A 259,387-nucleotide genomic window follows, 5' to 3' on the forward strand; every position below is an offset into this window, starting at 1 on the left:
AAGTAAGCTCAGCAGCACACGTTGTACTGTTCAGTTCACTTTTTTTACACACATGGCATGCATGTGGTATTTCCTTCCTTCAGTGCTCTGCATGATTTCTTTCCCCCACTACATGCGTGTTTTCGCTGATTCCACTGTTTTCATTCTGTATCTCCTGGTTTCCTCTTTCTTGCAGTTTCCCCGATGTGATGATGCCAGCGTACTCCAAGAACCGCTGGTCCTGTGTCTTCTTCATCGTTTACCTTTCCATAGAGCTCTACTTCGTCATGAACCTGGTACAAATTGCCTCATGTTTTTGTCCAATAGCGGTGAATGTATGAGAATCTTGTAGCTGTTTCCTGTTAAGATTAGACATGGCTTCCAATTCATTCTTTCACATGACCATGTTCTCCCTCTGCAGCTCCTGGCTGTCGTGTTTGATACATTTAATGATGTAGAGAAGATGAAGTTTAAGTCCCTTTTACTTCACAAACGCTCTGCTATTGACCACGCCTTTCAGCTGCTAGTTAGCCGGCAGGTATGACACCTCACTCTCTCACATTTTATTTGGTCGAATTATTTCATCGCTCACGGACACTGCGTTTCATGTCACCGCCCTTTTCTCTCCAGAGGCCGATGGGCGTGTCGCTGAAACAGTTTGACGGCCTGATGCGGTTTTACAGACCCCGGATGTCTGCAAGGGACCGCTTCCTCACGTACAAAGCTCTGAACACCTCCGGGGCTCCGATGCTCAGGTGACTTCCTGACACACTTTTTGCAATTTACTCAAAACCGTTCTGCATTTAATCGCAATGCAATATTTTCATGTCTGCTCTGCCACAGTCTACAGGACTTTTACAAGTTCTATGAGGTCACTGGCCTTAAATGGAAGGTAAGAAAACATACTTTGTACTGTGTGGTTATATTTTTTTTACTTCTTTGCTGTCTTTTTAAAAAAAAATATATACATGTACTGTTTATTTGTTATTTAGGCACGACGAAGTGGAGAGCATTGGTTTGATGACCTTCCTCATACAACCTTCCTCATTTTTAAAGGTAAGTTCTCTGTTCCTCTTCTTTTGTATATGAAACAAAACAAATCCGTCACCCAATTCCTTATTTTCAGTACTTCTCTTCTTCAATAGGGATCAATCTGCTGGTGAAGTCTAAGGCTTTCCAGTATACCATGTGTAAGTCTTATCATTTACATCCCCCCGCTGCTGTCTTCAGAGACACAGAGGTCATGTGGTAAACCTTTAAACATTCCTTGTGACTGCAGATGTGGTGGTGGCTGTTAACGGTGTGTGGATCCTTGTGGAGACGTACACGCTGAATAGTAAGTACCTCTGTTGATCACATGAGCACACGCGAGGGAAAGTGTTGCAGTGCAGATACAGATGTCTCTCCTCTCTTTCCTCCTGCAGGTGGATTTTCCTGGTCCAGAATTGTTCCCTGGAGTTATATTGTTTTTCTGACCAGTGAGTCGACTGTATTCTCCCACTTATCACTCGTATAACCGTATTCACCTACTGTATAACTGGTCACAGGTTGTTCACGTGCACATTTACTGATATTCCCTCTGTCCTTCCTCCTTTAGTTTATGGCGTAGAGGTGTTATTGAAAATAACAGGTTTGGGGCCAATGGCTTATATCACCAATGGGTGGAATCTGTGAGTAATAACAGGTTTTTTTCATTAATACATAAATGAATCTATGCTGTGGCTGAAACTTATTCTTCCTCAGCACTTTTCACTTTTTCATTTCACTGCTGACGTTTATGTGTATTTTGACTAAAAGTGATTTGAAATTGTATCAAACTCTGTTTTTGTACTTTTATTGATAATCTTTACTTTGGTGGTGTTTCCAGGTTTGACTTCTCTGTGACGGTCTTTGCCTTCCTGGGCCTGATTGCTCTTGCATTCGATATGGAGCCATTTTACTTTATTGTGGTGCTCAGACCATTTCAGCTGCTACGGTGTGCTTTCATTTCTACTCCTAAGATTAGAGAGGACAATTTAATGAGACACTATTGTTTTGCTTTCATTTCCGTTCAAACTTTTTTTTCTCTGTCGTCTCTCTCAGGTTGTTTAAGATAAAGCAGCGGTATCGTAATGTGTTAGACACCATGTTCGAGCTCTTCCCAAGAATGGCCAGTCTGGGGTTGACCCTAATCATCTTCTACTACTCCTTTGCAATTGTGGGAATGGAGTTTTTTGCAGATGTTGTCTACCCCAACTGCTGCAAGTGAGTCATGCTGTATTCTCAGTATTAGGATGTATTATCATTAACTCTGGTCCTCTGTATTCTCCTTTACCTTGTTACACAAGAGGATAAAGGATGTTCACTTTCACTAACCACTTGTCTTTCTATCTTTGCTTTTTTCTCAGCACCAGCACCGTGGCAGACTCCTACAGACAGATCAACGTCACATATGGGAACAAAACAGTGTTGGAAGAGGGCTACTATTATCTCAATAACTTCAACAATATTCTCAGCAGCTTTGGTAAATCAGCTCATTTAGGACATTGTAGTTTTTAGAAAACATAATTTAAAACGGGAGAAAATAGTTCTTTCGTTTGGTGACTGAGTCGTGAGTGTTTATGGCAGCAGGACGACTTACGGGGGAAAAACATTTGCTATGTTTATGGCAATGAAAGAAAATATCCCCTAATGCAACAGTGCGGCTCACTTATAGATAATCATGGAGGTTTACTATTTGGCACAGAGGAATAAAATAAATCACGCTTTAACTACACAAATATAACTTGTAAATGTGTTTTTGCTTTAGGTCATGGGATTTAAAGATTAGATACTGGTGCTTATGAGACTTTTCTCACCAGTTGTGTAAGTTTCACAGTTTTTTTTATGTGTTTTCTTTCTCCAGTGACTCTATTTGAACTGACTGTGGTCAATAACTGGTACATCACCATGGTGAGTCTTTCATTCATCAGTCCTCACTCTGCAGTCTTGTCATTGACCAACAGGTGTCACTGTTTGACTGCTGCTGTGTTCACTCTCCCACAGGAAGGAGTAACCTCTATGACGAGCCACTGGAGCCGTCTGTACTTCATGACCTTTTACATAGTTACCATGGTGAGGAAGACTGTTTGGTAACATCAGTGTCTGTTGTGTGTCTGTTAAAGTACACACTGAATTTTTGTCTCCCTATGTGCATGTGACTGCATCTGTGCACGAGTGTGATACTTTGTACCTTGTTCAGGTGGTGATGACCATCATTGTGGCTTTCATTCTGGATGCGTTTGTGTTCCGAATGAACTACAGCCGCAAGAACCGGGAACCAGTGGAGAACCCAGAGGGTGGGACTGTGTGTCTGTCTCTGTGTGTGTGTGTGTGTGTGTGTGTGTGTGTATAGATCATGTTTATACATTTACAGAATCTGAAGCACTTTAGAGCAAAAGCATTAATTTATCATTTTGGATATTTGCACTATTTCTTGCACAGATAATATGTACCTGACAGTCCTGTGTGCAAGAGTAATGTTTTGCATGGATGAGATATCTGTAATTATGTTCATTTTCTGTGTGTGTAGATGAGAACAGGATCGTGTTTGAAGTAGAGGTGAGTCGAGATGAAGCTCTGGCCACACTAGAGCTGTACAAACAGACATGTCCAGGACAGTCGTCCCTCAGCTCTCTACAGGGAGTCCTGCAAACTATGGACAGGAGCGGCGTAAGCGCGCACACACACACACACACACACACACACACACACACACACACACACACACACACACACACACACACACAGAGTTCTCTACATCAAATCCAACTAACCAGCTTTCCTTCTGGCTTTTGATGTGCATAGCACTCCTCTCTAGTGTACCTAGGCCGCAGGTCGAGGACGAAGAGTGACCTCAGCATGAAAATGTATGAGGAAGAGATGCAGGTAAGAAAATGAAGAGGTAACCCTGGACACCATGACAGTAGTAAGTTTGTATTTCTTAACCCCCTGACCCTTTGTACTGCTTGTTTCTGCAGGAGTGGTTTGCAGAGTATTCAAGGGAAAGCCTGCCTCAGCTAGACCAAAGCCCAGAGCGGGATCTGGACATTCCCGACTCTAACCCGTCACCCTTCCCAGAGCCTCAGCTCAACTCACAGACTGGACCTCACAGCATCAACTAACGCACAGTTTCTTAGCAGTACACTCACACCTCCATCTCAGCATTTTTTTAATGCTAAGAAACCCCATCACTCCTGGTCTTCTCCTGGTCGCCCCACATTCACTGTTTGCCACAGTGGGAAACTTGTTCTGGGCCTTTGGGACTGAACTGAGATGAGTCAATGGCGGCTCCTCCCTGGGGCCATCACTTCATATAGAGAGACAGCAGTGTGTTGTTCTGTTGATCTGTTGTCTGTTGCTCGGACGGGAGCGTTGAGCGTTGCCCTTTTTTCGGCCCTTTCAAAGACTGAAGCAAATGTAATGAGGGAGTCTCGTCTACTACAGTATGTTGTGTTCATGTACTGCTGTAGGCCTTTTGTAACCTCTCGTGTTTCATGTAGATCTTAAACCTGATGCCTTAGTTTAATGGCTCCTCTGAACAGTATTGACACAGACACTACTACGTTGTCTAAAGACCAAAAGTATAAAGACTCACACTCCTTTTAGCTCGAAACAGTTAAGGTGTATCTCCGAACTACGTGTACTCACAACTCAAGGTGTTTTATATAACTTCCTATTCTGTAATGTATTTCAGTTAGTTAATAAGGGATTTTAATAAACTGCTCAAATTGTCAATAGCATTGATGTATTTTTGCTGTACTAGTATACAGCTGGCAACTGCTTATTTAAACACAGAAACCATATTTATTACAACTTGTAAATACCAAACCAAAATGATTTATTTCAACATTTTGAATTTAGTACATTTAGTCAATTCACAAACAGATTTCTACAATCTCTGTTTCCCGCTGGACTCGAAGTACCATCTCAGCTCCGATCAGACAAACAAGAAGCTGAATAAAGGCACAGTGTGATTAGTTTCAGCTCCTCACTGAGCAGAAAACTTGGTTTGTCATTAATTTGCTGCTTGGTTCCACAAACCAACCACAGCATAGCTCTGCGTACAAGGCAAGTGCACTGTTGATTCTTTTATAAATAGTGCATCAGGTTCATGTGCAGAAGAAGTCATCAGTCCTTCTGCACTCAGTGCAGTCCCTGCTCCAGTGTGTGTCATCTTGCATTACAGGATGCTCCTCATTAAAACCTGGCCCCGGGGTCTGGTCTATATGACGCGAAACTCTGTGAGCAGTGCAATAAGGAGGAAGATGAAATAGAAGACGAGGAGGAAGATCCCATAGGTCCGACCCAAGTGGAACCGGCTCAATGGAACAATGACGAAGGACAGGACCAGAGACAAACCCAGAGATCCTGCGAGAATCCACGTCAGCAAACCCTCTGATTCAAACTGCGGAGGAGAAAGAGCATCGTGTTCGAGTCTCATGTGACTGATTTTAAACTCTGTACTTGTTTTCTTGTGTTTGAGGAGTAATATATAGGAGGAGTATATTACAGGACCCCATCGAAAGCAACATGGTACATCCTAATAAAGAATTTGAATTTCAATATTACCTGCACGTCAGAGTGCGTTTTAACCATCTGCAACAGACATCCCAAACCCACTCCAAACAGCATGTCTGAAGGAAATACAGTTAAGGACGGACACAGTAATCAACAGCTGCTATTATATGTACACGCTCTATGAAAGTGAGGATACTGAAAATGATGCCTCCAAAGCAGGCAGATATGGCCATCCGTGGGTAACCCTGCCGGGCAATGGTGATGTCGGCGAAACAGTCTGCAACAGAGAGAGATGCATACAGATCATATGGTAATAAATTGTAGGTGCAAGCATATCTTTTTGGATTCACAAATATTACCTCCTATGCTGTTGCCCCAGGCCAACAGAGTCAGGCCCAGGACAGTGTTGCTGAGACTTAGCACCACACCGAGCATGTGCAGAAGACTGACCACTTCCGACGCCGCTGCACTGATCAACACTGCACTCACCAGGAAGCCCAGAAGAGCAAAGAGCTGAGAGAGACGAGACACAAATCAGACTCACTGCAAACAAACATCCCCATCAGCATGAAGAAAACACAACGTGACTGCAACCTGGTTTCACAAATGATTTAAGGCCAGTTAACACAAAGTAATGGCTGAGTTATCATGTATATACAGTAGGCGATATGTAGGGGATGAGGATGATTAAAACCAAAATGACCAAAACAACCCCTTAAACAATGTCAATCTTTGCATCCTCTATAAGAGAAAAAACACTGTGTGCAGGTGAGCTTCCTTAATGCTGCTAATTAAATCACAGGATCTGCAGTTTATTTTTAAAGTTAAAAAAAATCTAGGAGGACAGTGCTCTTTTCCTCACTCTCCCCCACACAAATACACAGAGCACAGACAGACCGACCATCAGCAGCATCTGGACCGTCTCCCCTGGTAAGAATTAACAAATCGCCTGTTTATATACTGTATGTTTTTGGCCATGCTAGTGGAGTATCTCTAGGGATGACAGTTTCATTCCCACCTAAATGTATGAATAACTATTAAAGGGATTATACTGTGATATTTTGTACATTCGTAGTCCCCAGAGGATGACTCCTACTGACTTTGGTGATCCTTCCTTTCGCCTCATGTTGCACCACTATCGTGTCAAATTGTTTAAATGCCCCATGGTTTGTGATTAAAACACCTGAAAACTAATAGCATTCCCGTCATGCTAACACGCTAAACACTGATGCATCTCAGTTGAGCCTCAAAGAGCTGCCTGCATGGCCGTAGACTCAACTGTGTTAAATTCAAACTTAATTTAATCATTTCATTGTCTAAGATGTTGATTAATGCGAGATGAGACCTGGGGGTGGCACAGACTCCACAGCCCAAAAGGTCCTAAGTATATCTGTTCCTTTTTCATCTCCACACGTACTTACTGGATGATATTTGGGGGGGTGGTCATTGGTGGTGGTGCAGAAGACAATTGCAGACAGAAAAAATCCCAGCAGAAGCGTCAGCAGCCAGACGGGAAACTGCCCTTCGATCAATATGAGTCCATCTAGAAAACAAAAAGTTTAACAACACATTTCCTCCAGGTATGGCTGCTAAAGTTTGTCAAGTCGCCTTCACTTACATTGTCCCGACTGGAAGGTGAGCACACACACCAGTGGGCCAGTGATCAGGTGGAGGCAGTTCAGTGGACGTCTCCAGTTCTTGTCTTCTTTATCAGGGTCGACTACGGGGATGCAGAGCAGCAGCACGAACTCTAGAGGTGTCTGATGAGTGCAGGACACACGTGAAAGATGGTTTACATGACAGACACAGTTATTAAATAGCTGTGACTTCAGCCAGATTCACCCAGATACTGAGCTCTTCTCTCACACTCACACACACACACACACACACACACACACACACACACACACACACACACACACACACACACACACACACACACACACACACACACACACACACACCTTCAGAGCTTTGAGCACTCTCCAGCCCCACGGCTTCCTCCTCCACTTCCTGTTGTCCACTGGGTTCAGGGAACTCAGCAGGATCTGACTTGTGGACTCAGAGTACGGCAGAAGTGGCCTGTACTCTGACTCTGGAACACACATAAAACACACGTGCATGTTAGGGTCCTGATCATACAGAACAATCCTGGTATACATGAACTTTTATTGTGGTTTACAGAAAACCGCTGCTTTCGTACCGTACTCCTGGTTGTTCCCACCAATCAGGCAGGGTACGTCATCGTCAGACGAGTCGGACGAGTGAAAGTCTGTTGCAGAGAAAAAAAGTTACAAAACATAACAACCAACTGTGGGAACTAAGTTTTTGCCGTTTATTCTGTGTGTGTGTGTGTGTGTGTGTGTGTATATGAGTCTCTCACCTGGAATTTGTGGATCAGTCTGGACACTTGTGTTCATTGAATGTTTTTGCCGGCTGTAGATGTAAGCACTGATAATAACAGTCAATACATACACCACGTAGAGGCCCAAGTACCCTAGAAAAGGGAAATGAAGAAAGTCAAGTTCAAAATGTCACAGCATGTGAAAAACGACAGCACAGTATTGTAAATGCAAAGGCTAAAACCGTTTTTAACCCTTGTTATTGTTACAGATTTTCTATGCTTTTATTTTCGTTTTTTAACCGGAGTACAGTTTTCTTTTTTAGCACAAGCATGAGTCTAACTTCTGTTTTGTCTATTTTAACATTTAAGTGGTTAATTTGTTCTGACTGAATGAAGAGAAGTGAAACATCCGGTCTCAGTCAAGTCAAATGAGTGTGAGCATTTGGTATTGTGAATTTTTAAAAGACTAATTTTAGTTTTGGAAATCAACCAATAAGACAAATGTCAATCTGAATAAGAGGATGAAAAATACACCTAAACTAGTGCACAGTCTGTTTGTGTGTGTGTGTGTGTGTGTGTGTGTGTGTGTGTGTGTGTGTGTGTGTGAGAGAAACCAGTGTGTACCCAGAGTTTCTGCCATTGCCGTGGTTCCTCTGTACAGCATGAGGAAAGTCCAGAACACTGCAACCATGTAGAAGATGACATCACGTAGAAAGGGACGGGAGGCCACGGCAAAAGGCTTGACCAGCGCCACGCTGCCGGCAACTACTGTGGTGACAAATATACCAGCTCCTGTGGACGGAGACCGAGAGAGATCAGAGGAAGTCCCACTAGACTTTCATATGTAAAAGATGGATTATTTATACTGGTGCGTGTGTGTGTGTGTGTGTGTGCCCACCAAATAAGGCTCCAACAGCGAGCCCAGCGGTGTGTGGGTGAGAGAAAGCTGCCATGGCACTGAAGATGTCAGGAGCTCCGTTACCAAGAGCCAGAAAAGTCACACCCTCAGCACAAGTCAAAGAAAATCACTCACAGAAGAGACATTGCAAGAAAATTGTAGAGATCTTCCAATACCAGTATTGGAAACCTCTGATACTGCTGAGAATGCGGGGTCAGGCATCTGTAAGTATCATTTAAATTATGTTGTTAGTTCCACCCTGGTAAAATTGCAAGAAATCACTTCTTATTCTTCGCTGCTCCCGCCACTGACAAGTTATGTTTTTAGAGCAGCAAAGAAGAAGTGATTTCTGGTTGTGTAGCGTTGGACAAAGTTTGCTAAAATGTCAGCAATTTTGTAATATTTCACACTGGAAAGTCCCACAACTATAACAGCAACATGTAACATAATGCAAGACTTCAGTTTCGAGGAGTGTACAGCATATTGTACAACACTAGCAGCAGCACTAGCATTGAAAGAATGATCACGCAAATTGTTGTGTATTCCTAGATTTATTTATTTTTCATTTATGAATTTAAAAACTATGTAAAGTTCTATGATGTTCATTCTCTGTTTGTATTTGTTTTTCAAAGGGTTGAACCTGAGTCAGGTCATACAACAATGACAGCAACGACATCACTTTCATACAGGGGGAGTAGCATAGAGCTGTTAAAATACATTATATATGTTAAATGCATCAGACGGAATTGTGAGGGGGAAAACGTCATCGGAACATCTCAAACAAATGCAGATAAAGGATACGGCCACGTTGTGAGTGAGGTGCAGACTGGTGGAGATGGCCGACAGGTTGGGGCAGAAACTGAGGAGAGACAGTGAAAAACACAATAAGTGAGTGTGTCCTGGAGAAGTGCGAAGGCTGACGGAGAACATCTGAGAATGTTTCATAATAGATCCGGACACTTCTCATCAGACATAGAACTTCACCATGTTCAGTCCCTGAAAGTCGAGCAGCAGAAATGCAGAACAAACTGTGCTTACTTTGAGGAAATCTCTCAATCTTACAACTTAAGTGAAACAATGATATAAAAAAAATCCTCCGTACAGTCATGTGACTCTTTCTTCATGTGACTATTGAGCTGGCTGCTTGAATGAGTGTGTGTCTAAATGGGTGCGTGTGAAGCGTTTCTCCTGCTGGAGCTGGCACTAATCAGGGTACACTGCTGATCTATACAGACTGATAGGGATTGTCCTGACCTATTCAAAAGGGAACGTTTCCGGACAAATAACGACACATGACAGACACTTACAACTTAGAGGCTGTGAGTCCGAGAACGACGAAGAGGAAGAGCAGCCATACAATCTGTGGGGAAGCAGAACAACGGGAGGTAGATAAGATAAACATGCATGCATGTCATACGAAGCCAAATGTTCCAGCAACAAACATTAGGTGGAATAAGTTGAGTCTGATAAACATGGCCTAGTTTTAGGAGAACATAACCACAGTGATGCTATTGTTCCTACTCTCGAATGCAGATAATTCAGTTACACAACAAGAGCACGTTTAATGAGGAATTCAAGAAGTTCATACATCCTCAAGAAAATACATTATTTAGCAAAGAGTGAAATGACTGTGGCTGATGAGTCAGATGTCTCATCCTCCCTGGTTCTCCCCAAGCCACTTCCTCAAAAGACACGCACACACACACACACACACATGTACGCACACACACTGGGGTCTTACACAGAGAGTGATGGTGAGAGGCGTGAGGTTGGGCGGCAGCAGACAAAAGGCCACATGGAGGTAGTTGATGAATCCATCTTCCATGATACAGTCTGGTGTGTTCTTCACAAATGCACAGCGGTCCATGGTACTGATGTTCATCACATGGTCACACTGCACGCGCACACACACACAAAACATTTTTAGGAACAAAATTTTATCATCTCTTTTCATCATCATGGTAATTTAAGGTTGAAAAACAAATATTCACGTGTTAAAGCTTCATTAATTCAAACTATTGTGAAAAACACCATTAAGCAGCATCAGAATAGCTGATCAGTGGGTCTCTGTTGACCCCCTGATCTCACTCTGTGTGTACAATGCAATGCACACTACAGACAGCATGTGGCAGCTTTGGCTGTTTTATTAATCATAAAGGACATGCAGCATACAGACATACAGCAAATATTATATAGTCAACTTTCTGAAAAATCACCTGAAAAGCTCTTAATGGATGTTTACATTGTTGCAAAAATATCAGATCGGGCTGCTTATTGGTTCTCACAGTGTATACACTTTGTTTGGGTACATATATATTATTTAATGTCATCAAATACAGCAACTCCGCATTAATTTCTACCTGTACAAAGATAATAATGCTCAGTCAGAGCTACATTAGTTTCTAATGATTGGCTCACTCTCCTCATCACTAACACACCGAGGGTCTATTATTAGAGTCACATTTCACTATAATGAAGTCCAGTACAACACAAACTCTACGACCTCAGTAAAAAACATACAGCTCAATTAACATCTGAAGTTCTAACAGAAACTGTCCATTATAAACTTAAAAAGTAGAATATGTGGCAGAGCTGATGAAATAAATCTATGACATTAAGTTGTATGTGAGTGTAAGTGTACATAATAAGTGCACATAACAGTGTAACCAGGGTGTTTACACAGTTGCTCCTGCCGTATATCAACTGAAATAATAAAGTTTTGATTTTAAAATTGGACACATGGGCCCGCTATGAGAAAGGGCCGGTTCCACAACAGGAAAAGTTCTGATCCCGACTTTACCATTTCAGTTTCTGTTCAACTTCCGTTCTACATGTTCACAAACAAATTAGCATTAAATCAAATGACAACAAACTAACTGCTGTGAAGCTGGAGCCTTTTGGAGTCACCACTGTCTGGTGCACAAGGCTAATGGTGGCTTGATGAGGTTTGATAAACTGTGACGGAGAATGTTTTTTTGAATGAATACTGGTAGTGGCAGATCTAGGATTTTTCTTAATCAGGGGCCATAAAGTACACAGAGGGGACAATTATATGTCCAACATCCAGGCACACTTCCTGATTCAGTAAGGTGCACATGTAGGTCATTGTTTACCTCTCAGCTCTATAGCTTTGAGCTAAGCCACACATCATTGAACAGATTTTGAAAGTTATTCCTTATTCAAACACACTGTGTACTTCAAAGAAGCTTAGAACATAAAACAATAAACAAATGGTCTTTTGTATTTTTAGTATTGTTAGTTGGTGACACGTTTTTGTTTTTAGGACTACTGCAGGGGCCAATCAGATTCACCCGGGCTCCTCACCTGGATCCGCCCACCATCCATATCATGTTTTTGTTTTTTTTATAAATCTTATTAATGAGTTTAAAGTATCTGATCGTGCTGTGAATCTCTCATCTCTCCCCCTGTAGCTGGAGGGGGTTGACATGTGACAGACGTGGAAGTCAAACCTCAGGTTCCACAGATCGGTCTCGTGCCCTGTGGGTCTGTCGCTGATCACGTGACAGACCCAATACACCGCACGTGAACCTGACAAGCGAGTCTCGAGCCCGCTGACAGTTGCCGTGGTGACTTATTTATCTGATCGAACCCCACCGACCTGGTCTTCGTCGTTCTGAAACATCCCGGTCAGTGTGTAGTTCGCGGTCTGTCCGGACAGTCCAGCGCCGGGCAGGTTCCGGAGCAGTGAGCCGCAGCTGGCCCGCAGCTGGCCCGACGACAGCAGCAGCGCCAGGGGCAGGAGAACGCCACAAGACATGGTTCAGTCATAAGGTTCAATTCATCCCGGAGCCGCGTCCATGGTGCTGCTGCGGTGTTCACGTGCCGCGGTCCGACATTCAACCCGAAAAACAAGTGACGTCAAAATCAAAGTCTGGAAATAGACGCCGTCGCTGCGCGTTGAGTTAAAGAGAAGTTGTTGTGTGGTGCGTTCACGTTCCTGGACATCTTGTTCACCTTCTGCTGAAACCACGCCCACTGTTTACCAACCAGAACCCGCCACGCGTTCAAGGACTCCTCGTTAACTCGGCTACTGATGCGGGTATTAATGTTTTTAGTATATATCGTTCGGCTGCTTTGTTAGCGATTTTTTCTTATTTAATTTACTTTGATTCCACAATATAACACCATCAATAAAAATACGAGAGAATCCATCCCCTTACAACTTAAAAAATTAGGTGGTATGTTAATATAGTTATTGTTCATGATCAGTTTGGAGATTGAACATGTGACCTTTCCAACAGTACACGAAGGCACCATTTAACCAAACAGGTCTCCTATTGCCTCTCACCTAGTTGCTGATCTTTGCTTTCTCTCGTCTTTAAAGTCAATCACTGTGGGACTGAGTTTAATTGATGTGAATGTGAAAAGCCTGAGTTTACAAAGTGCTTTTACGGACACAGGATAACTCAATTGCAAAATATAATTAACTCTAATAAAAACAATGAAGAAATAAAACCAATAAGAACCCAGCATCATGTAGAAACAGTTGATTCAAATTTAAAGAAAAGCAACAATAAAAAGAAAAATATGATATTACATGAAAGCAAATAAAATTACACAAGACGTTTTTAATAGTGCACAACAATCGGTAGTTACAAAGGTCAAGCTGATTTATGAAGCAAATTTAAAACAGTTAACGGAAGTACTTATCAATAAAAACACAAAGAGAAGCACGAGAATAAAACCAACATAAAATAGAAATAAAAGGCTATGAAGTGAATAAAAACAACTTTAAGAGACTCAAAAGCCTGAGAAGTCTTCAGTTTACCCTAAAGGAAGAACACTTAGATCTGACAGATCTAGGAGTGGACTCAGAGATGAGAAGAAGAGATCAGGGGCTTTTAAAAGGTTCTTTTATTAGGTTTTTTTTGTGAGATGCTGTGTCTATTCCTTTTACCAGATCAGTCTAGTAACAACATTCTGCACTAGTTGCAAACAGGACAGGCACGACTGGTTGAAGCAGTTGATTAATGCAGTAACTCAGGCATGAGGAAGGCGAGAGTTTCATATCTTTCACAACTGTGTTATTATGTTTCACTGCTGGATCAAACATTAACATTTTCAGCCTGGGGATAGATGTGAGGCGCCAGGGCCCAAAATGATTCTCTATACACTTGATGGAGGAAGATGGCCCAAAATGTGTTGTACCACAAATACCACAAATCACCTTTTCTGATTTTCTTTTTCATGTCTCAGTCAACTACAAGAAAATTGTATACAGTGATTAATTCTGCTACGGAATTAAATTAAGGGACAAATGAAGTGACAGATTTATCTGTTTTCACTGAACGTTCGGCTTTGAGTGGGCCGGTCATACACCAGTGCAGCGTCGAGTGGTGGAGTGCTGGGTTCATAGCAGCCTCTCGCCTGTTTGGTCGCCACGGGACACAAATCCTGTTCACACCATCTGATAAAGGAAAATAAAACGTACGATGAATGAATGCAAAGTTTGTATTTTTTGGGGAATAAGTGAACTTGTTTTTAACCTGAGAGCAGCATAGGTGTCAGATGGAGAGGCTCCTGACCAACTGGCATGGTCGATGAGAAGAGCACCTGTTGACATACAGACGCAGACACACACAAACACTTACTTTGGCATTTTTGCCAAATGGACATAACTGATTGACTAACTGTTGCATGTTTGATATTATGTGTGTTTCTCTGGTACCTACCAGTGTAGATGCGAGCCAGGCTGTATGCCAGGTCTCTAGCTGCCAGTTCCAGATAGCCGGGTTCTCTCTTAGCTGCTACTTGAACAAACGTCTGCAGCTCAGAGAGCGCGCTGTCTACTGCTTTCACTGCCGGGCCCAAGGAGGAAACGCTCGATGCACCTGATAGCAGGGACTACAAGAGGAGGAAAACAAGTGCACTTCTCATTCCTGTTCAGCTCTATCGCAGACCAGTCACTAGAGTGGATCAGTCCATGACCTCGTACCTTAGCATGAGTGAAGTAAGCGTGAAGAACCATTCCTGAGCTGCGAGCCACACAGCGCAGCACGTCCAGAGACAGAACATTTGTTGTACCTTCCCAAATACTCAAAACCTGAGAGAGAAAGATGTGTGTGCTTGAAAATTACAAAAAGTTCAGATTGAATACGATTGATTGTTTGGTGCTGACCTCTCACCTGTGCATCACGAAGAAGTCCAGGCAACCCAGTGTCCTCAATGTAGCCCTGTCCGCCGAAGCTTTCCAACCCCTCAGACACCACAGACACCGCCTGAGGGAAAAACACGGACTGTGAGGGTTTAAGGAATATCAACAGTTTAGTATCACAAACTGAACTTGTACAAGATGTGCACCTGCTTCCCAGTGTACAGTTTGACCACAGGAGTGAGCAGACGCAGGAGGTACGAATCAAGCTGGGTCGCCGTGCCGCTTTCCTCTCGGCCCAACAGACGACACGTGTCCATCACCAGAAGGAACGCCCCGCGAGTCTCCACCTGTCGGTGTCAGAAGCAAGCATGGGTGAGGCATGCTGGGAAACACTGTACAGGGTTTGCGTATGACTCCCTGCCAGCTTACCTCCATCCTAGCGAGAGTCTGCATGTGCAGTGGGTGGTCTTTAAGAAGCTTTCCGAAGGCAGAGCGGCGAGCGGCATAGTCACGAGCTAACTGCACCACCCTGTGACCACATGTGATTATTAATCAGCTCATGTATAGTGTTTTTAGAACTTAGCACAGGATGCAGTGCAGTAGAATGATTAGTGTCCTGCCTTCTCATTGCAGCTGCTGCAGAGATGCTGTTGTGGATCCTGGTTATCGTCAGCATGTTGGCGATGGAGGCCACACCTCTCCCTTCATCTGACAGCTGTAAATAAGATAAGATACACCAGGGAAATTCCGTTGTTACAGCAGCAGACAGGTCAGAATGAGGTAGACGAAAGAATACAAATATAAAATAGGTCAACAGAATGATAATAATTAAAACAAAAACAGAATATGTTCATAATATACAACCTTCACTACAGAACAAATATTGTTTGCACAGAAAAAAAAATGTGCAGTGGTACAGGATGATTGCACAAGAATGTAAAAGCATAAGGTAGAGAAGAAATTAGGATGTCAAGGATTTTGACATTTGATCTGAACAAGTCAGCTGCCTGCTGTTTCAACAGAACAGTTGAATCACAAGGAAAATAAGGGAAAGTATGTTTATATTAGTATATTTTTTGTATACTACCTGCTAACACAGTATATATGCTATGATAAGTATGTAACATACATATTTATAATATAATATAATGCATAGAATTAACACTAGAAATGTCATTGTCAAGAGATACAATTTTAAACAAATTCAAACATGGTTTTTACATAAAAATACATAAGAAGGAAAATCTCAAATTTTGTGGAATTAACTCTTCAACCTCTATTGACCAAATTCTTTGAGTAATCAATGACAAGTGCAACACAATGCATCTCTCAACCCTTGTCCCCTCCCTGTTTTGATTTCCTGTTCTGTTTAGCAGAATAACAGGTTATGGTTTTCTCACTGCACACAGTTTTAGTTTAAACAAAGTGAGCTGTACAGGACCCTGTGTAGTTTCACTGTAACATGAATTAGATTTAGAATTTTGACGTGTAACTGACCCTGTGTGCCGGCAGACCATCCAGCAGTAGCTCAGCAGTCGGCATCTGTCGTGTGCCCAGCTTGTCCTTCAGTCTCTGAACCTCTATACCCCTCAGCCGGCCGGCCTGGTCTCGACTCACCTCTGCGTAGAACAGAGACAAACCCCTGCTGCCCTGTGGAACACAGACACATACAGTGCAATGGAATCCCTCTGTAAGTGGTTTAACGGCCAACTGATAATGAAGGAGTGCAGGTGTAAGAAGTGAGTTGTACTGGTGTGGTGGCTCCCGTTCTGTCCTGCACTCTGGCCAGTGTGAGAGTCATGTCAGCGTCTGTGGCGGAGGTGAACCACTTGAAACCGTGAAGTTTGTATGAACCATCTGATTGGGGAACGGCCACCGTCTCGGTGCCGCTGGCTGAGGACATACAAGGCGAGATGAGTTATTCTTTTTCTGCACAACAAAACCCAAACCAAAAATCCTCCACAGATAACTCATTGAATCAACTGACTCAGTATGAATGAGTACGTACTTCCAATTAGGCTGAGGACGTCAGTTGAGGGGGGGTCGTACACACAGCTAAAAGAATGTGGCCATATGTGTATGTAGTGACCAGATTTCAATGTGTCTGTGGTGCGTTCACACCTGTACTTAGAACTGTCCACTTGTGATCAGATCAGCTAAGAACAGTGTCCTGTAGTTTCACCACTGACCTACATCCGATCCTCCCTGTCTCTCTGTCATCCACTGTCCAGACGTCCAGAAGCGTTCAGGCAGACGAGTGGTCAAACGACTGTAGGCTTCATCTACAGGACACGAAGCACCTATGGACTTCACAGGCACACACCAATCGATCAATACGTGAGGAATCAGGTCAAACGAAAACTTGTTTACAAGCATTGAAATAAGAATAATTTCGGCTTATTGGTCTAATTTTGGTTTGAATTATGGATGCAGCTACGATGAATGCCAGAGACTGCTGTGTAAACACTCAAAGTTTGATTTGCTGTAAAATATTATGATGGCACTTGTTTTAGACTGTGTGTTTATCAGATGTTGGATTTTCTGACATACCTGGATGACTTTAGCAGCTCCGTCAGTCATGGCCAAAGGACAGGTGTAAAGACCAGAGGAGGGGGAGTAGATGTACAGCTTGCTCATCTGGTAAACACGACTGGAACACAAACACACCTCCTCTCAGTTTCTCATTCCGAACCACTTCAAACTGAAAAAAAGGAAGTGCAGACCTCCACTCCCCACACGGCCTCTCATAGCCGATGGCAACCAGTCCTTCCTGTGCCGACAGGTCTTTCATGCGTTTCCATGCGGAGGAGGTCACAATGTGGTCCACTCTGTTACCCCAGGGATCAAAGTGTTTCAACTGTGGTGGGGTGAGCTCACACTCTCTGCCCCACGTGTCCACCTCATTGGCCACGCGCTCTCCAAATGCACACAAGTCTGAGAAAGCTGCCTGTGACGTAGACACATATACATTTACATTGGTTATTTGCAACACAAGATAGATCCTGTCCGGCAGTTGTCACAAATTGAAGTTCTGGCTGTGCTCACCTCTTGGGGCAGGTGTCTCCTCAGGTATCCCCTGAGCAAGGCATCCTCTAGAAACGGGTTCCTCAGAACAGGCCTTTCCTGAAAGAAGGATCCTATCCTGGCTCTGGAAAAGGTAGGCAGGTAGTTTGCTTCCTCCCAGACGTGTTCTTCATCAGATCTCCTTGTGCCTGCCTCCGTTTCACTTGCTGATCTGATGTGAACGAGCAGCCGAGGAACACCACACAACAACCTGTGGCAGCCTCCAGCTACATGGCGGTTCAGGAGAGCTGCACGCACCGACATGGCTCAGACCTGCAGGCTGAGGTCATAAAATCAGCACGAAGTCAGAGGAAAGCAGCGGGGAAAAGGATTGACTTCATTCATTCAGTCTGTCCAGGTTTATTAGGAATTCAAAATATAGAACTGTGAAACATGTTTACATTAACATTTAATTTTGATGAGGATCTGGAGCAAGGGGTGGATCCAGAATTTTTTGTACAGAGAGGGGCTTTTCAACACTTGTATTCATCTCTCAGAGAATAACTCATGGATCTTGATGGACGTGTTTAGAGGACTGATATTTAGGAGTGTGTAATTTGGTGTAGACCCAAATAAAATCAGGATCTATTTAATTTAAATGTGGTTATATAAGGAGACTGTTGGACCTCAGGGAAGCTGTGTATTATCTGATTCTAGTAACATTTGTATGGGTAATGATAAGCATCATAGTCCTAGAATTAAGTGAGAATATAAACACTTCATAGAAAGCAACTAATTGACAACAGAGTGGATCTCATGTGATCCATCTTTTGAAATGAACATTTAAAGGGTAAAACCCACTGGTTAGACTAACATCATGGTCTGAGCTACAGCTTTATACTAACTGCTGTTGTTGAACCACCGCTTTCTTTTTAAATACATCTTTAATGATCAAATGTCAGACAACTTGATATAAGAAAAAAATTAAAAACAGAGCAAAATCCAAACGCTGAGCCATACTTTATATATTCTACAGTATATATTATAATCATAATCATGTTATCTATTCTAGACTGTTCATACAAGACGTGCTACTAATAAGATTAGTTATACCTGACTTACACAAAAGACTAGGAAAACAAATAACCCGGTTTAAGTGAGTAAGTCCACTCGTACTAAGTAAAAGCAGGTAGTGTTTAGTTAATGAAGAGTTCCAGACTGACGGTAACTTAACTCACATCCAAACCGTGCGATGATAACAAGTGGGTCAAAGTTCAGTCTGACCAGCTGTCATTTTGTGCAGGTATAAGTTTCCCATTTGACCCATGAATACAATCGTATGTTATTTAACCATAGATAAATGATTAATACATGTCACAAGTTACCATAATAACTGTTAACCTGGCTCTACGTCATCTGAACGGGTCATATCTTTACTCTGCAACAAGCACAACAGCTCACAAGCTAAGAGCTAACTACGAAGCTTTTCTCTGGTTTATTAGAAACGATATTTTCGCAACTTCACAGTTAAATTTGATTGAATAACAATGAATCATCCACATGTAAAACACAAGTAGATGTGTGAAGAAATACAGCCTTACCTCAGCAGTGTTTACAATCACAGCAGAAGACTTCGGCTTTCAAAAATAAAAGCCCTGCTCCCTCCTCCTTGCTTGTGCATAGTTTTCTTTTCTTGAGGAACGTGATTTTTCTTTTTTGCCTAATGTCCAATTCTATTAAGAGGGTTGGAATTGTATCCATGGTGCCCACAGCAATGAAAAATGTAATATTTCATTTAAAGTGCTCTGCTTGTTATAATGAGCCACAGGAAACATGGTGAGGGGTTGTCATGAGACACATCCAGTGTAAAACGATTAATCACTATCGCCCAGTGGCAAAAAGAAAGTTGGGAAATTACTTTTTTATAACACTAATATCTAATATCCTGTTTTCAAAATGTACAGACTATTCAAAATTAAAATTATAATCCCACCAAACCAAACTTATGTTATTTAGTTCAAAATAGCACACATACATGCATAAAAGGTGTTGCTGAACCTGTTTTATTGTTTTAAGTAAAGATTTGTCAAAAATACAGAATTGTTTGTTCCAATCAGAACAAAATGACTGAAAGCATGCACCGTTTAATAAAACATTTCCATGACATGTTAAAAAACTGTTTGAAAGAAAGAACACAGGCACTAATTAATTATGAACACACAACAACTTTTGCATGAAACTAAAATGTTTTTTCCCCCTCAAAATAAACACCTTACAGTCATAGCTGAATGCAGGGGGATTTAAGGGAATACTCCTACTGATAAAACCCAGTAAGTAGTTGTTGTTTGTGGGTGTGGTTCGTCACCCAGTCATAAAAGATTTACCTGGATTGCTTGACACACAGACCAGGATGGAGGAAGGTTGATGGGCAACACTGATGTGTTTTTAGTGTACAAAAATAAAGGTTAATGTTTAAGTAATGGTTGTATTGTGGAGCACAACCCATACAAACCCAACTCTTTACTGACCTCCAATTCTCACCTGACAATAGACCAAAATGAGAAACAAATATAGTCTGCAGTTGAACGATGCAGATGACTATATAAATGGAGCATAAATTCTATTTAACCGACACAAATTATTTCAAAGGTCAATCAGGACACGATGGCTTAAACATAGTTTAACATACAGTATATAAGCAAGTATATAAAAAGGACTAAAATGAAAACCACAAGCCAGAGGGCTACCCAACTATGTAGTATCACCAGACCCTGACCGAACTCAATGAGCATGCTGGTGCTGCCTTAACACTGAAACGATCAAAATCAAAAAGGTCAAACTAATGACAGTCTGATTCAATGTGTGGAAGGATCAACAATGAAAATGTCCCTAAATATTCACAACCATTTCTGCACATGAGCACGAGTTCTCCGGGACATGTCACCAAGTAATGGTTGAAGTGAAACTGTTTATGTGCACGTCCTCTTCTCTTCTATTTCTCTTTTGTCTTCTTTAATCACCCTTAGTGAGAAGGTCCTCTATGTACGCATCGAGCTCGTCATCTGTGTTTATGTCGATGTCCTGAAAGTTGGGGGAAGGAAAACAAAAACATTACTTTGCTTTGTATTTAAAACAAACAAATGTTGTTTATTGGGCAATCAATAATGTGCAGTGCAGATTAAGCAGTCAACTATCTTACCTCTTGCACTTTCTGCAGAAGTGCTACAATGTTTGTTCGAAGTTTCTGGAGTTTCTCGTCTGCTTCCTTCAGTTTGATCTCAGCGCTGTTGCTCTTCTCTTCCACAGCTTTGGCCCTGGCATCAGCTCTGCTCTGGTACGAGTTACACAATGACTGGAGACCAGATTCATACTGCTGGAAATATTCTTTCTAAATGCGAGGGGAAAAAAACACCTTAATCACCAGCACCCAATACTCAAAGAAATACAACAGTCAGAATATTACACAATCCATTTCCTGGCCGATAGTTCAGATAGAAAGTTCTCCACGTTCATATGACTATTGGTTTCAATGTAATACTACATTCAGCTTTTAAAGTTATTAAAATGAATAAATCAAATAATCTACTGTCTATCTCACCAAGGAAAAGCCACCAACTCCTCAGCCGTCATGCTGTTGACATCATCCTTGGGAATCCGGAAAGCTGGAGGGAAAAAGTACCGCAGCATTGTCCTGGACACATAAACAGCACAGTGAACACACCACACTGCTGCGATCAGTGCTACTACTACTACTACTACTATAACCAGCTCACCTCAACATGGTGACCAGGCTGTCTGTCACCTCTCGACTGGTTCCTGGCTGTGTTGTGTCTGGCTCCATGGGTGCCGGCCCCCTCTCGGCCTCCTGTTGGGTGTCAGGCGTCTGAGAGTTTGGAGATGGCGGCCTCATCAACCGGACATCATCACTTCCCTTGAACACCCTTTTCAGAACACACACATACTTATAAGATGACAATTATCTGGAGTGTCAGTAAAAACGTGCCCTGAAAGCAAAAACACAGAGAGAATCTCACCATCGGTCTTTTGGGGTCGATCGAGGTACGTAGTCAAACTTTATTTTCCAACGAACACTCTGTTTATTTGTCTCCACAGCGATGACTTTGCCCGTGTACCACTCCTTATTGACACGTACTTCAACCAGGAGACCCTTATCTATAGAAGATATTTACATGAAATAATATAAATTCATCCCATCACATCTTTCCTCTTCCAGTTATCGGTGAGTGACACACATGTCAGGGTAGAGCAGTCCATCATCTCACCTTTCTGAGGATTTTTTATGTCGTTCTCTGGTTCTGGTTGTGGCGTCTTTTCAGATGCCTGCAACAAAGAAGTCATTACCACCACGGCAGCAAAAAACCGTTAACGGAAAAGACAGAATGAGGTTAAAAGAAATGATTGAATGAAGTGAAAGGCCCACAGTGTGAACTCAGGCATTGGTTGAGAGTGGCATGATGTCGTTAGAGAAGAGTTTAAGTGAGAATTGTTAGAAGAGAGAACGATAATCTAGATCAGTCTGAAAGATTATGTGGTCGCGACTGTTAGAAGATGTGAGAGCAGATGCAGCCTCGCTTTATCAGGCTGAAGCAGAGAAGAGGCACAGAGTAAAGCTACCTTGGCTTTAGCACCATGCTGTTGTGTGCTAATGGATTTAGGAGCAGATGTCGGTGTGGTCGGTGTGGTTTGTGTGGTGTGTGTCTGCCGTGTGGGGGTAGACACCCCTTTCTTCTCAGCTTGGGGCTGTATTTTAACCTGCAAAGTCAACAGCAGATGTGCTCTGACCGGAGATTCAGACTTAGAGACCAAAGAATAACCTTACTTTTGACATCTTAACCTCACTAAAGGACCCTGAAATTTATTTCAGCATCTCCATACTGCCTGCCATTCACATAAGCTGCTGTCAGACATGCACTGAACTCTGCAGTTCCTCCATATTTTAATGCTGTGCAGTTTCGGCAGACTTTCTCTGCCTGGCCTCATATATGTCTGTAGAAATCCAGGAGAATCCGATGTGTCATCAACGTGGGGAGGATGGTGATGCAAACATGCGACAGACGCAAAAATGAAGAAAACTAAAAGAGGTGAAACATACATAGACGACACTAACGGATGTGTCAAGAGTTTGTGGTGATAAGATCTGTGTCGGTGTGTTGTCAAGAAAATCATGTGATCTCCACAGTGGAGTTAATACGTCAGTTCCTGTCTCTGCCTTCTACACCCGGCTGCTCCATCTTTTGCCTGAATAATGCGCAGGGTCTGCGTCTGTGCAGAGAACCTCCCGCTGTGTTGTGCATGTGTGACAGGCACCACTGGACCCAATACTCCGGATTTTACCCGCAGGTCATGTAGGAAAATGGCTATACTGATTGAAGCTTTAGTTTAGCTTAAAGCCTGCTGCCAATATTTGCCAATAGAAACACGTGAGTGTCCAATTAGAAGACATCTTATAATGCCCAGATGATGAGATGCTTTGCCACAGTAATAATGTTCTGTGAAGACGAATATAACCAAATCTCTGCTCTGACAAGCAACATGGCAGATAAATAATTATAAGCAAGTAATATTGTGTGTTTGTGTATGTGTTTTCCAGATATAGAGAAACAAAGACTTGATATAAAACATTTTAAAAGGCAAAGAGTAGTTATGCGTATTCGTGCACATGTGGAGAGGCTTGTTTTAATTTGATTTAATTGTTTTAGTTGATGTCCTAACATGTTCAGATACTGATTTGAAAAAAAGGTCTGCAGCAAAGACCTTCACAGCACATTACCCAATGCATCACACCCACATTGACACATACATCCTGACTCACAATAGTGAATGGTTTATGCAGAGTTTCTACTATTTCATACAGTTTGTCGTCCTCTGTTGAGTGAAATCGTTGAATTTTCTGCTGATGCAGATGCTGATGATGTAAGATAAAAAATTTGAACCAGTATTTCTGACCTGATGTCTTAAAATGTCTACTCTCAAATGGGAACTATTGTTTGTTTACCTCGTCCACTTTGCCACGTTTGGGAAGTGGGGCCTTCTCGACAACTTTCCCGTAGTTATTAGCTGCTGCCGCCATCTTGGATTTCTTTGTCTGTGGTTCTTCCTCCTCACTGCCCTCCTCTTCCTCCTCTTCCTCTTCCTCCTCCTCCTCCTCCTCCTCCTCTTCCTCCTCCTCACTGTCCTCCTGCTCTATAATTCTCTTGCGTTGTCCAGCAGGTGGTGCTTTGGCAGAGGATGCTTTGGCAGATGTCTGTGTGTGGAGACAGATATCATGTCTTCAAACTTCTTTTTTGGATTTAACTGGACATGAATGCAAAGTTAATAACTTTCTCCTATAAAACCTGCTATTAGTACTTTGGTATAGGTGAAATGCTTTATATAACCTGTAACTTACCCTTGAGCTGCGGCTTGGTGGAGGTGTTTTGGCAGTAGCTTTGGGTGCAGGCTTTGCTGCAGCTTTTGCTGCAGGCTTTGCAGCAGTTGGCGGAGACTTTGCTGCAGCTCTGGACCTTGGTGACTCAACTTTCGGTGGCGCTGGAGGAGCGGCAGCAGTCCGGGTGGGGCGCTGAGAAGAAGCACGAGCTAGAGGGGTACTTGAGGCATTTTTGAGGTGAGCCGGGAGTGGTGGAGAGCGGGGCCGTGTTGTGGATCTCTCAGAAGATCTAGTTGCCTGCACCAACAACACAGAAAATGGGGACAGCGGGTTCTAGTGAGCTACTTTATGTAAGACGTGGACATGAAATCAGTGTTTCAAAAGAAGTTGACAGGAGTATTAAAACAATTGACTTGTACCTGAGAGGAGCCCTCTGTTGGTTTCATGCTGACCTCCATCGGTAGCTTTTTTACATCCACTGCAGATTTGATGGTGCTCGTTTTCTGAGAGGGAAAGAATAACATTTACGAACTTATGTACTCAAAACATAGCAAGGAAGAGAGAGAAGGATAAGCAGGTACCTGCAAGGCTTCGAGTTTATCCTGCTGCTGTTTAATTTTCCCTGCCAGCTCTTTTTGTTTGTTTTCAACTGTCAGCTTTTCTTTTTTCAGAATACCACATGGCAAATTCTGTTTCTGTTCGGGAGCATCACACCTGAAAACGTAAAATACACCAACTATATTTAACATGTACTCCACATTGTACACAAACAATGATGTAGTGACTCAAATCGTGCTATAAATTCATCCCATGAATATTAAAAAACTAATAACATAGCATGAATTTCAAAATTTAAGACCTATGTGTACCTGTCCTGAGCGCCGTCAGGGTTCATGAGACACAACCAACTGTCTGGGTACCGTTTGTCCACAGCGTTCATCTGGAATGGCAGCGTTCTCCACTTTAAACATTTATCTGAAAACAGAAACCAGCACCAGAGAGTTTGTAGCTGTAAGCTAGTTTGGTGAGATACAGTACGACTATGTGTATTGATTTTGAACTAACCACACTGAATAGTTAGTGGTATCTCCATGGCCCGACGTCTCTTGTATCTTTGCTCTGACGACGGCGGTGCAGACCAGCTGGCAGACAGATATCCAAACTCATCCCAAAACTTCACTATACCTTTCTGGGCTGAAGAGCACACAGATAGATAATTGTTTAAGTATTAACAAAAATCTTACTTGACTCAAATAAATATTATTCTGAAATCAGTCTTTAGAGTGCCAAGAATTGAGTACAACAAATTTTGAACCATGCAGGTCAGGGTGCTACCAAATGGAAATCAGACAATTCAGCAAAACTCACCAATATTCGAGTCCTTCCAGTACTGAGCTAAATGTTCCCCCATGGATTTCAGTAAATGTCGATATTCCTTAGCATCTGCAAAGTCCTGCTTGTTGTGCGTAGGCTCTAGAACTAAATATGGGACATCCACTACGCCAACGACACCTCCACACGCCCTAAAACACACAAACCATATGGCTGAAAAAACCTTTTTCTACATCATTGAGTTGTAAGGCACTGGTAGGAGAATGTTAAATATTTGAGTGATAGCTAATTATTACAGGGCACCCCTCTAGTATCAGGGACTAATAACATAACTGTAAACACAGTCTCAAATTCGTGGTCATCTATGAGTGACAATATCAGGGAAATGTGCACAAATAAGCACTAACAATAGCTGCTTGAGACTCACATTCCTCCCTCCAGCTGTGGCCCTGTCTTCTCGTACATCTTGATGAGACGAGAGCAGTTGTACACAAACATCCCATCCAGGTCCCTCAGTTCGATGTTTACACCAAATATAAAATTCAACTCCTTGGGCTCCTTTAGTGCTCTGAGGTACAAGAAAGAATATGAGTCTGACAGGATATAGACAAAGCACAGCAAAAAGAAAGTAGTTTGAAGTACAGACTACTGTTGTCTGTATGCAACAGTGGGACATAGAGTTTTGCTTTGTCATATTTGAAAAATGTAAATAAGCAATATACATCCGTGTAGGTCAGTCTGTAAATATTCTAATTGTGATGTTTTTTTAAATTGCAAGCATATGTGAGGAAAAAGATAAGAATGTTTGTAAATCTCTATGTGAGAAAAATAAAGTTAATTTATCTTACTTCTGTTTGGCTTCGAGAATCCTTTTCTTCATGTCAGCATCACGTTGAAGCATCATGGCCGAATCCTGAACCTTTCTCAGAATCGCCTTGAGGAAAAGCAGAATGGGAGGATATCCCAGATTATGCCTTTGCAACACTGAATAAGCAGAAGTGCTTCCACTGCTGACCCCTTCAAATCCCACCTCAGCCTTAACTCCAATTTTAGATTAAGGCAGACGTTTACTATAACAATCAAGGTGTTAAGACAAAACATTTTCCAGTTAAAACCTTGATTACATGGACAAAACCCAAATTTGCACAGGACAAGTCGACCATCATATTTTCTTTGATTTACCCGTGAATCTTTCGACAGGTCCTCTCCTAATCTGGTCTCAAGCGCGATGCGCTTACTCTCCCGCCTCTCTGGCCTTTTCCTCCGCTGAAATACACGACAGAAAAATGTCAAGTCAAATCAGTCAACTAAAACTAACTTAAATAGGATGAATACACCACAGACTCACCAATCTTAGCGAGGTGATCAGCTTTCTTTACTTCTTGCTCAGCACGAGTTTTAAAACGAGTTGATGAGTATTTATAAACCCTGTTGACAAAAAGGAGAGCACCAGTGAAGGTTTAGTCACTGAAATTAAGAAGTTATAGATACAGTATAAGTGTGCTATTATATTACCTTGGTTTATAGAGACAGCAGGACAGTCTTTTAGTCCTGACTTTGTGTCCCTGGATAAAAATCCTCATGCGTGGGTCGATGTACAAAACAGCAGCATAGGCCCTGAAGGACCTCTTCTCCGGCTTCCTGTGAGAGAGGAAGGAGCGCCGTCATTCAAAGAAAATTCCAGCCAGCATTTTCAAAAATAGTCATAAAGTAACTATTTGCACTCACACTCCTTCAACAGGCGTCCCAGCCATCAGTATGTCTTGGTGATCTGTCTCTACATCCAGCTCTGGTTCTCTGTTGTCCATCAGCTTCAGATTATAGATGATCACAAGAGTGCCTTGAAATAAAACACCCAAATGCAACATCTCAATCAATATCAACCACATCATTTCCCATAGCTAAGGTTTATAAAAAGGACATTATTAAAAGTGAAATATATTGACATAACAGAAATAATGTTAATGACAAATGCATTTTAAGCATTGCACTCAGGAGATGCTTTGAGTAATAACTGCTTTACATGAAAGTTAAACTTTTTGGAGTGGGGCCAATTAACTTTTGTCTATCACAAATGTAATCTCTTTACAAGGAGACGCAGATTAACATGCTTACCACTGCTGCTTTCTATTTTGTTGAACTGCTCCATCAGCTGCTGTTCATTTTTAAAAGGAGAGTATTTAAAGATCAGGTCGGTCTCTATGCCGTACTTCTCCGGATCAGAGGTCAGCGGCTGCTTGGTTGTTAGATCCCAGGAAGGGAGGGGCACTATCACCTGAAGAGAGACAATTAAAAGCTGCTAAGTACTAAAATTTGAGATGTTTGAGAAGCTCCCATTTCAACAAAAGACCAATGGGTTTACACAATGGCTTTATTGGGTAACCCTCAAACAAAGAGAGAGTTATACATCACACAAGTAACGAACATTAAAGAAGATCCAAAAAATAAGTAAATGACAAACCCACAAAGTTGACGGTTTTTCCCACAACAAAACTATTCTATCCACATGTTCTGGAGAATATAAAATAATCTATCAAATAGGCAAATGCTCAAATATTAATAAAGTTATCTGTTAATGGCACTCATCCCAAATAAAAGTTACATTTAGGAATCAATAGCCTTAACTGACAGTTGACTCTGACCTCATCCAGTCCCTCTTCTTCATGGAAAGTCCTCGACAGGAAAAGGCAAGTCAGCGTGTTGCCTTTTTTCGTGAACAAAATGAAGTCTTTGCCAATTCGCATAGAGCCACTGTGAAAACAAACATTTTAAAGTGTGAAATTACTCAAAACAGTGGTACCAACTGAACCACTTTATCACACAAGAATTCTGAGAAGGTCTTACGATTTCAGTCCATTTCCATACTGCCCGATCTGAGTGGACACAGGTGACCGTTTGCTTGACTTCCCAAATTGAATCACATGGGTTGCCTCATCTAATAAAATATGAGACACATACATTATACATAAATAATTATAAAAACCTCACAATGAGCCCACACAAAGCTTCTGTACACATCAACTTAAAACTAGCGTCTCTGATAATAAAGTCACACTTACTGGAGTCCATTCCAATACCATCATCCAGAAAACAGAGCAGGTAACCACCCCGCAGCTCTGGCCTTTTTTCTGTCCGAAAAGTGAGATGGTGACAGACAAATATTAGGAGCCATGAATAAGTACGTATGCTTCGGTGTGAGAAACCAGGTGAATATTCTGAGGTGTACCTGTGTAGATGTCTATGCGTGTGGCATCAGCATCTCTGAAAGAAACAAACCAAGTGTGAGACTTTCTATGTACAACAAAGAAGGTATCAAGCTGCATAGTGTTTCAACATTTGCAGGCTCTGTTACAAATCATTATTGGTACCTTGAATTGTCGACAAGCTCCGCCAAGGCTCCAAATAAGAACTCATGGGTTGTCCTGAAACAGACAACAAATGTCAATAACTGCAGGAAATTAATATGTTCACAGACAATTAATATATTGGATTATTAAAAAGGGAGTTAATTTATACACAAGATACTTAACAGGCTCTTGACCCTACATAGATATTTTGAGTGGGTTTATTATTTAATTATACAGCTTACATTTCCTACAGTATATTAAGAGACACATGTCAATGTAAATAGGACAGATGATTAACTGGTTAACTGACTATCTAACATTTACCTTATAAATATGACACTGAAGTGCTCTTCTTTAAAACTAAATACATACACCTTGTTACGACAGAACAAAGAATGACACTGTCTCATTAAAACTGCATTCAGACTTGCACTAAAGTCCAAACAATTTCCAGACATTTTCAGAGAATGCAAATGTCCGAGTCAGTTAATTTGGTATTTGGCAGAACTTGGACAGAGTCCTGAAAATATCCATGTGAGCCTATGTGAGAATACAGCTAAAACATGTCAGGATAATTCACAGTGAGCAAATTAGTGTGTTGAAACTGTTTCTGAATGTGATGACAAGTGCACCACAGCAAGTTCAAGTATAGGCAGGCGGTGCAGTGGGGCTACAGCAAGATAAAGGTTTAGGTTTGTTGTATAGGACATGAGAACAAGACTTGGTTACATCTTTATCTCGGCAGTGTACAGGCATTTCAACTACCATTAAAATCCATACAGATAATAACGTGATCCAAATCACTCTGTTTGTGTTTTTCTCTCCTTCACAGGTTTTCTCTGTTTGTTTATTCAGAACCAGCCAAAACTGCTCCGGTCAAATTCCAAACTGACACTGACAACTACTTACAGGAGTACAAACTTACAAACCAATCGGGTTTGAAAATCCAACTATCAATAATGCATATATATTTGAGAATTGATATCCATAATGAGAAACTAAATGTACTCTGACAAGAACTTACTACATTTCATCATTATATTCTTAATCTAAAAGAGCAGCTGATGTATTATAATGAACATATTTTCCATTCCATGTGTAATTCATACTCACAAAGTTAAATATATCTTAGCAAATATACATTAAGAATATCACATAACATAATGTTAACTTCAGACGATAGAAACTATTTTTCAAACGGAAATCATTACTGTACATTCAAACTGCCGCCAACATTTTGGGCACATTTCTCTCCAAACAGATGTTGGTGTAAGGGATGTTCATTTTATGACATTTGTTTCCTGTGTGTTCAAAACCTTTGTGCTGAGCTGTTTATCAGTTTTAACCTTTGAGCCATTTGAAAAATAGTTACATGAACGAGTGGTCATGCATGCTGTATTAGATTCTTGGTCTCTAAAATTACTAGTGATGACTGTCTGCAAGTATGAACTCCCAGCAAGTCTGTACTCACGAGTTCGTGTGCAGGTACTCGAAGGTGAGTTGCGCTCTGCTCAGGTTGCTGTAGTTGGAGTAGGCCATGGCCACTCACAAAGATTTCCTGCTTCTTTCCTTGACTCCGGTTTGACTTCTCCCTGATGAACCGAGCTCTAGTCAAGAGCTTTCATCCTGTAAATGCAAATACAGTCATGTAAACTACCACAGGCCGTGTAGAGTCACCTACAGTCTCCATTTAACAACACCGCGGACATGATGCGACGCCAGTTGGTCTGGACGTTACAGAAACAGTCAAGGGGGGGGGGGGGGGTTAACAGCAACGACAAGTTAATAAAAGTCCCCACCCCTGACGATTGGTACCACGTGGGAGGCCTGTATGCCAACAACAAATTTGTTTAGCTACGAGCAGAGAACGTCTGTAGGCGCCGTGTTAGCCAAGCAGACATTGGCGCTAATGTAGTTATGCACAGACCAGTCACTGGTCTAAGTTGTGTGTCTGTAAACAAGAGCCGGCCATGTTAGTGAAGAGCACATTGTATAAACGCTTCAGACGTAATGCAGCGACTGTTATTAACACTTAATATTAAGCTAATGTAGCCAACGGACGTTAGCACCATCTACAGAATGTATCTGCGGTAACAGCAGCTAGCTAGCTTCACACAGTGAAAACATGGAGCGGACGTTAGCCGCATCAAATCATTTTCACCAACTTTGCGGACCTTTTCACGAGAAGGCGACTTTGTGGTGGCTCCCCGCCACTGGTGGTCGTAATAACGCGTCCAACGATGAATAAATATCTCGTAACGTTACAGCCCCTTCTCCATGACCAGAAACAGTCCGCCAGGCCGCGAATAATCCTCCTCCTCCCCGTCCTCATACCCCGCCTCTGGGCTCCATCCCTCCGTCAATAGAGAGGCACGGTGCAGGTATTCTCACGCTGATTGGAGGAGGGACTCTGCTACGTAAGCGGATATCGAAGTGGCGCATCATGCGTAGAGTTCACTGTTTATGTTTCATGTTGACTATTTATTATGAACGTGTATTTTCTTCACGGTGTATTTCCTTTGTCGTGATGCTTTAAGTTTGTATTTGTGTTCATGTGTGGAGTTCACTGAGCTGAATCATCACCTATTGACGGTTAAATGACTCACTTTGTATATTCAGATACAGTTTATACCTCACATTGGAGTACAGAGAAGTTTATTTTCATTTTCAACTGAAAACTGACAGAACAGGTCTGTTTTACTATTTATGATCAGCACCATAACCTTTGTTGTTGCTCTATTTTCACTTCCTTTTTGCAATTTTAGTAGTGAGTCGTCCCCTTTTTTTTGTTTCGATACATTAAGCTAACTTTAAAAGGTCTGCAAGTTAATTTCTACTCTGCGTAGAAATGAACATCAAGCGGTGCCTGTCAGGGAAGCAGGGAAAGAACATTCAAATACCTAATTATTCAGTTTTTTGGAAAATTAGAAAAGTTGTGTAAGGTATGATAATTCATTAAAAATAAATTCCCTTCCAGTATAAACTGAGGTAGTCAGTGATGAGAAGTTTACTGTCACTGCGCGTGTGCATCAAGACACATCACACTTCTTCACGTGACCTCAAATTACACCAATGTTACATTACTTGCAAAGACACACTCCAAGGAAAGGCCATTAACTCCAGTCACATTCACAAACTTGGACAGAATCAGTCACTTTGCCCTTTGAGCTGTAAACTCTTTGTTATTTGACAAATATGATATTTCATTGGAATTAAACAGAATACACAGTCATTTAACGTTTTATCCGTTTAACACCATATGTTGAAATTCAGAAAACAAACAAGAGTTAGAAACCCGTCAATGTTTCTTCAATACTCACTTCTTAAAGTTTCCCCTGATATTCAAGTCATAATTCTTTACACTGTCTCTGGGTGAATGCAAAAATACTCACTGTGGATCTGTAGATTTGACTTCTATGATCAATGTCAGACATGTGAATTAAAGTAATAAAACACATCTAGTACAACTGCTGATAGGAACAGGGTATATTATACTATTACTCAACAGTTGTAAAATGATGTTAAATTTAGATTTTTAACTGGAAAAACAATTGGTATATTAAAACCTGACACAGTTGAATGCAATCAGATCATTCTTCACAAGGTACTTAGAATGATTCTGGGAAATAATTGAAATAGAAAGGTTTTGAAAGTAAATAATCCCTGGAATGTACTGTATATAACAAACAGACAGGGGAGTGGTATATGACCACTCACCGATGTAGGCATTATGTGTGGAAAAGTTGTTCCCATTGAACCATGATCCAACTACAAAATAAACACATTCATGAAGTCAGTTTCTTTAAAAGCAGCAACCAGCTGATCTCTACAGGATGCAGAGGGTGAGAAAAGATCAGGAGTCAATCAATGGTTCCTGCAAATAAAGTAAAGAGTAAAGTTAGGTTTAACAGCCTCTGCACATTTCCCAACATGCTACAATGTTTTACACCAAAATACATGTTTAGATTCCAAAGCCAAAGCAGTCAAAACTTTCAGTTTGACAGTAATGTAAGAATTGACCTACACTTTTTAGATCCAGCCCATTCCAGTGGTAGCAGGGTATGAGCGAACGTTTCACACTCGCAGCTAAACAGAGTACCATGCAAACTCCGAGCAGGAAAACACTGACTTCCAACAGGTGACGCACCGCAACAGTCCGCTCCTCCTAAAGAGTCAAAGTAGATTGACAGAATGACAAGAGGGCATCTGTATTATGGCTGAGCATGTTATGTTGTTCATATGTGACAAACTGTACCTGTGTCAACATGACTGTGAGCGTCGGGTCATTCTTGCTGTGTAAACTGTAGCAGGTTTGTGATGCTGCGGGCAGCTGGTTGCTCACTTCCACATGGATGGGTGAAATATTTTTCTTAAATGCAGGACACTTCATAGGATGTCTTCATGAAAGTATCCAGTACGTGCATGTGAACGCACAAAGAAAACAGTCATGAGTTGACGGAGGGACGGACTCAGGCATATAAGTAGTTAAGGGAGCTTGAATGTGAATGAACTTACGGGCTCAGGGGCAGGAGGTGTGATGGGGCACTAATGTTGAGGCAGGTGTGAGTTCTATTTCCCGTCAGAAACTCTAGAGTCATATTGACAATCTCATTGCCTGGGGAGTAAAACAAATGCTTATGGGTGAGATTGTATACTTATATAGACTTAATTCACTTTCACAACAAAGCTAAATTAATACAGACCACCGAGATGTAGTTGACTGGCTCGCAAGGAAGTGTAAAGACCGAAGTGTTTTACAGAGCCACGAGCTGAGCTGGCAGTCAAAGCCACAGGAACCTTGAGATGCAGATGTGTGACTGAAGAAGACGTTTTTGTAGGGTCAACCATTGTCTCTTTATCGTTTTTCTGTTCCACCAGAAGAGAGGGAGCTGGTGAGACAAGTACAGATGAATCTGCACTGGCTTTCGTACACAGCTGGAGCTGTGATAAGGAGGACAGAAGTTTGTTCCAGTCCTAAAAGAGGAATAAAGCACAAGATTTGTTCATCAACATCAGCTCCAGACACAAAAACATATACATACATTCAGTCACAGCCTGTGTAACAATATGCTTCTTTTGCACAACAGTAGTCATCACCTACACATTGCATGGTACAATCTTTAATAAATGTTATTGACATTGTTGCATTTATTTGTGAATTGTCTACTAATGTCTTATGCAGAAGAGTTTAATGTAGACTTGATGCATCAAGGAGACCAGAAGGTGGAGCAATATACCAACGCTAACAGAGTAACATGAGCAATTGGCAGAACGTACATTACGTGTTCTCCATCTTGTCCTATGTTCAAGTGTTTAGTTTAAAAAGGCATAGAGGTATTGATGTTTGATCTACTGAGCGGGCCTTTCATAGTACCGTCATACAAGCCAGTAACCAGTCAGATTTACCCCTAGCCTCAGCGTAACCTGAGGTTCAGCCTGTATCATTTATTACAAGCCCAAAACACTTGATGGTGCTAAGGTGCACAACTGCAGTTATGTCCCTAACATCCACTTTTGGCCACTAACACCTGCTAACGTACAAGGGATATTTAACATCTTGTCCTATATACTCAATGACTGTAGTTCCTGGAAAGATTTTTCCAAATACATCTTAACATAGAAAGTTATTAAAATTACAAATTTCATCAGTATTTCTAACCATACAGTACAATAATAAAAAGAAAATGATATATACGTTAATATATATTCTTATGGATAATGAACGGCTAAATTTCTATGAATTACTCATTTATTGATTACTCTCAGTTACTATCCCACCTTCTGGGTGCGCGTGCAGACGTTTGTGTGTGTGCTTGAGCCAAACATATGTCAATACAACAACACTTAAATATAAACTCAGATTACAGGGTAAACATCAAATAGCTTTGCTGAAACTTTCATAATTTGTGGTTACAATTTGCTCAACACTAGACCAAGTGTGGCTTGAACCAGTCCTCACCTTTGCTGTGTCGGGGTTGGGCAGAGTGTGGGAGTAGCTGTAAGAGCCCAGGCAGACGAAGGAGATGACCAGACTCAACATACACAGAAGAAATGTCACCACTGGGGGATTATGGGATACATAGTCTCTGAGGTTAGTCACTGGATGCCAGGAACCCATCATCAGACTCCACACACAACCTGCACATGCAAGAGTCACTTCATTTAGTAGAGATTTGACAGCTTTTACATCCCACTTCCAGACATTTGATACAGCCAGCGGATTAGTTGTTGGAGCCTGTTATTGTTTTACGAGTTATTATACAGGATCAATAAATCTGTCCAACTCGAGCTGTTCAGGACAACTTCAATAAGACACAGCTTTTTGCTGCTGTGCCGCTTTTACAGAGTAACAACTTTCTAAACAGTGTTTCCAGCTGTGCGGCAGACGACACACGTTGAGTCCAGAGAACAGAAGTAACAGCACTGATACTGTCAGTGTGTGTTGTTAGCTGACGAGCTAAAGCAGAACTTCATACCTTCAGTTTGAGCGAGTCTCCTCCTGTTCACGTCGCTGGCTCTGTTAAAACATTGTGGTCACCGAGTTTACTGACGACACGTTAACTGGAGATCTCCGATAAGACGATAAATACACGCACGTCTCCTTTACAGCCATGGTTTAAAGTTCAGCTCCATCGACACTGCACGACAGCGCTGTCGCTTTACGACAGGGCTGCCATGCCGACGACCGTGACGTAGGAACCGTGTGTGTGACGAGCTGTAGCCCGGATGTAACCCACGTTTGTAAACAGTTTACCTCTTTCCACTTCCTCCTTCCTCCGCTCGTGCTCCGGTCACTTTCTCTCCGCCGCTCTCTCTCTCTCTCTCAAATTCAAATTCAAATTCAAATTCAAAGGAGCTTTATTTGCATGGGAAACAGACGTTTGCATTGACAAAGCAAGTGTAAAAACAACAACAAATGTACATAGAAGAATTCGGACTGTGCTTCTAGAAATATATACATATAAGTTTAAAAACTGAATAACAGGATAAAAACTATTTTCAAATACAGAAATATTAATGATTTTCTGTTGTGTAACTGTTATTAATATTTGATCAGAGCTGATTTGTCTCTGAGTTGAAGTTGTTTCTCACGGTCTGAAGGTTGTAACTGTCGACGTGTTGTTGAAGTTAAAACCCTCGACAGAAACCACACAGCTCAACTGTCGACTGCTGTTTTTAAAACCACGAGAACAGATTGATATCTGCTGCTGAACACACTCCTGACGCCCGCTCAGCAACACACACACACACACAGCGTCACACAAGTCAACAACTTTGTCCTCATGATAATGATAAAATCTGATCAAGGCAGAACCATGATGAATTTCTGTCCCAGTTTCCAGACAAACCTTCATGTGCAGACACCAACGTGGTTTAGTTCAGTAACAGTCACACACATTTTCAAAATGAAAATCTTTGTCCTCAAACATCTGGATATTTCTGCCTGGATCACATCTGGACACGACTCCTGATTTGTTTTTCATCCGTTTAAAGTTTGTGAAGTTCAACTTTAGTTCCTCTGCAGCTGACAAATATCAATGAGAGTAAAATCCGGGTATAGCAGAATAACTACAATAATTAGGCTAAACTGTGAATTTATAACATATTAATGTTCAACTGCAAAGTGTTAACAATTGATCTCCATCGTACTGAAATACAGTAATAAACAATCCGTCTTTTTTTATAAAGAAAAAACATGTTTTTAGTTTAAGATTTTTTTTTTTAACTTTATAACATTATCTGGATTTTACTTTTATCAACTGGAAATCATAGTTTTAACAGAAGAAATTCTTACTTTTGTATAAATTACTAGTAAATAAGTTCATTCAGTTATTAATTTCTGTCCTAGAGGATAAAATACTGTACATGCTTCACTGTTAGTAAATACATGTATGTATAAAACAATATGTATTTATAATTATATTATGGTTGTGTTCTTTTTGTACTTTGTATTTAAACCATTTGTTTTCTTGTGCAGCATAAAACACATTAAAACCTGTTTTTAACATGTTTAAGTAATAATTCATGCAACACAGGGTTAATGTGAAAGAGCGTCAGTGTGAATTATTGTTGATGCACAAAGACGAGGAGTCAGTTCACATCAGATGTAAAGGAGATGAGATGTGTTTTATTTGTATGTTTAATGTCTTCAGCATAAAAAAACCTTTATTTTATACTTTGCAAAGTTACAGTTCAGACAAATGTTTGAAGTCAAAAGAGAAGCACAGTGAACTCAACAGGAGTCAGTGAGAAGTTGAAGCTGCTGGAGGAAACTCCGTTGTCTCGTGTGCAGCGGCTGGACGCTCTCTGTTTCTCAGGATGTTGATCAGAGCGAGTCCACAGCAGTAAACCAGACTCTTCACCATCAGCAGCGTGTAGAGCAGACACAGCAGCTTCACCTGCAGCTGAGACCAGGCCCAGGCTGCTGGAGTCGTCGGTGCTGGAAGTGCACAAACCTCTGAAAGAATTCAGAAGTCGGGCTCAGTCCTCACATGAGTTTTTCAGAGCTTGGTCTTTCAGTTTGAAGGCAGAACTTCTCTCATCTTATCTTTCATGTTCAGATGTTATAATGCTTTCACTCAAAACCCCACATTCACTCTCAGACAGATCCTGCTTGCACTCTGATTTTTTGCTTGCACTCAGATATTTTGTTGTTTGCACTCAGATATTTTGCTGCTTGCACTCAGATATTTTGTGGCTATGACAGCTCCAGCTTCAGCTTCTCCTCGTCTTCACGTTGCTTCTGTGCACATGAAACTTCTGCTCTCAGATTGTTATTTGCAACAAATCTGTCAAAATTTCCCGACCAATAGAATTCCAGGTGTAATATTGACAAATGAAATTGTCCCGTCCTCGTTGTAAGTGCGTTAGTGTCAACATCTGTGAGTATGCCGGACGGGCGGCTAATTTAACCAGGTTCACGTACGCAGGCCCTCCACGTCTCATGATGACACCGGCTTCCTGTCAGAAGTAAAGCTAAAGCTGAGATTCTTGTTTTTGCCCCAGTTTGAGCACAAGCAGAGGCTATTTGAGTGCAAGTGCAGGGTTTTGAACGAAAGCTTTACAAAATGTGAAATCAATAAGTCATGCTCTCAAACTGAAAGTCCATGCTCTGGAATAAAGACACAGACACATGAAGCTCACCACAGTCACCAAACCTCCTTCACCTTGCTCTGCCGGGGCCTTCACTGTGACTTCCTCATGCCTGACGTGGCAGCTGTAGTTGTATGTGTAGGAAGCGTGCCGGTCGACCACCAGGATGGCGGCGGTGCGTCCTGCCTCTCTGAGCTCCAGCTGCTCTCCCTGAGCAGAGGACAGGTTCTCCAGAGGACCACCCTCCCTCTGTCTTGTCCAGGAGAACTGGACCAGAGGAGGAGACATGTTCGAGGCCACACACAGCAGGGAGCTCTTTCCATCCAGGGTGGCTATGGATGCTGCCGGGTACACGCTCACCACGGGCGGCACCACGGGCGTAACTGACGTTTGACAACACACATGCACATGAACAGCAGCTCTGCACTTCACAGTCTGATCCTGGAAACACCTCATCGATACATCACAGATAGATTCAGCTGCTGTGCTGCATGGCATCGTTATACATCACATATATCATCAGAGCGACAGTCACAGCCTTTCAACTTCATTTGATCATAGATTTATATATTTATCACTATTTCTATCATATTGTAAATGTGTGTACATGTTCTATCATTTAAAATACAATGAAAGATATAAATATTACAGGATTTTGTTGCTAGTACACACAAAACATTAATGGTCATATAATTTGTTGTTTATTACAAAGTGTGAAGGTGTAACTATCTTTTATACTGAGACAGATATATACGATTTGTTTATACGTATTCATATATATGTATAAAAATATCTATTTTATGCCGGTTGAGTACTAAATATTTATAATTACATGATGATGTATTTACACTGAAATGTTCCCTCATGACTTTTAACAAATTCTACATCAAACCAAATATAAGTTGTGGTACAAGAAATATTTAAGTCATATTAAGAATATTATCATAAAACAAATATTTGGGATATAATGAAAAAACATTTGTCTATTGACAAACCTGTTTATCTTTAATTTATTCCAAATATATTTCTCATTATTGTTTATACACAAAAATACACATTCACCATTAAAGGGCAATTGCATTCATCGGAACAACATCTTTAACGTTAAATACAAAATGTATTTTCCGTGAGTTAGTAAAATATATAGATTGATATATATCAGCAGGCATTATATTAAAAACCTAAATATCAGTCTGGTATTTTTAAGCAACTTTCATAATTATTTAAGTAGATTTTTTGTTATTGTGAAAATGATGATTTAATTTAAAATATTCATCATGAGACGACAACTTAGTTAATTTATCTTATTTTTTAAACAGAATGTTGAGCAAACATTTCAGGTTTAAGAATGAGATGTAACGAATCCGTCTCAAAGCTTTCGGGGCAGAAGGTTTGACGGACGCTCATGAAGCAGTGAATTTATTTCAGGAGCGAGGAAAGAAAACTCCGATTCCTTCTGCAGCAGCTGATGAGAATCTAGAAAACGTTTTAGACTTTTTAGACTCTGAACAAACCTGAAGCAGAAAAAGAGGATTTTGTCTGATGTGCAGCGACATTTCACTGTCACATGTTTGTTCATTTCAGAAAGTCTGTAAGAGGAAGTTTGTCCTAACGAGGAAAAATCAAACCTGGTTCAAACTCTTTTCATCACATTTTCAACAATGGAACCAGTGAAGGGAAATAAAAGTGTTTCTTACCAGTTACGAACAATTTGGTTCCTGAGCCGAAGATTAACTCCACAGTGAAAGAGACTCAGACAAAAAACGTCTGAGCTCAACGATGTTTCTCTCATGTTCACGCCAACACAACATTCATGTTCCCCTCAGGATGAACCGCACTAACTCTGATGAGCCTCTGACTTTTCATGTAGCGCCACCATCAGGTCAAACTTTTATTTTGTCCAATACTTTCAGAACTCAGCTGGTCTTTGTGTTTAGTGATTATAAGCAAATATTAGCATGTTCGGTTCGGTTTATTGGCGGTAAAGGGTATACAATGTCATGATGATGTCATGATGATGTCATAAAATGACATCATAAAGTGTAGCGACCAACAAGATGACAGACACAGCTTATCAGGATTAACCAATCGTTTATCATCATGTGCTATAACTGACGATGAGTTCATTATGAAACATCATTACTACGATATAAAATGTTAGCGTTGTTGCTCCTGATGATTTTCATGTTTCACACGATTTTATGAATTTAGTTACTTTTCTCTTCTTCTTGTTTCAGATTGTTCGTCCGTCCCAGTCTTGTGAACACGATGTCTCACAAACACCTTGACAGAGTTTCTTCAAATTTGCTACAAACCTTCACTTGGACTCAGGGACGACCTGATTAGAATTTGGTGGTCAAAGGTCAAAGGTCAAGGTCACTGTGGCCTCACAAAACATGTTTTTGTCCTCTTTAACACGTTTCGATCAAGCATGTCTTTAGAGAATTTCTTCATATTTTAACCAGTTATCACTTGGACTCAAAGATTCAATTATTAGACTCCAGAGGTCAAAGGTCACAGTGACCTCATATAATGTGAGTGTCACATGTCACAGCTGGAGGGACTGAAACTGCCCTGGTTGGTGGAGGAATACGACCACAGCTCAGTGATTCTAGTTCTTCTTTGTGCTCTCCTTTTCCACCTGAGCCCCGAACGTTAGCGGTTCTTTCTTCCAGATCAGCAAAGTGTTGGTGTGAGGGTTGAACTGTCAGAGTTCTGTTACAGGTCCGATTGCTCTGGCCGTCCAAACAGAAAGAACCAGTTGGAGATGAGACACTGAGGAGAAGTGGCGCTCTAACGAGGACGAGCTGTGAGATCAGATGGGTCCTCGAACCTCCCATCAGCCCCTGCGGCCCACAGATGAGGCGGAAGCTGGTTTAGCTGAAGCTGTCGTGTGGTTTTCTGATGAGGGGGAGTTTGTAAAGAGGAAACTGGAGTGGAGTTGTTTGTTGATGGCTCAGCATCAAAGGATTCATGGTCCATGTATGTCCGAGGACCATGTATGTCCGAGATACAGAACATCGTGTTTTGATGGCGTGTAATCAAACTTTGACGCCACGGTCACACCGTGTGACGAAAAATCGATCTTTGAGTTAGTTTGTATCTCCATCTTGTTGATATGACACTCATCTCAATTTGAAGTTGATCTGATGAAAGCCCTGGTCCAAGTACCTCAAAGTAAAAATGTGGAATATGGCCAAAATGGCCACTAAATGCAAAATGGCGGGCGTCCTGTTGCGTTTTTCAAATTGCACCTCCAGACTTTTTTGTTTGTCTGGTCATGATACACCTGTGTATCGATTTTTGTGAAGATCGGTCAATGTGAACGCGTTTCGGGGGGCGCTGTTGAGCCATTTTGCCACGCCCATTTAAAATTACTCCAGAATACGTACATTTTCACCACTTTATAATTTTCTGCAAATTTTGGTAAGAATTTGAGCATGTTAAAACCCTCAAAAAGCCAATTCATTTGCCTGAAAAACATGGGAGGGCCTATTGAAATCCTTACAATTTCAATAGGGCCTCACACTGTTCGGTGCTCGGGCCCTAATAAAATAGAAAAATGTGGATTTGCAGTTTAAAATATAAATACAAGTAAGTGAGAGCTATATAAACAGTACAATTTTTTGCACATTGCTGTATTACGCCCAGCAGATATGGAAGTTTTTATTTTTATAGTTATCAGCCATGTTGTCAAAGTCCTTTTGTTAGGCTATATATAATCTGTGGTAATTACACTCCAGCAGTTTTATGCAGTGCCTCTGCCACGCTGTAGATGGCAGCATACACACGCAGATCCGAGCGCTGCACCGCTGCGTCTTCTACCAAACTGATGTTAGCAGGTGATAAGTCCCAACACTCGGGGCTGGGATTGTTGTAAGACGTTGTTGCTGGACGCGACATGTCTGACTTCTCCTTGCTCAGTTTGATGGGGAGCTCCTGTGTGTAGGGAGTGAGCAGATCCAGGGTCTGTGTCATGTCAGTGAAGCCCAGGATTGTTCCCACTCTCTGGATGTTGGGGAGAGAAGTCAGTCTGTTGTGGAGGGACCAGGCTGTGGTGCCAAGCCACACTCCTTTCACATTCCTCCTGATGACCTGGAAGTGATCGGCAAAAATCGTATATATAAAATAATGCTAGTGATGTTTTCACTAATGTGTAATCATCTAAATCTTTACCCTAGAATGGTTCCTTTATATTTACACCGGGAGTGGGTCCTCTCTACGGAGGCCGCCATGTATTTTACAGTAGTCCAAATTAGACTACTAATTGTGTGTGAAGCTGGGTAGGCTGTCAAAATGTTCCTTTTTTTTTTAACCTTATACTGCAATTTGTTACGAGTTAAGAACAAAATTCAAAAATATGATTTACACATTAATCTGATTGGGGAAAAAAAAATCAAATTCAGTTTTCTTTCTCCAAATGTTCAATTATTGTTTCTTTTAATGTGTAAAATCAAACTGACAAGCATTACACAGACCAAGCATGACACAAATGTATATTTAAAAAAAGACAATGATCAGGGCACTGTTTATTTAGAAAATAGTTTTCAAAATAGATCATTAAAACAATGCATCGCAACAGAATTACTCAAAATCATTTAACTTATTTGCTGTTAGTGGGACAGAAAGTCTGCATGTGCATCAATATCAGTACTGCTACTCCAAAGCAAGTTGTGCTTCCACCTATCAAATACATTTCTAAACCATCAGATAGGCAGTTGTTTGCATATTCACACATTTTGCATTAGAAATCAACATTTTAAAAACAAAATATGAAAATCTGATATAACACACCATTTTAGTAAGATTGTGAGAATGATGGTTCTGTTAAGAGTTCAATACTCCAATTAAACAGGACTTGTCCTGTGTTCAGAAAAAAACATGTCATACAACATTTAAGTATCGTTTCCCTTTTTCAAAACTTAAAACAGCACAGCTGACAGTTTTGTTCATGCTACCTGTACACATAGTATAATAACAATTAGGTAGTCCAGCTAACTTGTATAGGCTTGAATGCCCAAGTATCAGGGTGACCCATGTGCATCAAGTCTTTGTAAGGGGAAGTGCTCCACTGGAAGGGTGGCACCTGGTCCCAGGTCGGCCCGCTCACTGCCACCATGCCATAGTCTCGGAACATCTCGTAGGAGGTCATCTGCAGAGGAGCAAACACATGCACGATAAGCGCACGCACAATACAGCTGATTTAGCAAAGAGCTAATTCACACACCAGTCACTTTAATTTAAGCCAAAAATGTACAAAAGATTCAGTACGCATAAAAGTAGAAAGCATAAGATAAAATTAAATAAAAACCTTCATGTCAGTTCCCCCATGTGATCTCTGCCTTAAGGCACCAAAAGGATAGGTTCCATTTGCAGAGTTCAGGTCCGAACGAGCTGAGATCGCATTCTCTCCATTGGCAGGGGGATCACAGCCTTCACACTTAGATAATGGGTCTTCCTTGAAGTTGTTATACCTGGGGAGGGACACAGCATCTCATAAGTAAAATAAAATGTTCCTATGAAAATGTAATCATGTATTGTTAAAGTTTAATCGTATTTTGCAGATCAGTCCAGCAAATGACTGAAATGCTCACCTCAAACCTGTGTAACACAAAGACCTTACCTCATGAGGCGAACCATTGAGTCCACATCTGTAACATCTGTCTGGTTTCTCCTGAATATCTGAGCCCGAGGATTCTGCTCCAGAGAGAACCACGGGCCAAACTGCTCCACAAGCTCATTGCAGCCGCTGGCATTAAATATGCCCGGGTAGTATCTACAAAGAAGGATGAACGAACAAAAGAAAAATTACATTCTGAAAACATGCAACCACATTTACATAAAAAAGTTTTTTAACTGGATACTTACGGTATGTTGTAACTGGCCCAATATCCTTTCTTCATCAATTCCTCAGTTTTGTCAGCGTAAACAACAAGTCCCCTGTAGCATTACAAGAAGAGAAAAGCTTATTCTAAGTGAACGAGTTGTCACAGCGTAACGAGATGTCTGCAGAAATACAGTTGGTTTGATTAAAGGTTGAATGTAAAGACTTACGGAATCTGCTCCAACACAACAAAGAGGTCCTCCTTGATATCAGTCTTCCCCGGAGTAAAGTACTTATAGTCTACAATCATCCACTGATTGTTATACCTAGAAAATAAACAAACAAACACATGGTCCAAACTGATTATCTTTCATTTATTTACTGTAAATGTAACTGAAGTTGAATCAACTGACTCAGCAGATGACATCAAACATAGAGCATGATGACCCCATTATAGACGTATGACACCACTGAACTCCTGATTACAACTGGCCTTCTTCTACTTCCTTTACTCTCATCAACCCACATGTCTGTGCAAGTTTACATAACACTGCATCTAATCTTGTCATCAGTGGGAATTTTGAACACAAGACAAATAACAGAGGAGAGGATCACATCTGAACAAAGTGGTGTTAGTGCTGGTTAAAAAGTAACGCGAGCCGAATTCTTTCTGGTGTGTGAAACTCACGTTCCGCTGTTGTACTTGGTGAATATCTCGGCCCATTCCTTGCCAGTAACAGCCAGTCGATTAGCCACAATGTTCCTCAGCCATTCCATGACGCTTCCTGTGGGCTGCACAAACTTCCACAGAGCAGGGTTGCTGTTGCCGATAGTAGTTTCCAACGTAACCTGCAGACACAAGAACAAGAAAGTCCACCTAATAAAATAACATATTCAAATACTGAAATGTATTATTTTAAATGTATTACATTTGCCAAGCATAAGGAGTTCTCACCAAGCCGCTACTGAGGATATAAAAGTCATCTCCAGAGAAGATCGAACCAGGGTAAGATGAGAATGCCTGAATTCTCCCAAGAATAAAATAATTGTCTGAAATAGAAAACAGAGCACCTTAAACTATATTCCCACATATATAAATAACAACGCTGCCAATATTTTGCTGGTGCTTTCAATGTTAGGAAAAACTGAAAAAAAAGCTGATTAAAGAATAGTTTGACATATTGGGAAAACATGTTTGCTTTTATGCCAAGAGTTATATTGAACTCTGTTGGTTGTTTGTCCAGGACTAACAACCAACATCTCTTAACCTCACTCTATTAACACATATCTTGATTGTTTAATCCTCACAAAAACCAAAGTCTGAAGAGAGAATGTTTCGGTTTTATGTCACAGACTGTTTCTCAGAATCTTGTTGCGAAAACGTTGCCCCGACACCAATTGAGGAAGTCAGTATAGAGCCAAGCTAGAGGTCACCTCCGGTTTTTATGCTGAGCTAAGCTAACCGGCTGTGGCTACATATTTACTGCGCAGTCATGGGAGCGCAATTGATATTCTCCCCTAACACAAGAATGCATATAAGCATTTTGGCCAAAATGTTGAACTATTCCTTTAATATAATAAAAAGAGACTAAAACCAGAGACACAATCAAATCAGTAAAGTACCTAAAGGAGAGACTTTGAAGTCAAACATATATTTCTTCATAATACGGAGCATGGCCTGGTAGGTGTTCCAGGTGTCATGTGACACCAGCAGTTCCTTATTGTTTGGCAACAGCTTAATGAGAGCAGAGCAGGAACCAGATCCAAGAGGTCGCGTTTGGCTTGATTTGTTCAGAGCTGATTCCAAATCCTCAAGATCCCCGCCCAGCTGGAAGAGACTGGTCAGACAGAGAATCAGTGAAAATGTGTGAGACATCAAGAAAAAGAAGTATGATCTCAGAAACAGTGATAAAGCATGTTTGATTAATACAAAGTGGAGATAAGCACTAACAGGAAACCAAATGGATTGAAGGAGAGCGGCCCCATGGGAAGTGACAGCTCGTCGTTGTAGCTATCCTCCAGACCTTTCAGCTGCAGCAGGGCCAGACGCACCTGACAAGAAAAACAAACACACACACTGAAACATATTGTCATGGACCTGTTTTTAGGTGCTTTCTAGCCACTTTTTGACGTTTTTAACCTATTTTGGACGTCATACCAAAGTATGACTTTTTTTCATTTTTATTTCTCATATTTTGGACGAAATACAAAACTGTGTTTTTAGGTGCTTTCTAGGCACTTTTTGACGTTTTTAACCTATTTTGGAGGTCATACCAAAGCATGACTTTTTTTCATTTTTTTTCTCATATTTTGGACGAAATACAAAACTGTGTTTTTAGATGCTTTCTAGGCACTTTTTGACGTTTTTAACCTATTTTGGACGTCATACCAAAATATGACTTTTTTTCATTTTTATTTCTCATATTTTGGACGAAATACAAAACTGTGTTTTTAGGTGCTTTCTAGCCACTTTTTGACGTTTTTAACCTATTTTGGACGTCATATCAAAGTATGACTTTTTTTCATTTTTTTTTCTCATATTTTGGACGAAATACAAAACTGTGTTTTTAGGTGCTTTCTAGGCACTTTTTGACGTTTTTAACCTATTTTGGAGGTCATACCAAAGTATGACTTTTTTTCATTTTTTTTCTCATATTTTGGATGAAATACAAAACTGTGTTTTTAGGTGCTTTCTAGCCACTTTTTGACGTTTTTAACCTATTTTGGAGGTCATACCAAAATATGACTTTTTTTCATTTTTTTTCTCATATTTTGGACGAAATACAAAACTGTGTTTTTAGGTGCTTTCTAGCCACTTTTTGACGTTTTTAACCTATTTTGGAGGTCATACCAAAGCATGACTTTTTTTCATTTTTTTTCTCATATTTTGGACGAAATACAAAACTGTGTTTTTAGGTGCTTTCTAGCCACTTTTTGACGTTTTTAACCTATTTTGGACGTCATATCAAAGTATGACTTTTTTTCATTTTTTTTTCTCATATTTTGGACGAAATACAAAACTGTGTTTTTAGGTGCTTTCTAGCCACTTTTTGACGTTTTTAACCTATTTTGGAGGTCATACCAAAGCATGACTTTTTTTCATTTTTTTTCTCATATTTTGGACGAAATACAAAACTGTGTTTTTAGGTGCTTTCTAGGCACTTTTTGACGTTTTTAACCTATTTTGGAGGTCATACCAAAGCATGACTTTTTTTCATTTTTTTTCTCATATTTTGGACGAAATACAAAACTGTGTTTTTAGGTGCTTTCTAGCCACTTTTTGACGTTTTTAACCTATTTTGGAGGTCATACCAAAATATGACTTTTTTTCATTTTTATTTCTCATATTTTGGACGAAATACAAAACTGTGTTTTTAGGTGCTTTCTAGGCACTTTTTGATGTTTTTAACCTATTTTGGACGTCATACCAAAGTATGACTTTTTTTCATTTTTATTTCTCATATTTTGGACGAAATACAAAACTGTGTTTTTAGGTGCTTTCTAGCCACTTTTTGACGTTTTTAACCTATTTTGGAGGTCATACCAAAGCATGACTTTTTTTCATTTTTTTTCTCATATTTTGGACGAAATACAAAACTGTGTTTTTAGGTGCTTTCTAGCCACTTTTTGACGTTTTTAACCTATTTTGGAGGTCATACCACAGTATGACTTTTTTTCATTTTTTTTTCTCATATTTTGGACGAAATACAAAACTGTGTTTTTAGGTGCTTTCTAGCCACTTTTTGACGTGTTTAACCTATTTTGGACGTCATATCAAAGTATGACTTTTTTTCATTTTTTTTCTCTCATATTTTGGACGAAATACAAAACTGTGTTTTTAGGTGCTTTCTAGCCACGTTTTGACGTTTTTAACCTATTTTGGAGGTCATACCAAAGCATGACTTTTTTTCATTTTTTTTCTCATATTTTTGACGAAATACAAAACTGTGTTTTTAGGTGCTTTCTAGGCACTTTTTGACGTTTTTAACCTATTTTGGAGGTCATACCAAAATATGACTTTTTTTCATTTTTATTTCTCATATTTTGGACGAAATACAAAACTGTGTTTTTAGGTGCTTTCTAGGCACTTTTTGACGTTTTTAACCTATTTTGGACGTCATACCAAAGTATGACTTTTTTTCATTTTTATTTCTCATATTTTGGACGAAATACAAAACTGTGTTTTTAGGTGCTTTCTAGCCACTTTTTGACGTTTTTAACCTATTTTGGAGGTCATACCAAAGCATGACTTTTTTTCATTTTTTTTCTCATATTTTGGACGAAATACAAAACTGTGTTTTTAGGTGCTTTCTAGCCACTTTTTGACGTTTTTAACCTATTTTGGAGGTCATACCACAGTATGACTTTTTTTCATTTTTTTTTCTCATATTTTGGACGAAATACAAAACTGTGTTTTTAGGTGCTTTCTAGCCACTTTTTGACGTTTTTAACCTATTTTGGACGTCATACCAAAGTATGACTTTTTTTCATTTTTTTTCTCATATTTTGGACGAAATACAAAACTGTGTTTTTAGGTGCTTTCTAGCCACTTTTTGACGTTTTTAACCTATTTTGGACGTCATACCAAAATATGACTTTTTTTCATTTTTTTTCCTCATATTTTGGACGAAATACAAAACTGTGTTTTTAGGTGCTTTCTAGACACTTTTTGACGTTTTTAACCTATTTTGGAGGTCATACCAAAGTATGACTTTTTTTCATTTTTTTTCTCATATTTTGGACGAAATACAAAACTGTGTTTTTAGGTGCTTTCTGGAGATTTTATCCATCCTACAAATGCTCAGTACCTGGTACCAGTACGGTGAGTTTGGATTTTTCTCTATTTGGTCTTGAATCCACTGCAGATTGGTTGTGATGAAAGCCTTAAGGCGCTCACAGTAACCGGCCTGAGTCTTAAAGGGCCCACAGTAGCCCATCAGCGTGTTCATCCAGTGCTTGTAGATGAGCTACAGAAACATGGATAGCAATGCAGAACGAAGTGAGTAAACAGAACCTTTGGACTACATCTAAATCAAAGCACAATGACAGCAGGAGAGTGAGGGTGGATACCAACCTGAGATGTGACGGCAGCCTCCACTGCTCCAGCAGCATAAGCCTGGATACTGTCATTGTACTTACTACTGGTAGTGACCTCCAAGAAAGACCAGCTGAAGAGAGCACATTGGAATCATGAAAAAAGACAAAATATATATGATCTTTGTGAAGGTTTCAAATTTAATTTAAAAATAAAAAACCAAAAAAAAGAAACTGCTGATGAGACATCTGTATCGTTGTGTATGTTTGAGGGTATGGAAACAACATATTTTAAAGAAAAAACACACATATTGGTTGTATTTAACCTGTCCCTCTCCACACACACACACACACCCACACACAGTAAAGTATTTATATATAAATTGTAAAATATGAAGCCTTAATAATTTTGTATTGGTGACTTTCACATAAATATGGGTTTGGGGTTTTTTGTTTGACTGCATCAAAACTTTTATTTTACAGAATTAACAATGGAGAAAAAAATTAAATTAATTTAAATTCTATATATTTGGTGGCATTTGTGTTGTATTGGTCATAAATTTGATTATAAACATTGCCTTTTTTTTTACAATGTATATTTATCAGCCAATATTTCTGTATCACACTTTTTTGTTTCTTCCCAATATCGGTATAGGGCGTAAAAAACACATATCGGTCGTGGCCTAGTGAGAAATGTGTGTCGGACATTTTCCTTTGTTATTGTGAACTATAGACAAAACAAATAAAGTAAAAATAATTGATATGATAACTCATCATAAAAATTCTCGTTAGTTGCAGCCAAAGCTTTACCCAACTCAGATAAGTTAGACAATAGGTTTGTGATGTCAGCTGATATCTTGACCCAGCAGCACAGAGAAGGACGGAGGAGAAAGGTTATAAATGTTAAAGGTATAACTAAGAAAACACGTCTGCATACACAGACACATTCTCCTCACCCTGATGTTTGGATGTCATCAGTGAAGTTGGCCCAGGCTACAAAGTCCTTCTGAAACCCGTCCACCACAGACAGCTCCCCGCTCTGCCCGTCAATCACCGCGGACTTTATCTCGGCTCGGACGCACGTTAAACACAACACGTAGAAAGCTACAGAAGCTGAGCTGAAACTCCCCACAGAAAACATCTTGTTTATCCTGGACGCCATGTTCAAATGAGCCAAGTCACATGATGCTGCGGGGGACTGGTCACCTGACACTACTCAACAACGTACTTTCAAAATAAAAGACTTCTTCCTGTGTTTTTTTTTAAAGTTATTTATGTCAGCCACAACAACACAACATGAGACATAAAGTAACAAACAACTTTTAAATCATGGAATAAAATTTTATATAAAAACTGACATCACTCCGATCATGTTGTTAATTTTATACAAAAACGTGTGTAATTTCAGAAATACAAAGATTTCAAATTTTATCACAAAACTTTGATGAACTGATAAATTTATCACCAGTTCCTTCTGCACATTTCTGTAAGGTCCATATTTCCTTTACAGTCCTATTCACAGAAATACAAAGGAGCACTGGTCAGAATTGTGTCGCAGGTTTCACAGCCACAGAGACGTTCAGGGACCTCAGTTTTCCCCTCCCCCTTCAGTTTCCATTTTTCCCATTGTTTCCTCCAATGCTCCTGCCTTTCGCGGCTTTTTGGAGGCCACTGAAATGAGGAACAAATAAGTTGTATGAAAAAAAAACCGAGTATAGAGCAATTACATCATTTCATGGATAGTATTTGTATGTAGATTTACCATGAAAATGCTCGGCTGTTTTCCGTCTCAGTGTTTCCACAGTTTCCTCAGCATCAGCCCACTCCAGCACGAGGCGCCTCCCGTACAGATGGGTGCTGTGGCAAAGTGCAGCAAATGCTTTCTATGGAGAAAACAGGCACATAGAATTTAAGATCATAGCATAATATTGTACAACTTACTATACTATAGCAATGGAGGGGCTCTGTGTGCCATAAATATGCACCTTTTAGGCTATTACCTTTTAGAACCTAAATCAAAATCACACACAAACCTTTGCATCCTGTTTGGTGAGGAAATCCACAAAGCCAAAGCCTCTATGTTTCCCTGTACCAGCTGCTTTTTTCGGTAGGCGGACCGTCTTCAGCTCTCCGAATGTACTGAGAGAACAGAGGCAAGAAATCAGAGCGTTAATGAATTATCTCCCTCTCAACCTTTCTCTCATCAAAGAAAAAAGCAGTTGTTTGTGTGTGACCCCTACCTGAAGAGTTCTCGAACTTCCCTGACACTGGCCTGGAAGGGGACATTGCGCACAAGGATCTTGGATCCGGTCGGCTTCTTCTCGAGTTGCTTCCTCTTTCTGGACACCTCGGTCATCCTGCACAAGGGGAAAAATATTAAATGGGTAGCGACGACAGGAAAAGTTTACATGACCCACAAACCATCACAATCAACATGTTAAAGTAATGAAAAGCTTTTACTTTTATGCACATTTCAGCCAATACTGATAATTTTAGTGCCCGATTCCACAACAGGAGTTCACATGTCATAATGACCCTGTGAACACCTAAAAACACTAGTTCCCAACAGTCCTGATTTACCACTTTACCTTTTTAATTACATTTTTACTTTCACAGTTTTTTAAAACATATGCAATTGCAGTTTTTATTGAACAATGTTTACTAAATCTTACTTTGTGGCTCTCTCAGAAATCTTCAGCTCTAACTCGTGATCCTCCACAGAACAGTGCTGGAGGGCGGTAGAGAATAAGAGAATGTACATAAAACCAGGTAGTGGACAAAGGTTGACAAGAGTTTTAATGTGGAAATGGAGCTGGTACCTGCAGCTGCCTCAGGGCCTTCTGTGCTCCCTCTGCCGTCTGATACTGGACAAAGCCATAGCCCATGGACAACATCTTTCCTGAGAGTCAGAACAAAAACACAGGGCGGTTAACTCACCAGCTGCTCTCCCTAAGCATGACAACATTCACAGAATCACATAAATTTAGATTAATGATGTGTGATCACTGTGAGTCTGTAATCTTACTTTGGATGATAATGCAGAAAAATATGACAAATGCACTGTTGAGTGTTTTTCTCACAAATGAAACTCCAATAAATCAATATTCATTTTCAGATGAGGGATTCCATTTCTTTTTGATACCTGATTTATCTTTCTTCTTGGAGATGGTGCAGGATGTTACCTTGCCACATTTGGAGAATGTCTACAACAGACAAATAAAAGATATATAGCAGAGTTGTATTTATGAATTACAATATTGCATATGAATGAAATATGACCCACCTCCTGTAGCTTCTCCTCTGTTGTGCTGAAATTAAGATTCTTAATGAAAAGTGTGGAACCAGGAGCAGATTCCTCCTCTTCCTCCTCCTCTTCTTCTTCCTCCTCTTCCGCCTCCTTCTTGTCTTCTTTCACTGCCTCCTCTTTCTCTGGTACTTTGTTAGACAGATACAACACATATTTTAGATATCAATTATATTTTATCTCCTGCATGTTTAAAAAATACAAAATTTGAGAAGAGTGTGAAGTTTATGAGTCTGTGTTGGAGGGATTCTACCTGGTTCTGGTTTAGCTGCCACAAACACGCCGACAGGTGCCCACTCCAAGTACAGCGGGACATGTTGAAACTGCAATAAGAAGGAAATAAAAGTCTTCAGTGTCTCCTCTCAACACACACTGAATGGGCAGCCTATGCAGGTGAAACACACACACACACACACACACACACACACACACACACACACACACACACACACACACACACACACACACACACACACACACACACACACACACACACACACACACACACACACACACACACACACACACACACACACACACACACACCTTGCTGTAGGCCAGCCTTGTAAAGCCTCGTTTTGCTTCAGTCGGCTCCAGGAACTCGATGATGCCGGTGAGGCCTGACGGTGGCAGCAGCACTCGACCCAAAGAGCCGTGAGGAGAGAAGAGTTCCTCCAGCTCTGATACAGAGACTCCAGTTGGAAGGTTTTTCACCAGGATCACAGTTTTACTCCTCTCTGCTGCAGCCTGGACACCAGGGCGGGGGCACAAACACACAACAATATTAACCATAGCTACGAGAGTAAAGGCTCCATAAAGCAGTGAAGTAATGTAAAGTACCTGACTGAAGGAATCCAAACTGACACTGTTGTCGAGTAGGAACTGTCTAGTCTCCTGGACGATTTGTGTTTCTCCCAGAGCCATCCTCACTGCAACACTTCCCTTGGCCTCCTGCAGGGGAGGGCAATAACCAAAGAGGAGGGATGCTTAATGTGTATTCTGCTTTACAATGCACATGCTGTTATAACCATTAATATATAAAAAAAACAAATAGAATGCAGTGTCACACACATGGTCCAGAACTTGGCTTTTTGTGGTGTTGTATTTTTCAGCAATAGCATCTGCCACTGCACTTGTGCCGACGAACAGGGTGTTCCAATTGTGTGAACTGGAAAGAAGCAGAAAGGTCTTGAGTAACTTTAAAGAAAAACCACAAAGAAGCAGAAGAGAAGCAGAGGATTAATGGGACCTGGGACGTTTACCTGGAACTTGAAGCTTTATCCTTAGCATCTTTTTGTCGTTTGTAAGTTGAAGAGCCCGGACCACCAGCATCTGAGGATTCAGCCTTTTCCTTCTTCACAGTGGAGGGAAGCAGGTGAAGCATCCTGCCCTAAAAGCAAGAGAGACAGAACCTTTTAAACCTGTACATCTACTATATCTACAGGTGCACATCTTCTAGGGAAGATATCTAAAAAATCTGTTTGAGATCAAATACCTGAAATATGTGTCCATCCAACTGAACAAGAGCTGTCACTGCATTCTCTGGTATCATGTAGGTGATGAAAGCAAACCCTTTAGGTTTCTTTGTCAGATTGTCGATCGGGAAGAGCACTTCAGATATTGGACCTGTAAAGATGGTAAATTTAGAATAAACTCGGAAAGGAGAGAACCTATTTCTGCAGGGACAGGCTTGTGTGCGTGTTTTTTTTCTCTCTCACCATGTTTAGCAAACAGCTCATTGATCTCTTCCTCTGTGCAGGTGTAAGGCAGGTTTCTGACAAAAAGTCGACCGGACTCTGCAACATCTTCCTCCTCCTCATCCTCCTTGAGCGTCCTGGTGAAGTTTCTGTCAATTTCTTTTTCCTTTCGGTCCCTCTTGCCTTTACCCTGATTACCATCGATGCAGAACACCTCGATGTAACGTCCCCCTGAAACCACAGACACAATGTGTGACATTTTAAGACAAGGCAGATGTAATGCAGACAAAATGTCAACACAACGGTCTCAGACATTTTCTTAATTAACAATATTGTTCTCTTTGTTTGTCAATTAGCAAATCTGGGACAAATGAGTATATTGTTTATACAAAATCTTAACAGCCAGCAGTGGAAGATATTTTGACCACCACCTCCTGTCATATCTCCAATGACATGCAGCGAAACATTATGTACAGTACAGAAATAATTACCTATATAGTCTTTATTCTTCTTCAAGGCCTTTTTCACCTCTTCTTCAGAATGTAAGTCCACGTACACATAACCTGAAACACACACATAAGACATCTGTGTTTTTACATCTGTGTAAAGTCTACATAGACATTTACAGTACTGTCATCATCGTTTTCAGTAACTTACCTGTTCTATTCCCGCTTTCGTTCTTCCCGATCCTGATGGCTGCAGGCTTCAGCGGGGTCATGAACTCTTTAATTTGTTGCTATTCACGTAACACATAAAAATAAATATTTAAGTCTCTGAAATGTACTGAGCGTTTTAAGGCAGAGCATCTTCACTGCACCTCTGAAATCCCAAAACTCGTGTTCAGTCACCTCTTTAACGTTGAAAGGAGCTCCTCTCAACTTCACTGTGAACTCTGTCGTTGGCTCCATCTGTAACAAACAGATGAGTGTGTTAACAAATACAAACTGAAAGCAAACCCCGTGCTGTCCTGAGCTTTAATGTGTAACGATGGATGTTTTTCAGCACTCACCTCCTGTGTGGCAGTTTTCTTGACTTTTTTCTGCTTCTTATCCTCAGAAGAAGCTGAAAGTTTGGTCTTGGAGCTGTTTTCTCTTTCACCACTCTCATAGGCACTGTCTGCAGGCTGCACAGAACCAGGCTCCTCGTCTTCATCATCCCCTCCATCATCATCACCATCCTCCTTCTCCTCCTCATCCTTCTCTACGCTCTCCTCCATGGTGTCGTCTGTCTGTGCCACCTTCGACCGCAGGTAATCCATATCTGACAAACCAGACTTCAATGCTTCTTTAGTGGCACCTGAAAACAAAAACATGCCACTCGTATTTAATCCAGTCAATTATATCTTTGCATTCATACTGTAAAAATGTCTATAACAGCAATATGTAGAATTGTTGCAACCATATTTGTACACTGCAATTGCAAGTGTACAAGTTAAATTGTATTTTATTTGAGTATGTTTGTGTGAATGTTTGCTTTTACTATGTATGTATGTATGGTAGATCATACTATAATATATTATGTAATAATTCATATCCTATATATTCATTCTTACTCCTAGTTTTTCTTTTTTGTCATATCCCATAAATGTTGTTCCAGTTCGAGGGCTACATCCTACAAAGTACATGGTTCAAAAACACTGGCTCTTGAAAAGACCTTGAGGCCAGGTTGAACCAAGTGCTCCTTAAATGAGTCTTTAAAGTCAAATATTTGCAGGTTTACAACTGAGACCTCGTTGATAGTAAATGTACATTAACGGATTTTCCTGAAGTATCTTGTAAATCCAGACTTCAGAGGATCCAGCTGCTTAACTGGGACCAAGCTTTAAGCTGTGTACGAGAGGAAGGGACCCAGTATTACCAACCTTCATTTTCATCATCTTCCTCTTCGTCCTCCTCTTCCTCCTCCTTCTCCTCCTCCTCCTCCTCATCATCCGACTGCTCTGAATCAAAGTTGAGGTAATCATCTGAAGCGACCTTCTTCTTGCCCTGAGTCTTTGTCTGTCCGCTGTCAGGAGGATCAGCTGTTTGCTGCAAAGTGTCGTTCGCCCAGGTCGGTACTTGGCTTCGATTCTGATGAACTGACAGAAACTCCTTGAACACCTGGTCTTCTTCCAGCTGAGACGAGAATTAAATTAAAAAAACAGCATGTGTAAACAAATGATCAAATATCACAGACAGACAGATGTTTATTGGATTTTGCAAGACTAATGCAGTATGAACCTGAGATTTAAATACAAGTAAACTATAATGCTGTAATCCCTCAAAGTAAGACATTCTCACAGGTATATTATAAAGACAGGAACATGGATGTTGTAGATACGTCAATGCTGAAAATGAATTGATGGCTTGATAAATCTGTGAAATGAAATGAATGTATACTCAACTCTAAAGTATGCAAATGTATGCATGGGTGATTAAGAACTGGTTATACTCTGATTATTTATTGTTGTCCATATAATACTAGAGTTTTGCTACTGAAATGAAAGAAATACCATAAACATGTTTTTGTTTACAACACAGTTATAGAAGCAGCTTGATTTCTCACATGTTACATTTTTAAAAACAGACTAAACTCAGTAGGTATTTGATCAAAGAGTGAAATCTTTGAAGTGACACACACTGGTATCTAAACACAATGCTACGTGCACATTTTGGTAGGGACCAAAAAGGATTCACATATCGTCCACATTCAAATTTTATATCACTAACATTAAACTACAAGCAAATCTAGCTGCTGGATTAACTCACAATTCCAAGTGCTGGGTTGACTTCCTTTTTCTGTTCCTTCTTTTTCTGAAGACAGAAGTAATAAAGACAATATTTTTCAGAAGACATGACAGAACATAACATTGTACTCCACCAAGACAAATGAATACACCGTGGCTACAACAGATAATGACATAGAAAGACTTTTTAGTATGATTAAAATGCAGGGTTGATTTTCCTCCTTGTTTCCCTCTGGAGATAATCGCAGAGATCCAGACTTGATGTGATCTCTCTCTAGGTTAGTGTGTGCAGGTACCTTCTTGCTGTCAGCGTCTGCGGTCACGGAGGGTTTGTCCTGGCCTGATCTCTGCGTGTGTTTACTCCACGCTTTTGCCTTAGTGGGGTCTCCAAACGCTTTACACATCTCCACCTGGAACAAACGACAACCACGGGTTCACATGTGGAACAAATGTCATTAACAACCACAACAGGAGGAGGAGGAGATGCGGACGTCTCACCGTGACTCTGGACATGTCCACGAAGCTCCTGTCGAAATGTTTCAGGGCTCCGTTCGCATCCTCTTCGGTTTTGAAGCCCACGAAGCCGAACTTGCGGAACTTTCCGTCCTTGGTGAACTTCAGAGCGCAGTCAGTGACGGTCCCGAAGGCCGCGAACATGGACCTGAACCGCTCCTCCTTCATCTGCACACACAAGCACACAAACACAGAGAGAGACACACAGAGAGAGAGACACACACACACAGAGAGAGACAGAGAGAGAGACACACACAGAGACAGAGAGAGAGAGAGAGAGAGAGAGACACACACACACACACACAGACAGACAGACAGACAGACAGACAGAGAGAGAGAGAGAGAGTTAACACATCTGCAGGTGGACGCCACCAACATGCGGCTTTATGCTGAAAAACAACATAGCGGACAACTCACCCCGTTGGGAAGGTTTTTAACGATGATTCTCGACATGGTTACAACACGTTTTAATCCAACTACAGAAGCAGAAGAGAAGCTTTTGAATAAATGTCAACAGACGAGCGTGGACTTGCTACCAGGCCGCCATGTTGAGAAGGAGGAGCTTCTTCTTCTTCGTGGCGTTACTCTTATTGCGCACTACCGCCACCAACTGGTATGGAATGTGGTCCGGGAAATCTACTCATACACTGTCTAAATGGAAAATAAATAAATATTCTCCGTTAATTTTGTTCTTCTGAGATATTGAAACAAAATAGATAACCTTCTCTCCAACACTTCTTTGTAAAAGATCATGTAAATCTAAATTTAACTATAATACCTTCCCTCGGAATTATGCAGTCTTAAACTGTATTGATATTCCAATCAATACTTAAGAGGTACATTGCCACTGGACAACTCAAATATAAAAAAAAAACTAACTCTATTAACTTTTCTTATGCTTATTTTTAAGTTGTTATGTTGATTACTATATGTTGTCCTCTATCAATATTGAATAAAATGTTCTTACTTGTGTTAGTACTTCTATAATTTAAGTGGTCTACACATTTGAGGTACTTTTACTTGAGTATAAATACTCTGTTATCCTTTCTCTAAACTGCACTTCAATTCATTGGAGAAAATTGCATCACTAAATTATTTAACATTCTTCTTACTTCATAGATTTTACACATTGTTAGCTCGTAATCATGATGCATTGTTTTTGATTACCTTATCCAACAGCACATACAATAGTTAAAGTCGGCTCCACCTCAACCAGCTACGACTGTGAAGTTGTACTCACATATAAAAGCACCCGTCAAAATAATTTAGTTATATTGTTAACAGTCACAGAGGCCAGTTTGTTTTCATGGTAATTGCATTAGACCACTGTTACTTTAGAGTCCGTGAATTAAAGCACTTTGTGTTGCCTTGCTCAAAGGTCCAACGCAAATACCATATAAAAACATTTAGCTAATAATAATTCAGTGACATGCTTAAAGCTTATAGTATTGGCAGTTTCACTAAGAAAGGAATGGACATGATGATTTTGTGTAAAGTTCAAGACCAAAGTAATCCACAACCTTATTCAGTCATTTATAATAACAATAATAGTCAGTATAGCATTATAAACAATGCTCAAAGACACTTAACATAGGATTATAAAAAGAAACAGAGAAAGCAGATAAAAGTGAATAACTATAAAATATACAGTGCAGCCACACATTAAAATATAAGATACATTTCATAATCAAACATTTGAATTCTAAACAAATCTCAGGAGCAACAATCTGCAACAATGTATATGGAATGGATGTTGTGAATGGGTCCCAGAGTGAATTTGTGCCCGGTTTCCCCTCACAGGTTAATCCGGCTATGTAAGTTAAGTGCTCATGACTACTTGTTGCACCTGGCTGTCTACATATTTCCTGCTAAATTAAGCATGGCATTAAAATCAGGAGTTAGGTCTCATTAATGTATGAATGAAGCCCCCGAAGCACATTACTAAGACTACAAGCGCTTACGAGCCAGATCGGAAGTTCGAATCAAATTTTTTGTGAATTGTGCTCATCACACGCCACAGATTTCATTAGATGAAGTTGTGCTGTCAATTGGAAAGGAAAAGAATTCCAATTCAATTTCAAAATCTAATCTGATCTCAATTGGCTACCGTGCTTCATTTTACATATAAGCCTATTATAGGATTTTGGAGGTTGAGCCAAAGTATTCACAACCAGTGCTCTGTAGGATTTGTGAAACAAATCAGCCACCCACCTTTTCTTGCTTCTATTTTTTAGCAAAAGCAATTGGACAACAAAACAATTTATTGGACTGATTTTAAAAAAAATTTTAAGAAACATTGTCATGTTTTTTGTAACTGGTAAAAAAAGACACAGAAGCATAGTTATCCTGTTATGGTACAATCAGGAGGTTATTCCAGTTAAATTTGATTTGAATCCATTTAACCCTGAAAGACAATCTAATTCACATAAAGAAAGATGATTCAAACAGCTCTTTCTGTACTTTTGTTAAGTAGTTTTCCACCTAAATAATGTTTTGTGTATTTGATAATCATATTTAGGTCATCTTACAATAGTTAGACATACAATAAACTCAAATGCTCTTTCCACCCTCTGTAAAACATGACATAATCACAGTTTTTCTTAAGTGGATCTTTATTAGAAAAAAAGCTTTGATTGTTCAACCGCTGAGTCATGGGTTAGGTTTCATATAGAAGTTGATAACAGTGTCGTTCCAGCACCATCAGCTCTGCTGGCCTTTCTGTGGTTGGAGGACTGGAACTCCCTCTGGATCTCAAGGAAGGTTTTGTTCTTGGTTTCAGGGACGACCAGGACAATGTAGATTGCCACCAAGGTGCAGACTACCAAGAACACCAGGAAACAGTACTGCTGCAGCCCGATCTGTGCAAATAAAACAAAAAGTCACTCTACCTCTTGCTTTTTAACTTCCTCCGCCAAGGAAGTTATCTTGTTATGTTTGTTTGTATGTTGTTTTGAAAACTACTGGACAGATTACCATGAAACTCAGTGGAGGGACGCAGTACATGCCAAAGATGAACCTGTTAAATTTGAGTGTGGATCCAAAACAGGGGCGGATCCAGGATTTTGAGGTGTTTTTCAATATTTTAATTTATATCTCAGAGAATGATTCATGGATCTTGATGAAAAGCATTGGTACTGGTATTTTTGAGTGTGTGCAATTTGGTGCAGATCCAAATTAAAACTGTGAGCTACTAATTCTAAGTAGGGAGACTGTTGGGTCTGCACTCCTTTGAGTACCAGTCTGTGCAGGATAAAGAAGATATATTGTCATTCATTTTTGGAAACCTACCACGATAAAAGGAAAGACCATGCCGATGAAGAAGAAGCTGAGCCAGTTCACGGACCCTGCGATCATGTACGCTGCGGGGCGCGAGGTTTGTGTGAATAGTTCAGTGGTCAAGATGTTAGTTACGCCACCTTCACAGAGGAAGAAACAACAAAAGAAAACCACTTATTATCACTTCTTACTTACAACCATTGTGCAGCAGCATGTGTGGAAGAGAAAGGGACGACTTCAGCCACTTACCTGGTCCTAAGCCAAAACTCAGGATGAAAGCAAAAACACACGCCATGCTCAAGTACGGAAAGATTGGGCTGGCATTCTGATAGAAAGGAAATCACACAAATGAATGAATACAAACTATATGGAAATAAATTAAATGTGTGTTTATACCATTTCGGGATAAATCACCTGAAAAGTGAGCGTCAGTGTGAATAAAATGCAGCAGATACTCATCAGTGTGTATCCTCCTGTAATGAGCAATTTCCTTCCCAGGCTTTCAACGAGCAAACCCTGTGAGACACACAGCATGTCACAAGACCGACAACATGCCAACATTTCATTTGAGTTTTCACTCTGACCTTTTCATGGGATGTTCTCAGTTTAGTTCTGTCACATCCTGCTGCCCAGTATTTGAACTCAACGTCTGTTTCAGTGATTTCATTCATACTTTTGAAAACCTCGTAACTGTGTTAGATGTTTTACCAGTTTCCTTTTGCCATAGTCCTTGTGTGATAAGTTCTGGTGCTGTTCTTATTGTTATATACGACAGTTTCCACTTTGGTCAACAATAAAGTTATAATTTATTGAGTTTTAATCTATTTCACTTTCCAATAATTAATCCAACACATGAAGGTTTTATTATATATTGATAGTTTTTTTTCTTCTGATTGTGCCTCTATCCTTATTCATCAGAGTCGTGTGAACATTTCAGCGTAATAATGTCAAACTCATACTTACACAAGTTAAAGCAGTGATGCATTCACAGGCACCAGTACCGACGGTCACATATGGTATCTTATCAGTGGGAATACCAGATTGTTTGAACACGTAGTCTGCGTAGAAGTAAATCTACAGGATACATGCACAACGAAACCGAATTACAAATACAAAACTGAAGTTCAAGTTTTCAAATGAAGGAAATAGCATCAACAGTGTGAAAGACAGCAGGAGACATATCAGCAAGTACATACAGCATTGATGCCGTTCAGCTGTTGCACAGCATTGAGCAGCATGACGGTGAGAAGCTGCCAGCGCACGCTGCGATCGGCAAAGAGCTCCCAGGGCTTCTTGGCCTGTAAACCTGCTAAATTACTCTTCTCCTTCTCGATATCCTCCAGCTCGCCATCACAGCGCGCACCCCCGTGCAGTTGCTTGAGGGCTGCCGAGAGTAAAATAATAATAATAACAACTTTGTTTGTATAGCACTTATCTAAACAAGGTTACACAGGGCTTCACACAAAAAAAAATCCATGGCAAAAGATGAATGAACTAAAATAAAAGGTTTTCAATTCAGTTCAATTTTAAGGGCCAGAGAGAGAGACCAGGAACAGTTGAGCTCTGTGTCATTATAATGAAAATAATAATATTAATCTTCAATTGTGCCTTGGCATCTTCAGGTGTTTCAGCCTTTTAATCGCAATAACGTTGAAAGCTGAACCTGAGGGTAGGCTGAAGCTAAAGGTAAATCTGACTGGCTACTAGCTTGTAGGGCAGTACTATAAAAGCCATGTGGCTCGCTCAGTAGATCAGACATCATTACCTCTATGTCTTTTTTTTTTAAAACAACACATGACACACACTGTGTTGTGATCTCTCACTCTTCTCCTCTGATCAGGCTTTGAGGCAGGTTTTTGAGAGCCACATGAAAAGCTTTTCAGTGTCAAATCTGTTCCTTTTCACATCAACGCAGCATTTAAAGAACGTGATCATATGCCTGCACTCACAGCCATGAAGACGAACGTCTCTGCCTCTGGTAATTCTACACAAAGGGAGTCCTCAGCCTTTTTAACTGCACTGTCACGTGCACTAAATCAATCTTTGCAGGACAAAGATAGAATCACACGAGTTTTGAAATGGGGCAAAACAGTGCAGCAGTCACAGTGCACGTTCACCTTTTTTGCACCCTTCTGTGTCTCCTTTGTCGATGAGCAAGTAGCGTGGGCTCTCTGGGAACCAGGGCAGGATCAGGAGCTGCATGATGGCTGGGATACATGTGGTGCTGAGTAGGATGGGCCAGTACTCCTCTCTGCCCAGGAGCTCTCTGTAAAATCAACCAGAAATATCTGATCAACTCTCTTTTAGATCCAATGTAGACAAATTCTGATGGTTCACGTTAATATTTAATAAACTAGGTCAGGGTGTCCAGGGTCAGGGTTAGGTTTAGGTAGTGTGTCCAGATTTACTTGAGGCCAATGATTTGTCCAGTCAAGATCCCACCAGTGATGAAAATGGAGGTTCCCATTCCCATGGTTCCACGAAATGCAGTTGGAGCAATTTCCCCCAAATATAGAGGTTGAACACAAATGCCGATGCCTGTGAAAATAAACCAAGATTTCATGCAACGCTTTAACTTTAGCTTTCATAAGTGAAGCCTTCACATGTGCTTCTGAATCACTCACCCGCATTTATTCCAGTGAGAAGACGTCCGATTATGAGTAATTCAAATAATCCTGTGAGGTAACTCAGACCCATCAGCAGAGCAGCTGCTAAGGCAAATATGTTATTGACCAACAGTGTCCCTTTCCTGGCAAAACCACACCACAGTCATAAATCTTTAACACAGAAGAATGTAAAACAATATTTTTTTCAGTATATATATATATTTGTTTATCCATACCTCCCCAGCTTCACAGACAGTGTCCCACCAATCGTTGCCCCTAGGAATCCTCCTAACGTGAATATAGACACGATGACGGACCAGAGCAGGGTGAGACCATCGGGTGATATGTCGTCTTGGTAACGCTCCCTCCAGGTTTGGTTGATGAAATTTTGCACATACTGGAGATGAAAGGGGGGAAAAAACAACACAAAGTAGCTGTTCAGCAGGAGAAATCAAAAATAACAAAGATATCTTTGTGCATCAGACACTGCTCCAGTGGAGATGAAGTGTATATTAGTGATGGAAAAATGTGATTTAGTAATAACAGCTGACTGAGATTAGTCGGTTTTGTCACATGAGCACAAAAATGTCCCCACTCGTAATGCTGTGTACTTTCCCACTGTGTTGTGAAGCATCTTCTATCTGCATCTTATTCATAACATCATCATAACTTGTGCTAATTAAAACTTAAATACTATGTCGACAGTAGGATAATTACCACGGTGTTGTGAAGCATCGTTTAGGTTTTGCTGAAGCTGCATCTCATTCAAAACATAATAAAAAGAATAAAAACTACAATATAATGCAGACATAGTAGAGGCAGCGGGGTTCTTACCACTGTGGGTGCATTGATGATGGATATATTATATCCATACTGAAAGGTTCCTCCTATGCAAGCAGCACAGGCAGCCAGCAGCAGGGATTTGTTTGGAAGCTGCAAACAGAAAAATCAAGACAAGAAAATACAACTCGTTTTGAAACCATGGAGAGAAATCAGCATCTCTTCTTTCTCTTTATCTCCACGTACCTTTGGTTGCTTTTTATCTTTGCTTCCTTTAATAAGCAGTGGTTGGTATTCATCCAGATATTCCTTTGGCATTTTGTTATTTTATATTTCTGTCTTTCCTTTTCCCGGATATCCTGCAGCCTACAGCCTGTCCTGTCACCACCGGGGAGGTTCGAAGTGACGGCGGGATGAGTTGGAGCTGCGCATTAGCAGCGCGGATCGCTTGTGATTATGAGGACGCGGGGTGTGGAGAATCGGCTCCGTGAGGCCGCTCCACGTTTCATCGGGATTTCACGGCCGAGCTCAGCTGCGCCACATTCGCAGAACCATTCACAGCATTCTCGAAACACCATTTCAAGAGAAGAAAGGAAAAAAGTTGCCTGCAGCCTGGATGAGAGGATCACAGACAGCTGAGGGAGGAGGAGGAGGAGGAGGAAGAGGAAGCTACAGATTCCTTCATTACATCCTTCACACTGTTTTCACTCTCTCCATAGGCGTCCTCTGTTTGGATATATATATATATATTTGCATATATTCTAAAACATATGTGTGTGTGTGTGTGTGTATATGTGTGTGTGTGTGTGTGAATGAATACATATATGCTGTATGTGCAGTATGTGTGTACTTAATGTATGTAGGTATGTATGTTTGTGTATCTATGTATGTATGTGCTTAATGTATGTATGTCATGTATGTATGTATGTATGTATTTAATGTATGTATGTATGTTTACATCTATATATTTATGAAAATTGGAAAACGAATTGAGAGAGATCTGTATCTGTCATTATTCCGGTCATGCATTAAAAAGTTATTGTTGATATGCAAGAAGGTTTAAGGTTTTAGGTCCTCTGTGTGTGAATCCATCAGCTGATCAACTTGGTATGTGCACACTTGTGTGAGCGAGAGAGAGAGAGCAGATGAGAAGGGTTGAGGTGAGATGGTGTTATGCAGGATAGATGTTATCAGTGGTCACACTGGTGTTGTAAATAACAATTTACATAAGGGTGATTGATAATCATCTGTTGAATTTTGGCCTGTAGCTGCATCCTGCCATGATGCTGTGTTGTGTGACTGTCAGGAGTCACGAGCCCCCGGGACAGAGGAGTTCATTATTGATTTACTTTTGTAGAATCTGATCCTGGTTGGTTTGTTGCATAAGTCTAGGTATAAAATGTATTTATGATCTAATCATCACATCAAAGAATGAAAGATGTAGTTCGATTTTGTCTAGAAATGTTGGTTGCACCCATTTAATATTATAATTTTGATACATCTCTCCATTTATATTGTCTTCATTTATGTTGTAAATATTATAATTTTCTTGATGTACTCTTATACGCAACATATTGTACCTCTGTCCATCCAGGGAGAGAGACACACAGTTGTTACTCTCCCTGAGGTCTCTGTTTCTTTTCCTCAGTTATTCTTCACCCTAGTCAACGGTTAAAGGCAGAGGATATTGCTCCTTGTTGATTTGATTTGATTTGTGGCTAAGACACGAGAGGAGAGAGCGGGGGGGGGGGGGGGGGGTACACACAGTAGGTCACTCAGTTTGTCAGATTGGTCACAGATCACACTCCCAGAATAGAAGCTGAAAATATGAGATCAGGGTTTGTCCATTTTCATAACTAAGCTCCAGAGATCCAGTGTGGAGATGGGGGAAACGTCCACAACCAACCAACACGTTGATTCTAAGAGTCATGTATGGTCCCCTCCTGACATGACTTGTAGAATTGAGGCCAAACTGTTTTTCATCTCCACACCGGAGCTCAGCCACAGTGACCATCAGGTTCTTGGTCAGCTCTGGTTTTTCTCTCATGATCCTCAGTTTGGACGGGTTGTAGCCCGATTGTTCTTTTCCATGTAAGAATTTTGAAGGACACTATTTTCTTACTTTAACGCAACAAAATTTTTATGTAGCTTTCTTTCTTGTAATGCAAATATATAGACATATGACAGAAGATCAATCAATTGAGGCAGACTGTGTAAAATCTTCTCAAAGATGACCAAGAGAAAATATGAGGCGCCCAGTCTAAATTTCAAATGTTATAAAGGATCTGATTAATAATCCCTTTTTGATATAAGTGCAGAACAATTTAAATTTTAGCATAAAGTTGCAACATAAAAAAAGTCTGATTAATTGTCTGAATACAAAGTTCCTGTACCAGACATTAGACCAGACCACTTCAGACAGTTGCTGAATTTGTATTCACCGAGAGACAAACAGTTGAGTCATTTTGGTCATTGATGTTCATAGGTCTTTCTTTCTTTCTGTATTTCTTTTTTCTTTCAAGATTTTAGGCACAGTAATAACTAAGTGCTGTATAACCTCAGGAGCAGTGAACATGTGATGCACTGCCTCCCCCAGAGTATTTAGTGAAAACTGCAGCAGTTACAGCTTCACCATATCAGCACCATTAAAAAGGTAATTGACTGAAATGAGATATGCAAACAGTCAAACTACATGAAATGCTCATTACTCTCAATGCCTTATTATCTATTCAGCAGGATGGAAGTGATTGAGGACATTACAGAGAGAAAACTAAATTAATTCATTGTTTGTCAACATCGAGAACTGAATTACTACCAAAATAGCAAATTAGGAAAAATACAAAGCAAAGAGACTTTTCACAACTCTAGTTCCTTTTAATGACTTCAAAACATAAATAATAGACTATAGTGTCGCATATAATTTAAACTACATATAATTACATTCAATATTTAAATTGTTCTTCTTTACTATGGAGCCTTGTGTGCACAGATTACGATCATTTTATTTAAAATAATCACCACCAATATATAAATAAAAATATCAATATTAAAATAATACCTCATGCAATCAATTTTTGTTGATATTTAGCAGCCACCTGCCTTTACAACAAACTGCTGCACTTACATTTCCTTATCACAGTCTATAAAATGAGGACTTTGGAGATAGAAAAGATATTCACCTCGAATCCCCATGACCACATTTATCTTTGTAAGAAATGCATAACTTCTCCTGCTGCTCTCATTGTATCCAAAAACCTTGATGGTGTTGACCTATTTCTCGATCCCCAATTTTGAACGTACCTCTTTCTTTGGCGCAGTTTCCTCCGTGAAATTCATTTGTGAGGCTGCCGTGAAATGTTGTGTGAATAAACCATCCGAGCCGATTGTGAGGTGCAGCTTATGATTTCAGCTCCAAGGGGGAGACTCATTAACTCCTTAAAGCACATTGCTTGGCCTGAGGTAACGTTATCTGATATCTGAAGGTGAAGAGAGGACACTCAATTGAACTGCTGTACCCTTTATATGCCCACACATGCTTAAAGATTATTATTATTTTAAACATAAATAATTAGTTTACTTCAATTAAGGATTAAGTGGATATAAACTAGTTTTTAATGTGTTTAATTCATGTGCCATCTGCAGATCACTGCAGGCTACTAGAGTATAGCAGAATTTATACAACTGTATAAATGGTATGATCAGTAAGTTAAAATAGTTCTTTAACATATTTTGGCTGCAGGAAAAGAAACTGCTACAACAGGCCATAGCCCATTTTAGAAAGATGTGTTTATTTTCTCATCAGTAAAAAGTGTAAAAAGAAAATCAATCTCTTATTCTTTATAACAGACGTCTGTGACATTATTCAGTTACAAGGGTTGAAAAACTGACATCAGCCCGTAACTACTACAAGGATTTTCATTTTCAGTACATGCGGTTCTGCACACATGACCCAAAGAGTTGCATAGCTTTCTGCAAAAAAAAACCTTTTAATCCCGTAAGAGCCTCTGAGAATTTGTTATTTGGTCTTTTGATCCTTAAAGTGAAAGAAACTTGATATTTGCTCAACAATGAAGAGTTCTGTTTGAGTTTTGGAATTGGATCAGTTGCAACACGGACCCTGAAGCTTCTCCGCTGAAAGCAGACAAAGGAAAAGAAAAGAAAAATAACTTGTGGCAATAGTTCTGGTCACACAGTGTGATTCACAGCAAGCAGCCCTCCATCCAAATAAAACTATTTTGGATGTGATAACAAACAGAAATCACAAAAGTAGGTCTGTAAACTTAGTCAGCAGAGAGGGTGTCTGACGTTATCATCCATTCAGCTGATGATCTCAGGGAAGAGGATAATGATATTAATATATATGTTGTTTATAGTTAGTAGCATTTTGTCTTGTTATACTGGTATTTATAATAGAGAGCATAATAAATGTTTGGACGTTATGTTCACACTAACAAAAGCTGAAAGATATACTTTTAATGGTCTCCCAGAAAAGGATTGCATTGACTTTATAAATGATTTGTGTGAGACTTCAGAAAAAAGTGTTTTGTGTGTTATTGTCCATTGTGTGATCACTCGAAGGCCACTCTTTTTACTAAAATAACCTTAATCTCTGCTTATCTTCATTTTTTAAATAATCTTTAACTTGCAGAGCAGCTTTGTAAATGTGTTTTGAAAGGTGCTACGAGTAAAACGTATTATTATCATCATTTTTGGTGTTCCATGTGAACTGGGCACATTGATATTCATAACACATATAAATATTGTTGGGAGGTTTAACAAAACAATAACAAAATGGCTCTTACAGATGTCATCGGGCAGTTTTCAGGATTCCTGTGTACGACATGGCGATAATTTAACGTTGGAAGTAATTAAATACATTCACCCAAGAATACTTCACTTTGGTATTTCAATGTCTCTACCTTATACATTTACTTCTACTTCAGCACAGTCAAAAACATAATTATACCTAAAACAGTGACTTTATGTATTTCAATTACATGTACATATATATTTTGTGTTGCTGAAACCGAAGCAAGCATGTGTTGTGGATCCAACTGGCAGGTCTATCTTAAAAATCAGACAAACACTGTGTTCGTGATTAAAGGTTCAGTGTGTAGAATTTAGTGACATCTGAAGTTGAAGTTGCATGTTGCAGCTAAATACCCCTCACCTCACCCCCCCTTCCAAACATAAAAGTTGTCATATAAACTCAAAAGGTGTTTAGTTTGTCCAATTTGGGCTACTGTAAAAAACATGGCGGCCCCCGTAGAGAGGACCCGCTCCCGAGGTAAATATAAATTATTTGAATATAAAGGGCTGATTGTAGGGTAAAGAAAACAATTTTTTTTACAATTTAGATGAAACACACTAGTGAAAACATCACTAGGATTATTTTATATTCAATATCTTCCAATAGATCCCCTTCACCTAAATCGTACACACTGAAAAACCACTGCTGATGATCCTGGTCAGTCTGACAGTTGGTGTCCTGGCAGATGGTGACCGCACGGGGGCGCTTCATCCGCACGGTGGAGCCTTTGTGCAGCAGTGAAACTCTTCCCCTGGTGTGAGAGGGAACAGCTGAGGTGGTGTGTGGTGGCACGGTGGATCATGTCGTCCAGAAGGAACCGGTGCGTGGCCAACCCGCTGGAGTCCGCGATCACCACACCCAGTGAGAGGATCCTGAAGGAATGCCACAGTCTGTATGTGGACAGCGACCACGGTAAATAACACAACCCGGGTTTAACCCGAGTCAACGCCCGAGTTAGTCCGAGTCAGGACCGTGAAGCAGAAACACACCTGGTTGTGCTGTTATATAACTTTAGAGACTGGAGGGGCTCAGGCTGAAGTTTGTGCCGCAGGAGAGAAGCTGCTCGTATAGTGTGTGTGTGTGTGTGTGTGTGTGTGTGTGTGTGTGTGTGTGTGTGTGTGTGTGTGTGTGTGTGTGTGTGTGTGTGTGTGAGTGAGAGAGAACAGCAGCTGCCTGTCAGTGTCACTCACATGACATTGAAACACGGTGGTGGTGTGGCTGCTCTCTCTCCCCTTTATGTATCAATGCTTTACTTTCAAACACGACACAAATATAACGCTATTATTATTATCATTGTTATTATTATTATTATTGGTATTATTATTATTATTATTATTATTATTATTATTATTATTATTGGTATTATTATTATTGTTATTATAAACCATTCAGTGTCTGGACCAGACGAATGATTGATGTTAGGTCCTGTTTTTACAGGTATTACTAAATAATAACCACAGTGTATGGTCCATGGAGGGATAATAAGACGGAAAGCCCCTGTCTGATCTCAAACAACTATATCACTCAGGACCCAACATTTATATACAACATATAACGTATACCCTTATGAAACTACACTTAAATTCCCTAGATACAGATTTTTATTTTGATCTTCACCGAAGTTCACACACTCATAAATATTGGTCATGCCTGTCTTTGTTTTTCATCAAGATCCATGAAGTATTCTCTGAGTAATCAATAAAAATGTTGAAAAACATCCTATCTCACACCGCTAGAAAAAGAAAGTATATAAAATGTCCTGGATCCTCCCCCTGATTCTTGTCTGCATCCAAATCGAATGGGTTCTTCTCTGGGTCAGGCCCGCCCCTCTACTAAATTTCGTGGAAATTGGTTGAGTAACAGATGAAAACATAACCTCTTTCATGAAGGTACTAAAAGGCCTATTACTGGGTGACAAAACAATAACAATAATTATTGCAATATATTTTTCATCAATAGCAATATAACAAAAGTAAAATACCAATGTATTGCTTATGCATATTCTACTTCAGATCAGTAAAGTGTTCGCACAACCTTAAAAATTATAGAGAAACACTTCCCACAATGAGCAGCACTTTGGCGACTGTGAAGATCAAAACTCTCTCATTAACTGGAAGAATCCTCTTACAGAACCAGACTCAGAGTGGGCGGCCATCTGCAATCTCATGCTAAAAATGTATATGAAAGCTTTTATCTTTTGGCAATATTACCCAGCCCCACCCCCGCTCCCCCTCCAACCCAACAGCAAAATCCCTTTGACTGTCGGCTGTTTTCCTTTTCAATCTCTAGTTTTGTTATTTTGAGTCTCTTTTACGCTGTTTTAATTGTGTCTTTGTAGTAATTTAGAGTGTTTGTGTTGTTTTTTTTGCTCATTATGTGCATGTTTGTACTGGTTTGTGTGTGTAGTTGTCATGAGTTTCCGGTGGTCTTTGTGTCTTGTGTGTCTGTTTTGTCATTTTGAGTTTTGAACCTTTCTGTAGAAAAAAACTAAAAGTCAACAGTTAAACAGAGGTTGCAGCAGTTGGACCCCGCCCAAGCCTCGGGCCTCTGGCTCTGTTCCTGAACAGTCGATCCTTGATACTGTGCAGTTCACTGGATCATTCTGTGTGTAGTCACGCGTCCTTTTATAGTTATTACAGTCTAATAGTTATTATATCTCTGCTGTAAAATAAACAGGCATCTCTCATGAGGAGTAGAGCTGCTTCACTTCAGTAACAACAGATTATTATAAGAGATTGTTAAACAGACTAAATAAGAGCAGGAAGTAAATTTGAACTTTCACACCTGAGCTTTACTTCTTCCACCCTTTAACTCTTCATTTTATGGGTTTGTAATTTCTGAATCGTTCCCTTGTAAGTTTCATAGAGCCGAACTAAGTAATTTGGTAATTAACCAAAGATATAAATTAGTTTAAGAGCTGCACCTATCTTTTTTTATTTTTATTATCGATTAATCTGCAGAATATTTTTTGATTAATCAACTGATTGTTATAGTACAAAATTAAAAAAAAGTAAAAAGTACAAAATTAAAAAATACTCAGTTTACAATCATGCTTGATAATGAAAAAAATCAAATATTTAGCTGACGCTTTTATCCAAAGCGACTTACAATAAGTGCACAATTTTCTTCAAGAATTTATTTCATTATAATAACAATATATATGCAAAACTTTTAACAATTATTTCCCAACTTTGTTTCTTTGAAAGAATAATTCTTGATTTTTATCCCACGTAAATACTTCTATTAGAGACTTTGTTCCCCATGCACTGTATTGAATATTAAATTCTTGGCTTGCTTGTAGACAAATTCTGAAAAGCAACTGTAATACATTACAAGTAATCAAAACTACAAGTAATTTATTGGAAATATATTGTTGAACGATTTCTTGAATTGTCATGTATATTTCACCAAATTACTGAGTTTCTCCTGAAATAATCTTAAATGATTAAAGTGTTACAGTTATTGCAATATGCCTTGTTATATGTGTGTGTGTGTGTGTGTGTGTGTGTGTGTGTGTGTGTGTGTGTGTGTGTGTGTGTGTGTGTGTGTGTGTGTGTGTGTGTGTGTGTGTGTGTGTGTGTGTGTGTGTGTGTGTGTGTGTGTGTTTTCAGGCCTGGTGAAGATAGCCAGCAGCCTCGGAGTGCGCCTCCTGCCTCCCAGAAAGAAGATCATTGTGATGATAATGGGAAACCACTCTGCAGGGAAGAGCTCCTTCATTAATTGGTAATACATCCTATTTTTAATGGGCTCGGCACCATCACACTATGACCTATGCTTGATTGAGATTTCTTGGTCTGTGGGTGTTTTTGGCATGAAGTTGTGCAGGTTGTGTTTTAGTGTTTACACAGGCACCAGCCTAGTTTATTGGAATGAGTGCTTTACGTATTAGACAATGGATTAGTTGAGAGACAGAAAATGAATTGAACACAATTGGATTAGCGATGGTCAGTTATCAAGGAAAAACCCAGTATCGTTTGAGCCTCTTAAATGTAAGTTTTTGATGCTTTTTATCATCCTAAACTGCTGACTTATAAACGCAATATTAAAGATGAAGCCTGGTTTGGAATGTTAATCACACCCGACACCTGATTGCTGTCATTTCAGGTATGTTGAAGAGCACATCCAGAAAACAGGCGTTGCCATTGAAACGCAGGGCTTCACCTTCATCACAAGCGGTCGCAAAAGAGAATCGCTGACGGTAAGAATAGCATGAAAACATGTCCAGCACCGTTGCGTAAGGACTTAGTATTCAGTGTGTGTAGGATCTGATAAAAAGCTCTATGAAGCCGTACCAACTAATGCTGGAAAACAGAACCTTGATTTTACCTGGCATGTTCAATTTGATTGCCTGGATATGTGATCAGTGTTTGTAGATTAACAGTAATTCATATTCAGACAGGTTCTGTCAGGTTTGAATGTTTAACTCCAGTAACGGGGACAGAAGCTGCAGTCAGTCATAAAGGTCGATGAAGCGACAGGCCCAGTGTCAGGGTGTAGTGAAGTGAAGGCACTCCCTCAGTCGGTGGTGATTTCTCATTCTGTACGCTGCTCCAGTGAGACGCTTTGTTGTGTACACACACGCACGCACGCCCACACATTCACACACACACCCCCGCTCACACACACCCCCGCACACAGAGGCGTCTTTGGAGCATATAAACAGGCTCGAGAGAAGAGAGTTGTCTCTCTATCCGCTCTCATCCTCTCCCTCCTCTGTCTCTCTGTTCATATCCTGCTGTGGTGAAGGTGATGAAGATGAATAATATATTTGCAGTGCAGGACTGCAGAGTGGAAGGATTATCTTCTATGTACAGGAAGAGCTTATAGCAGGTGTACTGAGCTGCAGAACAAGACCAAGTACTGAAGGAAGGGAGGACTCCGTTTTAGAGGGTTGGGAGCTCAGGAAACAAATCTGCAGAGTAGTATTTGTCTTTCTCACATTGTCTTGTATTCCTCTCTCGCAGGGAAATGCAACGCTACATCTCTACCCGCACTTTCGACCGCTTCTTGAGTTCAAAGGTAAGACTTTCTTCTTCTTTTAGCATCAGCGCACGGCTCACGCTATTCGCAGCGATCGTACTTCACATGCAGTGGGATTGCTGCCAAGAGCAAAGCCAGGCCTAGCTACTGTACTGTAGCTACTTATCCTGTACTCCATATACATATTCCTGTATTGATGCTGTATGAACGCAGATTTCCTAATATGATGCATCACACAACAGAAACATGTCTAAAGATCTCACATAGTACAACAGTTTAGCTTTATTCACTAAATCTAGTGCTACTGTATCTCCCTCCCTATTCAAACCTTTTTTTACAATAATAAAATCAGCCCCACACTGCACGTCACAGTCTCATTATCTTGACTACAACCTCTAATGAATGCAATCACTAAATAAATGCATATGCTTGTGTTTTTTCTATTGATACTTGTCTTCTGTCGGCATCATGATGAAAGAGTTCAGAGGATGAAGAGTGTTCAGATTTGCTCTTACAGCAGGAGATGCTGCAGAAGCACTGGACTAGTGGACAGGAGATGAATGTAATTACGAGCTGCAGACACAGGGTTGTTCCTTTGAGTGCTTTTGCTGAAGCTAACTCAATATAAAATGCTTATTTAATCTATAACATCAGCAGCTATTGTGGCTGTTTAGCGCCGTGTGCTGCTCATGACGTGTTATTTATGGGTTTCATGGTTTTCAGGTCAGGCTTGTCTTTTGTGATTTGAGGTCGTGTTGAGGCGCTTCACCTCGATGACTCAACACTGAGTCACAGTCCTGACGTATGAAGTTTTGGTTTATAAAGCAGGCCCCCTGTTCGCCTCTAATCAGGTTCGTGCCAGTTGCTTCTGAGATCTGTGAGCCCAGATTACTCTCACATAAAAGAGCCGTGTTTAGTGGCATATTGTTTTTTTTAAGAGAATTGCTCTCAGCTCTCCGTGCGTCAGGAGCCTGTGGATGCTGAGGTGGTCGTGCAGAAAGCCTGGGTGTGCCTGCTGAGTGGGAGCATCAGTGTGGGGGGGTGAGGGAGGGGGAGACAGTAATGTATGTGTGTGGCTTGACAGTGAGTGTATAGAGAGAGTGAGGGTTCACTGGGTGCGGACCGGAGCGCTCACGGTATGGCGCGTGAGTCACACGCCCCATCGACGGCAGTGCAGTGGAGTCAGGAGGAGCTTCTGAGAAATGTCACGGCCATTAGAGACGGCACAGCCCAGACTCCAGCAGCCACAGCTCAGCTCTGCAGGCCCGAGCCTCGCAGCACCTTCAATCTGCTGCTGCTGAAACACTGGAGTCCTTTTCTTTCACTCTCATCTCCGCATCTGGAAATATACACCATGACTCGGGCAGTTGTTGAGGTGTCACAGCGGCTGAGGATGACTCATCAGAAAAGCAACATATATCCTTACGTGGGAGCAGCTGCTTGTCACACACTTTGGTCTCACTGGAAATACTTGTTAATGTTGCTTTACCGGATATCTAACTGTGTCTTATTGTTTTTGTATCTTATCCACCTGTCTCTTTTTGCTGTCTTCTGTATCTTTTCTCTCCTGTCTTTCATCTGTTTAATCCGACAAGTTATTTTTAAGTTGTGGTCGACAGAGTGTTATTGCAGCCTTTGCCCTTTTCCTCGTGCACAGGATCTCTTGTGTAGCCTTCTCAGTTACAGTCACTTGGGGAACTTAGCACCCAATGGGCGAGTATCGCTCCCGTTTCCTTTGCAGCTTTCAGGAGACTCTGGGGAATCAGTTCAGTCAAAGTGGATGAATTTGTCCGAGTCAAGGCTGCTTGATGCAGTTATTCTGGAGCAGGATTTCAAAGTTGCTATTTTTTTGTCTTTTTAGCAATGCAAACATGTGCATGTGTATGTTTTGAAGAATCGTGACTAACTGAAGTATAAACCATAGAGCTTCTCCATGAAGTCTGCATAGATATAATGTCTTAAAGGCTTTTAGCCATGTTGCACGTAACAGAGATGTCTCAATATGTTGATAGAGAATGGGATTGCACTTTAAAGAGATGTGATAGCAGGAAGACGCATTGATATCGTGGCCACGCTGGTGTAAGAGAAACACAAGGGAATGCTAATGTGCTCCAGCAGCAGTGGACCCGCTCGCTGCAGCACAAGGATGTGATTTGTGCTGGCTGTTGACACCTGCCTCCTCCTATGAAACAGCTTCAGTGTTATCTCGGGCCTGTGTGTGTGTATGTATGTGTGTGTAGAGGGAGGATGGGACTTATTTATATTAATATTTATTTAGTCAATAATGGTGGTATGTCCATATAGCGATGCTGTCCTGGTGCACGGAGCCTGTGGGGGGTTCGGGCTCACGTGTGATGGAGTGTCATAGCCTCTCAGTGCGTTGCCTCACAGTCGTTCTTCACTGGCTAGCTTTATGTCCCACACCCCACACTAAAGCTGCCAGTTGAAGAGCTGTTGTGTGTAACCATGACAACACATCTCTCCGCATAGGGCACGGTGATAAATCCAAGACGTCTCAAACGTGTTCCTGTGTTAATATTGAAGTTGAAGTTGCGAGGGTGTGGCCGCTGCAGGTGCTTTTCACAAAAACAATTGATTAAGACTCGTGCATGTTCACAGCTCACATGCATTTTGTTGAAGTTTGATTATAAAGGCATAAATCCTTCAAAGCTGAAATCAGAAAAAGTTCTTGATCTTTGATGCCACTGCGTCTCCCTCAGGTCTCCAAGTATTGACTGTACTGCGGCTTCTAGTAGCTCATGATAATAACGTCATTAGAGGTGACACCCTCTCTACAGGGACTCAAGCTTTTCATTTAGCATCTACATTTCTGTGGAAGCGCTCGTGCACACACGGCATCTGTATATTCCAGGTGTCATGGACTACCTGTCGGCTGAGATCTCCACCTCCAAGCAGAAGAAGTTCAGCCTCTTGACGTTTGTGGACACTCCGGGTCTGGTGGATGGAGACATGGTCTACCCTTTCAACGTCAACAACGCCATCACCTGGTTGGGTATGGTTTGACAGTGCCAACGTTTGTCACTCCAGTGCTGAGCTGTCGGGTTTCTCTGGTGACTGACTTGTTTCTTTTCCGTGCAGGAGAACAGGCAGACTTGATATTTGTGTTCTTCGACCCGATGGGCCAGGCGCTGTGCAAGCGCACGCTCAACATCGTGGAGAAGCTAAGTGAGAAATGTGGAGACAAGGTGTTGTTCTACCTGAGTAAGGCAGATGAAGCTGGGAAGGAAACAGATAGACAGGTACGTTCACTCCATTATATGGCATCTTATGATTGATTTGACTCAGTGAAAGGTAAACTTGCAATGTTTTCTTTTCTTCTTTCGGCAGAGGGTGATGATGCAGATTGTCCAGGAGCTGTGTCGCTGTCCAGGTCTCAACAAATGTGGTTTTGATATGCCAACCATTTATATCCCCAACCCACAGAGGGTAAATACACTGTTTTTTATACTAGTTATTTTACAGAAGTAATTCCATTTGGGATCTTCTTGCTTCCTCTAGTTTTACAAACTGATTAACCATCTAATACTGAGATGATTTACATACTGTAGTGTTTTCCCACCTTGGAGCGTCTTTGTCGAGCTGTTTCCTGTCGTATTTAGCAGTGTTTCCCTCAGATCACAGGTCTTGGGTGTGGAATTAAAGCTCTCCTCCATCCTGGGGCTTGAGCAGTCATTGATTATCCTTGAATGTAAATTCTCCACCCCCAGGTTTCCTTGTGGCCCTTGATGGCCAGGAACAGGATGATTAATTTTGCAGAAGGAGGCCTGAGAGTCTTATCCACTCTCAGGGTGAACAGGGGCTGTAAACCATGCCCTCTGATCGGCCACCTTTGACAACAGTAGCCCCGGGCCTGAGTTATTGCTGCACCATTTTGTGATCTACAGCCACAAAGCTCTGCTCCACATGTTAGATTTGTGCATCCCCCCCTGACCTCCAATTTATTTTTGCTGAGCAAGTGTGTCCTCACTTCAGTTTATACTGTATGGCTGTCAGTCACGATCCCCTCAGGATTATTCATGGAAGTTTCCAGGCCTTCGCTCTTTGATATGCACGAGATGTTTTGTGTGTTCACTCTCAAACCGACGCACTTATGAGCCTTGGCGTTGTTTAGCCGAGCAGGTGTGTGAACCAGATCGACGGGGTTTGTCTGACCATCGAGAAAACCATCAACCAGGCCGTTCAGAAGACTCTGGACCAGCTGGAGAAAGACTGTGACCTTATTTGTTCCACCATCAGCAGCAGACTAGCGCAGGACAGGTTTGACATCTTTTGACTTACAGCACGGCATCATACCTGCTAAAGCTAATTTACTCTCATGCAAAATGGGCACATAAACTATATCATGAGTATGGAGGAGATATTATATCATACAGTGCAGTAAACGTGATATTTTAAACCCTGTTTCTCTGTGTGAACGTGCAGGGCTGATGTGACTCACAGCAAACGTGTGCGTCTTCGCTCCTTCCTGTGTGGGGCTCTGGGCGTTTTCCTTCCTTTCCTGTTCATCCTGAGTTTCATTGTGAGCACCTTCTCCACAGAGCAGCTGGGGGAGCTGTTGGGTGAAGGCCCAGCTCGGACCCTCACTGTCTTCACAGTAAGTCCAAGGAACATTTTTGCATTTGAAGAGCGTGACAGCTGATAGATAAACAGATAACATTGCAGCAAAACAATTTTTGTACTCATTACCTGTGATCTTGCATTTTCTGACAGCCTGTTTAACATGTGCCTCACAGGGAGTTGTCATATATTTATGGGACTGGTTACCAGAGGACGGACAAGTCTTGTTTGTCATCATTTTTGGGGCTTTTTGTTACCTCCTGCTTTTCCTAGCAAAGTATTTTGCAGGGTAAGAATGTGATACACACAAACACACATGAAGAGTTGAAACAATTCATCTGTTAATTGTTTACTTGATTTTGTATCATTACTTTGACCCCGTTCAGACCTGGTATCTACACACACACAAACACACACATCTTTAAACTCAGACTGGGTTGAAATAACATCATTTCATCTTCCTGAATACAGCTGACGTACGAGTTTATTTGCATGCAGAGCGGGGAAGTGGGATCCGATCACAACTGGTCACAGGAGACACATTCAGGACGAGTTTTAATGTCAGCTGTGAACAGACAAACTTAAAGCCGACCACTTGTGATCAGATCTCCCAGGATGGATTTTAATGGTGCCACTGCCATTTAAGTTTATTGGATTCAGTCTCTCAAGTGAGATTATTTTCTACCTTTTTATGTATTCATAACAACATATTTAAAGCCAGCATCTTGATGTTTAATGTTGATGTTGAATACACAAACGTAACTTCAACTAAAACCATTAACTTAAATAACCTTGCCCCTCAGAGAAATGTCTAAATGTCAAGAAGGTACACAAATCAAACATACTCACACATTTCTAACCACACACATAGAGGAAGTGACTATTGAAATTGTGATTGAACGTTGTTCTCATGTTCTTCATCCTCAGCCAACGGAATAAGACTCTGACGAAGAAGGAGAAGAGGGTGATGACTGAGTACAACGATTATATCCAGGATATTGTCAAAACCAAGAAGGTTAAGTCCTTATTCGATTTTAATCATGTGGATTATACAAACATTAACACCGGAGTAATAGATATTTTAATATTACTGAATGTAATGCAGAAAGTGTCTTTAGTAGTGACCCTCACTGAGCTCTATTGAGCTTTAAGCATCAGCTCTAAGCTCAGTTTATTAGGGCCCGAGCACCGACGGTGGGAGGCCCTATTGAAATTGTAAGGATTATTATTATTGTTTTATTGTTTTCTGTTAAAGACCCAGAACTAAAATGTAACTGCTTACTATTAACACTTGTATAAACAAATGTCAGAGTTGGTTTACATCAGAATTGTGAATCTCACACAGTTCATTTCGCTCCACAGGGTAAATTGTATGAATGGTACCTCCAGCAGTGTGCAGAAGAATATGACCTCTGACCCCCAGGTAGGCTGAACACACTTGGTACATCGATTTGTTGACATATTTCTACAAGTTTTTTTTGTGGAAAATGACTCATCAAAGTGTAATTTGTTCATTTTTTTCTCTAATGATCAGTATTTTCTGTTTCCTCAGTCGGCCGGTGGAACCTCTGATGCAGACGAGATCATCGCCGTCGTCGTCATCATCTCAAGATCTGATTAAAAATGAAAAAGTGCCTCCGTCATTGAGTTCAAGGGGAAACTGTGATTGTAGTTGTTTAACATAATGTGAATAGATATTTTTTAGAGCATAAATTAAGTTAGAGAGAAGTGGAGTGTTTACAAATGGACTTTTTCTCATTTTCGTTTTTTAATTTCTTCAACTTGCAGGTGCTATTAACAACAATCATCATTGTGTTGTTCTCATCACGGTCCACAAATCTCACTGCACCGTCCTGATGTCTGTCCTGTCGTGTCGTCTGTCAAGATACAAAAATGTGTTTTCATTCTGACTGTTGGCAATAACTGCAATAATTAATGTTGTGATAACACTCAGGCATTATAGTTGGACATTGTTTTACATAATTTTGATGCAGTCAATGAGATTTACAGCTGCAAACTTCCTCCTGCCTCCAAAGAATGTGTTCTACAGTTTTGTTGTGTGATTAGTACAGTAAAACTACAACGTGTAAACAGTTAGTCTCTGCACTGATGTCTGTCTCCTAGTTGTATTAATGAATCCCTCATGTTGTCCAAAAATGTAATGCCTTTACTCCAGTGTTTGTAGAAATATTTATTCACCTCAAGGTGTTTTTAAGGAGCTTTTTTTTTTTTTTTACAAGGGACGCACTGATCCAATATTGCAGATCTTTTCCAAGTCTGACCGATACTTAACTTTTAATGCTGTGACTTATCCAGAGTTTTAACTAGAATAGTTAGTGTTTTAATTACCAGTTACATTCATCCACTGATGTTTGACTGCCAGATTGTAAACTAGGATAAATAAGCCGTATTGGCTGAGACCCTGATTTGAGGTATCAGTAGAGAAAAGGTTGGATCAGTGCCCCCCCACTTTTTACCCCAAAAATGCAGAAACATCTCAACTGGTTGTTTGGAATATTATTGAGAACTCTGTCCGTTTGTATTGTGTGTGTCAGATGCCAGGTGTCCCAGGTGTCCTCCTCTTTTAGGGAATTCATGTTTTATAAGTTTCTAAATTTACAAATTTGTGAAATTTGTGCTTAAATCTATATATTGTGTAATTTTCTAGAAAACATATTTTCATTGTCAGAAACCTGAACTCCTTTGGCTTGTTTAGGAACTTTATTTCATTAACAAGACTCAAATAAAGAAATATGCAAACTCATTGTAACTCCCTTAACAGCGATTAAACATTTTATACTTTTACTCTGGACTCTTCTTTTTTTTGTGGTTAATAAAGTCAAAAACACATAATGATTGTAAAAAGCACTGAATGGTTATTGTTGGAAGACTTTTATTTCAAAGTTTTAGTTATAAAAATGCCATTCCAGGCTCATCTGTAGGAAGAACGATGCTTTTTTTAAATGCAATGTCAGAGCTCAAGTGTTCTGGGATCATCAGCTCACCAGGATGTAATCAAGCATCTGCTTTGAAGCCCCTCTGCACATTATAAGCATTTCTAAATATAAGAAACAGTGAAATTACAATAACTGGGGGAAAAATAGATATTAACGTAACAAATTCATTTCTGCTTGAGAAAGGACCAGTAACCCCAGTACGTCCAGGCCTTGAACCTCAGTGTCCCTGACTTAGTAACAAATAAAGTCCCTGGAGGTGACAGCAATCAAAACTAACCTTTAAATACTAATGGATTGTTTTCTAATGGAGTGATATCTGTTGGAAAATACATGATTCTACTGTGCAAGCACTAGTGTGCAATCAAAGTATGATTAGAATTTCATTTGTGTAATCTATGAGCAAGGCAACCAATAAGAAGAGGTGTGTTGTAAAGCGCAGTGTGTGTGTGTGTGTGTGTGTGTGTGTGTTAGTGAGTTGCTGCAAGCTGCATTCAGGTTTCTGCTGACTTGTTGCAGACATAACCTTGTGTTTGCTGATGCATCGACATTGAAATATCTCTGTTTAAGGGGCCTATTTTCTTTTCCCTATCTCCTGTTATAGTAAGTAAATCCATGCAGATCTAGGGTCTGTATGCGAGCGTATACAACCAAATCTCATATTTAAATCTTAGAAAAATTCAGTTCAAATTGTATGCTCTTATATTTGTTACAGTGCATTCAGGATTATAGCTATATACAATGTTATTTGTACAAAAATGCCAATGCCTGTCCCTGGCGCCTTATAAACAAAGTGTACAGGTAGATACATCTTGCTGCAGCACAGAGGCTGGAAGCAGTATTGCTTTGTTGTGATGCATGACAACATGATCGTATGAAGACCTGCAGACACAGCGTCCGTGTGGGTTCAGATCGTGTACGTCACTTTGAAATGTCTCTCAGGAACAAAAGCAAGTTTCAGTGATGTCCTCAGGGGAGTGTGTCTCACGCCGACATGGTCCTGCACCCTGTGTGTGTGTGTGTGAGAGAGAGAGTGTGTCCAGACTGGGATAGCTGCTCAGTGTCTCAGCACCATAAGTGTCCATATTCAGGTGTCCAGTGGACTTTGGCCGTTCATTGAGAGCCTTTGTCGATCAACCAGGAAATGTCTCCAGTCCTACAAGACAGAAACATCCATGAGACACATCATACACACACGTTCATCAAGTCCCTTAGTGACAGTTTCCTGCATGTGTTCATTATGAGTGAAATGGAAAAGAAGAGAAGCTCATATTTTTTCCGTACTTGCCAAGTCGTGCTAACATCCTTCAATTTTTTTTTGGTTTGCATTATTAGAAATGAAAGACATGAAGAACACTACAGTCAAATTAAACCCTCAACACACACAGAGACAAAACACACAGACATATACAGTAGAGTGGAGTAACAGCAATATAGCAAACCTATAATGTAGTAACTCTTTATTATACAGGTCCAGTAGGTCCATGATAATACCCATGTAATAATATGTTAATGCCCAAAAGGGTTCATTGAATTGGCTGTGTAATTTGGTACTAATAATAGCAGCTACAGCTGCTGTGAAACGGTTATAACTGGTGTATGAATACATACTGAACAACAATATCAATTTAACACTATCATGATAAAATATGTCTTAATATTTTATAACACATTTTTATTTGTGTAGCTCTTTTCAAGACACTTTACATAGAGTATATTTAATATATAACATAATATGTCATTTGATCTATTGTGTTTATGTTTATGTTTAAATTTTATATAATTAATTATGATTACCAATATTGTATTGTTATTGTTGGTAGATAAAATGTTTATGACCTGATTATAACCTCAACACAAATATGTATACACCATATATTTTTGTATTCTTTGTTAAAAGCAAACAAATTAGAAATATTACCGAACATTACTTAACACATGGTCTCATAACTGTTTGTGTCTATCATTCCTACTTAGTACTAAATTACACAGTTTTTCCAAGAAACCTTTACAGAAATGATCAGGAAGTTATTTAACCCAGAAAACAAAGTGTCACTCGTGCAGAAAACAACTGCTGTTATTGTTTTTCAGGCCTCTGACTCTTTTCAGAGTCAATTCGTTCGGCTTGTATAATACTCGCCGTGTGACCAAAGTCACAAGCTCCTCAGCTCGTTGAGTGACTTTATTTGTTTTCTTCACAGTAAAAACTTGAGAATACCTAAAGAACATAACGGCTATTGTAAGCGTGACCAGATTCTGGGAAGGAGACTTACTCCACATCTCGTTTCTTAATCGTCTTTCCGGACGCTAAGACCTCTGCCACGCGGGACACAATGGGATCATAGTTCATGCTGGCAACAGCCACCACCTCCTCACTCCTATAGCCGGAGCACAGGAGGAGACAAAGAGAAACGATCAATAATCAAAACAAATAAATAAAATGACTTCACAAATACAGTTAGAAACGAACGTTGCTTTATTTGAAATATTCTACAGTAATAGATGAAGTAACAATCAATCGTAAAAAAAAGTTTACCTGGTATAGAAAGCTACAAATCTCAGTTCATCCAGATCTCCTTGAATAATGACATCATCAAATCCTTCTCCATAACCTTCACCAATAGAAAGAAAAACAATCAGTTCAGGGTTCACACTGGATCAGGTCTTTACTTGTGTTTAGTTTTACAGTTTGAAGGCAGCTGCAACTTTCCAACCACTTTCTCTCGCAGCACGTCGGCCTCATAACGCTGATAGACCTACCTGCATAGCGTATGGTCTTCCCAAACATGGCGGACCAGAAGTAAGGCACCGTTTTCATCTCAGCGGCTCGGCCCATCATACAGAGAGCTGCCACTCTTCCTGTCAGTCAGGGTGGAAAGAAAAAAAAGACGTTTTCAATATGATATTGTCTTTGAGCATGTACAGTACACCATCGCCACAATAAATCACCAGAGCTTTAGATCAAGCAGTCACACACTCACCATGTACGTGAGCCATCTGCCAGTGAGGGATGTTCACCTTCTTGTTGTTACGTGGCGGGAAAGGAAACATCACCACATCTCCCCCGGCAAAGACGCCATCAACATTCGTCTGCATCATCTGAGGGGAAAAATAAATAGATAAAAACAAAATGAAATAAAAACACTTTTGATTTGCAGCTTTTGTTGTGCAGAGCAGTTTGCTGTTACTCGCCTTGTTGACAGTGATGAAGCCCTTGGAGTCGACGTGGAGGCCGCTCTGTTTCACGAAGCCCGTTGCAGGAACACTTCCTGCACGAGAGAGGATTCGTTTACATTATGTCAAGTTGAATATACAGCTCGCAACAACCCACATAAACTGTAACTACATGTCACTGCAGAAAGAAGATGGAGTTTAGATTATGTCTGACATCACCTGCTCCAATGACGCACACGTCAGCCCGCAGGACTTTTCCACTGTTCAGCACCACCTCTTTCAGCTGTGAAACATGAAAAACAGAGCCCCGCTTTCAGTTTTCTCCTTTTTGTCCTCACATCATTAAGTGGGAAAACTGTGGTGTCACATAACATGGTGCGATGATTACACTGTTCCAATTTACACCCTGTTTGCCACACAGTGGAATAAACTTAGCCTTCACCATTTTATTCAAGGGTCCAATAAAATAGTGAAGGGACTCTATAGAATAAACTATGAACATATAATATAGGCAGTTCATTTAATGGTCTTGCACCTATTGTTTTATTTATTTATTCATTTATTTCTTGTCTATCTTTGATCCGTGTTATTCCACTCTAATGTATAGAGGATCTGGGACTGTGGGGTTTTGATATGGGAAATTATTATGTGTGATCGTTTGTACACATGCTTAAACTGGAAATTTCAATAAACAGTTTTACAAAAAAAAAAGATGCAGTGAAGAATTATGGCTTAAAAGTAATGTAAGATGTATTAATTGTATTTTGAAAATTTGTCATAAAGGAATATTTAAGTAAAACTGACTTTCTTTGTTAAGCTTTGAACTTAGACTGGAAATTCCTTGCATGTGTTCACATGTTGGACCAATAAACCTGATTCTGGTTGAAATTGTAACCATAACACTTCTAATGTGGATGTTACTGCAAAGAAGCTACAAATCCTACGATGTGGATGCTTCATGCATATTTTCAACCCTGCAGAATAGAAGATCCACACAATCACTGCGATTTAAAGATGAGCAGCCAAGTCTATAGTATAACCAACTCACTATCTGACCAAATCTGAAATATGATCACAATTTGTTCCTGAGTTAGTAAGCCTGTGTTTATGCAGAACATTATGATGTCAAAGTGAAGTTGACCTTTCACCTTTTGTACATAAAATTTAATTTGTGTGAAACGTTGCATTATTAGTGCATGAAGTCTTGAGTTACGGCCCAAAACGTGTCTTTTAAGGTCACAGTGACCTTGAGCTTTGACTTTTAACCAACAAATTCTAATCAGAAATAGTTGGAGATTAAATTTCCAGGGGATTTAAAGTTGGCACACGTCCCCCAATAACTTTCATTTCTTGTGTTTCTAATCAGACTCATCTTCACTGCATATTGAACAGGAGGAGGATTGTGCTTCCGAGAATCATGTCATGCTGTTTCTCTCACTTTCTGAATACCTGTCCATGATGGCCAATCATCTCTGACACCTCGTTCAACATGTAGAACTTCACCCTGTTTGCCTCGAACAGCTGCAGAGACAAAACACGCCACGCACACGTTAACACAAAACAGCGAGAGGGAGAACTCACGGCTGAATTTCCTTATGTCTGCATGATCAATCACTGCTAATGAGGAGATTTACACTCCCCTTTGTGGCTTCTGCGGTATTGACCAGAAAAACATGATTTGCATCTTAACTAGTAGGTTTTCTATCTCTCTCTCAGGGATAGTGCTGATGATAGTACTGCGGGGATGCTTCATGTGCTAAAAAGCTTGATTTCCCAGGAGTGCGTCCCTACCTTCATTATGGCTTTCCCTACTTTCTCCCCGAGAGCTTTTTTAAAGGGGACGGACTCGATCCCTATGACAGAGACGGAGTGGGCCTTGTCAGTTAGAGCTGCAGCCACCTCCATACCTGCCAACACAACAAAAAACAATTAACGCATGTCGTACATGGTGCAAAGTGACACAGAATTAAAGGAAAAACCTGCATAAATGAATGGAGAATAAATACAGATGGACATGGACAACAAAGTCAGGGCTTGCTGACACTTGGATGACACCACAGGAGCAGTGTGGAGGCATGTTGTGTTGTTTCTGTTGTTGTGTTACGTTTGAAGAATCGGTCACCATTTACTTCAATTGTATTGGATTTGGCTGCAACGCTGTTTACTCCTGAAATTAGTGTTTTGTGGACTCAAACACTTCACCCACCCCTCCATCGGCATAGTGGTAATTAGATAATGAGTTAATTTTCATTTTGGGGTGAACTATCCCTTTAATAAGAAAGAAAATTCTTATTCATCTATCAGTTAGAGAGTTGGTGATAAGGCTCCCTTGAGCAAATGAGTGAACCCCAAATTAATACCAGAAATGTGCAAATGTACGTATAGCAAGAGCTCTGTGAATGTGTGTGGATGGGTGATTGTGATCTGTGACGTAGAGCACTACCGTGGCCGTGAAGACTAAATGTAATAAATGTTTGGGTTTAGTAAGATCTAAACCCAGCAGCTGTGAAAGACTTTGGAAAAACTTGTGAGACAGAGTTTTCAAACCCCACATAAATGATGATAAATGATGATAAACTCATGATAATGAGTTACTGCCGAGGCTGAAGCTGTTCTTATATTTTGTGGTGATGAAACACTAAATAAGCAAAACACGTTTAAATGTGTCTCTTTCTCACCGACAAACGACGTTCCAACAATCACGGCATTCTTGTTGTTGGCCAGCTTCGCTATGCTGTTGGCATCGTCAGGCGTCCTGAGGTGAAACACGTTCCTGACGTCTTTGCCTCTGAAGCTCATTGGTATTGGTCTTTCAAGAAGGAAACGGAAGTGTCAGTTTCTATAGTTATAATCTCAGTAAATAAAAAAAAAAATTGTGTTCTTACTTGCTGCCTGTAGCAATAAAGAGTTTCCTGTACTCCATCCTCAGGCCGTCTTCAAATGTCACAGATCGTGTTTTCACGTCTATCGCTACAGCCTGAAATAAGCAGGTTAGTTAGCAGGTTGGATGTTTACTTAAATATCACATTAAAAACTTTAAAAGCTGTGATTAATCTTGATTTAATGAAATTACTTGATAGGCTATAAGGACCATTACCCAGTCATTAACCACAATTAATCAGTGTTTTCCACCTCTCACCTCCTTCTCTGTGAGCAGTTCAATGTCGTGCTCCTGCAGAAAGTCCATGGAGCGCAATCTCAGCTGCTCTGCTGTGCTGTCGAGAGACTGAGGGTTTGCAAGTTAGTGCTGAGAACATCAGTTCAAAATAAAACTCAAATAAATCAATAAAAAAAAGAATCCAGCTTTTCTTTGTTTATTTCCACGGTCAAGCATCAACTTACCCTTTCAATTCATAAAAGACATATATGCTCATATTCAGGTTGATAATTAATATTTAGGTTATTTCTTGAAATAGTTTACATGCTCGCATGTTCAGAAAACACATCACAGTCCTCAAACTGAACATTGCTGCAGCTCCTCTTTTCAGCCTCTGTCTGAAACACCTGGTTTTAGCTCCCGTCTCTTTAAGGGCCCCCTCCTCATAAAGCCCAGTCTGCTCTGATTGGCCAGCTGCCAGCGTGTGGAGGTAAGATCGGTCTCCGCTCTCGCCTACCAGGCTTTGTCAGGGGCCGTGCCAGACTAGCTGCTAGGTCGGTCATGCAAATGTGGGGCATTTTGGTGTAAGATGACATCACAATGATGGGACAGTATCAGGTGGACAACTGGCGAGGCGTTTCAGGAGCTTTGGACTTTGGGCTTTTTAATTTTTGTAGATCCTTGACATACACAAGTTTAAAAGCTCCAGAAAAGACACTGACTGGACCTTGTGGTGCTGTTGTTGTCAGATATTCCCTGTTCAACTTGTGGTCCAACAGAAACATAGTGGAAGTCTTATTTTTATGATTACGGCCTAAAGACCTGAACCGAGTCTAACAACAACCTAAATGATAACTAACTGTGATTACACATTAAGACAACAAAGCAGCCAGTCAATAATAATTTAAAATAATGATGTGAAATAAATGAAAAACAATGTTTATCACGCCATATCCCATAAGTCATTTCTTTTTGAATCACTAATGCCTGTTTACTTCCACAGAAACCACTTTCTTCACAGCTCTGCTGCTGTAAGCCGTTCCCCAAAGAGCTCTGGTTTCAGCACTACTGACCGAAGCAGCTCCTCCGCAGTCTGTTACGTAACTTTGTTGGCAGAGTCACTTCGGTCTCAGCTGGTAAGTGGTCGGGGTCTGTGTACAAACCTTACTCAGTTTAGTCCTGTCATACGGAGGATGTCTGTCCATGGTGCACATGACGATACGATCGGTGAAGCCCTCCTGCCTCAGTGTCTCTGCACACACCAGACCTGCCGGACCTGCAGACAGGGAAAGAGTTATATGAGGCGATCCTGAAGTTAAGGTAGTAAACAAACAGAACTATAAATGAAGAGGGAGAAAAACACCTGAGCCAATGATGAGAACGTGGCTGAAGCCGGTGCTGGAGTTAATGACTGCTGAACATCGAGACATGGGCTTTGACCTCCTCTGTGACTGAAGAGCCTGGAAATGTTTGGAGAAAGATCTCAGGTCAATCAGGTGCTCCGTTTAATTCCCTGCGAAAAAAAATCTCCCCATTCCTCGTCTTGTTACCTGCTTGTTTGCACGAATGATCACCTTGTCCTTTTCAACTCTGACCTGGAGCAAACAACAATGAGCCAGGTGTACACTTTCTTACACGGTGCTTAGGGACATAAAAAGGCGTTACAACACCAGGGGGAAAGGTCACCTGGAAGGTGGGCAGGCTGTCCAGTCCAGGGAAGTCCTCGAGATCCCCTGTTGCAATGTTGAAACACGCACCGTGCCAGGGACAGCGCACGTGTCCTTTCGACAGCACACCTTACAGAACAGGAAATGACAAGTCAATCAAATATATGACAGTATATTAACTATATTACCAATGTCAAAATCAGAAGACATCGCTCACCTTTGACGAGGGGCGCTCCGTAGTGTGGACACTTGTGTCCCATGGCGGAGAACTCCCCATGTTCTTTGATCAACAAAGCTCGGCCACTTCCCAGGTCGACCTCTCGCATCCTGTCAATCACACGAAAACAAAGAGGTGTCTGTGGGTTCAGAGCTGTGATTTGATGAAACCTTCACTGTTAAACTTTGCTGTAACCACAACTTTACAGTTACCAATTAAAGGTAAAGTGCATCTATCTATCTATCTATCTATCTATCTATCTATCTATCTATCTATCTATCTATCTATCTATCTATCTATCTATCTATCTATCTATCTATCTATCTATCTATTAAAACTATCCACTACAAAATCCACTATCCATTACAGGAAGACTTCCTAAGAATTTTCAGAGAAGCAATGACTCAGTCTTCCTCTTTAAAATTAGATGTCCTGAATATTGGGTTATTGCTGCAGCCTCACTTTCATTATTGAGGGACTTCACTGATTCACTGTTAAAGTGTTTATAGTTTTTAGAATTAATTTGAAATTTAAAATGATTATTTAGCAAAAATGCCTTGTTTACTTACTTTCAAGAGGAATTAAGTGAGAATTTGATTAAATTTACAGTTAAATCTGAGCTTCTCAGCGCTCTCTGCTGGACAAACAATGTAATCCTGTCAAAACAAATCTGTGTTCTTATTATTTCTGGGCCGGAAATGTCTTCCTTTATTGTGTTACTGCTCCTGTAAGACATGAGCACATTTCTTATGTTTTGCATGGGAAATATTTAATGTTTGTGTGATTTACATCCAAACTGTGCACATCATTTTATTTACCCCTGCATGCATGTGTGTGTGGGAGTGTGTGCTCTGTGTTGTGGGGGAAAGAAAGAAAGTTCTCATATTCTTACTGTCCATTCTCCAGATCCTTAACGTGACACACTGAGGCCTCCACGTAGTCCCGTGGCTTGTGGTAGGGGGGGAGTGGGGTGGAGTCGTCATCAGAGCCGTGTCCCAGGGCCCCGTTGGGTCTGCAGTCAGCGAAGGGACTCGCTTTCCCGTTGGGGGACAGCCCGTCCACCTCTTTTTCTTTTTCCAGGAGAGAGAGTTCCACTTTAACTTCAACTGCACAACACAGACACATCTCACTTAGAACACATCTGAATACACGCGCCTGTAGCAGCATCTGCTGTAAAAATGAGAATGTAAAGCTCTCAATTTAAAATCTGCTGTAGTCATATTTGCTACCAATCACCAGCAGATCGAGTCTCATTATTCTTGTATATCTGTGATGTTATATTATTACAGTCCTGCTCCAGTGACTGGGAGGAGTAATTCGCCTTTCAGCCGAGAGACGCGTTTACTGCTCAGGGACAAATTGAGTCTGACAACTCCACGACTGAAACAAATGAACGCAGGAAGCAGGTGAAGGGAGAAATGTGTGAGGGAAACATTAGCTTCCTTTTGTCTCCCTGCTTTAGGATTACAGACAGACCATTCCACTGCACTTCAGTATAAATCCACATTTTCTATCACACATTCTTTATATTATATTATATTATCAGCAGCAGATCATTCATATGCAGTGGCAGAAATGATTTAACACTGTTGCTTTTCATATTCACCAGTTTTAAGGTGCTGTAAAAAAGAGTAGGGGTGTGCAGCTACACCAGAGGCTGCAGTTTCAGGACCACATTTCTTAGACCCTATGTTTTTATGACAAATTGATTATTAATTTCCAAGACAAGATCAACAACAATCAGGATGTGAGTATTAAATGTGTATTCAACTTTAATTGTTTGACTATAAAAACACAAAGATGGAGACTGTAACTCATTATTTTGCCACTAAATTTTAAACTAATAAGACATTATTAATTCCCCACACCCTGTCGTTGCTTAAATTCTCGTCTCATGTTAGAGAATATGATTTGGAGTATAATGGTCCCTTTGAATGCAGCTATAATTCCCATGAATAATGAGATTCCCATTAAAGAATGTGACATTAACACAGAACCCATGAGAGTAGCTCTTCAACCCACTGTGTTTTATTTATATTTCCAAAGTCCATCATTTAGGAGACATTCCGTTTTCTTTGATGACATGTGATGTGCTGCTGTTTGGCTTTTATATTTCTGAACATTAAGAATCGGTTGTGTAACTCAGTTTTCACTGCAGCAGGCTTTATCTGTTGGGCTGGAAAAATGTGCTTACACAGTAATCTGGCAGGAATTTTCTCCTGCTGAGCGAGTCTTAATTAAAATCGATGGAAAATCATAGTGGCCGTGCAATTGCAGGAGAAAAGAAAGAGAGAAAGCTTTCCACAGCTGAAGAGAATCACTTGATGCTGCTGCTGAAACATCTGTGGCTAAAATCACTGGGAATAAAAGGGTATCTTGATCAGCACTAAACATTTTCGGTGATGCTTTCACTGTTATAGCGTCAGTGTTCGGACATAAAATTCTTAGATTTTGCTTCATTTTACATGTTTATGCAAATGAAGAGGGTAATGTGCCATGTCTACAATAACTCCCCCGTAGATCCTGTCACATGCTAATTTACTCCCACTTACACTTCAATGTGATCAGTTACTCTCTATGAACTATATATTCATCAGGAGTTAATACTTCACACTTCAGACCGAGCCTTAGATTTGGCCTTAGATATTTTTTACCATATAGAAAGTTTAAATAAATATTATCTTTTTAAATCTAATGCTTCAAGAGTACAATTTGAAACTATAAGTGACGTCTGCCCTGGTCTGGTGATTGAGATGTTACTTCCATGTCCAAGTTACACAACCTGGAAAAATGATAAAATAATGAATTGCGAGAATGAGCTTCCTATCTTAAACTAACCATAGCATATTATCTACAGTAAAGATTCTGATGTGTTTAAATAGAGATATGTATCTGTTGTGTTCTGCTCCTCTTACTCCTTTCTTGAATGAACTTCAATTGAATATTTTTATAAATCCTCTATCCTCATGATGATCATAATGTTCGTTTTTTGTAGAAACAGTTTTCAGAGTAGAGATTGATTAACTTTCTGATCTACTTTGTTCTATTGATCTGCACTGACAGACTTTTCTAATATTTTGTCCATTTAATGACACTGGGCTAAAGAACAGAAACACTGATGATGTCATAATGTCAAACACACAAACCACATCCTCCAAAGTGAATTTACAGTTTTCAACACAAACTGAACATGAAGGGAGGATTTATTTCAGGACTGTTGTATTAGACTGCATTCGTCTTGGCTAGGTGTCCTTAATAAACTACAACAAACAAACTTTTTCTCTCATCAGATATATTTTTTGAACAATTTATGACTATTCACAGTTTCCTTGAGTGAATCAATCAAACATACAGACAATCTGTCGGATCCCTGTGTTTAAGACCATTTGAACTGTTTGATTAGTCACAGACCGTCAGTAGCTGAGCGTCACACTGCTATAAACACAGATACGTCCTGGTAGGCCTGACAGTCAGCAGCCTCTGTTATCTGTACACAGACATCACTTCATCTTTCTCTCTTCACCTCCACGTCACGAACTGAGCAGAGGATTTGATCTCAGATTCGATGAACATGCAGCTCCTCGTGCCCACTATCACCTGCACGACTGCACTGAGGCATCTTAGCTAACTCCCAGTCATGCAAACACTGACATGGATCCACACACAGTGTCGGAGTTTGATATTCATGTCTCAGTTTGTAATGCTCTTGACCAAAGATGATCCAGAGAAGATCCAGAGAGCATAAAGAATCCTCCCACACAAAGTGCTGTGCTGCAAACAGAGGCGGCTGAGAGGACACGTATAACAGGATTTGGAGGCAGCCGGTAGCTTTGAAAAGGAGTCAACTGAACCAACTGTCAAATGTTACCACAAAAACAATATATATATGTAATTTTTCAGTTTTTAGTGACCTAGTTTTTTATAATTTCTAGTTTATTGTTTAGCTTTGCACCATTTAAGGCTTTTCTCTGGACTTGAGCTACTGAGCAGTAGTTGACATGGACTGTCATCGTAGTGGCCGAAACCTTTCTTTAAAATTCAACAACAGCACGTAACATTTGTAACTCAAACCTCAGCAATCTCCATATTAACTTGTACAATTTACCAGACTTCAACTTTCATCCACCAACAGTAGACGTTACTACTGAGGCTCATAGTTTGCAAACTGTCCCCTGATACATTTCAAGCTGTAAATTAGGGTTTGGTGATCTTGACTTTCACAATGTGATGATGGGATGTTGTCATGTTATTGTTCGGGCAAACGTCTGTTGTCCAAATGAATGATTTTGAGCAGTAGGAGAAGTTATGAATATGAAAAGGTGTCATGTAACACACAACAGACGCACACAGTTCACTGACGTAAACATGTCTTACTGATCACAGTATTTTAAGTGGATTTGCAGACATTTTCATATTGCGAAAAATCATTATTATATTGTGATAATTATTTCAACCACATTGCCACAGCCACAGTTCTACACAATCAACAACAACACGTGTCAGCTACTTACCATAGAGGTGTTTGAGCACCTTTTTAACCCCATGCTCACCGTCAGAGTGACAGTATAGTATTAAACAGATATGTGTGAGTATAACGAAATGTCTTGGTTACCTGGTTTGGGTTTGGAGAAGCATCCTCCCATGGTGGGCCCAGGATTGAGGGACACCCAGGGGAGAGGGAGGGAGGGAGGGGGAGAGGGAGGGGAGGCGCGGTCAGATCCCCGGGCTGGGCTGCTCGGTTGGAAGGTAATGATAACACAGAACTGTGTGTATGAGAACCTGCAGGTCCAAACTGGCCATGACACACGTCAGCTCCTCCGTATAATCTGGATGGACAGAGGGAATGACATCGTCAACAACACAAACACACACACACACACACACACACACACACAGAGAGACACACACACACACACACACACACACACACACACACACACACACACACACACACACTCTGCTGAGGAGAGGAAGCAGAATTCAAGCAGTGGAGAGACACTTAAATCATTTGCTGTGTTTCTCAGTAACATGTTAGTGCTTGTAAAAAGGAAGCAGTTGTGTTAATTAGGAACATTTTCACACACATTGTTACCTTTGTTCATGCATATCGCAGTGGGGAAACGTTAAATATTAACCGCATTCTGACACCTATTAACTTCCTCGTCACACAGTGCTTTAAAGGGCAGCAGGGGCCCCTTTGAGTTTCAAAATCTCCCTTGTTTTGTTGCCACGTTGCCCTCACATTTCTGCCAGCTCTGGTATTTCACCCGCTCATACAGTAGCTAGTTACTCGCAGAGCGCTGGCTATGAATCTGAGCGGACGCAGGGTGGCAGGTGTAACACTCACCAAATTATCCTTTTAGAGGTACAGCCCAGAGGACTGCTTGATATTCTGAGCACATCTTAATGTCCTTGGACTTCAGGGGGGGGGGGAAAGTGCAGAGTTGAATAGAACCCTGCTTCGAAAAAAGTTCCTGAAAACAGAGTAGAGACGGAAAGATCTCCCCTGACTGACCAAACCACTGCTGCTGAGATTAAGTGGTTGAATCTAAACTTTGTATTTGTTTCAAGCAGGTGATTGTAACTACGTTCATGTACTGTAAGTAGAATTAAAGTACTTTGGGTGAATATCCTCATTTCATGCCACCTTATACTTCTACTCCACTATATTTCAGAGGTAAAGACAGAACTACTCCACCTGATAATATTAGACAGATAATATTTTATGTTAAAAATGATGATACACGAGTTTACATCGACACTGTCAAAACCTTTTTGGGTCAATGACACATTTCCCCTCTAAACATCTCAACAACAGTTGTGCAAGCTGTTTGTTTGTTTGAGACATGTAACACTGAAACTGACATGAAGTAAAAATAAATTAAAGCTAGCCTTAATTTGGCTGCTCCAGGGGCAGATCCAGGGGCGGGGCCTGGAAAATACCAACAATACTAACAACACGAACACTAAAGATCAGAATTTGTTTGGAATTTTTCTTTTCTAAGCCTTTTTGAAGAACATAATGTGTTTGAACAAGAAAAAATGTCCAAAATACATTTCTGTGGTTTTGCTCAAAGCTATAGAGCCCAACAGTAAACATGAAGTGATATGTGGACCTTACCAAATCAGGAATTGTGGATGTTGAATATGTGACTGGCCCCTTTGTGCAAATTGTGGCCCTATTATCGCCCCTGATTTAGAAAAATCCTACATCCGTCTCTGATCTGCCCTATTTTATAGATAATTCTTTATTGGTCACCATGAAGGAAATTTGAGTGTAAACCAAGTACAGGATAAATACCGGTTAAAGAAAGTAATAAAACTAGAACAGAAACAAAACTGAGCATCATCCTAAAGTGGCAAAATCTCTTTTTGGACTGTTCTTTCAGGTGTTTGTGCAAACACAGCACAGACTGTATGCTGTGTGTTTCACTAAATACAGAAACAAACATATCAGATCATTCTCTGCTCAGAAGCTTTTCACCTCCCTCTCACACCCTTGAATTATTTGTCCGCACTGAAAATTTGATGAATAACAACTTGGATCGCAAAGCGCTGCCATCCTCCATCCTGGAGTTCCAGCAAGTCCAAGATATTTTGTGCAAAACTAAAGTAGGTTAAGCAGATTTGGTCCTCACAACATATGACGCAGATTGCACTCCCTCACTGTCGGGCCTGTCCCCAAGCAGTGCTGATAATCCTGCCTGCAAACAAGCTGTCAGTTTCACTCACGGCCCTTCAAATGTAATACCTGTTACTGGAATGTCCGAGGGGAGAATTAGCAAAGCGCAGCCGCTGGTTGGAGGTGAAGAGGTCGATCTAGAAACAGCAGCAAAGGGACTCTGACGTTCACATCTGTCGCTAAAGCTATTCTGAGTGTGAACAAAGATTGTGTTGCTCAACAAAGATGAGAGTTTACGCACCAAAAAGAGACATAAATCTTTACATTACATTTTCTCCAATGAACCTCTGTTATCGCCACATGCTCTGAAATGCAAATACCTCATATTTCATATTCTTTGCGGCCACAAAACCTCAGCAGCAGAGGAGAAGATACACACATGAACACATGCTGTAAAAAAAAACACACATTTAATCACCTCCTGTTATCTACAGGTCCGCTCTGCCTGGGCCCTGGACACCCTGCAGCACCTGCATTTAAAGAAGAGCCGCTCATTCGCCTCTTTACAATTCAAATAGGCGATCTCTTGTTTCATTCAAACACTTGCTGGGTCAGTATGTTAACCTGTGGTTAACGATTAGGACCCTCTGATCCTCGGCTGATAAAGGACAAGAGCTCACAACTCCTCATGTCTGACCACACCTGTTTCCCTCGCTCACACTTTGCACGTTCTCCTGGTTTGTGAAACACGAGATAAGGCCGTGGAATCGTCCTTGGATTGCGCAAACCAAGTGTTGAGCAAAGGTGACAGACCATTAGTGGTTCATTATGTTGCTTAATGTTTTGCCCGTCAAAGCATTTATATAGTTAACACAAGGGTCTTAATATTGATCTCTCTTATTTTGATGAAGGAGACAGGAGGGTGTCTCCAAGATGAAGTTGGAAGTTGTCCCACTGGTCACCAGTATGTTCCCTAAACTGCCAACAAGCTTTTGACTGACTTCTATTTACTCAGTTGCCTACGTGTGTTGCACTATAAAAAAAGAGGTGGATTACAGCCACAATCCCCATTAAGAAGCTCTAGCGTGCGGGACACAATCATACACTGTGAGCAAGTTCATTCACATCATTCTTCACCAGTGTGAAGTTTTTAAAAATGTGTTTGTTTGTAGCCAACTTCAAAACAGTGACCAAAACTTTACATATTTCAATCATCAAACAATCCTTAAAAAGATGGAATATAATATATCGTAATGTGTTATCAGATTGTTGTTGTGTTTTTAAATGAGTAAAGTGTTCAGAACAATATAAACTGTCGATGCCACGTGGCTGCACAAAGCAAAGATTATACCATCACACAGTTGTTTACCGATTTACACAATGGATCAAGCAGCTTAAACTTAAGTTGCTTTAATACATCAAGTTGACCCAAACTTCTGTAACAATGGCACCATCGACTCGTGTCAGGTCACTGCTGCTTGGAGCGATAACCTCTCCATGATGTCATGGAAAGGTGGAACTGTGATTTACAGAGGGGTGTGCACCCCTACAGAGGAGCTGTGCCTCCGCACAACACTTCTGCTGCCACACACACACACGCACACACACACACACACACACACACACACACACACACACACACACACACACACACACACACACACACACACACACACACACACACACACACACACAGTATTTGTTTTGTATTTTAAAGAGTTACAGATTTACTGTATAACTTGGTCAGCTGTGTCGATCATAGCTGATTGAAACATTACAGACTGTTATGTGTTTTATATTGTGATTTCAGTTCATATACTGCACCACAGTTCATTGCTCTCCAGGTAAAAACGTCCTTTCAAATCCTGTACCAACCACAGTGCACCGGTTGAGACATTTACTGAAGAAATAAGTCAGCATCACATAAACACATCACACTACAAAGTAATGAAACAGAACTACATGTCTCTGACTGTAAAAGGGAATAAATCAGCTTACCAGTTATCAAAGGGGAGATGCACTGAGACCCTGTCAAACTCCAGTGGCATATTAGCACACAAGTCTCCTCACAATCCTGTCCCTCTGCCTCCTGGGACTGGCTCTGTCCACTCTGGAGTATTCCCAGTCTGTGTGTCCCTCTGCACCCTCCTCCGCTCTCCTCTTCCTCCTCCTGATGCAGCACAGGCTCTGGAGTGTGCGTGTGTGTGTGTGTGTGTGTGTGTGTGTGTGTGTGTGTGTGTGTGTGTGTGTGTGTGTGTGTGTGTGTGTGTGTGTGTGTGTGTGTGTGCATGCACTGGCGCTCACAGAGCCCCCCTCCAGCAGCAGACTGAGCAGACCAGTCGTGGGAGTTGCTCTCTTTTCACTGGCCGAGCCTGCAAATGCAGCACGGAGGACCTCTGCCAGTTTCTCAGCTGTATGCAGTATTGATGGAGTTGCTGAGGGGATGCTAACACAGCATGAATACTCACCGTTCCCTGCTCTCGTCCTCCCACCCCTCCCTCCCTCCCTCTCTCTCTCTCTCTCTCTCTCTCTCTCTCTCTCCCTCTCTCTCTCTCTCTCTCTCTCTCTCTCTCTCTGCTCGAGGCTTCTCTTTTCAGCTCCTTTCAGCCTCGCCTTCAAAAAGACCTGACTTGCCAGGCCTGATCACAGCCCCCCCACTGCCCTGGCTGGTTTGACTGCCCACTTATCCCACTACCTGCTTACTGTGCATGCATTGTGCTGCATGCCTGTGCTGCAGCAAGAGTATCAGCCACAGTTAATACTCACCGGTGTGACATTTATTGTGTTTACCCCCTGCAGACATTCGAAGAAAAACAACTCTTACTGCGTATGTGTGTGAGTGTGTGTTTGTGTGTGCGCGTGTGTGTGAGAGTGCACCAGAGGGAGAACAAGTGAAAGTGCAGTTTGTGCAGTAAATCCCACTTTCAGTCAGGGGGTAGGGTGGAGCAGGATTAAAAAGGTATACTGAGTATTATAGAAATGAGCTCCCGAGATATTTCCATTCCTTATGTTCCCACTGTGCGAGCAACTGCTGAGACAAGGTCATTCATCTTATAATCTCAGATTCATTTCTTTTCTCAGACACCACTGAAACAGGTTGATTAGGAAAACCTTCAATGAGTCCAAAGGGAAAAATAAAAGATATTAAAAACAATTAAGATTCATCCAATAAAAGAGGTTTCCACATGGTGCGGTTGTGTTTCCACAGTGTACTGACAGCTGACATGTGCACGTGTGCTCCAGTGTCAGTGTGTTTATGTTGCTCTCTGCATGTGTTCAAGCACAGGGTGGGGGGGGGGGGAGTAAAACTCTCCCAGTGTGCCGAGGGCCGCCTTGCATCACTGACACATCACTCAGTTGGATTCAATTACAGGGGGACTCTCTTGTGCAGGGGCCAGGGAGAGCTACAGCATCCAAAAGCCTTTATCGAAAGAGGCGAGAAAAGTGATATAATCGTTTGAATAGGCTCAAATATAAAATCGTCAGCCTGAAAACTACATTAAAGTCAGCAGTTATTAAAGGAGCCAGTTGAGGAATCGGGCGTCTTAAACATATGTAGATACAGTTTGATATGACACTGACTTATTTCGCTCCACCAAACAGATTGTTGTTTTCATCTGCATTTGTTTGCTAGTTAGCAGGGTGGGGATTGTTTGGAGGGGCGGGGCCAAAGAAGCACCCATGACATTTTGTTGTAGATCCAGAATACATTTTTTCCTACACATTGTTTTTCAACATTTTCATTGATTTAGTGGAAACGAATTCATGGATCTTTTCGGGGGGGAAATAATTGGCATGTTTAGGAGACTGGTTTATGAGTGTGTGCAAATTGGTAAGAATCCAGGTCGAGTTCATTTAAACCCCATGACAAAAATGTTTAAAAACAGATATGACCATCACAGTGAGCAGCAGTGTGCCAAAGACAAACTGTGCATTAAGGACAAAGCTGCTGGTGCCAAGTCCCTCCCTGAAATGAGCACTGGAATGTATCTGCTGTTCATTTGGGTGACGGGTTATTATACCTTCAAAATCAACCTGTGCATCAATGTGAAGCTTTCCATGTCTTAAATTACTTAAATTACTTATATTAAATGTTGATGTTTACATTATTTCCTTCACTAGATGAATAAACAAGTTAATTTAACTCAATATTGTTATGTTTCTATTTCATGATGTTATGGTGCCGCTCTCCTGGTCAACAAAAATCCATCCTATAATTATACACTGTGGACTTAAAGGGAATAAGAACAACTGCAGTTGCTTATTATATCACTTTAATCATTTGTGAAAAATATTTCCATTCCCAGCACATATGCATCACTTTATGAGGACAATCTTTTTCCCTCTCTCTGTTACTTCTGTCAGAAAAGTTTCTGAATAAGTGTCATTATGTTATCGCTCAATTGCACAGACCGACAGGCGTCAGTACCTGCGGCAGATTACACATGTTTTACAACAATAAAACTATAAAACCTCTGTCTTCAGGTAGTGCTGCATCCTGTGCTTCAGCTGGGGGCTGTTGGGGACACTCGGAGGCTGCTGGTCGTAGTCCCCCATGCACACAGCTACAAAGAACAGGGTCCCTCCAATGACCAGAGTCAAACCTCCAAACCATCCAGAGAACATTGCCTCCCCGTACTCCCAGCGTGGCATCACGTCAGGAAAACCCTCGTTCCAGAATTCCACCGTAGTCGTGTAGGCAACAAAAGAGATGGGAGCCAGGGTGGTGAGGCCTGAGACCCAGGACAGCAGCCCGCTGAGGATGAGGAGCCCTCTCTTCCTGCGAGGATGTCCGACACACACCTCGACCCCTTCCAGACCTGGGAAAGCAGCCAGGACAGCCAACCCTCCTGTACCTATGGACACTGACATGAGCACCCTGGAAATCTGAAGGTCCATCGGGAGTCCCAGGACGGACTCGTAGGCCTTGCACTGAATCCCCACCTCCTCCGTGTAGAGGCAGGTGTGCCACAGCCCAGAGAACCAGTTCTCCACCTCGTTCAGGTCAGAGTTCATCGTCTTCCACAGGGGGAGGAAGGTGGTGATCAGAGAAGTAACCAGACCCCCGAACGTCACAAACAGAGCAGTCCTCTGCATTATCTTAGTTGTTAGAAAGACCATCTTCTGCCTCTGCACATACACACGCTGGGCTTCAACTCGGCTCTTCAGGTCTAAGTTACAGGTTGAGAGATGCAGAGTGGCTCAGTGGCTCGTCCCACCTGCTGAGGGAGCAGGACCAACCTGGACTGCCCACTCACTCAGCCTCCTTAATAAAATGCACCAGATAAGTGGGAGATAATCGGACACTGCGGCACGACAAGAGACGCACTGTTTTGTTTCAGTGTTCAATGTCATCAGTGCACAATGAACTCTGTTTTAACATGAAACTGGATATGTTCAACGGGATTCTGGGCCGTGTGCGTGTAGACAAAAGTGGACTCAAATGAATGAAACATGAGTAAGCATGTTGTAATGAAGGGTACAATTAAAACGAAGAATAATAAAATGTTATGTCAGCCATGACTTCAATGTTTCTGTGCGTGACTGTGAAACTCAGTCATCTTTCAAAGTTGCAATTATTTCACATGAACGTCATTGATGAGACAGGAAGTGTTTTTACCTCTATACCCAAAGGCAGAGCTTTAGATTTGCCAAGTGTCTCAGGTATCTGCTCTATGAATGGCACTTTGTGCTCTCTGCGATGTTACTTACTACAGGGTCCAACACTTCATGAATTCCACTGTGGGTCTCTACAGATCCTGAAATGGCAGCTAACAGCAAACCCAATCTAGTGCCTCATCTTTTATCATAATGCTACGGTCCTAATTTTACCATAACTTCAAAATAAAATGATCAAAAAAGCCTAAAAGGTATTTCAAAAAGATGCAATGTAGTTCATAATATAGTCATATTGCTCATATAATACAATAAAGTTGAATTGATCTCACTTGAGTAAAGATACCTAGTGGCTGAAGGAATTCACTGTGTCGTACCATGGAGCATTGTCTGAACTTATCATCCACTGATCTGTGGAAACTGAAACCCTTCAGGGACGTGACTTAAGGTCAAGAAATAACCTTCATCTTTTTCACATGAGTGTACAGGCTACAATGGTTTAGTTGAAGCCAAGGGTCTATATAAGGATCTCAGACTTGTGTTATGTATAAAATATTTGTGAATAGTGTTTAGAACTTTACTATTGTTCACTGATTGTTAATCTGAAGAAACTAATTCTCGATGAGTAGGGCATTGGTGGTATAGAGACTCAGTTTAACACAACTTGTTTTATATGAGAAGATTTATTAAGACCTTAAATACATAAAACTCAAGGGTAAATATGCAACAACAGCATTCTGGTGTCACTTAACACACACTGCTATACTTTATGGATACAGAGAGCTGGTCTGTTAGTAATGAGACGTGATAAGAAGACGTGTGCCAATGACAGGAAGATGAAACAAACAGCTTTATGAGAGACATACATACATTCTAATTACTTTCATATAATGGTCTTGATTCCTTACAACAGGCGTGTGTCAGAGCTGAGAATAATACAAGTGATGAATAGATGTTTAGATAAATAATCCATTGAATGATATACTTTGATTAAGTTGTATTTAGACTGAGTTGGAGCAGATATCCAAACAATCTAATGCAGTAGCAATACTGAGCAGATAAAAAAACAAATTAAAAAGCTTTGTTGCGTGTGAGGAAAATAAATTACAAACTAAAAATAAGGAGGGATTCTTAGATAATTTAACATTTGCAATAGAGCTAGAATGATGCAGATTGATGCTGCGGACATCGACTGTATGAGTTGAGTTGTTTGAGGTCCAACAAAGTACTGTGTGCTGGGGAGGAGCGAGTGACTGGGAGTAGGAGGAGCTTAGTTATATGGCTTCTGTGAGAGGAGCCTCTCAGCTCTCTGCGTCATCCTTAAATGTCGGAGCCCATCTCAGCACACTGTTTGTCTGATATGTGTGTAGCTAGAGACTCAATGATGTCCAACAGCAGCAGCTGGCTGAGAGACCGCAGGTTGGGGAGCTTGGAAACCTTTAGGAGGGGAGAGCAAAGAAAAGATAAATAATGAGCAATAAATTAAGAAAAGACGACAACGACTCAAACAGAGGAAGAAGCAGCACTTGATTGCTCATGTACAAAAGAAAAAGAAAAACATAAAGAAGCTTAAAAGAAACATTAACAGGGATAAATCTACGGTGAAACTGAAGAATTCCGTGCTTTGCCTTTTCTTTGAATAACAAACGGAGTGGTATTATGAGCCTCATCGGTATGTGATGAGGTGCTTGTACAGCCGGCTGGGCTGAGGAGGATCCACTAGGAGGCCAAAAGTGTCGGTCTCCCGCTAAGACGACAGGGCTACAGGGTTAGCTCAGCTGCAGTGAGTGGGCAGCAAACTCCCAGCGCTCCGGATACGAGGCCACCCACCTTGATGAACTGGTGGACGATAATGTGCAGGCAGTGCTTCTTCATGTCCAGAGCCTGGGTCTTATCTGCCGCCTCCAGAATCTGAAAAAAAGGGGGGGAGGGGATATAACGGAAAAGTGAGTGAAGACATTATTCATTCACATTGCATTGAAAATAATTTCACTTAAGAAACATTTGTACCTGCAAGACATTTTCCACAGTGACGTTCATCTCCAGATTCTGCTTGCAGTAAGCCTGTAGCCTGTTATTGGAAAATCCATAGTAATATGGTGCAGCAAACAGGTAGCTGGTTATCACAGGTCAAGGAATAAAACAAATTAATTTCACTTTATGCAACTCTCCAATTAAATACTTGCTTAAAATGTAAGCTTTTGTGAGTTTTGACCACCTGTATGTTTACAGAACTTCTATTTGAATTAAGAGTGTTGCACTTACTTAATAAATGGAACTTTTGCAATTTAATGATAGTGTTAATAATAATAAAATGACTATATATATATATATATATATATATATATATATATATATATATATATATAATTTGTTCCCTGTGTTGTGTTCTGTATGAACAGCAGCCAGTGGCTGAAAGTGACAGTGCCAAAGTGACGCTGCATTTGGCTGCAGTCTAAGAATGGCCACATGATGGTGACTGTTAAAACTTTTAAGAATCAACCTGTGGTGAGCCAAATTTCATATACATATTTGTCTCAAGTTTTATAACCAACTATAATGTGTTTATGATACTATGCCTTTTGATATTTTTAATGAAAATAAAAGGTGTCTGAATTTGAGAAGGATACAGGGAATCCTCTGGAGGCATGTTGACATCGCCATAGTAGATATACCGCAGCATGGACTCAAAGGCCTGCTTACTTGGAACCATCTCACCAATGGAGATATTAACCTGACCGTCCTCTGGCATGAAGGAGCGGAACATCGCCTCAAAGTAACTGAAGAAAGAAAGTGTACAAAAAGTGTCAGAATCATACAATCCACTCTCTGGAGATCTCTGGTCCTCATTCTAGGCCATGTACACATTCGTTTAATTAAACTACCAGAGATAATAGATTTTTATAAACCCTTGGATCACAACACAAAAGTGAATCAAGTTCCAACAACTTTCTACATTTCTGAGAATTGTCATATTAAAACATGAAGATTGAAAATGTGGCCTGTTTTGCCACTAAGAGTCAAATCGTAGGTTTGAGATTACCATCATTACAAATGTTTAAAAAGTCAGGGTCTGATCATTTGCTTTAGCTGCTGCATATGCAAAAAGCAGATCATAAAACCGTTGCTATCACTACCTGGATCTGGCTGCCAGTATGGCTTTATGTGCGGGTCGTGGATGTCCATCTAACAGCAGAATAATGTCACAGAACTCCAGGCCGCCTCCCTCCAGGCAAGCCTTCATGTCCTGTACCAGGGAGGTCCCAATGTCCACCGGCTGGTCCGAGTACAACCGGAGAGGAGGCTGCTGCTTTCTCCGCACTATCTCCACTATCAGTGCAGTGGACAGATGTTCAAACTCCTTGGTCATGATCACCTGGTTGAAGTGCGACTCCTTCACCACAAAATTAAGGCAATGCTCCTGGAGAACAAAATAATCAGTTTGAATTAATAATGAAATGAATGACTACATCTGCAGTATATCGAACCCTGAAGTTCCACCACTAGATGGCAGTGAATGATGACATTTTGGAGCTAGTAGCAGTCCGGTTCCATGGATGTACTTTACCTTGAGCTGGTCCAGTTGCAGCTTGTTGGCATTTTCACAAACACTGAGAACATTCTGCAGGTCGACAGATGCCTCAATGTACTGCACACACAGCTGCTCCAGGCGGGAAAGCTGAAAACTAAGAGCGAGTTTGTAAACATCCATGATGAGAAGCACATCCTGGACGTGACCTATGTAGATGGATGAAAGACAAGAATAAATAATCAATAATGATCTGTATTTCTTAGGTCTATTCAGGATTACTACAGGCGCCATCCGGACATGACAAACAGGAGGAGAGACCAACCTCTGCGTGGATACTGGATCTTGTCTGTGTAGAGGAACTGCATTAAGACTTCAAAAGGCTGGGCCTCCGCCTCCCTGATGGCAACCTCTAGCATCGGCTGTGTGCCTGATGGCCTGTTGCCTGCTGGGATATCCTTCGGACCTCCCCCTGCACCATCATCACTCTCCTCACTGCTTTCCTGTTTAGCCTTCTGCACACAGAGACAGCCAGTTAAGCAAAACTTCCTGATTCAACTCAGCTACATGCTATTGATCTCTTACTGTTACAATTGTTTACATGCAAATGATTATTATTTACAATGCTAAATTCAACACTGTGACATGTTTTGTCCATGTACTTTGTGTGTCAATACAAAGCTTAAACTGAATGTCACAATTTCTGGCATTTTGCAGTAAAGGTTATTGTGCTAAAGTTGTTGGTTAAACCTCACTGGAGAAGAAGCACGACTGCTGTTTGATATTGTGTTTGTGACTTCAACTTGCACTTCATCTCAGTGTTGTGTTGGTTAATTTTCTAGAAGTGTGGTTGTAGAAACTGACACTGAAACAGCAAAAAAATCGATTTTTCTTTATGTGCCCACTCAATTTTGTCTAGTTGGAAAAATTATCAATGTGGTAGTCATATTTTGACATTACCAATTGCTTAGTATTATTTATTATATCATAATATCATATTATAATATTATATCACAATATTGAACCATGTACACACGGTTCAATATTGGGATATGTGTGCTACAGCAGTCTATGCATTTGGACTGAACATCTCTTCTTTCTACCAGTTGTACCTTATGTCAGTTTAAATTTCAATGATGACATAAGATGTGGGAGTTGTATCAGTGCCTTACTGGTGTTGTCATATTGGAGTAGAGATAATCTGGGAATTTGATTCCCAGATTTTCTATCAAATGAGTATGAATATAATCTGCTGATTATCTTCCTTTGTCTCGGGGGAGATGAGGTGTTCTGGCTCTGACCTGTCGCTGCCTATCCCGAGCCTGCAGGATTTTCTTCCGCAACCACTGACATCTCACCGTCACAATGGCAATGTGCCCCAAGACTCTCTCCTCCCTCTGTAAACAAAACAAAAAGGAGGCAGAGTATGTGGATGAAAACAAATGCCCAGGGTTACGTATGTAAAAGTCTTGTTATTTTCCTCCAGCACCAGCTATAAAACCTACCTCTCCCAGAATAAACACCACATCACAGAACTGACGGTTCTCCCACAGTTTGCCATAGTCCTCATGGAGAGTGCACTGAGGATAGCATGAGAACTGCAAGAAGAAGAAAACAATTGCTTTAGGAGGTAATGGAGTCACTATTACATCACAAATGTCATGTAGGCAATATTGTTTTTTAGCAGTAGAGGCCTTTGACAAAAATGCAGTGCAAAAGTTATTAAATTTCAGCAATAAAACCATTTAGACACTAACCTGGAATCTGTACATCTCTCCACTGCGAACATTGTTGTCCACTGTCCCTCCAAAGATGTACATGGCATCTTGAATCACAGCAGCAGCATGAAACAGTCTCCCACTTGGCATCTGAGGTGACATACAGGGGAAATTCAGCCTTTATTAGTAAGTGCAAGGAGAAAAGCATTGCTTCAATATCGAGGATTGTAATTTAGGAACATCCATAATATTGTGATCAGCACTGATTCGGGTACTTTAGTTTAGGCTTTCTAAATATGTTTTAACAATAAAATGTTGAATGAAAAGTAGCTGAGGTCAAAAATGAAAAAGAGAACATTTTATTTACATTTCAAACAGTTTTATACGTAAACCTATGCTTAGTACAGAGTAAACAGCTGCAGTCATCCAAAGGGATAGTACAGCAGGCAGAAAGTACTAATTAAGACTCATTATATAATGACACAGTTCTTGCAACGTGTATAACATGTATTTGTTTCATACCTCACTGTCCATGCTGGCTTGGATGACCTCCCAGGTCTGAGAGTCCACATCATAGCAGTGCAGCTCGTTGGGCAATGTGTTGTCAGCTGCACCACCAAACACATACAGGTGGCGGTCAAAGGCGACCATAGTGTGGCCATAGCGTCTCTGAGGAGGCGGAGGGGAGCCCCGCAGTAAGTGCTCAGTCGGGATACGTGTCCACCTGGGAGGATAGCGTAATGGGAACAATTAGTGCCAAATAACACTGGCTACTACAGGGATGAGAGTCAGAGATGTGTGATGAAAGACTTTGCTCACATGTGGCCCTTGAACTCAAACTGGAAGAGGTTATTAGTGATCTTGGCTCCACTCTGACCAGAAAACACAAACATCTTATCCCTGCATACGGCGACAGGAAAGTTGCAGCAAGACGGAGGAATCTCCCCACTCTGTTCAATCTGATGAACACGAAGGCAGAGACAGAGACATTCAAATAATCGCATAAAGAAATTATGGGCTATTCACTCTGAATGAGCTTCTCATGGACAATGGAAATGAAATATACTAGCCTCTTCCCAACATGCATGTTCTCGATCCTGCAGATTGATGGTCCACATGTCATTCAGCCTGCAAAGGAAGGACAATATATTTTAATACTGTGTTAAAAAACTAAGTGTGGATGGATCAAAAGATAAAAATGATGAAGCTGAATTAAACACACCTGGCATTCCCATCATAGCCAGCAAATATCCACAGTTTATCATTGTAGACTGTGGCTCCATGTGCAGATCTCGCCACTGGCAAACTAATACAGAGGGAGGACGGATAAATATTTTCAAACAACAATGAGGACAAACTTCTTTTTAAAACTTCTGTTTACACTACGAACAACAGAAATCATTTCCCAGTATTTGTTCTTGAATTCTCATATGTTGTTGTTGAAAAAGAAACATTTGAAATAAGCAGCCACACTCTGGGTTTGAAACAACAATTTAAACATTCACATAAAAACACATTACCTCCCCTCCACCTTCCATTCAGTCCACTGCCCTGTGGCGAACTTATACTCAAAGAGGTCATTTTTGTTTTTCAGGTTTGAGTTTGAGTAGATGTCTCCAGTGTAGCCCCCTGAAACACATTGAAGCCCAACGTCACAGCATCACTATCCCATTGAGTCTGAAAATCAGGGAACGAATGACAACGGATTCTTGAAGATGATGATGAGCTTAAAAACTCACCAAAGACAAACATGCTGCTGCCATAGACCACAGCTGAATGATGATATCTCGGAGCAGGTGGAGTTCCAGTGGTGAACGCTCTGTAAAAACACGTCATAAACAGGCATCAGATCATATTCTACAGTGAACGTGTATATTTCTGGTGATTACTGGGGAAAGGGGGGGGTATCTGTACCTGCACCATGAGCAGTCCTTCACATCGAAGCGGAGCAGATCGTTCAGCATGTTCTTCCTGTTGGGTGACACAGGATTATACAGTGTGTGGTGGATACAGAGGAAAAGGCAGATATGCTCGTCACTCTCCAGTGACACTCACCCATTGTCTCCCCCAAACACGTATATGGCATCTCTGTATGCCACCACGGTGTGTTTGCTGCGCCTGTGTAAAAGCACACGAAGTTCAGGATGAGTGTGATGACAGATATAACACGATAATAACGATGAAAGACAGTGAGTGTCCAGGTGGAGGCTTCCTTCACTCATCTGTCAACATGTTACCTTGCACCGACAAACTCATCACACGGAGGGAGTCTCCTCCAGCGATGGACGGTCTCAAAGGGGCCAAAGTTGAGGGTCAAATATTCCACACTGTCGGAGCAACTGTGGTCGAAATCAACACTCGGGGCGACTTTCGTGGATTTGCAGGACATTGTTGCTAACTCATCGGGCTAACTCACTTCTCAGGGCCACTCATCTGCAAGGACGTCCACGGGTGATGCCATCGTCGATGCGGGTCCTCCACAGTGAGAGCTAATGTCTCTGCCACCTCTAGTTACAGTGTTGGGTTTGAGCTGCTGGCTCAGGTGTAACGACGAGCGGTCCCCTTTCACGTCAAACGACTGTGCTACGTGAGCTAACAGTTAGCAACTAGCCATGCTAAAAACTATCATGGCTAGCTCTAGCTAGCTTGAGTTACTGCTAAGCAACAAAACAAGCAGCGACGGCAGCGAATCAAAAGTTACGGCTGCTAGTTTGCGATGAAATTTGAGTTTAACTGGTTTAATGTCCAGTTTGTTTGCGCTATGACGGAACAAGTTCGCAGTGACGTGTTAGCCTAAAAGCTAAAGAAGCAAAACAGACATCAGTGCTAATAGTAAAGAGCTCAGTTGTTCAGCCACGCCCCCGAAACACTGCGGTCATGTGGTCCGTCGATTGTGAAAAACTCGGTCACACCAGCCGATCTTTGAAAAGTGATGCGCGTCTCTTTGTTGTCTTACGGTACAGGTCCAAGTTTAATGACACTTATTATGGAGGATTTATTCACAGATAGTTCACCTCACTTTTGTTCAAGGTGACTCTCACTGTCACTTTGTCAAGTTTCAGAGGATTTTACTGTAGAATCTCTGAGAATATTAAGGCCCCTTTTTTTATTATGGCTCATATTAAATATAATTTGTGTTTAAATCCTTGAGAGGTGACGCAGATATTTCACATCACTCTTGTTCATGGTGACCCTCACGTCTGCATAACAAGTTTCAGAAGATTTTACTGTAGAGTTTCTGAGAAAATTAAAGGCTACTTTTTCATTATGGCATATGGTATATATATATATATATACTATAGTTTACTTACTCATGAAGTACTGGTCGTATATTTTGATCCATAACTCCAATATGAAATGTTGGATAAGATGTTGGGAGTCATTTACATTCATTCACAATAAACCAATAACAACCATGCTAATTGTTATACAAACAGTCAATTTAATAAAGAATTGAATAAACAGTCGGTAAGAGGAAGCTGTCGGTCTTTATGAGTCAGACATTTGAGACATACAGTATTACATGTAGTATTCACTTTATTTTGAGGATACAAAGATTATCATATACTGTATTACCGGTAGCAATGGAGGACAAAATCAGTAAAATACAGATAAATAAATCAACAGTTTAATTCATTAATAAATAAACTGTTTAAACAAAATATTAAATGAAGAAAAACCTATGTAGGTGAGTGGACACAAATCAAGAGATACATGACCAATGCAGCGCTTTATCAGGAAAAATCATCTATTTATATCTCACTTGAATTCCTTTATTTCACAGACACTGATTAGGAGGCTGTGTCAAAACATGTACATGGTGTTTAACACTGTCGTCATCACAGTGGCTTTCTAAATAAGATTTACCTTTCATGGCTTATTATATTATGTAATATTATATTGTATTATATAACATAACATAAAGTTGCACCTCTGATTTCCCTGTTGTTATAACAAGTGACAAGTGCTATTAGAAATGCTTATGTTTGCTCATCTACAATTTAAATGACGGCTGATTTTGTCCTCCATAGGCAGTAAAGTGGGATAGAATACTTACATTCACTATTTTCACATCTGTATTTCAGCCCTTAGTTTTGTCCATGTCTTCAAATAACTTTATAATTAGATGGTAACAATGGGTCTTCATTCCATCAAAATGTCAGAGTCGACACAGCGAACAATACAAGAAACAAACTGGCTCTGTATATATAGATTGTGTGGTCACCAGTATTTTGTTCTCAAGCACCAATCAGATACTATTACAGTGCACAATCGTGTGAAATGCAAATTCATTTACAATGAAGTGAGACAGAGAGCGTAGCAGATCTCTCTTTTTTTTTACTATCCGGTCTGTCAGAGTTCAGTGGGCCCCTCTTGCTCCCGTCCACTCACCAGTTAATGATATCTCGTACATGGCCCCACAGCCTGGTGATCCACAGGTTCACCCCAAGCTCTGTTAAGTATTGAAGCTCTGGCATCAACATCTTACGACAGAGTTTCTGATGAGCCTTATCCACATTCTTCTTCAGGTTATAGCCCATGATCGACTTCTCTCCGATGGGTTGCCAGGGCTGCATGTCTGTCTCCTGGATGCTGCCAGCTTCCACAGCACGGCCCCCCTCAATGCAGATAGATGTCATCTCTGCGTTCCTCCTCCTGAGCTCTGCCACCTCCTCAGCCATCCGCCGCCGTCCATATGCATCTACTTTCTTCCAAAAAGTCAGGTTGAAATGCTGGTACAGCTTCCAGTCAATAGCGTTCCACTCGAGGGCCCTGACCCTCAGCTCAGGGGTAAGTTTCGACACCGTGGATCCCTTGCGGGCGTTGAGCTTGAAGAAGAGCAAATCATCCATCTCCCAGCAGAGGGTTTCCTTGAGGAGGATGAGTGATTCCTCAAAGTGTTCCACCAACATGACCAGCTGAAAACGGTCAGTGATGAATTTGATTCCTTCTTCTACCCGCGGATCATCCGGCTCCAGAGTGTTGTCCTGGCCAAAGTCAAAGAACAGCAGGTTCTTGAGGTAGAAAGAGTTGAAGCCCTCTGGATCAAAGTAGTGGAGCGGGTCACGTAGGAACTCAGTCAGCTTGTCATCACCTGGTATCCTCCAGGTAAAAGGCACCAGCCGGCCAAAGTAGTGGAAGGACGACTCAAACAGCTCTGCAGGGTCTCGCAGGATAGTGATGTACGAAGTGTCCGTGGGCAGCAGCTTGGCCACCTCAGCTGCATTGAAGCGCAAATGATTACAGATAACGTTGAAACACATTCCAGGTCTGTAGTCTTTTACATGGGAGCGCTCGAAGAGAGACGGATAGAAGAAGTCATTCCTGCTGTCAGGGAAGGCAAATTTGAGCCGGTGTTTCTCCCCAAAGCGGAACAGGATGTTGAGGAAGGTGCTGCTGGCTGTTTTGTGGGTCTTCATGAACATGATATCCACTTTAGGAGCGCAGGCCGGGCCATGGACTTGGTGTGAGCTGTTTGTGGTTGCTTTGGTCTGGAGCTGGGACGGACGGTGGGCGCAGGAGTAGGGCACTGGAACCCTACAGAGAGAAAAGAAGAAATGGTACTCAGTAGAGCACATACCTCTGCCCAGGTGCAACAGTCCCCTTATATTCATTAAAACCGCACCAAATAACACAACCCTCATAGATATCACTCATCTATATCAGCCAGATCTTTTTCTGTCTTAGTCCCCAAAAACTGAAAAAATTATGCAAACCAACATATTTGAGAAGCCGTAACCAGAAACATGTTTTTTTTTTAATGACTTAAATGACCTTTAAAATCCAGTTAGTGCTTAAGAAACCTGATATGATGACTTGATTCACGCTGTTTTCTACTGAACAAATGCAAACCAGTGTGATGAGTCTTACTCGGGCAGACTGAAGTGGATCTGTGGAGTGGAGAGGCAGTAGAGCAGGATCATACAGCTGGTCAGCAGGGTGCCCAGCACCAGGCCTTTGCACATGGACCTCCACTGCCTTCCCTGCTTGCCAGTCATGGTCCAGCAGCGTCGAGGATCACCCTAAAAAACACATCGTCCTCCTCGTCGTCATCATCATCATCATCATGTTAAGCATTTTCTACTTCTCTTTTATCATCTACAGAGATAGATAGATAGGGGAAGGTTACTATTTCTCAAATGTTCTCTGCTTCACAGACACAATAACAACACCATGAATCATTTATTTAGATAGTTACTGGGAAATTAAGTGTAAAGTGACTCAGTTTTCTTGATTATTTTCAAAATATCAACATCTATGACAGATTTTTGTACTCAGCTATATTGTATCCCTATATTTGTATATTTCTTTATAATTCTCAAAAGGTAGTATTCAATGCAGAGCTTTGGTATTGGATCGTGTTTTATTTTTAGTATTCATGTAATTGGATCCTGCACCTGTAGCTCTGGTGGCAGAGATGCTCGCTACCAAACACAAACCACATGTTAAAGTCATTTGACATTTCTTTCATGTGAACAGTTATTTTGGTAAAATGAGTTAAAGCTCCAAATACAGTAATGTTTACGTGTACGAGTACAGTGTGGTCATCAGTTGGACCTCAACTTGAGGTGCTCAGGAGCATTTACCCACAGGGACGTGCGTTCTCTGTGTGATGACACGGTGTTAACTTCGTTTCATTTGGCTGCTCACTTCAAAAACATGTTAAACTCAGAGTGTAGTTGAAATTATATGGTGTTCCACAAAATGACATACAGGTACTTGCAACGGGAAATTACCAACCCTGTGTTCCTCTGCAGGCCCATTAAATAAATAATGCATTACTGTGCCAGGTGATATTGCACGCCACCCCCCCCAGCAGACCTCGGTAAGATGAGCCACCTGCTGACTCAGCGATACAAACAACTAGGTAACACTCACCGCCGGGAATTTTTATGATGATGTGACCCCTGATAGTGAGCGGAGGATGAGGCGATATATATACACATATAGTGAACATTAATTTCAGCCTTTTCTCATAGAAAAAAACCTGAATATTTCAAAATGTATTTTAAATCCAACTTCACATAATTTAGCTTTAGCAGTGATTGATCGGCAACATAATCAGCAAATCCACAGAAATTTCTCGTTATGTTATTGATCTATCGATCTACACAATCATATTCTAAGCTTACATCATTATCAGAGGATCCTGGTTACTGTAAACCGTGTGGAATAAAGTGTTTTGCAGCAGGCAAGAAAAATGATGTGTTAAAATCAGTTGATGTTTTCGAAAACAATAGTCTTTGTTACTTTTTGTTTGAGGACTTGTTGTTATCTGGAATGGCCAGAAGTGGAAGAAGTATTTAGAACCTTTACTTAAATAATAACAACCACTGATTTAATCATAAACAATTCACTCTATTGTACAGACTTTTTAAACATACCTTTTGATCAAATGTCAGCGTGCACGTAACAAGCACCTACAACTGTAATGAAGTGCAGAAAAAAAGCATACATATGGCTATGATCTAGTTTGTAAAACTCACCACATGCCAGTTTTTTTAATTATAGTTGCTTTACCTTTTGAAAGACACAGCCTTAATTCCAGCCTGGAGTCACATGTCATTTATTATTCATTTTTGGTGTTAGTGCAGCTTTGGGGTTTTGGCTCGAGGTTGACGACAAGCCCTCGTGCTGGCTGGAGTTCCTACGTGTGCCTTGGTTCCTCTGATCTAGAGTTGCATCTCATGTTCAGTCTTATCAGAGCATTATACAAACATCACTCTTCAAACACAGCTAAAAGGGATATTTCTGCTCTTTGTCTGGACCCTGCGATCAGGCTATTAATAGGGGTTGAGCGGGGCTTCTCTGCCATCAGAAGAAACTCTGAAGGGAGACATTTGTGGACAATGCTAATTTAAGCAGAAATTAAAAGTTATTATATTCCATAAGTAACTTGAAACCTGAGATCCTTTGGGTCAAATAAAAGTCAGTGTTATATTTGAGGCATACTGATATCAGTATTTGCAAAATTCCCCCCCAGAGGTGCCATGTAACCTCCAGGTACTCTATGTCCTTGCAGGATAAACAGTACATTAGTATAATTTGAGCCATTTTCCGGAGCAGCCCTTTCACCTACCTCATGAAATATTACAGCTCACGTTTAGTCAGAACATGTTTACCCTGATCCTTATCTGGCTGCACACCAACCCTAGAGACAGATTAATTTGCTGTTCAGTTAGAACAGGAACAGAGAAATATTGTTTTAAGAGTAAATATTAAGATAAAAGACAACTGGATTTAAGATAATGTATGACTGACTAACTTCTCTGAACTTCGTGTGGCATTGTTAAAGGTCTTGTTTTTAACATAAAATGGTCATATAAATCAACAATATTACAAAGCACAAAATATAAAGAGGAAACTTTCAAAATACAGAATGAGTTCTTACCCTCATACATGAATCCAAAGAAAATCTAATGCGAGCATTTCTTCTCCAGACACATTGTCTACTTTCTTTCCATCCACTTCCAGACACAAGTTGATCTCCCTCCAGTCGTCCTTATGTCTAATCTCAACATACACATGCTGTAATAGAACCAGCACTGTCCTACGCTCCCCTTATCACATGTCCGCTGCTTCGGATCTCATTCATCTGGTTGCTGCTCCTCTTCTCCTCTTTCGCTCTGCCTCTCTGCATGCACACCTGATGCCTCAGGCTTACACCTGGCGCTCATCCACCCCCTCCTCACCACCTCAACTTTCAATTCCAAAACCAATCTTGCTGAATAAAGCACTTCAGGGAGGCTCATCTAGCCAACTGTGACGTCAGGCTCCGTGTCAGGGGATGTTCACTTGCCAGTGATTGCAAAAAAGAAAGAAAGAGGAGGGGAGGATGGGAGAGGTGGGGGGAGTGAAGCTGTATAGTCCCTCTTCTGTGTGGACATACAGAGGGCTATTGAGTGCAGCCACTGAAGTCCGAACTGCAAGCTGATAGGAGGGGTGCAAAACAGCATAAAAAGAACAAATGCAGAAAGCCAAAGCACAAAGGCTCTGATTGTACCACTTGATCAAGACTGTTCTCTGTCTGTATTGTTTGAAAGCCTTATTTAGCAAGCTATGTCTATATGTGCTGAGGACAAAATGTACACAACACAGCCATTACATTTTCCAGCATGGATTTGAACAATCAGAATAACAATGGTATCCCAATTATCTTAACAAACTGAGGGAACTACACAGCGTGCACTGTCATGCAACAGCACACGCTAGAAATAATAATTTTTAGTCATTTAAGTATTATTGGTTGCAGTTTGTGCATCAAAACTGTTTGACCTCAGAAGTGTAAATAATGATCTAGTACTATATAACACAAGTATTTTGTGCTTGTGTAACCACCATTTTCAATAACTTCTCTTGTGCAGCACAGCACAGACTTGAATAGAGAATTAAATGAACATTCAACTACGGGTGATGAGTCTATTTCGCTCTGTGATCCAGGATGTAGCAATATGTGGTCATAAAGCCTCTCCCATTACAGTACCCTGGAACTCGATCGCTACACGTGGCCCCCGGCCCCTGGAGGACACACTAGAGCTGTGCTGCTCATCATCCCACAGTCGTCATGCTCAGGCACGACACTGCTGCCTTTGTTGGGCAGGGTGTGCCAGGCTGAGATCTGGACCGAGCGGGCATGCGTGGAATGCAGATCAGGGTGCGAGGTGGGGGGGGTGCAGAGAGTGTCTCAGTCTGAATGAGGAAGATTGAGAAATGCGCGACATGACTGGCCTGGCCTTCAGCCCACCAAGATCAAAGCAGCATCTCAGGGGGCAGAAGGGCTTACGCTCCTTTGTCACCAACGCCCGCCAATCGTGTGGACCAGTCAAGACGACCCACCAACAGTGCAATGACCTCAGTCTCTGTTCTCTGAGTTAAATGAGTCTTGGGTCTTGGTACATTCCTTGAATCTCATTTGATTTATTAACATCTGTGGGAAGTGACACCATGAGCTGCTCATCTATCACCAACAGTCCGGCTTGAGGAATAAACTATCTTTGAATTGACCATCCAGTGGTTCATTGTGAAGAGAAACAGCAGCTAAACAGTTTTAAAACTTGTATCTTATTGTTGCAAGATCACAGGAGACGGGTTTAATACATGGTGTTTTTACTTTAAAATACAGACTCATTCAAGAACAGATTTTAAAATAAAGTGGAATATCTTGTGTAATGTAGAATAGCAGAACAGAGTTCATACAAACAAAATTAATTCAAACATTTACTTTTACACGACTTATAACACAATTAGAATAAACCATTTCCGGCATTTCAGCTTGAAAGTTATCACACAAACATCATGAGCACTAACTCACTCAGACATGTCGAATGCACTTGCAGGTTTTATGACATGTCAACCTCTAATGCACGCTACCTCATAAACATAAATACATGGTCAGTCTGAAGAGGATGGAGTCAGACGAGTCATTTACGGGTCTTCTTCTTCTTTGCTTTCTCTGAATCATCATGGGCCTTCCTCTTGGCGGCAAGCTTGTTAGCCTGTAGGAAGAGAATGAATGCACACAATGAACAGATGCTTAACACAGGTCACACAAGCCTCAGCGGCCAGTGAACTCAGAAGGTTCATCCCTGGGGTCACATGTTCTCTTCACATCCACACAATACTGTCAAACATTGTCAAACCGAGATAAGTGAAAGATACTGAAAAAAAAGTAATGTAAGAATGTTATCTTTTCACAAAGCTGCACAAACAGTCTTATCTTCATGTGAAACCATAATCAAGAGGAAAAATGAATCGAACCTCTCGGATTTTTCTTTTCTTTCCGAACATGATCTTGTCGTAGAGGTACTTCTCCTTTTTCTTCATCATCATAATGGCAAGTCGCTTGTCCTCTGCTTTCTCCTCCTCCTCCAAACGAACCGGGTTTTCTACCTTCATTTTTCCAGGTGTCACTTTGACTTGCAGAGACTAGAAGGAAGAAGACAAGTCAATAATGGCTGCACACATTTATAAAAAAAATAAAATAAAAAAAAAGTGGCAAGAGATCGGGAATCTTTTACCTTGCCCTGAGATCTTTGTTCTTCCATCTTCTTAAGCTTCTTCTCTTCTGCCTCTAGGTCATCATCTCCATCATCGATGTCACCCTCTTCCTCCTCTTCTTCATCTTCTTCTTCTTCTTCATCATCCTCCTCCTCCTCCTCCTCCTCTTCTTCCTCCTGTTCATGGGCTATGAAGGAAGAAATGTACAGAAAAATCATTCATTAGTATCAAATCTGACTACTAAAACCAATTTAACACAACTCTCATGCATCTTCTCATTCATTACTGCTGCAGTAAATTGCTTTTAGAAGTTGCCTGAACTAAATAGCCATCATCTGTGTATCCATTGGTTTCAGGCTAAGAAAATCTAAATCCTAATTTAAAACACTGATTGAATGCACATGAACAAGTGTTTAAAAAGTTTTTAGGATGAAAGCTGAGATAGCAGAGGAATGTCTCAGGTCATACCAGGTTTTTCTCCACGTTGTAAGGCCATGATCTTCACTTTCTCAGGGGGCACGTAGTCGCCCTCCTTCTCCTCCACAAACGGAGAGAGGTGAGGAGGCAGAGTCACTCCGAGGAAGTAGTCCTCCACAGGCAGGAGGATCTTGGAGTTGATGCAATCATACACCCACTGGGGCTGGATGTAGTACCTGAAACAACAAGGTTATGACATTAGCCTCTTACAAAGCCAATGCGAGTTGGCAAAGAACAAGGACAGGGTCTGCCAAAAACCATGAATGTGTTTGAGGCAAGAGAGCCACTGTGAAAGGAGGCATTGAAAAGGATATGGTAAAGTTGAGAAGAGACAATGACTCAGCACAGTCTGAAATATACTGTAATTCTCATTTGTTTTGTTAAAAGTGACATTCTACATGCCTGAAAAGAAAATGTTAGTTAAAACAACCACAACATTCCTTTACCTGTTGATATATTGTTTGTCGACGTTGGGTCTGTCAACAATTTGATGTGTGATGGTTTCTTCGGACACCTCATATGTGCTTCCAATGCAAACAGACTTGTCCCAGGACACCTCGCCACCAAAACACCTGGAAGCAGCAAACAGATCATTTCAAAATAGGCTTTGCATCAGTTATGAAGTTTATGAGGATCAATTATTTCTGCTTATAAATGTCTTCGCGGCAGCAGATCTCACTCACCTGATGACAAAAGCCAAAGACTCTCTAGGAACTTCTCTGTTGACGAAGAACTTGAGGCCCTCAAAGAGCTTTTTCTGGGCCTCCTGCTGTTTCTGTTCCTTTTCTTTTGCCTCCATATTTTCCAGTTCTTCCTGCAGAACAGAAGAAAGGGAAAGTTAATGATTTTTTGGTCATGGTTTCTTATAATCCCATTGATGCAGTGCCACAAAAAGCCAAGACATTGTACTACTGTTCAATGCAGTATAAATGGATTTCACTTTCCAAACTGTGTTGCATAATTGTGTCAATAAAAGAAATTCCTTTAATAACAATGACCCAAAAATGGTGTGGCCATTAATCCAATCCCGCTAGAAGCTAAAAATCCGGCACTAAAAGTCTGTTCACTGTGTTTCTGGTTCAATCATAAAAATTGAAAATAAGATCACTGAGGGATTTGAAATGTAAATATTTTGTTGGTATAATTGAGTAGTTCTATAAACTCCTTGAAAGACAGTTTTGCAGCAGTCCCCATGCTTGTGTTGGACCCATTAGGGAGGATCAGCACCGACACCCCCAACCCACATTTTTGTGTAAATGCTTAAAAGTGAAGTATGACAATTTTTTTTCCAATCCAAGAACCCAAACTGGAACTAAGCTCATGTTAAGGAGATGCAGGTAATGCAAGTCCCTAAAAGGTTTCTGGTTCCAGAACAGTCCCTGAAGTGGAGCTCAATCCAGTTGAGCAAAACAAGCTCCACAGGTGGTGGATACCTTGTCCTTAACAACCAAACATGAAGCTGTAATCCCAAGACTCACACCTCCAAAGGTTATTACTCCTCTGATAAGATATAACCTCTCACCTCTGCCCCCAGAGACTAATTATTTTAACGTCTGGATAATAAGTTATCAGAGAAAGAAGTTGAGCCAATATTAGCAGCTGCTCGGTTCATCAACCAGCGTTGGAGAATCACTGCGTAACTGATAGAGTTGGACAATCTTCTGGGCTAAATTAACTGATCCATATTTAACTGCAGCTCTGTGCATTTTGGAGTAGAGTCCATCTACTGTATCACTTGCCTTCACCTGGTGGCTAAGCTAACTTTGCATGTACTCCTGTCAACAGCCAAGGTACCACTCTCTAACCTAGGAGAGCCAGGTTGTGCCACCCAGTTCTGCTCCCCTGTCATGTCAGCTTCAGTCCAGGACATCATCCCATGATGGGAGATGAGCCGATCAATCCTTCTGGCTTCTCAGCTCTGGTGGAGGTTTGGTTCAGTCTTGGGGCAAAACTTTAGAACCAAGTTTGCTCTACTACTACTCACTCTATACATGTTACCCTTTTGGGGCCTGTTCAGCATTAGCTCTTGTTTTTCTGCATGTTCCGAGGACACATCGCAGTGTCATAGCTTTGATATCAATGTTTTGTTCTTAGTATATTTAAAAACACATAAAATAAACTGAATCGTATGTTTTGAACTGGTTCTTACCCCATCAACAGGAAACTGGTCGAGTTCAGCCTCTTCCTCCTCTGCAGTAGAAACTACCCGTGCCAGACTGGCGCTCAGAGCTGACAGTTTCTGCTCAGACAAAAACAACAGAATTAGAGCAACAGTACTAAAGGTAATTATTTACATGTGCACTGCATAAATAACTTAGATACTAGTAACTTATAATTATGACCTCAAAATGAAGGAAGTGTGTACCATTGTTCTTAGTTAATGTATTTTTACACTGGTGCTAACAAAATGTGTTTAGAAACCCTGCTTTGCATCAGGTTGGATGAATGTCCTATCTGACAAAAGGAATAGACACAAACTAAATGCATTCAGAAAAAAAGTCCCCATATTCATTGAAGGATTTGTTAAAAATCTGCCTCATTCAAGAGAGATATACAAGATAGATAAAAATATTTAATGGATATTATTTAATAGATATGAAAAAACAGATTAGAGTAATTACTCCTTTAAAACATTGAAGATAAAGAGCCTCACCTCTAAGTAGCATTCTGAATCCATGGCATAGTCCTCCTCATTGTCCTCCTTCAGCTCTGACTCTGCTTTACTGTCCAGCTGCAAAAAGAGGGACGACGTCAACAGAGCACAGATACCAACCAGTCAAGTTGCAGTTTACATTCATGTCCATCCAGACTTATGAAGTAATATATATGGTGGAGACTTTAAAGCAATTGAATAAAAGGGTATTTTGTCATATCATGTCATATTGAGGCCAAAAACAAGTGTGAGATCAGTGACCCTGAACATTTGAGGGAGAGATGAGCACAGGGGAGAAAATCTACAAACTTGTTTTTACTTATGTTGATGTGCTTCTGGAGCCCTAATTTATTTATACAACATGAATGATCAAGTGTATATATATTCCAACTGTGTGACATAACTGGTTTTACTGATTACACCAAACATTTTACAAGGAAAGACGTGTTGGCTTAATATCTGAAGAGCTTTTACTCCCCAAGATCGACATTGTTCCTCGTTCTCAAAATCCAATATACCTTTGGTGGGTAGAGCAGGTTGAGGGAATGGTACAGTCTGAAGTTGATGAATCCCAGGAGAGTGGTGTACAACTCTGTGAATGTTGCCATTACTCTGTAGTCGACATCTGTTGGGTGCTAAAAAGGCAAAAAAATAAAAGTTCAACTAAGTCTCAATAGGTAAAATTACTAAACGAAGCCGACAATGCACAAAAATAATAAGTTATTTGGGTGATTATTAATTGCATAATTACTATGGATTACATTTCATCATTCTGCACTTACATCATGGGAGAACTGGTATGGCACCAGCCACGTAGTGAGCTGTCCCATCACCTCAGCCTGATAATATATTCCCTTGATGGAGATGAAAACCTGTCATGAAGAGGAAAGTGTTAAATGCATTGCCAATCAGAGGTCAATGAACTCAGTTCATATCAATTACCCCCCCCAAAATATTATGCATTAGCACCTTTCTGAGAGCACGAGCTGCAACAACATAGTTCATCCACTCCACAGTGAGGCGTCGACACAGCTGGATTGTCTGCACGTGGCATTTTCCTGTTCGGGCGAAGGTGGAGAAGAGGAAGCACATGCAGAGGGAGTCGTCAATATCACGGAGGGCGTCGATGAAGCTGGGGTACCTGTCAGATAGAGGAGCACATGTGAGGCAATTCAACTTGATAAAGAATTATTTATTTTAATCTCTTTGATTACAAAAGACTACAATTAGCAGTTCTCAAATTTGATTATCCAGAGAAAATCCTATGTGGACTGAGGAGAATAAGACTCACCTTTCTTTGATGATGTGGTCCAGTTTATAGGTGGGCTTGTTCTCCTTCAGTCTCTCAACTGCAGACCACTCTGTTTTTCCATAAGCCCTCTTAAGTTTGCGTACAAACACCTGTTAAGACAAGATATTTTGAAAAAAGGATAAGTGTTCATACTCAATACCGTAATGGAAAAAAGTCCAATCAAGAAACTGCTAGACAGGGGGAAAAAGTACTATCTAGTATGTAAGGGAGGAAGCAATTTAAGTTACGACCTTGTCGCAAATAAGAGAAATCAACTTTTACTTTCAAAACTGTTGCATTGGTGTGGATATTTCACACAAAACCAGTGAAAAATATGTCTGTAATACCTTGTAGTCTCTGAACCTGCCAACGATGGGCTCATGCAGCAGGAAGCGGATGTCTTTGAGCAGGTAGAAGGTCCTGGGGGCAGTGGAGCCCTTGTTCACCTTCTTCTTGTGCTTGGGCTCATGAGGGTAGATTCCTTTGAGGATGCACAGTCGCCTGAAAACAGAAGTCGAGAGTAATTTTTCTATGAGACATGGCTGTTTACTGAGAGCATCTCTCCAGCCAGGCATCCTGAAGCAAATTCTCTAGTGTGTTACTGTTACGATTGAAATATACACAACATCTGCAAGTGTAATGCAACACAATTCATCAGCATCGAACTACAATCCCAAGAATTGTCTCCAAATTTACTCAATAGTTCTCTATATTACATAACATTTTTTGAGGAAGAATTTATTGTAGGGCCATTTTGATCAGACTTCAATAATGTTACGTTTATGTTTCTCATAGATCATCAACTGAGATGACGTCGATTTAAAATTCAGATAAATCACTCTGAGCATTGTGATGTTACCTGAAATCCGGGAGGCTCAGCTGCAACTTCTTGCGTGCCTTGTTTCTGGTGATGTAGTTGGTGACCGATCCCCTCTCATACTGTAACAACAAGAACATGCGCTCACATCAAACTCCCACAAACCATCTTAAATCATTAAATAGTCGAGTTAACAACCAAACATCTACGTCTTCAAACGCTCAACTGCATCCAACACGATTGTAGAAAAACAAACTTCAGCTAGCTCCGTTAGCTAACTGGCTAACCAGGCTGCTATCCTGATATTTGATGTCCCCGCGCCTGACATTAGCCCCAAAGCGACTCTTACCTTTTTCTTCTGAAGACCTCCCATCACTGAACTGTGTCTGAATCTCTACACACGTTCAGAAAAGGCAATTCTTAACGAAACACACAATTCACGTGTGTACACAACGTTAGCAGCAGCCCCACGTAGTCGATGCACGTGTGCGTTGACGTGCAAGCATGAAGCAGGACCCCGAGGTGGTTCCGTTTGTCCGCCTGTTTAAAAAAAGAAATCAAATAAGAGAAAAACATCCCCGTGTGTTTTATTTGTTTATTGTTTTAACATTTGTTATTCATTAAAACACACCCACATCAGTTTATGGGTAATCACACAGGTAAGCAAGGCTAAACAAGGACAAATATTAAGAATAGATGTGTATCTGTTAAAGGGGAACGGTTTTTGGTATTAATATTAGGAGGAAGTAAAAAGCATGTAGTTCACTTTGCGAGTTAAAAATGGTTTAGATATAAAAAATAAAATAATAAACAAATTATTATTAATATTACGTTTGAAAAAAATAATGAAGTCAGGTGCCACATTCATGAGAACAAAATCTATGTTCAAAATGTCACTTAATCCTAAATTCTAAATTCATTCACTGACAAATGAAAAATACATATGTTAACAAGTACCAAGTTGTTATTTATTTTCTTATACCTATTTCTGTGTATCAAATTTATAGTGGAAGTTGAATATGTGGACTGGAATAAGCAGAATGTGTTTGTCATTATATTTCTAACATGGGCTACACTCAGCGCGCTCCTCAGCTGAATGCGCGCTCCCGCCTCAGATGTGCCGCGCGTGCTCCCGTGTCCCTGTGCTCTGCGTGCACCTCCGCGATGCGCTGCGGATAGGCAGCCGTTATACACTGAGGTTCAAATGGTATTGGACTTATATTCAGATTTTAATTTGTAACGAGTAACGAGGTGTCCAATGTCGATGTAACGGAGTAAAAGTATATATTTTTTCTTTCAAATGTAGTGGAGTAAAGGTGGAAGTCCTGAGGAATATAAATACTCAAGGAAAGTATAGATCCTCCCAAAAACTACTTAAGTACTGTAACTGAGTACTTTTACTCCGTTGCTTTACACCTCTGAGCACTATAAGCACGTTATTCAGATTGCATGCCCAGGAACATCAGTGCTGGTATATATAGGAAATAAAATGGATGATTCAACCACAACTGAAACCCCACCCCATTCTCTGCTCCCCCCACCCTCACTGGTACCAGGGATGCTGGAGAGATGCAGACCAGAGCAGAGGGTGACAAAAAGAAACAGTGGGAGAAATAAAAAGCCAGATTCAGACAGAAACATAAAGAAATTAGACCTCAACAACAACTCTGGAGATGGGTGAAGTATTTCATACGTTCATCATGCGACTCCGTGAGTTTATAAAGGACTATTTTATTGGTTTCTTGGACTATGAGACAGAAAAGGTGATGGTGATTAAAAACAGAACTCTTGGAATCATTTACAGGAGCGTTCAGTTTCTCGTGATCACCTATTTTATCTGGTAAGCATCATTTTTGTGTATTTGCATGTTCTCTTTGTGTGATAAAGGGACAATCTATGAAATTCAAAAGCTTTGGTAACTTCAATATGTTGATTTCTCTTCATATTTGGTGATCAGAATTATATATAATATTTGTTTTAATGCATCTTTTAGGAACTGCAGTAAAGTATGAACTCGTATTAGTATAAATACGACAGCAAAATTGCCAGAAATATTCTTTTGTTTGTAAATAGAGCATAGAAGGATACAAAATATGTGACTTTAAATTTTTGAACTCATAAAATGCAGTTTTGTGCAGAGGGAATACTTTCCATTTGCAGTTAACAGGAAACAAATAAACAACAACAGCATCATCTCTTTCCTTTACCAGACATGTTATCTGCTATGAGGAGAGCAGTTTTAATAGATGAAGAGTTTGCGATAATTTAATTACTCATCTTATTGTTTCAGACCTTAAATGATCTCTTAGATGAGATGTCTTCGGTTGTATGGTTGAAGTGCGTCATCTTCCCTTGGTGTCAGTAATGAGGGCTTTAACAGGTCCATGGTAACTCGACACCTCTTGTAAAAATGTATGTACAAGAACAGAAAATGTGATATTGCCTCCGTCTGTTCTATCGCCCTGAAGGTATGTGTTTATAAGTGAGAAAGCGTATCAAGAGAGTGAGACCCGTCCAGAGAGCTCCGTTTACACTGTGATGACAGGCACAGCGGTTCATGGAGATGATGTTCTGGATACTGTGGCGTACGTTCGGCCCTCAGAGGTGAGGCCAGAGTAAATGCTGCAGCACAGTCAAGACACTCCCACCAAATATACTCCACTGGCATAATCACAGTAACGCTTCATGTTAGTGTGAATACCTCTGAGTACTTTTTGCATTTTCTTTGTAGGGAGGTGATGTGATTAGTGCAATATTGAGACGAGAGGTCACATATGATCAGAGGCATGGGACCTGCGCAGAGGTGAGAGGTCAACTGAAGCTAGTATGCAGGAAAAGACAATTTAGTGTATGAGTTTCACAGACATATATTTTATTTATTTTCCTATTTGTCTCATTTCATTTTAGCATTTCAAAGTTCCCAGGGCCAACTGCACAACAAATTCTGACTGTGTCCGAGGGGAGGTTGACTTTAAAGGCCATGGTACTGATTGTATTACTCATTAAATCTTTCCTCGTGTCTTGTTGGTTTGTATTTGCCTCAGTTTTCCGTTGTTTTAAACAATTTCTTACAGGCAGGAGGACGGGCAGATGTGTTCAGTACTATAACCACACTTTCCAAACCTGCGAGGTCGAAACTTGGTGTCCTGTTGAAGGGTACGCTGTAGTACGGTAAGACAGGGGATGCACAATCACCACCAAGTTGATGAGGCAAGTTTAAGTCAGCTTTATTTGGATCATTCAATAATCTAATATAAGGCCTCAGAGGACCTGGAAGACAAAGAAACCAAATATGTTGATGCATAAACAATATAAAAAAAACTAGAGGCAGCTGGCTATATCTTAAAATATAAGATAATTGGGAAAAAAAAGTCACAGTTAGTAAATATGACTTGGTCGAATTAGCTATAGTGTTTCAGCTTTTTATTTTTTTTATCGTAAGCAACATGCACCAACTTCAACAAATCTCCAAAAATATGATACAACATAGACCAGTGAGTTAATTATATTTCTTTTTACAATTTGTTTTCCTAGTCTTTGCTTTGAGAAGGAAAAAATCTCCCCTTGGTTTAACTGTCCACCCAATGGGAGCGGTCACAAGCCGACAGGACGTGGTTTTAAGTGGTTGCAAGAGTTTAGGAGCCACAAACCACAGTGAGACCAGTGATGACTGTGCAAGACCTTAACATCACCACCACCTTCGGTATTCAGGTCATCACACAATTACTTATGTGCCCATTCAGCCCGTGTCATCCATGGACCTAATTTGTTGTAAGAAACAAGGGCATAGTAGCACTAATGAAACATAAAAGTGTGAAGTAGCTTTGAAAATAGCAGCAATGCCCAGTATCAATGATGAAGATCAATATTACATAGACATAGCAACCAATCGTAAACATACACATAGGAGTAAACATAAAGAGTAATGTGGTAAGAGATTATAAGATTGAATTTCATAAGATTAGGATATCATGATTATTTGGTGTCTCTAACAGTGAACAACCATTAGTGGAGGCGATCGACTTCACAGTGCTCATCAGGAACTCCATTCACTTCCCTAAATTTAAAGTATTGAGGTAAAGTACGTCCTCTCACACACACACACACACACACACACACACACACACACACACACACACACACACACACACACACACACACACACACACACACACACATTGGAGAGGAAATTCAGACCTCTTCTTGTCTTTGGCAGGGGAAACCTCAAAGACAGGCGTGACATGAAGAAATACCTCAGTAAGTGTCACTATGATGAGGAGACAGACCCCTACTGTCCAAAATTCCGCCTGGGATACATCGCAAATAAAGCGAGGGAGAATTTCACTGAGCTCTGCAAGACTGTGAGTTTGACATCTGTGTTGTAGATTTCTGATTTTAGGAATATATAAATGGTTGAATCATGTATTTCTAATGGCACACAGATGTGTTAAGAATGAACTGGAGATGGGAAGATGTGAATGGTCACTGCTGTTTTTGCTCAGGGAGGAGTGATAGGGGTTTTCATAAACTGGAAGTGTAACCTGGACCTGGATCCTTCACACTGTAAACCTACGTACTCCTTCCGTCGTCTTGATCTCCGAAAGGATCAGGACAGCAGTGGATACTATTACAGGTGAGCTCCAACCCCAAACACTGACATATTAAACCTATGTAGGCCTTACATATTAAACTGTGGTCTTTACTCCGGCCTGTGTTAAATCTTCCTGTCTTTGTCCTTCGTGCGCATTTGTCCAGATTTGCCAAATATTACAGTGAGAACGGGGTCAACTCTCGGACACTGATCAAGGCCTACGGCATCCGTCTGGACGTCATTGTTCATGGACACGTGAGCGGACACTCCGTCACCTCTGCAGTATATATACTCTATATTCGTATCATTCACAAGTCATTTCTTTGCAGGCTGGTAAATTCAGTCCCCTCCCAACCATCATCAGCACTGTGACTGCCTTGACTTCAGTTGGGATTGTGAGCGATTACTTCTCTTCTTTCTAATCTTCAGATTTCAAAGTGACAGCTTCTGTAATTGCCTTTGCAAACTGTTTTACCTCTTTTTATTTCAACCCTCCAGTGTACCATCATCTGTGACTGGATCATGCTGACGTTTATTGACAAGAACGAAGTCTACAGTGATAGAAAGTTTGATGAAGTGAGCAGCGGCATCAAATATTCATTTATTACTCATCACTGTATAAATCCATTTGTGTTTGTGGCAGTTTACTGATTATTAGTGGGTTTTATATCTCACAAAGAGCTAATAAACATACATTTTCACCAACATGTTTTGAAAAATACATACAGATCTATGTTAGTGTACAGTTTGCTTACAGTAAGGTTCACAAAATGTTTTCGGTTAATGTGGAATGAATAAGGAGCAAATCTAATTATCAAATAGTGATTTATAATATATTGCCTGAATATTGCAATCTATTAACTCTCATTTAAGCTTTTCATACAGTTATCACAGAGTAGTAGAATTCCATCATTTCAGTTTGATTGTCCCATTAATTTTGTATTTATTTGTTATTTAAAAAAGAAAAACATTACTCTTATTTTACAAATTGACAAGTAGCTACTGAGTTTTTAATTCCCTACTTCATTGATAACAATCGATGGAACAATTTCTTTGAAATATACTCAATATGTTGTGTACTATGTTACTTGATTTATTCCTGTGTCTCATCACCATTACCTCTTTACTTGCCCATTTATGAGTGGTGCCTTCAAACCCTCCATAGAAATCAGTTTGTAGTTAGGTGAAACAACCCGAAAGCATTGCTTCTGCAGCATTATATATTTGAATTTTTTTAAATAAGCCATGTTGTAAAAATAAGCCGGGCATAGTGTGAAAGGTATTTACGACTATTTCAATAACACCCTCCTCTCTAATTGTCCCACGCAGGTTATCAATGAGCCCACAGTGCCCATTCCCACAGAGCTCAGCTACATCAACAGTTTTGGCTCCGTCCACTCAGACCTTTCAGACGGTGTACCGCTGTGATGTCATCACAGTTCCCTCAGTCCTCGCCGGGCCACGTGTGGGTACTCTCCTAAAACCACCTGACTGGCAACGACAGAACTTCTGAGTGAGGAGTCTGCGACAGCTCAGTGACGGGCTTCTGTTGGCTGGACAAACTGACAGAGAAAAACATGGACGGAGGAAACCTGCTCAAAGAAAAACAGCCGGTTCTCTCAAAGTCTCTGCCTGTGCAGTGGGTTCATCTATCATCTCAAACCTCGATGCACCGCCACTGTTGGACTGTGTCAATAAACCTGTTTCTTAGACGGCTGTAAAACCACCTGGGGGATGTTTATTTTCTCAAAATATTTCAGAGCAGAAAAATATTTGAGAAACTCAGTCATGAAAAACAGATTCACAAACCATACAAATTGTATGTTCATGTATTTCCGACACTCAATCCAACAATAAAAGTCCTCTGCTAACTTGTTACGGACAATCATCATCATTATGATATCGTCTCATTAAAGAATACACTATAATGTGAAACAGTTATTCATTCCCTTCATCTTCCAACCTGACGCGTTTGGTGTAATGAAAAGATACATGAGGAGGAAATGGCCACGAGACGCACAAGGAGAGCGATGAGCGGTAATCAAATAACAACAGCATTTCCCATAAAAGGGTTTCTTTAACAAGATTCCGGTGAAGTATGAATCCATCTGAACGCCTGAGAGCAAAATGTCAGTGGTGGAAAAAAATACTTATGACTCAAGACTAATGGATCAATATTTACCATGATGGATGGAGGAGCACAGCGTACAGCGACATGTCAGTTAGAAAAACATGCTCGTGACATGTAAAGATCTAAAATATCTGTAAAAAGGTTATAACTTGAAGAGGCTAGTGGTTTGGTTAATTTATTACAATAATAGGCTCAGAAAAGCTTTAGTTTAAAGATGTATTTACAGGGGAAAACTGGAAATGTAAAGAACTCAGTCGCTGTGTCTCCAATATTGTTCTTGGGCCTTCATTTGTAAACCGACCTGCACGGTTTGTGCTTGTGAGAAGCTCCAAAGAGTGAATCTAATTGTGCTTGTGAAATGTGATTACTTGTCTGGGATAAACCCATCTACAGGCAAGTGAGTCAGCTGTGGAGCAATGAGGTTAAAGAGATGGAGGTGCACCAGTAAAGATCATTGTAATCCAGCTTCGCTTGTAGTCGTCTCCAACCACCAAATGTTTTCCCCACATATATATATACATTTTCAAAAGCCAGGAAAACCTTTTCTTTTTAGACAATCACTATGGAGATACACAATCTGCCTGCAAATGCTAACACTGTGCAGATAAAGACTTGAAGACAAAGAAATCCCAAAAAAGGATCTAAATTATTGTCTCACCTGCAACACCACAATAAAACACTTGATAGACACGTCTTATTCATTTCACTGCAAGCCGACAGATCTGATGAGGTGAAAAAGGCAGAGGTGGAGGAATACTCCACTCTATTCACTTACTAAAAGTAATGTTAAATAGAAAAAACGTTGTCATATAAAAGTAAGTACCTTATTAACTTTTCCACTTGAGTTAGAGTAAGTACTTGCTTTTAAACAAACTTAAAGTACTTGCTAAGTTCAGCCTATTCCCTGATGCAAGTCTTTCACATCATTAACTGGGCCTACTCACTGTATAATCTGTTTAACACTAGAATAATAGACTCACATATTAACAAAGAAAGCTGCAGATGATGATACTGAAAACATTTGCATTGTCATATAGATTTATAGTCGAGTGTTTTTCTTCACCAGTGATGCTGCTGCTGCAGGAGGTGGAGTCTAATGTTATCTGCCCTCCTCGGATAGGTTCAATGGAGCAATTCCACTCCAATTAATTGATTATTTAAAAAAACTAAACAAATAAATAAAAATGTGATGCAATGAAATGTAAAAATGTACAGATATTTGCTGATCTGTGGAGTAAAAGTGAAAAGTACCTGAAAATAAATCTACTTCAGTAAATTACAGATACATGAAAAAGGTACCTAAGTACATAAAGTAAATGTACTTTTTTACTTCCCACCACTGAGCGTGGGGGTGACTCAGGCTACTGGCTGTGCAGAAGCCACAGACAGATACAGGATCAGCCTCGTGAGGAGGAAGCTCAGTCAATTAGTGATCGTGCTGATCGATGAAGGTCCCCAGAGAGAAGGGCAATCAGGAGATTTAGGGTTTTTTCCCCATTGTGGCAGAACAGCAGTCGAAGCTACAGCCCTGTCTCAAATTACTGAGCACTAAACACAAACAGATCAAAATACTTGGAAAACATTTATTAACAATCAAAAGCAGAAATCAACACATTTCATTAAATATTCTATGACATAATCAGGAGTTCAAACATATTTACAGTCCATATATTTATCTTCCAACCACCATAATCAAACAGAATTGAAACAGACGTCAAGTTCATCATCAGGCAAAGATTTCGTCTCCGAGTGTTTTCCACACTGAAAAGCTGAGCGAGACGGGGTCCCGTTCAGCGAGAGCTCTGTCGGACCTGTGGATTCATCAGGAGCAGCCAGTCAATGGTCTCCTCCAGGAAGCTCATGTTGTAGTGGGACGCTATGTTCTGAAACACCGTGATCTGCTCGGAGAAGCTCTTTAAAATGGAAGAGAGGAAACAGAAACAGCTGTAAGACGCATGCTTTCATCACTAAAAAGAACGATGTGATGTATGAGGGAGCAGAAACCTTGATTGAGAAAGTGAGGTCAAAGTCTCCGGCACATCTGCAGTAGAGCGGCATGTTTGCGTCCTTCACGCCTTTACATTTGTTACACACCTGAAATCACACAGGAGGTTTTTGGCTTCAGGAGAAAACTGTGTGGACATTGTGAACACACATGTTTGAACAACAGTTTCACACGATGGAAATTCTTCTTCTTCTCGTTTTTTTTGGGGACACTAATGGCCTCACAGAGGAGATATACTGCTATGTTTAAGACTGTTGCTTCTTTAAAGGTAAATTATCTAGACACGGGTAAGGAAACAGGGAGGGAGGGGATATATATGGTTTATGGTACATGCATTAACTATTAGGACGAGATAGTTTCATCGAATGTGTATTAAAATCAGCATTTGTAACTCACCAGGTCCTGCAGGGTGTAGCTCATCAGCTTCTTCTGCAGAGCTTCTACCAGAGCCATCTCTACAGACTCGGTCTCGTACTGGGCCTGGCAGTTGGAGCAGAACCACTGAGGCAAGACAGACCCGTCCTGAGGAGATTTTTACAATTTTAATACAATTTCATGAAGCAAATTCATGAACATTGGTGTTATTATTTTTCTTTTGTCTAAGCTCTCACCTGCGCCACAGATGGGTCCTTGCAGAGGTCGAGGTCACGACAGAAATTGCACTGGTGGCAGATGACCTCTGGTAGGATGTAGGAGTTGCAGGGATCACGGAACTGAGCGTCGTCTGAAAACTCGCCGACGTCCACAAGACGCAGGAGGTCTCTCTTCAGCTTGTTCACCTGGTTCGCTATGTTGGCGTCCAGTGAGAGGACCTGCAGGGAGAAAAGATGTTCCATCAATTACAAATCCACCAACACCGTTCAGTGTTGCAAAGGAAATAATTATGACAACATGAAACATAAGAAAACAGCTTAGCAAGATGTTCTGTTCAGCTTTTGGCATTTACCAAATAAACAAATATCGAGGCGCATACCTGGCAGACATATTTGATGAACTCCAGTGCTGGGTTTTTGAGTGGCAGGTGGGATCCAGGCAGGACAGGGAACAGCTCTGAGGGCTGCGTCACACTCCTGGTGCCCATCACTTTCTTCTGGATCTTTTGAGTGATGGTGAAGAAGTTCTGTGTCAGCTCACTGGACACGTATTCCTGGGAGAAGGAGATCATTCCTGCAGGAGAAAAATCACCACATCGGTGAGGAAATCAGCCTGAACGTGATTGAAAGCTCCCATTAAGGGTTGAAGTGTAACAGAAACTATTCCATGGTAACTAATGAGTGTAATGTGGAGTCCTTTAAAGACAAGCTAAGTGTTTAGTAACCGAAGCAGCTTCTCAAACAGCTTCTTACCAGGAAGAGCACTCAGGTCTCCCACTGCCTGTTGGGAAGCCTGGCTGCCTCCACGTCTCTTAACTGGCGTTGCTCCAGGAGCATTACGTCTCAGCTCCTCTTTCATACTGTGGTACACAGCTGCAATGTAGGCTGGGGTGGAACAGATGTGTGTGTTCGTTAGTAGAGAGAAAAAGCAAAGAACAAATGTCTGTTGTGTGCAGATTTTTTTTTATTTTTTTACCTGAGACGATCATGAGGAAGTATTTCTGACAGGAGGCAGTTTGAGGCAGGTACTGCATGATGTTCCAGTTGCTCTCGATCAGCTCCTCCACCTCATCCGTCTCTTCATCTTCCTCAACTTCTGCTTCCTCCTCATCTTCATCCTCGCTGCCGTCCTCTTCACCCTCCCCTCGTTTATTTTTCTTCTGTTTGGCTCCTTCCTAAAGAACAAACAACGGAGGGGGAAGGACCTCTGTATTCAGCTCAGATAACATTAATTAAATCAAATGAACTGTTCTGGAGACGTTTCAGTTTGACGTACCTCTCCAGGCAAGAGGTTGGAGGGCAGTTTCCCCTTCACGCCGCCATAGTTGGCCGGGTCCATCCACATCAGGAACTCCCAGCAGCGGGAGAAGGACAAGGACAAAGAGTGGAAGATTTCTCTGGAGTGGATGCTGGAAGAGGAGAAGAGGTGAAGTGTCAAACACCCTGATATTAACGATATTTAGGGGAAGAAAGAAAAGAAAATTAAAGAAAATGTTCAGTAAGTAATATTGAGCAACAACCGAACTGTTAAATGTCAATGATACTGCTGTGATGCTGCTTTGAACATCAGGAAAACATTTGGAGGTCGTCCTAGGTCCCAGATTTTTGTCATTTCACATTAAAGTACTTTTTTTTCACTTCCCCATTATGTATTGGTCCCATTAGTATAATGGGCAACTCGCTTTTAAAATCAACTTTATAGTACACTCACCGTGATGGAGACCACAACACCATATGGAGAAAACATTCAGTGGTCTAAATGGTTATTGTGCTTTTTCTGATTAATGTGTTCTGGCTCCAGGCAACTGAATACAAACCCTTTTAATTGGCTCAGTTTCTTACTGAGCAGCCTGTTTAATGTATAGTCTTTTAAACATTGAATGCAGGTATGTATGTATTTAACAACATAGTTCCCTGGTAGTAATGTAGGGGTTGGGGAATGGATATATGCAGAGATTAAGTGATAATATCACTTTACAATGCAAGATGCTGGATTTATAGAGCCGTAACTGCAGAAGAGAAATATCTGACCTGTTAGTGATATACCCCACGTAGCCGATTGCATCATCTGTCCTCCGTTTTTTAGTACACAGGATGATCCTGTTGAAGTTTCCGTACACCACAGTTGAGCCAAGACGTTTAAACTCTGCAACCAACCTGAGAGCAGAACGAGACAATGATTTATGGAAGAACAGGACACTGCAGCATTTAAGAGAAGGTTGGGATTAACAAGAGACGGAAAAAAGACGAGAGCAAACCAGACAGAGCTGACCTGGCAGAGCTGATGTTTTGAGCCATGCAAATCAAAAAACTCAAATAACTCGGCCTCAATTTTTTACCCTCAGAGCCCCAACATACTAATTAAATAATAAATAAAAAAAATTAAATTTCACATCAACAGCTTCCAGATACACTGAGCACAGAAAGATGTATTACTCATATTAAATATTTCACGTATTTCCAACAAACCCGAGCATGTTACTCGTCCAACAAATATCAGCACTGCCTCTAGTGGTGAAAAAAGTCCAATAACCCACAGAAGCCAACTAAACTCCAGTTAGTCTTATAACCAAGTGGGAAACTTAACTATGGTTTTTCAAAAATAAAGATTGACTCAAAGTCAGCTGGTTATATAGATATGTAGAGGAAGATGTGGCGGTGTCACTCACTGTAGAAACACCTTCTTCATCATGTTGTGCAGGGTGCGATGCAGAGCAGGGTCATAGAGCAGAGAACTCGGGGAGTGCAGCCAGCGGTAGAAGTGCATCACCTGGTTGTCGGCGTATACGTTGTGGTACTGAGTGATCTCCCTGACCCATCCCACCACCATGCTCTTCAAGATCCTGCTCATACGACAGAGGAAACAGTGGGATGAGCAAAACACTAAACACGACCTGCTTCCTTTCTCAATGAGGAACAAATCCACATGCAGTGAGACTATGCTGTTTATATGTAGGTTTAAATGGTGATTCACATTGACACACCTGAAGGTGTTGGAGCAGAGAGCAGTCTCATCATAGCTAGCGTGAGCGCTTGCCCCCTGATTTCCTGACATCATGTCCTCCAGCGAGGCCTGCTGGATCACATCGAAACTGACGCCCAGACTGGCTCCACCCTCCATGTCGTTGACATGCTGCGACTGGAGGAGGGTGTTCACTGCCAGGCTCTGCAGGTCCATCTCCACACAAACTAGAAAAAGTAGGATAATACATAAATGCAGGGAAAGGTTTTTGTGTTTTGATTTTCTTTGCTTTATACTTTTTCTTTTTCCTGTGCATGTGCATGCTCCTGGTGTTTATGTACCGGTGGAATAGCATCCTTGAGAGTTGATCTCCACAGAACCTCTGTCGTCGCTTTCCATGACCAGACGGCTGTCATCAGCCTCCTTTCCCCCGAGGTCAGGTCTGGCTGTAGGTGACAGCCACAGCAGGTGGTTGTGTTTCCGAAGATGTCTCGCCAGGAACAAGTCTGAACCGAAGATGGACACATCCTGAGGCAAGTTCCCCACAGGCAAGTGGTAATACCTGAAAGCAAGAGATATTATGTGAGTTTCAAAGAGAGTATTTTAGACAAACCTGTGACAAAAGCTGTTGACTAAAACAACAAATAAAGGGGAGTCACAGAGTCTACAGTGTGCAGTTTGTACCTGGCCATGTCGAAAGCTTGCGACAGGCAGCTGTCCAGGTTGAGGTAGTGACGGATCATGCGCCGGGCACCGTGCCGTTGCCAATCCAGCACGTTATAACTGATCTCGTCGAGCACATGCACTGGAACGACAGGAAACTCCTCAAGCACCGGCATCCCCGCTGACAATCGACGCAGCTCCCAGTTTGACTGCACAGCGATGAGGGTGGGCCCACGACGTTCCTCCTGTAAACAGCGACAGACGAAGCAGGAGATAATCAGTGAAGCCACATGCACATAACTAGTGATATTCATGTATATAAAGTGTGAAACATGAAGAGTGTATTTCACCTTGTAGTTGAGCAGAATGCGCTGCAGTGCGCGGTAAATGGCCTTTGGGTCGCTTTCAGCTCGAACCTCGAAGTTGTGTTTCTCTGGAGGCAGGAGATCCTCTGTCGTCTTCTCCAGGAGGGCGGTGCGTTCTGCAGTGTAAAGGTTATTCAGGTTTGGCATCTGGTTGCTTCGCACCTAAAACGAAAAAAAAAAGAAAATTGATGCAATTGAGTGTAACTCTCTATAGCTAGAGGGAAATGCATCTCCATTACGGAGACAGTAAAGGTTTGTATTATTCTTACTGTGTCCAAGATGAAGATGCTGGCTTTGCGCTGAGAGGGGATGAAAAGTCCAAACAGAGCCTTGTGTCCCTGGCTGTGATGATAGAAGTACATATGGCGAACACTCCCTGAAAAGAAAGAAAACATAACACAGTCATGTAAACTTGTAAAAGCCAGTTTATTGTTAAAATCTACATAATAAACACCTTCAAATCAAAGAAGTTTCGTTTTAATAAGCTCCAAACAAGCTGTGGTATCCCAAGACCACCACCTCAGAAGAATCCCCTGCCCACCATGTGTTTAGCTACAACATAGATAAATAGGTATAAATGTAACCATGACAAGAATTATGTTAGTGAGAAAGAAAAATGGCAACAAAACAATAAACCCTGCAGGATCCATTATGACATCAATTCCAGATGACCAGTGTGTGAGATGGGTCTTACCTGGCTCCAGGTAGCTGAACTGGGCCAGAGACCTCATCTCCAGATGCTCCAGATCAAAAGTGTCCGCCTCCCTGCCGGCCAGATCCCTCACTATGTGTTTATTGACCATACACACACATCCAAGCTGCACCAGAGCCCGAAACAGCAAGGGGACCTGAGAGAGAGAAAAGACGGCGATCACACTGTTTAATCTGTTTATAAAAGACACGTGGAAAAATAGAACCAACTGTAAATCAATGATGTAGAGTCGAATATGTTATTACAGCTTATGAGAAAACTGGAGGTGTATAACTGTGCGTGTTTACCTGTGTCTCGTAGACTCCTTCGATGTCTGGTGCCGACAGGTCTGCGTTGATCTGGTTGATGTGCTCCTGGTACATGTCCTCTGGTACACAGTACTCATAGAGGTAGTACACAATGTTGGAGCGAGGCAGCATGCGGTTCACCTGAAACCACGAGTTCATGTCAGAACTTACACAGCAAAAAGATTCAAACAAACATATTTCACAGCGTCTTTCACTCCACTTGCCTTCTTGTACATGGCTCCCTCCTCTTGTTTGGGGACTTTCTGATTGACGTAGAAGACACGGGGGATGTTGAGCTTCATGCAGTGGAGGTCATTGCCAATCACAGCCCACAACTTGTACAGGCCAGGGTGACTCGTCTCTGCGATCTGTGTGGTAGGTAACAGGATATCATGTTAGACTATAATTCAGTGTTGTATGATTTCAATTAGACAATCTTCTATGGATTGTATTGAAGGTGATGACCTAAGGGTGAATTTACTCCACCTGCACAATCTGCCAGGGCATGTCCAGAATGCTGCGGGCTGTTCTGCGCAGGAAGCTGCCAAGGCCGGTGGTGGGGCCGTCTCTGATCACTCCTCCACCTACAGGCTGAGCTTCACCATCCAGCATCCTCCTCCTCTTCTTTCTCTCCTTCCTCTGCCTCAGCTGCAGCTCCCACTTCTTCTTGTGGTAGCGCAGCCACACCAAAAGCTCCTCCTGTGCACAGGAGCATTCGTTAAAAAAAAAAAGAGCCAAGGTAAATGTGACCTCTTTCAGGGAATGATGGAACAAAGTTGTCTAAAAGTACCTGTAATTTCAAATGAATTCAGAAAGCATTAGAAATGGCCTGAAAGAAGTAGGTATCTGAACACGGACACAAAAGGCAGGACTTAGTGGTTCTTGCTTCCTACCTGTGCCTCTCCCATGGGTGGGGGTGGTCCCAGGATCTCTCGCCAGGACTGGGTGAGCTCCAGGACCTGAGACTCCACCTGGCTTTCCTCTCCCTGGGAAGCTCGCTTCCGCTTGGTGCTGATGAGGATGGCCGGCTGCAGGGGTCTGGCTGGCCGCCCGAAGTCCTCTATGTCCGCAGCTTGGCCTGCTTCAAGAGGCTGGTGGGCCACCTGAGAGAGGGACGAGGAACATTCAGCTAATTATAATCAAATATAAATTAGTGCTTTCAACTCATTGAAGTTTACTTTATTATGACTTTAATTGTCATTCTACATTTGATTTGTACTCTTGGCAATGTTTGACTGTGTGGGAGTTTAATAAGCACGTTCATTAAACTGCCACCAGACTGAGTTATTGCTCTGCATGTAAGAGAATGAAACAACACGAGGGGAATGCCCCCCCCGGACCCCGCTAGCTGGCTGCCTACTTTTTTCCCACTGGCTTGTTACGTCATATCCTTGTGGAAATCCCTGATAATTAAATGAATAATGGCTCATCGGAGTGAGTTAGATCAGCTTAACTCAGACGTAGGTATTTCAAACATTTATCTAAAAAAACAAAGCAGTGAATCCCTAACATTTTGCTGTGAGGTGAACCCACCTGTCTCTTGCCCTCACTGGTGAACAGTTCACTGATTTTCTTTTGCTTGTAAATGTCGTTTTTCTCCAGGAGTTTCTTGTGAAGCCAGTCGGGATGTCTCACTCTGGGCACTGGGTTCTTCACCTGATGATGACATTTAACAAATAAAATCAATCTGCACATCATTTTTGATTTACTCAAATAAATTGAAGGCATGTTTTTTTGTTTTTTTACCTGTTGCAGAGCTGCAGGGATGGTGATGATTTTCTGAATGGCACTACCCAACCTTTCTATGTAATAACTCCAATCCAGGATCTGGGATGGCCCACAAGAGAAATGTTCATGTCAGTGGGAGAACAGAGGAAGATTCAGACAGAGGCTTGTAAAACATGCATTTAAAAAAAAAACTCACAGAGCGGATGTCCAAGTCGTGCAGGCTGGACATCTTCAACCACTTACGGAGGAAATGTTTCTTCACACTGGGCTCTGCCTGGAAGATGGCAAGAGGAATGGCTCTAATGGAGACAAACCCCAATCACACAAATGTGAGACTAAAAGCTTTTACGTCTGCAAAAGTCATAAAGTGCCTGTTCTCCACAAACATTCTCAGACAATGTTATTTAGTGGTGATAACAACAGAAGATGGTTCATGATGGGACAGTTCGACTTACAAAACAAAGTCAGTTTGGGGGCATGTTGTGTATTCATTGGACAACTTGCACTGTCTGTTATGCTTTGTCATTTAATTCAAGATTTTTCAAGATTTTTTTTGCCACCTCCTTGTTCATTACCCCGTGTGCCAGCTTCATTCAAAGCTGGGTACTGTTCTCGCCTGTGTTTGAGTGTGTGCAAATAACAAGGGAATCACTATATGATTAAACTTTGATCGGTTAGACCTCATGATGAAGTCATTATGAAATGGCATTATTACAATATAAAAACATTAGATTGGGGTTTATACGGTGCATGTGCAGGGTCTGTATCACCCCTCTGGTGATTTTTCATTAACTGAACTCTACACTAGTTACTATTATTTTTATATATAGTATTTAATAAATTAATTTTTTTCCATTCTTCGCCTGAATATAGTCGATGTTCATAATGTATATAGTGTTTTTAATTCTCCTGCTGTGACATTGGGATAAATAATATTTAATCTAATCTAATTTATCTAATCTTATCATCCTAATGTAAAGCTTCACTAAAATGTTTAAAGCTGCATCCTCTGCTGAGGAGGTCCTACTTGTTTTCCATAGTTTTCCTGCTCAGGCTGCCATCTTTGATGCAGAAGGATGAACATGTTTGTTTTTATCATAATAATAATAATAATGACTTTGAGTGTGAATGTTTATTATAAGAGCCGTTGGCCCACCTTTCTGTGACAGGTGAACCCTCTGGTTTTCGGGAGATGACGTAGCGACAGCTCAGACCAGCGTCTTTCACCATCTGGTCTCCCAGGAACTCAGCGAGTCTCTTAGCGGTGCTGATCGACGTGGACTTCTGCTCTCCGTAGTCCTCCAGCTTCCTGGACATGGAACGATTCTCGGAAACCAGTTCAAACAGCTCCGCATCTGGCATGTTGGCAGCCTGGAAAACCAGGGAAGTAAAGATTTGTGTGAGGATAATAAGAACTGGACTCAACATTTTGACTGAACTTTCTCAGCAAACAATACTGAATTTTACAAATTAAAAACACGGATAGCTAATCCAAGTTACTCAAAACACAGCTGACAGTATGATGGAAATATCTTTTGATATCACAATGCTATGTTCACCTTGCTGTACAGAACGTCCAGCCAGTAGTCGGCCACTTTGGCCACCGATGCGTAGACCTCCTCCAGAGTGGTACCTTTGAGGAAAGCCTCAAACACTGAGGATTGAAAAATCTTGATGAGCTGGAGCTCTCCTCTTCTCTTCACTTCAAAACCCTTGAGCTCAGCAAGAGAGCCGTCCTCATTAAACACAGCGTACCTTAAACAAGGAGAGAGGCCAGTGATCATCATGGTTGCTCTACAGTCATGGTTGAATGCACTTATTGTAAGTCGCTTTGGATAAAAGCGTCAGCGAAATGAAATGTAATGTAATGTAATACAATCTTAAGCAGACAGCCCATTCCCTTAATGTTTGGTACAAATAATCCATTGACCACACAACTTATATGATATATTCAACAACAAAAATACTAATTAAAAAGAACTCCGCTGCCTCTGACCTCTTCTTCAGCTTCTTTCCTTCCTCTTTTGAGGCGGGCAGGATCATGGCCAGGTACGGCCCGTCCACCTCAAAGAAGATGCTGTTCTCTGCCCGGGTGTTGTAGGTGAGGGACCCGGGGTCGACCAGCTCGTGGTACTGGTCGTTGGTGAATCCCTCCTTCACCATGATGTTCAGCATGGCCCCCGGGTAGGAGATGGTCACCTTGGGCTTCTTCTCATTACTCGTCTTCACGACAAAATTCTCAGGAAAGGTGTTCGGTAGGACACACCAGATACCATCGGTGTCCAACTCGAGTGGTCTCCTGAGACACGGAAGTGGAAGTGAAAAACGTGATGAGTATATTTTGATTTCGCTCGAGAACATGTAAACAAAAATAAAAGTTATGTTTATTTATGTCTGATGAAAACAAAAAACACACAAGAAATAAAAACCACGCCAGGTGCCAGATTCAAACAGACATCAACATGAATCTGCTGATGGGACAAGTCAGTGGATCCCTGCAGCACTCTCCCTGATCAGGAACATCATTCCTGTAAATAACCATCACATCATCAATGTGACACTCACCCTATTTGTTCGATCAGCTCTCGGGCTTGAGTGATGATGTTGGCTCCAGTGAAGCACACGATGCCAGCCATCTCCATGGAATACCAGCGCGCCCTGGTGGCAACACAAGGACAACACTCACAACGTCAGGTCCACAGCAACAACAAGACAACAATGGAATATTACCCAAAAAATATATCTTCTGCTGAACACTGTGCAGTAACTGACTCTCACCCTTTCCTCATGACGTAGCCGTAGAAAGAGTTGAGAATACACTTGTGAGCGAGCTGAAGAGACTCGTACAGGATCTCCATGTTCTTGCAGCGCTTCACCTCGGCAGCGTCTCCACAGTCCTGAGCTGACGACAGTTTCTTCTTCCACACCTTTAACAAAGCAGCATGAAAATAACACAGGTTTGAATGAGCAACACAAGACAATCTTATGTGTCTTTAGAAATGAGTGTGTTTATATATGTTAAACATTCGCCCCTGACCATTTGTTCATTGTTTGGTTTGAAAGCAAGATTACACAATAACAGCTGGGTGGATTAGCACAATACTTGGTAGAAGGATGCAGTTTGGCTCAGGGAAAACCCCACACAATTTGAGTGTGGATCCAGGTTGTTTTTGCTCTTAATCGCTTTCTTTAACATTGCTAAACAACAGGTCTGTTTAGGGAACTAATATGTATGTGTGCGTGAAATCTGGTGCAGCTTGATGGGGACTGTTGGGCCTTGGCAGAGACATGAACTCTGCTGAGAGCTATTCTAGTTTTCATTCATATGGATACCAAAATGTACCTTGTGGAGTCCTTTGAATTCGTAGCGTCGATCTCTGAAAGCTCTCACAGTATCCACATAGAAGGAGTTTTCTCTCTGACAGATGGTGGTGACGCGTTGCTCCAGCCTGGTGACATGTGTCTTCTTATAGGCTCTCTTGCAGTAGTCTGACACAAGGAACATATATGTCATGTTTTGTTTAGCAGTAAATATGAACACTTATTATCAAAATTGAAAACAAAATGAGCCGGACTGGCTTAGTGAAATTACTAAACTAAGACTGTAAAAAAAAACAAAGTACCTGCCAAACGTTTCTTCTCATGCTTGGCTTGCTCCTCTCTGTTGAGATTGTGGAAAGCGCGAGGTGGACCGTTGGGAAACAGCGACGGGAACTTCTCTGACTCCAGTTGCTGCTGGATACGGTGAAACTCACTGCGACTGGCAGGCACTGCAAACAGAGGCAGACGCTCACTTTACTACATGCCATAATGCTTAATAAAGGTTTTGTCGACTATTTCAACAAACAGAACCCACTGATTTCTCCTCTCCACTGCCAGGCCATGCTCCTCTGACAGGTGGCTCCAGGCTTGTTAAAGTCACAGGCAGCACACGTGGCCTCGTCAACCACAGCAGATGGCTGCAAAAGCAAAAAATAAAGAATTGAGTTTCAGGCTTTTCTGTAACTTTGCCCACTTTCACGCATTTCTTTTTTTATTACCTGCAGACGGTTGGTGAGAATGATGTTGGGGTACATCGCCCCAACGTCCAGATGGTAGATGAGGGGGCATTCGATCCTGTTTGGAACCTCCTTCAGTGAAATCAGCTTCTTCTTGATCTCGTCGCAGACCTGGGAAAATATCAGTGACGTTTTAAATCTTCAAGCTGAGAAACCTGACAATAGTCGACTTTTCGAAAGTAAAAAGAGAAATCTGACACGCAACAAAAAAAAAAGGAAAGAAACAATGACAAATCACACCTCATTAAAGTTTGTGATTTGCTCCAGAGGGATTTGCTCCTCTTCCTCCATGGCGTGACGCATCGTTCTCTCGACTCTTTGAAGCAGGAAGTCGAATGCAGCCGGGTTCTGTCAACAAACAAAACCATCACATTAAAAAAAAGGAAAGTAAGGAGTCAGCATCAAGTAGAACTGTGATCAACTGACTGACCATTTTGAAACGGCAGGGGATGTCACTGCGAAACACTCCGGACTCCAGCGCCTCCACGTGGCCGCCCACGTACGTCTCAGAGTCCATAACGTGGCCGTCATCTGTCAGTTTGTTGAAGACCTGCTCCTGCTTGTTGGGGAAGACGATGTTGGCGTGAAAGGCCTGCACCATGAGCAAGGCCTCACACAGAGTCCCAGAACCTTTACGCAGCACCTGGTAACAATGCAAGAAAGGAAATGATTAACTGTCAAAATTTGTGCTATTTCTTGTGTGTGTGGGGGGGGGGGGTTTAATCGTCATTTACATGACACACAAGAGACAAACCTCATCAGGCTCCATGGGGATGATGGTGCACAGAGCGAAGATGAAGGGATGAACATATTTCATGTACAGGTAATACGTGGCCACAGCATCTGACACGGAGTAAGTGGCCAAAGTCTGACAGAAAGAGAGAGAAAACGTCAATGAAAACTCGTTATTTTCTGAGCTGTAAAAACTTAAGTCCATCCGTGTACCTGTGGCTCCTCTGTCGCCATGCGGCACATCTCCTCCGGATCCAGCTCTACCGGGTCGTAGCTCAGTTTGGCCTTCGCTGCTGCCTTCAGATTGTGACTTCCCACTGGAAGGTAGCTGTCTCTTCTTACCCACCTGACGCAGGAGAAACGGGTGGGAGGGATGTTAGAAATGTATTAATCTAGATCCAGCCCTAAACCCTAAGAGTGTGTTTACATTAGAGTACGACCGATACAAAAAAATTAAAAATCTGCTTTAACACTGATATTATCTGCTAACCGATAAACTGGTCATGGTCTAGTTTACATAAACCACAATGTTGTCATGGTGACTGTGTTAGAGGAGTGCAAACCTTAAGCAGTCCATGTGGATGGCCTGACTGGACTTGTACTCCCCCTGATTGTCCTTCTGGAAACCGATCTCCCTGTACATGCTCAGCCCATGGAGGCCGGCCCGAGTCTCAATAAAAGGCCTTAAAGAAGGTAAACAGAGTCAGGGAGGTGGAAGGTAAATATCATAGTAGATGAGTAATACATGTAGACATTCTACAGAAACGACTCAATCCACAGCTCACCAATCGAAGAAGTCTCCGTTGTATGTTACAAAGATGTTTGGCTTCGTTTCTTGAACGTGATCAAACCACCTCTGAATCATAGCCGCCTGCAGCCAAAGTCAATTTACCACATGTTATTTCACGGATGCAAAAACAGTGCAGCACATTTACAAGAATAAACAACCTCTCAAGTGCTTTTACATCTATTTCCACTGTAGAATATTGAGCGTGATGCAGCTACGCACCTCATCATCCTCATTGAAAACTGTGAACGGCCCTTCATACTCAGGTTTGGGAGTGAACTCGAAATCCTCAATGTTCTCAGAGACGATCTCTCTGTTTGTTATTAGAAACCCCTTTAAAAAGAAAGGTGAGAGAACTTAGTCTGACACACACAGGAGAATATTAACAGAAAATGTGTAATATAAAAAGGTGTAATGTAAATAAAACTCACCTGTCCGTCTATCATGTAGGAGATCATCATAATCTGGTCTGACTCAGCATCTGGAAACTTCAGTGGAAGTTTGGTCGTCTCAATGTCGAAAGCCAAAACAACAGGATCCTACAGGAGCAGGAGGCAAAGTTTGAACAAAAACACACTGACATGGACGAAGATTTCAAGATAACTTTGTCCTGAATAACCAATAAATAACTAAATCCTCGTACTGGTCGCTCGACAAGATCGTCTCTCCGTACGATCTCTGGTGGGTAAGCGCTGCCTCTGTATCGCACATTGTACCAGTGAGCCTGAGGAACACAGACAGTGAAGATCAGAACAGCAAACACATGCATCATCGTGTATTGCATGTATATTTCCAGCAGAAATCTGCTTTTACCACGTGGATCTTGAGGTCGATGGACACTCGCACGTGATAGGGAACGTCGTACTCTCTCATGTCCACGATGTTGTCCAACTGGTCGGAGATACTCTTTGACCTCACGTCTTCATCTGTGGAGGTCACATGGCCTCCTGACAAGGCACTGAAAAAAAACACAGGCGTCCACAGATCAGTATGTGAGCGGGAATAAGCGAGCGGAGCTGAAGTGATCTGTGGTTTGGTGGTACCTGGATAACATGGAAGTGTAGGCATCATTGGACTGCTCCCTCTCTCGGTTCTTGCGCACTGCTGGAGAGATCTCCCGCTTCACCTTCATGAGGTCGTCCAGGCTGTTGAACGACAGCTTGATGTAGCTTCTCTTCAGGCCAACTAAATGGTTCGGCTGGGGAGAACAGGACAATACAAAAACAACGCTGAAGGCCGAATGCTTTTAAATTTAGGGCCGCAACTCATAATAATGTTCATAACCTCCCCCAAGGAGGTCCAGTCTTCACCTCTGTCCATTTGTTTGTTTGTCAGCTAGATTTTTCACTATTTCAAATTGAAAAGGCTCTAGTTCATATAATACAACTGTTTTTTTATGTTGGTTTTACGCATATATATATATATATATATATATATATATATATATATGCGTCATCGTGTCTGTATATTCATAAATATTAAATTAAAAACATTGATGGACTTTAATGCCGAAACTCTCACCAGGTCCAGATCCTCCTTCGGGAGAATTTCCAGCTTCGCCACCTTTCCCTGGAACTTCTTCGACACGTATGAGATGACCTCTCTCTCGCAGTTCTGCAGACACAGCCGTCTTTAAGTCAGGAGTTTATTAAACATGTATACCTGACGTGTAAAAACTGACAGATGCTGACTTACCCTTTTTGTGGCTATGTAGAAATATGGCTTGAAGGGTAGAGCCACCTACAGGAAGAGAATCAGGAGCACAAGGGAAAATGCACATTAGTCATGAATATTTTTACATGATAATAACTGGATTTTAAAAAAAATATAAAAGCTGGTGAATCCCATCCCACCTTAAACCTGCTTCCATCCTCCTGAATGAAATAAAAGTCCACAGCACTGATCATCCTCTTGTCTTCATCCAGGATCTCTGCCTGGTAGTACGAGAATAAAAACAGTGTTATGCTCAGTGTCACTTCTTCTCCTGGTGACCTCCAACATGTCAGACACACCGGCGGGGGGAACCTACGGGGTGCATGTTGATCAGCCAGCCGGTTTTCTCCCCCGGCTCCTTCATCCTGTCGAAGTCGAACCGGGCGTCCATCTCGTCGGTGAACTGGCTGCGCTCCAGCCGCTTGAGAGCCGAGGATCCATCGTCCCTGATTCAAACACATGGGGGTTTCTCTCCCGTCAGCCTCTCAGTTAGGGTTATCTACAGTTCACTGCAGGAGGCAGGAGCAATGGCCGAACAAGGGAAATCACTTACTGGTCCTGGTCTCCTCCTCCGCCTTGTCCTCGATCCGCTCTGTATCTCCCACTGTTTTTGAAGAAAACCATCCTCTATCGTGAGTTGACGACGCGCACGCGGTCAGATGATATCCACACGCCCGCTCAGTTGGTCTGAGAAAGGAGCCGCATCAGTAAAACAAGTTAAAGTTGTTTATCTTCCGTCTCTGTCACTGACACTGCTTGTTTTCTTATTTTGGCGCGTTCCTGCAGTTCCCGCGAGCGCAGCGCCGAGAGGAGGAACCACAAAGATCGTTTGATGAACAAGAGACTCACTCCAACTTAAAAATCCTGCAGCGCTCCTGCATTTTTTTATTATCATTTAGACTTCCGTATTATTATTATTATTATTATTATTATTATTATTATTATTATTATTTATCATCCATTAATTATTCACCCATTGTTCAACAATAGGACAACAATAGCTCAAAGCTCACATTGCCTAACAACATACATACTTTATATGTGCATGTTTTTTAAAAATGTTTACTTTATTTTCACCTGTTTGTATGCATATAATTGTCAGATATTAATTTGTATATATATTTATTATTTTCCATGTTCAGCCTTGTTGCCATATCCCTGCTGTGTGTTCTCTGTGGGTTCCGTTTAGCCTTAAAAGTCTAAACAGAGTTCCTGCTTTTATTCTTATCATGTTTTAAACACAAACTGAAACATCCTATTTCCTTCATACACGATCTTTGGCAGGTTTCCTTCTTCCTGGGAGGAGCATGACTCCTGCAGCACATGTTTACATCCACAGAGGAGGAGGAGCAAGAGGAGGAGTGTGTGTGTGTGTGAGTGTGTGAGTGTGTATGTGTGTATGTGTGTGTGTGTGTGTGTGCGCTGCTGCTGCTGGTGGAGGGGCTGACACAGACTGGACTGCTGGTGGTAGGTGTCTCTTTGACATTCACTGTTGTTGACAAGGAAATGACTCATACCGCTGCTGCTAGGACACACTATCAGTTCTCTGTGGAAGTGTTCTTCATTTACAAGAATGCATCTAGATCAGAGTAGAGTAATGGAAAGCCCCTCTGCTTCCAGTTAGCACGTTAGCAGCAGCAGCAGCATCAACAACAACAACACCGACAGATCACTGCTACACAGAAGCTGCATGTTTCTACACGGTAGTGCATCTGCAGGTGTTTCTCACAGATACAGGTGCATCTATTGATCTTAGCTGAGTTTTCCTGCTGAGTGGAAAATGGACTGAACTCAGGTTTGACTTTTTCTTATTCCTCCTGCTTTGCTCCACCTCCTCGAAGTCTCGTCCTCCGTCATGCATGTTGATAACGTGTGTTAGACAAGTACATGGATTGAAGTATTGAGTTCAGTTTGCGTTAAAGTGATATAGCCAGTGGCCATTTCCTGTGCAGCTGACAGCAGCGTAGAGACAAAGTCATCACTCTATAACTTAAATGATCGATTCCATTCATCAGTGCAGTCACTTTTAATTTGATTTTAATGTTTTAATATTTGCAATAGACTGTATTTTATGACATAATAAGTGACCATGTGACACGTAAACACAACATGCTTTCATTTGTAAAGTGATGGTTCAGCCTCTCCTTTGTTTCTGTGCAGCCAAAGAGGCAAAGTGTCTGCAGAGCACAAATCCCTCCTTGTTTGCCTCTTTCACGTGAATCACATTATCTCATCTTTGTCTCCTTTGTGGTAACTTTGAAGCTCTGTTCGCTTCACATGGCTCACACGTCCACACGTCCTATATCCTTTTACGTCGTTGTCTCTTATAGATGCTCATGAATGTGCTGTGCATGTGTGTGGATGTGTTGCCTGCCTTAGCCTCTACTTCCTCACCGTTGACCTTTCCCCCACATGGAGCAGCCACACTTAGCTCTCACGTCAGCTGTTAGAGACCCGAGCAGTTCCAACTGGTCAACAGCTAGTTTATTGATTTGTACGACTCAGAGTCAAGAAGAGTGTGCATATAACTGTGTACATTTTAATAAGTGCTTATAGTATGATTTTAATTGATTTACCGATTTACCTTTAATTGATTTACTCTCTGCATTTAATTTGTGTAGTTGCTGTTTTGTTAGGGTTGGTATGAAGGCTGGTATAAAAGTAGGAATGTCTATCGATTTACTCTGTGTTTCGAAGTTGAACCAAAGCCACAGACCTTATCTCACATTACCCTGGGTGTCCTTGTCCTTGAAGGTCGTCTGACCTCCGGCCACCTCTAAAGACATGTCCGTGCACTAGAATAGTACACGCAGAGCAAAGCTATATAATGTTTTCTCAGTTCACTTGAGAGCCAGTGGCAAGGACGTAGAACAGAAACCCACTGAGCCTCTTGATTACAGTTCCACTGATATCGGCCGGTAACAATAAAAAAACAACTAACTAATCTGACTTAAACACTTGGTTTCTACTTCATTCATGTGTTAATTAATGATGTATTGTAAGGTGTCTAGAAAGGCACCATGGCATTTTTTTATTAAATTGATGACTTAATATTTAGCTGTTTACCTTTGTAGCAGTGTTGGCCTCATTATGGACAATTTACACAAAACAAATCTAAATTGATACAGAAGAACCAAAGATATCTTCTTTTTTTATTTAATATTTTCTTTGTCCTCATCAAAACCTCAAGTGCCTCAACTCTACCGATTTAAGTGTGTTATTTATATTTATTTCTATCATGTAGAGATGAGGAGAAAGCCACAGAGATTCATCTCCTGCTACTTCTTATTTTAAAACTTGTAGTCCCAACCAATTACTTAAGTGACATCACTTGAAGCAATTTATCAGATTTTGCACATTTCGCTCAGTGAGCTTCAAATGTCTTTATTCAACAATTATCACATGTGCAGCAGAATATGTGAACATACAGTGAAATTATTTGAGCTACACCTTTTAAGTTTTCTCACATATTTGTGTTTCAGGTGCAGGAGGATGTCTATCAATGTTCGTGTTAGCCACTTTTGGATTAATCCTATGGATATTGTTGCTACTGTGGAGGATTAATACCAAGACAGTAGCAATGCCCGTGAAAGGAGAGGAATCTCTGTCCGCAGCTGAGGAGGACATGTCCGCTCCTCACACCCCACATCCTGGGGAGCATTCCCTCTCAACAGTTCCCACCACCTCAGCATGCAAAGAGAATAACAGTTCTCCAGCCGACGGAGCCTCCTCAGGCCTTGACGTCAAAACATTGGACAGTGAGCCTCCACAGTCGTCCTCTGAGGTAAATTCAAAGGCGCCATCGTTGCCTCCGACCACTCAGAAACCTCACAAAACCAAAGTGCCAATGCTCAGCTCAGGGCCGGAGGCGAGGGAGCGCCTCAAATTCATTCTCGGAGCATCAGAGGATAACTCCTCAGACGAGGAGCCCCTGGTCACCAAACCTCCGAGTGGTGCAGCTCAGCCTTCGACCTCCACCAGGAAATCGGCCCCTCAGCAGGCATCCTGTGCCCCCACGCAGTCCAGCTACTCAGGCATCAAGTAAGACTTTGTTTTTTTTACAGAAAGTAAAGTGTCAACTGTCCAGGGTCAGGCCTCCATCATGCGACCATACATATGTGAAAGGCTCTGTCTGACATGTTGTTTTAAAGGTTTGACAGAGGATGGATGCCTATTTAAGACTGTGTCGCATTTGTGACGTGCAGCAATGCCTCCACTCGTCCTGTCTCCACAAACTGGGCTTCACCACCTGACTGCATCGAGCCGACCTGTGTTATTGTCGCATGCCAAACACCTCAACTCTATTATTGGAACAAGAGCCTCAGCCAGTGACTTTGAAACCTGTTGTGTTTGCTGTGCTCGAGGTCGCAGCACAGCAAACACAGCAAACACAGCAAACACAGCAAACACAGCAAACACACTTTTGTTAAACAGCAAACAAAAACAACTTTTTTTTATCCTTTACAAATTCTTATATTTTGTTCCTTTTTTATTATCAGTTATTTTTTATGCTCAGTGATACATGATGCAGGGTGAAAGGGGCTGTATTGCACACAGCTATGTGTTGGACTTGACATGCACATTTGGATAGACTCATGCATTAAGTTATGTGTTGAAGTGGGACTTATGGAAATCATCATGAAAGGTAAGAATGTTTCCTGCAGTTTAAAGGAGTGTGGACCTAATCTGTTCAAATCTGTTTGTGTGTGGCTGCGTGGAGGTTTCCGTCTTTTCATGTCCGCAACACTGGCTCCATTATTTTTTGGTCTGGATTCTCATTTATTTATAAGTAGAATCAAACCCTTAGTGTTGTGTTGTTGGCCTCGCCTGTGTTTATGATGATAATGAGCAGCCTGTGATGTGTCTCGGGGGATCTCCAGATATTTTGCTGCCCATGTGGGAGTGGAGAGGGGAGGGAGCACTTGAGAGGAAGTTGTCTCTTTGTTTGGTCACATTTTTAAAATTGATTTCTGCGACTAAGTGAATAACGCTGCGTGATGGAGGGAAACGGCTGTTGGAATCTCAACTTGTTTCCGTATCTCAGAAGCAAAGTACCGTCCAGAGGTTTGAAGCTGTTGTGTAGTAATCTGATACTTAAAGCTGCAGTGTGTGTTTTTTAGACAATTATCACATGGTTTATGTTGGAGCTGCATAAATAATGAAAGACAGAGCAAATAAACTTGTCCTAAAGTTCAGCAAATGGCGCAGCAACTTCTGCAGAAATGTTTTTCTTAACAGGAAGAATCTCTTGCAGCCGTGTAGTTGTTATGTAACCTAAACAGAGCCTGTGTTAGATCCTGTGAGTTTGAGGAAATAATACAAAAAAAAACACTTTAACAATTGGTTCTCTCAAGAGGAGGGAAGTCTGTCATCTTGAAGCAATGCAGTAACACACTGACATGTTTTCATACGAGTCCTGCTTATGAATTGGTGCGTTCTGCAACCCTGTCGTATATCGTGCAACAAGGTCAGAAAGGTGATGAGCAGTGCACAGAGACACAGGAGCTGTAAAAGGTTATCAAAGGCAAGCTCAATAACCAAGTGCAATCAGTATTTTCCCTCGAACGGCACAAAGCTGGAGTTCAGTTTAAAGTTCATACTGTATCAACCCCAGGACGAATTGCACTCCAGCTCCAGGATATAGCTGATGTGACTCAGTTTCTCAGTGACAGACCGAATTTCTGTGGAGTTACGCTTTGCCTTGTGGGAGCAACTGCAGTGAGACTTTGGAATGAGCACGACATGAGCCAACAGATAATCATGGTATGTAAAATGATATAAAGGCGTGATCTCTTTATAAACCTCATGTACATTTGTGCTGTATCTCATTCAGCGTGTTGTTTTACTGGTTATATTAATATCGATTAAGGATTTCAAGAAGGAACCACGTCAGTAAGTTCGGTTTTACTACTTTTGTATTTAACGACATCGCTGCTCTTTTAATCTCACATAGTCAAACATTAAACCAAGTGAGATGATCCGTTTTATAGCATAAAAATTTAGTTTTTGATCCTAAAGCGAAACTTCTGTACTTACCTGAGCAGTATTTTTTATGTGATGAGATGATTACGTTGATTAACTACACTGGCTGCCCATCTGCTACAGAATTCAGGTCAAGATCCTATCGATCGCTTTTCACTACCTAGTCGGGCTCTGCTTTATATTTCCGAGCTTCTAACCTCTGCCTCTGCTCCGAGACCCTGAGATCAGAGAATGAAATGCTGTTAAAAGTCCCACGATCCAGGCTTAAAACAATGGAGGTCATGTTTTTATGATTTTAGCTGCTACACTGTGGATCAAAGTACTCGCCCTCAACATCAGATCAGCAGAATCAATGCATCAGTTTAAAAAACAGTCAAAAACTCACCTGTATAGATTCTTCCAACTGTTTTAATGCTGTTCTTTTATTGTTTCTATTTATTTCTTTGCACTTGTATTTTATTTTGTGAATCACCTTGTAACTCTGGTTTTGAAAGGTGCCGTAGATATTGATATTATTATTATTATTATTATTATTATTATTATTATTATTATTGTTGTTGTTATTGTTGTTATTACTTTTATTTAACACAGAGTATAGCAAGGAGGCCCATTTCATTGTTCATAGGCCCCACATTATTGATTGTTAGAGTACGAATAGGCCTAAATTCTCTAATAAACTCAATAATAATCAATTAATATTATCACTGACTACTATGTAGAAACAACTTAATAGTAATTAAAGGCTGTTGGTCAGTTCCACAAAATCTCATGATTCATTATTCAACCTGATTCAAAATGATCCCAACTTTAAATCTGATGATGGATTAATCAGATATTTAACTTAAGTAATAAAGTGTGAGGATACTAAACTGAAGCTCTGTCAACAAACTCACTTAAATACCCAACTATCACCAGTTGTAGCCTGGCTGGTGCATTCGAAATCTAGCTCTGAATGTATGCTGTAATATATGGTGATGATACATCTACTTTTATTGGCTCTGCTCCGGTGAACAGCTGATTAAAGGGCAAAGCGAGATTGATAGCGCAGGTCGGTTTCCTGAAACGGATTGTTTTTAGAGATTACACGTTTCTGTGGAGAGCAGTGGTTTGTTTGAGACAGGCTGAACTTTGAGTTTTTGGTTTCCAGTGCTGTTGCTGACTTGTTGCTGTCATGTAGTGTGTGAGCAGGTCCTGTTGGTCTTGTCGTTGTTAAGCACTGATCCGTTTTGGATTTTACCTCCTTGGGTCTGACCGCGAACGCTGTGGTTTTCTGGAGTTTTTGAATAAATGTTGTAGCCACTATACAAAACTAAAATACACCCAGGTGACGTTGTTTTGCTGTGTTACTGAGCAGGACAACTAACAATGTGCTTTCCACTCCAGGCCTAGCATGTCCGGTCTTCATCTGGTGAAAAAAGGACGTGAACACAGAAAGATGGATCTACAGAGGGACTTCACTGTGGCCTCTCCGGCCGAGTTTGTCACCCGATTCGGTGGCAACCGTGTCATCGAAAAAGTAAGGACTTGAATGGTACTCGGTGGAACGCATATCTCTGCCAAGGTCCAACAGTTCCCTTATGGAACCACATTTAAATTCACTAGATCCTGATTTCTATTTGGATCTGCACCAAATTCCACATATGCATCAATATCAGTCCACTTAACATGTTTTAGCAGGATCTTTCTTTATAGAGAAAGCAAAACAAAAAATGTTATTAATAAAGCACCAAGGTTACGAGCTGCTGTACAAAACAAGCAGTAAATAACTGGTTTGTGTTTGTGTTGCAGGTGCTGATCGCCAACAATGGCATCGCCGCAGTCAAATGTATGCGTTCTATCCGTCGATGGTCCTACGAAATGTTTCGCAACGAGAGGACCATCCGCTTTGTTGTCATGGTGACCCCAGAAGACTTGAAGGCTAATGCAGGTTATTGTCGAACTTGATACTCGTCATATTTTATGATGCAGCAGATATCACCAGGCGGTTATCTTGCTGAGTATGAGTGGAAACTGTGTCTTAGCTGAGAGTGTTTGTCCAAGCTGCCAAAGCAAATGATTCCCTGTTATTAAATATTCACCGGTATGTGTTGTTCTTTTTCCACCTGTAGAATACATTAAGATGGCAGATCATTATGTGCCTGTACCTGGCGGGCCCAACAATAACAACTATGCCAACGTAGAGCTGATAGTGGACATTGCAAAAAGAATCCCAGTGCAGGTACATTTCAGTGTTTATCTGCACAACTGTGTTCTCTGGCCTCTGAGTTTAAACTTTTCTTCAAAAACAAAATATATAAATGACAATACAATGTGTTTGTGTGTTACTCATCACAGGCTGTGTGGGCCGGCTGGGGACATGCGTCAGAAAATCCCAAACTGCCCGACCTCCTGAACAAAGCAGGGATATCATTTTTAGGTATATATAAATAACTTATATATGAAATAAGTTTGAAAACACAATTTGTTTTTTATGTGGACCTTTGGTATCTCTCACATCTCATTGTTTAATGATGATTTCTGCCAGGGCCGTCCAGTAAGGCCATGTGGGCTCTAGGGGATAAAGTGGCTTCGTCCATTGTGGCCCAGAGTGCTGACATTCCCACACTACCATGGAGCGGATCAGGTGATGCACTACCTCCACACACACTGTCTCAGGTCACATAAAGGGGGGTGCCGGACATGCTGTGTTTTCTTTACAGGGTACAGATGATCTGATGGGTCATACTGTGAGTGCAAAGTGTCTGTATGTTCTCACCTGGTGTGTTGTTGTGCTCCAGGTCTGAGAGTGGAGTGGACAGAGGAGGACCAAGCAGGAGAAAATTTGATCAGTGTTCCTCCAGAGATCTACGCCAAGGGCTGCGTCCTTGATGTAGACGATGGCATGGCAGTAAGCATAATTCATTTTTCGAACAATCCATCAACCCTTCAATCAATCAAACCCTTCAAGGATTTATCTTTTGCTATGCAATTTTTTTTATCTTCTGTTTCTGTGCAGGGAGCTGAGAGGATTGGTTATCCGGTTGTTATCAAGGCCTCTGAGGGTGGAGGTGGAAAGGGAATCCGTAAAGTAGAAAGTTCTGAGGACTTTCCCAGTTCATATAGACAGGTCTGTGTAGATACATTTTACAGCCTAATGCCTGATTTGCACTTTGTCATTTAGTCCAGACTTTATACAAGTAAACTTTTAATTCTCTCTGCTGACATGTTTCAGTTTTTTATTTCAGGTTCAGACAGAGGTACCTGGCTCTCCCATCTTCGTCATGCAGCTGGCTCAGCATGCGAGGCACCTCGAGGTGCAGATACTGGCCGATGAATACGGGAATGCCATCTCTCTGTTTGGACGAGACTGCTCCATCCAGAGGAGGCACCAGAAGATCATAGAGGAGGCTCCTCCCACCATAGCTTCTCCCTCCACGTTCGAGCAAATGGAACAGGTTAGTTTCCGTTTCTGCACGTGTCTATTTTCCAGTTTTAGGTCAATCTTGTTGAGAATATTACAAATTGTCTCCTCTCTCTTTCTGGGCCAGTTTGCTGTGCGACTTGCCAAGATGGTGGGTTATGTGAGTGCAGGTACTGTGGAGTATCTCTTCTCTGAAGATGAAAGTTTCCACTTCCTGGAGCTGAATCCACGTCTGCAGGTTGAACATCCGTGCACAGAGATGATCGGAGATGTAAACCTGCCTGCGGCCCAGCTTCAGGTAAACCTCATTATAACACCTGAACAAAATTATTACTCGTGTAAACATAAGAAGAATATATCTCCAACTGAAATCCTGCCATTGTAACACTGAGTTTCATCTGTGATAGATTGCCATGGGAATCCCCCTTCATAGAATCAAGGACATCCGCTTGCTTTATGGAGAAACTCCGTGGGGCGACACCATCATTAACTTTGAAAATCCAGACTGCATCCCGAGTCCAAGAGGGCACGTCATAGCTGCTCGCATCACCAGCGAGAACCCTGATGAGGTCATTTGATCAATATTCAAAAACGCGGTTAAAATGTTTTGTGTCATGCTTTTAATTTGCATCACTCACATGTTGTCCATGTGCCCTCGCCCACAGGGTTTCAAGCCCAGTTCTGGCACCGTGCAGGAGCTGAACTTCCGCAGCAGTAAAAATGTGTGGGGTTACTTCAGCGTGGGAGCGACCGGCGGCCTGCATGAATTCGCGGACTCGCAGTTCGGACACTGTTTCTCGTGGGGCGAGAACCGAGAAGAAGCCATTTCGTAAGTTGTTTTATTTTTGATGAGGCCACGAGATTAACAATCACAGCTTTACGGTTTTAACTCTGAGGCAACAGTCAGTAATATGATGAAAATGTAATGACCTGCTAATAATCCAATAAAAGATTAGAAGACAATAATGCAATATGCTTTTGCAATTAATGCAATAATCTTATTTGTCAGGATACACTATTATTATTTATAAATCAAGGATAGGAAATGTATCCTTTGCAGGTCACATGAATTTTTATCAAGTGTGATATTTATCATTTTGCTTCAGGAACATGGTGGTGGCGATGAAGGAGCTGTCCATCAGAGGCGACTTCCGGACGACTGTTGAGTACCTCATTAAACTACTGGAGACGGAAAAACTTCAGAACAATGACATCGACACTGGCTGGCTGGATCATCTCATTGCAGAGAAAGTGCAGGTAACAGAGTGACGGCCCGATGCCAGACCTTTGAGTCGTTTCCTTTTGTTGAATCATTCCATCCACGTGTTTCTGTCTGCAGGCAGAGAGACCAGACACCATGCTGGGTGTGGTCTGTGGGGCTTTGCACGTTGCTGATGCGAGCTTCAGAAAGAGCATGTCTGATTACCTACATTCCCTGGAAAGGTCAGTAGACTCAGTCTCTTCATATCAATGTCTCACTATAGTTCCTATGCATATAACTGACTTTTAAAAAACATGATCTGCTGCTTCCTCAGAGGACAGGTGCTGCCTGCAGCCAGTCTCCTCAACTCTGTCAGTGTCGAACTTATATTCGAAGGAGTCAAGTTCTGTCTCAAGGTACTTAACCTGTTTCATTGTCTTTACATGTTCCTTGTTTCACTCAGCCTCTTTCTTATGGCTCTGTGCCAGTGGCCGGAGGCTTGGTGTTTTTGAGTTGTCTGTCCCGTTCTTCTGAACACAATATCTTCAAATTTGATACAAATTTTCATTTGGACTCAAAGACGAACCGATTCGATTTTGGTGTTCGACGGGCAAAGGTCAAAGTCACATGACCTCCTGTTCTTTGGAATATGATATATAAGGAACATCTATCTGATACAAACATTCACTTGGACTCAAGGATTAACTGATTAGAATCTGGAGGTCAGAGGTCAAGGTCACGTGCCTCACAAACATTTTTTTGCCTCGTTAATACATTATCTAAAGAACGCTTTGAGATAATCCTTTTAAATTTAGCACAAATATTCACCTACTCTAATAGATAACCTGATTAGATTTAGGTGGTCGAAGGTCACAGTCATTGTGGACTCACAAAACGTGTTTTTGGGCAGACAGATATCATGTCTGCCCTTAAGGAATTTCTTAAAATTTTGACTAGGTGTCACTAGGACTCCAGAATGAGGTCAATTAAAGGTCATTGTGAAACTGCACTGGTTCCAGGAGGCATACAATAGCAGTTTCCAGTTTAATCAACAAATGATTCTGGTTGACACCTGCAGGTGGCGCGCCAGTCCCCGACAACATACTTCATTGTGATGAACAGCTCCAACATTGAAATAGACGTCCACAGGCTAAGTGATGGAGGCCTCCTGCTGTCCTACGATGGCAGCAGCCACACCACCTACATGAAGGAGGAAGTCGACCGGTAAGACTGTGACTGTTCAATCTGGATCACTCACTGGTGCTTGTTTTCCTACTGGTTTTATCTGTTTACTCATTTCTAATGTTATCATCATTATTTAACCGCACAGTTACCGCATCACTGTTGGCAACAAGACCTGTGTATTTGAGAAGGAGAAGGATCCCACAGTGCTGAGGTCGCCGTCCGCTGGCAAACTGCTGCAGTACATGGTGGAGGATGGAGGACACATTAATGCAGGGGACATCTACGCTGAGATTGAGGTGACAGATTCTGGTGAAATGTTCAATGCCTGTGATTTAATAACGAGGCATATCTTTTTGTATTTTCACTGACTGTGTTTGTGCTGTGGATTCAGGTGATGAAGATGGTGATGACTCTGACTGTGCAGCAGTCTGGTTGTATCCACTTTGTTAAGAGACCTGGAGCGGTGCTGGTGCTTGGCTGTATTGTGGCACATATCGACCTCGACGACCCCAGCAGTATACATCGGGTAGATTATTCCACATAACTGTTTACAGCCCATAATCTGAATCTCTTAATCAAACCTTGTAATTTAAAAATATTATATATAACAATCCTCATTAAAATAGAATAACATAATGTACTTAGATTATACAAAATGTTTACAACAACCCAGAGAAATCCCCAGTTTTTTCAAGGTAGCAGGATGTTTCATTTTGGCTGTTTTTAATTGCGTTATAGTCCGCACCTGTGGCTTTGATCATCTCTGCTGTAACTTCAAAAGCAAATGACATATGTCGAAGGAAAAATACACAGCTAGCCAGTTAGCCAGTCAGCTGTTTTCTCCTTCCACTTTTGTATTGGTCAATCGTAATGGAACACGATTATTCGTTACGGTCCGCTGCATAGCGTGAATACAACTTTAATACATGATATGATTTACAACTGAGTCGCGTCAAGTAGATTTTCATCTGCAATAGTGGTGAAAACAACTCCCCTGATCTCATGCTGCATCAGACTAGGTTTTTTGTTATTGTTTTGATTGAGAGATCCATATTGGGTGAAGTGACATTTTGTAAATTTTAAGCACTTTCTACTAATATTTAGATTTTAAAGATCTTATTCAAATATTATATAATTTAGGTCTTTAAGTTCTCATTTGGACTTTTCTCATTCTGTCCTCTGTCGTAGGTGGAGCTCAACACAGCCATGTTGCCGCCCCAGCAGCCGCTGCCCATGGTCGGGGAAAAGCTTCACCAGGTGTTTCACAGTGTCCTCGAGAACCTGGTTAAGGTCATGGAAGGGTACTGCCTTGAAGAGCCCTACTTCAGCACCAAGGTACACAACAGTCCCTCTGCCATGTCAGAGTCCTGAGTCAGTTTGAATACATTTGAGTGCATGATTTTGTTGCATGTTCATGTCTGCAGCTGAAAAAGTGGGTGGACACCCTGATGAAGAGTCTAAGAGACCCCTCCCTGCCGCTGCTGGAGCTCCAGGAAATCATGACCAGTGTGGCGGGACGTGTTCCACCTGGCGTTGAGAAAAACATCCGGAAGGTCATAGCCCAGTACGCCAGCAACATCACGTCCGTCCTCTGCCAGTTCCCCAGTCAAAGGGTAAAAAAGTGCTGTGAAATTGTGTCAGCGTCACACAGCGAGTTCTTTGAGTACAAGCGACCACACTTGTCAGTATATTATAATGGTATTTCCTTTGAATTATTCCAGATTGCAAATATTCTAGACAGCCATGCAGCGACCATGCAGAGGAAGGCTGACCGAGAGGTTTTCTTCATGAACACCCAGAGTATCGTACAGCTGGTACAAAGGTGGGTTTGTTTCATATTTGTCAAAACGCAGATATGATCAGTCATAACACAGATAAGTGATATTGGTGTTTCACTGTTTGACACATGTTTGATCATGTTCTATTCAGGTACCGCAGTGGAATCCGGGGTTATATGAAGTCTGTGGTTCTAGATCTGCTGAAGCGCTACCTGCAAGTCGAGATGCAGTTTCAGCAAGGTGACAGTATAGTAATATCATAATAACTTTATTTGTATTGTACCTTTCTAAATTTACAAGGTGCTTCATAAAATGTGAGTGCAAAGTTAGCAAATCGTAGAAAAGCCAGATCATACTCAAGGAATGCAATTAAACAAAACAGATAAAAGAACAACAAGAAAACAAGAAAATAATTTAAAACATAAAAAAAAACACGAAAATAAAAAACTGATTAAAATAAATACTCTCTGTTTTAAACAGAACTCTAAATGAGGGATTTTCATTTATTGTATCTGCAGTTCAACTTGAATTTAAACTAGAATTTCACTCAGGAGAGGGGCATCCCTCCACCAAGGCCCCACAGTTCCCTTATATTAAAAGAGCTAGATAAAACTTTCTAGTCCGATTTTGTTACCATAACAGCTTCTGAAAAGCCTACACCCCTGTTTAAGTCCACTAGACCCAGATTTCTATTTAGATCCACACGACAAAGTGGAAATATATTCCTGGATCCGCCCCCTGATCTGGATCCACACCAATTTAAATGGCTTCTTCCTTCCACTTAGTTTCATGTCATTTGTGCAGTAGTTTTTGTATATTTCTTCTGTGTAACAGGCGTCGTCCTTTTCCTCTGAAACAGCTCACTATGACAAGTGTGTCATCAACTTGAGAGAAACAGCACAAACCCGACATGAGTCCGGTGCTGGAGTACATCTTCTCTCATGCTCAGGTCCCCAAGAAGAACATCCTGGTCACATGCTCATCGTAGACTTTCACCCGACGCGTGAATAATTCTTCCTACAAGATATCTGTCTGATGTGACACAATGTGATGTGTCTCCTTGACTTTGTGTAGGACCAACTGTGCGGACGGGATTCCACGCTGGCCGATGAGCTGATGGCGATTCTGAATGAACTCACCACAGCTCAGTAAGACGGAGAACTCACGGGTGGCACTGAGAGCCAGACAGGTCAGACAAACCGGCATCTCACGGACACATGTTGAATATATAGTTCAAAGCACAATGATCTCAGGTTGGATTGAAATGGTGTTTTCAAATCTGATTAAAAAAAATCACCAACACCCCCACGTTGGTCTGGAGGCCGAATCGGAACTATCGAAATGTATAATCTTTTCAGAATTTTGAAAATTTAGCTTTTTTCAGATTACTGACAGATTCTTTGATATCGTATTTGTACAACGTCTCATAGGTCTTGATTGCCTCAAATCTACCATCATATGAGCTGAGACACAACCAGGTGGAGTCCATCTTCCTGTCGGCCATTGACATGTACGGACACCAGTTCTGTCCAGAGAACCTGAAGGTAATCCTCGTGTGGGGACATTTCATTCATTTTCTTTTCTTTTTTTTTAGCATCCTGAAAGTCAAACGATTTATTTTTGTTTTCATTTCTCTCAGAAACTCATCCTCTCTGAAACCTCCATATTTGATGTTTTACCCAATTTCTTCTATCACTCCAATCAAGTGGTGTGCATGGCTGCACTTGAGGTCAGTGGAAACACTCTGAAGGATTTCCGTCTAATGCGTTTTTATTTTTCCTATATCAGTGACAATGACTGAATTGCTTCGTACTTACTGCTGTGCTGACTTGCAGGTGTATGTGCGCAGAGCTTATATCGCCTATGAGCTAAACAGCATCCAGCATCACCAGCTGCAGGACGGAACATGTGCTGTGGACTTCCAGTTCATGTTGCCGTCATCACATCCCAACAGGTAACATATTTACTCACTAGACTTCATCCACAGGCACAGACTTAACATTAGTAAGTGAAGGCATTTTTCGTTTTGGTAAAAAAAAACTCAAACAACAAAAAGATGGTACGGAAACTGCACAACCAAACCTGACATGATGGCTGCTGTCAATGAGACGGCCTCTTCCAAAAATCAATGGGGAAGTAACATTAGGCCTTTCAGCCATTCATTATTATTGCATTTAATGAATTTTCACAGATCTATGATCACAATTTGTTTACACACGCACAAATCTAAATACACATTCACAGATTTATATACAAGTTTACAAAGCTGATTACTCCCACCCATTCTGAATGCGTGTTGGCAGATTCCTGTACGCATTCAGAAACCTAAGCATTGATTTACGCAATTAAAAATCTGATTCCACACACACAAATTTAGATACAGCTACACAACTCTCCACTGACAAACATACACACTGTTATTATGCCACAATACTGGCCCCTGATTGATCACATAGCCACAAACGTGCAGAACAATCGACTATGCCGCCGCTGCCGTGACTGCTTACAGCCGACTCTAATGCAGACAGTGCTCTCCCTCCATGCCTGAATGTGAATCTGCTTTGAATCTAATCATAATGCCTGGAGGTAGTGGTGCAGTCTGACCCTCCACCGCTAATGTGCCCTGTCAATCATCTTATTTCAGAGGGAGCAGCCCTACTATGAACAGGTAGAGTAAAGCTCCTCCCAGCCAGACAAACCTCCTGACGGTGTGTACAGAATGTCTCAGAGCATGCATGCTGGGGTGCACCGTGCTGCTTCTTTCCCCTTTCGTTCTGTGAAAGCAGAAACATCCGCTAAAGGACTCCTCTAACAAGTCCTTCCTAATTGACTGTTGAGCTGAGCTACTCCGTATTTCTGCTGCTTCTTTTGACTCGTAAAACAATACTGTACTTTTTGAGAGGTGCATCCTTTATTTATTTTGTGTCCCTCTTAAAATCTTCAAGCCTGATATTTTATTGATTACTCGGGGAGCCTGCATTCTCCAGCATTTGATTTGATTCTTGATTTGCAACCTCTCAATCAGACATGGTAACAATGATCTATTATAACCACAATTCATAACCCCTGTCCATTTAATTACATGAAATGTACCTGTAGACTGATGTAATTGTTGTATAAATAGACGAGAATATCCACACTTGCTTTAATTGCTCTCAGTATTTGTTCTCTTGGCTGTTCAGTAATACATTTTTTGCAGAAGCGAAGCTGACTGTGATCATTCAGTGGTCCGGTGTTGTTGTCACTGCCTGTCTTTGTGTCTCTTCTTCAGACTTCCTGTGCCGATGCATGGATCAGGACAGTTTAACATCAGGCGTCAGAGCAGTGAGCTCTTCCTGGAGGGAGCCTGGTCTCCACCCTGCCAGCGCATGGGTGCCATGGTGGCGTTCCAGTGTTTCGACGACTTCAGAAGGTCGACTACTTTTTATGCATTAAAGGTTGCGTAAGGTTAAGGTTGCTATGACCTCACCAACACAAATGTTAGACTCACGGATTAACTGATTAGATTTGGGTGGTCAAAGGGCCAAATCACTGTGACCTAACAGAACATGTCTTTGTGCCTTGAACGTGATATTATCTCAAGTCTGCCTTTAGGACATTTCTTCAAATTCTGACCAGCTGTCACGTGGACTGAATGATTCATTATTAGATTTTACATTCTTTTTTCATACAACCACAAGGTGATGATTCTAGTTGCATGTTTTTCTTTGCAGGAATTTCGATGAAGTTCTTTCCAGCTTTGCAGAACCACTCGCGGAGAGTTCTCCGTTCTCGGAGTCCTGCTCCAGTCTTTACGAGGAGGAGAATTTTAAGGTGAGGGCTGTGAAAGGGCTGCTGGTTTTTAATAGACAAACAGCTGTTTTCAGGAAAGCATCTGTTTCTCCTCCACCCTGTACAGAATACGAGGGAGAATCCAATCCACATCATTAATGTGTCCATAAAAACAGCAGATACGGAGGATGACAATGCCTTGGTCACAGCGTTGTCTGCCTTCACCCAGTCAAAGGTCGGTTTCCGAATCTTACTTAACACAGGAGTGATTCATATAAGTGAAGGAATATCATTTTAGTTTTTTAGTTTTATTGTTGAAGTGAAAATGGTGTATTTTCTTTCACAGAGAGCAATCCTCTTCGAGTATGGAATCAGGAGAATCACGTTTTTGATCGCACAGAAGGTAATTCTGCAACAATAATCCCAGACTGTGAAGTATTTTCATTAGACCCACTTTATCATTCATATGTATCTGTGTGTATTATTTTAAATAACTTGATGAAGCCAAAAGCAATAATGGCTCTTTTTTTTAGTGTTTATGTCAAAAGTTCAGCTTGATTATCTTCATATGGAAACACATACAACTTAGTGTGTACTTGTTACTCTGCAGAGTTGTAGAGAATGTGTGATATTACCTTTTCATTTTTCACATATATCTTTACTTCCATTGCATGTATTATGCCTCTCATGTAGATATTCATTTGTTTGCTCTCTGAATATCATTCTTTAAAATTGTCATTCCGACAGAGAGAATTTCCCAAGTTCTTCACGTTCAGAGCTAGAGACGGGTAAGTTTTAAATAACTTGAATATAAAAAACCTGAATTATAATCCACATGCTCCTGTATGATACCCCCCCCCCCCCTCCTCTGCCTGTGCTTCTCCTCAGTTCCAGGAGGATCGTATTTACAGGAATCTGGAGCCAGCGTTAGCGTTTCAGCTGGAGCTCAACCGTATGAGGAACTTTGGCCTGAAAGCTGTTCCCTGTTCCAACCACAAGATGCACCTCTACCTGGGCGCTGCTCGTGTTCAGGAGGGAGCTGAGGTCACAGACTACCGCTACTTCATCCGAGCCATCATCCGCCACTCAGACCTCATTACAAAGGTACAAGGGGAAACTGGATACCGAAAAAAAAAAGGTTATAAGCTTGTTGATTTAACTACTGAGTACTGTTTCTGGCAGTAATTAAATGTTTCTGTACACACAACCAGGAAGCCTCCTTTGAATACCTTCAAAATGAGGGAGAACGTCTTCTCCTGGAGGCCATGGATGAGCTGGAGGTGGCCTTCAGTAACACCAGCGTCCGAACAGACTGCAACCACATCTTCCTCAACTTTGTCCCAACCGTTATCATGGACCCCTCGAAGGTCAGTGTCCAGCACATACAGTAAACACTACCACAGTGGTGTTAGTGTTTGTGTTAATATTGTATTTAAAAAATATATTTTGGAGTCATCAGAATATAGGATAACTTAAGTCCATCTACAAGAATTTTTTTTAAAAAAATGTAACCGTATGAATTTTCTCTTTTTGATCCTGTTTACTGTTGTTAGCAGTAGATATTTAATATTTTTTTATAAACTAAACCTAATTTGAATATATCAGATTACACATTCAGTCTCTTTAACATCTTTGTTCTTTTCTCTTGGACCATCAGATAGAGGAGTCTGTCCGCTCCATGGTGATGCGCTATGGCAGCCGTCTGTGGAAGCTGCGGGTCCTTCAGGCAGAACTGAAGATCAACATCCGCCTGACGCCAACAGGAAATGCTGTTCCTGTCCGTCTGTTTCTCACTAATGAATCTGGCTATTATTTGGACATCAGCCTGTACAAGGAGGTCAATGACCTAAGTTCTGGACAGGTGAGGGCAGTGGACTGAGGTCGCCTCCTTGAAGCTACTTGTGTTATGTTGTGTCTTTGTCTTTTTTTACACAACATAAATGACTTTGCTCAACTCGTCATCTTTGCAGATCATGTTCCAGTCCTATGGAGACAAGCAGGGTCCTCTGCACGGCATGCTGATCAACACTCCTTATGTGACCAAGGATCTGCTGCAGTCCAAACGCTTCCAGGCTCAAACTCTGGGCACCACATACGTCTACGACTTCCCTGAGATGTTCAGACAGGTAACGCTGACTCACTGAATTAGACTCGTTCTCTTTCTCTGATGTTCTCAATGTGTCTGACTCCACTGGAAATCTTCTTGTAGGCTCTGTTTAAGCTCTGGGGTCCAGGGGAAAAGTATCCTAAAGACGTGCTGATTTGCGCTGAGCTGGTTCTGGACCCACAAGGTCGACTGGTGCAGATGAACCGCCTACCTGGTGACAATGATGTAGGAATCCCTTTGAAGACATTTACATGAACTATTACACTTTTCATGTATTCTTTCCCAGTGTGATGATTCTGATCACCACTCTTCACCAGGTGGGGATGGTCGCCTTCAGGATGAAGATGAAGACTCCAGAGTACCCCGAGGGCAGAGACATCATTGTCATCTGCAACGACATCACTTACATGATCGGCTCGTTCGGTCCTCAGGAGGACGAGCTGTTCCTCAGGGCGTCGGAGCTGGCTCGGGCAGAGGGCATCCCCCGCATTTACATCTCGGCCAACAGCGGAGCGCGCATCGGCCTCGCTGAAGAAATCAAACACATGTTCCAGGTGGCATGGATCGACCCTGCTGACCCCTACAAGGTGACCTCTGAGGAAATGAGCACAGGTAATGGCAATATATATGTGTAGTTTTACATGTCTCATTATACGTTATTTCCGTATCTCTCCTCAGGGTTTCAAGTACCTTTACCTGACACCTCAGGACTACACACGTATCAGCTCCACCAATTCTGTTCACTGTCACCACGTAGAGGAAGGAGGAGAGTCCAGGTACAATGAAGTAGACAATGTCTCCTCATGGAAATACATGGCACCCTGAACCTTTCTCTGTGGGATGATAGAGATGTGTTGATTTGTCAGGTACATCATCACGGACATCATCGGGAAGGATGAAGGTCTTGGTGTTGAGAACCTGAGAGGATCTGGCACCATCGCTGGAGAATCTTCTCAGGCCTATGAGGAGATTATTACAATCAGCATGGTGAGAATGTGGATCTGACCTCCCTCAGCAGTCACTCCCTCTGGGGCTTTTATTTTTTTTATTTGAGCTACTTTTTGCTTTTGCAGGTGACGTGTCGTGCTATTGGGATCGGAGCCTATCTGGTCCGTTTGGGACAGCGAGTGATTCAGGTGGAGAACTCTCACATCATCCTGACTGGAGCAAGTGCTCTGAACAAGGTCTGTGGGTCTTCTCTTCTCTTCTCTTATGTTTTGCTGTGCACATCACAGCCTCTGTGTGTGTGTCACCAGTAGAGGGTTGATTTGTAGCAGTTAAATTCAATAGTAAAAACAAACAAATTAGGCAAAAAAATGGAATGGAATTGGAAAAAGAATCGGGCAAAGTACACATCAGACGTTGTTCAATATAAATTAGTGCTTCAGTTGTAATACTCAAGTACCTCAAATAAAAAGTTGGAAGCTTGAATCCCTGCTTGTGTACAGGTTCTGGGCAGAGAGGTCTACACCTCCAACAACCAGCTGGGAGGAATCCAGATCATGCACAACAATGGAGTGACTCACACCACGGTGCCAGATGACTTTGAGGGCGTCTTCACCATCCTGCAGTGGCTCTCCTACATGCCAAAGGTTCGGATGAATGTGTGAAGTGAGACCTACACACAATAACAGAACCAGGTCACTAACTCGAGTTCTTCTCTCCTCACAGAACAAACACTCTCCTGTGCCTATCATAGCAGCTAAAGATCCAGTGGACAGAGAGATAGAGTTCACTCCTACTAAAGCTCTGTATGACCCTCGCTGGATGCTGGCCGGTCGACCTCACCCCAGTGAGTTCATCTAAAAAAATGTCTCTTTCAGTAGTAAAGCAAATAAGTTTCCATGATTTGAACATTCTTCATGGGTGTCATCAGCGGTGAGAGGCGCCTGGCAGAGCGGATTCTTCGACCAAGGCTCTTTCATGGAGATCATGGAGTCCTGGGCTAAGACGGTGGTGGTAGGAAGAGCTCGGTAAATATGTTTGCACTCAAAGTACACACTCGCAGAGTACTTCATATGAATGGTATGTACGGTCATTCAGCCTCACTCTTAAAATTATATTATTAACACTGTTGAACGAATACAGGTTAGGAGGAATACCTCTTGGTGTCATCGCTGTTGAAACACGCACAGTAGAGTTGACCGTCCCAGCCGATCCAGCCAACCTGGACTCAGAATCCAAAGTGAGCCAATCTCTACACACACTGTGTTAATGTCCAACAATAGATGGTGACGATAATAAGAGGAGTATTTCACCTCTGCCCTTGTGTGTTTTTTGTGTTGATGTCAGGTTTTGCAGCAGGCTGGTCAGGTGTGGTTCCCAGACTCAGCCTTTAAAACAGCCCAGGCCATTTGTGACTTCAACCGTGAACGTGTGCCTCTCATGGTGTTCGCCAACTGGAGGGGCTTCTCCGGGGGAATGAAGGGTACACGATAAATAATACAAATCTCTGAATATCATACACTGCTTTGTCGTGACTGTAAAATAACTTCCTCTGTTCTCTCTCAGATATGTATGACCAGGTACTGAAGTTTGGAGCCTACATTGTGGATGCCCTGCATGGTTTCCGTCAGCCGGTGCTGGTGTACATCCCACCACATGCTGAGCTGAGGGGAGGGTCCTGGGTGGTGATTGACCCCACCATCAACCCGCTGTGTATGGAGCTCTATGCTGACAGGGAAAGCAGGTACATAAGTGCAGTGAATTAATTTTTTATTTTCAACTAAAACAACAGATGTGTGTGTGATTACATGTTTTTTTTTGTCTCCCTGTGGTTTTCTCTCTGTGCAGAGGGGGTGTGCTGGAGGCTGAGGGCACAGTGGAGATCAAATTCAGGAAGAAGGACCTGTTGAAGACCATGAAAAGACTAGATTCCGTCTATGCCAGTCTGGTTGAGCAGCTTGGTAAAAAGCTCCTTATCTCAACTCATACAACCACTCGTATTTCCTTATTTTCTCCACAGTATTGCAGATATCTTCGTAACCTTACTGTGATTCAGAAATGTTCTATTTTCACCAGCTTCCCTGGAGCTGTCTGACAAGCAGTGCAGAGAGCTGGAGTCACAGCTCAAAGCCAGAGAAGAATTCCTGTTGCCCATCTACCACCAGGTGGCAGTGCAGTTTGTAGACCTGCACGACACCCCAGGGAGGATGCAGGAGAAGGGTGTCATCACTGTGAGTGAGCGCTTCACAATCACACTGATGTAATGTGTGTAACATTAGGTGCAGGAAATAAAACTGTGCTCAGCGGAGTCGCACGCTGCTGTAACATGTTTTGCAAATCTGTGTTGACAGGATATTCTGGATTGGAAGAACGTGCGGGCGTTCTTTTACTGGCGTCTCCGTCGCCTCTTGTTGGAGCAGGTGGTGAAATGTGAGATTCTGCAGGCCAACAAGGACCTCAGTGACGGACACGTGCAGTCCATGCTGCGACGCTGGTTTGCTGAAACAGAGGGAACCGTCAAGGTATGTGACCACACAAAGGGATTCTCTCTCTGCTGATGCACAGCATGCAAGTTAAACATTTTGAATAAAGGTAGATAAAGCAGTTCAACTCAGGCAGAGCTCATTGATCAAAGTGGGGAGTCTTTTTTAAAGAAAATTATTTAAATCTTTCTGTCTGATACTGTATGTTTATGTACCATGACACTTTTGAAGTCATTCTCATTTTATTTTAACCCCTGAATGTGACTGAGAATATGAGCTGCGATCATGACATCCTGAAAGACTTCAAATCCAATGTCTATTTGTTTCACGTCTTCTCAATACCCAGCCTAAATCTGTCACTGGGACAAATCATGATCCGGCTTGTATTTATGAGCACTTCAGTGTTTATTGGAAATGTAAAGGTGTGTCTGTTTGCGTTGTCAGGCTTACCTCTGGGACAATAACCAAGCTGTAGTTGAGTGGCTTGAGAAGCATTTGTCCATGGAGGACAGCGGCACGCAGTCAGCCATCAGAGAGAACATCAAGTACTTGAAACGAGAAAACACTTTGAAACACATCCGCAGGTATGCAGAGACACACACACACACACACACACACACACACACACACACACACACACACACACACACACACACACACACACACACACACACACACACACACACACACACACACACACACACACACACACACACACACACACCAACCATTAATAACATGATTGATGTGGGGACACATTCCAGTTGGACAGGGATCAGCTGGTCACTGTCGTATGCGTCCATGTGGCACGTAACCTAACCGTTCGGCCAATGGGTCGCTCCCATGTGATCTTCATGCATTTTAGAATCAGTGAAGGAGCTTTATTAGCTTTATTGTTGACTCAGTCAGAGACCATTAATAACTTCACTCATGTTTACCTGAAGTTGCCTGCAGCATTCCCTCTAACCATACATGTTCACACTGAAGCATTTAGGGCAAATAAATAACCAAGGTTTTCGTACATTACTCATTGCAGAGTCTGACTTATAACTGCAACTTCACCTGGTTTTTAAGGTTATTAATATTTGTAGGGATATATTATACAGATATAACATAATATATTCTTTTCTTTTAACCTCAAGCAAAAGCAGAAAAAAAGTGTCTATACATTTTCATTGGGATGTTTGTGATGGGGATCTTCCACCTGTGTTCCAGCCTGGTGCAGGCGAACCCTGATGTGGCCATGGACTGCATCATCCACATGAGCCAGAGCATCACTCCGTCCCAGAGGGCCAAGCTCTTGCATCTGTTCTCAACTATGGACAACACCAGCGCCAGTTAAGCTGAGGGGCTTTACCAGGTTGTGATATTAAAGAGAACGAAGGGTCGGATCCACCTGATTGTGCTGTATAAGTGAAGAGGGGGGGCATTTAAAGATATAAAAGTGATTGTACAGGATTATAGTCGGGGCAATTCTTTGCACTACGCACATGCTGAATGTGACCTACTCCTAAGTTATTACAGAACCACTACAAAGCCTGTCTTTTATAATCTGTTCCAATGATTGTCTTTTACATTTGTCGAGTGTTTGCACCTGATGGTGTATCAGTGTTAAAAATGTATCTCAATAAGCTCTGTGTGGTCTATTGAGGTCAGGGTTATACAATCAAAGAAATAGAAGCCAAAGTCCTGAGGCAGTAAAATAGTGAATTGACGTTTCAGATACATTTTTGTGCAATTATTTTATCAGTATTGTGATGCAAAAATTCAAATTAAGAAGCAGGTAAAATTGTGTACTGCAGTGTCATGAGTTCAGTTGTGTTCGTCATTTCACTGTTGACACTGGAGTCAGTGGTCCATTCTTTTCAATGTTTCTTTCAGTCTCTGATGTTTATGTGCTAAAGACAATGGTATGTATGACAGGAGATGGTGTGACACTGTATTTGATACTTCTGAGCTTCTTTCATTTCTCTCTGTGCATCTCTGAGACACATTTCTTCAGACTCAGGTTTGGTCAAAGATGGACATTAACGACTGAAGTGGTCTCGCCGGCTGATGTCTTGATTTGCCTCGCCTCCGATCAGAAATATCAACCGTGACATTTCCTTTGAATGTACATAAGCTCTTTCCTGTGTCTTGTTTTCCCCCCCAAGGGCTGTTGTTAATAAATATCATTGATATATTTTTGGCAAAAACAAATGTATTTTTATTCACCCATTCGATTTTTATTATGGTCACGTAACTGAACATAATGTACACCTAACTTTCAGACATGTTAATCACAGTGTGTAGAAGAATAACGCGTAACATCTGGATTACTCAAAAAGTGTTGGCACACATTTGCATTTTGGAACTTAAGTGTGTAAATACAGTCAAAAACAAAGCTTTTCTGTGGCAATAGCAATTTTAAAACATTCAAATATATACAGCAAAAGACTGACAGTCATCCCCTTCTCCAGCTGCCTTTTTATAAATATAAATAAAACGTCACAGTAATAATGTCTAGCACAATACAACAGACAAGAGATGGAGAGCTACAGTATGGAAGGACTTTAAAACGCAGAGTGAACAGTAGAAAAACCGGTAGATGCTAACTTACACATACTTCTCCAGGCAGAGTCCTCGTACTCATACAGGCTGGGAGGCTTTGCTTGGCAAAGCTCGATATTTTAAGTCTTACGTACGTCTTTCTTAAAACCTTAATTTATTATTAGTTTCATCTCTTATGAGCAGTTTAATGGTAGACTGTACGGGACATGATTTTCAAACATCCTTTCTCCAGGTAGTTCCTCAGGTGAAGCAGTGTGATTTGTATGTTTAGTAGCACAGAAGAAACCAGAGACTTCTTCAGACCGTGTTCATAGATTTCCACAGATGAGATAAAATCATGTTGACTCTGTTAGCGTTGCTTCAAAGCAGGATGATGGGCTTGCTGTTGGCTGCTGTGCCCATGTACTGGGACGACAGGGGGTCCTGGGTGGTGTAGGTGGTGTAGAGGCCCGTCACCTGCACATCTGACAGCGGCATGTTCACCCCGGTGGAGGACGGAGGGAGGCTGGCTGTTCCCAAGTCACAGTCTGATAGTCGGAGGGGCGAGTTACTGAAGGTGCCCAAAGCATCCAGGTTAAAGCTGTCGTCCTTCATTTCCTCCCACAGGTTACCTGAGCAGGTGAAAGGAGAGGTTAATGTACTGATGCAGCAACACGCCAGTTATCCTGCAAACCTATATAAAAACAGGCCTGACACTTAGAATGTGTATTTACCTTGAAAGGCAAAGTCCATGATGCTGGGGTCTAGTGCGTCCACCTCTGTGTGCGTGTCACCGTGCACGATGTAGAAATCATCAGGGGGCTTGCTGGACTGCTGAGTGAGAGGACTGTGGCAAAGGTCGGGGACAGTGTGGAGGGGAGGTGTCTGGGCCGGGGCGGGGGACATGGGGGCCAGTCGGGCCTGAGCCTGGAGCTGGGCCTGAAACTGGTGGTGCTGGTGCATGGGTAAACACGGGAGGGACAGCGTGACTATAGGCTGAGGCTGCATCTGGGCAGAGACGGGCAGCGGGAGGCCCGTCTGACAGCCGGGCAGCCGGGTCATGCCGGCCTCTAACAACTTGCTGTCTGCAGTTCTCGTGGGCCGGTCTGTGATCAGTTTCTCCAGCTCATCTGCAGGGAACAAAACAGGTTATAAGACTTTGTCGTTCATTGGTGGCTCATGCACACCGGGGGGAGCATTTGACGTTTGAATTTGAAGTAAAGACGTTTCTGACCAGGGTTAGCCATGCTGCGGCGGATGGCCGGCAGGTCCTTGCGTTTCCACTTCTGCATCTCCTCCTCCATCTTGTCAATTTTGGCAGGGTTCAGTGCCCAGAGACAGCCCTTACGAGACGAGCTGCTCGTCTTGTTCTCCACTTTCTCAAAGCATTTGTTTAAGGACAGGTTGTGTCTGACGGAGTTCTTCCATCCATCAGGTGCAGTCTGCAGGGAATGAGGTAGTGTAACATTTGTATTTCTTTCTCATTTACATGAACCTTCACATTTTAGTCCTCCATGCTATATTAACAGGGTTTCATACCTTGAAATAAGGAAAGTGGTCCTTCATAAAGCTATAGATCTCACTGACTGGGAGGCTGCCAGTTTTGCTGTTTTTCAGAGCCATGGCAATCAAACAGCTGAGAGAAAAAACAGGATTAAATCATTATTGGATTTCAGATTAAAGCAGATTAGGGGAAATGCACCAGAAGAAGAATTCAGTCAGAAATCCAAACATCTGTGTACCGACCTGTAGGAGTAGATGGGCTTGGGGAAAGACTTGGGCTGCAGCTCCTGGTCTTGCGGAGCCAGACGAGGTTGCGTGAATAGACTTTGGTCGTTGAAAGAGACATTGCTATAAAGCCCAGTTGTTGAACACTAGAAACAAGAGAGAACGATGAGGACCTTATCTATTACATTTCCTCTGTTGATAAAATCAGACACTCCATTGGCTTGAGGTCGAATTGCGTTACCTGTTGTCCAGTTTGGGTGAGAGAGTACACGTGCTGGGGTGTAGGCTGGTAGACTGAGGTAGGGCACTGGTATCCTGGAGAAGGCATCCCATTCATGGAGAATGGAGACATCTGTGAAACAAATGCAAGGGTGTCATATGTTTTACTGTTTACACCACATACAACATAAACATACTTTTTTTCTAACAGCGCTGCGGACACTCACACTTCCACTGTGGGTGTTGATGATGCTGATTCCCAGAGGGCTGTGCTGCATGTTGCTCTGGAGCTGGAGCATGGAGCCTTGTCCAGCCGTCATCGCCAGGCTGCTCAGCTGAGCTGTGAGCGGACGCAATAATCTTAGTTACATTTAAACAAACCTATATATCTTCAGTAGACTGTGCTCGGTGGTGCTCATAGAAGCAAAAACCTACTTTTAAGAATCTTTGAAACAGAACCTCTCTTCAAAACAGAATGATGTGGCTGCGTATGACATTTATGTACTTAAATGTTTAGTTCCTCTGCACCTTGGTTATGGTTACTTCTGCCAAGGGGGTCATGTTTTTGCTGCTGGATTGTGTAAATTCGACTGAAGTAATTTTATTGAAACTTAATGGTAGGACATATGGACCAAGGAAGAACCCATTTCACCCGTGGATTTGATTTTTTCTGACCCATTTCTCAAGAAATGATGCCGATAACTCTATATAGAGTGCTAATGTCTATTAACAAAATAAATTTGGTGCGTGTCCTGTTAATGATCTGGATTTTGTAATTCAAAAGAAGTATTTTTAGGGGGTTGATCTTTATTCAGTTACTGTACAGTAACACATACTAATTTCAACTATATCAGAGAATTTATATTTTCCAGTGTTTAATGTGAGCAGTTAGTAGAACATGTCTGTATACACATGTAGCTGATCTCAATATATGTATATGCAATATGGTGATATAGTGGCTGAGCAGCCTTGGCAGAAATTATGTGCACTTCAAACTCATGGGATCTCTAGAATTGTCATCTGTTGTTCACAATATTAAGGTGAGCAAAAGCAAAACCAACCACAACCGTCCAAGTTGATTTGTTTCTGAGTTTAACTGTCTCTGTGTTGTTAATGTAAAAACTGTCCTAGTGCCTAGAACATCACATTCACATTTATCTGTCAGGGTATTCTTTCAAACAGTGTTCGTATCTACAACGGCCAGATACCCAGAAGAATCCATCAGTTTATCCAATCAGAGAGATGCTGCGGATTTTGAATGTTGCACTGTCCCCTCCCTGTCCCCTCACCTGTCTGTTGCTCCAGCAGGCTGCCCTGGGAGGGCCCGTTGCTGTGGCCCCGGGTATCAGCCATCTGCTGTAGTCGGGGCACATCCACAGAGGTGAGCCATGACAGAGACTGCAGGTCCCCGGGGAGGTCCTCCTCCCTCAGCTGGGAGGGGTCCGTGGTCAGAAGCCTTGAAGAGAGGAGGGGGAGGGGAGAGGTTGGCGGGTTGGGGGGGTGAGTATAAGTGGAATTTAAATCTAAACACTTGACAGAACATTTTGTCCCGCAAAGTCAAAACCAGTGTACTAAGTGTTAATGTGGGCAAACAGAGATGAAAGCTGCTCCGCGAAGACGTGTGTTAGCTGCTGCATCCAGGATTTAACATAAGAAGATTAACTACAAGTGTTATTTAGCAGTGACAGTTGTAATCAACAATGAGGGGGTTAAACAATCTTTCCATTCAGAGCAAATCATCTGCTGAGATGATTGTTTTTTGTTTTCCAGGAGTGTCACACACTGATCTTTGTTTCTCCCATAGTTTCTTTTTTATTATCTGCCTTTTTTGTAACTTATAAATACAAATTCATGAAAAATAAAATAATTATAATTAACAGCTAGTTAATTTAATACAACAGATTAAATACATTTAAAATACATTTTCATCTACTGACTGGATTTCTGTTTAAAAAGCGCGCTGCCAGTACCAATCAGCTTTCTGTCACTTTACAGGGAGAGCCTCGGCAAAGAGAAAGAAAAGGGAGGACTCCTCTTGAATCCTCTCCAGACTCCTCAGCACACACACACTCACTGGGCAAAGGGTTTAGTAATTGGGGTCGCTATGACAACACATACTATTCAGTTACTTTGTGGGTCTGTGGACAGTGTAGGAGGACATCACCCCCCCCCCCCCCCCCCCCCCCCAATCCCCCTACACACGCACACACACAAAATCTCCTAATAAAAAAATCAACCCTGTGTCAGGTGACCACCGTCTCGCTGTCACCATTGGCTGAATCATAAGTAAACAACGCATGAGATGGTTTGAAACATGGGACGGCAGCACATGTTGCCTGCAACAGTTGGCCTTGCCCATTGAAAAATGATCACCTATTGTGTCCCAAACGACAAATCTGCCCAGTGGCACGTGGCTCTATTGTCTCCCCCCAGACCCTTCCTTGATTGTCTCTGTCGTTTCTTTTCTCCGCCCGGCCCTCGCATTAATCTGTTGGAATGACAGCCCTCACATAAGAGGGACAAATAGGATGCCATCTGCTTCCCTGTCCCTTTCCAGCCTCTATCCCCCCTCCATCAACCCTCTGTAACCCCCCCTCCCCCCCACCAACACCACCAACACCCCCCACCCCAATCTTCCCTCAACGGGGAAATCAGCAGAGCCTCAGGCCAGAGAGGGGTGGGGGGGTGCAAAATGTAGTTCGAGGTCAGGGCTCTCTGTGTGTCTGCTGTCTGAATAAGTGACATGATTGCAGCCAGGAATCAGCAGCACACGTCCTCAAACACCTTGCATGCGGCGGTAAAAGATTTTGAAGGGGTCGTCCGGTTGATGCAGGTGGGGATGTGAACCCAACACCCTGCAAAGTATCACGTTATCACAGCTTGGGCCTTTGTGAGTCTGACGCTCTTTCTTTTTCTCTTTCTGGGTGTTTTCTTTTACTTCTGACAAAAATGAAGAATTGATGTTCAAGCATAGCGAGCACAGAAACTTCAACCGGTGGACTTTTGGATGAAGTATGAGTATAAAAAGTATACAATAAATGCAATAGCTGGTCTTTTACACTTTTGCTGCTCCTCTAATCTATTGATCTACTTGGGATTAAAAGAATAATACATATTGATAGAGCAGTGCAGAATAGACGACACATGGGATTCAACCCCACCTCCCCTCCTCTCTCTCTCCCTTCCTCTACCAGCAGCATGAAAATTGCTCACTGAGGCAGAACATGTTTAGCTGGTGTCTCCATGTATCATCCGAGCCTTCCCAGAGGTTCAACAACACTAAATATTGCACCTCCTCCTCCCTCCCGCCCTCCTTTTCTAATTGGGAGCCACTTGTGCACGGTGGTGACCCAGAGCGCCCCGTCTCCCCCTGAGTCGGCAGGCCAAGAGGCTCAGGCTCTCCGTGTGCCGACAGCGGGAGTGTAAACAGAGCTGATGGTTTCTGACAGATCCATTCAGACCGAAAATTATTTATTCTTCAGGATTTTTTTTCCCTCTCGCCTTTTTCGTGCAACCCCCCCCACCACCACCATGCACAAAAAGAGCTGTCCATCTACCTTGAGATTAAACATAGTAGGGTCAGACAATTTGTTCCATGACTCCTTGCAAAACACCTTGAGGGATATGATTTATATAAATATGGCATTTTTCTATTGAGGCATCTTCGAATTGATCCTGAGTGTTTTTGACAGAATGCAACAAAATGTGTATATGAACTGTTTAGATCTTAAAAGATTCTGTAACAGGTTTCCTGGTGTAAGGGAGCATGTTTTCAGTCAGTAGTCTCTACCTGTAGTCCTGTGGCGATGGATGATGCCCAGAATTCTCAATTATTCCTGACATCATGGATGTAATTCCGCCTTCTATCATTTCCTGGGATATGTGGAGCCTCTGTAAAGTCATAAAAGAAATAACATTATTTATTCCCTGCGTGAGTATTCAAGCTGAAACAAACAAGCTCTGTAGAGGGACGTAGTGCAATACATATATAATATTCAAATAGTGTCTCCTTTTGCAAATTGTGAATCCATAGCAGCAGCAAAGTATAATTCCCTTCTGTCATCACTATGCCTTTGTTGCAGCTGAATCCCATTTCACTACCTTATATTAAATGTGTGCCTCTTATCTCTCTCACTATTTGAGATTTCAATAAATATACACTGAATTGAAACAGTAATATAGCTTGAATTTAATAAGCATTAAGTTCAAATGTTTACACAAGACCTCTGTCACATGAACTCAACCAACACTTGTATGGTTTATCATTCAGCCAGCTTAGAGAGAAATCATGTTTCAAGTCTAAAAATCATTCAAACGTTATAAAGACAACAGTCGGATAAAAGGCTACGACGCAGAAAGAGAGGAATAAAGAGGAGTCACCTGTTTTGGATGATACTGGAGGTGGTGAGAGCCGGTCGCGAGCCCCTGTACTGTATTTTCTCTGTGCTGCACTTGATTCTCCAAAAAACCGTTTTTAAATTTCCCTCTCTGGAGCTGTCCAGCGCTCTGACATGCGCAGTGGAGACCTCAGCACAGCTCCCAGTGGCCCGGGGGGCAGGGGCAGGAGGGTCCCATGAGTTTGACAGCTGCTGTTAACACGGTGGCTCTTAACTCAACAGTCCCGATGACGTCCACACTTCACACAGCAGAGTGCAAGAAGAAGCGAGGACGGTGGTTCTGGTTTCTTCACAGCTTCCACTTGGTGCGCTCCGGCGCAGGCGTCCAAAAGCTGCCAGACAAACTTCAGTCGCATCAAAAGTCAGGTCCTACTCCATCCACACGTTGAAGTCCTCTTATAACAGTCAATGAAGAGGTGAGCTTATGGGGAAATATCGATAGGAAGTTCTGTCCTGCGCGTTTGTTTCCACCAGTGGCACAACAGGTGCGCACAGTGCGTCTTAAACACAGAAAACACGAGCTCAGGCCAAACTTCCTCTTCAAACTTTTAAAACTAATGCGACAAAAATGTTCTGTATTTTTTTTTAAAACAAATGAACCAAACTGTGCTCAATGAAAGCAACAGAAGAAGAAGAAGTCACCCGAATTAAGCAATAAAAAAAGAGGAAGAAATCATTAAATGTCCACCCTCCTGCCAGGTTATTCCCAGTGAGTTCCCTCGGGCAGCTCTAAAACGATGTGAGTCTCTACTTGTGCTGGCATCTGTGTATGTGAGTGTGAACTTTTTTTTTTTTTAGGGAAGTGCTTGTAGGTAATTTGCTTCCCGCCGCTGTGGCCGCGTCCTGCTCCTCTCAGCAGTGGGAAAACGAGCCGGGGAGGCGCGTACAGGGAGGAGGGCAGAGCGCCGGGTGGGCTGCAGCAGGAGGCGGCAAACACACACACACACACGCACACACACACTATGGGCTGGAGGAGAAGAGCCTGACACTTCAGAGGAGGGAGAAAGAAACGTGGCATCCAGTCCCCAAAAAAAATAAAGATAGTCACCATATCCTCAATCAAGCTGAAATATAAAGTCTCCATTCCAACTGGTCATGGCCACAAGGCTGTAAAGCAGGTCTCAGAGTTGTATGCACAATGTTGCAAAAGTTATTTTACGCAAAAAAGGAAATAAATTAGAAGCCTGTCCATTTGCCTGTGTTGAGGAAAATAGGCCCATAGTGACTGTTTGTGAAGTGGAGCTGGTCTTTTCTTTTCTCTGTATAAGAGGAAGCATTCACCCTTGAATTTGAAAAAGCAGCTTTGTTTATTTATTATTCTTTCACAGTTTCTGATTAAAAAAAGAAGAATATGAATGGGTCTAATCTCTGGCATTTAAGTGAGCTCCAGGGGGTCTCCAACAAGGGGAAGTTCCATTACAGCCTTATCTATTCAAAAATGGTTGGTCTTCCACCATATGTCTCACTTTGTACTCTTTTTACTACTTGACAGGGCACTGCGAATGACAATCTGGAGCTGCAGAGGGGATACGAGTGGAAATGCACCAGAAGAAGAGTGGAGCTTGAAGAAGTTAGGTGTGATGGTGTGGGTTTTTTAATCCTGCAGGTTTCGTTGTAGAACCGGTCAGAAATTAAATTTAAACCGGAAATTAAAGAGGAATTCCCCAAAAGTCTGCAGGGAGACTGCAGTGACAGCAGCATCAGGCCCATGGGAGCATACAGATGGTAAATCGGTCTGTCACAATGGGCACAATCAATGATTACATGCATGAACGTAACGGACAAAAACAAGACCATCCTCACTCAGAGAGAACCGGCCTGCAGGTCCTAAAGCCCGCAGGGTTGTGATCTGGAAACAAGGGGGACACTGTGGGGAGGGGGTGTGTTCAAACAAATACTGAAGGTGATGATGATGATGATGATGATGATGATGATGATGATGATGGTGATGATCAGTGACAGCAGGTGGACACCTTACTAGAGCTGAACTGATTAGATTCATCATTTCATTTAAGTTTTTCATTAAATCTGTATATTTTTCTTTTTTTCCCAGCAAACACCCAAATAATTGTTAGTTGCAGCACTTCATCTTATTATAAGTTTAAATGTTGTAGTAAATGAAAAAGCTGTATAAATTCAATAGTCAGCTCAGTTTGCAGTGCTTTAATAAATTGCATCATAATATCCAGTAATCGTTTCAGTAGAAGCAGTTTCATTGGATTAGTCTTGAGCCCACGTCACAATTCTGCAGTGTTTTACACATCATGCACCAGTGACTGACCACTGGCTGTCATGCGCTTGTCATGCTTCTTTCAAAACATATGCTACTGATATAACGCAGCTGTGTAGCTCTCTGTAGTTTTGATTTACAATTTACAGCCTGAATTGTGGCCAGTGTTTTTTAATAATAAAATAATTGTTGTGTAGACACTATAAAATGATGTAATATGAGTTATATTTCATACTTTTGCAGTGTTGAAGTATCATAAAAACACAAGGAAACCAGCAGAGGGGTGGCATAGTGGTTCTTGGTTTGAATCGCGGTTTGGCCGAGGGTTTGCATGTGCTCCTCGTTGCATGATAACATGCAGATTGGGGTTAGGTTAGTTAAAGCATTGGAGAACTCTAAATCTAAATGTTAGACTCTCTAAAATGTATTTTTCTGTATGTCAGCCATGCAAGGAAACATGTCCAGGGTGTACCCCGCCTCTCGTCAGCTGGGATTGGCTCCAACCCATTCCCTGCGGAAACTGGACTAACAAAAGAAAACCATTATAAATAGACATGCAAGATAGTAAACACTGCAGCATCAGAAAGTTGTACAGTGTTTACATCTCAGAAGGTCTCCCCTCCTTTGTCCAGTCATGTGCTGGGTTGTGACAGTTCGCCCTGACACTTCTTGATCATAAATCTTGATAATATCACAGCCATGCATCGTGCTAACATCAGCAACGTTTACTACGGACATGCACAGAGGCTTTGAAATAAATAAAATTATCACCTTAATTTGAATGATTGAGAAAATATTTCCAGAAGTGCTCTAACATTTCAGTGGCTGCAGTTTCGAATGTCAGTGAGTGAATGTTCAGTTATTGGTCTTACTGTTAATGTTAATGAGAATCTAGTTTCTATATGTTAATGCAGTGGAAAAGCTACATCATAAACTTCTGAACCCTTTTGAACTCAGTCCCTCTGTAACATATCTGCAGTGTATGCTCTTATTAGCCCCAAAACTGAATAATGATATCAGTAAAATATTGATAGATTGAGGTAGTGACATGCAGGACTGGGAAGGTAATGGCAATGACCTGTGGGCAGCTCCTCAGCTTGACCTGGCTGTGTGTGACAGGCCCTGATCAGACCTGGTCTTAACATCCGTGATGCATTCAGGAGAGACACGAGGACTCCCTGCGGCTCAGGCTGACTGCTCTCCTCTCTCATGCCTGTTCGGGAGTAATGGGGAAACAATGGGATCACCGCCCGAGGATTGGCCTGTGTTTGTAGCCTGTGTTTTTGTCTTGCACCAAGTGTTTACTCAAAACACACCAGGCCCTCTGAGAACGGGGTCAGCTCACCCCTCTAATCTCCTCCGCAGGCAGAGACACAGTGTCCCCCATGAACAGCATGTCACCCAAAGTGACCCCCTGGCCACACAGAGGAAGCTGCTGTCAGCCATGCTTAGCCCAGGAGCAGCACCAGCACCACTGCCTTGCCAAAAACGATGTTTACTCACTGCAGCTTCAACCTGAAGGGAGCAGAGTGTCCAGACTGTCAGACTTCGGGTTGTCCTGTCAGAGGTCAGACAGCCAGAGACGACTTACGACAGGTTTCAGTGAAGTTCCACCTCCACAGAGTGAATCTTGGCTCACAGCAGACATTTCAGACATTAGCAGAAGTCTGGATTTTCCAAAGGGGGCTGTTAGTGAGAACATAAATGTTTGTTGTGCTGGACATTCTCGGGAAGATTTCCTGCCAGACCCCAAAGTGAAATGTCTGCAGAAGTTCTGAGTTGTGCCCATGTGAGAATACAGCGGGGAAATGCCCGGGAAATTTGCAAGTGCGTGTGATTCATCCCATAGGATTAAAAAGAGGTGCCATACACATAGAGGATGCTGAGGAAGATATCGACTTTGGAAAGAAAACAAGATTCGAGAGCTTTTAGGAGAAAAGGAAGACACCAGTGTTGATGAGCTGTAAACAAAAACACTTAATTCACAATTTATACATTATGTCGTGCCTCCTTCATGCTCTACACTACCCCTCAAATGAATGTTCTGGAAATATATTCATGTTGTTTTGATTGCGTCTGACCCGGAGAATGTCTTTCTGCTCCAGAAATTTGGGTCCGGACATTTTCCTTAGTTCATGTCTGAAAACTGCTTATTATGAAATGACAGCACCATTTACCAGTTGTGTGTATGTTACCATTATGTGGTTTCTTTAAATTGTTCTTGTTTCAGAGGAATTATTATTATTTTTTAACTTGAGACTGAAGATTGAAACCCAAAGTGCAGTTAAACACAGCTTTAGTTCTTATCGAGTAAACTATCTGTGTCTCAAGCAGGGTCAAAGGTCAGTTCAACCAAACCACCAAAAAAAAAGACCACTTAATCCATTGTGGTATTTAACCATGAGTTTTACTTTTATCTGGTGAGATTTTAAAACTGTTGAAATATTTGCCACTAAATGCAAAGAGGATAGAATTCATGTCCCTCCATTGTTACTGCATCTTTATGCAAACAGACATAGGACATACAAAATATACAAAACCACTGACCTCTACTTTGAATATGCTTTCATAATAATGTTTCATATTTGCATTAAAGAAACATTCTCAATGCTCATTTTGACTTGTAATACAGTTTTTAGACAGTGTTTTATTGCTAGTTTTAGTTAAGTTAAGGATCTGAGTACTTTTTCACTATGAGCCTTCTGTTTGTGCTGAAGAAGGGAGAGGTTGAGCTGCGCTGGATTTTTAATGCACTGACAGAGTATTGGTCCGTATTGGTCAATGGTCATTAACAGATGTCACTACAGGTCCCATCACATTGTCTTCCCCTCTGCGTCATGACAGACGACTGTCGGACTCCCCAATCTTATTGTCCCTGAGGATCACAGAGGACCCTGTCTTCGGGGTTTAGAGGGGTCAATGGTACTGACCTCTCAGTGGCCTGTGTCAACACCAAAGCCTCTGGTCTGAGGCAAGGTCAGTCCTTTTTAGTACCCTAAAGGCTAAAGATGGACCAAAAGTCCTTTGCTTTCATCAGAGCCAATTGAGTGTAAAAGAACCTCACTTCCAAAAGAGCTGCTATTTGCTTTTCATGTGGCACAGCAGGCTCATGGGGTCCACTAAGGATGTCACACACCCCGAAGTCAAGTTGTCTAAATACTTTTGCATTTAGTTTTTGCAGTGACCTTATTCAAACTGACAAATATTTGTATTATTGGTGTCAAATCAAGTGTAAACCAATTATATTTAAAGCTACAGTACATAAAAATGGGGCAGAATAAGAAATCCCGGTTAACGATGTTATATTTATGTACATGATTTGTGTTTTTAGGTAAAAATATATTCAATGTGGGGTATGAACTAACCTTACTGACCCAGCATTTTGGGACTGAAATGATGACAGGGCCTGGCCTTCGTTACGCTGCTCTGGAAAATTAGAATAATGGACTATGAAAGAGGGAGAGATCCAAAGAAAGGGACAGGGGGAAGAAAGAGGCTCTTTGGGAAAAGAGGAATTAGATAGGAAGAGGTGCAGAAATAAAAGGAGGGACACAGTGAAATGGAGACAAAATAAGGAGGAGAGAAGAAGGAGGGGTGGGCCAGTGGTGGTGTGATGTGAGTGTTATCATCAGCTCTCATTCTCAGCATGGAATCTATAATGGGAAAATCAACCTCTCTGACTCCTGTGTAATTGGATTTGCCGGGTCTCGTGCTGAATCAGAGCCCAGTGGGTAGCACAAAGCTTGTTAAGATTGGACAAGCATTGCCGGGCCGCTGGGCCGGGGGAGAGGTGGGTCGACAGCAGAGGTAACCTTGACAACTTTTCTGGAGCAGCAAGTGAATAATTCAAATATGTTGAACGCTCAAGTGGTCTCCCACTATGGCCCAATTGACTGAGAGCTTTCCAAATATGAAACAATCCATAAATTGAGTGAAACCTGAGCTTTTCTCACATTTAGGTCACTAGAGCAGAGAAAACAGACACCTGTGTTACCTCGCATTGTGTCTGTGTGTGTGGGTGTGTTTTCTGATGGTGGTTACCAGGTTACACAGGTAAACATAGTATTACTCCCACCCAGGCTCTAACCACAGGGTGTAGCTACTTTACCTAAGGCATTTGCTTTCGTACACAGAAGAAAAGTGACTGTTAATATTCATAAGAAATGAATGTTCCTGTTTCAAATCAACCTCTAATTTATTAGTGATAGATCAATTAATGTTTTCTTGTTGGGAGCCTTAAAACTAAGTGGCTCATTAACTTCAGCAAGTCAGTCAACTGAGTCAGAGACATAAGTCTCTATTTTTATTACAGTCCTTAATATATGTGCTGTAAATAAATCTTTTTTAAAACAAGTTACAAAGTGCTTCCCAAAACAATAAAAACAATTAAATAAAATTGAACATTTTAGTTTTGCTGAATTTAATTATGTATTTTTTGTATGCTACTATAGTGCCAATTTTAGCTAAGCAAGCTTGTGTTTTTATATTTCATATTTATATGTATATACTCCATTATTGCATATTTTTATATTTAAGTCTGTGTGTTCTATATTTCACTCAAGTACATTTCTCAACAAATACAATTTCATCTGTGGTAAAAGATGTATATTATGTACATATCCTCTGTATTTTAATAACATTTTTTCATTTGATTGTAATCCGTATGTTTTATTCTATGTTACACTTTCACGTGTTGTATACTAAATTTTGACTCTGTGCTGCTGTAACAAGTGATTTTCCCTGGCGTGATATCAGTAAAAAAATCTTATCTAACATTATCTTATCTTATAGCTGCGAGACAAATTTGCCAAATTTGCCATGAGCACAGCTAAATTGGAGTTGAAGGCCAGAAGGACTTAATGGGGGGAATCCTACACTGTAAAGAATTGACTGTAGAATTAACAGTAAATACCTGGCAAAAAAGTTGCCAATAAAGTACTGTAAAATTACTGTAAAAAGAATTACAGTATATTACAGTATACGTTTTACAGTTTTTTGTTGTATATAAATTACAGCAATTTCAGTTTTTTTTTTTACAGAAAACCGCAATTACTTGTAATCTAGTTTACAACATTACCTTGTATTCTATTCAGATTACAGAAGTTACCTGGCAACTAAAGTTGCCAATAAATAGCTGTTAATACTTCACAATACAATATGATGTTGTACAATTGTTTTAGTTATTTTTTATTTTTTTACATTAGCAGTTTTGCAAATTATGCATACTGTAAGGTATTTTGAATGAGACCAGGCATAATGTTTATCCAAAATTCATCTACATTGCACTAAAGTCTTTTCACCTGTTAAATAAAAACGGAGCCAGAGCTGCAACAAAATAAAACTTTTATTGACACTCAATACAGTTTCACATCGTTTTAAGAACATGGTGTCCTTTTTTTCAGAAAAGCTCTTAAACGTAAATTATACATCTTTGGACACCGGCCACCCAGTGGAATTCACATTGACCAGAGTTTCAACATAGTCAAACATTATTAAAACTGACAACATACTCGGCTTAAAGGCCCAATCTGAAACCAGGACCTGAGGTAGAAATGTATTAAGAAGAAGGTCACATCATTTTTGGTATAATTTAACTTTTAGCTAACTAGCTAAAAAAGATGACCTTTTTTCAGTGTGTTTGGAAATCTTAATATATCAGCAAAATATGTAAATACTAATAAAATGTTAAGAGAAGAACAATGTCCAGTCACATAGTGAGGAGGAGAACAGTCCTCATTCTTTATGTTTGACTTACACTCAAAACCATTCAAAGTCCATTAATCTCTTGAGGAGAGAAGAGACGTGAGGACTGACAGAGTTGTTCTTGTTTTCATGCACCTTCCCACTTCTTTGGCCGACCAGCTTTGCCGTCTTGGTGCCTTTGGTTGGATTGATTCCAACGAAACATCTGAAATCACACGAAAAGAAACTTCATGAAAAATCTGCGCCGGCAGCTCCTTTAAAAGAGGGAGCCGAATCCATCAGGTTGTTCAAGACAAGATAATCATTTGCCCATTTAATATGAAAAGCAAAACTTCACAAGATTGCATGAGCTGACCAGCAGTGATATAGTTGCATCAACATAACCTCAGGCAGCAGGTCCTCTGGTTGGAGATTTCCTGATTTCCTGAAAAGTTATACCTGCTAAAACAAAACAAAAAAACGGTATTGCAGTGTATCAGCCGATTTGGCTCACAGATGATCAGTGATCTGCGGGAAAAAACAGCAGGTCATCCCTACTACAAAAAATGAAAACCAAAACCTTCAGTAAAATAATTTGTTGTGCATTCATTAGCCTACATAAATTAGCAAATTAACATGCATAGTGGATCACAATATACAGCTTTTAATTTTATGAAATGAGCTTTTCTGTTTTAAGTGCTTTATAAACATTAATCTAAGACATACCTTCGGTTTGCCAAGCGCTGAGAAGCCTCGACACTGGATAGGTGTGATGTTGGCAGGGAGATCCTCCTCTTTGATGAACTGCAGGTCAGATCTGGATGCCACTCCAATGCTTGGGACTGTAGTTTGTCCTCTGGTAGGCTGGGTAATACCACCAACACAGCTTGTCTGATGTCCTCCCCCAGTACTGACATGTCAGTATATATCTGGGAGGGAGTGGTGAAATATAATCACTGATGTGCCATTCAGCTTGTACACCATTAATGGACAATAATCAAGGAGATCTTCTTGCTTAACACACATGTAGTTTGAGCCCTGGACTACCCCTGTTAGACTGTGAATACCCAGATCAGTAGGTTCCACAGCCAACTGCCCCCCCCCCCCCCCAACAATAAAGTAGACAAGATGAATGCCAAATGTCTCTATGTTCAAAACACGATTTAGCTACTATAATGGGAAACTGCAGTCACTGACTGTTCAATTTAGGCCCAATCCCATTTCACCCAGCTAGCGCGCTAGCATGCTAGCTTTAGCGCGCTAGCGTTAGCATGCTAGTTTTAGCGCGATGTTACTGAGCTTAACTGCTCCTCTCATAACAAAGCATCCTGGTAGGGTTGCATACTAGCTTTTCAATTTCAAATGCCATTGATTCACTTTAAGTCATTCACTTTAGTAAGTTGTCACTTTAGTAACTGCAAACAATAGCATTGGTTTAATTAAGATCTCAACAATGTTATTACAATGACATCCCAACAAAGTTGAAGCCCATATTAATTTTGTAGGGAATTAACATTGAACTTACGTATTATGTAGTGGCTGGACACGGCTGTTGCTCCTCTGCTCCCGTGCTCTCATGTCAAGGTCCTCTTTCAAACCGCCTCGTGCAACGCAATCGATATCAACAGTATTTAACTGTAACATGCACCATCTACAGTCAGAATACAACTTGCCTGTAATTTTACAATGTGTTACTGTGGAAAAATGCTGTTAGCTACTGTAATTATATTTGTCCCATGATGCATTGCGATATACAGGTAAACATCGTAAAACGACAGAACAAGAAGTTACTGTAAAATTTTACTGTAGAAACTACAGAAATTTGTTACAGTGTAGTCTCTCAGCTCAAGCTCCACAAATCTACATGTTCCCAGGTCAGATCAGTCCAAGAATCTTTGGCTTCATTCCCAAATTTCCTGCAACGTCACCCTGTAAACTCTCTCATACAATATACATACTTGAAATGCCCCTGAAAACATAAATACTCTGACATTTGAATGCTGTCACTGAAACTTTAATTAGGGGAGCTGTTATCTGCTAATTGCTGTCACCCAAGCAAAAAATGTGGTAATTGCATTTGGGCACCAACCCAGTGCCATTTCACAGAAGCCACATCGCATTGGCAGCTCTAAACAATGTCACTCCCCTGACACGCATTGTTACGCTGAGTAATAAAAGCAGCTGATGATTAGTTGGTAATGTATCCATCCAATCAAAGATCAGTAACCAGACCTAGACTTGGAAAGCACGGAGAAAGAGACTCCGGGCTTTTTTTCTTTCTGTTGGTAGTGATGTGATGGAGCTCAGAGGTAAAGAGAAGGCGAGACAGAGAACCAAGGAGAGAGGGAAAGGGGGATGGTTGGATTGGTGTGGTTTGGATCTTGTTTCTGTATCGTTATGTTACACTCAGTGGAGCAGTAGATACCCAGGTAAGCACTGAATAAGATCTCTGTCTCTCCTCCTCCTACACTATGAATGATTAAGCACCTGGCCCACAGTGGCCTGAGCCTGGGTTAGGATGGTGTGGAGAAGCATATGTGCTCAGAGGCCTCGACGCAACATCCCCATCAATGTACTACTACTACTGCATTCTGGATGAATGAGCCACTAGACAGAACAGAGAGGACAGTGGTTTTTAATTTAATCTGGACGACAGTGAATAATCTAGCGTTTACAGGTTCACTGATTGTCTCCATGCAAAGAGACACATGAGGACACGCTCTTCTTGTCTAACTTCTCTGGTCCAAAGGAGATTTGTTCCGGTGTGGACCCTCACTGAGATTCTGCACCTGGCGGGAGAATAGCTTCAGAGATGCAGGTTTGTGTTTTCTTTTGTCTTATCGTGTGTTGTTTTTACCACCAAACAAATAGCAGCTTTGGTCAGTTCAGACATCAGACTACAGGCTCAGAGTGGATCAAACTGGAAGGCTATGACTCTTGCATCTTCTGGCTGAAACCTTCTCAGTCCCGTTCTACGTCTATTGGCAAATATCGCTAATTGCCATATAGTCTAGAAGTGTTCTCCACCCTGACTCAGGTAGATGAGACGGTGAAAGACACCCTCACATCTGACTGGTCAGTGGAAAGCTACAACCAGCAGCCCGTTTGCTTAGGTCAGAATAAAAGACCAGATACGGGGGGAACAGATAACGGGGCTCTGTCCAAAGGCAACAAAATCCTCTAACAACAAATTTAACTTAATAACAAAAAACTTGTTTGATTTACGATAAAATAAATTGGCACAATGTTAAAGAGGTTTATGTCCTAGACTATTTCCTGGCTGGAAGCAGTGACTTCCAGGAGCCTTGTTCCAGTATCCAAGCTGTTCTCACACTTGCTTGGATACAACTCAAACCATCAGATATTGTTTATACAAGTTTGTTAGTAAACTTCAGAGGTGCTGGTTGGCAGATTTTATTAGGGTTAGGGTTAGGGTTAGGGGGGTTAGGGTTAGGGTTAGGGTTAGGGTGGGGTTAGGGTTAGGGTTAGGGTTAACCCTAACATTTCTGCTTTAAGAGGCGTTTGGTAACAGCCGCCTGATCCATAGAAACTACGCCGAACCAAGAGGTAAGGAAGTAGCTTTTAGTTGTACTGACATATGATGACCTTTAAGCTCAAGTGGAGGTTTCACCTACAAACTAGATAATCGTGCATAATCCTTGTTACGAGGGAGATAAACCTTCCTATTAGTTGGTAAATTGCTGTGTCCTATAGCTCCCCCGCTCCCTCCCTCCTCCCCTCCCCCTGCTCCTTACACAGATGAGGTCACTCTGTCTCAGGCAACACTGACACTCTAGACCAAGTTGAGGGACCATCTCTTAATTAAAATACAATTGGTTGTGCTCTGAGGTAGCGAGGCAATTCACCTGATCTGACAATGGCTCAGTGGATTCATTACATAATCATTCTTTCCGCTGTGCATCATATTGGGCCGTCGAGTGTTAATTGTAACTGGTATTACCATCCAGTCCGCTTGGGTCGTATTCATACAAAGCTTCTAATAACACATGCATGAGGAAAACTTCTTCTATCTGTCCTCTCTGGACAAGAAATCCTGAACGCCCACTCAGTGTTCAGCCTTTCTAGCGCAGTGTCATTGGAAACACTTGTGCGTGCTGCGGACAGATCTGTTTAAAAGAAATACCTGCAGGGCCCCAGAGGAAACCTGAATTGAAACCTTTGGACTTTGTCAGGGTTGCCGAATGAAAACCTAAAAACGTAGGCGTTATTATCACCACTGAATTCATTATTCCTCCTCTTGACAGGGGCTTATCTGTTCATGTTATTACTTGTAATACTGTATGGCAGATCCCTAAGTCACGCTGTCCCAGCATATTGTCTGCCTGTGCTGCCCCGAGAGAAGTTTGTTCCCATGAAGAAAAGGGGGTGTCACGGATAGCCCACACCAGCACCACTACCATTACATCGCCAGATTGATTCTGACGTGCAAAAAAGAGTTCCTTCAATGATATTGTTCACCTGTCTCATTGGCTTAAAGTGGGTGGGTGGTGGGGGGGCGGCTCTGGGAAGGGGGTCGGGTAAGGGTTATTGGTGGGGACACGGGGTGAGGGGTATTGTTGGGTAGAGGGGTGAGCACTGGGGATGTGGGGCTGACAGGTGGAAAAAACTCTCATCTGACTAGCCTCCTCTCTCCTTCCATGGGGCCCCGTGTGAGCAAAGTAATGAAGTCCAAATTACAGCACAGGATTGCTAAGAACAAGCCTCTATTGTTCGCCCCCGGGGCAAACTAAATGAGTGTCACAGCAAGCAGCGGGGCACAGACCGTTACTGCACCATTTAGTCTGCCCCGTTGTCTCAAGATGGCCCCGTTTCAGAGGTTCTCAGATCAGACAAATGCTGCTCCCCTCCGGCCCCCCTCCCTCGCCTTCACCCTTCCTCTGTACAGCCAACCCCTCCCCAACTCCTCACCCCAAAATAGGCCAAATCTCCTCCATTGTGTTTCGACTGCCTAGTGTGAAATTCACTGTGACGTTAAATGTTTTCTAATGAATAATTACTGAATGGATATGCAGGGGGAATATGTGTAATGGATTGTAGACTGCATTTTAAAGACGTCTTTTTTGTCTCTGCTCCGTGGTATTTACAGGACAAAAACACTTGGCCTTTCTCAGAAGAAACGAGGGCCATAGGCGGAGGATAGAAGCAGGGGAGGAGGGGGAACGGAGGGCTTTGTGTCAATTAGATCCAATGGATTATCTTTTTTAATGTTTTTACAGAGAGAGTTGAGAATCAAAGGACTTCTGCTTCCAAAGGAGGGAGAGAGAGAGAGAGAAAAATACAAAACCAACAAAAGCTGTGAAAACCTTTGGTCTAAGTGTTGGTGCTGAGAATGCAAAACAGATTGGTGGAATTTTTCCCACTATGCTTTTTAAATGTGCCGCTGTTTTGGGCTCCCTGAGTCCATTTGCACAGTGTGTTATGTAGGCGTCAGCTCTGGTGAACCGTGGGCTGCCGGCCAAGGTCTCTGTGTGCTGTGTCGTGATCATTAGCTTCTGTCTGTTCGTCTGCACAATCACAGAGCTTTGCTTCAAAGACGCATAGGACCTCTGGACCTCTCGTTTCAATTGAACTAACAGGGACCATGTTTGTGCTTTTTCTGGGGCTTTTTTCCAGTGCGGTCCTCCCCCACAGAGACATGTATTCAAACATTTATTCATCCAGCTGCATTTGCCAAAATACACGTCAAAATTTGGACTTCATTGTTATGCATGCAAACGTGTGTTGCACTTGTTATAGTAACTTTGGCAGAGGTCTGCTTCCTCTTAAATTCTGAATTACTCTCAGTGATAAATACACACAAATATAAAGTTTTTATCTCTCCCTATCTCAAACTTATAACTATGAAGAACTGGATGCATACATGTGTTTTAGAAATATAAAAACCTGCAGATAATGGTGCTAAATACCAGCATTTTAAACTCACTCCTGCTGCACTGAGGCTGTGGATCTAGGTCACTAATGGTTGATACGACCTGTTGCTCAGGGTCAGCTGGACATGGAGGGCGCCCTGACTGCCAGGGACCGGGTGGGAATCCAAGATTTTGTCCTCCTGGATGAAACCACTGAGGAGGCCTTCCTAAGCAACCTGAAGAAACGCTTCAGCAAGGATCTCATATATGTGAGTCTGTAGTAAAACCCTGATGTGCACTTTCACAGTAAATATATATAACTTTTAACTCTTTCTTTTAGACGTACATTGGCACTTTGTTAGTGTCTGTTAATCCTTATAAAGAGCTGGACATGTACAATAGCAAACAGATGGATCTCTACATGGGTGTCAACTTTTTTGAGCTTCCACCACACATGTGAGTATATTATCTATAATGTGAATATGAGGGTGCATGTGCAATGCACCAAGGTTGATATAAGAAATATGATTTGTTTTGCCTCCCTGCAGCTACGCCTTGGCAGACAATGCTTACCACACCATGCTGACAGAGTTCAACAATCACTTCATCCTCATCTCTGGTGAGAGCGGAGCCGGAAAGACTGAGGCCTCCAAGAAGATTCTGCAGTATTACGCCGTCAGCTGCCCGAGCACCGCTCTGCTCAACACAGTACGGGACAAAATGCTCATGTCCAACCCTGTCCTCGAGGTCTGACCACTTCCTGTGACATCATTGTAAAGACAAACCAAAAAGCAGGACATGCTGACATTAATTATTCTGTGTGATATGGTTGTGTTTGTGTGTTTTTCTGCAGGCTTTTGGGAACGCCAAAACACTGAAAAACGACAACTCCAGTCGGTTTGGGAAGTATATGGACATTCAGTTTGACAGTGAGGTAAACGTCAGGTGGCAGATTCACTCAAGTGCCTCCAAGAACAATTTCTGTAAACTATATATACGAAAATTAAGAATGAAGAATGTTATGATAAAGAAATACGATAAAAAATAAGGAGAAATTATACTTTGGGTACTTTTGCGAACTTGTGGATGGTTGAAATGTGCAAAATTAAAATGAGAATCTAAGTTTCTCAAATTTATTTTAGTTTAACTTCAAATTAGAAGCCTAAATTGACTTTAGGGTTAAATTGTAGAAGTCAAAGGATCAATTTGTTAATCCAATAGAATTACATCAAAAAACAATATGAGCAACAACTTTTCTTTCATAGTCCTGGAAAAGTAGTTTTTTTAAAAATCATACTTTATCCTCGAAAACTATTTTCAACCGGGCCACTGTACCATAGGCTGTGTGTTTTTTTGCAAGTTGTAGAGCTGCTGTCTTTAGGATGATGATGCCTCTAGGGGGAAGCAGTCGGAGGCCACATCCTGAACTACCTGTTGGAGAAGTCGAGGGTGGTGCACCAGAATCACGGGGAGAGAAACTTCCACATCTTCTACCAGTTGGTGCAGGGAGGAGAGGACGACCTGCTCCACCAGCTGGGCCTGGAGAGAGACTGCCAGCACTACAAGTATCTTACCCAGGTATTAACATCACCGCGATCGTGGTGTGATGAATTAGCTGAGACACTCGTACACTTTGTCATTATGTTGTTTACTCTCTCTGACAGGGAGAGTGTGCCATTGTGTCCTCCATTAATGACAAGAACGAATGGAAAACGGTCAAAAATGCACTGCAGGTCATCAGCATCGACGAGATCAACACTAATGTGAGTTGGATGCTGTTGCTCACTGGGACCCTGCAGTTTTTGCATCATGTTTGAAATGGTTATTTTGTCTGTGCAGCACTTGTTTGGAATAGTTGCGAGTGTCCTCCATTTGGGGAACATTGAGTTTGACCCTGACAGTAAAGGACGTGCCCTCCTGAACAACAACGCAGCGCTGCGCTGGGTCTCAAATGTAAGAAAATATCACGATGTGTGGCATCGTTACAAAAAGTCAAAGACGAAACTCATTTAATGTCTTTGTTCCTCGCAGCTACTCGGGGTTGATGCTCAGACTCTGCAAGAGGGACTGACATACAGGAAGATCGAGGCCAATACAGATCAGGTGGTCCTTTGGTTTCATTCATCAGAAGACAGTGTTTATATTTAAAATTCTTAAACTTAAAGTTCTATTTAAAACGATTCTGTATCTGTGGAAAGGTCCTCAGCCCGTTCACAATCGATCACGCCATCTACGCCAGAGATGCCCTGGCTAAAGCCATCTACGGACAGACCTTCACCTGGCTGGTCAACAGGATCAACGAGTCCATGGAGAACAAGGTGAGAAGAAGAACAGATGACAAACTGAACCAATGAAGATGACTTTGTATCCTAACTGTTTTTCTGCCAGGACTCTACAAGAAAGACTGTAATAGGGCTTCTGGACATTTATGGCTTTGAGGTGTTCTATGTCAACAGGTATTTCAGCCATTTTCATACATTTTAGCACAATTTAATGTTACGGTTTTAAGAATTATTCAAGAAAAAATGGTTCCACTTCTGGATATTCAAACTGAGACGTTTTTTGTTTCTGCAGTTTTGAGCAGTTCTGTATAAACTACTGCAACGAGAAGCTGCAGCAACTTTTTATCCAGTTGACACTCAAGTCTGAGCAGGAGGAATACGAAGCGGAGGATATCGAGGTAATCCTGACCACCTGGAAAAAGGGGTTTTCACATTCATTTGCATTATATAGATTTTCATTCACTTTCTGTTTTTGGGACCTTTCCCCAGTGGGAGCCCGTACAATTCTTCAACAATAAGATCATCTGTGATCTGGTTGAGGAGAAACACAGAGGAATCATATCCATACTGGTATGTACTCGCTCAAACAGAACTGAAAGCCTCACCAGCCGCTTTTTAAATAAACTGTAACCATAAAATACTGTGAAACTGTGTGAAATAAATCTCCTGCAGGATGAGGAGTGTCTGAGACCAGGAGAAGCCACAGATCTCACCTTCCTCGAAAGACTGGAGGATAAGATGGGAAATCACCCGCACTTTGTCACGTGAGTTGACTTCAATTTGCAAGAGAGTATTGACATTTTCTCTGGATAAACAAATCTTAAACAGAGATTATGAATACCATGTATCACGTCACATTTGATAATGAAGCGGTTGTTTAATTAAATACTTCTAAATGATACTGAGTGAGTATCATGGTCCTGCTCACCGTGTGACTGGTGAGTGAGCCGACAGTGAGCCGATAGAGATGGAGGATTAGGACTCGCCTCTCACTCTTCATCCCTCCGTCTCTCTCCACCTCTTTTCAGGCACAAACTGGCCGACAAAGTGACACGTAAGACTCTGGAGAGGGGAGATTTCCGTCTCCTGCATTATGCCGGGGAGGTCACCTACTGTGTTGTGGGTAAAAAAGGAATCCCAATCTGAGGCCTCAAACGTCTAAATCTTTTTTCAGTTTCAGCTCAGAAACAGTCCATGACTCCTGATGTATTTGTTTTTATTTTTGCTGTGATGTTCTAGGTTTCCTGGACAAAAATAACGACCTGTTATACAGAAACATAAAAGACGTGAGTCAACAGTTTTCTACTTTATAACATGTGAGACAGAACATAAATTGAGATTTAGCTCCTGAAGTGAAAATGAAGCAAAAGGGAAATGGCAAATGAACTTGAAATTAATATGTGTGTATGTGTGTGTGTGTGTGTGTGTGTGTGTGTGTGTGTGTGTGTGTGTGTGTGTGTGTGTGTGTGTGTGTGTGTGTTATACACCTTCTCATAGCTGATGTGTCAGTCCAAAAATGCCATAGTCAGAGAGTGCTTCTCCACCATGGCTCTAGACAGCAGGCGGAGACCAGAAACAGTGAGTGCTAATTAGATTTCTCCCTCCATATCTTCCTATATAATATATTATTAGCAAGACTTTGCTATAGCTCCGATTTATGTGCTATTTAAAAATCTGAAAAATGTGCAAGCTTACAAATGATCTTTGCCTTGAAGAAAGGACTGGAGCCAACACAGCACACATGTGATACACACTGCAATGTATTCAGAGAAAATATGTGTACAATATAAAGTTATACGTTTTACATTTTTTAAATTATGTTTATTTTCTTAATTCAAGTATTCAGATCTTTTTATTTATAGTTAATAAGGATATAGTTTATGTTTAAACTGTAAAATATCAAGCTGCAATTACATTTCTTTTTTTTTAATGAAGGATTGAAAATTACATCCTAGGAATCATTGCCAATTTTGTTTTAATATATCAGCCAATACATCAGTATCAGAAATTTGTACCCACTAATATCGGTTTTGGCATAGGCCCCCAAAATCTATATTGGTCGAGCTCTAGTACACTGTAGAGATTACAAATGAGAAGAAACAAATTAGTAAATGGTCGGGATTATCTGGAGTGACCCCCGAGACAAAGACAAGTCATTCTTTCAGTTTCAAGTCAGTGGCAGAGGGCCTGTGTCATCATTGAGCCATATGGATCTGACAGATGAACTGTTGGGGATTACGTCCCTGGTGTTGTGTCTGTAGGTGGCGACCCAGTTTAAGAGCAGCCTGCTGAAGCTGACAGAGATCCTCATGGCTAAGGAGGCCTGGTACATACGCTGTCTTAAATCCAATGAGTCCAAACAGCCAGGTACTTGAATTGATGGAGAAGCACATTGAGCTGTTTTGTTTACATGAAGGAGTGAATTTGATCCTCGTCTCGCTCACAAACTCACAGGTCAGTTTGACGAAGCACTGATCAGACACCAGGTGAAGTACCTGGGCCTGATGGAGCACCTCAGGGTCAGACGAGCTGGTTTCGCTTACAGACGCAAATATGAGGTGTTCTTAAAGAGGTATGACGGAGCACAGGACTTTGTTTTGTTTTAATTAAAGAACCTGTTGAATTGAGTTCTTCCTTTCTGCTTCATTTAAAACATCCTGTGTGGGCTGTTGCTGTATCTCACAGATACAAACCGCTGTGCCCGGCCACCTGGCCTCACTGGAGAGGAGTGCCCGCTGACGGAGTGGAGGTGCTGATTCAACATCTGGGCTACCTGCCAAATGAATACAAAATGGGGCGGTGAGGACACTTCCTAGTTACAACAGAGCAAATGCACTTTAAACCAGGAGTAACCGAAAGCTTTTTTTTTAACCCTCATTTGTTTTAGAACAAAAATATTCATCCGCCACCCGAGGACACTTTATGCCACAGAGGATGCTTATGAGAGATGTAAACATGAACTAGGTGAGTGCAAATCAGCTCTAAAACGATTTCATCATAGCTCATCACTATACCTGCACAATGATCCAGCTTAATGCTCTGAATCTGCAGCGACAAGACTCCAGGCCAAATACAAAGGGTACAGGGCGAAAGGAGAATTCAGGAAACAAAAAGAAGCTGGTGAGTCTCACAGCACATGATCTCGACGGGGGACGTAGCATTCTGCAATCACACACCCTCTGTTATCTGCTTCACATCCTCAGCCACTAAGATTGAAACTTGTTGGAGAGGAGTGCAGGCTCGGAAGGAGAGAGAGAAGAGAGCCTGGGCTGTGAAAGTCATCAAGAAGTAAGAAAGAAGAGAGATCATCATCACGCAGCTCCCCCCCCTCTGTTATTTGATACTCAATATTTAACAACCTGTTTCAGATTCATTAAAGGCTACATGACCAGAGGAGAGGCTAAGAACACGGATAACTCAGAGTACCTGGTCTTTGTGAGACAGAGTTACTTGAACCGACTCAAAGCCAATCTGCCAAAGACCGTTTTGGATAAAACCTCCTGGTTAACTCCACCAGCTGTGGTCAAAGAGGTGAACTGGTTCATCACTTTCACAGCCAAACAGATACAACACATGCTGACATTTCATTTTGTGCACGTTTCTGTTCTTGCCAGGCATCAGAGACCCTGCGTACGCTTCACTACCGCCTCATGGTGCGGAAGTATGTGAGGGGAATCACACCCCAGAAGAAAGCACAGGTATCTCCCATGTTGAACGTGCTGCATGAAACTGGATCATCACAGGTTCTGTTTCTAGAGAGATTGACTTTCTTTTTCATCCCCTCAGTTTCAACTGAAACTTGTCACCAGCTCCCTGTTCAAGGGGAAAAAGGACAGTTATCCACAGAGTGTTGCTTTACCTTTCTTAGACACCAGAATCAGTAAGTAATCAGATATTCTGTATGCACAATTCCATTTTATTCTATAATAATATTAATATAATGATAACCTTTATTTATACAGCACTTTTCCATAGCACACAGATACAAAGGAAAAATGGAGATTAAAAGAACAGCAATCAAACCAAGGGAAAGATAAACAGTTCGTAAAACAGAGGGGAATAAAATAATAAGTCAAACATTCATAAAAGCTTAAAATGCTTCAAGAGCAGATTTAAAAGACACAAATGATGTTTCCTGTCTGATCTCAATCGGTAAACTGCTGCACAGTTTTGGGGCAAAGCCTGATCACCCTTAGTGATCCGGGAATAACCAACAGATCTATTCATAGATCTAAGTGAACACCCGGCATATAGAGGGTTAATTAGTCCCTGATGCAGTTAGGAGCGAGGCCATTTATTACTTTAAAAGTGATGCGTTTTCAACTACTGTTCTTGCATCATTTAATATCTCCAGGTGAACAAGACATAAACCCGAAGGTCCTGCAGTTGATTCGTAATGAGCGCATCAAGGTAATAAACTGTCATCTTACACCCAGTGAGAAAAACAGCATCACGTCCAACACGCCTCACTGTGTTGTATCCTGTGTTTGTGCAGTACACTGTCCCGGTAGTTAAGTATCACAGGAACGGTTTCAAGCCGAGGCCTCGACAGCTCATCCTCACCCAGACGGCTGCCTACGTGGTGGATGAGGCCAAGATCACTCAGAGAGTCCTCTACACCGTCCTCAAAGGTCACATCAACACGATGGTCCACACTTTACACTTCACCATCAGGGAGGTTTTGAGGTGTGATTAAACATGTTCTTCACTCACTGCAGGTATTTCAGTCAGTAATTTGACTGATGGCACCGTTGTTTTCCACATAACATGTGAGGACCCCAAGCAGAAGGTATGTGTTGTATACAGCAGGTATTCAGGATTTTCAGAAATAATTCTTATTCATAGTAAAAAGTATGTATATTGTAAATCTGAGTGATCTGATCTGTGTGGATCAAATCAAACTTATTAACTAATTAACAGAGAAGAAAGTTCAGATATGTAGAGAAATTTTCCTCACAGATTTTCAGTTTCTTGAAAATGACATTTTCTATTTATTCTTTTATTCTGTGGTGGTTTCAGGGGGACCTGGTGATGCAGTGTGACCACTTGTTTGAGTTTTTGACCAAACTTGGTGCCATTGCTAACAAACAAAACGTGATCAAAGTGGTTCAGGGCAGGTGAGTGTGCATCTAAGTCAGACAGGAATCTCAGTTAAATTAAATTTGATATGTGACTCTTTCCACTTGTTTGCCCTGATTCTTAGTATCAAGATTGAAACCCAGCCAGGGAAAGAGAGTGCTGTGGACTTCAGCACTGGACCGGAGCCCATGGTGTACAAGGCCAAGAACGGACACCTCATGGTGGTGAGTGGAGTCCGGCGATGATGAAGAATTTATGTACTGATGCGCTCTGATCTGAATTGAATCTGCAGATGAGGAGATATCACTTTGAAACAAGCTGTGTTTCTCTGCAGGTTACCACTCGGACTCGGGTACGGTAACGTGTGAGGAGGAGGAGGAGGAGGAGACACACAAGAAGCCTCTGCATATTTCATCAGGAGACCCCTAAAGGGAAGATCAACATGTCTGTACCTGAGCAGAAAGAGCTGCACTTCACAAACCCTGGATAAACTCGTTTGTTGGACAATTACATCTTTGTTTTTCATCCACTCACAGTAGTGAACAACTTAAAGTCATTTTTCACCAAAGAATATTAAATTGCAATGAAAGGTTAGTTTCACCATCATTTTATCTTCGTTGTTTTTTGCACTAAAGTTGAAAACAAGGGTTGACACTGGAGTGTAAATCAACACAATGCAAAACTCTCACAAGACACTCAGCTTCACTCATAAACAGCTTGAAAAGATCGTCTAATTCTGCTGTTGAAACTTTAGCCATGTGTCATAATTTGAGAATTTAAAACAGAATGGTTGTAAAAATTTATTTGTGATAAAGTAGATATAAATATAAAACATACATATATGGTCACTTCTGTGCAACAGAACTACAAGTAGGGTGATTGTTAGACATATTTCAACTTAAACCTATTGTGTGCAAACAGGACATTCTCCGATGAATGCAGCGACGAAGGACAGGTCTAATTTCTCTCCCTGTTAAAAGCTTGTAGACAGGATTCCCTTCCTGCCGGGTAGATCTCTGGTAACAGTCATTCACTTCAACCTCAGCATCCATCATTCAATCAACCCAGTACATTTAACACCTCAGGACACAGCTCAAGTTTCCTCCACTGAGAATAATAATCATTTAGTGAAGGGGAAATGCATATTGTTAAAGTAAATGTGGCAGAAGCACTACAGTAAAATGTTGCATCCACCTGTGATATCTTACATATATCAAAAAAATTATATTTTAAAAAGGTTTAATTGCTAGTATCTGCAGGCTACAAAATAGCCTTGAAAACATCTTCTAAGAGTAAAACAGTGCCACCATGTGGCCTCATTGTGTTCAACATCTTCATCCACTGCTGTTGCAGTGGACCCGTCAGGACCACAAGGAAAGTAAAAATTATATACACTAATTTTTAGCTGCTTACTCAATATAATTATTGTTCTCCTAGATGTAATCTAGTTCACGCCTCAATTAACAAATGTATACTGACAATATATTTTTTGTTTTCATTGCACATGAGCAGAAAACAATGATAGGAGTAATCATAACGATCACAACAGCCTGTCGACCACTCAACAAAGAGGACAAGTGGACACACAAACAAACACAAAATCACTTCACCATTGCACTCTGTTGTATGACTCATCTCATAGTAGTCTCCTAGAGAAAGCTGATAAAATAAGAGTGTGAGAGTGAGCACGAGAGAGAGCGAGAGGCGCTGGGTGTTGTAAGGCACAAGCGTGGTGCAAAGACTGTCCAGGGTCCGAGACACAGGCTGACGGGTCAAAGGAGGCGGGTCACTGGTGGTGGTGTGTGCGGTCATCAGGTCGTTTGACATGAATCCTACGAACTCGTTCAATTCGGTCCCGTTCCTCGTCCTCATCCAGATGATTAGATCGTCCTGCAGCACCTCCTGTGGCCTCCAGCAGGGCATTGTCTGGACCCCTCCCATCGTGGGACTCATACAGAAGGATGTTCAGGGTCTCCTCATAGATGCGCGCCTCAGGGAACTCAACCTAAGAGAGATGGTGTTACATGAGAGGTAAGAGAGAAACAACCTAAAAGAGTGGACATATTAACAAACTGATGGATATACACTCACCTTTGTCTGCTTCTTTTCTGTGGCATAAACAATGGACGTGCAGCAAACTTCAGCAATCTTACGCCCCTGGCCATAAAATGACCAACAACAGATCTCATCTCCAATCACATCTTTGATGAAAAGGACTCGCCCGTTGAAACGTAAGGACAGCTTGTCAAATAGCTCAATATTTTTCAGCATGTTGTCATCGGAATTGCTGGAAGGGGTTTGAGATAGAGGACAGTCATTAACACAACCAGCAGGATTTCACGATGTTCCTTCAGAAATTAGACATATTAGTTCCTGATATCAGTTGAAAAACTCACCTGGTATATGAATATTTGTTGTTGCTTCTGTTATACAGAAGTTTGACAGTAGGCTGTGAAGACAAGGAATTTTGAGTTTTTAAATAGAAATCAAATGAGTCTTTCCATGAAATTGAAACACTAGAAATTAAATACAAAATGTAAAAAAATATATTATACCTTATTTGATGTTGCAATAAGCTTCTGCTCTTCCTTAGATGATGTCATCAGAGGCACTTTACAAAGAGGTTCATAAGTTTCTTTGTTCTGGGGGAACAAAAAAAAAAATCACCATTAAAAAAGTTTCCACCTGCAAAACTGCAGCATACAGGAGGTAATAAGAGAAAGGAAGCCACCTGGTGGCACAAAGTAACATAGGTAATGAAGGATATGCAACTCTCATCATTGTTTAAGTTATCAACTGTCACTACGAAATATGACGTAGACTGTCTTAAAACAATATTTGCACTTATTTTATGCCCATCATAATATGATCTTATTGGTTCATTAAAAATGTTTATATTCAAAATAAAATTCAGTTTTAAAACAATTTATTAAACAATGTATTTATATATTTCTCTGCCTAACTGAGAGCCCTCTGAAGTGTTGATACCTGCAAGGCAGCCGTGCATTCATCAGCTAAGCCCTGGACAAGGTAATACTTGGCCTCAGCGAGCAGTTCCTCAGTTTCCCGCCGGCTGTCTGGGAGCGGCACGGCTCCGTCTCTAAGATAGTTGAGGATCGTTCCAAAATGTTTCCCACAGCGATCAATCAAGATCCAACCTATAAACACAAAACAGTGGAGGATTACTTAGTTATAGATCACAGCGAGAGAACCCTGCTTATGATGATATCATTTTCAGCAACAGCTCACCTTCACTGTCTGTGAGGACCTCCATCCTGCCACTGAACATGGCTTTGAGCATTGTGTCCTGTTTGGTCAGTGTCTGCATTGTAGTGTAGTACAGGGCCCCACCCACATTTAGCTTCACATACTTAGAGCTGGGGCTGGAGCCCTTGAAGGACGTAGTCCGGGTTGTAGCTGCAGGCATTGCCGAGCTCACCACACTCTCTCCTGACATCTCTTCCTGGAACAGAGAATATAAAGAGGATGAGCCGACACCTGGCTCAGGGCGAATATCTCACTGGATTAGCTGGTTACAAAATTCATTTAGATAAGTGTAACTTTTATTTTCAAGTAAATAAAAAAAATTCTGACCCATTGTTGGCTCAGCATTTTGTGGCTTTGCAGAACTGTGTGAAACTCAGCCAAGAACCCATATGTTGTTACTAATCAACTAACTTTTCAAAGTAAGCTAACAAATAAAGTTGTATTTTTATAATGGTGTGTGTCCATGTTCTGATAAAGAAAACATGTTGTCCAGTGTTGCTCAACAGTTACAATAAGTAAGATCAAAGCAAGGTTGTTAAAAAATACAGTAAAAGACAAAATAATGAAAACATGAAGTGACGCGTGCATTTCATTAGCGAGACTTTCCCAACTCTATGACCGACATGGAAGCGGATGCTACTGTTGACACAAATCAACGAGGTTAAAACAGTTGCATGTTCTTTGGGGGATTTGAACTTCACGGCTGTTATGTCTCCTAACGATGTTATTCCGGCTCAGCTTGTCGTGATAAAGCTTTAAAATAAGACCGACTTGGCAGAGAGCATTCAAAAACACCGCTTCACACTTATTATACGGTTGCGTTCGACTTCAAAGCGCCAATAATGAGCGGGACGACACATCTACGACTGTTTACAGCTTTTATTTATCTGTATAAAGTTCACCAGTCTATCTACACCCAGTCAATCATAATTCAATTGTCCCTAGCACGGCTAATTAGCGAGCTAACTAGTTAGCATTGACTAAAGTTAGCTGTATTATTACACATTTGGCAGAAAATACATGTATTGCGTCGCCGGCCGTTACAGTAGCTGTCTGTGTGTGTCGTCGGTGGTGTTTTGTCGCTAGTTGTTTGATAAAAACACAAGTATATTTACCATAGAAGCCGCAGCCGACTTCGTAAATATGTCTCGCTAACGTCAGCCAGCTAACACCCACTTCCTTCCGGTCCGCCGCTGCGCAGTTATGAAAATCACGTCACCTTTCCTGTGCGCCGTTTAAAGGGACATTTCACCAGAATTGTGCTAAAGGTTCCAGAGAGTTTGACAGTGATCAAGACGAGTGAAACGAGACTAAAGTAGCGACGCAGCACTTTACTTCAGTTCACTTTCTGTAATTCGGTTTTTAGTTCACGCGTTTAAACATTAGCTCGAATTATTTTTAGCCTTAGCCTGCACGTTTCCGCTGCCGAAGGAGCAACAGTGAAAACAGTCCCTCTCCGAAAACACCCACATTCTGAGCTTAATACAACATGTAAAATTGACATTTGCTGCAGAGAAGACACAGATAAAGACAGTTTGTTGGTTATTGTAGCGTTTCGAGATTTATATTCTAATTTAGAGGTTAGTACATGAAGGAAAAACACTACCCGGAATCATTTAATGCGACACACGGGATTAATGGCTGCAGTCAATGTACGGATCCCCTCTCATTGTTTACATTTCGAAACGGTGTGTTCCCTCGGTTTTTCAGGCTGTCACCGATACAGGACCGACTCTTACCCCGCGGGGGCGACAAGTGTCATGAAATGAGTTTGTAAAGATTCTCCTGGAGGAAGCACCGAGCCGACCGGTGACGAAGTGGAGCTAGCCCCGTGAGCTAGCTGACCCAGCTCCATCTTTACTACGTCGCTGCTTCCACAGAGATGACAAGTTAGTCTCCAGGATTCAGCCGCTGTCCAAGCAGCTCGGTTCTCAAGGAGAAGCCGATGTATGAGGGGGTATAGCTGCAGGGGAGGCTAAAGGCCGGACAGAGTCTCCACTAGAGGATCATCGAAGGTAATTCACCATAGTGTTCAATCAAAACAGTGAGAGGATGCTGTTTTACCACAGGCTGGAGTATCTGTCCAAAATGTTATCAGTACAAGCAGGTGGATTATGAGTTTATAAGAGGTTTCGGTTCTTATTTTCTAGGGTGCACAATGTTTAGTGTACCTCAAATCTCCAAGTCCGAGTTCCTGGACAAAGCCAGGCAGGCCAGGGAGGAGAGGAGGGGGCAGAAGGACAAGGAGAAGTCGGCCACCAACATCCAGGCTCTGGTCCGGAGGTTTCTCTGTCGCTGCAGACTCCAGAAGCAAATAAGGTAGCGTCTTCTCTGGTTTTATTGCTGATTCCCCAGTCATCTGTGGTCTGAAGAGCTTTGAGTTTGGTATGTTTGTTGAGAACATGTCAGGTGGAACTATTATTATTCTCTGTGCATGATCGTTGGATCTGTGCTCCTGTGACTCCCCAGGAAAGAGGTGGATGACTATTTTCAAGCTTCTGAACCCGGGACGCCGAAACGAAATGCACTTTCAATTTTCAAAATTTCCCGGAAATTACTTTTTGTATATCGCCTGGAGGATAAGATGGTGAGTTACCAGCTGTGCTTAGTAACAAGTTCAAGATAGTCCACATTTATAATAATTTTAATTGCCTGTTAATCCTCATCTAATGTGGGGACAGGCCTGAATTGTTTTCTTTTCCTGTTTGACTTTATTCACTCTATTTTTCTACATCACACAGAGGTTCGAGAAGCTTTGTCGTGCTATTCTGGCCAGCATGGAGGTTGAAAATGATCCTAAAGTGAGTGTGTGCTCTTTCACATTGTAACCCCTCTTGTATGTAATGAGTTTCTCATAGACTGTTTTCACATTTGTCTCTCAGGTCTGGTACGTGTCCTTGGCTCTTTCCAAAGACCTCACCATCCCCTGGATCAAGCAGGTCAAAGATGTGCTGTGGACCTGCTGTCAGCTACTGAAAAACTTAAAGGTCAGTCTTGACTTCAAACTGAAAAAATGTGTTCCTCTACTCATACTGCGGACATGAAATTACTCTTTATTTTCTGATTTGCAGCCTGACATTCTTCAGGACAATAAACTGGTAACGCTGTACCTCACCATGCTGGTGACCTTTACGGACACTTCCACCTGGCGGATAGTCCGAGGAAAGGGTATGTCTCAAGTCAAGATGAGGTTGATGTTCAAAACATATATTTTTTTATTGTCGGACATGGTTTCTGCATTACATAATATTTTCCCTCATTATTTTTAGGAGAAGCTCTCAGACCTGCTTTGATGAGGATCTGTGAAAATATCATGGGGCATCTGAATCAAAAGGGATTTTATTCAATACTTCAGGTAACACAGCTCATAATCAGTTTGAACAAGAAATTCAATGAAGAAATTATTTACCCATTCAGCTGTTATTTTATAATAATACACATTGAATGTCATTTTGACTTTTCATGTTTAGATCTTGCTGACCAATGGCTTAGCTCGTTCTAAACCGTCTCTGTCCAAAGGCACTCTAACAGCTATCTTCACCTTATCATTAAGGTAGGCTGATGATTTCATGGATGTAAATACATTTACAAAAACTGAATATTCCAGGGTTGCATACATTGCAGAAGATATGTAATATCTATTCTATCCATGCTCTCCTTTTAACTACATCTAATACTTTTAGGCCAGTCATTGCGGCTCACTTCTCAGATAACCTGCTGAGATCATTCCTCATCCACATCATGTCAGTTCCAGCTGTCGTGACCCACCTCAACGGGCTCACTCCAGAGGTAAAAGCCTTGTTGTATATATAACATTTATAATAATTTGAACTATGAGAGCGGACGCTTTAAAATCTTCTCTTTTCTGCAGTGCATGGTATCTATCCAGACGCACGGCCTCCTGCGGAAGTTCATCTTGTTTCTCAGCCGAGAAGAGCAGTGTTCAGACATCTGTGTGTGTCTGGAGGGCAGCCACACGCTCTGCTTACTTGGTAAAGTGTTTTGGATAAATATGGACATGCGCTTTCATTGGTCTCATCTCTGGTCTTCTAATTTTACCCTTGTGCTGTATCTGTCTCATGTTTGGTAGGCAACCTAATTCACTTGGGTTTCCTCAATGAGAAAGTCCTTGAAGAGGAGGCCGGTCATTTCGTGAAGGACCTGACTGACATGTTGTCTTACTGCCAGAGATATGTGTCCCAAAAGAAGTCCAACCTCACCCACTGGCACCCCGTCCTGGGCTGGTTCTCACAAACTGTAGATTACGGGTCAGTAAAACTTTATTTATTTGAATATGTTGGACCCCCTTTTAACTTCTCAGATATTGCACAAATATAACACTTCAAGGTGCAGATTATAAAGATGATTTAATAGACTTACTCGAGCTGCCTATTGGTTCCTAAGGAAGAATACTTTTTTTCTTTGTTAAAAGAATAAAGTCAAATATGCCTGATGTTGTCTCCTCTCTACCTCTTCTGTGTTTCGTTCTCCACAGCCTGAACGAGTCAATGCCACTAGTCACTAAACAGCTTCAGTACCTGTGGGGTGTTGCTGTCATTCGAACGCTCTTTAGTGACGTCCTCTCTAAAAAGCTAGAGAGTCAGGAGCCCACCCCCCCGCCTCCGCAGCCGAGCACATCACAAAACAATCTACCAGTTAAAAGTGAGTTATAAACCCAAAGCTATTGTAATATTTGAAAATAAGTACAGTCGTATAAGTTAATTTAAACAAGGTTTAAAGTTTCTTGAAGGTTCTTCATCTCTTGTGCGTTTCCTGTGTTGACAGACCTCTTCAAGCGAGCGTTTCAGAAGTCTGCCTCTGTGAGAAACATCCTTAAACCAGTCGGAGGGAAGCGAGTCGACTCGGCTGAAGTCCAGAAAGTGTGCAGCATCTGTGTGCTCTACCAGACTGCTCTGTCTACACTGACACAAATACGCCTCCAGATACTCACCGGTCAGTATCAGAAGCTTGATTTCTTTTATATATGCAAACACAGTATTTTGAAAGTCCCTGTATTTTGAAAGAGTATTTCATGGCAGATTCTTTCTTCCTGCAGGTCTGACACATCTTGATGACCTTTTGCCCAAACTGTGGGCCTTCATCTGTGAGCTGGGTCCTCAGGGAGGCCTCAAACTCTTCATGGAGTGTCTGAACAATGACACCGAAGAGTCCAAGCAGCTCTTAGCTATGCTCATGCTGTTCTGTGACTGTTCACGGCACCTCATCACGTAATGTCCCTGTTTTTTTACTGTGCATAACATGCCCTGTTATGCTGTGTCATTCTCTGACGTACTGTCAACATGTTACAGAATTCTGGATGACATTGAAGTCTATGAAGAACAAACATCTTTCAAGATCGAGGAACTCATCACGATCTCCTCATTTCTGAACACATTTGTGTTCAAGATGGTGTGGGATGGGATCTTAGGTAAGTGTGTGACCTCACCGAAACTTAAAAGCTACGGGTATTTTTTGTTTTACTGAAAAGCTGTTTTGTTTTCAATAGAAAATGCAAAGGGAGAGAAACTGGAGTTGTTCCACAGTGTTCACGGCTGGCTGATGGTGCTTTACGAACGAGACTGCAGGCGAAAGTTTACCCCCGATGACCACTGGCTACGCAAGTAAATACAAACACTGAACCACTAGTCCGCTGTTGACAGATGTACTGAACACATCAGCCTTCTGTTTCAGGACAGGCTGCTTTGGGATCAATGCTTTGAATCAATGCTACATCTTTTTTGCTGTTGCGTTTAGGGACCTAAAGCCCAGCCTGTTGTTCCAAGAGCTGGAGAAGGGAAAGAAAAGAGCCCAGCTGTTACTGCAGTACATCCCACACGTTGTTCCACATAAAAACGTGAGTAAACAGGATTCTTTGAATTTGAGGTGGTGTCATTTTCAGTTGTGCAAATGCTCTTCCTCTGCATTTTAGAGGGTGCTGCTGTTCAGGAACATCGTAACAAAGGAAAAGGAAAGTTTAGGATTGGTGGAAACAAGCTCCGCTTCTCCACACGTCACCCATATTACCATCCGTCGCTCGCGGATGTTAGAGGTAACAAACAAATTGCAAAATAGATTTTGAGAGCAAACTTTGAAAGAGTATAAATATATCAATCTTACCAAAAACAATGCTTATTTCCTTCTTCTTAGGATGGATATGATCAGCTCCGTCGGCTGCCAGCGAATTCTATAAAAGGCGTCATTCGCGTGAAGTTTGTGAATGACTTGGGAGTCGATGAGGCTGGTATCGACCAGGATGGTGTCTTCAAAGAATTTCTAGAGGAGATCATTAAGAAAGTGTTCAATCCTGCTCTCAACCTGTTCAAGGTAATTCAGTCGGCTGTTTTCAAACCCCCACATATCAGCTGCTGACTCTGATTACACTGTTTCATATGATATGATATTTATTCATCCATAGACCACCAGTGGAAATGAAAGGCTTTATCCTTCGCCCACATCTTACATCCACGAGAACCATTTGCAGCTGTTTGAGTTTGTGGGAAAGATGCTCGGGAAAGCTGTCTACGAGGTACATTGAATCTCTTACGAAATTTCTCTTTTCTTGTTCTCACTCTGAACGTAGTGTTGTAGGTGATTTTTTTAACGATTGTATCTTTATTATCTCTGTGTATTCAGGGCATTGTGGTGGACGTCCCGTTTGCCTCCTTCTTCCTCAGTCAAGTCTTGGGCCACCACCACAGCACTTTCTATAGCTCCATTGATGAGCTTCCTTCTCTGGACTCAGAGTTTTACAAGAACCTCACTTCCATCAAGGTCAGGAGAAAAATTACACTTGAAGTTGCTCGTCTCAACCTCACATCGGCGTATTTTGTTCCCTAATATCAAGTGACAATTTCATATTTGATTTCTCAGCGCTATGATGGAGATGTAGGGGATCTAGGCCTGACGTTATCCTACGATGAGGATGTCATGGGGCAGGTAAAGATGGAAAACATGGAAAATATACTTAAATAAATTAATAAATAAGTTAAAGGGTGGAAAGTTACTTTTCCTGTTCTCTTACAGCTTGTTTGTCATGAGCTGATACCTGGGGGGAAATCCATGATCGTCACCAATGAAAACAAGTATGTACATACGGATTTAATTGAATTGATTAGTTGGACACTGACCCATGTTAAGTTTAAAACGGTGACCTTTTGCTGCCATGTATGAAATCACCATCTACTTCTGCCCTCAACTCAACACCATATCCTGCAGGATCAGCTACATCCACCTCATGGCTCACTTCCGGATGCACACGCAGATTAAAGAGCAAACCGCAGCTTTCATTCGGGGCTTCCGCAGCATCATTAACCCCGAGTGGCTGCACATGTTCTCCACGCCTGAGGTTCAGCGCCTTGTCTCGGGAGACAATGCCGAGATTGATCTAGATGACCTCAAGTATGTAACATTTCGTCATTGTCTTCTTTCATCGTGTCTCCTAACATGGATGATGTCATTTAATGGATTTAGGCCCACACTGTACTGATTCACCACAACAATAGTATTCATTATAATTCAACTTTGACTGATCGATGCACTTCAACTTCAGCAACGTGTCTCTACCAAATCAGTTGTCTCAAAGCAAATAGGGGTATCTGATCATCTCTGCTTTCTGTGTGTAGAAACAGCTGGAAATGCTCATTGTTTTCTTCTCTTTCGCAGGAAACACACAGTGTATTATGGAGGATTTCACAGCAGCCATCGTGTCATCATCTGGCTGTGGGACATCATGTCCAGTGACTTCAACTCTGACGAGAGGGCTATGTTCCTTAAAGTAAGCCGTCCTTTGTCACAGTCAAAAGCATTTTTATTTCTAACACAAGTTGATTCAAGTGTTGTCTCTTATTCTTTGTGTTTTGACAGTTTGTTACCAGCTGTTCAAGGCCTCCTCTTCTCGGTTTTGCCTACCTCAAACCACCTTTCTCCATCCGCTGTGTGGAAGTTTCAGATGATCAGGTGACTCCGCTTGCAAACTGTTTGTGTCCTAGCTGGCTTCAGTGTGCTACGTTTGTACTAACAGAACATCTCCTGTGACTAGGACACTGGAGACACCCTTGGCAGTGTTCTGAGGGGGTTTTTCACTATCCGCAAGAAGGAACCCGGTGGTCGACTTCCCACTTCGTCAACATGCTTCAACCTGCTCAAGCTGCCTAACTACAGCAAGAAGAGCATCCTGCGTGACAAGCTGCGCTATGCTATCAGTATGAATACAGGCTTTGAGCTGTCCTAACTCAGCTGCATCGGGACAATCTGCACAGGAGGCTTGGGTTCAACGGTGTGAACCACGCAAGAGGCTCGGCTTACCTGGACTGGAGCCTGTCACGTCAAAGGGTCATCACCTAAACAAAAAGGGACTCATGAAGGACCCACAAAGTCTCCTTTTGTCTTTTTAAAACTGGACGAGCTCAGCTCTAGTACAGCTCACATCTAAGGGGATGGTGTTTCTGCAGCACAATCCAATTTTGAGCATCTCCCCTGCCACTCCAGAAACTCAATATGTTGTATATTTAACTTGATGAAATTCGGATATATAGTGGCTAGATCTCTGTTTCTCAGGCTTAACAGAATCATTCTCGGAACTAACACTCCCATTTTAAGTGAACTGGAAAGCAATACAGATGCAGTGCAAGCCATTAGACACATGGTCGACTCCCTCGAGTGAAACCAAGCGATGTATTGTTAATATACTTACATGTTTGGACTCCATTATCCAAGCAACTTTAAACTGATGTAGGAAGAGTCTTAAAATGTTTTGCGGAACATAATGCATCTTTTATAAATGGAAGACAAATCAATGTCACGAGTTCAACCTCCAGGAAAGAGGAGGGGCTCACAGCAACCGTGTGTCGATTACATTATGACCCTTTTCCAAGAAAATCCCATCATTCCATTTCGTCCCCCACCAAAAGACGCTGCAGGCACCTGAGAGAACTGTTGACCCGCTGGTTTGTTCGTCCTTCGTACTTTTGAAAACCAAACATCTGCCTCAGTTGTGGTGAAGCAGTAAAAGGATCTCTTGTCACGAAAGAAGAAGATCTGGTCATCTGATGCTTGATTTAGATAAGATCTTCTGGAACTGGAAATATTTTGTCTTTTTGTCTCTGCTCAGTTGAGCAGAACGCAGCCGATAAATGTTTATGTCACTTGTGTTCTTGACCTACGCTCCAAAAATAAGAAGAGTAACGTCAATCGAAGATGCTAGTCTTTGTACGTAATGTAAAGAAGAAGATTTATCACTACACCTTTCAATAATGCTGAGTGCCTCATGTTTTGCCCCCACCCCCCCACCCCCGTCTCTCGCTGTCAATTCTGACTGTATTTCAGCTGTAACCAGTAACCACGTATATTGGAAACAAGCCATAGAATCAGGGGCTATGTACCTGGACTTCTTCTCTGCTCCTACTAACACACGCAGAAACCCAACCACTGTACTACCACTGCAACCACGACAACATCAACCGAGGAGGGTTCAACACAATGCTTTCCTATCTCTGTGGACTTTGTAAGCCATGCTGAAAAGAATTTGAGGTGTAAAAAAAAAACAACCTCTCAACATGATGTCATGGACTGTTCATCAACCAAATGTGACTGCTCGATGTGATGCTCCCTTTAGGTGGGAATCTTGCACACATGTCTGTTATTTGTAGCTTTGAGAAAAAGGGACATGAGGGTGAATGTTACCTAATAAGCCTAAAAATCACTTTACACAGGGTTCAGTTCCAACATAAAGTCAAGGAAGAGACCTTTTGGTCGTTTAACCAGAAAGACAATGGCAACTTAAAAAAATAATTAAGAAAATATCAAAAGTTCTTTATTATGCAAATAACGTTTTCTGTCATTAATGAGCATAAATCATTTTTGTCAATAAGTAACAAGCTATAAAACATACTCTGTCATTGTTGCCATGTTTCTAACAAGTAAGATTAAGGCCACTAACAAAACAATATTATAAAAAAGATAATTACAACCATTTCATATATAAAAACTGGTTCTATTTAAAAGAAAATTCAGTCTACTTATGCGATTAAGCTATTTTTCAATCTGACTGAGTCGGGAGGATCTTACGTCAGCTTTCCTCATTTTAATCTGTTCAAGCAAAAAAAAGTGGAAACACTATGAATGGATTCACAACAACACTGAGTGTGGTGTTTTGTAGAAAAGATGAAAGATACCTCACAAGCTCGTGTGTCTCGTCTGATGAGATCGCTCATCTGTTTTAAATGATGTCAAGAGTAGGCTATGCTTAAATTGTACCAGTGTGGACTGCTGAAGCAGATTTTTGGTCATCCAACATTTTTAGTACAAAAAAAATAAATGATCCTGAAATGTCCACACCCTGCCTGTGAAAGTTATCTCTTTTTCAGTGTCTTTGAATCTGGCTGCACTGTATGGAGTGTGTTGCTGTAAAAGAGATTTCCATGTATTTGTCCATGTGTAAAATACTTTTTTCCCCCTGTAATGTTAAATCATGTACAACAGTATTATATAAATCATTTCTTTAAATCATTTACACATAATTGGTGTTTCTTTCTTTCTCTGAAAATTCCCTTTATTCAACCTAAAAATTGAGTGTGGGAGGGTCAGGGGCGAATCCAGGGGTGGGGACAGGGGGGTACTGGTCCCAGCTGAAATCTGATTGGCCCCTGAAGAGCCCCTGTTCTGTCACTCACCAACAATACTAACAATAAATATGACAATTTGTTGAAAAAACATTTTCTAACCTTTTTGAAGTAGACCATGTGCTCTAACAAGAAATAAATCAAAAAATAAATAACTTGCTTTGGCTTTGTTCAAAGCTATAGAACTGACTTTAGTGTGCACCTTTCCCAATCAGGAATTTTACTCCTGAGTCGTATTCTCCATTGTGCTCGGTCCCTGCACCGTGCGAGAGTCCTCAAGGTGAGCGGCGTCGTGAGGATTTCCACAACAACAGTCTGAGCTGTGTCAACCTGAAGCTGCGGAATAAAGCACCATGAGCAGCCCGCCCAGCCCTTCTCCTGCCAGGTGGTTTAAGGTTCTGCGCAGGTAGGACCAGGGATTTTTTATGGGATCATGTCAATTTAGAAAACAAGCAAGCAAGTTTGTTTGTGTGTGTGTGAATGTGCGTTTTAAACTGAGCTCAATATAAGATAAATATGAGTTTAGACAATATTCTCAAACTTTTTACACTGAGCATCTGCCTCTTTAAAAGATTTAAAGATTTTAAAATTGTCATATATCCGTCTCCCTCCAATAATATGAATCCGTCTCATATAATGAGATTATTGAGGTCGAATTAAGATCCAAAAGAAAACTTGATTGCCGTATACATGAGCCCATACACACAATATATGTCAAAGTCCTAATAATGTCCTCTGCACAATGCATCGTACACAACTCCATTATCCTCTGCAAGAAATCTATGGGGTTGGGCTAAGATCAGACTCCAACTTTCTTGGGTTCATACAAAGTAATGTGCATCAGCTGATTGGCTCAAGTCAGGATTTCCACTATCCCCCCTGCCAGTGGGAGGCTTAAATGCAAAGTAAACACATTCACAAAGACCAGCAGTGGAGAAATATTGACAGGAATAAGCATGAGTGGGAAAGCGAGGGCGTGCAATGCTTGTCAGAGGAATGGACGGTTAACATGCAGAAGGTACTGTGATGACATGGATTATCCAAAGTGTTTAATTGCTCTGTAGTATTAAAACTTATTATTCGGCTGCTGTTCCAGGACCAGGCTCGGGGAGCCGTGTTTAAAGACGTACCCTCTGGAGTGTGTGGCTCTGCTGAGACGCGCCAGAGTCGCTTTTCAAGCCGGACGCAGCCTCAACGAGAGCTTCAGACTGGCCCAGCTGGAGGCTGTGGTGCAGATGCTGGAGGAGCATGAGTGTGACTTTGTGGATGCTCTTGGAAGGGACCTTCATAAGGTGAGAGGAGGAGGAAGCAGTCCCCTGTTAAGTGTCGATATAATGCTCCAAAAAGTAATACATTGGCGTTTTTAACCAGCCACGGTTTGAGACGGTTGTGTCAGAACTGATGCTCGTCAAGAATGAGGCACTTCACGCCATCAACAACCTGAAGAAGTGGATGCAGCCGCAGCACGTGGAGAGAAACCTGGTGAGACTTTTCTGTTTAGTAAAAAACACATTTTCTTTCCAAAACCATTTTCATTATATTATTGGGATTATTCACGGCTTGCACAACCTTTTTTCGAGAGAACATTCCGTCTCCCCTCAACAAAGAACTGTACTGTGCTGAGCTCAACAAAGCAGATTAAAAACTAAGTTGCTTTGACCTTTTTGTAAGAATAAAGTGGGCTGCTGTCTTTTCCTCTCTGTGCATTGGAACTCTGCCAGGTTCTGTTTCCACCTCATGTCGAGTTTGTGTGATTGGTTTAGTTCACCACGCTGGACGAGTGTCTGGTGGTCAGTGAGCCGCTGGGGGTGGTGGTCATCGTTGGGACCTGGTGCAGTCCTGTCCAGATGTGTCTGGTGCCGCTGGTCGGGGCCATCGCAGCAGGTGCAGTTCTTAAAGTCCGTTTTTTTCTTCACACAAGCAGAAGGTCTGACAGCGACTGATCATCTCCATCCATTTGTGCAGGAAACTGTGCAGTCATCAGTCCGTCTGAGTGCACCACTCACACATCAGAGCTCCTCCATCGCCTCTTCCCTTTTTACTTAGACAATGTGAGTAAATTCAATTGAGCTGTGAGGATGGGCAGCTAAAGTTACAGTAAAGTTTTTATATCTCAAAGAATACCGTTTGCGTTTTCTAATCTAATGCTGAGTCTTGAGTCAGTACTTGGTAGATAAAATGATGGATTATGATGTTTTGTATTGTTATCCACCCATTACAGATAATGAGGTCAGATATACCAAGAACTACCAACTTTGGTGGACGCAGTCAGAATAAAACCCTTCTCTCTCACTGTGGCCCACAACAACGTGGCTTACTGACTAATTTTAATATATCTCAAGATTGGACTGTGTGATTTACAAAGGGGGGATTTGTTTACAGATTTTTCTGATGAGATTTATAGAGGTTGGATGTGTAGTTTTTTTTCTATTTGTACACCTATTCATTTATTTATGGGCTCAGTGCTGTTTGATGTATATGCTGTCATGTTCCAAATGTGTGTGTGCTTCAACAGGGGTTTTCAACAAGGTCCGTTATGCTCAAGCTTGACAAGTAATATTTAAATAAAATGTATTTTATCATTATTTATGATTTCCCTCTATCCAAAACTGACTGAACTGCTGACTCACACATTATCATTTAGCAGATGTGCTACAATACTCCAGTTAAAGAGTAATGATCTGATCTAAAATTCTTGTTTCCTCAAGGAATGCTTCCATGTGATTCTTGCAGGCACAAACGACTTGCCTGAAGTTGTGGAACTTAAATTTGATCATGTCTTCTTTACAGGTAAACAGGAAATGACCTACAAATTAAAATTTCATGCACATTTTATGAATTATTCTCAAAGTGTAAATGATGGTTTTTAATCCCTATAGGAAACAAAGAGGAGGGGAGCAGAATAGCTCAGGCTGCAGCTCGCACTCTCACCCCTGTCACCCTGATTTTGGGAGGCAAGAATCCGTGTTATGTGGACCAACACTGTGACATCGCCACCACGGCACAGCGTGTTGCTTGGGCACGTTTTCACAATGCTGGACAGAGCCTTGTGGCTCCGGACTACATCCTGTGCCACGCAGATGTCCAAGCGCGGCTGGTGCAGGCCCTGAAGTGCTGCCTGATGCAATTCTACGGTAGTGATCCCCAAGAGTCCCGCAGCTTTGGCCGCATGGTCAATCTGGAGATCTTTAACCGTACAAGAGACGTGCTGTGGAGGTCGGGCAAGGTGGCTGTGGGTGGGCAGGTGATAGAAGCAGAGAAATATATTGGTAGGAATCCTCTTAAATTTAATTCCTCAAAATAAATACGTGCAATGTATCTGAGCCTGTTGTACAATCGCAATTTCTTTGTTCCGCCTGAAGCCCCGACAATTTTGACAGAGGTGGCGGAATCCGACTCCATCATGCAACAGGATGTTTTTGGTCCAGTTCTCCCTGTTCTGGCTGTAAACGATGTGGATGAGGCAATAACCTTCATTAATAAGCAAGATAAACCCCTCTGTGTGTATGCATATTCCGACAACACTGAGGTACATGGCAACAATTAAAACTAAAGCACTGCATTGAATGGCCAGCATGCATTCTGACCTTGTGCTGACCTTCCTGGCGATGCAGGTTATTTCGAGGCTAATGAGTGAGACTTCCAGTGGAAGCTTTTGCTCCAATGACAGTGTCCTGCAGAGTCTGATGGTGGCTCTGCCTTTTGGTGGAGTAGGTGAGTCTGTTGCATCACATATTGAATTGCTGGATAATGTTGCCCTGCAATCTATCCACTCTAATAAAAAAAAAAAATGTTGACAGGTGCCAGTGGAATGGGATCCTGCCATGGCCGCTACAGCTTTGATACCTTCTCCCACAGGAAATCATGCCTGCTCCGAAGCACCCGGTTTGAGTGTGTCACCTATCTGCGTTATCCACCCTATGAGGACCGCAATCTGTCTCTAATGACATGGGCCAGCACCTTGTCCCAGAAGAGCCAGGGCTGGTGCCAGATCCTGTGACTGTGTGTGGGAGGGCGGTGACACGTAACCATGTTGAAAGACAAGCAAGTGCCCTCTAGGTTACTGTATGAAAAAGAATGAGAAGAATCTGCATTGTAGTTTGATCTCGGTGTGGAATGACAATTGCAACCGACAAGAAAAGGTGTCTAAATTATTTAATTATTCTCTGGAGAACTGCAATAACTGTACATCAACTAAAAGCACATATCTGAGTAAATGTTAACTTTGTGAAATTAAATACCAAGAAAACCGGTAATTTTGTATTGGCTGAATGGTTTAATATTTTCCCACTGTTGAATTTTATTATGACCTAAGTTCTTATGTCCAGTTAAAATAATTTGCATTCAAATAAGACAAACTATTTGATACCTTGAGCATATTTATTAACATATTTACAAAAGTAAATACAAAGTGTCTGCATCAACCATCCAAAAAAAACATCTTTCCCTTCATCCTCATGTGACACTGGTCATTCGGGTCTTTTGTAGATTGTCTCCTCACTGCCTTCTTTCATGGCTGCATATCTGGCCACGGTGAACAGGTAGTCGCTCAATCTGAGAGAAAATGTTGGGACATTTTATTAATTGTGTGGTGGAGGAACCATGTTGTCATATTGATTTTAAAGCACAAGTTGACTGACCTGTTCAAAAACTTGGCTACATCTGGATCTGCCTCGCCTGAGCGCACAATTGGAGAGACGCTACAACAAGAACACAGAGCTGTCAGAGGCAGAAAATTAAAAAAAAGAATAATTCAAGTCATTCAAGATGACATTACACCTGAAACTGACCTTCGCTCTGCTCGCCGACAGACCGTCCGAGCCATGTGCAAAGCTGCGCTGCTCTTGCCTCCAGACTGTGAAATGGAAAGCATGAGTGTTGGCACAACAGGAAAATCTGGATTCAAAATAATTACATGTAAAACAGATGCACAAGTGAGCTTACAGGTAAAATGAAGTTGGTCAGTGGAGGGAGTTCTTTTGTAAAGTCATCAATCCAGGTTTCCAGGTCTGTAATTGGCTGAGCAGTAAATTGTGTTTTCTCTATCGAAAACACAATAGGAAAGAAAAAAATTGCAAATTATGAGGACAGAAGACACAATGAAATTATAGTTTTTCCTGGATTAGATTGGCCCACATGTGCATACTTGTGTGACTTTCTCTTGCAGATGATCGTGGGGTGGCGATATTTGAGCCCACGTCTTGTAAAATGCACTGTATCTGCAATTAGAGGGGAAAACATTCTACTATTATTTCTCAAAATGTAAAATTTCAGCACTGAAGAAATAAAATAAATACAACATGAAAATCAAACCTTGTCCAGTTGATATGTGAACGTGTGGCCTTTGTCAAGGCAAAATTCTCTGGCCAGGCTGTAATGCACAATTCAGTACAGTAAACTCAAGTGATGCAAACAACAGGTTCTAAAATCACATGTGACATTTGAAAAGGTGAAAATTTACCCTATAGCTGATGACAGCTCATCTGTATTTCCTAAGGCTTGAAAAATATCATCTTCCTTTGGCCTCCTCTCTCCAGTAAATGTGCTTGAGAAACCTTTACAGCAAGAAGAGGTCAACTCTTTAAAGAACTATTTACTATAACGGCACAATACTCTGTATTTTATTTTGTCGTAATACATTTGAAAGCAAACCTTTGTCTCCAGTTTTGGTGTATATTTTGGGTATCTTCGTGTCTCCTTCAGTGGAATAACTGTTTGGGAAAAGGCCGGTATGATGATTAAATAGAGGGACAGAGATAAAATAATATTCCACATGTATTTGATGTATATCAAACGATTTAACAGCTGCACAGGATCATGACAGTGTATATATCTATGTTTCATTGGGTCTTCTCACCTCCAGTTACACCCAGTACCCCGGCTCGATATAAAGAATCATGCTCTTTGTGCTAGAATGGTGCAAATCTTAATGATCTACTGTAAACAATCTGTATAATAGTATATACAAACTGTGTAGGTTATATCATCTGCTACAATTATATAGCAGTTGAAAATATACAAATTATAAATTACTGTTTTATTTTTCTTAATGATGACAAGTACATTTAGATAGTGTCCTCAGCCACTGAGACTTCTACACGAGGATCTGATGTTTACATACATGTGTGTCCTTGTGTAGCAGCTAGCCAGCACTTAGCTACATCACAGACAGTTACATCAGAGGCTTCAACACTTCGCACAAGCATTTGGACAAAGAGCCGGGATGTAAAACTACCTCCTGTGTGAACACGGTGTTCTGCTGGTCCGGTGCTCGGCCAGGAGTCTTCCTGTCCGGACAACACAGCGGAGGTGAGCAGGTTTGATGATAAACGAAGCCATAGTTCGAACTAACTGCTAACAGCTAAGGGTGAACGATCATGGGTGATGGCTTTTGTCCCTCCGTGAAGCCCGTAGCTTGTGGGCGTTTCCTTTTCATCGCACGGTTGGTCAACTCACCGGGTGGTGGGAGAGTACTGGACGCTGATTGGCTAGAAGTATATAGGTTTGAGGAGTAGCCGCTGCTGATTGGATGCTACAGACCAAACCTCTGTCTCTTTCCTCTGGTGTGTCAGATGGGTTTTCATCATGGTATTGTCACGTCTCTCCCTCTTCCCTCAGCCTCTCCGTGTTGTCAGATTGTTAAATGCGTCTCTAAACTCTTTACATTCATTGAGGTAAAGCTCGGAGCTGAGGGGCCGAGCTGTCGACTGCCGGTTGCTGCTTCAGAGGATTAGCAGTAGCTAAGGGTGGCTAAGCTAGCTAATAATAACACCACTGCCAGTGACACATTGAGCTCCGGGCACGTTTTGGGATTCCTTGTTTCTCCTTCAGGTTTCTTGCCACAGAGATGCAGGTCAGTGACTGCTTCGTGTCCGCTCCCGGGAAGGCGATCCTGCACGGAGAGCACGCAGTCGTGCACGGGAAGGTAACACGCGAGGATGAGAGTGGCTCTAACTGTGATGGTTGGGAGTTTATGAGTTTATGAGTGATGACTTTAAGTTTGTCAGTCTATATGTCAACAGAAACAATCCCACTTCTCTATTTGTAGAAGTGAGGGCTTGCAGGGCAATGTTCCTGATCACCCCCCAAACTGATGTGCCTTATATTTTGCATATATATTTGTGGGACTGTTTGCAAAACATCATATTGCCCTAACCCCCAAATCCTGCTATACCTTAGAGAAAACAGGTCGATTTTAAAAGAGTGTATTTTTAAGAAGGCCGAACTTTGCACCCCCTGACCTGTGTGCTTTTGCTCCTCCACAGGTGGCTCTCGCTGTTAGTTTGAACCTGAGAACATTTTTGCGGCTGAAGGCCACCGCTTCTGGCAAAGTTTGCATCAATCTCCCAAATATTGACACATTCCTCTGCTGGGACGTCTCTGAGCTGCAGCAGCTTAAACCTTATTCCTGTGGTAAGAAATGATGCTGCACCTACACACTCTGTAATTTGTTATAATCACATTTCCCTTAGTTACATACATGCAGATAAACTTCCATGTTGAGACAGTGCTTCAGTTTTATTTGCTCATCAGATCATTTAACTACAAAACTGTTTTATCACCTTGTTGCTCAGTGCAGTATAAGGAGCTGTGAGAGCGCCCAGGTTGATTTATCAACTATTTATTATCTATCCTCAGCTAATTAAACTAGACTTTCCTAACCTTTACTGCAGACGTGATCACTTGATCATGAATGGACCCAAAGGGTCTCTCTCTCTCTCTCTTCTCTTCCGTCTTGTCCACCCGTCTCTAGACAATAAATTGAGTGTCTTGTGTAATACTTACGACTGATACAGCTTTCACTAACTTTAGAGTAATCGTTTAGTGAGTTAATTGTGTTATAGGGTTAATTGTGAAATTAATAATTGCTTTTTTTAATTAATAGAGTGATCACAACTCAACAGGCTGCACCTGCAACATTAACATGTATTCAATAAATCTACATATCAAAGTGTGTAGTGTTGTGATATTGTACAACTCTGATGTTTGCTGTGTCTTGTCATTAATAACAGCTAAGAGGGAGGAGCTGAAATGTCTGAATCCTGAGCTTGTGAGGCGACTACGGGAATTTGTCGGTGTTACTAATGGAAAACTGGATACTTGCAACATGGCCACCATAGCCTTCCTCTACATCTACCTCTCAGTGTTTGGATCAGGGTGAGACAGTAGTACAGTTCTTCTAAGCATTTGTTTGGTTTAGTTTCTACAGCTTGTTAGTACAATGGCTCCAAAAATCACAATTACACATTACAGACTTTTTGTACAAAAGGAGAACCAGAGACAAAACCCAGCAAATATCTCAATGCAGATGCAGTGTCAGCAGTTTCAAAAGAGCAGATATAGACATATTAATGTTATACACCTACAGGCAATGGAAAGCAATAGCAATGCTTTTTTTAATGGATAATCATAATGTGTGTGTCAGAGAATTTGAGGTGTCAAGTATTACATGTTTGTCACATGGATATGTTTCTTGCTAAATATTGAATATGCACAAAATAATAACTGAAATGTAGAAAAGCTTACATTTGTTGTCACACATGCACAGAAGCTGAATAAAGTTTCTGTTATTAATTCATGCCCTCTGGAGGATAATGTTTTTTATTGATCATTTGTCAAGTGTTTAATTTAAAACGAATCATAAAAATGTAGAAAATACAGCTGTGAAAAAGACCAAAGCTGCAGCTGTACCACTCTGCAGCAGGTTCAAAGCTGTTAAGACTGCAGCAGGTTATTCTTTGTGTAGAGACGGTGCACTGTGAAGTGAACTGCAGTGGATCATAGTGGGTTTTATTACATTTTGTGCTCTGCACTTTAAAGTAAAACAATAATATATCTTCTTGCTTTTGTGTCAACTAAGTGCTGTGAGCAACATTATAAACAATGTAAACAACATTAGCACAACACAACAAAGGTCACATGTCTTTAAGTTTTATTACAGTGCTGTTTCTGCCTCACTGCTCTCATGCACTGTTCCAGTGTAGTTTCCATCTCTTAACTCTTTACATGTCAATTGAAAATGCTGTATCTGCAATAATGTTCTCCTTCTTGGTGAGGACCTATTTAAGAAAGAAGCTGTAAGAAAATCCCTCTACTGTGAAATGAAGTTAGTAAAGAGAGACAGACAGGAAGGCCGGATGTTAGCTCTAGCGGCTGCGGCAGCTGCAAACAAGGAAGATGCTCAGGAACATTAGAGCTGCAGGTTGTTGGGAGGTTTAATCAGAACTGACACGGTGCTGGCGTGTCTGAGAGAGGTGATGGGTTCTGACAGTATGGCCACTAATGAGAGTCTGGCACTGGGCCACACTGCAGCCTTTAACAAGTCTGGATGTGTTTTTCCCTTGAGAGAAGAGCCAGACAATTAGTTTAGAGTATTCTCCTGTCTGCCCAAAAGCAGCTTGCCTGACAGACATCGACAGCAGTCTCAAGCAAGCTTCTCTTGCATATATAGTAGTGTATGGATTGCTGTACTGTACAGTTATGTAAGGGTTGTCTATAGGGTTACTGTAGCACTTAATGTGAATAGTGTCAAGGTGATATAATAAGTTAGTTATTTATTTAACTCAAGATTTTGTTTGGAAAAAGGCACCAGAAGTGATTGTAATTGAGTAATAACTAGTTTAAATTCTTAAGAGAAATTCTCAATTGCGAAATTTTTTTCGAGGGGGGGTTCACAAGTTTCTATGGCCTGTGCAGTAAATGCTTTTATTCTGTCACTGGAAAAATCATCTGTAGTCATATATGCAGTATTTCATAGAAGCTCAATTCTATCATGTTTATCTCTCGCAGCGAGCTGCCCAGCCTGACGGTGTCTGTGTGGTCGGAGCTGCCGACTGGAGCTGGACTGGGGTCGAGTGCTGCCTTCACAGTGTGTTTAGCTGCAGCTCTGCTCTGTGCAAGTGGAGCCATTCCCAGTCCGCTCAAAGAGTGGGATCACACTGCCAGGTAAAAGATAATGCAAAAAACCCCACATCCAGCTTTGAAGCCACGTTTACAGTCAGCAGGGACAGTTGTATGTACACAGAATAATGAGGCCTAATGGACATGCTGTGAAAAACAAGTGAATCAAATCACAGTCGGCACAGAACTTCTTTGGCTTTAAGTTTATCAGGTGTTTAAGACTTTAAATCAGATTATAAATCTCAAGAATACAAATCTATACAGGGTTGTGGGTCAATAAATACTTTGTTGCTTACATTACCTGTCATGTTTTTGATGAATGTGTCAAGTATGATGTATATTTGTTCTTTATCTAACCAGGTTGTTTTTTTGTTTAAAAAAAACAAACATATTTATGTAACAAACCCACACAAAATCTAAAAAGAACGAAGAAAAATGAAGATAAAAAGAAAACCCAGTAAATCAAATATCAGATTTGATACAAAGATTCTTTTATTTTGTGATCTGTACTGTAATTATCTTTTCAAATTAGATTATATATGTTGATGGCATTTGTACCACGCAATTTGTAACATTTCAGATCATTTCTTGTTATCGTTGCCATCTAGGTTTATCTTAGGTCAAATTGCAATTGAATATTTAATGACAAAAACATAATCTTAGTCTTTCTCTTTGAAAATCAAATATACACATTAAGATTCAGATGTATTGCCAGTTGGATATTGTCATGCTGAAAATCCTCTGATCTTGTGTAGAATGAAATTGCTTCATCACAAACATTTGTATAACCATTAACTGAACATTCATCGGTATGTCCTGCCCTTACACCAGTGTCTGGTGTGGAGATAAACTGGTATTAGAGTTTGGGTCAGAGAGTCTGTTGGGCTTTAACGTTCTTCTATTCATTTAAAAACGTTTACAGGTGGCGCCAGGAGGATCTGGAGCTGATCAACAGCTGGGCTTTCCAAGGGGAAACCATCATCCATGGTAATCCTTCAGGAGTGGACAACGCTGTAGGAACATGGGGTGAGGCCTGAAATCTTCTGGCAGTAAATGTGGTGTTCCACCTCCCTATGTCTCCGTGGACACTGGGCTCTCTTTAATGGAATCATCGGAGTATCGTACCTCCACCTTTCATTATCGCCTGATCGTTATCTGTTTAATGATTTTGAGTTCCCTTTTACGTAGGAGGCATGCTGAGATTCTTGGCTGGAAAGATAATGCCGCTGAGCAGGTACTGACATTTATTAACATTACTGAATGAATTAATAAAATTATAATATTTTTTTTCTTCGCTCACAGAAAACAAATATAGTCTTGGTAAAATAAGTGCATGTGCATAATGTGTGAACTCTGTGATCCGTCTGCTTTATTTCCAGGGTGCCGTTATTAAGAATCCTCCTCACTAACACAAAAGTACCACGTAGCACCAAGGTACTTGTTGCCGGGGTGAAGGACAAAATTAACAAGGTACTAAATGGTTTCTCCCTCCCCCGTGTGTTACATGTCGGCGCTGTAATTAATATAATAGGCGGTGCTTTTGCATGGCAGATACTCCAGAGTCTGGTGTTGAGTGCCTTCATAAAATATTGAAATTAAACTCTTAGCCAGCACCCCCGTGTGCTGTTGCCTTGGTGACACCAGCAGGTGTGCAGTTCTCTGCCTCAGTCAGTGAAGGGCCTGGACGGTGTTGTGGCAGTGTTGTGATCAGGCAACAGCGCAACTGAGAATAAAAACTTTTAACAATCTGTGTTTGTACAGAGTGTGTCCATCACAAAGCTGTTCGGATTTTATAAAGGAACATAAAGTTGTTTTGCTTGTGACCTGCAGTAATGGCTTCAAGGAAACCTGCTGTGGTGTTGAAGATGCTGATTTCACCTCTTTTTGTTTCCCTCCTGTAGTTCCCCTCTGTCATGAACCCTGTGCTCGACTCAGTTGATGCCATTTCCTCCACTTGTGAGAAAGTCCTCGCAGACATGACGTCTGAGCCAATCACAGGCGAGCACTACAATATTCTAGAGGTACAAATATTATGTATTCAATACATTATGTAAAGCACATTACATTTGAAATATATGGAGATGGTGAAATGTAATTGTTGTTTATAGAGCGCATATTCATATCTGTACAACAATGTCCTCCTGTGGCCCAACAGTCCCCTTATGAAACAAATATTAAATTCACTTTATCTGGATTTTTAGTTGGATTCAAATAACAGATTAAAGACGTAACAAATTTTGGATCTGCCAAAATTGAATGGTTCCATGTCCCGTTCTTATATCCCAACATAATAATAAGAACTATGCCACTCAGTGGAGCACACACCTCCACCAAGGCCCAACAGTCCCCTTAAATTCAACCAAGCTACACCAAATTTCACACACTCATAGAAATCCGTTCCCTTTATGAGCCTGTTTTTTGTCTTCAAGATCCATAAATTTTTCCCTTGGAAAACAGTGAAAGTGTTGGAAAATGCCCCATCTTGCAATGTTCAAGAAAGTGAAAAAATAAATCCTGGATCCGCCTCATGAACCGAATCCACACCAAAGTTTAATGTGCTCTGCCCTCACCCACACAACATCCTTTCACCAAGTTCGGTGAATATCTGTTCAGTTGTTTTTGTGTGTTCCTGCTGACTCACAAACAGAGGGGGGTGAAAACACAACCTCCTTGGTGGAGATGATTACAAAAGGTAATTTATATCATTTCTAGGACCTAATCGACATCAACCAGCACCATCTGAATGCGATGGGGGTGGGACATCCTGACCTGGACACGCTGTGCCGGGTCACGCTGACCAGAGGGCTCCACAGCAAGTTGACCGGTGCGGGGGGAGGAGGCTGTGGCATCACACTGCTGAGACCAGGTACTGTGGCACAACGGTTGTGCTGTGTGTGTCATGACACGGCATTTTAAAATGTATAAAAATAAAGTCAAGGGTTGGTGTCTGTCTGTTTTCTTCGTCAATTATCAGTTTAAATTATGCACACAATTAAAATCAATCACTTAGTCAAGGCCATGCTACAATTGCATTTTGCCTCAAGTGAATTAAATCTTCTGAGGGAAGTTTGATTCAGATTCCTGTTGGCAACAAATGTTCTGTTTTCATCAAATACTACTTGAGTGGCAGCAAATGATGAGAAGGGGCTTTGGCTGTGTGGGTACTACTGTGCAGTTATGAGGAAACTTTGTATCATTCCCCCCCCCCTTTGACAAAACAAACAAATCAAGAAGTTGCGAGATGAATCTTTGTTTATGCCTGCAGCCTGTAGGAGGCTGAATTTTAACACGTTTGAAATCCTCCAAATAGATTTCCAAAAGCTCTCTATTTGTTTTCTTAGCAGGTGTTTTCCCCTGCATGTGAATTGCTGCTTTTCTCAAATGAGTAATCTCTGTCTTTTGTGATGTTTTTAGTCTCTATAATAAGACTCTTTGAGTTAAAGAAGCAAACACTAAGTTATTTAATTTTATTATTTTGTTAAACTCTGAATCTGAATTTTGAAAATTTCAATTGCATGTGTGGTTATTATGAGTGTTGCTGTGCAGCTGTATCCTCCCTGTTGAGCTGAAGTGCTGCAGAATCCTCATTATTTAACATTAATGGACTTTATGATCAAAGAGATTAGTTTTCATTGATGGAGAGGTTACAGGTTGGCTCCTCACACCCTTGTGCCCTGTCCTTGAAAGCACCTCTGTAACATAATTGATTTCAGTCTTAAACATTCTGCAGCACCTTTCCCTCTGTAATAGATGTTTTGATGTGTAACTGCAGCCCATCTTCCTAATGCCTGTTTATTTTGTAGAGACGGACTCGGCTGTGGTCCAGGGCACAGTGCAGGACTTAAGAGACTGCGGCTTTGACTGCTGGGAAACCAGTATTGGCGGGCCGGGTGTCCAGCAGCACTCTCCTTTGTCCGTTAAGGACGAAGTTCTGGAGGTGTTGAACCAGTACTGACACCCAGCTGGTCGTGGATGAACGGGAGGACACATGTGTGTTTGTTGTCGTTACCTCAGGACCTGGAGCTGAACTAATCATTCGAGAGACATTTCACACTGAGCAGAGCTGGAAAAAGCTGTTAATCATATTTATTAATTACAATATAGATTTTATAATGTTGTCTTAAGTTTACAATCTAACTGCAAATGAACTGTGTGTGTGGTGTTTTTTTCGATGAAGCATCTTTATGGAGCGTTCAATTGTCAACGAGCTCAGGGGTACACGTTTGTGTACTTAGCTCTTTGGCCACTAGATGGCGTTATAGTTGCACAAATGCTTTTTATGAAATGATTCCTGGTAAGAGGCTGTGATGAATTTAATTAATATGTAAGTGAAGCTCTGGCAGGATTAATTTTTATTTTCCTCCAAATGTTAATGCAGCAGGGCCAACTTATTTTAATGGATTAGATGACCGTCAGCCATGAATTACTTCTGACATTATTACACAGTGTTGTTGGGTAACAGCTATAATAAATGAAAGTTCTCATTTATAATTATTTAGGATTTATTTTACAAAAAATAAAACTGGAGAAAAAGTTTGGCAATGTTTTTTTTGGGGGGGGCTCAACAAAAAAACCAGTGACGATTGTTTAGTTCTTAAATCTTCACAGTTCTACAAAGGAAATGGTAAAGCCCCCAATACATTCAGAGTATTATTCATACTGAGGGCGGCATAATACATGTAATGAATTATCATTAATAAGACCCCTTCAAACATGACTTTTACACACTGCTGTATATACATCCATTGCTCTTAATTTATACTCTACATTTAACATAAATGTTGAAATATTAGCCGAAGAAACGTTCCGTGGTTTTATGCGCTGTTCAATTCTACAGTTGAAGAGTAAGTGGCTGTGTTGTGCTAATAGAGGATGAGGAGAGGGGGACAGCAGGAGTGTGTGGCCTCTCTGGGGCCTCTGGATTAGCACCACCATAATGTGAATCAACAACAACCAGCATCCTTCTGTGAGTCACACATTTGTGCTGACACACACACACACAAACCCAAACACCAGCTTTCCTTAATTCTCCTGCACCTAATCACTCATCCTCCTAAGCATTACAAAATATTCTGCAAATGCCGCAGATACAGAAGAAAGATCTGTTTAGAATATCCCTGATTTGGGGAAAAGGTCATCGTGGCATTCAGCCGAGTCTGAATATCCATTTCATTTTATATTTTTTAAATGTCATGAAGATTGAGTAGTACAAATCTGGCAGTGTACGGGAATAAATGACATTCGTCACCCTCCCTCCTTGTCCGCCTGGCGCCCCCTCTGTCCCCTTGAATTGTGTCATCTTTATGTCAGGGCAGCCCCCCGTCAGCGCACCGCACAGTTGCCCCTAACCCCTGCTGGAATTTAATTACCACTACGCTTTTCAATTGAAATGGCATTGACGAGGGGGGACAAGAGGGAGACAACAGAGCCTGTTTTATCTGAAGCCCCTCTCTTTCTCTTCTATCTTATTCTCTCTCACTCCTTTTACCCCTGCAAGGCACAGATGGTATTTTTTTCCCCTTCAGTGTCAGCGCCTGCTTCTTTCTGCTCTGATGAATAGAATCTAAGGAGGCCCTGAGATTATTTCAGATAACAGAGGGAGTGAGGAAAGGGGGTCAAGGATAGAGGGAGAATGTCAGAATTAGAGAGATACAGTGGAAACAGTGCGCCGTCCCGGGAGTCCAGAGGCAGACAAATCCTTTAACATTTAACATTTAGGGAGTTTTGTCCGGATGGATCAATGTGAGAGAATCAGGGATGTATAATTCATTTTATCCAAGCAGGAGGAAGGAAATGTTAAACGTGAATTTGCTGAGTGGTCATGCCCGCTGTGGCACATTCCCTGTGGTCCGTCACTCAACTTTTGAAATGCTTGTCAGGATCCATTAAGTTTGAATACAGAATTAGACCTGACTGACGAGATATCATGTTGCTCATGGCCACTGGTTTTACTTACAGAGGTTCAGTGCACGTACGACTTCCTGCAGCGAGCCTTTTCATTTACATAGATGGGATCTCTGGATCACAGTATGTCGTTGGTCGTTATTATGGAAAATTACCTGTGGGTTGATTGTGTTTTATGTCGTGATATCTGTGTCGGAGGGGGATGTGGAATTGCCCTCAGCGGGGAGGAGCTGTGCGACCGTTCTCTCTCAGCATTCGTATAGACACACTGACAGAGGCAGCATCAACATCATGAGCTCCTCTCTGTCATGATGGGCTGGATGATCCTCCTGGGGGTGTTTGCCCTTTCGATAAGTGGGGCTGGTGTTAGCAGCAGGGGTCCGATTCGTCCGGCCGGGTACAAAGGTGCTGTCAAAGAACTCTGAGGATTTAGTTTTTGGGAGAAATGTCGTATTGTTCTGTTTGCTCCTTTAGCATTTACGAGCATCCTTTAGTTGTGATTTGTGTCCATATGCTTTACAGTAAAAGTTGTCTTGGTATATATACTTAGAATTTCAGCATTTACTGCATTGATTAAATGAGCTAGATCAATAGCTTGTGAATCCTCAAAACAAAACAGGGTCTCGTTAACTGTCAGACTGGTTGCCCACGTCTGACAGTTAAAAATAAATGTATCCTTTTTCTTTGTTTTATTGGAATAATAATTTTTTTGTGAGCTGACAAGATTAAATTATCTAATGGTTAACAAAGAATACTAATGCTGGTGGTTTTGTGAGGCTTTGCTAACACAGAGTTCAGTCAGACATCTCACGTTCAAACATTTATTGCAGCATTACAACAGGTTTTGTGTTTGGCGTCTAGGCTCCAACTTAATCACTCCCCCATATGATTACACAGGAATGATGGGAGTGATGAGCAAATACTTGTAACCCCCCGTTGGAGCCTACAGGTGGATGCTGGGGTGGTGGAGGGGCTGAAGTAACTGGTAGCCATACTGCTGCAGCAGTGTGAGCAAAGGGGATGATGGGAAATTCCTCTCTGGTTAAATAGACCACCTGATAAGGTGGGTGTGTAATATAGATGATTGTGGAGAGTGAGGTCTGTCACATGATGTATGTCACATGATGTATGTCACATGATTGGCGCAGCGCAGCTCGAGTTGCCTGCCAGAACTAGCTCGCCGGCGTCGCCACATAAGTGTTTGGACGACATGCCAGCTCCCCCAAGTTAAAGCGTCTTTACCGCCCCTCGATGGCTGGCTGCAGTATTGATCATTACTCCTTTCTCCTCCATATTAGTGGATGGGACATTGACAAATGTCAAATACATTTTTCAGGTATGGTTTCTGTCGTTTTTTGGGGGGTCTTATCACAATGGTGTTTGTTCAAATGTAATTTTTCCCCGGTAAGTTTTGTTTCAATTTAATGCTAAATAAACAAGGTGAAATGTCATGAGCTGAGACTAACTTGTGGTTGGTTCAGTGCGTGTATGGGCGGGACCTCGCTTCCCCCGCTCCCCCCCGCTCCACCCCATGATCACTTCTGCACATACTCTGGCTACAAATGTGCAAAATGGCAGCATCTGTATCTGGGATATTTTGGCATCATTTCTGGATAGTGGGAGGACGTAGAGATACGTTGTCCATCTTTATATAGGAGTCTATGGTATTATACAACACTAGCTTAGCATCTCACAATGCTAACATATGCTTATTAGCATTAACACAAAGTAAGAATTTAAATATACAAATTGTAAAGGCCACAGTGTTCAGCCTCAGGGAATCATAAATGTCAGTTGAGATATTTCAGTTTGGATCACAGTTTTGGACTGACTGAATCATAGTAGTAGGGGGGGGAGGGGTCTCAAAAATAAAGAATTTTGTGTTGGAGAATTTTGTTTGTTTTTCCTTCTCTGTTGATCATCTTGTGACACCTCAGATTTATTTTACCACCCCTCCTGGGGCTCCCCACATCTTTCTGAGTCCTAGACAAAATATTTCAAATGAGGTTTCCACCTGGAGGAACTGTTTGGTCTAGAACTGGGCCTCTTTCATGTTTATGAAACAGGCCCACAGTGACTAGACCTGCTTGAACTGCGTTACTGTAAACATCTGAAACACGGGCGGCTCCCACCCTCGTCCCATTTCCCACCATGGATTTGTATCATGTCATTGTATTGATCCTGTAATTGATCCTGTGAAGTTGAGGGCACCTGCAACATACTCTGTCATCCCTCAGTGCCAGGAGCGCTCTTATTTAATTGCAGGCTAAGGTGCTGGTTTTTCTTGTTGCCTTTGAAAAGCCTCATTGATTTTTATACCACCCTTCATCCTCGCTGTGCTCCGTTTTAAGAGCGAATCCCTTGCGTCGAAGTTGCCCAGAATGTAAAAGTATGAAATCTGTCAGCTCGTTTCACAGCTTCCAGGTGCAACCCAGACACGTTAACACTGAAGTTTAAAAAGTCAGGCTTCTGTTTTTATTATTCTTGTTAATTTGACTAAAATTTACTCAGAAGAGGAAGAATACGGAACAGGAGAGGCTGTGTTACATTCTGTCTCCCTCTCTGTCACGTGGGACCAGTTTAATGTGAGGTTGTACTGGAAACACCCTGATTAGACTGGTAGGTTTAAAGTTCATCACTTCATCTCTGCTAAAGGAGAAAAACCTTCGATGAAAAAAGGGTACTTCCAATATTTTGGGATAAATCTGAGCGGAATTTGTTTTGAAGAGACACACGACAGTTAGTGATGATGAATTAAATACATTGCATCAAATAATCTGAACCCAATAATCCAAATAGGATCGTTAATTCTTTTCGTCAGGCTTTAAAATGCAGTTTAGAAACTGCGGCACAAAAAAATATTCAGCACATTAGAACAAAAATATCCTAAAAGAAATTTGATTTGCATTAATTTGAAAAGCAGCTTATCTAACATTCATACTTTGAACTTGCTTTGAATTAGAAATAGGTTCTCATCATTTCTCTGGGATTGCAGCCAATTTATTGGATTCTGTCTTTTTTTTTTTTTTGCTCCGAGGCTCGGGGAGGAGGATGATCTCAAAATGTTATCACATGACACTGTGTGATTGATGGACCATTAAAATGTCAGCCAGATGTACTTAAAACCACAGCTTTTAGGTTGATAAATTATGGTACAAATGGATACATAAAGCTGTTAGAAACAAATATTCCCATCTCGACCTATCTGCAGTCAGATAGTAATGGATGTTCTATCTGCTCGTCCGTCTCTCTGTATGTTTATTTCTCCCATTTTCCTCTGCCAGTGTATCTCTGGACCACTGCAGTCATGTAATTACAGTGGGACAGGTAGGAGTGTTCATATTTCATCTACTGAATTCACGATAACATCTAATAATCTGAAAGCATTGCAAAATTGGTATCTCGTCGCTCATGCATTATGAATGAGTCACTGATTGCTTTTTGCATAGATTAGCAATCATTTCGCAGAAATCTTTCATATAAAAATGTGCCAAGAGGCTTCTATCTCTTTTTCTGAAGAGTCGAGGTGACACATCCTGCCGCTTTTTAAGATAAGACAGATCAGGTGATACCACCCCCCCCCCCACCCCCTTTGCTCCTCTGCTTCGTTTCTTACTCTGATTTATTTCTCAACATGTACAGTATATTATCATGGGTGGGGTGGGGGTTTAAATTTCAGCCTGACTTTACTAATGATTGCTCACTTCGCATCTGCAGTGTTATTGTGTTTGGAGCCAAGTGGTTAAATAGCACTGAGTTTCTCTGTTGTCAAAGTAAACATTTGCAGACTCAGAAGTGCAGTGAGAAAAGCAAATCTACAAAGCTCTCAGATTGTGTGCCCTACATTAGGATTTACGTGACCTCTGCTTGTCCTGACTTGCAGCCGCAGACCGGCACAACACGTAAGGGGCTCGTATGGTCTAGTGGTTAGGTAAATAGGCCGGTGGCTGGGTCCCAGTGTGGTTTACATATCACTTTTGTTTCCTGTCAGGCAAATAACCTGTTTCAAATCATTGTCAAGTCACATGCATGTCTCAGAGAGTTCTGTAAACAGTGAGAGCCTATAGACTCAACTTGAGATCACAAACCTAAAGGTTCTCACACATAGAAGATGTTTTTTTAGTTAAAGCTTTTATCTGATGCCCTGATGCGTATGGACTGACTTGAGCTTGGCCTTGTTGCCGATTGAACAACGGAGGAAAAGTATGAGTGTGACTGAGGTGTGTGCATGTGTGGATGCCTGCGCTGTGTCTCCCATCGTAACCCCTGGCCTTTGCCCCCTCCCCCAGATGGACAGACTCTCAGCCAAGGCCCTGTGGAGGTTGGTGCCCTCTGCCTGACAGCCTGTCACTGTACCGTGGTGGAGAATTTTTTTCCACAGGAGATGGTGTCTGATTGGGAGCAGTGTGTGAATAGCCCTGTCACACTCGATAAGCCAGCAAGACGACCTGTGACGAGGACATATGGCATGTTTGACAGGGAGAGAGGGTGCGAATCGCACTGAATGATAAAATGGTGTTTTTCCCCCTTCGGCAATGTCATGCTTTCAGGCAAGCGTGTGGACCATCGCTCACTCAGGCGGCTGACTCCGGCCTCCTTGTGACATCTCCTTCAAGGTCCTGGGTTTCTCTGCCTCGCGCCAGGCCAATTCTGACACTGCGAGCCTGTGCTGCTCACAGCTGCTCCCTTAGCTTGTCGATGTGGGGAACATAATTGGATATCAGTTCAGTTTAGCGATGCAGACTAGGAAATTCATCTTAAGAGCCTGTTCGTCAGAGCGCCTCTTAAAGCTCCCTGGCACCGCAGCCTTCATCCTGTCTCTTCTCAGCCTGTCACACGCCTCACACTGTTGATTAATACACACACAGTCTCATCAGACGACTCTAATTGATGGGTTCAGCCTCCTCAGGACCCTCATTTATTTAAAGGGCCATGGACACCGGAGAGAGGGGAGGAAAGAGAACGGAGACAAACAGGCTCGGATTTAAGTGTGTCAGGGAAATTATTGAGTTGAACTGCACGCCTCTCATCCTTACTGTCAGCCGGGTCTTGACTTGTGGTGTTGCTGCCTCAACTCCTATCCCGTCAAGTGTCACATTGTCTGTGTTTGTGGCCGTGACAGGCAGCCCAGGTGTCACACTCAGGCTTCAGTGCACCATCAGGCACCTCTGCTCTGGTCCCCAGTGGCTCACAGTCAGAGAGACAGCACAGTCCAATAACCCAGCATGTCTCGCTCCCCGGGGGAATCCCCTGTGGAGTTTACTCCCTGTCCATTGGGCCAGAACTTAAGAAACTCTGCCAACGGTCACATGATCCTCCTTTCACTCTGAATGCTAATTAGTGAAGCTACTTCCGCCACTATTATGGCTATTTCTGCTGCTTCTCTCTGAATGAACAAAAGATCGATTCAGTGATTGGTGTTGCTGAGGAGGTCAAAAGATTTTTAGCATAAGAGAGTGATAGTTGATTTCTGTGGTTGAGAATTGAAATGTTGTGTTGTTAAGATCATGATGGGTGAAGGAAGTTAAAGCTGCACTGATCAATATTTTCTAACAACAGTGGATCAAATAACTCAGTGTTTTGGCTTCAGGGTCCCCAGCTCCACAGTTTCTGTTCTCTCTCATCAACCTTAGCACGTTGTTTACCTGCAGCAGCTGACAGACAGTTAGTGGTTAACTAATAAACATGGTTGAATGTTAGCAGACATTTCCTTTATGAGTAAGAGGAGACGAAAAGCAGATCTAAAAGGTGACTGAATGTTAGACTTACTCATGCAAGCTGCTTATAAAACAAATCTGCTATTGCAGGTTTAGTCATCAGCCTGGGAAGTTGATCTAGAAAAACCTAGTGTAAAGACAGGCAACTTTTCTTAATCTTAGATGAGTGAGAAACTTAAGGATCCAAAGCTGAGTGAAAAGTCTCTTCTAACCTTTGCTGACAATGATCTTATTATGTTACTATTCTACACGTGTATTCTGTCCAAATGGTTAACGCAGTAGAAAAAGAAAATAGTAATAATTACATGTCCCACGTACTAAGAGTCCAGTCTCATGCATCACAGTGGTGGAAAGTACATTTACACTGGTACCTTACAACTTTACTTCGATCTCAGCATTTCCTGCTACTTTTACTACATTCAGAAATTAAAATTGTACTTTTCACTTCATTACATTTATTTCCAAACTGTTATAGTTACTAGTTGCTCAGCTAAAGAATTTTTAGCTGAAAAAAAAAATATAAGATTTGATATAAAATAATTGTAATTGATTTATCGTCAATGCTAGTCAAATCTAAATTCTACTTACGATCAGTAATAACTCTCCTCTGATATACTATCATGACTTACGTGTGTGATATTATGTGGTGTTAATACATTTATTTAATGAAAGGATGAGACTTGCTCATAGTAGTGCTTTGATTTTAATCAGTTTAATTATTTTACATGTCTGAAATAGTTACAACCGTATCACTCAGTCCTAATGACATCCATTAGGAAAACAGCCCATTGTTAAAACCGTTAAAACTGAATTTAGGTTGATCATAAGTAATTAGTAGTTTTGTTAATTATGTATTTTTGTTTACTCTTGGACATTTTTTAGAGTCTGTCTCCCTGTTACATATGATCAGAGGAATGATTTATAATTCAGACAGAGTTCGGCCTTCAGGTTTTGCATATCCACAAATTGTGTTGACATTTTCCCATTTCTATGAACTGCTGTGCTTGTGTGAGTACGTTGTGGCAGCGGCTGTTCCACCAGTGGAGACCAGATATAGGCCTTCACTCACTGACCCATTATCCGATTTGTTTTATTCCATCTATGAGACTTGAGTGGCAGGTTAACCTCTCGTACCGCGGCTCTGTCGAACGTTAAAGTGGACTGACCCCAGTGTTGAGATTGTCCTGATGCACTGTCATCAGGAGGTCGAGGAGGGGTCGATCGTCACCCGCACATTTCTGGTTTGCCCTCTCTCTTTGTGACGGTTGTTTGTTATTCAGCTGTTTTCCATTGGTCGTCAAACAAACTTTATTTTCAAGATAATGTGGTGTTATTATGTTTTCTTTCCCTACATTTCATTGAGGATTACAGGGATAGATGGCACTGCAGCAATATTCATAAATATGCATTGGGCTTTGTTAATCACCAGAAACAGAGAAGTGACCATTTTGCATGATTACTTTGACTTACAGGAGGATCATATTGTGGGGGAAGCTGCTTTAGAGCTCTTTGATTAGCAAACAAAATCTGTGACTGTTGTGGAAGAAAGGATTTCTGTTGGACTGTAAACAAACAAGACACGTTTTGATGCAACAAACGTACCAGACTGTAACTGACAGAGGATGTTTATCATCGCCGAGGATAGATATGAAGTTGTGTGTTCAGATTATAGTGTATGGATTATATGCAAATAAATAATGTGATTATAAAATGTTTATCAAATGGTGGCAGTTTTTAATTTTTTCCTGAAAGCAAGAAGCATTTGGATTGTGATGATAATAAATGCCCTGTTAATTATCAATACATTGTAAACATCCAATAATAAACTAAAAGAGCAGAATCAATCTGCACCAAGTGGCACACCTCAAATGTGCCTGATTGCTTTCATCGAGCTCCATGAATTATTCCCTGGCAAATTGGTGAAAATGTCAAAAACAAGATGGACGGATCCATGCCAAAATTGAATGGGTTCCATCTTCACCAATGTCCCATCCTTCCACCAAGTTTTGTGAAAATCTGTCAGATAGTTTTTTTTTTTTTAAATCCTGCTCACAAACAAACCAACATAACCACCTTATTCAATATGTCACCGTTGTATCTTAAAATGTTTGAATGCACCACATTGAAATGTCATATTCTACGTTTCTTTCTCCGTAATGTATTTTGCAGTTAAACATCCATTTTTGAGGAAGTAATAATGAATCCAAAATCCCTTCAAGCTTTCAGGAGATTGTCACTGATTTAACGCCGGCTGAATACATTTTAAAGTAGCGTGTTCTAACCAAGCGTACATTATACATAACAGGCATCCAGTGATTACTTTCCCTGCCTGCTCTGCTTTTCATGTACTTGTGATTTTTTTCCATTAGATGTGAAGTGAGAAGAAGGGGAAGGGAAAAAAAAAAATCACAACCACTGAGGATGAACACTAAACTATTTAGTCCTCATCTGTAGTCATGAGGGCATCAGCGCTGATGAGCGTGGTCAGGGTCACAGCACTTAACTCTCTAAAGGAGGACCAGTGCTTGTAATCACATAATATGTATGATCTCTCATTCAAGTGGAGCTGACATTTGGCAAATGCAAATGGATTTCATGGACTGTGTGAGGGTTTTGCTCTCTGCGTGCTCGATATGATGTACAGTATACAGCCGTTGTGCAGAGCGCGCTAAACTCAGGCCGTAATGCTCAGCTTTGAGGAATGATTGACAAAATGTTTGACTTTTATTGTGAACCCAGCGTGTGGACCGTCATGCTACAGTAGATGTTGAATTTGCCTCTGTTCTGCTGCTCAGAAATTGAACCCGAGGGGGGAGCTGCGGCCCCTCTTTGTGCCGTCCCCCCTTCCGTAATTAAGAACAACATTTTGTGTTAGATTATAGGGAGACCCATTGTGACATTTAACTGGTCTGCCTGATTAATAAAAGGCAGCTAATTTCAGTGGAGGAAGGCAGCGCTCCAAAATGGCTCCTAATTACACATTAGGAGTGTGAAAGGCTCCTGCCGCTCCGGCCTCAATCCTCCACCCCTCCCCAGCCGGGGTGCATGTGCTGGCCCACCAGCACATTAACGCCGCTCCCAGGAGTGGCTAATTCCAGCCTGCCCGTCGGCACAATCAGTGGCAGATGTCAGGAATCGAAGATGATGAATTATGAATATCCCGAAGATGTGGATAGGATACCAGCGTAAGGGGGGAAAGGATTTCAATCTTTTTTTTTCTCTCTCTCTCTCTCTCTCTCTCTCTGTGCCATTTTGTGCAGCCAAATAAGAAGACAGATTCAGGAGGAGTGTGCAGTGGTTGGAGTGATTGATTTCTATTTGTCATTATAAATGGGGTCCGACTGAAATTGGATGTTTTAGTGAAGTCGTCAAGGACCTTGAGTTGGAGGGGCTGTCTGGCAGTGGAGGGACTGCGCCTGTGATAGCAGTAATGACTTCCTCTTCTCCCTCCCCTGGGTGGTCAACTCAAGGGCTCAGGCAGCTGGGAATGATGTCCCGGAGAGAGCAGCGTGAACCTCTCAGTGCACAGCATTTGCATGGCTACATGATTACAGCTGAAATGGAGGAGGTGTGGTGAGGGTCGGGCTGGGGGTGGAAGGTGGTGACAGGAACAGCTGCAGAGAAGGGGACAGGAAATGGAGAGCATTTGTTTGTGTTGCCATCGAGCCACATCCACAGAGGCATGATGGGAATGTTTTGATGAGACAGAGCTGATACCAGTGTGCATGAAATAAAGCTCAGACTGATGTAATTACATTTCCATAACTTGTAACCTCTTTGCTCCTCATTAAGACTCGGTTTTAATAAATATGAAGTCGAACTGAACTTTATTTTAATAGATTGTTATCTGCCATAAAATCCAATGTGTGGGTTTTAGGCTGGAGGCAGGTGCAGGAGCTTTAACTATGTGTGACCTTTAAACATACCCTTTTCATATGGATGGAGGAGAAGCAGTGGACACTATCTCCTGTATCCAGGGACCTTGATACACACTGATGCAATCGGATTCCTTGTCAAAACAGATGTCAAACTGATGCTGTGGTCTATTACTGACCGGCCAGTCGACTGATGAGCTGGCTGCAGATATGTGAACGTACACCTGGACATCTGCGGGAGGCGAGGGGGGGGTTCACGGCCGCGATGGGGCACGAGCCCGGGGCAGGCTGCCAGGCCAGACTTCACCTTGCCACCTCCAATGAGCCCACAGTACATTTCCTCAGCCTTCCTGTCATTCATCACCACACCATGACAGGCAAATTCATCTGCGCAGGAAAGAGGAGCTGATCCTCTGTATGTGAGACAGTGATGGACTCGCTGCTTCACAGGACGGCTGCAGGACCAATGAAATTAGGCTAAAACTGCTGTAGGGGGGGGGTTCACAGGAAATTGGCCTTGCCAATCATACGCAGCAACCCCAGTGTTGTAGCTCAGGCTTTAAATTTAATGTCAATCCAGACCCGCATCTGTTCATTTACTCTGCCTTATTTCCATAATACAAATATATCCATCTCTGGTTTAGATTGCCCTCTCGCTGCTGGGTTGTTGCTCTCCCCAAGTGATGTTGAGACGAATGCAGAAAATGTTTTGAATCCACAATTCGGGGCATCGGAGGTAAACAGCGGCCCTGTGTCCACAGTAGCAGATCAAGTATAAATTATTTTAGATCTCTCCAACGCTCTGTGTGGCTGTATTGATGCAGTTTCAACCCATTTTCCTGATGAGTGCCTCGGTTCTGACGCCCACACAGCTTCTCATAATCACAGCGGTCAGCATATAAGTGGGCTCTCCACCAGCAACTCAGCACTATTGAAAAGTGAAAATCTATTCATCAACATGTTTTTCCGTTAACTACATCTGAATGCAGAGTGGAATCCCCAATTGAGTTGAGTCATTACTTTCAGTAAAATAACTCACATGCAGCCTCTCCTCTTCCCCAAGCCGCCGTCCCTCCTGCTGGCTCCTGCCGCTCTGGGTTCAGAGGCACTAATACTGTCTGCCAGTTCAGTTCTACATAGATTTGTGAGGAGACCATGGGTGATCATTTCTTCCCCCTTTTTTCTCCCCTCAGGTGACACTCTGAAATATATTTTGTCTGCCCTTTCACTTCAGACGAGCTCAGTGTGGAGGAAGCCCAGAGGAGACTAATGAGAGAGCGCAGGGGTATGGCTCCGTCTGCCTCCATGCCTCATTTTTCTTGATTTCAGCCGCTCCAGTGTCGGCATGGGCTCCTGCTGGTCAGGTGATGACGGTGCCAGCTGGTGCATCCAGCTCGGACGGACAGCGATTCATTTCCCCCAGCTGGTGATTTATGGCACGGCAAAGCAGAGAGAAGCTGGTGTGCATGGCACCAGGCCGCCTGAGTTAGTGCACTGTCCGGCCCCGTCATGCTTTACCACACAGCGGGCTGGACTGCCTAATTTACGCTGGCAGACAGTCACATATATCACACCCCCGTCTGGCCAATGAAGATTGGTGGTGTTTGAAAGGCTCTGTATACACAGTCGATTTTATCCACATGTTACTCCCTGCCCAGCATTGCACAGAGGAATATTGTTTTTCTTTTCCTCTCCTTCTTTGTCTATTTGATCTTTCATGCTTCGTTTCTGCACCTCTTTGTGTTCTCTGTCGCTCCCTCTCTCAGTGTGTGGACGTAATGTGAAGTGACTGTGTTTGAGGGAGGTCCTCTCTCACTGGACCGGCTCCTGAGGACTGTGCCCTTCTGTTCAGGGAAACCGGGGGAGGTCACAGTAGGTAGCTCCCTCGAGCCATGGCGTATTAATGCCCGGGCTGACCTCAGTGATAAGAAGGAAGCTTCGGGCGCATGTTTGATTCATGAGTCCATCCTCAGTGGGCCCTGGGGGGCTTTTTCCACTGCTGTCCTTTTGCTGGCAGGGTGGAGGGCTGCTGCAGGGGAGATCAGTCCTGTCTGTCACAGAGAGGTTGGGGTGTGATAAAGGCACAGGGCCGGGAGTGGGCCACCGCGCTCGGATTGGCCCCTGTGTCGGACACAAGCGATGACTTAATGGTGGGTGGTCATGCGACAGCCAAGTGTTACAGGAATATTAGGACAGATAACAGCAATGGGGCCGGACATTAAGAGCAACCCACCTGCCTGGAGGAGGCTTTCTGCAGGGGTGGAAAGAAAGTGAGTTGAAGGGGAGGTGGCGACTCCTCTTCATCCAGATGTTGGTTTTTTTTCACTTGTCCATATTTTACATTTTCTACCATTTCAAAACTATGGGGCTGAGGCCTGGCAAGAAGGAGTGAGATGGCTCAGATGGGGTGGAAGATGGGGTTTGTGGGAGTAAGCCGACACAGCTTCAGTTCTAGCACATATCTCCAAATTACATCCTCTGGAGTTTGGTTAGGGATTACTCCTGTCTAATCCTGACAAATGCTGCAGAGTGAGACACATCTCTGACAACAGAGCAACTACACAGCCTGCGATGACCATGGTGGATCGGTTTAAATACATGCAGGGGACGGGATGTACTCTCGTATATTCGCAACATAGAATTAAATGAGAATGTCCAAATTAATAGAATGAAAATGGCTAAAAACATGATATCTGACTCACTAAACGGTCAGCAAAGCGTTGAGGTTGTACAGTATGTAACTATCCAGGCCACGGTCGCATGGTTTCATGAGAAATGGTTTTCGAAAAGCTCAGATCTGGGTAATTACAGTGCACACAGAGAGGGAGGCACATCCTTGAACAACAGTATCTTGCCAGACACTTCAGAGCTCCTAATGCCAGCTGTTTGAATATGGCTATGTAATACATAATCCTGATTTGTGTTCCTTTCAGTCGCCAAAAGATCTGTACATGCCTCAAAGAAACTTGTCAGGGCTTTTCAGCGCACATTGCCTTCTCACAATCAAGTCGATGCTTGTCAACGCCACCGCTATCAAAATAGTCACAGTGGGGAGGGGCAATCCATTTTTCACATATCCCATTGCTGTCACCTCCTTCTGCCCGTCACTAATCTCTGAAAGCTATTTGCAGTTTTAATATAGATCTCAAATCCCGTTTCTCCTCCTCTCTTCCCCTCGTACACAGACACTCGCTCATTGTTCTTCTTTTGTGGTTTTGCTGGAGAGCTGGGTTTTGGTGTGTATAGAGCGCGCCTTCTCATTCCTCCATGTGTTCCCATGGTCTTTGCTTTTGTTTTAGCTAAGCCGGTGCCCTCGGATTAAAGGGAAAATAATCCTTCTTTCATTGTTTTTTTTTGTTTTTTGTTTTGAAAACCTGCTGAAAAGCGATCTGTTGATTTTTTCTCTCATCTTTAACAGATTAAGTTTAAATTGAACGATGAAAGGAGAATTTGCCGGTAATGCCTGTTTATGTCCGTGCAGACTGAAGCAGAGGTAACGTTGACTTTGTTTTCTTGTTTTTTTCTTTCTCTCTGGTGTTTATGTTTAAACACGGTTGAGTGGAGGCGCTCGACAACCTTTTCCAATTTTACAATGTGTAATGCACATTTGCTGTGAAACGCGCTGTATGTTTAATTCATCCAATCTGTGATCCACTTGAATTATTGTCTGACCCAGCAGCCAAGCTACCCATTTGTGTCAGATGGCAGACTAATGGTGATATTAATGAAGTCATTGCTTTAGTCAGAAAATCAATAGTCACTCGAAACAGTCAATGCAAGCGAGTGGGCTTGAATGGTGACCTAGTTCCCATGTAATGACAGCTCCAAACCCATTCTGCATTGTTTGATGCTCACAGCATCTGCTGCCGTGCAGCCATACAATCATATTTATGCAACAAAACACAGTAGAATACAATGCACAGCAGCGCAGGGTATATGGGGAGGAATTGGGGCAACAGTAATTTCTGTATTTGCGCATTCAATCAACAATCAACACTACCAAATGAAAAAGGAATTTGCTAATGCCTCACACAGCTACTTATCCTAATATTATTCCACGTCATTAACTGTGAAGAACAGCTCCAAGAAACATCAACCCTGGTCTTCTTTAGGCCTCAGAAGGCCGTGGGCCAAAGGGGGCCAGGAGGTTAACCTGGCTTTGGCATTAAACAGCCTGCCTGTTATTGTTGGGCCCTCTGAGTCTGTAAAAGACGCAGAAGCGTGGGGTTCGAGTGGGGCCACGGAGAGGTCAGCGGGCCTCAGTGGTCAACCGAGCGAGGAGGAGAAGGTGAGGGGGCCTGCACGCCAGCTCTGGTTCCTGCTTACAGAAGCAGCCCCGCGCCTCACTGACATCAGTCACAACTCATGACTGTGTTATTACTGTGTTCTGTTGTGCGCTCGGAGATGAATAGGCTCCGCATTCAGTCTAACAAAGAGCCTTGGCATGCATACAGGAGCAGGAAGTGGGAATTCTAATACTGCTTTATCATGGGCAGTAAAAGAAGACAATGCAAGCTGTCCCCTCTGAACTGGCTTATAGTGAACACTCGCATCCCTATCTTCTGTAGAGAGACACTCCCTGTAAGTCATTTCACAGAGACGACACTTTTTTTCTTCTTTCCAAAGTGGTTTTCAATGGCATGAATGCTTAGTGTATGTGTTTCAGCTCTGATAGCTCCAGTGGAAATCAGTCACCATAGTGGAGCAGCGCAATGTTTTGTGTTACCCCGAGACGTGCCATACAACAGTCACACTTTATCAAGATGAAAATGATCTTTCACACTTTTACACAGGTGCCAATTACTCTCTACTAAACATTTTAAATGTCAATTTTCACCTTATTAATCCTTTTATGCAAAATTTCACTTCCAACATTTTGAGGTGTTTCTCATAATATTCCTATGACTCCGTTGGCATGGCAGTGTGATAGTAAGACTGCACAAACAATGCCAGGGCCTTGAATCTGTGGCAGCTAAATGGAATTCAGACATCAGTCATTTTATTTTGTATTATTTACATGTGCTTTTCCAATATGATGACTGAGTGCTAGGAACCAGTTATTGCATCCATGGACACCATTCTTTGAGAAGGATACTATCTCACTCTGAGTTTTCATGAAATCATCCATAGCTCTTCACTTGGGTTGACACCTAACGACTCCACAGGGTGCAGCATAGGATTTTCACAATTGTCGTACTTATAAAACCAGTCGGTGACTCCTCGTGCCCTGTATGGAAACATCTACTTTTGTTATATGTTTTTCATCCCACTTCAACCCATACTGAAAAGTGCACGATGAGATGTGTGCATGGAGCCTCACCCTGCAGAATGGAGCACTTTAACCGAAACGAGAGGCCCTGTGCATGGAGAGCGTGCAGCTACTCAGTGGGGGCGGCTCCAGTTCAGGAGGAAGAGTGGGTTCTCCTCTAATCTCGGGGTTGGTGGTGCCTCGACAGACAACGAGACAAGATCTGAAGCGCATGGTTAGCCTTTTAATAAGATCTCCTGGTATAGAGTTACTAAATGCACAGTTCATAGTTACTGTATTTAGTGCCTTAACGGTCCTACTAGGTTTGAGCATTAACAGCTGAATTTGATGCAAAACTGAAGAGATAATCCGCCTTAAATGTGTCTGAGTTTTTTTTTTTTTGGTATCAAACACTCACCCCCTGCAGGTTTGAAAGGTGGCAGTAATCTTTGAAGGAGCAAACACAATTTTTAGAGCCACCTTTCAAAACCCCGAGGGGGATCAGTGTTTGGACTGAGTAATTTTTTTTAATTCTCAAAGATTCACTTGTGGAGCTTAAGTGCTTGATGATGCGGGACATGTTGATAATTGGCGCTAACGTAACTGTACTATCATACGAACTAATTTACCTGTAAAACTTGGCTGAGCGCTGAGTGAACTGTTTGTCATGCACATTTATAATATCCTGCTACACCAACATTTATTCCTGCACATCCTGCTAAACAAAATCACATCCTAGGTGGCTGCCTCTCTTCTGTGAATTTTAATGTCACAGCACAGCCTGATATTTCCCAATTTTTCTTAACAGTTTATCCATGCGTATGCATACAAATTCTGGTATGTGTTATGTTCGTATTGATTATACTGGGTGAAATACACTATTGATCGAGACGTAACTGAGGTGAAAATGTGAAGAGCCCAAGAGCCTAGAGTGTTGCAAAGGGCCATTATCTGTGTTTGTGTGGCTAACCGAGGAACGGTGACGCAGGTCAGTGGCCCCCTGTGTGTGGCTCCTGAGCAGATGCAACTAGAAACGCTGCTAACAGAGAGAAAGCCTGGTCCTCGGGGCTAAGCTCAAATACCCAAATGCCAAACCCCCCCCACACACACTCTAACCACCCACCCACCCATCCCCTCCCCCTCACCCCTTCAGCAAAACTTCCACATTTTTAATCCAATAGTGTGCACAGAGCTCAGGGAAATGATATTTAGGAGACAATGAGTGCCCTGCAGAGAAAAAAAGAAGGGAGGGGGGGATTAGAGTGTGTCTCTGAAGTGGCTTTGACTCCCCTACTGATGGAGAGTAATTAAAGCAGCCTACTGTGTTGTCGATGCAGCTAAAGGGGGATAATAATGAAACATCAAAACTCACAGAGTCGGGGCCTGCAGCACCTTACATTGGCTTATAGGAGTAGACCCACTATGTAGGTTGTTCCTAGACTCAAATACTTAATACTCAAACACAAACTAATGTGCAACTGCTTTCAGAGGTTTTAATTATGGTTTTGCACTGAATTACTTCTAATCAAAAGTAGATGGAGTGGCTCTTGTTCTGCTATTTATTCTCGTTACATTTACATTTTTGATCAGAAAATGCCTCCGGCTCAGGCTGGCTGGCTCATCCAATTATGTCTAAGCTGAGAGGACATTAGTTGAAATGGAATATCGCAGGAGTCCAAGGTCACGATTTCCTCACCGGCCAGTTACGTACAAATCTGCGTTGAATCTGTGAGTCATCCTCATCTCCTGACTCCTCTCACCTTCTTGTCAGACAATCTGGCAACCCCCAACTTGCCACTGCTTGCATCTTGAAGCAAGCCAGTGGGCAGCGCTCAAAAAAGAGTATCTTGGACACAGAATGGAGTACAATGGGTGGCTGACTTACACATAGTGTCCAGGCTCTGAGTTGTGGTGTCGACCAAAGCTCTGCTCACTTCTGTCTCTGCAGGTTACTGTGGGTCACATAATCTGTGGGTCCTCCTCTGGAAACTTTACCCAAACCCATAGAAACCTTACAGCCACGAGAAATAGGGGTGGGAAGTGCAAGGTAACTCACGATACGATACGCGATACATGGCCCACGATGATAACGATAATATCCCGATACATCAATATGCTGCAAGACAATCATATAACAATACATCACAATATGATGAAGAATACAAAATACCCCTGAAGAGTTAAAGTATAGGATTTATGTATTTACACAAACGGAGATGAAACAATGTACAAAAATATCAACACGTCTTATCTTAGAGTCTCTTTAATCTTTAACAAACACTGTAACTTGTCAATGTTGACATGTGCCTTCATTCCAATGTAAAACAACCATAAACTGGCAAAAGTCCAACCGATATGCCTAAATATCGATATTTGGTGCCAGCATATTAATAATCGTATCTCATGAGTCAGGACAATCAATATTTTGTCCCTCCCCTAACCAGACAACTCAACATGTATTACACCGACAGTAGTATTAAGACCATGTGGGTGTTACCATGTGTTGCAAAGATGATTTTCTTAAAGGCAGACGCAGCCTTTCTCAAAACATCTCACTTTGGTTTCCACGTGCTTAAAGAGTGTAAAAGGGGATGGCAGGTGAGAGGCAGGTTTCTTCGAATATATTTCTTTCGAGATCAACAGTTGCCTGCACCACGAGTGCTTTGGTTTGGAAACAGCTCAGATCATATTAAGGCCAAGCTTGCAGCTACAGCAAGAAGCAGCTGGGCTAAGGTTCACTCTGTCCAGACACATGTGGATAATGGATCATTTTCATTCCAACTCCCATGTGTTTGCACAAGTTAGGGGGTATAGAACAAGGGTGTGGAAGTCAGCAGATGTTAAATTAGGCATGGAGTGAATACATAATGAGCTATTAAGGCAGGAAAACGTGTACTAAATATGGCTGAATTCCTGCACACAACATCCCAAATGGTCACAGGAGTGTATCTGAAAGCCTCACCCCTGCGGTGGTCCTGGCAAGAGAGAGGATATGGGGAGGATGGCTTGTGAGGAGGGCAATTCCGGTCGCTTTTTGAATTTTGGATTTCAGCATTTAGGTCAAACTTTACCATGGGTCTTGCAACCATCTGCTCCTGGGATGCGGGCCAAGGCCACAGGGCAGGGTTCTGGTAGCGTGGAGGAAGCCAGGCAGCACCATCTATAAAGAGGCCTCATGGAAGTCAGCACATCCCTGTGATGTGCCCTCTCCCCACCCTGTGTTTCAGGTGTTTTCCCTTTTTAGCTGCATCCTCCAGGGAGCGAGCTTTAAAATGGATGATTGCCTGCGACCGTCGCATTAAAAGCATTAATCCCGCTCTTATCAAGCAGAGAATGATGAATTAGGAGTGTCAGCTCTGGGCTCACCTTTGTTGTCATTTGAACAGAATCAAAGCTTTAAATCACAGGGCTGCACCTGGTAATAGGAGGGGGGATGGCGTTCTAATACTGTGTGTGACAGAGCCGCACTGCTTCCAGCTGATTTAATAACTCCAGCAGGAGGGGGTGGCGCTGGGCTAAATGAAAATTTGAGCGAGGTTTTTTAGAATATATGATTGCAGAATGAAATAACGGCTGCCCTCATTTCTCTTTGGTTCTGGTGTTCCTGTTCTGTGCTGTGTAATACAAGTCAGCGTAGTCCGAGCTGTCACTCCGTCATTGTCAGGCCAGCTTTGATAAGGTTTGTGACAATGCAGCACTTTCTTTTCTCCCGCCGGGGGCCGATGGGGAATTCAAGTCCTCTTTTAATGACCGCACTGATGTTTCTGACAAGTTTCCACTCGGGAAGGTTTTGTTATAATCAAGGCTGATTTGTTTGGAGGTGGAATATGTGTCTTTCCAGGAGCAGAGAACAAGCTCTGCAGGGCCAGGACATTCACTCCCAGTGGTGCTGAGCTGCTGCAACACTATTTGCAACTCATAACAATGAGCAGGTCACACTGTTCTGACAACAGACAACTGATCCGATACAAAATGTCCATGTGGTGTAAATATTTTCATCTGCGTGCTGAGTTTAATTGAATCATTTGCAGTCTGATATTGAGGGAGGTGCGGTGCAGCAATTAAACACGACAAAACAAGAAATCCAGGCTTTTTATGTACATGTTTGCATATTTTAATGAAGCTGAATTGTTTATGAGCAACATTTAAGCGGCTAACCTCTCTCCTTGCTCGCGGAGCGCTGCCGTGTATTCATGATAAAAACGGGACGGGACGGAATTAAGTGACTGTTTTAATGAGAAAAGACAATGTAACTCTATTATTAAAATTATTGAACCACGTTCATTTCGGTAAATTCCCACATCAAAGCAGCTCATTACATTTTGTTAATTAGACCTAGAATAATTGAATCTTACTTCAAAATGCAGGAATACGAGAGTAGATTTCTGTTGTTCATTGAAATATGGATTAAACTTCAGTAGCCTAGTTTCCCTCAACATCTGAGGCAGCTAAAGGTGATTTTCCACGTTTTAAATTATGTTATCATTCCCCTGTTGCAAACCTCTCTTCCAATTTTCCCTCTTTTCTCCGGCTCTGTCATTTCTTTTCTGAACACCCACAAGGTCTGTAAAGCACTCGGCCAGCTCAATCCATACCCTCCAAGTAGCACGGACACCTCTCTCCTTTTTGAGTCAGTAAACACCGCAAAGGAATATGTGAAAAGACAGATATGTTGCAGTGAATATTAATGGCTCTTTGAGAGCTTGCTCCCTGGTAAACAGAAGGATTGAGTTGACATGTAGCCAAAGACATAATTTAAATCCGGGGAGGTCACAGGAAACATTAGCAAATTATCTACCCGATGCTTCCAAGATCTCTGTGCAGATAATGGAAAAGCCAATCTATTTGGCTGATCGGTATCTTATCGGAATAGGCTGAGAAAAGCTCACAGTAATTTCGCTTGATATGATAGAAGATTTCCCCTCACTTTGAGATTAGGTTTGCCTCATGGGTCTGTGCAGTAATTGTAAACTTCTAACAAGGTGAAACATTAGTGGAATTCACAACTAGGTTTCTACGAAACATGCAAAGAGGGCAGCACTGTACGAGATGTGTGTGTGAGGGTAAACAACACGTTCTATATTAACACCGACACTTAACACCGACGTCTTAGAGGTCTTTTAATGTCACTTTTCATTTTCAACACTGGAGCTCAATTTATTTTGTAAGTATGGAAATGTTCATTTTATTGCTATTACTGCTAAAAGCTATTGTAACAGAATGTTTATGTTCAGAAAGTGTGTCATTTTCTCAGCATATCATAGACATTACAGAAACATATACAAAATACAAGATGTCCCATTGATCAACTGTAAAAGCTGTAAGGTAACATTTGTTAATTAGAACTTAAACAATTACAACTGAGGACATTGGAAATGTCTAAGTATTGCACACATTTTTTAATTGAATGCATGATGGCTTCAGAATAAAAATCTGATAATCACTAAAGTCATCCTCTGGGGAACATGGATATTTGTATCAAGTTTCCAGGCCTTTCATCCAATATTTAATAAGATGATTAACAAAAAGATGAACCTGTCAACCTTTTCATAGCACTAAATAAAAAGTTAACTGTTCCCCCAAATCATTTAGTTTTCATCCTTAAGGGACCATGAATGCTCATATAATATTTGATGGAAATCCTTCTGTAATTGTATAATTAGATATGACATATTTCTGTCTGTGAATTAACCATTGGACCAACCAATAGACAGAGCGTCTATAGGCTCAGTGCTAGCATGGCTAAAGGAGGGTATGGCTGGATGTACAGATGGATGAAGAGAAACAGGAATGGATGGATGAGCGAATCTAACGGATGACAAGGCGTTTTTTAATTTCAAAGTATTTATGTGTTTGTAGTAAAAACACAGAGCTACTGAGAGAATTGTCACAGATATCGAGTGGTGTTTTCAGTAGCTAATAGGGGAGAGCTTAACGTGTACAGTAAAGCTATCACAACAGATGAATTGGACTGTAAAGTTTCACGTGTTCCAGTCAGTAACTGGGAGAATTTATAGTCAGGGGGAGGGAGGAGTGGACGTAAACACCAATGAGTGGAGGATGAGTCGTCAAACAGTTGAAATTGTTTTGCAGGAAAAGAAAAAACAGGGTTTGGATATTTGACATTATTTTTGACCAATATCTAACATATAAAAAAAAAGATAAATGAACAACTAACACAGGGACCTAAATTAAATTTGGCAAATGTGTGTTTATTTGTTTATTTCTTTTTCATTTCGTTGGATCTTTATTATGATCATAATGTTATGCTTGTGCACGGCCAGAAAACCAGACCAGTCGATCTAAATTATGTTTTACTACCATTATGGGATCGTTCATGGTGATAAATGTTTGCACTTGGTGTTGCTAGAGCGGTTGCCCGTGACCTTTAAAGATGTGGAAATGAGCCATAAGTGAACTTGAAGCCATCTGTTGCACATCTGCAGACTGTAGATCCATCCACTTCCAGAGGAGGAGCAGAGCGGAGAGGCTGAGACAGACGGGGGGGGATCTCACCTTAATCTCCTGTCTATCCAGTCAGATTCCATCAGACTGCTTTCTGCCCCAGATTACTCTGCCCTCTAAGGTTTTGTTTTAGTTAAACCCAGCTGAGCTACCTTCAGAAACGGTGGTCCGTCTTGATGGGAATGAGCTCTGACAGCTGTGGCTATAAAGTGGAAACCGATCTGTGGCCCTCTGCGTGGCCTCTGGAATTCCACAGCTCTCTGGGGCCAAATCAGTTGTCCTTTGCACTGATCGATCTGAGTCCATTGATTCCTCCGCCGATTTAATTTTCTTCCCGGTGTCTGATTAGTAATGATTTACAGAGCCCTTTGTTCTGCATGCAAAACCTTAAAACCATAATTTTGATGAAATGTGTGGTTTTTTTTCTCTGTGCGCTTCCACGTATGAACCTCAAAAATACAGAGGTCATGACCCCGCGGGCCAGAGAGGAGCGAGCTCTGCCCTCGGGTGTTTGCTGGGAATTGGAGGAGCTTGTTTTCACCTCACCACAGTAAATTAAGTAGCAGAGGTCACGGAAAGAGGAGCAGACAGGTTTCTACTTTCTCCCTCTAAACTTTTGACTAACTGCACTGGTTACACGTGTTCGAAGAAACAAAGCATTGTCCGTTTTTGTTACTATGAATTATAATATAATAAGACTTAAACCAATTTTGGTAGGTTGCTAAAAATGATGTCTTAATGTTGTTACTGTACAATTATAGCAAAGCAACTACATTGCACTGAAATGAAAGGTGGTGTCAAGCATTCGCCTAAGCTGAATTATAGATGTTTGCAGTATAAAGAGAAAGCAGATGATAGTGGTATCATCTGAATTTCAACTCTTTTAGATTTTTTCATGATGTTAAACAGTTATGCACATTTTAGTCACTAACTCTGAGTTAGTCCTACAAGTCATACTGGAAACTCACCTCCTTTTATCCACATATGTCATCTGATTTATTGCAGTTATGTAGATGTGTAGATAACCACTTCCATACATCACATTGCATTCCATAAAACCATATACAGAAGAAGTTGGATTTGAACTTTCCTAAGTTTCAGAAACATCAGAGGATGATATCAGTGACATTTCTGTAAAATACAGAGTGAATGTACAAAAATAGTCTTCACTAGTTAGAAACCAGCTCCGCATGCCATGCTCTCCATTCGCTGTAACCTCCTCCCACCATGTGGTGCAGAGAGCTCTGAGGTCACAGCTGCAGCGTGCATGCGGGGGATGTCAGGGCAGGGTGGAAACCTGGGCCTGAGAGAAGAGTTTTTGTAGAAGGGAAGATTTAAAGAATCTCTCCTGCTGTCATGGTGGAGGGCAGGAAGTGAAACTTGTACCAAAGCAGAGGCCGTGGCAGAGGCCTGTGGGTAAATTGAGCTTCACAGCTGGAGGACCCCGCCCTCCCCCGCTGTGACCCACTGACTCTTGCTGCAGGTTTCTGTGGTGTTCACAAAGCATGAAAACAACTTGCATGAGCTGCAAATTACTGAGATGAAAACCGATGGATAAGGTTCTGTAAAGAGATACTGTTAGTGTTAGCATAGTGCCTGACAGAGATGGAACATTCGGGATGAATGTTTTTCACCTGGCTTTACAATTCTGAACAATGTGTTTCTGCATCTAGATAGTGAGATGTAAAGATAATCTATATGTAGCATACATGGAGTAATGCATAAATGATGGCCTCTGGTCTTTAGCGTATCTTAGCATCAAGACTGGGAACCAACCAGTACAATGTATCGAAGTTTCTGTTTGTGCACAGATTAAATGAGCACGATGCGGGTTCATTTGAGCTTATCTGTGTTTTGTTTTGGTAACTTTGAAGAGAGCCAGGCTACATTCCCACAGCTTCCCGCCTGTATGGTCAAACAAAGGAGTAGTTTCACATTCTTGGAAAATACAAAAATAATGTGATTCACAAATGAGACGTAGATTAGATGATAAATACCATTGTCTCATCTGCATCTCCTTTTAAAGCGTACCATAAGGGCTGAAAACAGCAAGAAACAGTTAGATAGAAATATAAAATACACCCACCAATTGTTCAACCCTTAGAAAAACCCCAGTGTAAACACAAAGTCACATGCTCAGCCAAATAACCTTATTCTCCATTTAACATTTGATACACAGAATAAAAAAAAAGATGTAACATATTTTTATTAATGAACCTAACTTTAAGAATCAGTTTCCCCCTTATTTGCAGCCTTTATGAAAAGCTCTGCTTATCGCCTGCAGGATGTAGCTTTAGAGTTTAGGCACAAACATGACACTGATATCAAGGTTCACATCTCAGTGAGGGCAAATAAGCATGTTTCACAAAAAGCTCTTTTCTTTAACAAGCCAAACAAGGACTGTGTCGTTTGATGAACAAGCACAATGAAATCCTTAAATAATGATTATTACAACAAAAGAAACAAAGCCCTGTGGTAAACATTAACATCGCTTTAATGTAAATTCATTATCGTCATGTAATATTAAGTTTAATCAAGTGTTGAGAAACTGACTGAGCTGGTTTAATTTAACACTCACAGAATAATAATTTAAAAAATCATATATATGATGATGATGTCATCAATACAGTTTGTAAATCAGAGCCGCAGCACTTTAACTACCAGTGTGAGTCAGATTTCCATATGGAGCGCTGCTGATGTGAAATAAGGAAAGACACGTCACCTCTGGTGTGTAAATGTGAGTGTTTGCCCCGAGTCATTTTCCTGCCTACAGACACGAAGACTCGGGGGAAATGAGGTGTAACACACGGGCCCACACACGCCAGGTTGAGGCAGTTGTTGCTTTGATGATCCTGCGAGCTTATGGGTCTCCAGGTGAAACGCAGCTCCTTGTCCCAGACGTTGACTGTAAATATCCTCGTGTTGTCAACAGCACACAAGTAGGGGTTTGACTTTCTCTTCACGCCCTTCGTGTTTTTTTTTCACCTTATGTGTTATTCGCAGCTTCTCCCTGCAGAACTTTCCTTGTTTTTGCTGCTTTTCAAAGCAACAGCTCAGTAGATTATTATCCTTTGTTTTGTGCACTCTGGACCGTCTCTGTGGAACAGTGGGAGGAGGAGATCGTCCCCGATTATTTTGAGGGCGCTGATAATTGATTACGATATTGGAGCTTCGTCTTCAGCGGCCCAGTAGATTACGAGCTGTGCTGGGCACCCGGCTTCACGATAACCCCACACCTGGCCTGATGGGGAGATAGAAACAAAAGGAGCCTTGATCAGCTCAAGATTCCCCAGCTTAAAATCAACAAGCTTCTTAGAGATGAAAGTGGTCTATCTCTGTGCGTTCCCCCCCAAAAAAATCAAAGACCACCTATGCCTCTCGGTATGTAAGATCATGTGAGGTGACACCGCTAATAAAACCAATTTGTTTTCAATCAGAAAGAACATCTTGTGCCGAGATTCCTGTGTTTTCAGAAACAGGCCTTGATTATTGTTCTGCCCTTGCCTTCAAAGTAAGCTTCAATAACACCGCCTCACTCGCAGGTGTCAAAAGTACAAGGCCTCGGAACACACGGCGCCACATTCCTGCTTTCTGTCAAATTATTCCTCTCTGTCTTTGCACTTTGTTTTCCATCAAAAAAAAAAAGACTAAAACATCAAGCGGCGCCTGTTTGCTGTTTTCAAGCTTTTGTTTGTGTTGGTATATGCGACTGTGTGAGCGTGTGCGTTTCACGTGCACAGTGGGTGTGCACTCAAACACATTGTAAAGCTGATGACGGCTGACGTGACGCCCTGATTGATTTCTGTCTGAAATGCAGAGAGCCAAGGCTGCACAGAGACAGCAGGTGGAGGTTTCTGTTAATGGCAGAGTGGCCCAGCGAGACTCCACACAGACACCTGGAGTGAGTGTAGCACTCCTAAGGTCAGCGAACAAAGTGTGCGCATGTGTGTGTATTTTAAATGTTGAACACACACACACACACACACAACAGTTGCTAGAGCAGCACAGCATGATGTTTGATACAGGATGTGTTTCTTTATTCACATTTGTTGAATAAAATTAAGATGCCTGAGTGTTCTTTAAACACCTTGTACACAGAAGTATAAAGCCTCTTCTACACTGGACAAAAAACATCCAATACCATCTGTTTTTTGTCTCCAATGGGAATGGATACAATCAGCATTCACTCCAAGGTCAAGTTATACGTGTTTTACGCCAAAATTTGCAGGTATACATGGGTAGCGGGTAAACTCAGTAGCCAGTACAGGAGTTGGCCTTTCAGTTTTTTTCCTCTTTGCGTCACGATCGACATCACAAACACGCCCAAAACAGAGGCTCTCTCTCACCTTGCTTTATGCTAAATTACCGCTGATCTGGGCCGGAGCCGATATACACCTGTGTCTACTACAGAGTCATTTGACCCTGCAGTGAATGCCGATTGAATCCATTCCCATTGTAGACAAAAGCCAGATGTTAGCTGGCGTTAGTGGTTTTTTTGAGCAGTGGAAATAGCCTTTAAATCTGCAGTAGACACAAGTTTTTATCCGGCTCTGATTGGCATTGGTGGAAACCCACGTTTCTTTCTTCTTTATTTTGGAAGTCTAGACGCTGATGCTGAACCTTTTCCAAGGCACGCCATTGAACTTGCAGATGTTGCCGCACAAATAACCATGAACGTGTACTTTTTTTCTCGGGAACACCATGCAGCACGTTCATGATGTCAAAAGTGGCTGACTGGCAAAATAAAACCCCAAATAATAGAAAATTCCTCTACTGGCAATGGGAAAAGGAGTCGTTTGACTTTTTTAGTGGGTTTATCCACATACACCTGCTAATTTTGGTGTGAAACTAGTATAAAACAGGCTTTATAAAATCCCTTTGTGTCCTGTCTGCTTCCTGCCTCCACCCACACTTCTCTCCTTTATACCCCTCTTCCTCTCCTCTGCTGTGGCTGCGGTGGCCGGGTGTCCTCTCCCTTCCCCCCAGAGGGCCCTCTCCCCAATTCAGTCCCCCCTTATCAGCCACATCAAAAGATCTCATTACCAGCAGTGACACCAGCCCCACCCTGAGCCAACCTGTTCCTGCCATCACATTTAAATAGCATGACGTTGTGTTCATAATAGGTAATGTCATGCACTGTGCTCTCTGATGTCTTGGATCCCAGATTCCCCGTTTCCATTTCCTCTACATCCATTTCCTCTCCTTTCCTCTCCTTTCCTCTCTTACCTTCCCTTCCCTTCCCTTTCCTCTCCCTTTCTTCTCGTCTCCTCTCCTCCTCCTTTCTACTCCTCTCTCCCTATTTCAACCCCACATGCCCGACAGACGCCCCTCTATAAATTCTCTTTTATTTATAGCTTGTTTGCTTTTTATAAGGCAGCTGTGTAGACCAAAGTCGCTCGTCTTGTTTGATGTGCACATCTCTCATCTGTGATTACGAAGTGAATCTTTAAAAAAAAGCACAGGCTATTAAATGAAACGACTGGAGTGGAGCCTCCTTAGCGAAGATTATTCTGCACACATTTTATTTGCCTTCTCTCCATCAACAGCACATAACTTGAGCCTGAGATCCTTTCCGCACACTCCCTGTACAACAGACACCACCTGGAAGCGTCCCTCTGTAGCTGCTTTCACACACGTACTGAAGTCTGGACATTTTTTTGAAATTTCCTGGAGGGGCTGCGTGTGAGAATTTAAATGTCCGACTCAGTTGCTCTGGATATTTTCTGGACACTTTTCCTGCCGGCCCCTCCTTGTAAAATGTCAGAATCACAGCATGAAAATGTCCGGAAAGTCACAGCGAGTGACTCGGCTTGTTGATGACGTTCTAAACACGTGATGGAACTGGAGGAAAACTAATACTTCAGAAAGAAAAAGAGGTCTCTACATGGAAGACGCTGACAAAGATGTCCACTTGGAAAGACAACGAGATTTGCGGGCTTTTGGGCGTTAGAGGCCGACGCCTGTGTCAATGTGCTGTAAACAAGGCGCTTTGATTTCTGTAGCAGAATTTATTCGTCATGTCCAGGCCTCCTGGTGTTCTACCCAGACGTCATCCCTCACCTGAATGTTCCAAAAATTGTTCCTGTACGTGAGAAAGAACAATCTCCTGCTGCGTTCTTAATACGTAAAAAAGGTACACTCCGGAAATTTTCCAGAGTTGAAAACAGCTTACCCCACCTGTTAGCTCAGGAGTCCTGGCGCTACGGCCAATAGGTCATAATTAAGTGGAGTGGAGTCCTGCTCGTGATGCTCGCTGCTTACTGCCCTCATTTACTCTTTTAATTCATTCACTAAGCAGAGCAGTGTCCCTGGTAACACTCTCCACGCCACAGCGCCACAGTGCTGTTAAAGAACAGAGCTGTGTCGTAAATAATCTCCACGGAAGACTTTCCTGGGCCCACTGAGCACAGCCAGGGATGAATCAGATTGTAATATCGGATGGGGAGCGTCCGTGAGCTGCATTTATCATGACCAACGGGAACACACTACAATCCTGCAGGACAGATGGATCTTTAACTTTGTCTCCTTTTCTTCGTGCTCACTACTTTGACAGATATCACTCATTCCCCACCTACAGACAGCCAATTAAATTGGTGTACAGTCTAACCTAGATGCTCTCACTGGACTGACCCAGCTCGTATGCAGGTGAACGTGTGTGTGTGTGTGCGATGTGTGTGTGTGTGGCGTGTTGGTGGTGGAGAGGGCAGATGCAGAGTTTAGTTGGAGAAAGCACAGCTGCAAGGACGACTTCTCCATCTCTCCCAGACATTTATCTGACACTTGAGAGTAATAGATGAAGGTTGCAGCATTTTTGGAAGGGGATGCTAGAGTTTTATTTCACAGGATGTTTTGTTTTTCCCGTGGAGAATTTATTTTGGCAGGTCTGTTACTCAGAAGTGCTGCTCTTTCCTCCCTCCTCTCTTCCTCTCTATCTATCTCTGTCCTCTCTTCATCTCCATCCTTTATTTCTCTCTGAGGCACTGTCGCTTCCTTACAGCCTCCCCTCCGTTTGATAAACTTTTGAGATTTTGTATAACAAAGCACACAAGAAACAGCAGCCACGAGGAAAAAAAAGGGGCAATCACACTGTCAAGGTGCTTTGAAGAGCAGAGCTCTGCAGCAGCAGATTAATGTCCTCATAAAACGAGGGAGCTGATTTTGATGGAGGACTTTATAGATTTTTTAGGTGGACCACCTCCTTTGGGTGATAATTCTTTTCTCTTTTGTTCTACATACTTGAGGTAAAGGAGGGAAAGGGTGGAGAGATGTAAAGAGTGGGTGCGAGCGCAGGGGCAGACAGTGACAGTGACAATACCCAGATCAGCTCCACGGTCCATGTATATGAAAATACTCTGGCCTGGTGGGAGAACGGCACACAGTTTCAATGATTATTTCCTCTCAGGAACAATACACAGCATGCATCACCTTTAGCCTTGTCCTCCGAACGCACACGCACATACACACACACACATACACAAACCCACACATGCACATACACACAGACAGTTTTCACACAGCTGAACACTGCCACTGATGTTGCACCATTAGGAGGCAATTGTCCAAGAATGATTGGCCCCTTACAAACAATAAATCGGTAGTTACTATGGAAAATGGAGTCAAAAAGAAACAGCAGTGGCTATTGGTGTGGGCAGGTATGAAATGATAATACCTCACAGATGGAACGGTTGTCAAGGAGTCATTTGACCTTGATTCCTTCCTGAGTTCCTTTCTGTTCTCTGCTCATGGTTGATAAGAGCAAACAGAAACATGCAGGATCATAAGATCTGTCAGATCGACGCAGCTCATTACACACATCTGACATGTTACACACGTTTGAAATATTTCAGAATTTTACCAATGCATGAAATCTCTAATGACTAACAAACGTGTGAGTCTGTGTAAAGTCTACAGGATTGATAAATTGGACGGTATTTGCTTTTTTAAAATAAAATCCAAAGCAAACATCAGCCCTTCCTGACCATCGACTGTGTGTGATTGCATATTTGTCTGGAGGACAAATGGAGAGTCTGTGGATAACAAAAGCTGTATGCTATATATCTTCCCTTTTTTGTTGAGACCTTTTGATGAAATTCAATTTGATGGCCCAAACAGCAGTAAAAAAGAGAAGCTTGATGGAGGAGAGTTGAGCCTGAGCCACACAAGCCAGGGTAAGGAGACCTCCCTCTGGGCCTGGCAGCCCAATCCAGTTTATTGATTTTCTGTCCTCTCCTTCAATATCTGGAATGCACCGTACCCAATAGATTATGACAAACGTGCCCGCCAGAGACCACCGATCCTCTAATTGAACTTGATGGAGTACAGCTGAGGTTCAAAGGTTGGGAAATTCGTGGTGACTGAGCAGGATTTCTGATAACCTCCCAAAGACTCTTCCTCAGTCTATAAAACACACCGGCGGCTCCGGGAGGGAAAATAAAAAAGGTGTCTTCCTTTCGTCCCACCATCTCTTCTCTCTTGTCTTCTCCATGGTAGTGGACAGCTAGACTCTCAACGCACTGCTGAGCACAATGGAGTCAGTGCTTTACAATAACAAACTCTGCCCAAAAGCACAAAAAACAAGGCAGGAGAAAGCTCAGTGCTCTATTTGATGAAAGTAACAAGCACAGCTTGTTGTAAATAGGCTCTCTGAAGCCTGAGGCAAGCTTTTCTCCCCAGGGACATGCTTTCTGCATATCTCCCAGGGTTGCTGTCGCCAAAAGGTTCTCTCTGTTAAGGGAAAAGGAGGCACAAACAAGAAGGAGCTTCAGCTCTTCTGGCAAGAAGAAATCAACCGTCGGTAGGGCACACTAGCTGGGATTTACCATCCATTCAGATTAGGAGTAAGATGTTGGGTTACAATGCACGGCTGTGTATGGACCTTTCTGTTAGCTGTGTTGGTAGGATTACCATCCAGGTGCACACGGAGACACATTGTTAGCCGAGTGCGTCGAGGTGTTGAGCGTCTGAGGGAAGAGGTAGCACCCTGTCTGTCTGTGAGCTCTTCCTCCTGATCCCTGATAACTCGGATTGTGTGCTTATTCAAATGAGTTCTGATCCGGGGCACCCTCTTGCAAATCAGGTGCCATCCGCAGTGGCATTGTCACACAAATTAGAAACGGATGTTTTGGGTAGAGCAGAGGTGCAGAGTCTGTGGACATAGTTAGCCCTGGTTTCTTTGACGTATTTGCATCTCTCTCCACAGGAAG

General features: G+C 41.8%; 24 protein-coding genes across 34 annotated transcripts in view; 8 read left to right on the forward strand and 16 right to left on the reverse strand.

Annotated features, from left to right (window-relative positions):
• The window catches only part of tpcn1 (two pore segment channel 1), an 11,701-nt gene extending 6,967 nt beyond the window's left edge, over window positions 1-4,734 (forward strand). The window contains exons 8-26 of one of the 2 annotated variants that reach the window (XM_034594674.1): window positions 1-2; window positions 176-275; window positions 401-517; window positions 610-734; window positions 823-871; window positions 972-1,035; window positions 1,125-1,169; window positions 1,259-1,315; window positions 1,404-1,457; window positions 1,577-1,649; window positions 1,847-1,954; window positions 2,062-2,223; window positions 2,367-2,482; window positions 2,864-2,910; window positions 3,004-3,072; window positions 3,200-3,296; window positions 3,530-3,669; window positions 3,805-3,885; window positions 3,978-4,733. The exon at window positions 1-2 is cut by the window's left edge and continues 57 nt beyond it. In XM_034594674.1, coding sequence (XP_034450565.1) covers window positions 1-2; window positions 176-275; window positions 401-517; window positions 610-734; window positions 823-871; window positions 972-1,035; window positions 1,125-1,169; window positions 1,259-1,315; window positions 1,404-1,457; window positions 1,577-1,649; window positions 1,847-1,954; window positions 2,062-2,223; window positions 2,367-2,482; window positions 2,864-2,910; window positions 3,004-3,072; window positions 3,200-3,296; window positions 3,530-3,669; window positions 3,805-3,885; window positions 3,978-4,121 — 1,650 coding nt within the window. In that variant the 3' untranslated portion in view covers window positions 4,122-4,733. Of the gene's footprint in view, window positions 3-175; window positions 276-400; window positions 518-609; window positions 735-822; window positions 872-971; window positions 1,036-1,124; window positions 1,170-1,258; window positions 1,316-1,403; window positions 1,458-1,576; window positions 1,650-1,846; window positions 1,955-2,061; window positions 2,224-2,366; window positions 2,483-2,863; window positions 2,911-3,003; window positions 3,073-3,199; window positions 3,297-3,529; window positions 3,670-3,804; window positions 3,886-3,977 lie in introns of both variants that reach the window. The other variant, XM_034594673.1, reaches the window with a different exon arrangement.
• Window positions 4,735-4,820: 86 nt separating this feature from the next.
• On the reverse strand, window positions 4,821-12,743 carry slc8b1 (solute carrier family 8 member B1). Its single transcript, XM_034594705.1, has 15 exons — window positions 12,379-12,743; window positions 10,501-10,653; window positions 10,067-10,119; window positions 9,561-9,618; window positions 8,760-8,865; window positions 8,486-8,653; window positions 7,901-8,014; window positions 7,721-7,789; window positions 7,482-7,612; window positions 7,136-7,277; window positions 6,939-7,060; window positions 5,877-6,030; window positions 5,714-5,794; window positions 5,569-5,633; window positions 4,821-5,404 (listed from the first exon to the last, which is right to left on the reverse strand). The coding sequence occupies exons 1-15, from the start codon at window positions 12,535-12,537 to the stop codon at window positions 5,222-5,224; spliced, it is 1,758 nt and encodes a 585-aa protein (XP_034450596.1). The 5' UTR covers window positions 12,538-12,743; the 3' UTR covers window positions 4,821-5,221.
• Window positions 12,744-13,621: 878 nt separating this feature from the next.
• On the reverse strand, window positions 13,622-19,556 carry LOC117767240 (acyl-CoA dehydrogenase family member 11-like). Of its 2 annotated transcripts, none has more exons than XM_034594693.1 (16): window positions 19,479-19,556; window positions 17,920-18,217; window positions 17,598-17,821; window positions 17,425-17,524; window positions 17,064-17,181; window positions 16,625-16,767; window positions 16,372-16,524; window positions 15,495-15,589; window positions 15,304-15,403; window positions 15,081-15,221; window positions 14,906-14,998; window positions 14,716-14,823; window positions 14,453-14,624; window positions 14,267-14,333; window positions 13,958-14,187; window positions 13,622-13,919 (listed from the first exon to the last, which is right to left on the reverse strand). In XM_034594693.1, the coding sequence occupies exons 2-15, from the start codon at window positions 18,199-18,201 to the stop codon at window positions 14,052-14,054; spliced, it is 1,932 nt and encodes a 643-aa protein (XP_034450584.1). In that variant the 5' UTR covers window positions 18,202-18,217; window positions 19,479-19,556; the 3' UTR covers window positions 13,622-13,919; window positions 13,958-14,051. The 2 variants fall into 2 exon arrangements, with proteins under 2 accessions (XP_034450584.1, XP_034450585.1); XM_034594694.1 differs by having other exon boundaries at window positions 13,954-14,187.
• A 363-nt stretch (window positions 19,557-19,919) lies between these two features.
• Window positions 19,920-31,262, reverse strand: morc2 (MORC family CW-type zinc finger 2). Its single transcript, XM_034594758.1, is given in 29 exon segments — window positions 19,920-20,958; window positions 21,077-21,266; window positions 21,476-21,568; window positions 21,651-21,818; window positions 21,912-22,050; window positions 22,161-22,218; window positions 22,513-22,650; window positions 23,894-24,142; window positions 24,287-24,562; window positions 24,685-24,768; window positions 24,847-24,979; window positions 25,135-25,240; window positions 25,331-25,459; window positions 25,634-25,788; window positions 26,025-26,165; window positions 26,446-26,531; window positions 26,780-26,839; window positions 26,841-26,863; window positions 26,946-27,025; window positions 27,113-27,238; window positions 27,326-27,437; window positions 27,713-27,872; window positions 28,240-28,348; window positions 28,442-28,532; window positions 28,657-28,725; window positions 28,824-28,858; window positions 28,966-29,019; window positions 30,416-30,570; window positions 31,119-31,262. Coding segments are annotated over 28 exon segments (3,201 nt in total). The 5' UTR covers window positions 30,484-30,570; window positions 31,119-31,262; the 3' UTR covers window positions 19,920-20,889.
• Window positions 31,263-32,099: 837 nt separating this feature from the next.
• Window positions 32,100-35,620, reverse strand: zgc:158398 (uncharacterized protein LOC568894 homolog). The gene is made up of 7 exons (XM_034594751.1): window positions 35,421-35,620; window positions 34,904-35,082; window positions 33,648-33,918; window positions 33,460-33,559; window positions 33,200-33,341; window positions 32,969-33,109; window positions 32,100-32,818 (listed from the first exon to the last, which is right to left on the reverse strand). The coding sequence occupies exons 2-7, from the start codon at window positions 35,063-35,065 to the stop codon at window positions 32,798-32,800; spliced, it is 837 nt and encodes a 278-aa protein (XP_034450642.1). The 5' UTR covers window positions 35,066-35,082; window positions 35,421-35,620; the 3' UTR covers window positions 32,100-32,797.
• A 6,912-nt stretch (window positions 35,621-42,532) lies between these two features.
• Window positions 42,533-50,103, reverse strand: plbd2 (phospholipase B domain containing 2). The gene is made up of 12 exons (XM_034596143.1): window positions 49,852-50,103; window positions 48,936-49,029; window positions 48,670-48,828; window positions 45,813-45,913; window positions 45,485-45,699; window positions 44,817-44,911; window positions 44,550-44,710; window positions 44,092-44,187; window positions 43,906-43,977; window positions 43,661-43,813; window positions 43,349-43,511; window positions 42,533-43,189 (listed from the first exon to the last, which is right to left on the reverse strand). The coding sequence occupies exons 1-12, from the start codon at window positions 50,055-50,057 to the stop codon at window positions 43,019-43,021; spliced, it is 1,686 nt and encodes a 561-aa protein (XP_034452034.1). The 5' UTR covers window positions 50,058-50,103; the 3' UTR covers window positions 42,533-43,018.
• Window positions 50,104-50,221: 118 nt separating this feature from the next.
• Window positions 50,222-57,708, reverse strand: rbm19 (RNA binding motif protein 19). Of its 2 annotated transcripts, none has more exons than XM_034596142.1 (24): window positions 57,552-57,708; window positions 57,120-57,302; window positions 56,918-57,031; window positions 56,644-56,688; window positions 55,766-56,010; window positions 54,906-55,194; window positions 54,745-54,804; window positions 54,554-54,632; window positions 54,388-54,459; window positions 53,918-54,127; window positions 53,695-53,825; window positions 53,462-53,589; window positions 53,271-53,367; window positions 53,040-53,150; window positions 52,746-52,946; window positions 52,453-52,522; window positions 52,179-52,330; window positions 52,038-52,098; window positions 51,715-51,794; window positions 51,568-51,623; window positions 51,136-51,252; window positions 50,929-51,034; window positions 50,658-50,778; window positions 50,222-50,566 (listed from the first exon to the last, which is right to left on the reverse strand). In XM_034596142.1, exons 1-24 carry the CDS (start codon window positions 57,585-57,587, stop codon window positions 50,484-50,486), a joined length of 2,847 nt encoding a protein of 948 aa, XP_034452033.1. In that variant the 5' UTR covers window positions 57,588-57,708; the 3' UTR covers window positions 50,222-50,483. The 2 variants fall into 2 exon arrangements, with proteins under 2 accessions (XP_034452033.1, XP_034452032.1); XM_034596141.1 differs by having other exon boundaries at window positions 54,906-55,192; window positions 55,758-56,010.
• A 2,017-nt stretch (window positions 57,709-59,725) lies between these two features.
• On the reverse strand, window positions 59,726-67,180 carry slc2a11b (solute carrier family 2 member 11b). Of its 2 annotated transcripts, none has more exons than XM_034595931.1 (12): window positions 67,097-67,180; window positions 63,851-63,949; window positions 63,253-63,413; window positions 63,035-63,159; window positions 62,819-62,948; window positions 62,528-62,676; window positions 61,607-61,794; window positions 61,374-61,484; window positions 60,825-60,926; window positions 60,660-60,735; window positions 60,423-60,550; window positions 59,726-59,992 (listed from the first exon to the last, which is right to left on the reverse strand). In XM_034595931.1, the coding sequence occupies exons 1-12, from the start codon at window positions 67,130-67,132 to the stop codon at window positions 59,798-59,800; spliced, it is 1,500 nt and encodes a 499-aa protein (XP_034451822.1). In that variant the 5' UTR covers window positions 67,133-67,180; the 3' UTR covers window positions 59,726-59,797. The 2 variants fall into 2 exon arrangements, with proteins under 2 accessions (XP_034451822.1, XP_034451821.1); XM_034595930.1 differs by lacking the exon at window positions 67,097-67,180 and adding an exon at window positions 64,043-64,352.
• Window positions 67,181-69,347: 2,167 nt separating this feature from the next.
• Window positions 69,348-80,945, forward strand: si:dkey-98f17.5 (uncharacterized protein LOC569123 homolog). Its single transcript, XM_034595932.1, has 13 exons — window positions 69,348-69,518; window positions 72,218-72,329; window positions 72,711-72,804; window positions 73,571-73,625; window positions 76,459-76,599; window positions 76,686-76,846; window positions 76,935-77,033; window positions 77,719-77,864; window positions 78,030-78,201; window positions 78,341-78,453; window positions 79,092-79,179; window positions 79,527-79,583; window positions 79,714-80,945. Exons 1-12 carry the CDS (start codon window positions 69,407-69,409, stop codon window positions 79,578-79,580), a joined length of 1,347 nt encoding a protein of 448 aa, XP_034451823.1. The 5' UTR covers window positions 69,348-69,406; the 3' UTR covers window positions 79,581-79,583; window positions 79,714-80,945.
• Window positions 80,946-81,040: 95 nt separating this feature from the next.
• Window positions 81,041-98,106, reverse strand: LOC117767961 (apoptosis-inducing factor 3). Of its 3 annotated transcripts, none has more exons than XM_034595929.1 (21): window positions 97,894-98,106; window positions 93,886-94,099; window positions 90,166-90,343; window positions 89,274-89,383; window positions 89,076-89,185; window positions 88,940-88,984; window positions 88,753-88,849; window positions 88,553-88,665; window positions 87,432-87,518; window positions 87,178-87,269; window positions 86,971-87,101; window positions 86,084-86,199; window positions 85,742-85,813; window positions 84,512-84,575; window positions 84,311-84,387; window positions 84,100-84,217; window positions 83,879-83,977; window positions 83,655-83,730; window positions 83,392-83,496; window positions 82,403-82,423; window positions 81,041-82,274 (listed from the first exon to the last, which is right to left on the reverse strand). In XM_034595929.1, exons 2-21 carry the CDS (start codon window positions 93,914-93,916, stop codon window positions 82,232-82,234), a joined length of 1,785 nt encoding a protein of 594 aa, XP_034451820.1. In that variant the 5' UTR covers window positions 93,917-94,099; window positions 97,894-98,106; the 3' UTR covers window positions 81,041-82,231. The 3 variants fall into 3 exon arrangements, with proteins under 3 accessions (XP_034451820.1, XP_034451818.1, XP_034451819.1); XM_034595927.1 differs by having other exon boundaries at window positions 90,166-90,379; XM_034595928.1 differs by lacking the exon at window positions 82,403-82,423 and having other exon boundaries at window positions 90,166-90,379.
• A 2,253-nt stretch (window positions 98,107-100,359) lies between these two features.
• si:dkey-98f17.3 (uncharacterized protein LOC793143 homolog) lies at window positions 100,360-101,031 on the reverse strand. Its single transcript, XM_034596176.1, has one exon. The coding sequence runs from the start codon at window positions 101,014-101,016 to the stop codon at window positions 100,360-100,362; it is 657 nt and encodes a 218-aa protein (XP_034452067.1). The 5' UTR covers window positions 101,017-101,031.
• Window positions 101,032-102,175: 1,144 nt separating this feature from the next.
• On the reverse strand, window positions 102,176-109,666 carry lztr1 (leucine-zipper-like transcription regulator 1). Of its 2 annotated transcripts, none has more exons than XM_034596245.1 (19): window positions 109,175-109,666; window positions 108,814-108,876; window positions 108,673-108,729; window positions 108,498-108,577; window positions 108,279-108,387; window positions 107,981-108,064; window positions 107,829-107,886; window positions 107,578-107,717; window positions 107,281-107,482; window positions 106,798-106,908; window positions 106,546-106,638; window positions 106,342-106,437; window positions 105,366-105,555; window positions 105,080-105,249; window positions 104,649-104,932; window positions 104,142-104,291; window positions 103,522-103,627; window positions 103,342-103,422; window positions 102,176-102,948 (listed from the first exon to the last, which is right to left on the reverse strand). In XM_034596245.1, the coding sequence occupies exons 1-19, from the start codon at window positions 109,189-109,191 to the stop codon at window positions 102,832-102,834; spliced, it is 2,208 nt and encodes a 735-aa protein (XP_034452136.1). In that variant the 5' UTR covers window positions 109,192-109,666; the 3' UTR covers window positions 102,176-102,831. The 2 variants fall into 2 exon arrangements, with proteins under 2 accessions (XP_034452136.1, XP_034452135.1); XM_034596244.1 differs by having other exon boundaries at window positions 108,996-109,661.
• A 1,253-nt stretch (window positions 109,667-110,919) lies between these two features.
• On the reverse strand, window positions 110,920-115,554 carry gal3st1a (galactose-3-O-sulfotransferase 1a). Its single transcript, XM_034596559.1, has 3 exons — window positions 115,151-115,554; window positions 112,630-112,781; window positions 110,920-112,296 (listed from the first exon to the last, which is right to left on the reverse strand). Exons 1-3 carry the CDS (start codon window positions 115,154-115,156, stop codon window positions 111,147-111,149), a joined length of 1,308 nt encoding a protein of 435 aa, XP_034452450.1. The 5' UTR covers window positions 115,157-115,554; the 3' UTR covers window positions 110,920-111,146.
• Window positions 115,555-116,848: 1,294 nt separating this feature from the next.
• pes (pescadillo) lies at window positions 116,849-123,508 on the reverse strand. Its single transcript, XM_034596249.1, has 15 exons — window positions 123,344-123,508; window positions 123,037-123,116; window positions 122,525-122,678; window positions 122,178-122,287; window positions 121,856-122,027; window positions 121,669-121,758; window positions 121,405-121,521; window positions 120,887-120,964; window positions 120,383-120,472; window positions 118,917-119,047; window positions 118,680-118,805; window positions 118,225-118,409; window positions 117,777-117,943; window positions 117,517-117,684; window positions 116,849-117,254 (listed from the first exon to the last, which is right to left on the reverse strand). Exons 1-15 carry the CDS (start codon window positions 123,365-123,367, stop codon window positions 117,180-117,182), a joined length of 1,767 nt encoding a protein of 588 aa, XP_034452140.1. The 5' UTR covers window positions 123,368-123,508; the 3' UTR covers window positions 116,849-117,179.
• Window positions 121,963-129,422, forward strand: p2rx2 (purinergic receptor P2X, ligand-gated ion channel, 2). Of its 2 annotated transcripts, XM_034596250.1 has the most exons (13): window positions 121,963-122,048; window positions 124,551-124,834; window positions 125,463-125,598; window positions 125,726-125,797; window positions 125,902-125,977; window positions 126,069-126,165; window positions 126,990-127,070; window positions 127,211-127,355; window positions 127,497-127,627; window positions 127,750-127,840; window positions 127,915-127,980; window positions 128,084-128,161; window positions 128,915-129,422. In XM_034596250.1, the coding sequence occupies exons 2-13, from the start codon at window positions 124,668-124,670 to the stop codon at window positions 129,011-129,013; spliced, it is 1,239 nt and encodes a 412-aa protein (XP_034452141.1). In that variant the 5' UTR covers window positions 121,963-122,048; window positions 124,551-124,667; the 3' UTR covers window positions 129,014-129,422. The 2 variants fall into 2 exon arrangements, with proteins under 2 accessions (XP_034452141.1, XP_034452142.1); XM_034596251.1 differs by lacking the exons at window positions 121,963-122,048; window positions 124,551-124,834 and adding an exon at window positions 125,264-125,381.
• A 1,863-nt stretch (window positions 129,423-131,285) lies between these two features.
• On the reverse strand, window positions 131,286-147,152 carry pole (polymerase (DNA directed), epsilon). The gene is made up of 49 exons (XM_034596496.1): window positions 146,875-147,152; window positions 146,638-146,767; window positions 146,462-146,542; window positions 146,304-146,348; window positions 146,130-146,222; window positions 145,652-145,806; window positions 145,422-145,566; window positions 145,252-145,332; window positions 145,040-145,147; window positions 144,831-144,941; window positions 144,607-144,692; window positions 144,385-144,504; window positions 144,035-144,167; window positions 143,844-143,957; window positions 143,520-143,732; window positions 143,330-143,437; window positions 143,072-143,200; window positions 142,888-142,990; window positions 142,655-142,801; window positions 142,375-142,520; window positions 141,810-141,958; window positions 141,597-141,689; window positions 141,028-141,330; window positions 140,591-140,786; window positions 140,188-140,402; window positions 139,228-139,330; window positions 139,050-139,130; window positions 138,837-138,959; window positions 138,197-138,406; window positions 137,790-138,002; window positions 137,528-137,671; window positions 137,304-137,444; window positions 136,999-137,152; window positions 136,574-136,680; window positions 136,290-136,466; window positions 135,961-136,184; window positions 135,618-135,838; window positions 135,299-135,503; window positions 134,984-135,157; window positions 134,346-134,471; window positions 133,591-133,723; window positions 133,291-133,489; window positions 133,068-133,199; window positions 132,695-132,888; window positions 132,333-132,533; window positions 132,118-132,243; window positions 131,721-131,810; window positions 131,492-131,629; window positions 131,286-131,453 (listed from the first exon to the last, which is right to left on the reverse strand). Exons 1-48 carry the CDS (start codon window positions 146,943-146,945, stop codon window positions 131,507-131,509), a joined length of 6,876 nt encoding a protein of 2,291 aa, XP_034452387.1. The 5' UTR covers window positions 146,946-147,152; the 3' UTR covers window positions 131,286-131,453; window positions 131,492-131,506.
• A 533-nt stretch (window positions 147,153-147,685) lies between these two features.
• On the forward strand, window positions 147,686-171,353 carry acacb (acetyl-CoA carboxylase beta). Its single transcript, XM_034595458.1, is given in 55 exon segments — window positions 147,686-147,788; window positions 149,804-150,362; window positions 153,687-153,819; window positions 154,092-154,230; window positions 154,412-154,521; window positions 154,638-154,719; window positions 154,828-154,926; window positions 155,081-155,190; window positions 155,299-155,409; window positions 155,528-155,737; window positions 155,831-156,001; window positions 156,111-156,272; window positions 156,369-156,532; window positions 156,810-156,960; window positions 157,043-157,146; window positions 157,239-157,320; window positions 157,983-158,128; window positions 158,235-158,385; window positions 158,481-158,615; window positions 159,278-159,424; window positions 159,514-159,702; window positions 159,811-159,911; window positions 160,019-160,107; window positions 160,727-160,761; window positions 160,763-160,847; window positions 160,937-161,007; window positions 161,009-161,056; window positions 161,298-161,411; window positions 161,507-161,596; window positions 161,703-161,821; window positions 163,139-163,279; window positions 163,581-163,680; window positions 163,766-163,873; window positions 163,985-164,041; window positions 164,386-164,426; window positions 164,526-164,742; window positions 164,850-165,005; window positions 165,296-165,499; window positions 165,609-165,764; window positions 165,848-165,970; window positions 166,063-166,332; window positions 166,424-166,521; window positions 166,612-166,732; window positions 166,819-166,929; window positions 167,194-167,337; window positions 167,417-167,537; window positions 167,622-167,718; window positions 167,834-167,930; window positions 168,038-168,173; window positions 168,257-168,434; window positions 168,539-168,651; window positions 168,767-168,921; window positions 169,042-169,212; window positions 169,618-169,757; window positions 170,389-171,353. Coding segments are annotated over 55 exon segments (7,365 nt in total). The 5' UTR covers window positions 147,686-147,712; the 3' UTR covers window positions 170,516-171,353.
• Window positions 171,354-171,374: 21 nt separating this feature from the next.
• On the reverse strand, window positions 171,375-179,107 carry foxn4 (forkhead box N4). The gene is made up of 10 exons (XM_034595457.1): window positions 178,030-179,107; window positions 177,440-177,540; window positions 174,939-175,105; window positions 173,877-173,989; window positions 173,672-173,782; window positions 173,449-173,576; window positions 173,242-173,338; window positions 172,937-173,144; window positions 172,437-172,832; window positions 171,375-172,334 (listed from the first exon to the last, which is right to left on the reverse strand). Exons 2-10 carry the CDS (start codon window positions 177,517-177,519, stop codon window positions 172,084-172,086), a joined length of 1,551 nt encoding a protein of 516 aa, XP_034451348.1. The 5' UTR covers window positions 177,520-177,540; window positions 178,030-179,107; the 3' UTR covers window positions 171,375-172,083.
• Window positions 179,108-191,531: 12,424 nt separating this feature from the next.
• On the forward strand, window positions 191,532-200,568 carry myo1ha (myosin IHa). The gene is made up of 31 exons (XM_034596252.1): window positions 191,532-192,097; window positions 192,169-192,284; window positions 192,377-192,575; window positions 192,682-192,762; window positions 193,227-193,406; window positions 193,493-193,591; window positions 193,668-193,781; window positions 193,860-193,931; window positions 194,027-194,146; window positions 194,217-194,284; window positions 194,403-194,508; window positions 194,600-194,680; window positions 194,783-194,874; window positions 195,139-195,233; window positions 195,350-195,396; window positions 195,608-195,688; window positions 196,372-196,477; window positions 196,565-196,682; window positions 196,796-196,909; window positions 196,998-197,074; window positions 197,162-197,230; window positions 197,314-197,398; window positions 197,479-197,641; window positions 197,725-197,808; window positions 197,897-197,990; window positions 198,465-198,520; window positions 198,606-198,741; window positions 198,829-198,899; window positions 199,130-199,227; window positions 199,314-199,413; window positions 199,524-200,568. The coding sequence occupies exons 1-31, from the start codon at window positions 191,975-191,977 to the stop codon at window positions 199,548-199,550; spliced, it is 3,072 nt and encodes a 1,023-aa protein (XP_034452143.1). The 5' UTR covers window positions 191,532-191,974; the 3' UTR covers window positions 199,551-200,568.
• kctd10 (potassium channel tetramerization domain containing 10) lies at window positions 199,977-203,704 on the reverse strand. Its single transcript, XM_034596253.1, has 7 exons — window positions 203,572-203,704; window positions 202,439-202,652; window positions 202,178-202,347; window positions 201,745-201,831; window positions 201,586-201,638; window positions 201,281-201,476; window positions 199,977-201,194 (listed from the first exon to the last, which is right to left on the reverse strand). Exons 1-7 carry the CDS (start codon window positions 203,572-203,574, stop codon window positions 200,976-200,978), a joined length of 942 nt encoding a protein of 313 aa, XP_034452144.1. The 5' UTR covers window positions 203,575-203,704; the 3' UTR covers window positions 199,977-200,975.
• Window positions 203,705-204,089: 385 nt separating this feature from the next.
• On the forward strand, window positions 204,090-210,992 carry ube3b (ubiquitin protein ligase E3B). The gene is made up of 27 exons (XM_034596160.1): window positions 204,090-204,471; window positions 204,607-204,775; window positions 204,926-205,043; window positions 205,198-205,257; window positions 205,339-205,443; window positions 205,528-205,624; window positions 205,726-205,811; window positions 205,927-206,009; window positions 206,140-206,245; window positions 206,328-206,448; window positions 206,547-206,724; window positions 206,952-207,118; window positions 207,242-207,409; window positions 207,513-207,684; window positions 207,766-207,884; window positions 207,963-208,077; window positions 208,211-208,310; window positions 208,386-208,505; window positions 208,604-208,780; window positions 208,872-208,982; window positions 209,090-209,227; window positions 209,327-209,392; window positions 209,480-209,538; window positions 209,672-209,854; window positions 210,119-210,230; window positions 210,320-210,412; window positions 210,495-210,992. The coding sequence occupies exons 2-27, from the start codon at window positions 204,615-204,617 to the stop codon at window positions 210,684-210,686; spliced, it is 3,207 nt and encodes a 1,068-aa protein (XP_034452051.1). The 5' UTR covers window positions 204,090-204,471; window positions 204,607-204,614; the 3' UTR covers window positions 210,687-210,992.
• Window positions 210,993-213,380: 2,388 nt separating this feature from the next.
• On the forward strand, window positions 213,381-217,326 carry aldh3b2 (aldehyde dehydrogenase 3 family, member B2). Of its 2 annotated transcripts, none has more exons than XM_034596162.1 (10): window positions 213,381-213,481; window positions 214,172-214,367; window positions 214,447-214,557; window positions 214,839-214,959; window positions 215,041-215,126; window positions 215,784-215,865; window positions 215,955-216,344; window positions 216,438-216,604; window positions 216,690-216,789; window positions 216,876-217,326. In XM_034596162.1, exons 1-10 carry the CDS (start codon window positions 213,429-213,431, stop codon window positions 217,073-217,075), a joined length of 1,506 nt encoding a protein of 501 aa, XP_034452053.1. In that variant the 5' UTR covers window positions 213,381-213,428; the 3' UTR covers window positions 217,076-217,326. The 2 variants fall into 2 exon arrangements, with proteins under 2 accessions (XP_034452053.1, XP_034452052.1); XM_034596161.1 differs by lacking the exon at window positions 213,381-213,481 and adding an exon at window positions 214,032-214,093.
• A 115-nt stretch (window positions 217,327-217,441) lies between these two features.
• mmab (metabolism of cobalamin associated B) lies at window positions 217,442-219,481 on the reverse strand. Of its 2 annotated transcripts, none has more exons than XM_034596163.1 (9): window positions 219,311-219,481; window positions 218,728-218,801; window positions 218,537-218,630; window positions 218,389-218,446; window positions 218,222-218,294; window positions 218,020-218,117; window positions 217,866-217,930; window positions 217,716-217,775; window positions 217,442-217,629 (listed from the first exon to the last, which is right to left on the reverse strand). In XM_034596163.1, the coding sequence occupies exons 1-9, from the start codon at window positions 219,412-219,414 to the stop codon at window positions 217,545-217,547; spliced, it is 711 nt and encodes a 236-aa protein (XP_034452054.1). In that variant the 5' UTR covers window positions 219,415-219,481; the 3' UTR covers window positions 217,442-217,544. The 2 variants fall into 2 exon arrangements, with proteins under 2 accessions (XP_034452054.1, XP_034452055.1); XM_034596164.1 differs by having other exon boundaries at window positions 218,728-218,786; window positions 219,311-219,479.
• Window positions 219,482-219,644: 163 nt separating this feature from the next.
• Window positions 219,645-227,511, forward strand: mvk (mevalonate kinase). Its single transcript, XM_034596702.1, has 10 exons — window positions 219,645-220,000; window positions 220,341-220,488; window positions 221,088-221,232; window positions 222,865-223,020; window positions 223,898-224,001; window positions 224,164-224,209; window positions 224,355-224,445; window positions 224,877-224,996; window positions 225,688-225,841; window positions 226,779-227,511. Exons 1-10 carry the CDS (start codon window positions 219,923-219,925, stop codon window positions 226,928-226,930), a joined length of 1,194 nt encoding a protein of 397 aa, XP_034452593.1. The 5' UTR covers window positions 219,645-219,922; the 3' UTR covers window positions 226,931-227,511.
• The last annotated feature ends 31,876 nt before the right edge of the window (window positions 227,512-259,387 follow it).

Source organism: Hippoglossus hippoglossus, chromosome 9, assembly GCF_009819705.1.
Source record: "Hippoglossus hippoglossus isolate fHipHip1 chromosome 9, fHipHip1.pri, whole genome shotgun sequence".
Classification (NCBI taxonomy): domain Eukaryota; kingdom Metazoa; phylum Chordata; class Actinopteri; order Pleuronectiformes; family Pleuronectidae; genus Hippoglossus; species Hippoglossus hippoglossus.

Coding starts and splice junctions, on each gene's coding strand:
- slc8b1 (XM_034594705.1), bottom strand. CDS start 12,537: ATGTCTTGTGGCGTTCTCCTGCCCCTGGCGCTGCTGCTGTCGTCGGGC. Junction 9,619..10,066: donor GGACTCACAGCCTCTAAGTT/GTAAGTGTCTGT, acceptor GTCTCTCCTCAG/TTTCTGCCCCAACCTGTCGG. Junction 8,866..9,560: donor ACCTCACTCACAACGTGGCC/GTATCCTTTATC, acceptor ACTTGTGCTGAG/GGTGTGACTTTTCTGGCTCT.
- LOC117767240 (XM_034594693.1), bottom strand. CDS start 18,201: ATGTCGGTGCGTGCAGCTCTCCTGAACCGCCATGTAGCTGGAGGCTGC. Junction 17,525..17,597: donor AGGCCGTGTGGGGAGTGGAG/GTCTGCACTTCC, acceptor TTTGTGTTCCAG/TCGTGTTTACCAGATGAGCA. Junction 14,824..14,905: donor GACTTCTTCGTGATGCACAG/GTGAGAGGTCAG, acceptor TTTCTCTCTCAG/GTTTTGAGTATTTGGGAAGG.
- zgc:158398 (XM_034594751.1), bottom strand. CDS start 35,065: ATGATGGGTTCCTGGCATCCAGTGACTAACCTCAGAGACTATGTATCC. Junction 33,919..34,903: donor CCAACCCCGACACAGCAAAG/GTGAGGACTGGT, acceptor TTCCTCTTTTAG/GACTGGAACAAACTTCTGTC. Junction 32,819..32,968: donor ATGGGCTGGATCTAAAAAGT/GTAGGTCAATTC, acceptor CTTTATTTGCAG/GAACCATTGATTGACTCCTG.
- plbd2 (XM_034596143.1), bottom strand. CDS start 50,057: ATGGCGTCCAGGATAAACAAGATGTTTTCTGTGGGGAGTTTCAGCTCA. Junction 48,829..48,935: donor AGGCTGCCGTCACATCTCAG/GTTGGTATCCAC, acceptor ATGTTTCTGTAG/CTCATCTACAAGCACTGGAT. Junction 45,700..45,812: donor TTCAATCCATTTGGTTTCCT/GTTAGTGCTTAT, acceptor CTGTCTGACCAG/TCTCTTCCAGCTGGGCGGGG.
- rbm19 (XM_034596141.1), bottom strand. CDS start 57,587: ATGTCGAGAATCATCGTTAAAAACCTTCCCAACGGG. Junction 57,032..57,119: donor TGGACATGTCCAGAGTCACG/GTGAGACGTCCG, acceptor CGTTTGTTCCAG/GTGGAGATGTGTAAAGCGTT. Junction 50,779..50,928: donor TCACCAAACAGGATGCAAAG/GTTTGTGTGTGA, acceptor TTTTCTCCATAG/AAAGCATTTGCTGCACTTTG.
- slc2a11b (XM_034595930.1), bottom strand. CDS start 64,114: ATGCCAAAGGAATATCTGGATGAATACCAACCACTGCTTATTAAAGGA. Junction 62,949..63,034: donor TCTCACTGGAATAAATGCGG/GTGAGTGATTCA, acceptor TTATTTTCACAG/GCATCGGCATTTGTGTTCAA. Junction 60,736..60,824: donor CACTGACGCTCACTTTTCAG/GTGATTTATCCC, acceptor CCTTTCTATCAG/AATGCCAGCCCAATCTTTCC.
- si:dkey-98f17.5 (XM_034595932.1), top strand. CDS start 69,407: ATGTCGTCCAGAAGGAACCGGTGCGTGGCCAACCCGCTGGAGTCCGCG. Junction 76,600..76,685: donor CAACGCCATCACCTGGTTGG/GTATGGTTTGAC, acceptor TTTTCCGTGCAG/GAGAACAGGCAGACTTGATA. Junction 77,865..78,029: donor AGCAGACTAGCGCAGGACAG/GTTTGACATCTT, acceptor GTGAACGTGCAG/GGCTGATGTGACTCACAGCA.
- LOC117767961 (XM_034595927.1), bottom strand. CDS start 93,916: ATGGGAGGATGCTTCTCCAAACCCAAACCAG. Junction 90,380..93,885: donor CTTCTCCAAACCCAAACCAG/GTAACCAAGACA, acceptor TGTGTTGTGCAG/TTGAAGTTAAAGTGGAACTC. Junction 83,497..83,654: donor TTTGTAGCTTTCTATACCAG/GTAAACTTTTTT, acceptor CTCCGGCTATAG/GAGTGAGGAGGTGGTGGCTG.
- si:dkey-98f17.3 (XM_034596176.1), bottom strand. CDS start 101,016: ATGGTCTTTCTAACAACTAAGATAATGCAGAGGACTGCTCTGTTTGTG.
- lztr1 (XM_034596244.1), bottom strand. CDS start 109,147: ATGTCCTGCAAATCCACGAAAGTCGCCCCGAGTGTTGATTTCGACCAC. Junction 108,065..108,278: donor GAATGGAAGGTGGAGGGGAG/GTAATGTGTTTT, acceptor CCTCTGTATTAG/TTTGCCAGTGGCGAGATCTG. Junction 104,933..105,079: donor TGCAACTGGACCAGCTCAAG/GTAAAGTACATC, acceptor TTTGTTCTCCAG/GAGCATTGCCTTAATTTTGT.
- gal3st1a (XM_034596559.1), bottom strand. Junction 112,297..112,629: donor ATCCACTTCAGTCTGCCCGA/GTAAGACTCATC, acceptor TTCTCTCTGTAG/GGTTCCAGTGCCCTACTCCT.
- pes (XM_034596249.1), bottom strand. CDS start 123,367: ATGGGAGGTCTTCAGAAGAAAAAG. Junction 120,473..120,886: donor ATTCAGAATGCTACTTAGAG/GTGAGGCTCTTT, acceptor TTGTCTGAGCAG/AAACTGTCAGCTCTGAGCGC. Junction 117,944..118,224: donor ACAACGTGGAGAAAAACCTG/GTATGACCTGAG, acceptor CTTCCTTCATAG/CCCATGAACAGGAGGAAGAA.
- p2rx2 (XM_034596250.1), top strand. CDS start 124,668: ATGGGTGAAGTATTTCATACGTTCATCATGCGACTCCGTGAGTTTATA. Junction 125,798..125,901: donor GGCATGGGACCTGCGCAGAG/GTGAGAGGTCAA, acceptor ATTTCATTTTAG/CATTTCAAAGTTCCCAGGGC. Junction 125,978..126,068: donor GGTTGACTTTAAAGGCCATG/GTACTGATTGTA, acceptor AATTTCTTACAG/GCAGGAGGACGGGCAGATGT.
- pole (XM_034596496.1), bottom strand. CDS start 146,945: ATGGTTTTCTTCAAAAACAGTGGGAGATACAGAGCGGATCGAGGACAA. Junction 137,672..137,789: donor TGCCCTGGCAGATTGTGCAG/GTGGAGTAAATT, acceptor CCTACCACACAG/ATCGCAGAGACGAGTCACCC. Junction 133,724..134,345: donor GTGGGGTATATCACTAACAG/GTCAGATATTTC, acceptor CTCCTCTTCCAG/CATCCACTCCAGAGAAATCT.
- foxn4 (XM_034595457.1), bottom strand. CDS start 177,519: ATGATAGAAGGCGGAATTACATCCATGATGTCAGGAATAATTGAGAAT. Junction 173,339..173,448: donor AAGCCCATCTACTCCTACAG/GTCGGTACACAG, acceptor TTTTTCTCTCAG/CTGTTTGATTGCCATGGCTC. Junction 173,145..173,241: donor ACCACTTTCCTTATTTCAAG/GTATGAAACCCT, acceptor CATTCCCTGCAG/ACTGCACCTGATGGATGGAA.
- myo1ha (XM_034596252.1), top strand. CDS start 191,975: ATGGAGGGCGCCCTGACTGCCAGGGACCGGGTGGGAATCCAAGATTTT. Junction 199,228..199,313: donor ATCAAAGTGGTTCAGGGCAG/GTGAGTGTGCAT, acceptor CCTGATTCTTAG/TATCAAGATTGAAACCCAGC. Junction 199,414..199,523: donor AGAACGGACACCTCATGGTG/GTGAGTGGAGTC, acceptor GTTTCTCTGCAG/GTTACCACTCGGACTCGGGT.
- kctd10 (XM_034596253.1), bottom strand. Junction 201,477..201,585: donor AACAAATATTCATATACCAG/GTGAGTTTTTCA, acceptor AACCCCTTCCAG/CAATTCCGATGACAACATGC. Junction 201,195..201,280: donor CAGAAAAGAAGCAGACAAAG/GTGAGTGTATAT, acceptor CATCTCTCTTAG/GTTGAGTTCCCTGAGGCGCG.
- ube3b (XM_034596160.1), top strand. CDS start 204,615: ATGTTTAGTGTACCTCAAATCTCCAAGTCCGAGTTCCTGGACAAAGCC. Junction 205,044..205,197: donor ATCGCCTGGAGGATAAGATG/GTGAGTTACCAG, acceptor TACATCACACAG/AGGTTCGAGAAGCTTTGTCG. Junction 208,983..209,089: donor TCGGGAAAGCTGTCTACGAG/GTACATTGAATC, acceptor CTGTGTATTCAG/GGCATTGTGGTGGACGTCCC.
- aldh3b2 (XM_034596161.1), top strand. CDS start 214,032: ATGAGTGGGAAAGCGAGGGCGTGCAATGCTTGTCAGAGGAATGGACGG. Junction 215,127..215,783: donor TCCCTTTTTACTTAGACAAT/GTGAGTAAATTC, acceptor TGTTTCCTCAAG/GAATGCTTCCATGTGATTCT. Junction 215,866..215,954: donor TGATCATGTCTTCTTTACAG/GTAAACAGGAAA, acceptor TAATCCCTATAG/GAAACAAAGAGGAGGGGAGC.
- mmab (XM_034596163.1), bottom strand. CDS start 219,414: ATGGCTTCGTTTATCATCAAACCTGCTCACCTCCGCTGTGTTGTCCGG. Junction 218,447..218,536: donor GAGCTGTCATCAGCTATAGG/GTAAATTTTCAC, acceptor TGTGCATTACAG/CCTGGCCAGAGAATTTTGCC. Junction 217,776..217,865: donor TGTCGGCGAGCAGAGCGAAG/GTCAGTTTCAGG, acceptor TTCTTGTTGTAG/CGTCTCTCCAATTGTGCGCT.
- mvk (XM_034596702.1), top strand. CDS start 219,923: ATGCAGGTCAGTGACTGCTTCGTGTCCGCTCCCGGGAAGGCGATCCTG. Junction 220,489..221,087: donor GCTTAAACCTTATTCCTGTG/GTAAGAAATGAT, acceptor CATTAATAACAG/CTAAGAGGGAGGAGCTGAAA. Junction 225,842..226,778: donor CATCACACTGCTGAGACCAG/GTACTGTGGCAC, acceptor TTTATTTTGTAG/AGACGGACTCGGCTGTGGTC.